We start from the raw sequence: 228,341 nt of genomic DNA on the forward strand, positions 1-228,341 counted from the left end.
CAAACTTCCAAGAGTTCCACTGCAATTAAAAGTCTCACAGCTAATCAAACACCAATTACTACATACAAGAACTCTACGATTGGTACTCATAAAGACTGTAGTCAACTTATAGAAAAGTTTGATACTGATTGGTACAAAACACTTGTCAATATTTTATGTAAACTCACACTGTAATTCTAGAGTCCTAGAACCACAATTACTAGAGAACACTGAAAAGAAGGAGTCCTAGAACACTGAGAAGAAGGACTCGCTTTCTATATAAAGCCTTATACTAAATTCTTGTACATTAATGTGAATCAAGTTATAGTGCTCACTAAAACATAAAAAGTTATTTCAAGATAGTTAATAGTTCCATAATATCCAGCCTCTTTAACGTATTCCAAAATTTCACAAAGAGATAAAATCTATTCTAAAAATACTTATCAAACAAAAAAAAAACTTATACTTCCGGACTTCACAATTTGAAAATAAATATTAACTGTTCATTACGTCCTTCATCACTCATAAAAACAGACAAATAGTGAATGTTAACTCCAATGATTATACAAACTTAAAACCCGTCAATGCAGGGTTGGTAGAGTGGTAAGATTCATATTTCTCAGTGAAGAGAGGTCATGAGTTCGACCCTTAAGGACGACAAAGCTCCCTCGGATAAAAAAAAAAAAAAAGACCAAAAAACGTTTAGTAAAATGGGTCATTTGACTTATTTCTTCATTCTCAAAACCGAAAAACACGATTCAAAATTACGCACAAAAAGAGACACTCGACCCAAATTTCATTCACACAAAACTTGTAACTCCTAATGGGTGAGTCTTTGTTCCTATAAATCATGATATAAATCAAGAAAACAAAACTAAAATCATTCTTGAGAACAAAACTTACCAAATGCGAATTTGTTCCACAAGCGCTCTCAGCATAAATTTTACCAAACAGTCAAAAGTTGTGTTCAGACCACCATTCTTTGATAAAAACACTAAAAATCGATTCTCACAAAGAACGTCATTCTCAGAAAAAACCATTACTAAACGCTCACTTAGTTTTTACTATGACATTTACAAATTGGTGAAAAGAATTATTATTTTCGTTCAGAAAAGTTCTTAGGAAAACTTGACTTTTATACATTAGAGGAGCAACAAGGTCAAGGTCATGCATAGAGATATCAACAATAAAGTTATTTAAAACTTTCTTCATTAATAAGTAAAAAAACTTTCTTCATTAGAATACTTATTATATGATTGATATTGAAAAGGAAAAACCAAATGAGGGTTACGATTGGCTTGAGCCTTGAGGCCAATGAAAATAAGACAATTTTAAAATAATTAAAAGAGTTTTTTTTTTTTTTTTTAAGGAGAAATGTAGTCTTAATATATAAATTATCTTGAGAAATGTAGTCTTAAAGAAGAAGAAGGGATGCATTCCATTTTTAGCATATGCTAAGCTATTCCAAAAATTCTATTTCTCAGAAATAAGATGCAAAACACCAAATCAGAAGCAAGTTTTGGAATATAAAATCATGTTAAATCAGCTGTTAATGAATCATGCTCAAGGATATCCCCCCACCACCCCACGCCCATCTCCACACAAATAAATAAATAACAACATGAGATTAACATCTATTAATTATAAAATGTAATCCACTTTATGATTGTCTAAACTACTAAACACGACTGGTTTAGTAGGTCAGATTACCCTCATCAAATGACTTTTAAGTGTAGATCAATTTTCAGAACATTGGTAAGGCTATTTAGTTTTGTAAACCTAAAATTACATTATAGAATAAGATGATTATAATTTATTAATGAAGATTAAGGGTGTTGAAACTTGAAAGGTGGTTTAGTCCCATTTTTAAAATTTATCCATATAGAAAAAGAATGTTGGAACGTGATATCATGTGTGTTTCCTTTTGGTGGCATCTTTTAAGGTTAAATATTTGAGGTAATGTTCTAAGTTAAGCAAATGTTCTTCCATGGTACGAATCATTTTAACTTTTCCCAATGTTTGACATTGTTGTTTAAGTACTTCAGAGACCTATAAAAACTTCAACAAAGCATCATTGTTGGGTTATTTTTTTTATTTATTTATTTTCCAACTCTCGAGTCTTGTGTGTATAATGGAAACTTTGTATAATTGTTGAGTTATTTTTATTTTATTTTATGTTGAGGAATCTGCAAATACACTTGAACGATTGTTCTCAAAATACTTCTTTTTGAGAAATAAACAAATTGAGTTTATATAGAGCCCCCAAAGGCTATGGATGAAGAGTAAAAACACATCTCTTTGTGAGGGTACCTTTCAGTTCAACTCTCTTCAGGAAGGTACCTCCATCCGGATGAAAGTCTCAAGTCATATAGATTTATTAATATTATTATATATCTATATAATCATGGCAAGATCACAACAAGGTTCAGGCTTGATTCGTGTGACATAAATTAATATTACATAGTTCCTTGCTATATATAAACTATATAATCAGCTCCTCTCAACGTATTCGATGTGGGACTAAATAAAATCATGGATAAAAGACACGATTAAAACAGATATTTATATAAAATAACATTAATAAGTTTTAAACATATTTACAACATTTTCTTTTTTTTTTTTTCTTTTTTCTAGAGTCTCTATGCAGAGGATTAAAAGGAACGTATATAAGGTCACATATCTCTATGAAATTGTTCTTTATTTGAAGCATCTAACCAAATTTTTTTCATAAAAGGTAAAATATTATCCAATACGAAATGTGAGGAAATAGGAATTTTGCCCGGGAGCAGCACTGTTCTGAGTAGTGGGTGTCACAATCGTTTATATGTAATTCACTTAATCTGGACCATTTACATGTAAATGAATTCCAGAAAATTTGGACCAAACTTGGAATCTAAACCTCTACTGCTATGCTTCCAAGCAAAATCCAAGAAATAGGGAATAGAGACAAAGGAGTTGCTCTTGCTTCTTCTCTATATTAATTTATAAGGAGTGGAACAGTTATTTAATTACCAACTTAGATCCCACCTTGGGAGAATCCATTCTGGTTTTAAAATTGACTTCCCTGGGTGAATAGCAACCCTCCTCTAATTCCAACCTTTCGCAGCCAAAAGCAAACAAAATAGAGAGAACCCATAATTGTTAACATGTCTACTTCATCTTTCCTGGCCTCCAATTCGCAGACAAATAGAATCTCAATCATATTTAAAGCAAATCAAAATCAGGTTTTCTTTCTGATAACATCTCTATGGCATGTAACACATGCTGATCAAATCAAGACAAGCACAGGAGGGAAGTGAAGGCGACGTGAGCTTTTCTCAGGTTTCAATTTTTTTTTAACTAATGAAATGATTATCTCATGAGATCATGAATGGCTTGACTCAAAAAAGAAGATTATGAAGGGCAAGTCAAGAACAGGTTAGGTAAATAGCCATCTAGTCAAGAATGGTAGATGAGTTCATGGAGATGCTTTCATGGGCTGCTGCTTCCCACCTTTCCCATCCGAGTGGTGGTTGATGGTCGCTTGTTTAAGGCATGCTAATATACTCTGTGTCCAGACAAGGCGTACTTTCTTGCTTTCTTTGCTTTCTTTGGGTGATCAGTACTGAATGCCCTATTCGTGATACCGAGATGATTAAGAGAGAGTCGAATGCACCGACACACGCTCTACCTAAATTCCAAAAATCCTTGTTTAAAGTGGTTAGGACTTAGGACAGTGTGTCCTACATGAGCCCACATCTATTGATTCCTGATGCAAGAATCCTATAGACCCACATGCCAGAGGGTCACCTTTGTTGCAGAGAAGGACAAAAATGAATTTGGTTTTGAAGGGAAGTTTTGCCTTGAGGAGATCATCGAGAGTCATTAATTAAAGGGACCTACGTAAATTTGGCTCATGCATGCATGCAGGGATGCATTATTATTACAAGTTGATGAAAAATAGTACACACAGTTGCAGGCCAGGCCATTTATAAATATTTCAACCGGCCAGTACTGGAATCCAAAGCCATCAAAGTGATTCAATGTCGAATGACTAGAATCTATTAATTAATTGTTTTGGTTTGATCTGCATTCAATTAAACAAGTGTGAACCTAAGATTGTGACTTTACAAACCAGGTAATTTTCAAAGAATTTGGAGTCGTCCATCATCGATAATTTTGCTTTTGAAACACTTTTCCACCACACATTCGTTAAAGAAAACTATTATCTAAAGATTGATAAGATAGACTCGTGTTGAATGTATGATGGAAAAAGATCGGAAAAAAAATCATCGCGGATAAAGGAACTGAATTCTAACTCACGTGTATGCCTTCCACCCCCACAATATATAATCCTTAGTTTGGTGGGTGAAGAGATTCTCCCTTAACTCATTGTTCACCCTACTGGAAATTATCAAATATCATCCTTTGCCAGAAATCACCCACCCCCAATATAAAAAAATATAAAATTAAGAAGAAAAAAATATTTTTAAGGAAAAAAACTCGAAACTGAGAAATTGGATTAGAAATTAGAATCGAAGAAGAGACCTTACCAAAAGATATCTCATCCATTAGGCTTCGATCTACATTTGAGATAACCATCATCTAGCCTTCTATAAGGTGACAATTGAAATCCCGATTAATATCAGGACAAGGACTTGTTGGACAACAAAACCCTTGTTTTCTTTCTTGGACACATTCTCTTCGTGGCGCCTTGTCTCTAATATGTTCTCCGTTCACCGATTATTAGGGAAATTTGGGGCAAAAATATGATTTTGCAGCAATGATGGTGGGGCACTACAACAACAACAACTTGTTGGACAACAAAACCCTTGTTTTCTTTCTTGGACACATTCTCTTCATGGCGCCTTGTCTCTAATATGTTCTCCATTCACCGATTATTTGGGAAATTTGGGGCAAAAATATGATTTTGCAGCAATGATGGTGGGTGCACTACAACAACAACAAAAACAAAAATAAAAACAAAAACAATAACAATAACTAAAACAATAACAAAAACAAGAACAAAAACATGAACAAGAACAAGAACAAAAACAAAAACAAAAACAAAAACAAAAACAAAACAAAAAAACCATTGTTAGTGACAAGTAGGCGTAGCCAAAAATAGTAAAACCATCACAAAAAATAAAGGGCTACGCTAGTTACCTACCGTCGCCATGTCTGTCATCTATACTAGCATCGCAGGAAATAGGCAACAATTTTTGGGCACTGACTGGAAAAATATTTTCGGTGATGGTTTCAATCGTTGCTAATAATTGTATTTTTTGTGATGGTTACAAACGTCGCCAATAATTGTATTTTTGGCGACGATAATATTGGTCACCAAAAAGTTTTTGGCTACATTATCCTATGTGTGGGTAATTTAACACATTTTTAGGGACTAATACTTTAGAAAGTGTCGCAGAAAATTGCGTTTTTGGAAAAAGTTTAAAATCGTCGCAGAAAACTATACTGGTTGACGGTTCCGTAGACAACCATAGGCATAAATAGTTATTTTAGCGTCGGTAGAGATAAAACCGTCACCAAAAACATTTTCTTTTCTTTTTTTAATTAAAAAAAATCATCATCGATCCTAGGCAAGAAAAAAAAAACATAAACCTGAGTGACAAGTAATATTTAAAATTATTAAAATCCTAATATGTATGCATTGTTTTTCATGTACTGAGATAAAAATAAAGACAAATGTAACCGTTGCAATTCATTCCCAACAGTCCACCTTTCCAAACATGAGTTGTCCAAGGGCAATAGAAAAACAAATGCATTTCACTTTCAATCTCATAATCACACATACATAGAACAAGCGAAGGAACAATTTAGCCAAGATGCAGTCACATTCTTATGATATAAACCATACAAAAGTTAATAATAATAACCAAAGTTGTAGAGACATGGGGAAGTATCATCTACAACTTCACATACAAAAGAATTTGCAATATCTTTATACAAAGTTATTGCAAGACATAGGTTTGTAAAGTGGACTGAGAGTGTGGAATTTAGGTCTCTTCTTCTGCTTCTTCTTCCTTTCTTCTTCCTTTTACTTGTACCAAAGGAGTTGTCTCCACTCACTGATCCTCAGTTGCTTCACTTTCTTGTTCTCCTTTTAAAAAAAAAAAAAAAAAAAAATTAGAAAAAGATGAAGAGAAAGAAAAAGTAGAAACATCTAACAAAAGTGAAACAAATTGCTTCCAAAGTTTTGACTTTGATAATTATTTACCACCTCCACCTACAACCCATGCAGGGGAAAAAAATTTGTAATGGAAATAAGAGAAGAGAAAATAAACAGATGTTTAGAAAGTAAACAGCAATACGTTTATTCTTTTCAATGGCTCTGCTAATTACATAAACAAAAATGATTATTAGAGCAACTGCAGTGAAAATTTCAATGATAATTGCAAGATCCTTTGAAGTTTCATCTCCTTGAGAAGAACCTGTGGTTCACAATAAGAGAATATATATAAAGAATTTATGAATCTATCTTTCTACCTTTTCCTTATGAATAGAAATAAATGCAAATTTTGTCTTCATATTAGGTTTGGCTACTAACATCCAAGAGTCTATCTCATCAATCATGTTTTCTTTTGCTTTCCACTCAAACCCCACATAACTAAGATGATGTTGTCATTTCAAGGTCTTCTGTTAAATGAACTTTGCTCTATTCTTCAAAATTATTTCAAACTACAATTTCTTTTTCCTTCAACCATTACATCTTTATCAAACATTGGATTCCCCTATTACACCACAATTTAACTGATTGGTTTAAAACTTACCTCTTTATTTTTGTTATTCTGGGTAATGGAAGCTCCTTCTTGTTTCTGCATTGAAGTCCTCACCCTTCATGCCCATGAGAGAGGTTCATTACAAGAGGTTCATTACAAGGTAAAATAATCAAATGCCCAACACTTATATGGCTGAAGGCTATTTCTAGGAAAAGAGACCTGTTTCAGTGATGAATCTACATCATCATGGTTGTATGTATTGGCATCAAATCACATACTAGGTTTGCAAGTTTAGACAGTTTCAGGGATACTTATGTTTGATAATGTCCGATACAGTATTGGCATCATACAGGTTTTACAATAGACCCATGCCCAATCCACTACCATGAACTAGGACCATAACAGTAGCATACTTTCCCCCCTAGAAAATCCACCTCTCTCTCTTCTCTTCTTCATGTTCTAGCTTTTTGGGTTAGGGCTGCATTATGTGACACTCCATTGACCCTAGCCAAACTAGTGAAAACTTGCCACTAAGATTTAAAGTATCGAGTATCGTATCAGTTAGGTGATTTTAAGAGACGTATCGTTTTGTATCGAGTATTGTATCACTTTGACTACTGTATTTTGTGTGATTTAATGGAGAGACGTATCGAGATGTATCGTATCGGTTGGGTCAAATAAATATACGTATCGGCTAGTATCGTATGGTATCGTGGGATACTTTAAACCTTGCTTGCCACACAATTAGACCAAGCTACTCCTTACAAAAGCTGAATCCTACAACTACATTAAGCTATAACGCAGTTATGGACAATTTAGTATCTATCATAAATTTTTTATGCTGAAGGAGATTCCGAAAAAAAGTGTTACTTCAAATATTCAGCCGCACGCACGAGAAACACTGTGACCTATCAAGATACCACATTATGATCATAAAAATCCAAAGTCATGTACTTTAGGGAAAAGATATCATTAGTTATAATAAAGAATCAAGAATAGTCAGGATCCCGTTGGGATTGGCCTTAGCTAGCTAGAATCAGCTGATCCAAGCTAAACTAGTCAAGTATCAACCAATCCAGATTGCTCAATAACACAGTGATCATCTCTCAATCCTTGATTTTAAGTCCTAAAATAAGATGTGGTAGTCATGAAATCAGAATATCAAGGCATATGATCACATAGACCCAAAATGAAACAAATTTATTCAATGATCCACTAATAGCAACATTTACGTACCCCATATTGTTTCTTTGTAGGAGCTTGAAGGGTGGAGAGTAACATTGTTGTTTGTCAGATTTCTATTCATGTTGAATTTGAAGAGGTAAATCAGATGAATACCCAGATATATAGAATTGATTTCTAAAAGCTTTACGGTGAGACACTGAGACCTGTAACATCCACTATCTCTTTAGGTATGGACTTGCTATAATCCCCCACTATGCCTGAAGGCCCTGAACAAGGGTAAGACTTGAACACTCTAGTCCTCATTCTCCTGCATTTAACTTCTGAAGAACGATCTCTTCATGCATGATCCTTTTGAGCACCTATTCTTCAAGAAGGAGTCTCTAGTTTTCTCATCTGAACTGACTTAATCGTTGGAGGTGGCTTCCCGTCCTCAGAAGTGACCCACTCTCACCATTGTTTTGGTCTCAGGAACCAGGTCCAGATCAGAGACGAACCAGGGAGCTATGGATACATTTTTCACCTCAACATAACTAGATCCTCACGAAAAATGTGATTTCCTTATCTAGGAATTTGTTTTGAAATTTGGACTTCTGGAAAAGTAATACTCATTACCTTGAAGCAAAATTTTGATTTTTAAGTCAGATAGAGGTCAAACATCATTCTTCAAGGAAGCAAGATCAGATTTCCAAACTCATAACCATTAGGCTTATTTTCTAGAATTATGAAAATCTTCAGAGCTTCACAGTGAGGACTTTCTTCATAAAACACCCCTAAAATTCCCATCCTTATCTCTGATCATGACCCCCCCCCCCCCCCCCCAACTGTGCAAATTGGTTCCGGTTGTTGACAGAAGCATCTGTGTTGCTGTTAAACCACTCCTCCCTTGGCGGCTTCCATCCTACCCTATTTTTCTTAACAAGGGGCTCTTGGACAGCAGACCTGCAGCTCTCCCATGCTTCTTTCACACCCAAGTAATAGTCATCTGTGATAGCTCTCCCATTCCCAGGTCTTATGAAAGTCTCTTCGTGAACATCCTTGTTTCTTTAACATAATAAATCTCCAAAGTTTTCATGTCTAGTGTCTCTTATTCCTTACATCCTTTAACTATAATAGCTAGGCGTGTGCATTGAAGATAACGTTGACTCACTTGGTAAGGGAATTTCACGCAACAGATAGAAAAAAAGTTTTCAACCTTCATATATATGATGCCATCTGGCTGGTGCATCCATGTAAAATCATACAATCTTGTGGACTTCATTCTCATTGTTTGTAAATTAAAATACTTTATTTAAATAAATGCGATAAATAATGAAAACATGAGCTGAGCCAAGATTTAATGTCAAGAGGATTGAATACTGGTGAATTGGGTGCCTTGGTTTTTATGAATTTGTCATATACTTTAAAAGCTAATTATTTACAATAATATTTCTGTCACATTTCCTCAATTGGTACCCTAACTGCAATACCCGAAGGTGTGCTCCACAAGCCCGAAGATCAGTTCTGAACAATCATCCTCCCACATAGCACAATATTATAATCAAGAGTAAAAGCAAATCATTGTATTAATGTAATTAAAAAGAAATAATCAATGAACGGATCTCAAAAGGATCACAAGAGAATAATCAAAGTGCGAAAAATGATACCAATGTAATATTAGAGTATAGAGTATAACTCTAAAATCAAAAGCGGAAAGGTAGATCAAAATTTAAAGTAATACAACTGAATAAACTAAAGAAGTCTAAGAATCAATCTAAGTTTCCCATTGGTTCTTCTTCTTCTTCGACCTTCACCTTCTTCTCCTTGGGCTTGTGTACTTAAATCTGAGGATCTACATTTAACTCGTGCTCCCAATGGCGAAAGACGATGTCTATCATTATTAATGGTTGTTGTCAAAGTGGTTCAAATTGGCACTTGAGTCATACCACAAACCACTATTTTCTCCCACTGTTTCTATAGCTGCATCATATAGGGAAGAGTCATCACCACAGGAGCTTGGGATCTCTTCCTCACCTGCATAGTCATCTAACAAACATTGTTCCCGAAGGGTGAGCTCAAAAAAACTCGGCAAGTAATTCAAGTACAAATAACCATTACGGACATTACAAGTACAAAGCATGATGCAAGATGATACGAGACAATGTGCATGTATGCATCTAACTCTAGCATATGTTAGTCTCTAATGGCAGACACGCATTAAGATAGAACATTATACTCCTTTGGGCAATCTCAATCACTCTCCCTCAACAATCTCTGTATCTTGGTTCTCCGTTGTAGTTAGGTCAGGGCATCCATCTCAGACATTCACCATGATTGGGGTTTAAATCACCACTCTCTCACTCCACCATTGGTATGGGTATTGGCGCGTGTCAGGGTTATATCTAGTCTAATGCAAGTCACCTACTAAGTCATATCATCTCGAGGTCGGATACTTCCTTTCCATGCCCCAGGCAATCCGTTCTAGTATCTTTCACCCTAGAGTCATCGTACCCTATGGCTCCAACAAACTCGGACTACAGACTCTTAACCCTATTGGTGATTCACATATAATAAACGAGAACTCTCATGTCCTCTCACAAGTTGTCTACCGGTCTTAAGCGCCCATGAGCCCAGGCTTATTAATGAATGGCCCCCACAATGTGATTAAGTCTTCTCATGGATCAGATATCGGTCTTAAGTGCCCATAATCCCCATTGCCGCCACGGGTCACACGAAATCAATACCCATGTCGATAGGGTGAGACATATGACGGGGTTTCCTAAACAAGTCCTAAGTATGTCATCCAATAATCATGGAAAGTGTCAAGGGGAACCATAGGAAGCATCCCATATCACCTGCACTAATGTCCCGAGATAGAAACACCAAAAGGGTATTCCCCATTCCACAACCACAACTTAAGCAATCACATTACAATATGATTCCATATATAACATCATGTTATAATCCATTCATGTTGCAACATTCACATTCATACAAACATGCATATCGCATAATGAATATCATACTGAAATTTAGAGGCGTATCCATCATGCATAAGTTCTAAAAACTGTAAATAAGATCATGCTCTTAAAATAGAAAGTAAATCATACTATTTGTAAATGAACTTCCTTACCTTATGTTCGATTCGAAATCTCCAAAGAAAATATCAAATAATAAGTTCAAAGTTGTCAAAGAAACCTTAATCATACAAGTATTAAATATTAGGAACAAACCCTAAAGGATCAAAGATGAAACGAGGTTAAAACAGGGCAACCTGCGGTCACTGTATCCTTTGGTCGCTTGGTCTAGTTGCTTGGGGTGACCAAGGCAATCGACCAAGCCTTCCCAATACAAACAATAAAACCTAGATTTGATCGAAAACTCATCGTTTGAGTTCCAATCACTCTGAAATTAATAGGAAAACTTTAAAATAATATAAAGAGACTCTCTAACATGGTTTAGGCCTCAATCATGGTCAACGGAATAAAAACCTAATGGATCACATACTAGGCTTCATCCGAAATCAATCCATAGATTTCATGGATAGACTAAAGTGAATGGGGATTCACTCTAGGACTAAGAAAACAATGGATCAAGGTCTCAAAATAACTTAGAAATAGATCTAGCATGGATTAGAAATCAAATCAATCAAAAGATAATACAATCATGAAGGTCATGCTAGGCTTTTACCAAAATCGCATCATGATGTTCACAGAAGGAATAGAGTGAATGGGTATTTACTCTAAGACTATGAGGAATTAAGAGTATACCATTACAGTAGCTTAAGACCTTGTCACAATCACAATAATGGGTAGAATCAATAGAGAGAATAAACTAGAAGGAATGAAAATGTTTACTAACCTTAAAGAAGAAGAGTCTTTGAGCGGAACATCTCACGAATGCTTGGGGATCTTCCTTGGCCTTGGAGAGGGTGTTCTAAGGTTCCCCTGACATTCTCTAATAGCTTAATGACAAAGTGACTCAAATTATGTCAAAGTTTGAATCTATAAGGCTTCGGAAACCTGATTTCCAAAAAATACCAAAACTGTCCCTGGGATGGTTGGTCGCTTGGGGCGACCAAGGCAAGCTGAATTTTGGTCTCTAAAAGCCACAAACTCCTCTTGGGGTCCTTTTCTAAGTTATGAAAAGGTTTTACCTAGTTTTATGGGACCTTTCACTTGTGTCATCACTGCACTCATAGTCCATCTTCCAAGTCCGTCATCATTTAAGTTGCATCTTCTTCAAAAATCAGACAAGGTTTTCATCATAGGATCACCACCATCTACTTCCATTGGTTCCAAGTCAGATCCAATGGGTTCAATTGGGATGGCTCACAACTATTTTCTTCCTTCACTTCGGGTCTTTGGATCTACAATATGGATTTTCGAATTAGGGTTGTGAGATTTCACAATTTCTACCCATTATCTTTACTATTAAAAAATTTTCTCCAATGAAGGGGTCAAATGCTAATGTTTCACAAATAGAAAGAGGGCCAAAGGGATTTCTTTAGGGCATGTTTGGTTGTCTGAATCCAAAGATTTCAAATCCCTAGATTCATGAATCGGAGATTTATACCTGTTTGGTTGTAAAACCTCCCTGGATTCATAAAATCCATGGATTTCACTTTTTTGCCTAAAAACATAAATTAAGCCATTTTTGGATATTGGGTGAAATCTATGAATTCCACTATAAGTACAAAATTGATGAAATTTGCGGATTCACGCGGAGTAACCCAACGGCTATGAACTTCAATAGATTTGAGGCCAATCAAGCAATTAATGTTTTGAACCATGAATTCGTAAATTTGAAATCTATAAATTTGAAATCTCATTTTTTTTTCAAATCCCTGGATTCATGTAACGAAACAGGCCCTTGGGAATTTTCAAAAAATTGAGGGAAGGGGGCTCAAACACTAATATTCCACACATAAAAAGAAAACCAAAAGAATACATATAAAGGAATTTCAAAAAACTGGGTGGACCCATACCCCCCGCCCTTGCCATGGTGAAGCTTTGCTCCTAGATGAGGAGAGAAGTACCAAATTGAGTAAAGATCCTCTCCACCCAACCTGCCTGTCAAACTATCCTCCCACACTTGCTAGAAGTAGTGGGACCCACACCTCATGGTCTGCCCATGTCAGACAGGGCATTGTGGATCCCACACTCATGAATGTGCGGACAAGCTGGGTGGAAAAGATCTCCACTATAAAAATAAAAATAAAAAATTAACCATGGCATCTACATCTTTTACTACTCTCTGGGAGGTGAATTAAGAATAATAAACAAGATTGGGAGTTCAATGATGAAAAAAAACCATCTAGAGTGCAATCATAAGCTCAAATCATGGCAAATGAAAGAAATTTATTTCCATTAATTCAATAGTTCGCCAATTATTCGATCTCCTTATTCTCTTAAACTAAAACTAAAGGGAATTAGCCATGACAAACAGCCTTCCCATGACCAGAGACGAGCCTCGCATCCTCTTCTTCATAGATGTGTGTTTCCTTCAGCAATCTGCAATAGAAATTCAAAAACCTCTACAATTAGTAGTATGCCATCAATAGTATTGTCTGAACTCTGAACAATGAGAGTAGATTGATCACCCAAAAAAAAACAATGAGAGTAGATTTAACTTACGATTGTTGAACACTCTTCATCATAGTTGTGGAGGCGATGATGAATTCTCCGTTCAGGTACTGTAGTTCACCATCTATTCCTTTTTCAATCTTAGAGTCCAGTTGCTTTGCATCCAATATGAATGGTTGGTCAGAGGCCTGGAAATGTATAAACATTTATAAAGTTGATGGAGCTTCATTATTAATGGGATATAAGTTGAAGGACTAGTTGATAGTTACTTACCATCACCCACCCCCATATGTCTGCAAAAGATGGCACATGAGTTGTATATGCAATCACATCTACATGGACCCAAACAGAAGGATTCGATCAGAATTCATTTTCAATCTAATTTATGAACAATTGCACCTGGAATTATTATTGGAAACTTACACTTGAAGACATGTTTGAGGGTGTTGTATATGGAAGTGAAGGCCTGCTTGTGGGTATGAATACCTGCTAATCCCGCCTGTAGATATATAAAATAAGAGTAGAGTAATTAAAGACTACAATATTACCCAGTTAATTAAGAAAGAGAGGAGTAGAAATTAAGATGGAACTTAATCTTTTTTCATTAATACACACTTGAGTAATAAAGATCCCGTTGGAGTTAAGTTTTGGCTTGACAACACTTTCATAGAATGTTTTGGTGAAGAGATGATAGCAAGGTCCTCGTTCAATTGGATCTGGCACGTCCCCTATTATCACATCGAACTTCTCACTACGAGCCTTCAACTCGGCCCTTAAATCAAACATTAATCACTTTTGATTAGTAATTAGTAACAGTTTTATGCATAGCTAATCAGTTTTGGAAGCAGATTAATTACAATCAATGAACCAAAAATGCAAAGGCTGAAACCCTAAAAACTCACCTCGCATCATTGAAAACAAGATGAAGCTTCGGGCTGCGAAACGCCTTCCGGTTTTCAGGCAGGTATTTACGGCAGAAATCAACTACCACCTGCAACAAGTTGTCCGAAAAGCTGATTAGATGCGAAACCTTTTGATCTGTAGAATGGTGGGTCCCATGAGACTAGTGACTAGAGTTAGTGGAGATCCTCTAAAACCATGTTATCCTTGCACCCATTCACCCACGCTCATATGAATGTGGGGCCCACAATACCCCTGTCTGACTGAATGTGGGTGAAGAAGCAGCCTGGGTGGAGATGAGGATCTAGACTCGCTTAGAGTCCGGATCACCTCCCCTTTCAAAAAGCTTTTTCACCACACATATTGTATTGTGAGACCTACAAGGTCCCTCCTCTGAATTATTTTATCATACTCAAACATGAACGTTACACTATATTTGATGAAAAAGCATCGGAAAGCACAGAGTTCTCCCCATGACAAGGACGTGATCCTGACTCTGCTTGTTTGAGGGCCTTGGATGTCATTGTATGTATAAAGACACCATATTGCTAGGTTTCACAACTTCTACAACCAGGTGACCTACTGGCCAATCATCCAACAATCAGGATCCACCTCCTAAGCGTTGGCCATTGTGCCAGGCTAACACTGCCCCTAGATGCTTGATCGACACCCAAGTTGCACTACAGAGGAGGATCTAGATTTATGACTATCATTTTGTCAAACAGTATAAATCAATAATTGATAATCAAAAACCAACATCTCATAAGTAGAGGTTAAGAGTTCAAATCTCTTTAGGCTGAAACTCCCTCTATATAATCCTTATAGAATCCAGATCTTTTCTGCCCAATCCTCTCGTCTGTCTAGTACATCTAACTGTCCAATAATTAAGCTACACGTGGAAGGAGAGGATGGCAATCGTTAGATGCAAAAATTGAAACAGAACCAATCAATTTTCAAATGGCTAAAACCGAGTCGGTCCGTTTTCGAAAAGTGTGATTCTATTTTTAATTAGACTGATTCTAATTCAACATTTGCATCCAACAATTGACATCCTCTCTGTCCATGCGTTGCCCATTGATGGTCGGATTGAACGGATGGACTAGAGCCTTGGATGGAAAGGATCTGGATTCGTGTATAAGCTCTGAAATCACTTCCCTTTCAAAAAGTATATAATTAAAAAAAAAAAAAAAAAAAAAAAAAAAACCGCCTGGATCGTTTGGGCATGAGCCCTGAACCTGATCGATGTCACACATGACAACTCTCTCTACTGTCTTGTGCTTCAGTACTTCTCTTGCAGCAAAACCTTCGCCACCTCCCATTAAAAAGACCGTTCTTGGACTGAGATATTACATATATAGAACGAAAATGTTAAAACGATCTATGATTTTCCATGAATTTAATAGTAAGAAATAAACTGAAAAGAAAGAAAAAAATTTAATTTACTTGGGATGGCATAAGAGAGCTGGATGAATCAGACATTCATGGTAAACGAATTCATCCGCTTCAGCACTCTGCATTTTTCCTTCGATCAGCAAAACCTGCACCCGAAAAAACAGAGAAAAATAAACTTTAGAGAGACCAAAAGATATTATGTTTGAACCAAATTTTGATTGAACCAAACCTTGCCGAAGTGCTTTGTGTCCAAAAGAGCAATTTTTTGTTCCTTGCTGCTCCCTTGGTGCAATACACTGGTGAAGAACAGAGACAAAATTTAGATCTATAGAATAACTTATCGCATGAGAGAAAAGGGAAATGGGTTTGATATGGGAAAAGAGAGAAATCGTGAATGTACCCGTTCAAGGCGTAAGACCATTTGAGATGATCAGAGAGTTTCTCTTCATACCAGAGATCCTCAGAAGGAAAAACAGTAAAACCTCCAACCATAGTTCCAAAGAAGAAGAAGAGCCAAAACACAGAAGAGGATAACCGAATCAATAGAAAGGTAACCAGAAAGAAGTGAATGAGATCAGACGCAGAAGCTGATAGGTATATAAAGAGATGACGAGAGAAAGAAAACCCAAAACGGGAAAGGAGTTTGCATGGGGTGAACGTAAATTTCTTTTTTTTTTCCTTTTTCTGAAAACGTAAATTTGAGTGATATAATGACAAATATGATTGGCTCTCAGGTGTATTTTCAGTTGTTGGTGTGTACAAGAGATCGAAAATTGATTGATTTAATTTCTATTAATATCCCTCTTTTTCCGTAAAATCTTAAGAATCAGATAATTGGTTGCATGTAGTATGCACATTAAGCATGAAAGTAAATGGTGCATCTATGATATATAGGATAAGTATGGAAACCACAAAGAAGAGCAATATATGGAAAGACATTTATGACTATATACTGGTAGGATATTTTTGGTAAATGAAGAGCTACAATATGAAATTATGCATCGTTTGATTATCCTTGTTAGGTTCAATGTCAAAATTAAATATTGTTTGACATAACTTGGCCTAGCTCAATACCTGAGGGCCAACATTAGTGTTAGGTTTAAAGTAGGGCATTCAAGGTCATAGAACAAAATTCCATCGAAACTTGCGAAATTTTCATTGAAATTTTTCATTTTGGAAAATGTGAAACGAAACTCGTGGGGACCAAAAAAAAGTCCTCAGTTTCGATCAAAACTGTCGAAATTTTGTCGAAACTTGTCGAAACCTCGAAACTTGGTTCAACCCAGTTGGACCAGCTGGTTCATGAGGAAAAAATTTTCTAAATTTCATGGGAAACTTAGGAAATTTCGTGAAAACCTGAGAAATTTTGTGGAAACTTGGGACTTTTTCCTGTAAATTTTGTAGTTTTTCCAAATTTTCAATTTTTTTATTTATTTCATGTTTCTCCAAATACCCACGACAAATACCCCCTCCATCAGGACTTCCCTATCCAAAGTGCATATTCCCTCAAGTTGGTTATCTTAAGTATATTGATGATCAGACTCATAAAGTTACAGTTTTTGATTAACTTGACAACCATAGGCATAAAATATCATGGGATATCTATATTCGTTAGTTGGAGGAGAGGATATTACAGGCATAGTACTAATCAGCTCACATGATGAATCCACTCTTGGCACTCCTCTTAACACTAAGTTGTATTTTCCTTTTATTGTCAACTATTTTGAAGTTAGAAATTATATATTGAATGTTATGTGCTTAAGTAGTTAAGTTTATAATGTACTTTTTGCACAACTCTACATTGATGTTATATACATTGAATGACATATATACATTGATTTTTTTAGCAAAATACAACAAATGTATTCTTTATACTCTAATTAGCTTAAATACAAGATCCCACCCCAAAATACTCTATAAAACCTGTCGAAACTTAAACGGAAAAGTCTTCAGTTTTCTCGAAATTTTTCAAGTTTCCACCTAAGTTTCCCATTTTCACCCGGTCGAAACTTGAGTTTTCCTCAAATTTTTTACCATGTTCAAGGTCATGGTCAGGTTTTCAAAAAGTCCAGTTCAACTCTTCAAAAATGTCAAAATCCATGAGAAATTTCAAATAACCATTCATGAACCTTTGGGGCGAAAAGGGCAAGCTCAAGACTACTTTTGTCGGTGATCTGATTTGCAGGTTGCAATGGGAGAATAACCTTGGTGCACCCTACAGCTCTAGTTTCAAAAGACTTGGGTTTTCTCTTGTGTCTTTTATTGAGAAACCTCATCAGAGTTCTCGAGTTGTGTCAAATTGTTTTCGTGCTGTCTTGCCTTGCAATCTCTTGCTTATGTGGGTGTTCAATAATTTTTTGAGGAAGGTCTTTCCATTTCCCTTCTCCATAAGTTTTAATGTAGTCAGTAAGTATTATATCCTCATAGGCTGACCATGGGTACCTCTAGTATGTCTCACTTGGCAAAACATGGACTCCTACCGTGATACGGAGAAAATTAGACCGAACCCGATCCAACCAGGTTCGAGCATTAAGTCCCAGTTGAACCATGATCGGGACCAATCTTGACCTAATCTCTATGATCGTAAAGGAAAAAGTCGTTTGACGGTTGTGCCACGAACGTAATCCCAAATCTTGCAAGATACGTAACCAAGTTTAAGAAGGTAATTACCACTAAGGCGGAGCAGGGAACGTGCCAAGATCGGTAACTACCCACCTTCCCAAATAACCAGGGTAAAACCCTAGGATCGAATGGTTATCAATGAAGATCACGAATACATCCAACGATCGAGAATTGAATGTAAAACTTATATAAATGAGTAGCCTATTCATATATGAGGTATATGAATCGTTTCCTCAACATTTACGTTCATTCTTTACTCTATAATTAGCCAGAGTCGTGTGATCAATTCCTTAACTGACTTAGCCTTCGGAGGTGGCCTCCCGACCCCCAATCAAGGCCACGTCGACGTTGTTTTGCAGGTTTATCACTGAAGGATCTAAAGGCTAGGCAGATTCGGAATGCATCATACCAATTTATATATATATATATATATATATAGCTCTAGAACAAGAAGATCAAACACCTTCTCCCCCACTTCTTCAAGAGTTGCTTTAGTTTTGAGAGCTTTGAGACAGTGAGAACCACCGGTAGATAATTAGTAATCTTCCATCCTCTCTATATATCATAGTTGATTTAGAACTTCAACACATACTCAAATGGTGTAGCTTAGCTTTCAACTGCAGGTCCCCATCAGCTTTATCAGATATATCATACTAAAACATACTCGCGTCTCATTAGAAGAATAGTTTTTCTTGAAGTATTAATGCGACAAAATTATTTGAACGTCTAAGGGCCTTTTTGCTACCAAATTCATTCTCTGTTTTGTCTATTTAAAAGAAATAAATATAAGAATCTATTTTTGGTCAAAAATGAAAAAATTATTTGATAACCTTTGGTCGAAAATAAATTATGGAATGAAAATAAGTTTGGCATATTAAGCTAAAGTTGATAAAAAAAAAATGATGTCGAGAACTAGATCATTAGAGTTTGGGAGTAAGAAACTAGAGAAACAATAAGGTTTTCATTTAAAAAAAGAATGTATGTTTATTATCATACCCTCAATTTGTTTTGAATTTTAAGTGACTTTTTTGTTCTAACCTAAGATCCATAATAGACAAAACATTTTGATAAGGGAGAAATAAATTAGCCCACGAACCGGCTTTGGATAAACCAGTTTGGTTAAACCGGAGTCGAACCGGTCGGTTAAACCCAGTCGAACGGTCGATTAAACCAGTCCGGTCGAACGGTCGGTTAAACCCAGGTCGAACCAGGTCGGATACACCCAATTCAAACAGACCAAGTCAAGGTCGGTTATACAAGCGTAAAGGCAAGATAACAAAGTGAATCTTAGTAAATTGATAACCGAAGACAAAGTATTCGACTGGGACTCAATAACTCATATTTGAGTAGGACTCAATCACTAAAGTTCGTATTGCAGTCCAAATAATGTTTTAGTTCGAGACGAACTCATACGTGAAAAACCTATAAAAAGGTAAGGGAACACAAAAGAAAGATACGATGAATAGAACTATCACTATTCGTATCATTATTGTTCATTACTTTCTTGTCTTCCTTAGTCGGATTCCTAACTAGATCGTCGGAGGTGAAAACTCGAGCTCATTCTTGCAGGTTCAACCGGCTGAAGGGACAAACAAGATTGTGCAGCAACACATCTATTATAGATTTTGGATTTTTTTTTTTTTCTATTCTTTTAATTAAAAATAGGATTTAAAATGATACCAAACACATTAAAATAAATAAATAAAAAAAGTCAAAAAATGAAAATAATAATTGACACCAAAAAAATCATAAATATCACGTATTCACCACACACAATTTGTCTAAGGTCCATGGTCCCACCAACTAGAGGTCTCACCTATGGCTTCACAACCACAAATTATGTAAGACCCAGTAAAAAATAATAAAACATTTAAAAAAAAAATTCATCACCTAATCCTATGAGCCCCTTTGTAATTTGTGGTCAACCGTCATCAGGGGAGCACAAAGTGCTATCGCACAGTGGCTCCCCTGAGGAGGTGGAGGCGATCCATACGGCGGTTGGGTCTGATAATTTAGTTGGGACCAGATTGGTCCCCATCAAATAAATGCATTCAGTTGTTAGCTGTCTGGGTGAAAAGTTAGGGCATGACGCAGACTTGTGAAGCCTGAAACCAACCATGAAAGCAGAGTCATCAGTTCATCTTCAATTTGAAGTTTGTACGGGTTTTACCAGATACAGATGCATGGGATTATGGGAAGAATGTTGGATGCATATGCAACTAACATTCTAATCTCAAGACTACGCATCCATCACCTCTCACTACCCTTTAGCTTCCTTGTTTATCTACCTGAATCCGGATTTATTAGCCATTTGGGGGAGGGAGAGGGGGCAGACCAGAGTGCCCCACACGACATATGAGTCACAAATTTCAGAAGGGAGACCTGGGCCTCATGTGGAGTCTGAAACGATGCCTGCAAGTAGGGTAATACCCCCCCCCCCTCAGTTGGATTCCAAATTTATAACAACAGTAGTCATATCATTGTACGATTTACTACATTTCGTGTATCTGAAAGAGGCCCACCCACATTTAACACTATATAGAAACTTTAGTTTTGTATTTTGGATCAACATATATACATGGAATCTTTCATCTCTCAATGGTGTGCAATAGCTGTTATATACATTATGGTTCAAACCATTAAAACCAGAACGAACCACGCAAGTAAGCTTATTTGGCTCAAATCCAGTTCGTTGGGTCCATCTATCACTTCTCTGACATAGCACTTTCCGGAATAGCGCTTTTTGGAGGATTGATGGCTTTGGAGGACACTTCTCAGTGAGTGTCACGTGGTGTGAAAGGCTTCTCGGATGACCCTTGTCAAGCGTCCGAGAAGCTATATTTAGGCCGAAGTAACGTTGTAAGGGGATTTGGTGTATCATTATCCAAAACGTCAATTAAAGGAATTAAATTCAGCATTTAATGCTTTAGACTCATTAAATGTCTAGCGCTTATCAGAAGGTTTCTCATTCACTCAAACCTTTTCGAGTGTCGTGCCTTACATTTTCGACCCTGAATGTCTGATTAAGCTGGGATAAGGTATAGTTGTCCTCAAGCTTCTCCAAGAAGATTGAGGTCCTAACTTTTGGTGATTAAGTAATCTATCGTGGGTAATCACAATCCGTCATCCTAAGTTGGAAGATCAGAGGGTTGTGATGCAACTTTGCCACCTTAGAGGTATGAATTTGATATATAAATCAAAACACATAGCACAAATTAGGGTAAGCCTAGTTACAATAACTCTTGGCATTTATTTTCCTACAAGTTTCAAATAAGACATTCCCTCTTGGCATTTATTTTCCTACAAGTTTCAAATAAGACATTCCCTCTTGGGGCAGTTACTTTTGGACGAGGATTGTGTTTTCTTGAATCTGACTTAATCATTGGAGGTGGTTTCCCGTCCCCAGAGGCAGCCCACTCTCATTCTCTTTGATTCTTAGGAACCAAGCTTGGACCAGCAGTGAACCAAATTATGCTCAGTCAGATTTTGGAATAACAATAGCCAAATGGATATAAACGTGTACAGTAGGACAAGAGAAATCCTAGGAAACATAATGGATCTTGGAAGTCTCCAACAGGCCAATGAAGGAAATCTTAGTAATATAGCAGATATGGTTTGTGAAACCCCACAAACAAAAAGCCATCTAGCAGCTACAGAATGGGATCTCTGGCTGCAGCAAGTTGCATCTCACAGCTTGAAGGCCACTTTACAGCACAAGGCAGAAGCTGGACTTGAACCAAGACCCACACACTTCATCTCTAAAAGCAGTCATTTTCCAATCTAATATTCATCAGAACTAACAATTGCCCTAAAATAGAATGGGCGTTACACTAGCTATTACCCTGTAAGAGCTGCTCTCTTACAAGAATCATTCTCATATGCCCTCAAGCACAAGGATGGAATCCACTCTCTTGGATCCTATGGCATAAGAACAGTGCTAGGAAAAGGAAATGCCAGTGCTGACGGGAACACCCATATGGAATTGGAACACATACAGTTTGGATCTGCCTCTGGCATTTTTAACCCTGAAGATCAATGATTTACTTGACCCATCCAAGATATCATACCAAACACAACCTTTATCTTCCACCCATGACCTTAAACACATCATCATGCTACTCATTTTATCTTATCAGCCTAATTATTTTGTATATCTCAGGCTCCCCAAACCATGAAGATTCTATATAATGGCCTACTTCAGAAGCTAGTTTTTGCATGATTTTTCTGGAAAGCATTATCGAAACCTAGAAAACCATACCAAACAACAGCAATAGAAAAAACCCAAATGGTAAACACAAGTAGCACAGAAATGAAAACTAGTTTCAGTCACCCATATCCATCATCCCAATTTTCAGCAAACCATTATGAAAGGGTAATCACCATGATGAATAGAATATGAGAGTTAATAGAAAGACAAAGTAAAAGATGCTATATCCTAGATACTTTTTTTTATCAGTTCCATTTTTTGGGGAAAAAAAAAGTTCAATCTTTAAAGCTATAGTTACAGTAGCATCCTCTTCCAAGTGAAGCATCATCATTATAAATTGATCAGACAGAAGAAGAAACTTATGATGGTGACTTAATTGTAAAAAGGCTTCCGAGACATTCTGAACTAAAGTATATATATAAATCCTAATGAATATTCCAAAAGCCACAATGTAAAATAAGAAGACACTCAGATGGCCCTTCCTGTTTCATTCAAAGCATTCATTACATGAAAATATCAGATAAACCACCAAGGACACCACTCAAATTGAGAAGAAACTCAGACAGATGGCCTTTCTTGTTTCATTTAAAGCATTCATCGCATGAATCTAAACAGTGGCCTCTTACAGACCCTTACAACCCTGCTCCAACTAAAATAAAATTTAGGCAGGGACAAATCATAATCTCAAAGTCATGTCACCACAAGATCCTAGATGAATGTAAAAAAGCATTCCATCTCAATGTGATTTACTAGTTATATGCTCCATACACGGCCAACCAACTTAAAACCCTACTTATAAATAAGTTGTTCAGCACATACTACAAACAATCGAAAAATCTGACGTTTTCTTGCCCATGGTCAGATTCCAAACTGACATATGGATGGATAGAGGGGAATAAAACTAAACAGAAATTACAGGAAAAGAAAATAAATAACTAAATGAATACCATAAAGAGAGGACGACCTAGATTTCAACCAAATAAGCACAACCTCAAAAATGGTCTTGCTGAGTCGAGCCAAAATCACCTAGGTGACACTTAAATAAACTGAAATGCACTAAAACTTTTCTCCCTGGTTTTGATTGGTGATTGGATTTGGGATAGCTATATGGAGAAATCCAACAAAATCTTAAGACCACTACTTTGGCAGTTTTTTTCCTGTCTTAAAACTCAATATTTTCTGCTGGAGAGTCAGAACTGTAGTTTAATTACTGAAACGTTCCCAACTTTTGGAAGGATCATCATTTTGCATCTCCCAGTTTTGTTACTGACTCATTGTTCTTCATACTTTCTTTGTGAGAGCAAAACTGATTTAATATTTGCCCCATGGTTTCTCCCAACACATCGAAGGGTTTTTATTTTATTTTATTCTTTTTAAAGGAAGGGTGGAAGATGGTGCTCCCATTAGGATCGTTGCATTCTGGAGGCTTTTTTAATCTTTGATTCACACACAGACTGGAAGGTCTTGCTTCTCTTCCAACAAACAGTATTAGAGCTTTAGATGGCTTTTTCACTATCAGTGAATAAAAATAGAGCTGGGTACCAAAATTATAATTGTGAGTTTGAATGGAGAAAATTGAGTTATTTGGAAGGTAAAGATGAAAGACATTCTATATTGCAATTTGCAAAGGCTTGTATGTGCCTGTTGAGAATGTGGCAGCAAACTCAGAAGACAAAAAAAATAAAGATTGGAAGAAAACAGAAAAACGAAATCCATCAGGCACAATGGGCAAAAGTTTGGTTATACACAAGAACTATTAATGATGGAAGAGTTCTGGAAGCAAAAGATGGTTGAAAGCAAGTCTTTCACAATAAGAATGCTTGTGAATTTATGTTTGAAGATGGAGGTCCAGATGCTGAAAACTTGAACAGGATGGAGTATAATGAATCACTATGATGGGCATTGAATGATGTAATCCAAGCCCAGTTGCTGAGTTGTCTTCCTGACAGCTCAGAGACCTCGGTGATTTCTGTCAGTATAAACCGAGAAACCAGCAGCTCGTTGAAAGAAGCAGCAAGACTAAATTTTCTAGTATTTTCATTGAGATGCTCTAGTTGCTGAGAAAACAGTAGAAGCAAAAACAGAAATAAACTTGACTGAAAAATAGAAAGAAAAAGCAAAACCAAGAAAGGCCATGAAGTGCAGCAACTATGTCAAGGATGGACAAACCAAAAGAGAATGCCACACCTTCAAGAAAGAGCAAAAGGAAAGAACGAAGATGAAAGAAATGAAAAAGAAACCATCTCAATAACTTCAGATAATGACAGAGAGCTTCAACTTCACATAATGGGCACTGCCACATATTGGCATGCGTTGACATTGATTAGGCACCTCACAAGGACTATTTTACTTCATTTCAGGCAGGCAACTCTTAGGGTCAGGTTTTCTCCAGTTATGAAGGGAAAGGAAATATATACATCAAGACAAGTTTTTGAGCACAGGACCAACGCTTAAAGGATTTTGAATATATACACAATACAGCCCAGCATGATTTCTGAAGTGCTAGACAATGCCTACATAATAAACTTGGTAACAGTAGATGGAATCCTACTAAAGGGTCTCTTTTTGCAATGGACACAAGTATTGCAAACTCAACACAAGACTCAAGTGCAACTCTCAAAGATTAATTGAATGCAGGCTCTGAGAGCATCTCATCCAATTTGTGTCATTTGTGGCTTGACCACACAAGAAAGGTATGCACGGTGTACTGAAACCAGGACCTAAATCAGTACATGCAAATTTGATGAGAGAACTATGGGAGAGAGGATGTACTGAACCATGATATATTCAAGTTAAGTTTACCACAGTAATGTTCTGGTCTATTTATCAGGAAGTAAAGAAACTCCTATAGGAATTTTACTAAGAGTCAAAAGTACAGTTTCAGTAGAAAATAAAAAATATGACTCAACTACCTATGGCACAATAGGGACAAAGAGACTCCTAGTAGGAATTTTACTAAGAGTCAGAAGTAGAGTTACACTAGGAAATAAAATAAGAATCAACTACTAACTAAAAAAACTAAGCCAACCTATAGCACAATAGGGAGAGTCCCCTTATCGTGACTAATTACCAACACATAATGAGTGGTAAATATCTTAACAGACATCTTATCAAAGAAGTAACTCCTCCCAAGTACAAAAGGTACCAATCAAAGTCCATGTGTTCACTTTTTACAGTTGATTTCCTTAAAAATGCCACTAAGTATACAACAATTTTAGATTTGTTGAGTAAGAATTTCGTTAAGATAGAAAGTACATTAGGTAATAAATACACCGGTCAGGATCATCTTCAAAAAGATTACAAAGCTCATCTAGGAGATCAGAAGGATGATGATAAGGATGAAAGTTTCCACACCCCCAAAGGGGAAAGAATCAATGTAATCCATAACTTGATTAAGCCCCCTCTAAACATCATGACAGTCACTGAGAAAGCCTATCGCTAATATGTAAAATCAAAATCTTCACATGCTGAACTGACCATGGGACCACCCACAGTCCTCTTCAAAATATCTACAGCCAGATCCTAAGCCCATGTTTATGGAATGGAAGTGAAACCTCTTGGTCATGCTCCTTATTTGTAACTTTATTTGATGCTTCTAGGAAAATATAGGTATAACTTTTAGAAAACCAAAGACTTGGTCTTTGAGACATTTCAAAATTTACAAGCCAATGTACCAATATTTAACCACCAAATCAATGATTGACACCTGTCCATAGACATTCACGCAAAAGCCTGGCTTAACTGAGTCAACCACCGGTTCAATGTGCACCCAACCAGCTTCAATGCTAAAGAGAAGATTCTCATCTAACCACTGAGAAGATCCCTACCCACCATTACACCTTGGTTGCCTTGCGAACAAGACATTGAAGAAACCATTTTTCCCACCCATGTGTGAGAATGATACATTTGCACCCTGGAGAGATGCCCGTTCGTACAGGACCACAAGTGACTGAGGTCCAATTAATCTGACCCTAACTCGACCCAGCAACTGAAGTAACTCCAGGTTAGATTACGGATCACTCCCTCTATGTGACATCACAGGTGCTACCGTGCTAGTATTAGGTCACACCATTTGTCCTCTGAAAGACCCTCCTAAGCGTCTACAAGTACCATCTAGTCAAACACTTGTCTATTAACAAAACCCTACAAATAGAAGGTAAATCCTTTCATTTTTTTTCACCTCACTTTTTAGCTTTTGGAATTGCTCTTCTCTATAGAAGAATGTGTTGCTAAGGATCTGATTCCAACATCAAAGGGTATCTCCCATCACCTAAGCAGAAACCAAAAACCCAAGAGTGAAGCTAAGAGAATGAAGTAAGACACATGCTCTCAACAATAAATTAGCCTAAGCGTTTCAAGGAGAGGTTGCTAAAACAACAGTTTGTTTTGGTATCAGTCTCCATTTCCGCTGAACAATAATTTCTCAAAAAGAGCATGGAATGGAAAGGAAGCCTCTCATTCTCATCTAATAGTTTGTTGTTTTCATGGATTCCGTGCACGTGCCAAAGGTGCAGAGATGTAAGTTTGATGACAAGGCTACACTATGAATCAACCTAGACAACAGAGATGATATTTTTGGTGTTATTTATGTGGTCCAGATAACAGGAAAGAGCTCAGGAATAGAGATGTGGGCTTTCAAGAAAACCAGACCGTTGAACACTTAATGTTTTCTCCTTAGACAAGGAGGACACAGATAAAGAGAGAGAAACAATGATTTTTTAGAAGAATTTGTCCTTTGTAGAGTTTGAGCTTTCTCATAACCAAGTTAGATCAGATTCAAAGCCTCTAGAAGAAGACGATAAAATTTCAATGGGGCTATTTCTCAGTGTAAGACCATTGCTTCTAGCTAGTTTTTTCCCATCTTGAAACCCAACCTAAAATTTTTCAGATAAAAATCCATATCTCTTATGACTTGGTGAATCATCCCAACTTGTCAAAGCTTAATTTTAGTTTCCAGAGAGAGAGATCATTGTAACCTCAAGTTTTGGGCAAAAATATGTACAGAGATGGAATCAACAGGAACCCTGCGGATTTGATTGGTTTTGAAGGTAGTACTTACATTGACTATCAAACCCGACCCTGCCCACCTGAATTGCACCTCTACTAACACATGCAGCATAGTGGATTTGCCTGACACTCATGTCAGAGCCATCTCATAATGCTCAATGTTACACTTACTGGACATATTCTCTCTTCAAGAAGCCATAACTACCGAAAACAGAAAACCTTCACAAAACAAATTGGGTGTGGATTCAAGTTCCCCGTGATGAGGCATTGAGCCCTTAACTCTAAAGTCAAGGCTATCTAGATGTGGGCCCTAGTTGGGAGCTTCGCTAGCAGTGTTCCAAACAAGCAAAGGTGAGAAGCTCGAGTACAGGTCTTGATGAGTTTTACTAGTAGTATGGTATTCACCTCTAAGTTTAATTGCAGTTGAGATGGGTAAAGAGCCATTTCAACAGTATGTCATCTCTACACTCATTAAATATGAACACACATTTTTTTAGACAAAATGGAAATGGCTATAGAGCCGGCACCTATTTCAATGGCACATTGTGTTGAGACTCTCCGAGCAAGTCAGCTTTCTATGCTTCTGTCTACCACATAAGGATGGAACAATAAATCAAGAACATTTTATCAGATTTAAGATGCTATAGGCTTTGGATCAAGCTTAATACATGACACTTAGTGCTTGTGTGCTCTCTTGCGCTAATCCTCTCCAGCTGCCTTCATGACCCCTTAAGGGCTCTCAATGATTCTCCTCTTTTTTCTTTTTTAATGTCAACCCTTTTCCTTTTCTGGGGAGTCTCCATGTATTCTTCTTAGTTTGTCAAATATTATAATTCAAATTTACACCCCCCAGAAAAAATTTCCAGTTGTAGCTAGGCACTCATTCAGAAAAAAAATTGCCGAGACGTGTTCTGGCTTTCCTCTTTGTTTCAGCAGTAAGAGGTCCTGGAAGTAGGATACAGGGAGCACTATTTCCTAAGACTGGAATGGCCCAAAAAGAAGTAGATATAATTATCTTTAGTTAGATGTCCAACAGACCAAAGCCTATAACTATAACTCTATAAGTGCATCACTCAAGACCATAAAATCATAGAAACTCTGGCAACTTTTTGTGTGGCAAAGGTGATAACTTCCTCAAGTGTCAGTATTCTATATTCAATTTCTCTGGCTTGAAACTTTCAAATTAATGCTTCTCACTTTCTCCACCATGCCTTCAGCTCCCCATTTGTTAATGCATCTCTGCTTAGCATCATCCATAAAAAATAAAAAATAAAATTCTTTAAATCCATCAATATCAAAACAAACTGCATGCAAGTGGCACTTACAATAAAACCTCTGAAACTATTGGCTACCAAATCCTACATTAGCTAACAGCCAGCTAACATTATATATATATATATATATATGATTGATACTATATATTGATAGATATATATATATATATATATATATATATATATATATATATATATATTATTCTTTCAATTAAAAGTATCCTAATCATCAAGTAACCGGGGCATATGCACTACTTTAGGTCATTCATCCTGCAAAAACCTCAGAAAGGAATTGAACATAGAGCCTAGTTTATAACTTTGTATCCCTTTTCAAACATCTGTCCAGATGTACTGTGCTTTCAAACACTCAAGACCCCCTTTTATGTACCAAAGCTTATCCAATTGCTCTGTAAAATTTACTCAAACAGCTTACCCTAGCTCAGCGCAAACCCCGTTTGTAAAAGATTCAGCATCAACCACCTTTTCTTCTCTTGCCCTTTCTCCCGATCCCTCTAGGATAGAGCCCTAGCTTCAATTTGGCCCCAATCAAGGCGAACCTATGGGTTTGTTCGTGATTGGACTTGGATTTTGAGAGACTTAGTCGGTCATTCAATTTGCGATCAATTAGGCAAGCTAGTCTTTGGTGCCACCATCCACCACATATGGTGGGAGCACAATCTCAGAAGATGGACTTCCAAATCTCGATCCTTAGACTTGATTTGGAAAGCCATCTATTTTGATGTTACTTCTAGAGTGCTCTCTTTCCTCCATTCCCTTGTTACTGACAACCCCAGAAATAGGTTGATTGTTAGCTCCTAGGGTCTCAACTCTCCTCAGTATCCCTCCTCTTAAAGCCTTGTGCTGCCCCCCCTCCCCCTCTTCTTTCTCTCCTTTGTATTTTTTCGTTGCTTTAATATGATTATTCATTCATCCAAAAAAAAAAGATTCAGCATCAACAATAAAGAATAAAAAAATATTTAAAAAACTACATATTTGATGGAGCTTAATAAAATATTGAATGCACTACTGAAAAACATAACCAAGGAAATAAACAAGTCCCCCCCCCCCCCCCAAATAAAAATAAACTGACACCACCAAGACTCAAGAGCACTAAGAAATACAGGACAGAAATGAAGACCCAAGATCAATTTCAGAAGCATCAAGCATATATGAACAGCTGATATATTCAAAGCTATAAAGAGGAAGTGCCACAGAAACAATTGTAACATCACCCTTTGATCGCATAAAATCATGGCTGAGCAGGACCTTTTGTGGATATATCATAGCAGTAAAATGGACGGAATGCATACTATAGGGTACTACAAGACAATATCACAAGGCTAATAAAGAAGAAACAAGGAAAAAGTTCAATCTGTAAGCGAGAAGACTTAAACCCATCTATTAAAAAGAGAGAGAGAGAGAGAGACTACAACCACAATATTGTCAACAAGCAAATTTCCGAATCAAAATGTACAGAAAATAACCGATTAAAGAAATACATAGTTATAATCAAATTACTAAAACATGATTTGACACTCTGCCGATGTTAAATTCATAGATTTTCCATTTTAGATCAGGAAAGATAGTTGTATAACAAACATTCATCCATTACTTCAAATACAATATCAGAGTAGCCCCAGAGAATACGTTATTAGAATAAAAAGAGATGGTTTCCCGACCAGAAACAATGAAACCTCCATATCCACAATTTCGACACGAGCTCATTTCAAAGGTTAGCATTTTGCGTTGCAGGGATAACATAATCAATAACGATGACACCGTCCAGTAAGTCTCTAACCTTGTCCTTCTGTTCTTTCACCATCTCCTCGTTCGAATCCAAAGCTTCTAATTCACCCAGTCCAGGAAAGACAGCCAGTGATGCAATCGAAAAACCCTTGGCCCTCGGCGAGAAATTTTCCCCAAAGCTAATCTGTTCAATCGAAGGAAGTTTATCCTTTATACCCCCAATAACTCCCAAAAGTTGTCCTTTCTCGGTATCACCCAGACCCTCCTTCAACTTCAAGAAGGTCAGTTTCATCGCAGAGCCTGGTTTGGGAGCTATTGGACCATCGAGATTAGCTACCCAATCGACTGCCATGACGTCATCACAGTTGGGCAAAACGCACTCTTGCACAACTTTTACGTGCTCCGGATGTACAGCATAGCCGTTCAAATCTTCTTTGGAGCTGTACCTACTGTGCAACATATGCGTGAAGGCGAAAGCAGAAGATCGATTCTTGTGGATCGAACCAGCAGTGATGTGGAGAACCTGAGTCAGAGACTTGAGACCATTCAAGCCATTTATCATGGAAGTAACCTTCGATGGCTCTGAGTCATCTTTGACCTTGAAGAGAACGATGTGTTCGATGGTTTGGGCAGACATTTTGGTCGGAGAAGATGAAGATGAAGAGCGAAAGGGCTTGAAATTAGACGAGGGTTTTCGATGAATAGGAAAAGCTCGAGATGGGGAGACGTTGAATTTGAGAGAAGTGGAGAAGAGTGAGTTCGTTTTCAAGCACTGGCACCTCATCTCTCTCTCACCAAATGGATTGGCGACCGGCGCAAGAGAGAAAAATATTTATAAAAATTTGAAATTTGAAAGGGAGGTTGCACGGCCGGCTTCGGAAAATTACGGAGATGAGCGGAAAAGGACAGCTTCAGTATTTATAAGACCACTGTTAGGGATATTACTGTAATTCAATTTAAACGGAAGTTATAACTTATACCGAGTTCTTGTTTTTATCTTTCACTTCTTCCCCTTGGATACAAGTGGGACATTCAACTCAACGCTACTTTTGGATGGACCTTGCTTGTGTCACGTTTGGCGAGATCCTCGTTCGTCGGATTGAGATTTTGACCAAAATCTTGATCTCAACCGTTGAAAATCAATAGTTCAAATCGAGATCTCGATCAAAATCTTCCGCTGAACAGTCACGTGCCTTAATGTACAAGGCTGAAGCAAAATGCCTTTTGGATGATATTCTTTTTACGTTATAATAATAATCTCATTCTCGCGATTCTACAAAAGAATATTTCATTCTCTCCGTTGCATTGTGGAGTTTCTATGCAAAATTGCACCCATTGGGAATATGGATGCTATCCCTTCCCTTCCTTGATTGAATTGTGTAATCTCTTCAAACATAATCTCCCTTCCTAATTAAGAGATGTGATTTTGTAAGGGCATGTTTGGTTACATGAGTCTAGAGATTTCAAAATATCTACAGATTTCAAATCTAGAGTTATAATTTATAAAATTAAATATTTGGTTGTGGAATGAAATCTGTGGATTCATCCTAAAAAACTATTTGATCGACGTGATTTTTGTGAATGTGCAAATGTATAGCTTTTTTGAAATCTCTAGATTTCATGAATCCAAAGATTTTTACAACCAAGCGGATATAATTCTCAGATTCATGAATCCAGAGATTTGAAATCTCTAGTTTCATGTAACCAAACAGGCCCTAAGAGAAGCATAATCATCTACTTGGTCGCAATAATTTTTTTATAACAATTCTCTGTAACTTTCTAGATTTTTTGATGAATTTGTCTTTCTGTGTCTTATGTTTTACTTTGAAATTGCTTTCTCTTGGGGGTTCTTGCTAATTAGCTATAAATGTAGTATTTAACTCCTATCTAATTTCATTTCTATATTTATTTTTGTAATAAACCATACACAAATAAAAGCAAATCCCATCTAAAGAGGTTGTTCGAGCAAAAGTGAAGCAATCATTTTTGTTGTAAAAAAAGGAGTAACCGTAAGAAAATTGTGTGGGACTTGGAGAAGCTTTGGATTACAATTGAAATATATCGACCTCAACATGTGAACGATCAATCTTATACCCAATATTTATTTTTTATTTTTTTATAATAATATTTATTTATTTTTGAACAGGTACTTTTTTTAATATTAAAAATGCCGCATATACGGATATACCTAATATTAATAATTCATCAAGCTTGATGGCAGCATAAAAAATAAAAATAAAAAACTTACATATACATACCCCTTTAAGGTTTTTCTATTACAATCGTACCCTTATGCTTAATGGGGGAAAAAATTTAGAAAACCACAAAAGGAATGTAAACCTAGTAGAATAAATTTCAGAAGATTTAAACACTTAAACATAATAGCTTACAAACCCAGACGATATGTATCTGTCCAATGCCAAGTTGAAGTGACTACAGGAATGGTTTAAACTTCCAACCATGTTAATATAGAGATGGTTTCGCAACAAGAAGCAGAAACAATGAAATTTCAACCCTTAACGAAAGCTCATTTCAGAGGTTAGCCGGGACAACATAATCGACAACGATGACACTTTCCAGTAAGTCTCTTACCTCATCTTTCTGTGCTTTCACCATCTCTTGATACGAACCCAGAGCTTCTAACTCGTTCAATCCAGGAAACAAAGCCAGTGATGCAATCGAAAAACCCTTGCTCTTTTTCGCCGGCGAGAAATTCTCCCCAAAGGTAACATAATCGATCGAAGGGAAACTATCTTTTATACCCTCAAAAACTCCGAGTACCTGTTCTTTCTCTGTATCATCCAAACCCTCCTTCAACTTCAGTAATGTCAACCGCATAGCAGAGCCGGGTTGGGGAGCTACTGGTCCATCGAGATTGGCGACCCAATCGATTCCCATGAGGTCTTCACAGTGGGGAGAATTTTCTTTTATGACTTTTTCGTGCTCCGGATGTACAGCATAGCCGTTCAAATCTTCTTTGGAGCTGTACCTACTGTGCAACATATGCGTGAACGGAAAATCGGAAGATGAGTTATTGTGGATCGAACCAGCACTAAGGTGAAGAACCTGAGTTAGAGATTTCAAGCCATTCATCCGATTCACCATGGACTTGATCTCCGATGGCTCTGTTTCATCTTTGATCTTGAAGAGGACGATGTGTTCGATGATTTGTGCTGACATTTTCGCCGGAGAAGTTGAAGATGATGACCGTAAAGCTTGAGACTTGGAGGTGTTGAGGTTGAACTTGAACTTGAAAAAGTGCAGAAGGAGAAGAATGAGGTTTCTGTTAATAAAGACTTAGTCAAGGATATTGTAGTAATTTCCTTTTAACATGGATTCGTCATTCGTGACTCTCGTTTTTTGTCAGGGGTTGTGGTGTGAACGTGTGATTATCTGAATAAGGTTTTGTTCGACACGTGTCTCTTCGTTTCAAACTAATTGCTTCAACGGCAGAAAAATACTTGTTTCGTTATTCTTTATTTTTGTTATGTAATATTCTTTTGGGAGTACGACGCCCCCATATAGAAATTTCGCCCCCAAATTTTTTGAATATTTTAACCAATAATTTTGATAAATTTGATACTTAGCCTAGTTTCTTTGGTAAATTTGAATTATTTTAGACCATTAAGCCCTCATTAGGACATAATTGGAGCGATTATCAAATCACTCTTAAGATTCTTTTATAAGATTCATTAATAATTTAAATTGTTTCCATAAATTATTTCATTATACACTCTTCCCTAATCACATTTGGCATGTTGACTTTGATAATTTAAATTATTTCTTAATAAATATTTCCATTGAAATCTCGCTAGCCACATTGAATGTGTTACCTTCTGCCTAAAACAACGGCATTGTTGGAGCGTGGGTTCGATTCTATTACAAAATATCTTCATAATGTAAATTGTTTCCATAAATTATTTCATGTATATATTCTTCACCTAACCCCATTTGGCATGTTAATTTTTGAGAACTAGATCACTAGAATATAGTTGGTAAGATTGCTGGGGCACGGATAAATTTTAGACTATATCTTACTTATATGCGTGTGGGAGAATGGTCTAATGTGTAAATTTGGTGAAGAGAATTTATATTTAAATTTAACATCCTTTACAAGTTGAATATTGATGAACTATGTGAGTAGGTGTATATAAATTTATCAGATACCAAAAAAAAAAAATCAAATACCATGAAAGCTAATTATTGACAATTTATACATTGTCTTTATTGTTAAAAATTTTATCAAATGAAGGGGAAAGTGTTGGTATATTAGAAAAAAAAGAAAGGCTAATATTTCAAACATGAAAAGACAAAAAAAATGAGTGATGCTACAAGCCTACAACCTTCTGACCTTAGGGAAGCTTTACCTATGTTTGAACTTTATATCTCTTTGATTTTATATCTTAAATTCATTGTCAAGAGATGCGTCTGGACTTGGCTTGACAACGACCCATCTACAAAATCTCGATCTCAACCGTTGAAAATCAATGGTTCAGATCGAGATCTCAATCGAAATCTATATTGAAATATTGATCAAACGGTCATTTAATGCCTAAAGCAAAATGCCGTTTGGATGATTTTTTTTTTAACGTTATAATAATAATCTCATTCTCGCAGTTCTACAAAAGAAATTTTCATTATCTCCGTTGCATTGTGGAGTTTCTATGCAAAATTGCACCCATTGGGAATATGGATGTTATCCCTTCCCTTCCTGGATTGAATGTTGTACTCTCTTCAAACGTAATCTCCCTTCCTAATTGTATAACGAAGAAGGTAATTTTCATCTGGACCCCCTGAGGTTTAGTCTATGTCATTTTTAGTCCAAAAAAACTGAGACTTTGCATCTGCCTCCCCTGTACTATAATAAAAGTCATTTTAAGGACAATTTATTAATTCTATGACGAATTTGACCTTATTCCTTTTTTTCTTTTCCTTTTTTTACATTTTAAGTGGTTAAAGTTGATTAATTTACAAAATCAGACCCTCTTCATTATCCAATTCCCAAATCCATGGTTCTACCAATTTTAAATCATTATTTTTCAAATCTTAATCTCCAACTAGGGTTCACATCCCTTGAAAAACCTCTTCCTGCTTCCGGTTCGCAACCATGACTTTGAGTTGTTCATCTTGGAGAAAGTCATATCACCTTGCATCATTCAAGTTCTTCTCTCGATTTGTTACTGTATTCTTGCACACAATAAGATATTCTTGATATGGAAAGATAGATTGCCGCCCAAGATAGAAAGTGCATAGAATGGAAATATTGACTGCAAATATTGTGTAATGAGATGGTTGTGATCTTCACCAATATTACATCCTGAAGTAATTGAGATCTTCAATTGGAAGTACAATCTCTTTAAAGTAATGGACATCCATAATAAATATTATTTATAACAATTCTCTATAACTTTCTAGAATTTTTGATGAATTTATCTTTTTGTGTCTTATGTTTTACTTTGAAATTGCTTTCTTTTGGGGTTCTTGGCAAGTTAACTATAAATGTAATATTTAACTCTTCTCTAATTTCATTTCTATATTTGTTTTTTTAATAAATTATACACAAATAATGGCAAATCCCATCTAAATAGGGTGTTCGAGCAAAAGTGAAGCAATCATTTTTATTGTAAAAAAGAGTAGCTGTAAGAAAATTGTGTGGGCCTTGGAGAAGCTCTGGATTATAGTTGAGATATATCTTTATGCTATCACCTCAACAAGGGAATGATCGAATCTTATACCCAATATTTATTTTTTTTATAATAATATTATTTATTTTTGAACAGGTGGTTTTTTTAATACTAAAAATGCCGCATATGCCTAATATTAATAATTCATCAAATCTTTTACATATCAAGCTTGATGGCAGGCTGATAGCATAAAAAGTTTTTAAAAAAATTACATATACATACCCCTTTAAGGTTTTTCTATTACAATCGTACCCTTATGCTTGATGGGAAAAAATTTAGAAAACCACAAAAGGAATGTAAACAATAGTAGAATAAAGGGATAATTGCTGTTGCCCCCTTGTACTCTGATTTTATTACTACTTTTTAAAATTGCTAATCCAACCTTTAACTTTGTCTAAAATTACTAATGCCCTCTTCCGTTAAGTTCAGTTAGTTTACTGATGATGTGGCATCTATATATTTTTTCAAAAATAACCCTACAATTATCTCTTTACTTATTTACTCTTTTGCAAGTTATAATACTATCCTTAATTAACTATGGAGAAAAATTAACTTTAAATTAATTTTTCTTTTCTAAAAAGAAACTACCGAATAAAGAAAAGACTTGGTTTTTCTTCTCTAAAAAGAATTTGCCGAATAAAGGAAATATGTGATTAAATAAAACTTAAAATAGAAACTAAAATATTAGGAAATATTAAAAGTAATTCAAAGTTGAAAATTGAAAATCTCCTAATATATGCTAACCATTGTACAAAGTGTGTGGTCCCACCAAAGCCAAAATTTATTGTAAAATATAAGATTTTAAGGATATAATTGACATTCAATATAGTTTCTAAAAATGAGGGTAATGTCATATTTTTTAACTTATTAATTTTAATGAAGGGCAAAATAGACATTACAGATTAGGTGTTAACAACCACTTAACACCGTTAGAAGTGAGGGGGACAACAGTAATTTTATAAAGAAATAAGTTTGATTAGTAATAAAACCAAAATACAATGGGCAATAATAATTATCCCTATGATAAATTTCAGAAAAGTTAAACAATTAAACATAATAGCTTACAAACCCAGACGATATGTAAATTGATCTGTGCAATGCCAAGTTGAAGTGACGACAGGGAATGGTTTAAACTTCCAACCGTGTTAATACAGAGATGGTTTCGCGACAAGAAGCAGAAACAATGAAACTTCAACCCTTAACGAAAGCTCATTTCAGAGGTTAGCCGGGACAACATAATCGACAACGATGACACTTTCCAGTATGTCTCTTACCTCATCTTTCTTTGCTTTCATCATCTCCTCAGACGAATCCAGAGCTTCTAACTCATTCAATCCAGGAAATAAAGCCAGTGATGCAATCGAAAAACCCTTGCTCTTTTTCGCCGGCGAGAAATTCTCCCCAAAGCTAACATAATCGATCGAAGGGAAACTATCTGTTATACCCTCAAAAACTCCGAGTACTGTTCTTTCTCTCGTATCATCCAAGCCCTCCTTCAACTTCAGCAATGTCAACCGCATAGCAGAGCCGGGTTGGGGAGCTACTGGTCCATCGAGATTGGCGACCCAATCGATTCCCATGACGTCTTCACAGTGGGGACAATTTTCTTTTATGACTTTTACGTGCTCCGGATGTACACCATAGCCGTTCAAATCTTCTTTGGAGCTGTGCCTACTGTGCAACATATGCGTGAACGGAAAATCGGAAGATGAGATATTGTGGATCGAACCAACACTATGGTGAAGAACCTGAGTTAGAGATTTCAAGCCATTCATCCGATTCACCATGGACTTGATCTCCGATGGCTCTGTTTCATCTTTGATCTTGAAGAGGACGATGTGTTCGATGATTTGTGCTGACATTTTCGCCGGAGAAGCTGAAGATGATGACCGTAAGGCTTGAGGTGTGGAGGTTTTGAAGTTGAAGTTGAAGTTGAACTTGAGAATGCAGAAGGAGAAGAATGAGGTTTCTATTAATAAAGACTTAGTTAAGGATATTGTAGGAATTTCCTTTTAACACGGATTCGTCATTCGTTACTTCCGTTTTTAGTCTGGGGTTGTGGTGTGAACGTGTGGTTACCTGGATAAGGTTATGTTCGACACGTGTCTCTTCGTTTCAAACTAATTGCTTCAACGGCAAATACAGAAAAATACTAATTGCCAAAGGTGGTACGTTAAAGCGGTTAAAGATCCAACTTCCCTAGGGGAGGTCTTTGGTTCACACCCACTTGACAGCATTAATATAAAAAAAGCTCCATTGAGGATGTAAATAGTGGTGCGCGCAAGCTGGCCCGAATGAACCTCATATCCAAAAAAAGAAAAAGAAAAATACTTATTTCGTTATTCTTTATTTTTTTAACCAGAAAAAAAGTTATTCTTTATTTTTGTTATGTAATATTCTTTTGGGAGTACGACGAAGACGTGCCTGCCTTGCTTGAAAGTTGAAACCCGTCAAACTGCTTCGATACGGATTATATGTGTGTGGGAGAATGGTCTACTGTGTAGGTTGGGTGAAGAGAATCTAGATTCAAATTTAACATGTGTTGAAAGTTGAATATTGATAAATTATGTGAGTAGGTGTATATAAATTTATCAAATACCATGAAAGCTAATTATTGACAATTTATACATTGTCTTTATTGTTAAAAATTTTCTCAAATGAAGGAGAAAGTGTTGGTATTTTAGAAATAAAAGAAAGGCTAATATTTCAAACATGAAAAGACAAAAGAAATTTTAAAAAATGAGTGATGCTACAAGCCTACAACCTTCTGACCTTAGGGAAGCTTTGCCTATGTTTGAACTTTATATCTCTTTGATCTTATATCTTAAATTCATTGTCAAGAGATGCGTCTGGACTTGGCTTGACAACGACCCATCTACAAAATCTCGATCTCAACCGTTGGAAATCAATGGTTCAGATCGAGATCTCAATCGAAATCTCGATTGAAATCTTGATCAAACGGTCATTTAATGCCTGAAGCAAAATGCCATTTGGATGATTTTTTTTTAACGTTATAATAATAATCTCATTCTCGTAGTTCTACAAAAGAAATTTTCATTCTCTCCGTTGCATTGTGGAGTTTCTATGCAAAATTGCACCCATTGGGAATATGGATGCTATCCTTTCCCTTTCTAGATTGAATGTTGTACTCTCTTCAAACATAATCTCCCTTCCTAATTGTATAACGAAGAGGGTAATTTTCATCTGGACCCCCTGAGGTTTAGTCTATGTCATTTTTAGTCCAAAAAAACTGAGACTTTGCATCTGCCTCCCCTGCACTATAGAATAAGTCATTTTAAGGACAAATTATTAATTCTATGACGAATTTGCTCTTATTCCTTTTTTTCTTTTTCTTTTTTTACATTTTAAGTGGTTAAAGTTGATTAATTTACAAAATCAGACCCTCTTCATTATCCAATTCCCAAATCCATGGTTCTACCAATTCTAAATCATTATTTTTCAAATCTTAGTTGAAGATTAGGAAATGAAAATTTGGGTGAAACCTAATCTCCAACTAGGGTTCACATCCCTTGAAAAACGTCTTCCCGCTTCCGGTTCTCAACCATGACTTTGAGTTGTTCATCTTGGAGAAAGTCATATCACCTTGCATCATTCAAGTTCTTCTCTCGATTTGTTACTGTATTCTCAGTTTCAAGTTGGGAGCAAACCGATCCGCTTTGGAGGTCAGTTCTTTAAACGGATCAGGATGGGGAACAAGGTGGTCGAATCTAGAAGAGTGTTGGTGACTCTTGCGATTTCAATTTGTCTAATGCTTCTTCCTTTGATTTACGCCAACTATCCATTAAATTTCTGTAATTTCACCTCATTCTCTTCGAACTCCTTTTGCAAGTTGCTGATTTTGAATCAATTGATCATCTACTTACCAACAATAGCTGATACTTATCTTGATTTGTTTATTTGTTTGATTTTGAAGGGAAACAAGTATCAAATAGCAGTGGAGCTGGTGCGAGCATCAACAATGGCAAACCTGAAGAGGATGATTCATTATCATCTCTGCTAGGAAGGCTATTAAGAGGATTTTAATTTCTAACTCCTTCCAGTCTGTTTCATTCATTAACCGATGTTGTGTTTAGCTTCTAATTGCATTAATGGCGGAGTCGAAATAGGGTTTCAAATTTTTAATTTGGAGGCAGGGGTGCGGTGGTGTGCTCCAAGATGAATAACTCAGACATGGTTGCGAACCAAAAGTTGGAAGAGTTTTTTCAAGGTATGCGAACCCTAGTTGGAGATTAAGTTTCATCCATTAATTTTCATTTTCTAATCTTCTAGTAGGATTTGGAAAATAAGGTTTTAGAATTGGTAGAACCAAGATTTGGGAATCGGGTAATGAAGTAGGGTCTCATTTTGTAAATTCATAAACTTTAATCCCTTAAAATGTAAAAAATTAAAAAAAAAATCTAAATTAAAAAAAAAGGGCAAATTCGTCATAGAAGTGATAATTGTCCTTAAATTGTCTTTTTTTATAGTACAGAAGAGGCAGATGCAAAATCTCAATTTTTTGGGACTAAAAATGATATTGATCAAACCTTAGGGGGTCCAGATGAAAATTACCCTAACGAAGACATGTGATTTTGTAAGAGAAGCATAATCATCTACTTGGTCGCTATAATTTTTTTATAACAATTCTCTATAACTTTCTAGATTTTTTGATGAATTTATCTTTTTGTGTCTTATGTTTTACTTTGAAATTGCTTTCTTTTGGGGTTCTTGGCAAGTTAACTATAAATGTGATATTTAACTCCTCTCTAATTTTATTTCTATATTTGATTTTTTAATAAATCATACACAAATAATGGCAAATCCCATCTAAATAGGGTGTTCGAGCAAAAGTGAAGCAATCATTTTTGTCGTAAAAAAGAGTAGCTGTAAGAAAATTGTGTGTGCCTTGGAGAAGCTTTGGATTACAGTTGAGATATATCATTATTCTATGACCTCAACAAGTGAATGATCGAATCTTATACCCAATATTTATTTATTTTATAATAATATTATTTATTTTTGAACAGGTGGTTTTTTTTTTTAATACTAAAAATGCCGCATATGCCTAATATTAATAATTCATCAAATCTTTTACATATCAAGCTTGATGGCAGGCTGGTAGCATAAAAAATTTTAAAAAAAATTACATATACATACCCCTTTAAGGTTTTTCTATTACAATCGTACCCTTATGCTTAATGGGGAAAAAAAATTAGAAAACCACAAAAGGAATGTAAACAATAGTAGAATAAAGGGATAATTACTGTTGCCCCTTTGTACTCTGATTTTATTACTACTTTATCCTCTCTACTTTTTAAAATTGCTAATCCAACCTTTAACTTTGTTTAAAATTACTAATGCCCTCTTCCGTTAAGTTCAGTTAGTTTACTGATGATGTGGCATCTATATATTTTTTCAAAAATTCAAAAATAACCCTACAATTATCTCTTTACTTATTTACTCTTTTGCAAGTTATAATACTATCCTTAATTAACTATGGAGAAAAATTAACTTTAAATTAATTTTTCTTTTCTAAAAAGAAACTACCAAATAAAGAAAAGACTTGATTTTTCTTCTCTAAAAAGAATTTGCCGAATAAAGGAAATATGTGATTAAATAAAACTTAAAATAGAAACTAAAATATTATGAAATATTAAAAGTAATTCAAAGTTGAAAATTGAAAATCTCCTAATATATGCTAACCATTGTACAAAGTGTGTAGTTCCACCAAAGCCAAAATTTATTGTAAAATATAAGATTTTAAGGATATAATTGACATTCAATATAGTTTCTAAAAATGAGGGTAATGTCATATTTTTTAACTTATTAATTTTAATGAAGGGCAAAATAACCATTACATATTAGGTGTTAACAACCACTTAACACCGTTAGAAGTGAGGGGGACAACAGTAATTTCATAAAGAAAGAGATTTGATTAGTAATAAAACCAAAGTACAAGGGAGCAATAGTATCCAGAATAAATTTCAGAAGAGTTAAACACTTAAACATAATAGCTTACAAACCCAGACGATATGTAAATTGATCTGTCCAATGCCAAGTTGAAGTGACGACAGGGAACGGTTTAAACTTCCAACCGTGTTAATACAGAGATGGTTTCGCGACAAGAAGCAGAAACAATGAAACTTCAACCCTTAACGAAAGCTCATTTCAGAGGTTAGCCGGGACAACATAATCGACAACGATGACACTTTCCAGTATGTCTCTTACCTCATCTTTCTTTGCTTTCATCATCTCCTCAGACGAATCCAGAGCTTCTAACTCATTCAATCCAGGAAACAAAGCCAGTGATGCAATCGAAAAACCCTTGCTCTTTTTCGCCGGCGAGAAATTCTCCCCAAAGCTAACATAATCGATCGAAGGGAAACTATCTGTTATACCCTCAAAAACTCCGAGTACCTGTTCTTTCTCTGTATCATCCAAGCCCTCCTTCAACTTCAGCAATGTCAACCGCATAGCAGAGCCGGGTTGGGGAGCCACTGGTCCATCGAGATTGGCGACCCAATCGATTCCCATGACGTCTTCACAGTGGGGACAATTTTCTTTTATGACTTTTACGTGCTCCGGATGTACACCATAGCCGTTCAAATCTTCTTTGGAGCTGTGCCTACTGTGCAACATATGCGTGAACGGAAAATCGGAAGATGAGATATTGTGGATCGAACCAACACTATGGTGAAGAACTTGAGTTAGAGATTTCAAGCCATTCATCCGATTCACCATGGACTTGATCTCCGATGGCTCTGTTTCATCTTTGATCTTGAAGAGGACGATGTGTTCGATGATTTGTGCTGACATTTTCGCCGGAGAAGCTGAAGATGATGACCGTAAGGCTTGAGGTGTGGAGGTTTTGAAGTTGAAGTTGAAGTTGAACTTGAGAATGCAGAAGGAGAAGAATGAGGTTTCTATTAATAAAGACTTAGTTAAGGATATTGTAGGAATTTCCTTTTAACACGGATTCGTCATTCGTTACTTCCGTTTTTTGTCTGGGGTTGTGGTGTGAACGTGTGGTTACCTGAATAAGGTTATGTTCGAATACGTGTCTCTCGCAATAATTGCTTGAACGACACGTGAAATACTAAGGTGGACGTTAAAGCGTTAAGATCCAACTTCCCTAGGGAGGTCTCACACCCATTGCATTAATTAAAAAAAGCTCCCTTGAGGATGTAAATCGAAAAATACTAATTGCCAAGAAAGAAAAAAATACTTATTTCGTTATTCTTTAGCGGAAAAAAGATCCAACTTCCCTAGGGGAGGTCTTTGGTACGGACCATGTGTGTGGGAGCATGGTCTTGGGGGTGAAGAGAATTTAGATTCAAATTTAACCTCGTTGGAAGTTAAAAGCTCAGAATTGGGGAGGGATTTGTCAAATACCATGAAAGTAGTTATTTACATTTATACATTGTCTTTTTAAAATCTCAAATGAAGGGGAAAGTGTTGGATACCAGAAATAAAGAAAGCCTAATATTTCAAACATGAAAGCAAAAGAAAAGAGGGAACCTATCGGACCATCAAAAAGTGAGTATATGCACCACTCCAATGAGCTTTTGACTAAGTTGTAAAACTTAAACTAAAAAGTCAAAGATGGGGAAAGAAATGGACCCATTTGCTTTTAAGTGTGGTTAGGTTTATATAGGTATCTCTTGCTCTTCATTGTCCGATTAAATGGTTTAACATTCCTATCACCTGTTCAATCTTAGGGTTTGCGTTAATCTAGGATTCTAGGATTTCATGGATCCCACTGCTCGAATTTTTCAGGGTTAAATTCTTCCCTTACTTGGCTTTCTTATTGCACGCATTAGATCCCAAGGGTTACACCAATCGAATTGGTCTAGCAGGTCCATGATTAGACCGGTCCGCTCCATACACTTGGCAGCTCATGCTACTTAACTCGATTGGCATGATTTCCTCTCATCAACATGCATACCTTCAAAAGACAAACCAAAGGTACATTGTTGAACTTTTCCATCTCTTTTTTAGGGATATACAAGCTTATATTCGAATAAAGTGGAAGTTAATCTTGGAATCTCAATTATAAAAATTTAAGATCCATAGATTGGAATTAGGTTAAATTATTACAATCTTCAACCAGCGAGACCCTCCAAGATAAGTTTTCTTAACTGTATAATAAGGCGTGGGGGGACTATATCACAAGGAATATCGAACTCATGGTCTCTTCATTAGGAGTTATTCATCATTACTAACTGAACAATCTTTCATTGATAGACAAATTATTAATAAATTGGTTACATGATAAATCAATACCGAAAGCTCCCATCCGAGTAGAGTTCATGAAGCAATTTTTATAGGTAAACTTATCCCAACGATTTTTGCTAAGAGACTATTTTAATAATAAATTAATTATATCACTAACAGAAATATAAAGATTATGCCTAATTTTCCAAACCCTAACATTTAAATTAGGGGTCAATGCCATCCCATTGGGTCAGATTCATCTAAACCCCTGAAAGAGCCGTATAACCTTTTACCTTTTACCTCTTTTACTTTTTACCCGAGATTTAAAAACCTCAACCCAAGCCCATAGATGGTTTAGATTTATTTCCTTTTTCTCTAGTTTTTTTAATGTAATCTTAGAGTTAACTTATCTCCTTCAATCTTCCAAATGTGACGAGGAGATCTCCAAATTAAGAGCAGTGAAAAATTATAGATGGCATTTTACGTCAAAGTTGGGCACATGATGACAAAACAAACATCAATGTAGACAAAAATCCACTACCAAACCCGTCACTTACGTCATTGATAAGGACACAATTGACCTTTACCATTTTCTTCTGGGGTATTATGATACATCAGGACCCACAGGTTAGTTCTGAGCGATCGTGATCTACTTTAACCTAGGACTAAGCCATTATCTTTATTTATTCAATTAAATCCCAAATCCCCAAACCCTTCACAGCTCTTCTTTATTTATATGTCCACTTGGAATACAAAATAATTTGGGTATATTGGCCATTGCAATGGTGTGAATTGATTCCATTGCAAGGGTGTGAATTGTATGGCTCATGCTTCACTTTATATTGTTGACCGATACAGAGGTTCTGCTTCTCGATGAGCGGGCTATGGTCCGGGGAGGCTGCCCCGGTGGGGGTGTGGGGGCAACGCCCCATAGCCTGTAGAGGATCATGTTTGTGTAAGCCTCGGAGTTTCTTTACAATTTGGGCTTGTGCCCATGGATAGCTGTAACTTAAGATTTCTAAATACATATAAGTTGTTGTTTTTGTGAAGAATATAGTGAAAAACCTAATATTGGACATAGCCTCACATTGAGGTGAATCAGGATAAAATTCATGTCTCATTCTTCTTTGTTTTCTAGTCGATTATGTGTGATTGGTCACTTTAGTCGTAACAACTTTAGTCCACTTGGCTTGTCAGAACTCACAGGGAATTGGCATCCTCTACCTTGAGTTTCCTTCTTGATTTTTCGTTATATTTTTAAGAGGAAGACTTAGTTATAGTCTATCTTGTAAGTATTCATAATTAAAATTTTTTTTTTAAATGTATAATGAAATGGTGTGAAAGGAGCATAATCTTTTACTATTGTGGATAAAAAATCCAAACTCGATCAAAAGTCCGTCTTGACCCTTAAAAACTATGTTAAATTACTTATTATGAAGTCATCATGTCCTTGAGAACACAGAAGAAAGAGTGAGACAACTTGGCCTAATCCATAGTAAAAATATAACATCAATACTTACGGAATGATGTTAACTCATACACGGGAATGAATAATCTTAACCTCTAAAAGATTTGAACTTTTGACATCGTACTTATAAAGTGTTATTCTTTGTCAAGTAAACCTATCACTCAAGAATTAAGATATTCATAATATTTTATTAGAATTGATAACTTTTTATAATAGGAAATGGTGATTATTCTATATACCATAGAGACTCAAATCCGTGACCTCTTAAATAAATGGTGCCTATATTTTTTCTCGATCTGAGATTCATTTGGGTCAGCTTACGCGAAGAGATGCCAATACTACCATATGAGCTACCCATTGATGGCATGATATCCATAATATTGAATCATGATATTGATGCATCCATTCACATCTAAGAGAACCGAATCTCACTATTTGAACTAAAACCATGATTGCATAAGGAACGACTAACTTGATCATTAAAGTACCAAACTGGAAAGAGGAAAAGTCAATAATAATGAGTAAATGAATAAATGGAACAAAACAATAAATGCTTAGAGATCCAAGTGTTAGAAAACGAGGAGAGCAAAAGACAGAGAGAGAGAGAGAGAGAGTAAGATTTCCACAGGTAGAGAGAGAGAGAGAGAGGGGGAAAGAGAGGAAGAGAGAGACAGAGAGATCCTTCAGGGAGAGAAAAGAGGCAAGGGTGGGAGCGTGACTGTCAAATCTAGATATTCTCTTTCTCAATACTTTTCTGATTTCAGGGCCTCTGTACAGTACCCGGAGACTACACAATATCACAGATCTTTGCTTTCCTTCATCTTGAATTTCTCGCCCTCTGCAATTTTCTTTCAATCGGGTGAAAATGTCTCGGATTTCCAAGGTAAGGGGTGAAAATAGGAGAAGAGCAAGATATCACGACAAGCTTTCTTTCTTTATTTTTCTTCCCTTGTTATTTCTTTGTCTGAAATAAATGATGCTTTTATAAGACCAGTAGAAGTGGATACATTTCAATTTCCCCTTTTAATTTTCGTCGGGTGTCATGATTGAGGTTTCTCGTCGATTTTCGCTTTAAAGAACTTGAATCTTTCTGTTCTTTGTTCGCTTCTTACTCGGGGAATTCCGATTTACCTGCAACTTTTTCTGGGTTCTTTTATGGGCAGATCTTTGTTCGACACAAAAGGGTATCTGAATTCTTATTTCTACACTGCAATTTTTTCTGCAAGTTCTTGTAATTTTCTTGAACATTTTAGGTTTTCTGCAACACCCTGAGAATCAAAAGCTGAGTTAGATTAATGTTTTCATTCTGGAGTTTATTCTTTTTTCTGGGTTAGGCCCCTTTTCCCTGTTATCCATCCGTTCTCTCTGAAAAAAAGCTTTTGTTTTCTTTTGCTGGTGTACCCTTTTCTCCTCTGTTGTTAAGTGACATTGACTGGTTTTTTGGGATGTTTCGTATGTTGAGATTCTCCATTGAATAGAAAAAAGAAAAAAAAAATTATGGAGCCAGGAAGGAAAAGGTTCCCTTTTATGGAAACGGGATCTGCTTTTACATCTTATCATTAGAAACCATCTTTGTTAGTTGATCTCTCTCTGTTCCCTTTTTTAAAAAGAAAAGAAAGAAAACAAATGGCAACCATGATTTCTTCTCCAGACCTTAGGATGTTTCCTTAGTTTGTCCAATTTTTGGCTTCTCCCGAGAAATACAGAGATAATATGAGTTTCCTTTCAAAACCTATTCGGATTTAACTTATCCCTGGTGAGGGTTCTCAGTTCTTTGCTGAGTCTTTGCTGTTTTCGTTTTTGTTTTACGGTTGTTGCAGGATTGAATTTTGACTTGGAAATGGAAGGGGATACATTTTCAGGCCTTGGGAGCGGTACCCAAGTCGATGGCAAGGTCTTACAGGCGTTTCAGAAGAGCTTTGGCCAAGTCCAGAACATCTTAGATCAGAACAGATTGCTCATCAATGAAATCAACCAGAATCACGAATCCAAGATTCCTGACAACTTGAGCCGAAATGTGGGTTTGATTAGGGAGCTTAACAATAACATCAGGAGGGTTGTTGATCTCTACGCGGATCTTTCAAGCTCCTTCTCTAAATCCATGGACGCTTCATCTGAGGGAGATTCTGGTGGGACATTCAAATCAGATGCTAAGCTTGGGCAAAAAAGAATCAGACCCGGATAGTAATCTTTGGCGCTCTAGTATATCTTCCAAATCCATTATTGACGCGTGTAGGATTGCTCTTGATAATGTAACTCTTTCTGTATCGGTAATCTGGGTTTTAGAAATAAACTCTAGAGATTTCTGTTCACTGTAATTCTGTGCAACTGTGATGCCCATTCAAGCTAAGCATGTTTTATTGTCTATTTTAATATTTCATTGGAACCAGAAGAACCAGAGGCTGAAGAGTACTCTGTTCTGCTGCCCAGATGCCCATGCTTTCTTGCTTGGTCCGTTGATTCCTGTTAGGTTATATGGATTTTTATCCAATAAATCTGTGGTTTTTTAACGAACCCCAAACTTGATTTATTCTTACTTTATCTTCTGGTCCTTTTGATTTGTCAAAAAGTTTGGAATCTGATCTGGGGACTCTTTCTCTATCATTCTTTCTCTTTTTCTGATAGAAATTCTTTCTTTTCCAGTTACTTGTTTGCTTTTCCCATCGCAGTCTATATTGATTCCCTTTGTAGACCCTATAGAATTGAAGTTGGTGCTATTATGCTTCTTTAACTTGAAGTCTTCCCCATAAAAATCAGATCTTTTTTTTTCTGGTTCCTTTTTTTTACTTAGAAAATTGAAACACTGTTTATGGTTCTGTCCCTTGTGAGGAGAAGGAAGGGGACATACATTTGCTGCCATGACCTACAAGGATAGTGGTGGGTCCCATGAAGATGCTTTTCGTACTGTTGAAGAATGTAGGTTCAGATAATATTTTTTGGTTTTTAATCATTCACCACAAGACCAGAATCTGATTAGAAGTGATCAGTGATGAGCTTTTTGACCTCTCCTCTAATTTTGTCCTGACCAATGACAAATTGACAATCTAGTAGGTGAGTTTTTATTTTCATTTTTATATTATTTAAACCTCTTTGGCAAGCTTGACTCCATTGTTTTTTGTTCTGTCCTGTCTTGGGTTGTGGCCTAAGCTAGGGTTCATCTCTCCCCTTTCCCAACATAAAACTAATTCCTTAAAATTGACTCAGCTGCTGCTAGTGCACCTTGGGTCCATCCCTCTCGTCGCCCAAGAGAGTGAACAAAATAATCATTACCAACAAAAAAAATTTACATTTTTCTTTTACTTACTTATCAGAGAAAAAATAAATTTATGACAGAGGGGTGAAGATATGCATTATTGGGAGTCTAATTCCTCTATGGTGGTAGATAATACTACGCCATAGGTTCTCACTATTCATCTAGGGATTTATTTGGTTACTATTCATGTAATAGAAAAATATAATCTTGATTATGATATTGTATAAGCAAGCACATAAGGGTTCCATTACAACTAATAAAGATAAATTATAGATGTAACTCAGTTGGCAAAAGACCAACGCTTTTACATAGGAGGTCAGAGTACGAATTTCCTCGACGCCAAGGACGAATTCTATATTAATTATATAAAAGTTCCCCTGAGGATGTAATTGTGGTGCGCGCAAGCTAATGTCATCATTCTGCCATGGCTCATGGGCGAGCCATCCCTCCCCTCCCCCAAGTTTTTTCTAAAATTTCATTCTCCTATTTTTTATTAAGGGTTGTGGGAGATCATAGTAGAATTGGTACATTGACCAATAAAATCGGTCGAGCCCAATTAGGTCACTCCGGTCTAAAACCTATCAGATGAAAAATGAAAAAGAAAAGCGGGAAAATTATGTGATTAGTGCTACTTAGTGTTTTACTTAATAAAATTAACTAAAATTGAGTTTGAGTTTACAAAACTAATAAAAATAGTGATTTTTCATCCTTTTAGACTTTTTTTTTTCTTTTTTTGATAAACCACACTTTCATTTTCTTTTAGATATTTTTAATCCTTAAAACTAGTCACATTGAAGAGAAAAAATTATTATTTTGTCCAAAAGAAAAATTCATTAAATTTTTCATATTCTTTGGACATTTTTACTTCCATATTTGTGTGGTCAATTTTAAGGGTAAAAATATCCAAAGATTAAAATTTATTTTGATTAGTTTTATAAATATAAATTAAGTTTTAGTTAATTTTGTTAAGGGAACATTTACTTGTTACTTTTGTGAAAGTTAATCACTTCATTTTCCCAAGAAAAGACCGATAAACACTTCTTTGCGACAAGGAAGCTTCATCAAAATTTCCTGTTTCGTCGTCTCTGTAATTCCTCTGTGTCTCTGTCTACTGCTCTGTTTTGCCATGTAAGAATTCTCTCCGACTGTTTGGTGGGATAATGGGTTTCCGTTTCCAGTTCAGGGCCAAGAATCTGGAATAAAAGAATTTGAAGATTTGCCACAAGTTGGAGCTTGTCATCTTCAGCGACACTGGGAAAGGTAATACTTCGTTTTCTAGTATTCTCTTTTCCCTTTTTCTTTTTTCCTTTATACCATCGAATGCAATTTTCCCTGCTGCGGTTGTAGATATGATTACGAATTAGAACATTTTATTCCAGACCAGAAATGTCAGTTAGGAAATGATAATGATGCATTGTTCTCAAATTGAGATGTCCCTCTATCTTTCGCCGCGGTTTTTATTATTGGTATTTGGTTGGATGGATTACTCAATTCTGACCTTGAAATTGACATATCAGAAACCATGCCTAAGCTCAACTTCATATTGATCAATACCGATGTTATCTTGATGCCTCATCTTTAGGAATTTGACAGTAATGTGTGCGTTGGTAAGTTGCTGCTGATGTGATACTGGTTTTGCTTTAGACTAGTGTTTCTGCACAGAATTTGACGAAGGATCAACTTTGAGTTATCACTATCACTCCACCTTTTTTAATCACTTGAAAATGGTTCGAAAAAAATGCTGCACTGCAAAAACTCTCCCTTGGTTTCTTCACCAACCACCCCTCCCCCCAATCCCGAATTCCCCCCCCCCCCACTAATCTGTTTGTTAGGATTTGCTAGGGGTGTTTGGATTGGGTTAGTCTAAACCCAACCCTACCCTAGGGATCTAGACCCCCAAACCCAAACCGTAGCCAACTGCACTAGGGTTTGAGAACCCGAAACCCAAACTTTCCTTGTCAGGGTTCTTCTAATCCCGACCTGCCCTGATTTACCCTGATAGGTTGGGTTAACCATTTTTACCTTTGACCCGGCCTTGATCTTTAACCCCAAAAACAAAAGAAAATGCATGGGTTAGTGGTACCAAGGAGATATGAATTCTTGACCTATTAGATGTGAAGTGTTAGTGTTTGTCAACTGCAGTAATCCATTGAGATAGTTAGTTGAATACTTGGTTGTATAATTATTCAAACTTAGATAGATAATTCTGATTTGACTAAATTAACACAGGGTTGCGTGAGCTGGGTTGGCCCAAGGGCAAAACCCGAACCCTACCTGGCCTTGCTAGGGCCAGTTATTTTGTAATCCAAACCTGCTCTTCGACTAAAAAAATCGGGTTAGGCTTGGGTCGGGCTCATGGTGGGTTTGGGCTGGTTCAGACTAACAAGATTTTTGTTGACACCCCTAGGATTCGAATTCTTTTTAGTCTTGGGAACATGCACCCTGGAAAAATTGAGGAAAACTTTTTTTGGCACTGTATACCTTGCTGATGCATCAACTGCTCTGGTTGTTGTTTCCTCTCCTCCTCCCCCTTACTGCCTCTGGAACCCATGAGGTCATTGCTGCAGAGTTGAAAGGAAAGACATGGATTTATTTGAATCAACTCCCAGCATTCATCTTCTGTCCTACTAGTTTAGAAAAAACTCACTTGTCCTCCTGTTCAATGCCTAAGATTGGTGTATGCTTACCAAAAATTGGGGGCATGCCAATGCCTCTCCCTTCTTTTATATTATTTGAAAGGAAACATTTTAGTTTTAAACTGTCATCAGTGTTCATGAGGAAAACCTGAAGAATTATTAAACTTTTTTCAAATTCATTTTGTTTTTGACATTCTACGCTACCAGGGGTTCTTATTGAACAGAGCTGGAAAATACACTGTTGTGTTCTCCCTATGGTTGTTGTGATTTGATTTATGTGCATTATTAGCTGAGCAGGTAATGTGATGCTGTAATTTTTCCACAAATTTGGACACGTGGGAAATGATCTGTTTTTCCTTACACCTATCTGTCTCAAGCCTTTAAAGCTTAGAGTCGGGCTCAGGATCTGTTTTCATTAATTTTGTTTTGATTCCCTAAGAGGGAGCTTTCATTGATTTATTGAAACTTAGTCCTAAGGTTTAGTAACTTCGAGTTGGATATGGTTTCAATCAGATTTGATTCGAACTAGCCCATAATTGGCTGAACTTGTTTTGAAGTCGTTTGAAACATTTCAAATGTAAATTGGTAGGTTTAGTCTGCTGAAAATCTAGGTTAGTTGGGATCAGGGTTGGTCAATTCCAAGTAAAGTCAGCCAATCCCAATTTGATTTTCAAAACCTTGACATTTCCTCAATCTTGCATTCTAATTTTGAGTATGAGATGCAGATTTGTCTTGTGCTGCATAAGGAGATGCTTAGGTAAGATAAAATGCAGTTCCAAGTCTTTCCCTAACTTGCAATTGTATCGCTAATGCGGCTATTAGGTGGAGCCATGGAGTTGTGTGTGTGTATAGGGTGAATTACCTTATGGCCTCACTTAGACGAGGAGGGGAAAAAAGAAGAAGAAGAAAAGAAAATACAACTCCAACGGTAAAGACTGGAAGGGGGCTTCACTGACCATCCTGGTGGTGGTGGTCTTTTATTTATCCTCTCTTTTTGCCTCTTGTTTTTCTCCTTTTTTTTTTTTTTTTGATAGATGAGGAAAACTTATTACAGATATCAATATCATGTTCTGACTCCAAGCATGGTTGGTGTTGCTTCAGCATATAATGTTGAAGCTCTATGATAGATGATAGCAAGACGATGCTTGCAGTGGACACCTTCAAGGAAGTAACTGATGAACAAGTAATCTGTCAAGGTTCTCCATGATTTTATTCAACCTTGTTCAATCTTCCTTTTTGTGTTCGAGAATCCCTTATGATATTCTCATTTAACTGTGAATACTACTCCATGAGGTTATCATCAAGCAAGCAAGGCCCTGCCCTAATGTAGTAGTTCTCATCACTTAATCATGTACTGATGTACCTTTAAGAGGACTAATAGTTGTTTGTTTGACTACCAGGCAACTGCTGAACTATTGGAGGTCTAAACATTAAAAGCAGCTGACATGTTCATACTTTTGAAAAACTTGAGGTCTCTTCTCCTTGCATGCTGAAACCTAAAGAGTAAAGATGAAAGTATGTTGAAAATCCAATAGTTGTCCTAAACTTTTCCGAAGGATTTACAAGAGATGTGTCAAGACTTCAACCTTCAAAGATTTTCAATGGGCATAAAATAGAAACCACAGGTTTGCTTGTTGGATTTTTGATGAGGCAGAAGAAAAAACAAAGCTTTCGTGGGTACTTCAATGAAAGGAACAACATAAGAGGCGAACAAAACTGAAAATTTAGATGTATGTGGAATTGGAAAACATATAATACAAGTTATGGTACAAGGGTAACTTTGCTGCTTCAAGAATTCATACCATGGACCAGCAGGATCACATACAAACTGGAGCAGTTTAAGTATGGTGAAATTAAGATGAAAGAGCTTTTGAAGGTAACACTTGAACAGAAACAAAGCTGATTGTTGACTTTATGGAGACATGGGTTATGGAAATTTCTACTGGTGCAAGATTAGATTCTCACTTTTCTTGTTAATCCATCATCCCATGGTGGTGGTTTAGGAGTGAATCCATTGGTAAAAACCGAATGATGGTTGCACCACCAAATTCAACTTCTGTCAAGTCAGTCCAAACTACACCATTGGAACAGTGCTGAAGACATAAGATCTCTTCTTCTCTTACTCCTGTTCTTTCTGGATAAAGATCTTGTCCCACTCTAGATGCTTGTTGGGGATTGCCTGTGACTAGTTGTGGATCTTGAGGTCTTTTCAGTCGGTAAGATTGTCATTAGTGCTGTCATTCATCACTTTTGGTGGGAGCATGACCTTAAGCTTAAGATGGACTTCAAACTTTTGATTCTTAAAACAGGATTTGAGATGCTATCTACTTTTTTGTCTTTTAGACTCCACTTGCTTCCCTGTCCCCTCTGTTTGAACACTCCAAGGATCAGACTTACTGTTGTTATTGGAGTCTTATTTCCTCTTTCCAGCCTTTGAACCCAGGTTGCAGTTTCAGGGGTTCTTCTTCTTGTAATATCTCATGAATGGCCGCCTTGTTAAGGGTTTTGCTTTTGATAAAAAACGAGATTATATTAGGCTCTCCAGGCTCACACAGGTGTTAAAACCTGTATTTACAAAGAAAGGAAGTGGAGACTGCCATCACACATACCTAAATTTCTTAGCACCTTTAACTGTATAATCAGTTAAAGTGTTAAGCGACCTGCTCACATACCAGAACTGACTAAATCAAAATGAGTTTGCAACCAAATTATTTTCTTCAAGATCGCACAACTAATTCAGTCTACAGATTGGGTTTATCCATTTAGGGCCAAAACTGCACGGCAATTAGATAAAACTGTAACTTGAGGAGTATGATAAGATAAAGCTAAACATAAAGAGTCTTTAATGGCCTCAAAACTTTCAAGGGTTTGGCCCTAGAAAAACCCTCTTCCACTCCATTTCCTGTTTTCTCTGGCTTTCCTATAAGTGATTAAAATTTTATTTGACCATAACATATTCGGTTTGAACATGAGGTCAGAGTTCGAATCTCCTCAGGGCCAGGGGCGAAGCCTCTTATATTAATTATATAAAAAGCGCCTTGAGGATGTAGTCGTGGTGCCACGCAAGCTGGCCCGGATGAACCTCATTCAAAAAAAAATAATAATAATAAAAATAAAAAACATATTTGGTTTGAACAATTGAATAAGAGTAAATCTGATTTTTTTTCAAATGTGATCCAGAAGGCTTATAAAGTTTTTTTATTTGTAGTCCATTTAAGTGGGGTGAAACTCTTGATTATTCACTTATATGAAAAATTTATTGGTTGTTCATTTTTTGCAAAAACTAAAATTACTTGCAACCTACATTTAGTTTTAAACTTATTTTAAGTTTTTTTTCATGTTGTCCATTTAAGTTGGTCTTAAAATTTTGACTGCTCACTTAAATACAAAATATGTCATAATGTCACTTTTGTCTCTTTTTTGAATATCAAGTTATTTATAATTTAATTTTTTTTGTAAATTTTGAAATTGAAATGACCATTTTATTTATGAGGTGAAGGAAAATATAAGTTTTAATTTTTACCAATTTTTACTTAATTTTTTCAAATTTACAACAAAACTCCTGAGTTCATTTGATTCACCGCTCCCTTCAACAATCATCCCCTCCCCTAAGGTGGTGGAAGCCACATTCTTGGAATGATATCATCTATCTCTCTTGTCTCTCCCTACAAGAGGACTATTAAGATTCTACGTAGTCTTGGCACAGCATTTGAGCCCTCCAGAATTGCAGGATTTAGGGAGGAGCCTCGTCTTTGTTAGCAAGATTTTGGTAAGAGTGAATTATGAATGCTTGTTTTGTTTTTCAGTTGGTTATTATATTTAGTACTTTGAGCGAATACGTGGTGGGTGTCTTTCGGAAATTTGAGCCAAGTTAGCCCTTGGGTTTACATAGAGGTGTCAACAGTTCGGGTTGGGCTGATTTTGGGCTAGGCCTAACAGTTTTGGGCTGAAAAACACTCAACACAAACATGGTCCATTAAGAAAATAACGGTTTTGGGCTGGTGCAATTTGGGTTTGGGTTGACTAATGGTTTAGAACTAGTTTTACTAACAATTTGGGTTCAACCATGCCTTCATAGCTCAGTGGTAGAGCGTCAGTCTTGTAAACTGAAGGTCTATAGTTCGATCTTGCATGGAGGCATTGTATCAAGAGTATGTGAACACATATAAACATTAAGTTCTCTCCAAATGTCTTTGTGTTGGAAATTCAAAACTAAAAACATTTTTTTCTATAAAGAAGTAAAAATTATAAAACTAATATTCAAAAAAAAAAAATTTTTTTACATCTTGATGAATGTTAATGGGTTGTCTTGCTTATTCTCCTCCCCACACTTGTAAAAATTGATCAAAATAAAGCATTAAAAGATTTTCAAATGATAATACACTTACTGAATATTTACTTAGCCCATCTTTCAGGTTGTCTCTGCAAGTGTCTTTGTGTTGGGTATTCAAAACTAAAAACATTTTTTTCTATAAAAAAGTAAAAATTACAAAACTAGGATTCAAAAAAAGGGTTTGCCATCTTGATGCATGTTACAGGGTTGTATTGCTTATTTTCCCCATTTGAAAAAATTGATCAAAATAAAGTTTAAAAGGTTGTTCAATGGTAATCGGGTTAGTTTTCTTGGTCCAAATAGTTCGGGCTTATTCCGGCCCACACATGAAAGTTGCATAGCATTAGCAGATCATGATCTGGACTCAGCTCGAACTATTACTTAGCCCATCTTTCAGGTTGTCTCTGCTTATTCTCCTCCCCACACTTGTAAAAATTGATCAAAATAAAGCATTAAAAGATTTTCAAATGATAATACACTTAAGCATTAAAAGATTTTCAAATGATAATACACTTAGCCCATCTTTCAGGTTAGCCCATCTTTGACATTTACCTTATTTGATTTACATCTCAATTAGGTTTTATAGTCTTTGAGGGTCCAAATAGTTTATGGCCATTTCTTTTATCACTGTTCCCAGGTTGGCCAAACACAACCCATTAAGCTTCAGTTGGGGCTGGTTCGGACTATAATGGGCAAGTTCGGTCCAATTTTAACAGTTCGGATTAGGTTTTGACACCCTTAGGTTTACATCTCAATTTGGTTTATAGTCTTTGAGGGTCCTATATGGCCATTTCTTTTATCACTTTCCCAATGGCGAACACAACCCATTAAGCTTCAGTTGGGGCTGGTTCGGACTATAATGAGCAAGTTCGGTCCGATTTTAACAGTTCGGGTTAGGTTTTGACACCCTTAGGTTTACATCTCAATTTGGTTTTATAGTCTTTGAGGGTCCTATATGGCCATTTCTTTTATCGCTTTCCCAATGGCGAATCTGCTGCAGATGTTAATGATCAGATAATGTTAAAAAAACATTTAAAACTTTCATGTATTACTTTAATTTAAATATATGTGTTGGTTATTTGGTTTATATATAGTAAATACCTATATAATATATCTTTAGGGTTAAAGATCGCACTCACGTGGTACTACGTGAACCCATGTGCGAAGTGAATCAAGCTTGAACCCTTATGTGATCTAACCATGGTTATATAACTGTACATTAATTAATATTAATATCATAATATGACTTGGGACTCGGGACATGGATCATATGCCTTGATCTGAAAAGTCCATTTTGTCATGGGCCCTAATCAGAAAAGCCCACCGTTGAGTGAAAGTGTGGAGATGCATTTAAGAGACACTTTCCCTTATGAAGGTCAACTGAATAGGTATTTTCCTGTAGGGAGTTGAGCTAAATAGGTACCCTTACAAATGGAGGGGTCCTTACCCTTTCACCCATAGCTTTTGGGACTTTATATAAATCCATTTTGAGCATTTTTTACAATGAATTTTCCTCTTCTCTCTCTTTCTGTTGTCTTTTTGTTAAGAGTGAAAAAAAACCTGATTACACTTGAAATAACTTTTTAGGGATGTAACATTAAAGGTTTTGGCTGACCAATCTTGAGGGTAAAGACACATTTGATATCTATATTATACAAATTGGGATGTCTAAATACTTTAAAGAAAGTATTTCTAGTACGTTTTAGCTCTGACAAAGTTCATGATTACAACAATCTTTCAAATATTCCTACAGATTTCTCAACAAGTTCTTAACAAATAATATAACAAATAATAGATGAGTTTTTGAGTGATTTATACTAAGTTTCTTGTTTCCATTGGTTGCAAGTTGCAGAGCTTATTTGGACATTTACTGTTGTAGAAAGGTAAGGGTTGACATCGACACTAAATGCTTTCAGCCACTAGGTCAAAGGATCCCCCAATATGAACTTAGTAATTGTCTCTCACATTGCAATCGAGTCTTTTTCATGAGATGGTACAAATGAACTGTGGAGCAATTTGAGGGCCTCATCAATTTCTCAAATGGAGGCGTTCTTGAAATACTTAATGAATAATGATTCATTACAAGGCACTGTAGCCTTGAGGCCTAGAGTCAAGATCACCTCTCTGTTAGGGGAGCAGTATGTGCTCTTCGAAAAAATTTCTCCACAAAATTGGGTGGGGCCTACACTTGAATAATAATAAAAATTAAAAATAAAACATCTCTCCATCAAATTTGTGATGAAGAAGTATTGGGAGAGCACATACTACTTTCTTGACGGGGAGATGATCAAGAGTCTTAGGTCTGAGTGAATGAGTTAATTTATAGAAACTAGCCTAGAGGTTTGGGATGGATCGGTTAATTTACTAATACTATTAATACTATTAGGACACAAGAAATGCTTCAAATTTTGGGGAACAAAGATGTACATTTAGGTAATTTTGATAGTTATGTTACACAATTAGGTAATTTATGGGAAAGTTCCAGCTAGGGTTTATAGGAAACCAAAAAACGAATAGATCTCGGCCGTTTAAAATAAGAGTTCAAATTCTTAATCATTGGATCGAGTTTTCTGCATCTATGATCCAAGTATCCACCCCTTCTTAAAGGTAATGCACCAGCATTCACTAGCCAAGCCTCTGAGGAGCTCGTAAGACATTAGGGTTTGCAGAGAAACTAAGCCAATCCCTGCTAAAAGCATCTCTTACATTCGGTAGTTTCACGATTCCACAAGCATGGCGTCTCAGATGAGTAAAAAGCGAAAGGTAATTTGTTTCCCGGAATATCTATTCTGTTTCTGCTTGATCACCTTACGTTTAAAGTTCTCTTTTTTATAGATTTTTCATTGTTGATTGCAGTTCGTCGCTGATGGAGTTTTCTTCGCCGAGCTCAACGAGGTTCTTACCAGAGAGCTTGCCGAGGATGGTTACTCTGGGGTCGAAGTTAGGGTTACGCCTATGCGCACTGAGATCATCATCAGGGCTACTCGCACCCAGAACGTTCTTGGTAAATGCGTGATTTTTTAGGTTTTCCAATGAGACGCCTTTTTCTAGTCCTGTTGCCATTGATTTTGGATCTCATGGTTTGGTAATTAGTCGTCAATCGATCTTTTTAGGCGAGAAGGGTAGAAGAATCAGGGAACTCACGTCGGTTGTTCAGAAACGGTTTAAGTTCCCGGAGAACAGTGTGGAGCTTTATGCTGAGAAGGTCACAAACAGAGGACTTTGTGCCATTGCCCAGGCCGAGTCTCTTCGTTACAAGCTTTTGGGAGGTCTCGCTGTTAGAAGGTATGAGTGTATCTCTTTCTCAGTCCGCAGATCTGAAGTAGATTTGCATAATATTTTGCTACACTGTTATGGGTTATAATCGTTGTTGGCATTTCTATAATTTGTTTGTTGGTTAGTTTTATCTAATTAATTCATAGTGATTTTGTCATGGTTAGCGACTTGGGGTAGTTTCTCTTGCTGCTATTGTCATCTTTACAGCGAGACGGTTTCTCATGCCAATCTCGTGTCTGAGGGTGACTAAATTAAGTAGTCCTTACATGGTGTGATAGCGATGGAACGAAACATATTGTTCTATTTATGTAATCATGGAAGGCATATTCACTTAATTACATGTAGTTTGTTTGAATTAGTTTCCGGTAGGCAGCAAAACTGGCATCTCACCGTTGGGCGGACTTCAACCCGCTCTGTTTGAGCTAGGCAGGAAAAGCATAATTTCTAATAAATTACATGTAGTTTGTTGGAATTAGTTTTGCATCTTGGTAATAGTCCTGGATCTTTACGGGTAGGCTTCAGAAATTAGGATTGATATCTATTCTGATGTTAAATCTATGTGACCTATTCTGACAGATGGGATTCAAACGTTTCATCAGTTTTGCTTCTTGGAAGTGCCTTTTATTCCCCCCTTCTTGTTGATTTCGGTTGTTGCTATTTACATCTTCTGTCATCTATAAAGCAAATTGGTTATTTATTATGTCAATTTGTGTCGGAAGATGACTAAATCAATTCACTTCTCTAAACATCATTCTCGTGAAATCAATTGGTTTTCACGTTGTAACTTTAAGGAGAGTACATATCATGAACTGTGAAGTTGTTTCTTTCAAACTTGTTATATATTTGCCTGTCATCTTTAAAGCAAGTGGGTTGATTTTGGTACCAAATTTGTGTCGGAAGATGACTATATTGAACATTCTTCCCTTGGCTGTTCTGTTGAAATGTTTGCTTATTGCATTTTCACATAAGCTCTGGGATGGTGACATATTGGACTTCTCAAAAATTATGTCTCAGGTCATAGTTCAATCATCGAATGCACGTGTGTGGCCTTTGATCTATGTGCTGGTTTTATGCTTTACTAGATATGCTTGGTTAATAATTGGTTTCGGATGGAGTACCGGACCGACCCTCTGAACGGTAACAGTTTGGGACCAAAGTACCCTGGGTGGGTTGGAAAACTGGTTGCTTTTGCGGTACATTTCATGTTGACAAGTTCTTTTTGTTTTGTGAATTACAAACTGGATGGCCCTTTCTGAATACATTCTTTAACCGTTGGGGTGGGGGGGGGGGGTTGGTTATGTGATTTTTGAATGGTTTAGAGGCAGTTCAATTAGAACTTTTAGTTTAGGTGTTGGTTGATATCAGTGCACGAGGCATGTGCTTTATTTTCTTGTATGGTTCTCCTCACCCTAGTACTCCAAAATCTTATTAAGGGTGTTTTCCCTTCATTCTTTCTTATTTCCTACTTCTGGCTGCATCTGTTAGATTATCCCGTGCAAATGGGAGTAGGTTCTGTTGGATGTTACCTATTTTAATGCTCTCTTTCTGTTGCAGGGCCTGCTATGGTGTCCTTCGATTTATAATGGAAAGTGGAGCAAAGGGCTGTGAGGTTTGTTCTGAGAAAAACTCACCCTTCTCGTAACTTTTTGTTTGATAGTTGGGTTTGAGTTTATTCGTGAATATTCATCATAGGTGATCGTTAGTGGAAAGCTTAGAGCTCAGCGTGCCAAGTCTATGAAGTTTAAGGATGGATATATGATTTCTTCTGGTCAGCCTGTCAATGAATACATTGATTCAGCTGTGAGGCATGTTCTTCTCAGACAGGTTTGTTCTTCACTTTGGTTGGTTTGTTTAGTATTGATTGTTGCATGTTTCCCTCCCTTTAATTGTTACAATAGACTTGAAGAAGTGAATTCCTTGATCTTTAGGACTGTTTAAGTTTCTAAACTTGATAGCACCCTATAAGATGTTGTTGGGGGTTTTTGTTCTCCACTTTGCTTGGTTTGTTTAGTATTGATTGTTGCATGTTTCCCTCCCTTTAATTGTTACAATAGACTTGAAGAAGTGAATTCCTTGATCTTTAGGACTGTTTAAATTTCTAAACTTGATAGCACCCTATAAGATGTTCTTGGGGTTTCCTCTGCATGATGGAATTTTTAACTCTATCTTTCTGGTTAAAAGATCCTTCGAGTTTCTTTACTGATTTCTTGTTCTCTTGAATATTATTATTTGCTACATAGGGTGTTTTGGGTATCAAGGTGAAGATAATGCTTGACTGGGATCCCAAGGGCAAGCAGGGGCCGACAACACCATTGCCTGATCTGGTCACCATCCACCCCCCAAAGGAAGAGGAGGAATATGGGAGGCCAGCAATGCTTGCTCCACCAGCAGAGATGGAAATTCCAGTGGCTTGAGATACGTCATAGCTGTTTATGTAATTTCGCTCTCAGAGTACATAGAGAATTTTGCCTGATCTTTTGATTATTTTGTATTTTATTTGCTTTGGATAATAACTTGAAAGTTTGATCTTTGAGTTAGAAAGGACAACCATTGCAGTTCTTTTTCCCCGTGATATAAACTTCAGTCTCCCAACTTTTTCATGAAATTGCAGCTTCCGCACAGAAGAATAAAAGGTAAAAAATCAGTTCAGATGAAATCTATCTTCTGTTTTTTTGCATCAAGTGCTGTTAAATTCTTTCAAATTGCAAAGTATAGCTCATCGTTGAGATGGCCATCCTTGATTCCAAGAGGAAGCCATAATTGAATTGCGCTGATATTGCAACGACTTACTAGGGGCCTTCCTCATATTAGCTGAGAACGATGCCAATGGCGTTGCGTATCATAGCACTCGATCCTTCCTTTTTGTTTCTTTGCTGGTGCAGTTAAATTTTTTTTCTCTCTGATTTAAAATATAATACACACTACCATGCGACGAACATGATTGAAAAATTAGATTCTAAGTTACCATTTTCCAATCATAAAGGACCTCACCAATCGTGTAATCATCTTAGATGTAAAAAAAAGAAGTTACAAGAGATCAATCTTGAAATAAGAAATTTGGAGCATACCTTATAGCTTGAGAAATTTTCTCTGATAACCCCAATTAAGTCTGGTTGGTAGCCTAATTAAGTTCAATTGGAAGTCTGGTTAAGACCAAGTTTAAGTAGCTTGATTACAGCCTAGGACTGATATGGGCCTGACATGGCCTTAGATTGAACCGGACCAATTATTGAATAGGTCATAGAAGGTCTAACCTTTCTGGGCCTATCGATAGGCCCGACCGAGACCGACCCAACCCGACCATTTGGTACCCCTAATTAGTAATTAATTACTTGGAGGAGAATGAAAGCTGCCAAGAAAAAAACTACCTGCGCTATCTATGGTTGATTGCATATGAAAAGGTTTGGCCTCGTTAGTATATCATGTCAATGCCTATCCATGTGCTACTTTTTTTTCTTTCTGGATTTGCGAGTCCCATTTGGGGATCGAGTGACCATGGAAGGTGTCCTAGTTGATGTGAACAAACTGTCCATGTGAGGTAAACTGCTGAGAAGAGTTGCTAGTACCAGATGAAACACCAGTGGATTGGCTAATAACTATCGGAGTAGAGGAAGGAGATGGCATGACTAAGGGAATGGTAGTTCGAAAGGGAAAAACTAACTCATCAAAAACAACACACAGAGAACAACTTTCTCAGTAAACATATTTAAGCGGCGGTAACCATGGTGCTTACGTGAAATTGCTCGTTAACAATTGATTCCCTACTGTTTTTCATTGTTTCTAGGTGTTGAAATCACATATGGCTACATAGGAGAAAACGTTTCTGTAACAAAATAAACAAATGAAACAGGGAAGAGATTGAGTTTTTAGTGTTTCAAATTAGAAGGTAATGTTCGAATTCCCTCGGGCTAGGGGTGAAACTCCACCTTATATTATGTAATACCTCCATCCCCAATAGATAAAATAGTGCATTTCCCAAAAAAAGAAGAAGGAAATAAGAAAATAAGGTTATGTTTTGATGTGAAAAAGACAATGATGCCCCTTTGACTTTTCAAAAGTTTTTGTTTAAATTTTTTTTAAAATTTTAATTTTTAATGTCAAAGTGTGCCAAAGCATCGATTCGTTCAAAAAATGGCGGAAAGAAAATACAAGAATCATATCAAACTATACATACATACATGTGTTGGACATGTTTTTGCTCCAAAAATGCATAAAAACACAAGAATGTTACCATACAACCCCTTAGAGTTTCAGCTACTATAATTCTTACTCATGTTCATTATTAATTGGTGGAGGGCCAAGTTGAAAGAACTAAATGAGAAGTTTGATGTGATTGTGGGGGACTTATCAGACCCACTTGAACAAGGACCTTGCTATAAGCTTTACACTAAATCATTCTATGAAAGTATTCCACAGCCAAAACTGAATGGTATACAATGGGTTCCTTGTCACTTAGTGTTATATCAAACCACTTTTGAGACTTCTGAACCAGTGCAAACTGTATGAACTAGGGTCAACTGGGTTCGGCTCAGTCCTTTGTCCGGCCACTTGGCTCTCCTTAGAATTCAGTTTTTGGATTGGCCGCTTAGCTCTCCCCGAAATCCAATTTTTGGACTAGCCTCTTCCGAACTAATCTTTTGACACTCCTAGGAAAAAGGTTATTGGCCCAACCATTTGATGGTAGATATTTTTTAGACACATCACTTGATGCATCTTCTCGTTGGCAAGACTGTATACGTATAAGAAGTCATCCTTATATAGTTGTACGCATGCTGATGCATTAAATTCAACATTAATGTGCCTTATGCATTTAATGAACGGGCTGTATGAGGAGGGATAAGTCATCCTTTTTGTTGGGGGATTAAATTAAAATGTGTCACATCTGAAGTCAGTCTATGACAAAGATATTTTCGAGATCCTAAAGGAGTGTCTGAATCTAGTATCTTAGCGCACAAACAAACCACTTTTGCCTTGGTTATCCCTTTGGGAGTTGGATCAAGCCATCCAATGGATAGCATCCATCCTCTCTGTGATATTTGCTTTACCTATAAAAAGGGTCAAATAGGACCTTGTTAGGTAAGCAAGTTAAACTTACATTAACTACAACACCTACCAAGAGAACTTCACCTCTCGGGAATTCACTCATCTCTATGAGGATTTGTGTTATTCAGAATTTGACTTTATCATCAGTGGCAGCTTTCCGTCCATAGAGGCGGCTTGGCTCGTCCTCACAAATTTCCTTTGATCCACAGGTCCTAGGATCGATATACTTCTTGGTTGAACCGGAGTGACACAATTTGGAGCAACACTCAGAGATGTATCAATACAAGTTTCATTATTTGTTTTAGTTCTATTTTTACGATTTTGTACTCCCTTTTTCAATATTGAATTTTTAACTACTCTTAACTCTAATTCACATAATTACAAGCAAGAAAGGCAGGTACGCTTAGCCATAAGGGTGTCTTCCCATCCATATACAACACCCTTGAACATTTCTTTAAGTGTAAGTCTTCACTAATTAATCTGGTGGCAATTTCTTTAGATGGAATACTATTTTTTTTTAAAGGTTTTTATTAGTTTTTGAATCTACGTTTCATCCGTGTTAACTTACATACACCTTGGTCCTCAAGGTTGAATTTAAGTATTCCTACTATGGTTTTACTCTGATATCTTTTGTGTGTGTGTATATGTTGAAATTTTGTTCAAATATGTTCCACAGATACATGTGGATGGGTGATGGTAAGTAACCATTAAGCTAGTCCTTCAAATTGCACACCACTAGACCTCTGATCACCCATTGATACCCGATGCGAAGGATATTGACTCTAAGATTGAAGAAAAAATAAATGGTGAACTACGCTACCTAAACGAAAAATTCTTCATCTCCTCCACCATCACGAATAAGAGTGTTAAAACAACGTGAGTTAATCTCCTCTCACTATTCCAACCAAATCATTGATGGCCTACACTACCTATAGAGGGTGTTGATTGTTTGTCACAAGTTTGTATTACCCTTTATACCATCAAGATTGATATCTAATAATATCTTTATGGCACATGAAGTATTTCATTACATTAAGAAAAGAAAAAAAAGGCAAGAAGAAGTACATGGCCCTAAAGCTTGATATGAAGAAGGCTTAAGATAGATTGGAGTGGGTATTTTGAAGAAGTTGGGCTTCAATAATAGATGGACTTTCTTAGTAATGAGTTGCATACGTTCAGCCTCATACAAATTATTTCTTAATGGTAACATCGGCAACTAGATTGTCCTCCACCCGTGGCATCCGACAAGGCAACCCTCTGTCACTAGCCACTTCATCTTATGCTATCAGGGACTGAGTTTAGCCATTCAAAGGGCAGCGGTATGTAGGCTTATAAAAGGTATCAGCATTAAACACCGAGCTCCTGCTATCTGTTATCTTTTATTTTCTGAATTAAAGCTTGATCCTGTGTGCAACCTGAAAGCATGCCTAGACCTCTATTGCAAAGCTAGTGGTCAAGCTATTAACCTCCATAAATCTAGCTTGGTTTTCAGCCTAGAAACCTCTATGAAATTCATGAGGTGGTTCTCCCATATTTTAAAGGTGTCTTATACCAAACAACCCACTATAATATTTAGGTCTGCCTCCTGAAATTGGGGTTTCAAAATGCAAAGCCGCACAGAGAAAGTAACTAATAAGTTAAAAGGGTGGAGGCTAAAACTTCTCATAGGGAAAGACATCTTGCTCAAGTTAGTTGCATTCTCTCTTCCTTAGTTTGTGTGTTGTCACTTCAAGCTACCTAAATCTACTCATAAGGAGATCAAGCAAAAGTCAACTAATTTCTATTGGGGGTCATCCGATGGAAAGAATAGAATGCATTGGATCTCTTTGGAGCGATTGTGCAAAGCTAAATCTCAAGGTGGCCTAGGCTTTAAAGACTCGAGTCTACAAAATACAACCCTGTTGGTTAAGGTAGCTTATTGGTTATGGACTCAGCCCCACTCAATATGGGCATCAGTTATGAAGGCTATCTATTATCCAAGATGCTTTTTCTTTGAGGCTACTAAAGGTAATCAACCTTCATGGGCTTGAATAAGCATCTTGGAAGGGAGAGAAGCTCTTAATGAACATCTCATTTGGAGGATTGGACAGGGTGACAAGGTGAGGATTTGGGGAGATAAATGGCTACCCACTCTTCCTAGATATTGTCTCCAATATTCAAAACTTGATAACTGCTAGTTGGAATGGGTTGGTGATATTGTAGTCCAAGTGTCTTGAACTTGGCACCTGGATTTACTTCATAAAATTTCTCCACTCGATGATATGTGTACCATACGAAGTACCCAGTTGAGCCCGTGAAAACATTTGCAATTCCTAAAGTAAAACACTTTGTTTGGCGAGCTTGGGCTGAAGGTATTACTTCAAGAGAGGCATTACATTGGAGAAACATTTTGATTGATCCATCATGCATTAAATGTGGAGTACAACATGAATCTATGGCCTACCTACTATTTGAATGTTCTCTTGCTCAGGCATGCTAGTTTCTCAACCAACCCACTAGGCTATAGACTTCCCCAAGATGGGCCATTTCGGTTAGATCGATGGATTAATATTGTTTTGCACATCTTAGTGATGAGAGGCAAAGAATTTAGGCGAGTCACCCTTCCACCTCTTATATTCCCACATGACATAGATGAATGGACCTTTATTTGGAAAACATTTGCAATTCCTAAGGTAAAACACTTTGTATGGCGGGTTTGGGCTGAAGGTATTGCTTCAAGAGAGGCATCACATAGGAGAAACATTTTGATTGATCCATCATGCGTTAGATGTGGAGTACAACATGAATCTGTGCCCACCTATTATTTGAATGTTCTTTTGCTCAGGCATGCTAGTTTCTCAACCCACTAGGCTAAAGACTTCCCCAAGATGGGCCATTTCAGTTAGATCGATGGATTAATATTGTTTTGCACATCAAAGTTGATTCCAAGAGATTACCAAGGAGATTCAAGGGCTATGTCTATATATGTGTTGGTTTATATGGTTAGCCAGGAATGATCTTATCTTTAAGAAAAGGATATGGACTTCAGATGAAGTATCTCAAGCAGCATGTAGGGCTTTGAAAGAGTTTAAAACAATAAATGCATGTTTGCCTATACAACATAGAAACCAATATGCTCAACCCACATCCACAGGCCCGTGGACACCCCCACCACATGGGATGGTGAAACTAAATACTGATGCGGCCCTTAAGCCCAACACTAATAAAGGTGGAACTCAAATGGGGATACATTACTTGCTTTATCAGAACCAACCCATTTTAAAGATCCTTTTTTGGGAGAAGCTTTAGCTATGAGAATGGGCCTACTACACACTTTGGGAGATGGTATGGATCAAGTCATGGTGGAATCCGATTGTCTGGAATCGATTAAGTGCATCAATCACCCAGCTTCAACAATACCGCCTCCAATAGCGAAGGCCATTGTCAATGATATTAGAGAACTTTGTGGTACATTTACATCTTGTAATGTGGCATATATTTCTAGGAAATCCAATGTAATAGCAGATCTTTTAGCCCGGAAAGCCTAGTCTCTTTCAGACGCGATTGCTTGGCTTAATTCCTCTCCTTGGTTGCATGAGTTATACTTAGGGGTGTCAATTTTCAATCTGAACCGTTAAAATCGGACCGAACCGACCTGTTATAGCCCGAACCGCCCGAACCGATCCTTAATGGGCCTTAATTGGGCTGAGGGTCCTCAGCCCAAACGGTTTCGGGTTGGGCCGGGCCAGCCCATGTGCGGCCCCATCAGCCCCATTAGCCTTTTACATAAATAAAATTAAAATATTAAATGTAATTAATGACCCATTGAATTTCAGTCGGTGTTTGAAACTTTGAGACTTGAATTTGAGTAGTTGAGTATTTAACTTTAACACATTTAAGTTTTAACTTTTTAATTTTCAAATTTCATTTAGTAATTTAAAGTCTTAACTGATAACTCTTAAGTCTTAATTGTTAAAGCTGTTTCAGTTTTAGTCTTTCACATTTTCACATTTTCACTTTTGTGTGTGAGAAACTAGGATTTGGAGTTGAGGAAAAATAAAAATAAATTTCAATATTGATTTTTAATTTAGTCCAAACCGTTAGCTAAACTGAATCCAAACCATTAGGCGAAACCGTTAGTCAACCCGAACCAAAACCTCACCAAACCAACACCGCACCGAAACCGTTATCTTTTAAATGGGCTGGTTTGGGGTGGGGGTTAGGCCCAGCCCGAAACCTCTCCAAACCGCACCGTTGACACCCCTAAGTTATACTCTCTTGCTCCCTTAGCTAGTCCGGGTCTTTAAATAAACGGATTGGTTACCAAAAGAAAATAAATATGTATTTGGTGATCAAATGTACATTTAGTGGATTGCATGTACCATGAATATTGAATGTGAACGGTTATGGGTTGCTAGTATATCTTACCAATGCTTATCCACATACTGCTTTTTCTTTTTGCTAGAGGGAACTTCCTGCCTTATATTCATTATTTACAAAATGGAGAAACCACTCATGGGAAAAAAAAAAATTAAAGTAAAATTGAATTATTTTACAAGGACATATCATTAAATGAACAGACACCCATGAGCAAATGAGTTGGGATCCTCTATCTGTGAGGGTAGATGATTGTGATTTTCTCATATTCCTCCACCAAACATTTAAGAGGAGTGTCAAAGATGGACACCTATCTTAAATCTGTGATAAAAAGGTATGAAGAGTATAATCTGCAAGGAGAAGATCCAGGCAAAAGCCAATTAATTGCAAGTCCCATAAGATTCTATAAATACCTCTCCTTGTGTAAATGGTAAAAATTTTGACATGTGGTTGCCTCTCTGATATGTGTTACTTGCCCATATGCACAAAAGGTGTGATTGACATGCATATATACAATAAAAGTGCGATTCCTCTGAGATGCATGTACCAATTTTGAATCCAGATCCTCTCTACTCAAGCAGACCATCCTCCCATCCTCCCACACTCATATATGACTTATCCATGGTACATGGGCAGGCCCTGTGTTAGATCTTATATGCATGTGAGAGGATAGAAAAACGGCTTGCCTGGGTGGAGAGGATCTTCACTTACCTAATTCCTGCTTCTCATCTATTTATATAGGCATTACCCCATTTCAGCTTCCACCCCATTTCTTCAATAGGTAAAACTTCACCCCTGCTTCTCCTTCCCTTGCCCTTGCCTCACAATTCACATTGTTCCTCTGGATTTTCTACTTCTTTGAAGTTATGGCTGAACCTATCAATCTCTCATCTTCCAAGGCCTTGTCAGATGAAGAGAACAAAATCTCCTGGTTTGAAGAACAAATCTCTGATCATCTCAAATGGTCATACGCTTTGAACAGGTATATGCATGCATGATTAAGTTCTCTCATCAGCTACCCTTTTTAACAATCTCCTCTTCTCTCATGCAATAATTTATTCTCTAAATCTAAATTTTGTGCTTCCTTCTCCAGTGTGTTGTACCAGGGGAGTAGCAATTATCAAAACATTGCTCTTTTGAACACAAAACCATTTGGGAAGGTTTGGATTATTAAATTTTAGTTCAAATGTATTCTCTTCTTAGAATCTTTTTTTATATCAATTCTCATTTTTTTTTCTTCTTCTTTTAATGTATTTAGTATCCATTTTAAATTCTATTTTTGTTTAAGGGCCTGTTTGGTTACATGAGTCTGGAGATTTCAAATATCTAGAGATCTCAAATCTATGGAGTTATAATTTAAAAATTAGCTAGATGTTTGGTTGTGGAATGAAATCTGTGGATTCATCCTAAAAACTATTTGATCGACTTGATTTTTATGAATGTGCAAATGTATACAGCTTTTTTGAAATATCTGGATTTTACCCCTTACCCATAAATCTAAGATTCACATTTTTAGTGTAAATAGGTGAATCTCTAGATTTCATGAATCTAGAGATTTTTACAGCCAAACGGGTATAATTCTCAGATTCATGAATCAAATCTCTGGATTCATGAAACCAAACAGGCCCTAAGAGAATTGAGAAACTCCAAATCCATATTAGACTTTTGTGCGAATTATGGATCGAAAACTCGTTCTATTTATTTTTGTGCAAGCCATTTAAAATCCATATGCAAATTGAGGATATAATAATAAACATACATTCTTTTTATGAAAATCTAATATTTTTCCTTTTTGCTCACTCTCAAACCAACTGGTTTTCAACTTTCATTACTATTTTTTTATAATTTTCATTTTAACATACCAAATTTATTTTTCTTTCCATAATTTACTCCGTACTAAAGTTACAAAAACGCTTTTCATGTTTAACCAAAAATAGATTCTTGTATTCATTTATTTTCAACACGCAAAACTGCAAATGAGAATTGATAAAAAAAAAAAAAAAAGCCCCTTGGTCTGTCTATAATTTATGTTTCTATGGGTTTTTGAGAGAACAGGTTCTGCTGGTCGATGGGAAAGTGCAGATTTCTGAAAGGGATGAGTTCATCTACCATGAATGTTTGATCCATCCAGCTCTCTTATGCCATCCCAAGTAAATAAAGTTATCTGTTTTATTTCTTGTGGGTAAATCTGTGGAAAATCATAATGGTTTTAACATTTATCGATCTATGTCAGCCCAAGAACTGTTTTCCTAATGGGAGCTGGCGAAGGTTCTGGTGCTAGAGAAGCACTGAAGCACAAGAACGTAGAGAGAGTTGTCATGTGTGATATCGATCAGGTATAAGGTTCATGCATGCATTAAGACAATCAAGGTTCAATTTGCTTTCGGATCTAAGCTGAGCTGCATTAGGAACTTGTTGCAGGAGGTTGTGGACTGTTGCTTTAGATATCTGAGCGAAGAAAACCAGAAAGCGTTTCGCGACAAGAGACTTCATTTCGTCATCAACGATGCAAGGTGAGCTTTAGGGTTTCAGCTTCTGCAATTTTGATTCATCTTGATTAAGTTTGCTAATTAATTAATTAAGAAATATTAATGTATGATTTAGAATTGAGTTGGAGGAACGTAAGGAGACGTTTGATGTGATTGTGGGAGATTTACCAGATCCAGTTAAACAAGGACCTTGTTATCAGCTCTACACTGAATCATTTTACCAAAGTGTTCTCAAGCCAAAACTCAACTACAATGGGATCTTTGCTACTCAAGTTCGTATTGAACTAGATATAACAAGTTCAATTTTAATTCTACCTTTGGGTTTTTGGTCTCTTTTTTCATTTTAATGTTTTTAATTTTTTTTTGGTACTGAGGTTCATTCTAGTTGAATTTGGATCCTCTTCATCTTGCGTTGCTTTTTTCTTTGTCTGTCTGACCATCGGATAGGCGTGACTCCTTTCCATCCGACAATTGCCATTCCTCACTGTCATCATGTCGCCCATTTGATGGTCAGATGAACAAGAAGAGGAGAAGCTTAGACAAAGATCGAGGATCTGGATCCCAACCATACCAACTTATATGTATCTCGATTACATTCTTAGTATAACTTTTATATATAATTTTTTTTATGTGCATAATTACAGGCGGGACCCGCAGGTGTTCTTACCCACAAGGAGGTCTTCTCATCCATATACAACACCCTTAAGCATGTTTTTAAGTGTAAGTCTTCACTAATTCACCTGGTGGTAATTTCTTCAAAAGTTAGATTGAAAATAACTTTTTTGAGACTAATTTCACTTAATTCTCTTTAATTCATAGTGATATTGTATAAATTTTGTACAGATGTGGTTGCATACACAGCTAATGTGCCTTCCTATGCAGATACATGGGGATGGGTGATGGTAAGTAGTTATTAATTCCTACAATTTGCATATATACCACTAGGCTTAATATTTTTAGATTAATATTCCCTTGTACATTATTAATGACTTTCATCCTTTCAATCATGTACATTTCAATATGAATCTGGATTTTTTACAATTTTTTTTGTCGGAAGGATTCTCTATCCTGATGGGTAGAGGTTTGTGCTTTCCTTACATCGTTGTGCCATGCATTGGGAGTGGATTAAACTCTCGATTTGACCAGAAAAATCAACGGTGGATCACCTAGTAAGCTCCCTTAATATGTGATAGAAAAGTATGAAGGAAGCATAAACCTTTATCTACTGAGCCTGAGGATTCAAATTCCATTTGTATTGAGAGGAAAATTTTATGCTATCTTATACACTTTAAAGGTGAGTTGAATGCATGTTTATCCATTTACAGGCCTCTGATCAACCACTCATACTGGATGCCAAGGAAATTGACTCTAAGATTGCAAAGAGAATAAATGGTGAACTACGCTACCTAAATGGTGAATCCTTCATCTCCTCCACAATCATGAATAAGACTGTTCAAATATCGTAAGTTAATCCACCATTATTGTTTTAACTATATTGTCGTGACTTAACACTATTTATGGAGTTGTTGATTGTCTGTGACAGGTTGCTAAAGGAAACACATATCTATACAGAAGAAAACGCAAGGTTCATCCATGGCTCTGGGAAGGCTTACAGTGGCTAATGCCATTTAGTGTTGGTTTGAGAAAATAAGAAGAAGAATAACCTATGCAAACTATTAGAAATAAATGATTGTAATGAAAATAAATCTTTGCATATGATTAAACTCTAGATACATCAATGAATTCTTAATCTTTCTCATTTCTACTAGAAATTTTCCACCTACACCAAAAGGATGTTTAGATTTCATGGTTTGATGGATTCTCTTTTTGGAGAAAGGGAGATTTTATGTTAGACTGTCTTTCATGATTCTGTATGTGGAAAGGAAAATTTAGAATTTTTTTTCCTTAAAAGAAAAAGAAAAACTTAAGATCATATTAAATTGAATTTGACTCAAATTAATAACATCTAAAACCGGACCAACCTAAAAGATCGGATCAGCCCAAACCGGACTAACCCAAAACCAATGGCATTAAAATCTATAATTTATTATGGCGGTGTGTTCAATTAAACCGTCTAAGTTCAAGAGAATCAAATCAAAGACATGATCAGAGAGGTCTTCTTCTTCATTACCCGCCATTAAAAAATCTTAGAAGCTCAGGGTTCAAACCCTAAGAAGCTCTTCGTCGCGGTTGGCAGAACTCGCTTCTCCCGCAGCTTCGATTTCGGTTTTATTCTGAAATTTTTGTTTGCGCTTTTTTCCGTTGATTCTCTTTTTGATTCATTACTTTTCTTGATTTCATTCGAACTTTGGAGACCTCAAAATCTAAGCTTTCATGTTTCATTCTTCTGATCTTCTCGACCAATCTCCTGGAGTTCACAATCCTCGAATTGTTTTCCTGTCAATAGTATATACGGTATTCAATTCACGTTATTTCGGCTTCTGATATTGGATTTTACCCTCCGCTAGGGTTTTGTAGTCTCCGTAATCCACTTTAAATTCTTTTGCTCCGGCAGATTTTGCAGAACTCCTGGAATTTTCCGTTAATTTACAATGCCTGTAAATCTCACGTCTAACGCAATCGCTGCTGTTAATGCTGGCGATGTGAACTTAAAGCCCCTTGTTCAGGTTTTGGACATCAAGCTTATAAGTCATGCAAAGGATCGTTACCGTCTTCTTATCTCCGATTCTGTTTATACCGAACACGCTATGTTGGCAACTCAGCTGAACGATCGGGTGAAGAGCGGGAGTGTGAAGAAGGGGTCCGTTGTGCAATTGATTGAGTATATCTGCAGCACAATCCAAAATCGCAAGTAAGTCTTAAATCTGTTGTGCCATGAAACCATTTTCCTCACCACTTCTCACAAATGGTGATTGGAAGTCGTGAAATTTGATCAAATTCCTTGTAGTTCATCTTGTTTCATGTCTATTGAAAAACTAAATGTGGAATTTTTATAACACAGGATTATTGTGGTACTGAACATGGAAACCATAATCCCGGATTGTGAGACTATTGGGAACCCAAAACTGTTGACGGGATCTGCCTCTATGCCTTCGAAAACTGTACATGATAAGGAATCTCTGCGCTGTGATTCCAATTCCAATAATAGTTCAACTCCAAGTTCCAGCAGTAAGGTGCAAAACTTTGGTCCGACTATTCAGCCTCCTTACAAACCTCCTCCAAATTATAAAAATCATGGGGCAATTATGAAGAATGTAGCTCCTGCACAAACAATTCCGATTGCTGCTTTGAATCCGTATCAGGGGCGGTGGGCAATTAAGGCTAGAGTCACTGCAAAAGGAGATATTCGTCGTTACAACAATGCTAGGGGAGATGGGAAAGTGTTTTCCTTCGACCTTCTTGACTCTGATGGAGGAGAAATAAGAGTGACTTGTTTCAATGCTGTTGTCGACCGCTTCTTCAGCTCTATTGAGGTTGGTAAAGTCTACATGATATCGAAGGGAAACTTAAAACCTGCTCAGAAAAACTTTAATCATCTTAAGAATGAATGGGAAATATTCTTGGAGGCCGGCTCGACTGTTGAATTGTGTGAGGATGAAGATGACTTAATACCAAAGCAACAGTTCTCTTTCAAATCTATTAATGAAATTGAGAATTTGGATAACAATTCCATAATAGATGTGATTGGGATTGTCGTAGCTGTTAATCCAGTAGTTCCTATTCTGAGGAAGAATGGTTTGGAAACTCAGAGAAGGATTATGAACCTAAAGGATGCATCTGGCTGTAGTGTTGAACTAACCCTCTGGGGTGAGTTCTGCAACAAAGAAGGTCGGGAGCTGCATGAGTTGCTTGATTCTGGTATTTTCCCTGTTTTAGCTGTTAAGGCTGTGAAGGTGAATGACTTCAGTGGGAAATCAGTTGGGACAATCTCTTCAACTCAGCTCTTCATAAACCCAAACTTACCTGAGGCTCATAGGTTGCAAGAGTGGTTTGACAAAGGAGGAAAGAATGCTGCTTCTCAGTCTATCTCCAGAGATTTTATGACAGGTGCTTCAAGAAATATGATCCGTAAAGTGGTATCTCAGATAAAAGGTGAAGGTCTTGGAAGATCAGATAAACCAGACTGGATCACTGTAAAGGCAACCATAACATTCCTCAAGACAGATACTTTCTGCTACACTGCTTGTCCTTTGATGATTGGAGACAGGCAATGTAACAAGAAAGTGATAAGAGCAGGAAGCACAAGATGGTTGTGTGAGAGGTGCAACCAAGAGTTTGAAGAGTGTGAATACAGATACCTCCTTCAAGCGCAAGTGCAAGATCATACGGGATTAACTTGGGTGACAGCTTTCCAGGAATCAGGGGAAGAGATCTTGGGTTGTTCAGCAAAGGAGTTATATTTGTTGAAATATGAAGAGCAAGATGATGATAAATTTGGAGAAATTATCCGCAGCAGCCTCTTTAAGCAGTATCTTTTCAGGCTTAAGGTCAAAGAAGAAATGTATGGAGAGGAGCAACAAGTGAAGATCACAGTCGTCAAGACGGAGAAATTGAACTACTCTTGTGAGAGTGCATATCTTCTTGAGATGATCTCAAAGATTGCAGTATAACAAGGATCGGACTTAGTTTGACATGTTTTTCATTTGCTTTGGATTGAAGCAGTCATTAGATTACAAGCTTGAGCTTGGTGTCCATGATGTAGGTGCCATTAGCTGTAACAACAATACCATTTACCACTTCGATTGTTTCAGAGGTGAAGCCATTCCTGAAAATTTTGGGCCTTTCCGAATAATTTATCTTTTGACATCTCAAACACTGTGTATCATGAGGGCTCCAAATATCAACTCAGTGAGCATATTAAACCCATTCACCTTGAATTTCACTAAGAAGCTCTGGCTTATCAATCTTACGTTTATATTAAATTGATAGTTCAAAAGTTACAGATCACCGACGTGAATAAAACTTTAACATACAGAGAATTGCTGAAAAACGTAGACTAGCGAAAGAAACAGAGAAGAACATCTTTTGGAAATCATAGTTTCCCTTGTCCCCGTGCTATCAGGTTCTCTTGACAGGGTCAAAGTTGGCAACTCCAATAACAGCCCCAAAGATGACAACAAGCACCACTCCTCCAGCCACAATGCTAAGCAAGAAGTTCTTCAGGGAAGGAGACAAATCTGAACCAGCTGCTTCAGCTACCTCTGGAATCACCATATAGGCTGTCATGGCAGCAGCCGTCAATCCCGTGACAGCCTTCTCCTTCAGCGATGCTTGAACTTGAAGCTTTGAATTGGCTCTTGATGATGTCCCGGTAATCGCCTTCAATGGCTTCCTCACTGGCAAAGGCTTGAAGAAGGCATCAGAGCTCGGGATTTGACTCTTGCTGCTGGCGGAAGCTATTGGCAATGCCATTGAAACAGCGGAAGTTGATGCCATTTCTGAATCTCTCTCTCCTCTTCTTCTCAGTTGCTCAAACAAGGAACCCTTGAATTCCACTGGTGCTTTTTCTGAAGATATGCGAGGAGAAAGGCATGGGAAGTGGAGAAGTGATGGAGATAAAGGGTAGGATCTCAAGCGCCAAATCATCTCCCTCTTTCTCCACGTGTCAGCTTCTCAACGCTTTTTTTGAGGATAAGGTTATCTAATTTGGTTCAAGCGAGCACTCTAAAGTGTGACCTCATTGGTTACTCCAGTCCGGACCATTTGATAGGCGGAAGACACCAAACCGGATTTAACCAGAAGAAAATCAAACCGGGTAGATTGAAATTGACCAGAAACTGACATGAATTTGTGAATTGATCCGATCGGTTCGTCTCGTCTGGTCGAACAAACAACCAGAGTGATTCTTCTGCTATTACCGCACGGATTTTACTCAAGATTTCAAATCCAGTGATGAAAGTTTTGGAGTCCAGAACTGTTGTGGTAACCGGTATTGGTAACTGAAGAAGAGAACGGTAGAACCTAGGAAAGGACAGTGAGCCAGTGAGGATTCGCGATTTCACCAATGTTGTCACCCAAGAACAGTTCCTTAATCTCTTACCGTTAAAATTCCCTTTGGAAATTCTAGTCGAAGCCCTTCAATCATCATACATTATCATTTCCAGATCTTTCATTTGTTTCTTTGTCTTTCAAGGCAATTCAACTGTTAAAGCTTTGTTCTCGTTCCGTTTTCTATCCATTTCTGAATTCCCTCGACTTCTTCATCTGACTGGTAGTTTCTCCGGCGAATTTATGATCTAACTTTAGAAGCTTTTCTTATTGGAGATATTCTATGGTGATAGGATTATAATCGGAGGCCTATTACAGTCCTAGGTGAGTTCATACAACTACCCAAATCTTTTGTATTCTTGCCCAACTTGCTCTGGTTGGAACTGCTTTTCTGAGTCGTAGTTTTTGCAGATGGTTGAATGCAGTAAACTTTAGTTCAGTTATTTATAATGTCTGGCAGTATGAAATTAGAGGATTTTGGGTACTGAGATGTTTAATGCATGTTGGCAGTTTTAGTCTTTCCAATGTTCCTTCTATTGATTTTAGTAACGGTATGACTACTTTATTAAGTTTATTAAGAGATTGATTTTTCTTCTTTGGATTATTAATGTTTTGTGTCAAATTCAGTTGCTTGTGGTTTGTTTTACATGGAAGCACCGGTTGCAGTAGAGGAAAATGATGAACACCGGATTGAGGAGAGTTCTGGTGAAAATATTAACTCTCCATCTTCATCAAACCAGATTGCAGATCTTATTGTTTATAAACTTGTTCGGGTAACTATTCCTGTTAATCATTTTCTTTTGGATGAATAAAATTCCTGTTATTCACTTTCTCTTCATTTTTGTAAGTCTTTGTGCTGGATGGTATCATATTGGAAAGCTCTAGTTTCATTTCGTCTTAAGAAACAATAATTTATCAAAACTAAATAGTTTAAAAAAAAGCCCTACTCTCTGAGAAAGAAGTAGGTATATCTCCTATTATGTGTTTTACATGATGTTCTTGCTTGTTTGCATCTTGGATTTTTTCATTTTAGTTGGGGGCAAAATCCCCTGGAAAATCAACTTTTGTTTTTACAAGTATGTTTCTGATTTTTAATTCTAGGAGACAGATGCATACTCGAGTGTTTTTAAGGAAAGTAACGCAAATGAATGGAAAATAATAAATGGGACGTTGTTTTCCCAAAATGCTGATTGTTAAAGAAAAAGGCTCAATCCTATTTCTTTTTTGACTTTCTGACAATTCTTGCAAAAAGTCCTCCTTGAGACAAGCCTTGGGTTGTCAGAGTAGGTGTCTAATTTAGGCCTAACTGGAATTTACTGATATACAGGAATGGATGGTGCTTAAGTTTCCCTAGTATTGGATTTTGGAATGGCAAGTACAGTTCTTGTTTTGTGAATACATGCATGCAAGAATATCACTACACAATTGGATCGTAGGGAGTGATGAGGATTGCATATGTTGGGAGCCAAACACTTACCATCCATGTGTGAATCAAAGTCACTATATGAAGAAATTGTAATATCGAAACAAGCAAATAAAAGCAAGCAAGTAAATCACAACACAAGAATACTGGAAATTTTTAACATGGAGAACCCTTCAATGTGAAGGTAAAAGTCACGGGGCCTAGCCCAACCAAGAACTTCCACAGTATGATGAATAAGGGTATTACAAAGTAACGCAACTTCTCAACCTTTGAACCAAACTTGAGGATATCATCAACATCAAAAGAGAGAACAAGCACTTGGAGAAATAAACAAGAATACAATCGAACAATGGTTCTTTCTCACCTCTAAAATGCAAAAATAAAACTTCCAATGGCTTAGATATTACCTTCAAGCTACCAACAATAAAAGAGGGTGAGAGATTGCATGAAATGACCTCCGAATGACCAACAAAGAGGTGAAGAAGCTTGCTGAAAATTTTCGCAGTTCTTCAAGAGAGAGACCTTCAAACCTTGTTAATGGCATGCTCCAAAAAGTGATGTAAGCACAGAGACCCCTTTGGCCGAACCCTATGTGGGGCCCACTAGAAGGCTCCAAGAAGTCCCCTTGAGCTGGCTGAACCCCTAGTAGGGGTATTTAGGGCATTTTAGCCCTCTTTTCAGTGCTGGAATTATTTCCAGATTTATTTTAGAGTTTGAATTGGTTTTTATTTTTTAATTTGAGTTTTGTTGAATTGGTTAGGTTGTGGATAGGATAAGACTCTTGCATAAAGAGGGTTCCTATCTTTAAGAGTTTGTTTTTTATTAGAAGTTGTCTTTGTTAGTGCTTGTGATTTACTTGGGTTAGGAGTCTTCATTTAAAGAAGACTCTTTATAGGTAAGTCAGACTTTTATTTCAGGAAGAGTCTTTTATTTAGGTGCATGTTTAGTTGGTCTCTTAGTCTTTGTTGAGTCCCACAGGTTAAGTTCTTTTTCTTGTAAAGGCTGTAAATAAGCCTCATTGCTCATTGTAATTTGTCAGTTTTTGATTATTGAATAAAATTGAGTTAGTATTTAAGGATTTTGGTTTGTTGTTGAGGGGCCACGGTTAAGTTACTGGAGAGTCTTATTCACGAATCAGCATCTCTGCCAAGAATTCCAGCATCTTCTTCAGGTCTCCCTCATCTTCTTCAAGAACTACATCATCAAAACAAGTAAGTACAGCGTTCCCACCCCATCACAGTCTCTCTCTCTCTCTCTCTCTTCCCTTCTTCCCTAGCAAGCCCCAGCCCCTCCCTCACCCTCCCCTACCCCCGCAAGGCACCCCCAGCCCGCCCCTGTTTCTGCGCAACCTCCCCCACCCCTGCCCCTGGTGCGGCACCACACCAGCAGCACCCCCAGCCCCTCACGACACCCCTGGTCCCTCCCCAGCCCTCCCACTACTCTGTTAGGCCCTTCCTGCACCCTGTCCCTGCCCTACCCTCCCCTTTTCCCCCCGGCCCTCTCAGTCTCTCTTTCTTGCGGCAGGAAAAGAAGAAGAAGAAGAAGAAGAAGAAGAAGAAGAAGAAGAACCTAAAACCTCCCACACCCAATTTGGGATCTTCATCTTTATTTAACCATATTATCCATCCCCCATTATTTTGTTACGTCCCATATTGATACCCTATTACCAAATAAACTATCCCATCCTAGATTTGTTAAAATAATAACCTTCCCATATTTCTGTGTTAACCAAATTATTCAACCCAAATTTAGCATTTTTCATTTGATTGTTGCAAGATTTTGGGCAAATCCTTAATTCTAGGAAATCTTTCCAAGAAACCCTAACCCCAAAATTGGATTTACATAAAAAAGTCTCACCAAAAGTAAATGAAATCACTTTCCAAAACCAATAACTCTCTCTCTTCTAGAAACAGGGTTTAACAAACTCTACTTGTACATTAACATTACTTTCCCAAAGAGAATATTTACTTCTCACATCCATTTTACTAGAAATTGAGCTCACCTCTCAAAAGGCCACCTCATCATGTGGTTGGACCAACTGGGTCAACCCAACAAACTCCCCCTCCAGTCACATGAGTGAGGCTCCCCTATACTAAAAAAAAACTTACATGTTGTCCATACATGCCGTAGCTCTGCATAGCTCATGTTTCTCCTTTGACATTGCCTTTGTCATCATGTTTGATGGATTCTTATTAGTATGAATTTTGTTCATCTTTATTAACCCTTTTTCAAGAACATTCATAATCCAATTGTATCTTACCTCTATATGCATAGTCCTAGATTGGAATGTAGCATTCTTGCTCAAATTAATGGGACTTTGGCCATCACAGTTAATCGCATTCCTTTTGCTCCAAACCTATTAATGGCACTTTTGCTATCATAGTTAACCATAGTTAACCATATTCCTTTTGCTATCATAGTTAACCATATTCCTTTTGCTCCAAACCTAACTCCATAAAAAAAAACTTTAGCCAAAGCATCTCTTTACAAGCTTCAATAGCAACGATATTTTTTTCCTATGGTTGATAGTGCATCACACTTTTATAGCTTTGATTGCCATGAGGTGGCTCTCCCTGCAAAAGTAAAAAAAAAAAAAAAAAAAAAAATATAATAAAAAAATATAAATATATATATATATATATATATATATATATATATATAAATTAGACTTTCTCTTGATCAAATCACTTGCTGTCTCTGAATCTATGTAACCTTCTACCATGGATGAGGAATTCAAAAAGATAAGCGCACTTTAGATGTGCTTGTTAGATACCTTAGAATCCATTTCAAAGTTTGGTGTGAAAACAACTTTCCAATTAGTGAAAGGACCCTATATCCTTGGTTTAGCTGCAAATCAAGACTTAGAGATTGAGCAGTTTTTTTACATGGTGATTTTAAGGAAGAAGATTTACATGGAATAATCGGAAGGTTTTGTTGTGAGAGGGAAGGACCACATGGTTTGTAAGATGAAGAAAAGTTTGCATGGGCTGAAGTAAGCACCCTACAATGGTACAAGAAGTTTGACTCATTTATGATGAGATAAGATTTCACAAGATCCACTTCAAGTTATTGCATTTACTTTAGAAAATTTTCAGATTCCTTTTTGTTATTCTCTCATTATATGTGGATGACATACTTATTGTAGGGAAAGATGCTAGTTTCATTGATAGGTTGAAAAAAGATTTGAGTAAGGCCTTTGATGATGGACCTTGGACTTGCAAAACATATTTTCGGCGTAACAATCAATCGTGATAGCAAGAATAAGAAGTTATGGCTATCACAAGAAAAGTACATGGAGAAGGTACTTGAGAAGTTCAACATGAAGAATGCCAAACCTCTGAGTATGCCATTAGCAAATCGTTTCAAATTTAGTGCCAAGTTGTCTCCAACAAGTGATAAAAAGGAGTGGAGAAGATCCCTTACGTATCAACTGTGGGGAGTTTGATGTATGTTATGGTTTGTTCAAGATCCAAAATACCATATACTTGTGGAGTTGTAGTAGAGGTACCTTGCAAATTCAGGTAAGAAACATTGGGAAGCTGTGAAATGGATTCTAAGGTATCTATGAGGATTGAGGCTTATATGAAGTGTGCTAATCTTTTGAAAATTCCTCATCCATGGTAGATGGTTACATATATTTAGATATTGCAGGTGAGTTTGAACAAGAGAAAGACCACTTCTGGTTACATGTATATTTTTGCAGGGGGAGTCATCTTATGGCAATTAAAGGTACTAAAGTTTGTTAAATATCAACACAGAGGTGGAATATATTGCTGCTACTGAAGTTAGTAAGTAGATGCTTTGGTTAAAGCGTTTTCTTATGGAGTTTGATTTGAAGTAAAAGGAGTATGTGGTTAGGTGTGATTGTCAAAGGGCCATTGATTGAGCAAGAATGCTACATTCCTCTCCAAGACTGAGCTTTTAGATGTAACATACCTCTTAATTAGAGATATTCTTGAGAAAGGATCGATGAAGATCAACAAAATTCATACTAATCCATCAAACGTGATGACGAAGATAGTGCCGACAAAGAAACATGAGCTATGTAGAGTTTTGACAAGTATGGATAACGTATGAGTTTTTTTTTAATTATTATAGGGGAGCCCTCCTCATGTGACTAAGGGGGAGTTTGTTAGGTTGACTTAGTTTAGGTCTAGTCACATGATAAGGTGGCCTTTTGAGAGGTGAGCCCACTTTCTAGTAAAGTGGATGTGAGAAATAAATATTTTCTTGATGAAAACAACATAGAAGTGGAGTTTGTTGAACCTTCTTTCTAGGAGAGAGAGAGAGTTAGTGGTTTTGGGAAGTGACCTTCATTTATTTTGGTGAGAATTTTTGGAGGGAGCCATAAATAAGGTTTTGAAGGTCTCTTGGAGAAGAAGAAGTGCAGAAAATTTCAGCAAACTTCTTCACCTCTTTGTTGGTCATTTGAGAGGTCATTTCATGCAATCTTTCATGCACTCTTATTGCAGGCAGCTTGGAGGTAATATTAAACTATCGGAAATTTTATTTGGGCGTTCTAGAGGAGAGAAAGAATTATTGTTTGGTTGTATTCTTGTTTTTTTCTTCAAGTGTTTGTTTTCTCCTTTGGTGTTGGTGATATGCTCAAGTTTGGTTCAAAGCTTGAGAAGTTGTGTTACTTTGTAATCCCATTATTCATCATATATTGGAAGTGTTGGCTAGGCTAGGCCCTATGGTTTTTACTTTCACATTGAAGGGTTTTCCATGTTAAAATTGTCGATGTTCTTTTGATTGTGATTTACTTGGCTTTATTTCCTTTTTTTCGTATTACAATTTCTTTGTATATTGTCTTTGATTCACACACAAGGAAGAAAATTTGATTGCAACCAAAGTTTTGACTCAGGGAAAGGTCGAAAAATTTCTGGTTTCGACCGAAATCTCAGTCGAAACATGTGATTTTTTCCTTGAAAATTTTAACTTTAGTTTCGAGCCTCATATGGACTTAAAATGATCTGGATTCTTTAAGCTACCTATTTCAAGGATGATAAACACAATAGAACTAGTAGTTTATATATAAAAAAAATCATTGAAAATGTAACATTTAAGTATATAGTATATATGAGAAGAACCAAGAATATTATCATGTATAGGTTTGCTCTATTCCATGTCTCCCTCTTGCCTATGCACCCTATACAAATGACAATTACACATTCGATGATGTTTGCTCCATATAGTTTTCTATGTAGTCAGCAACTGCATCTCTGTATGTGGCCTCATTCACATGCCTAAGATGTCCTAATGGTGGGATGTTGGGAATCTCCAGATAAGGAACTGATTCAACTGCATATGGAAAGGTTGGTGGTGGCTGTGTTATAAAATGGAAGATCTACTCAACAAATGAAGAAAAACCTTGGTTGTCGGCAAAGGCAGGGACACTAAAAACTCCATAATGACAGTAAGGTTCCAATAGCTGACTCCAATAGGTGACAGTGGGAGAAACACCATAATCTCTATAACCATAAGGCTCCAGTGGTGGCTGACTCTAAGTCCAATAGCTAAGAGGGACACTATAAGCTCCATAAGTCGACCCAGTAGAACCAACACTCTCCACAACAGTATCATATGAGGACTCTGCGGGCGTATGCCATCCGGGTCCTCTATAGGTGGAGTCTCTGGAATCATCTACGCTCATCGATCTCATAGATCCCACCAAGCTCTCTGCATTAGCCGAACGGTAAGACCCATATGATGGCATGTCTTCCGTGCCATATCTTTGTTGTCTCCCCTTCCCCTTCCTCGAATAGGTTGACAAAACATTTTTGCTTTAAGATACAACTCCATTATGGTTTGAATTCGATGTTGCATGGGTGAACTGACTCTCGCCTATGAATCTCGGTGGTCATCCTCCCCTCCCTGACTCTCATGTACTACTGGTGCCAGTGGTGGTAGTGGTCTGTATTAGGATTAGCTAAAAATTGATCATGAGGTCCAACACCCTCCTCATCCCCTCTATCATCATTGTCGCCATTGTTGTCGGGAGATGTGCATCATCCTGGATGTCGGATTAGACAATCAAATCCTCACTCTGGGTGGATGCACTAGGGTGTGGTACGAAGGGACAGGCGGGCGCTACATCTGCACTCCCCTCCTGGGCTATAAAGTCCGCCACATCAGCCCCCATCTCCTCTGCAATTTGTTTACTGGGACAACCTCCCTCTTCATTCAACAAGGGCTCTCCACTGTCCCTGATCTAGTCAACTACTGGGTTATCATCATCATCCATCTCAAATATGTTGACCAACTCGATATGTTACTCTTTCTGTCCATCCCCTGTCTAATATGATCCTCAGTCTCGTATTATCATGTAAGTAGACAAGGTCTTCTAGACGCTTCACACCCAATCAATTACGCTTCTTTAAGCGGATGAGGTTGAAGGTGCTCCAATTTCGTTCATAACCAGTGGCAGAATATGTCTGGGAGAGCACTTTGCCTACAATCGTACTCAAGTGGGGTGAGTCACGTATTGCAACCATCATTCAGCTGCAACAAACATAGACTCTAAGTCATTTCAATATTTAAGTAACTAAGTTAAATATAGAATATAACTAATTAAATATATAATGAATTAACTTACCCCTAGTGGCGGATTCCCATCCTGATATGGCCACAGAATGACCGAAGTTCCCGGTGGTGTCCCTAAATGCCTTCATCTAATATATAAAGGAAAAAAAAACAATGAGTCAATAATTAGGTTGATACTTAATACCTTAGTATAAAACTATGAATTGTGAATATTAAATCACAATCTCACCTCCATAAGGATGGCTGCCTGTTTAGATGGATGTGGTTCCAACTTCTCTACTACACTTTGGACGTCATCTATAACATCTTGTCTCATCCCAAGATTATCTTTGTAATGGTACTTAGGATTTAGATAGTATGTTGTGTACAAAAAAGCAAAATAAGAGGGAATAGTTAATCCTTAATAGTGTGATAATATAATGAAAATTAAATTGACAACTTGCCAACCTTATGTAGTGGACACTGTAACATAGACTCCCATCTAACTTGGTCCCAAATCTAGTTATGTCTGGCCTCACTAAGTCACCCTGACATTTTTTCGTCATCATCTTTAATGCATAGGTCTGGTTATAGATGAAAGTGCTAACTTGTCAAGCTTGCTCTACGGTATTCTTCATAAGCTTGACCTTTCCCATGTCCTTTAGCATTAAGTCAATGCTTTGAGCAGCACATGGAGTCCAAAAGACCCTATATTTGTCCATCAATGCATCAATATAAAGTCATAAAGTGTATATGTAATGTGTTTGTTTAAAAATTAAAATTAACATTAGAAGTAGAAGCATGTTTTGATACCTAGAGTTTTGCATCATCTTCAACCCAATTTTCTTGTAGTTGGAGCCATTATCAGTCATGATTTGTATCACATTCTCCACTCCAACCTCTTTCACCACTTGCTTCAATAATATGTAAATGTATTTCACATCCTTCTTCTCATTAGATGCATTTACTGACTTGAGGACACTGTCCTGCCATCACAATTCAACATGAAATTGATAATGGACTGTCTAGTGGGACTAGTTTAACCATTGCCGTCACAATCACTCCACAATAAGCCCACATGGGCTTTAATCCATTAATATACTTATTCACTCCTCTTTATGCTTAGGAGTTAGGAAATAAACATTATATATCTCATGTAATGTGGGCCCCTGTACACCACTCTCAACCCTGCTTATCTCCTTAATCATATCTCTATAGTAGGGCCCTTAGGCTGTATATGCTGGAATACTATAGTACATAGCCCATTTGGAGAAAGCCATCCCCACTTTTTCCTTCATACTCTCCCCCAAGTGCTTCAACTTTCTCTGCTTTTGCTCAGGCCTCCTAAATAGGGTAGGATCATTACGAAGAATCTCAAGATCCAGATCTGTAGGTTGTGCTAATGAAGCTTGATCCCTTGTTGAGGTCTGTGGGATAGGAATCTCCTCCCTTACACTTTGACTCCTTCTCATAGGGACTTGGGAGCTACGTGTGCCTCCCATACCTATAGGCTCTCTAGAAGACCTAGAACCCATAGCCCTCTACTGCCTCCTCATTTCATCAATCCTAGCTTGCTCCCTAATCATCATCGTCACCGCCCTCATCTGTGTGGACTTTGGGTCAAGGTCACATCCATACTCTCCTAGCTCCTCTAAATCAAAATCCTGCTCTCCTTGCTCTGGAAGGTCATTTAGGCATGCATCCTCGAACTCCTCCCTCTGTGTTCTCTTCTCTTTCCTCTTTTGCTTTCCCCCATCCAAGTAAGAGGCCATTGCCCTCTTGACCTCTGCATACACCCTTCGGCATCCTACTACATCCTTACTTCCCCCAGCTAGATGCACCTTCAATCTAGTGGCGCCACCTCCTCCTATCTGTTTCTTGCAATAATTGCACTCACTCTTCTTCCCATCAGTTGTTAGTAGCCCCCATGTTGCTAGGATATGTCTAACATCTTTCAAAGAGAGTGCGTGATACAGAAAATACACACTAAATATCTTAAAAATCATTACAATAAGCTTGAAAAAGTGCGTACATGCTACTCTAAATGAACTCCTATTTTTAAATATATAACAAAAATTAATTAGTATTTTTTAATATTTAAATAATTTTTGAAAATATTTTAATATTTTTCAAACAATTAAAATTAATAATCAGCAATAAAAAATCTGATTCAACACCATCACAGCATAGATGAAGTGATGGTGTCTCACATTCATCAATTTGAAGCCCATACATGAGTGTATACATGTGTATTTTAGGAATATACATATTTTAGAAAAGAAATTTTAAATACAGAAAAATAAAAAAATAGTTCTTGTCGTGCACAAATTAATTTTAACTTCACATAATCAACTCTATACTAAACATACTTTAATTTGAAAGCAATCAAAGTTGATTTGAGCCATAAACAAAAAAAAAAAAAAAAAAAATTTGGAAAACTTTGTTACTCATCTTATTTGATTCTCAAAAACCCAACAATGGAGGAGCAAAAGTTGAGATGGAATGCAAAGGAGTTGCTAAAATGAGGTGAAATGGAGGTAAAATGCAAGAGAAATTAGAAAAAAACTTGAAAAAGCTCGAAATTTCGAGTGGCGAAAAGTCGCGAAACTGGCGGAACCTGCATTATTTCGTAGGTTCTGTTCAAAATGGTTGATTTTTATAACATAAGTTGTAATGTTTCAATATGATACGAAATTTCGTGTCATTTCAACTGAAATTTTGTATTGTTTCAGTCAAAACAATTGATCCCAATTGTTGTTGTAAAATCCTGCTCGACCGCATGATCAAGCGTACCTTTAAGAACGTGCTCGATCGGGTTGGTCGGGCAACGCCTCCAATGACCAAGTTAGTTGAGTATCCGACTTTAGATGAAGAAAGCAGATTGTTGAAAGCAAGTTGATAGTTGGAATGATTCAAGAATGCCTACTTGACCACTGGTGAGGGTATGGGTATTTATAGTTGAAGTTACCTTGGCAATGCAGTGATTGAGTTCGACTTGAACTCTACAATTGAATCTTATCTGTCGAGAGTGAGAGTGTGTTTCACTCGCATTATGATTGTTGAGTCTGACATGGACTCTAAGAGTAATTTGACCTTCCCAACTTGATTAGGATCCTTACACCTAACTCCAAGGAAGTTAGTTACAACTCGGACAAGTGTTACTAGTTACATCTTGGTTCATTCGTGGTCTGACCATGACCATACTGGACCTACTTCGATGCTTAGGATCTCCAAAGGCTATTAAACTCTTGAGGGAGATACATGAGGGGATTTGTGGAGCACACATAGGAGCTCACATTAGCAGACAAAGCTTTAAGACAAGGTTTTTTTTCTGGCAGACCATGCAAGAAGATGCAAAAGACTTTGTCTGGAGATGCAACAAATGCCAGGCCTATGGCAATATCCCTCACACTCTTGCAGTACCAGCAACCACCAGATACTCTCTACCTCCTGAAGCTTTAGGTGATTTCCCTACCAACTTTATCCCCCATTTTGCAAAAGGAATGGGTAATAGGACTAATGTTAATGGTATAGTAGGAGTGTGAGGTATATTGGCATAGGCCTGGCATTTGTCACATCTCCGGACAAAGTCTTTTGCATCTTCTTGCATAGTTGGTCAGAAAAAACTGTCTCAAAGCTTTGTCTGCTAATGCTCGAGCTCCTATGTGTGTTCCTCCAATCCCCTCATGTATCTCCCTCAAGACTTTAATAGCCTTTGGAGATCCTAAGCGTCGAAGGCTCGAAGAGGGTCCAATATGGTCATGGTTGGACCACGAACAAACCAAGACATAACTAGTATCACTTGTCCGAGTTGTAACTAACTTCCTTGAAGTAATAAAGTTGGGAAGGTCGAATTGCTCTTAGAGTCCAAGTCAGACTCAACAATCATAATACGAGTGAAACACTCTCTCTCTTGACAGATAAGACTCAATTGTAGAGTTCAAGTCGAACTCAATCACTGTATGGCCAAAGTAACTTCGACTATAAATACCCATACCCTCACCAGTGGTCAAGTAGGCATTCCAACTAGCCACATGCTTTCTTCATCTAAAGTTGGATACTCAACTAACTTGGTTGTCGGAGGCGTTACTCGACCAACCCAGTCGAGCACTTTCTTGCAGGTACACTTGATCGTGCGGTTGAGCAGGATTTTGCAGCAACACCAACGAAACAAATTGCATCTCGTTTGATTTTTTAAACCTGCAGACATTTTGCTTGAAAATTTAAAGCATTTGAGCAAAAAAAATTCCATGTTCACCCATGGACGGGAAGTGTTTGGTTCCCAATAGCATATAGATTAGGGGTGGCAACGGTTTGGTCCAAGCTGGTTTTGGTTAGGGCTTCTCAGTTTTAGGTTGAAAACGTTAAACCTAAACATGGACCATCAAACAAAATTTCGGTTTTGGGATAACAAGTTGGGTTTGGGGTGGATCAATTTTGAGACCATTGTTTTGTTAGTGGTTCGATCCATTTTGTTCAAACTAATGGGCCACTAACAGGTTGGTCCCAAAATTGACTCCCATAATATAGATGTAAAATTCACTCAAATTCAATAATTTACCCAGTAATTTTGCTTATTAGTGTGGTGTCAAACTGATATATTAATCTCATTTGACAAATGGTAAAATTAATAATGGTAATCTAGGTCAACGTCAGTTCAATATTTTTGATAATTTTATCATAATTAAGGATGTCAATTTGGGGTTAGAATCAAATCTGTCCCAGGGCAATGTTATTAAAAACAGGATGGCTCGAAGAGTTGATTCTGGGACGCTCACTTAATGGGAGGAACAGAAACAAATGTCCCAGCAATTGCAAAACTGACATCCTGATAGATAATCATCTAGAACCAAAACCTTAACGATGCAGTCTAATGAGTTGGGATCACCTCCCCTTGATGGCCCCTCACCTTCTTCACCACACAATTGAATTTGGAAGATTAAAGGGGAAGATGGTACTTGGACTTCTGATGAATTTCAGTTGAGGGACACTCGACTGGGTCACTTTAAGGGTCTCACTTCACAAGGCACATGTGAGGCAAAAATTCAGCAAGCACTCCAACCTGTACTTGAGGTGGTCAATGATGAAGTGAATGAGCTTCTTTGTGTGACACCTTGGGAGTCCCACTCTTCTGAAAATTAACAAAGTGGGAATTCTTCCTAAATATGTGGTGAAGAATATAGGCTACCCTCAAGGGGAGCAAAATCTTACTCCAGTTTAACATGTCTAAATTATTTACGCAGGGTTTAATTGTATTTTCTAAATTGCATGATGATCTCTTATTCAGGTAGAAGGTGATGGAAGATTAGTCCCTGCAACTGAGGATGAAGTCATGGAGGCTGAGGACTTACTTGAAGATGAGAAAAGTGATCTGTCTTTGGTTGTAGACACCGGTGAAGCTGAAGAGCACCTTTGTAATGGAGGAATTACCTCTTTGGAGATTAATTTAGGGGGTTCAGAAGGTCTGTAATTCTTTACCTTATGTGATTCTGTGTAATCTCACCTGTTGCATTCTTAATGAGTATTTTGGCTTGTGACATGTAGGTCAAGAATTCTTTATCCAGTTAAGGAGGGGACGGGAACATTTATTATTTTTATCTCCTAGAGTTTTTGCTTTTAGGTCCATCTGATGGACCGAGTAGTTCCTATCTCCCTACAATCTTGTTTACTCTTGACTGTTGTTACAGAAAAACTAACGAGGGAAGGGAGCTACTTTGTTGCTCCCTTCTTCCATTCTAACTCACTTCTTATGCGTCTCTTCTACAAGATGCCTAGTCCTTGTACATACCACATAGCGAAACCTGGTAAAGCTTAAAGTTGTTTTGGAATCCAAAGTTTTTGTCTAATTGTGCTTGATCAAGATTTTAAGTTCTTTTTCTACTGTTTTTTTGCTACATCATTTATGGTCGATTTGAGTTCTCACATCTGAAAAGCTTTGGCAGGTTCTGCACAATCTGAGAAGAAAGCAGTCAATGCAGAAAAGTTGAATGCTCGGCTGGAGGTTTGTTGTTTACTTGGTTTCTTTACAGTATTTGGTCAAAAGTTTTTCTAAACATTTTCATCAAATGGTTGCTTAGTTCTGTCAATGTACATGTGAACACTATTTTCTTATTAGGGCCTGCAAGTAGCGGGTTTACTTTTGGATTAGGCACGTAATACTGACAAGTATGTGGGAGGCAGTTTCCCTCTGTGACAATAATTTTTGTCTTATGTCATGTGAATATTATGCCACAATGTGAAAGGGGCATCTAAATTATTGTTTTCTAATTGACTTGACTCTTAATATTGAAGTTTAAATGATTGATCTTGTGGGTTATCTTGCTAGTATTTTAATTGTATCTGAAAAACATTTCCGGAGTTGAATTTCTGATAACAATTAATAAAAGTGGAGTTGAATGGAAGTGCCATATGGATATATGCTGGTCTGTTATTCTCATGAAACCTGGCTGTTGAGGTGATTTGGACTTTGCAGTTTGTGGAATTACTCTCAGCTGCTTGGATTCATTTTGAGTACAATCGTATTTGATGGGTCTCTTCTTGTTCTGTTTTCCTGCTTAAGATTTGTGTGCTGCAGAGTTAGATTGGTTATTTGTAATTCCCGATAGCTATTTTTTTGCTCTGGTAGTGTTACTCCTTCAAAGTGATTTGTTAATGAACAGATACCGTTCTACATTGTGGGCCCACTAAACTGGCTCATTACAAAGGAAAGAATATTGGATCAAAGGTCCAACACATGCACAACCCAACCCAGTGATTAGTTCCATTAAAATAAGCCCATGTAGGTGATTTGACTTCATCAATATGTTATTCATAGCCCTTTCTGTTTGGGTTAACTATGTGCTTTATGTTTTATTGTGCTCCTGCTTTTCCAGTCTTGCTTTTAAACTTGCTTTGTGAACTCTCCTGAATCTTGTTCATCTTACTACTACCTTGCAGTACATTGGTGTAATGTTGCAAAAAGTTAAACAGGAGGAGAAGCTCCGTCTATCATGTGAATCTCCTGATAGTTCCTCTTATTTTATGAATCTAGATGCCAATTACTTGGATCAGCATGGGAAGTGCTCGTCTAGCAATAGAAAACTCCAATCTGAAAGAACTTCTCTGGAAATTTTGCCTTTAGCATCAATTAATTTAAATAACAGTGATGCTGATGAATTAGGTAGCCGAGAGGGTTCAACAAATAATGGATGTTCAGCTTCTGCCATTTCCAGTGGATTGAATTCTGAATTTTCTATTTTGAAACGGGAAATATGCTTGGAGAATCTCACAGTTAGAGAACTTCATGAGACTTTCAAAGCAACATTTGGTAGAGAAACTTCTGTCAAGGACAAATTATGGCTTAAAAGAAGGATTACCATGGGATTAGCTAGTTCTGGTGATGTTTCAACCACACCATTTATAATTAGAGAAAAAACCTTGGTGAGGGGCAAGGAAAGTAGAAAGGTTACAGATGGTACTCAACACATAGGACATGTTCTCATGAAAGATAACTCTAAAGAGTCACGATGCTGTCCAAGTAACCAAGTGGAGGATAGGAAGCTTGTATCTGGAAAAAGATTGAGGAAACCAGCTGTTAAGTATGATTGTAGAATTGAAGGTAATAGCAAAACAGAAGAAAGAGCTATCAAGAGAGTCCGAAGGTCCACTAGACGATACATTGAAGAGCTTTCAGAGGTTTAAGTACAGGGAATGTACTGGGAGGTTGGTATCTGCCATTGAAAAGTGTGAACATTGTCAAGCCTCAACAATTTCTCATGTCGGAAATGCTTGCAACGTGCATTTCAAGAGGGCAAAGTTCGTCACTAGGAGGATTCTCTAGGAGGGTCTGATTTTCAGGTGTTTGCGTTTCTACGGTGTGAAGAGGGCACTCCAGTAAAAGCTTCATGGGTCTTATGGTATGTAAACATTCTCTTACCTGATTATGTTGTTCTAGTACAGCTTTTCTCTGCACATTAATTTAATATTTGTTTTTATTATTAGCTACTTTAAAAAAAAATCATTTTTCTTCATTTTCTGTGTCACCAGAATATTTTTTTTTTTTGGGGGGGGGGGTGGTAAGACCAGAAGTTTAATTTTATAGCTTTTGGGCATTTGTATCACAGTTTTGTAACATATTTTTACATAACAAATTGCTTGCCTATTTGTACCATTCATGCAAGTGCACTTGTACGAAGCAGATTCATAGGAGCATCAATTTCTTATGCTCACCTTTTCTCTATCTCATGAGCCATTTACTTATTCTTTAAAATATGCATGAGAAAGCTTGGGGGGGGGGGCGTAATAGAGAAGAATTTGATCAACTGTAGTCTTTTTTCCCGTAAAAAACCTCTTATTATGTCATATTCCAGTTATCCAGTAATTTTTCTCTCTGAGTATGCAGTGGAAGTAATATGTATGCAAACAAAATGACCCATTTTGGGCTTATGAATCGAGAACTGTCATTTGTCTTAGTTTTTTTTATGTTTTCTGTTCAAAATTGAAAAGGGACATGCTTTGTTGCAATTGGTAGAAATTCCAAGCTAGCCACATGGAGGAATTGATAGGAGAGGGTATCGGGCATTTTATATTAGTGTTGGGGCAGCCTGCACCGTGAGGTGTAGGGGATGACTGGCGCCATTAAAGCCAGAATTCTTGTGTAATTCCTCTGTTTTGTATTGAATTTCATAGCTGAATTGAAGGTTCTTATCAAAGGTTGTTGGTGTTCATATGTCTTGGCTAGATGATAATGATATAGCAAACAAAATCCGAAGAATGTTTCTAATCCCAAACGAATTCAGCAACCAGTAAGATAACTTATGTTTATCTTCTTCAGCGTTATCTTACTGGGTGAGAACTCTCATTAGGAAATTGAAGGTCACGAGCTTACGCACCACGATAAACTGCATAAAGACATATCAAGGATGAATTAATGAAGCTTTTTTCCCTTGTTTTCTTTTTGTTTCTTGAAAGCACTCATGGTTCACTTGTTCTCCTTGTTATTTTGTATTATGAAGCACCTCCTTATTTTAGCACAAATTCTTAGGCCAATCGATGGTTAGTATACAACCATGTGAACCACCTGGCCTTGTGAAGGATTCGGTTTTGAATGCTCTGGGCGGTGGCATCTCATGTTTTCAGACATATTATGTTGGTTGGGAACCATTTGATATGGATTTGCCTCAAGTATCACTCATTCTTGGTGAATTTTACAATGTCTATTCCTCTCCGTCTGAATACATTGTATAGAAATAATCGATGCCATCATTCAATTTTGCAATTGTGATGTCTGGGATCCATCAAATATTGTTTCACATGCCTACTCTATCAATAGGAATGATGGCTGTAGGCCTTGTGAGGCCCCCATACACATAGTGTTTCTGCTGAACTACTTAGCTCCCATTCTTTCCATGGACTGCGTCTTGTGAAGCCTGTTTATGCTCTGGGTCTAGTGCGCTTTGAATTTTTGTTGGTTTGGATACCTTTCAGAAGTAATGACAGAAAATATAGTTAAGGGTGGAAGATGATGTTTTGGTCTTATGATGAGCTGGTTTGACTGGTTTCTTTAGTACCAATTGAGTGTGGTCTTCTGTCCTGACCCATATTGCATGTCAATGACCTGATATTACACGTATATCTGGTATTGCACTACGTCTTGCTGATTACAATCTCTTTAATCGCAGTTCACTTCTTTTTTTTTCTTTTTCTTTTTTTTGGTAAACCATTGCAGTTCACTTCTAATGCAAAGAATGAACGGAGGCCCACGGCAATTAGCTCAGTTGAGCACTAGAGAGATGTGGAGCAGGGAAATTTAGATCCATATGGGAGTGTGATTCAGATGATAATATAGCTACAGCATTAGCTGCTAAAGGTGGAACCAGAAGAAAACTCTATCAGGCATAGACTTTCAGCGAAGTTATAAAGCTGGTTGAGCGGTATCTAGGTATGGAGCTGGAAGGTGATCTGAGATCAAACTGATTGCCTTTGCATCCCACACATACCGCACTTCTGTTGATCTGAAGGTATGAATGCTGAATTTATTTAACTAAGAAACTATAATGATTTATGTCCAAGTTATGCTCTTGGAGTTTATAAAGCAATGGTAAGAACAGGTCTTCTTCCCTAGGACAAGTGGATGAACCTTCTAAGAGCAAGTTTTGCAGAGTCAACTGGTGACAAAGGGGTAAGGAGTCATCTCACTTCCTCTTCTTTACCTTGATCAGAAGTACATAACACAAATCAACCACCATACCTGGTCATAGACTACAATCTTTATTTCTGATGCATGAAAATGATCCTTGCATGGGATTTCACATGCAAACGGATCTTATGAGAGCTTATTCTGCAGTTCACTCTCCCATCTCTTCCTCCAAACCCCCCCCCCCTTTTTTTCTTTCTTTCCTGGGCTTCCCTTCCTCCATTTCTTTCTTGATTAGCAAGTACAAAACAGAAAACAAAACTGGCATCCATGGCATCCACGGTCAAGACAAATCAATCATCACACATTCACGCTCTGCTTTTACCACAAGTAGGAACTATATAATACAAAACAAAACTGGCATGCGCTGTAAAGACAAATTATTCACTACATCTGGTAGTGAATTACAGTCTCTGGTTCGGTTACATAAAAAGGATTTGCATGGAATCTCACAACATAGAAATGCCAATACTCATTAAGGAACTGTTTTTAGGAGAAATGGATCAGTGCCATCTGTCCAGTCTTGCACGCGCTCAAAGGATGACCGACACGCGCGGATGACATGTTGTCCACTTGCAAGGGCATTGTGACATATTCATCGTGTGACCAAAGAGAGCATTATACTTACACTAAGAATCTTCTTGGGTCTGCCTTAGAACCCTTCTTGATAATCACGTACTTGAGGGATTCGTATAATCGAGTACTTTTATGTGCCCCTTTTATCAAGAGATGGTAGTGAATCAGTTATGTAGAAACTGGTACTGCAAAGTTATGAATGACTTTCCTTGTATTCGAGTAGCTTCTGGGCTCTTTGGAGACATTGCTGGCTGCTCTTTTCCTGTAAACAATCTTCCTGGGTCTGCTCTTTTGATGTCTGCCATGATATCCTGTAAACAATTTTTGCTCTTGATGGTAGTTAATTACCTGACCCCCCCCCCCCCCCCCCCAAAAAAAAAAAAAAAAAAAAAACAAGATGGGGATAAAAACAGAAAAAGAAAGACCCAATCCTCTTGAGTGTTCAGAATAAAAGTTGCCCTAAGCACACCTTGATGCCAATAACTGCACCTATTTTCTTACGTGTAAGAGAGCTTGCTGAGATGCATGCCCAAGTTGTGCAGATTCGACCTTCAACAAAGAGGCAGGTTGTGTGTGAGAAATACACATGAAACAAGATCTGGGTTGTTGTAGTTGTAGTTGTATATGCAACATTAAGGTTTGAAATAAAAGTTACCATTTCATGCCTTGTATTTCCCAGGTTGGTGTGTGTGTCAGTTCATGTCATACTTAATCGTTACTTTCCCTCTTAGGTTGCTTATAGGAGTTGCAAACTTTCAAGGTTATGACGGCATTAGGCATTGGATTTCCGTTTACCTTGAAAGTGCGTATCTAGCTCTGATTCTGGGTGTTTTACGGTTATCAGGTTTCATTTGGCTGTTAAGAGAGGCAATGATTCTTTGAGCTAAATGTGGGAGCTAGTGAAGTCAGGCAAATAAACTGGTATTAAATTGGTGAGAGGAATGTAAAGGTGCAAGTCAAAATTTTCGCGTTCAGTGTAGGTCAGAAGTGTTGCGTGGTTTAAAATAGAACGGCAGTATAGTTAAGGTCTGGGCTAGGGTGAGCCAAGCCTGTTACAGCCCAAGAGGAACTCATGCAGCTTCGCATTTTAGCATTGGTACAATGCCCATTTGTACAGCAAGTCTCATAATCTGAAATCTTATCCATGCGTTAAGCTGGGCTTGGGCTGAGGTTTGATTCAAGTATTTGAAAATTCTTGATATGATCACATTGCGGGCACCTAGTAAAATAGTTAATGAACTCCCACTTCATTATTGGGAAAGAATTGAGCAGATTAATGTGAGGAAATTTCAAAAAACTATAACCATTGTTGAAATTCAAATTAGGGTTCCACTTAGGGCTGCAACAGGGTCAGGTTGGACTAGGCTTTGCAATCCCAAGTCCAGCCCTATATATTCTCTAATCTAAGCTTATTCTTGTCCTGACTCTAAGCTCTACAGGTCCAAGACAAACCCATTGCCTCCCTAATTGGCCTTGTCCCTGACCCTACTTGGCCTTGTCTTTGGCCCTGAGGCCCTATCCCTGGCCTTGATTGACCCTATACTTGGCTCAGACCCTGATTGGCCCTATCATTGTCGCTGCTCCTAATTCATTGAGATCAAGTATTAGGGACAAGATTAGGGTCAAGGCTTGGGCAAAAAATTAGGACAAGTCCGACGGGCCAAAGAGTAATTCCAGGCCCGCCAACTAAGGCTAGAATATTTTGGCCTTAACTCGATTTCAGGGCCAAAATTTTGAGCCCAAGCCCTATTCTGGCTTAGGTCGGGCTTTGGGTGGATCAAGGCCGTTAGAGCCAAACGTGCACCCCTAGTTCCACTTACGTTATATATACAATTAGAGAGTGTAGTTCTGGTCATCAAAACACAGATCATATGTCTGCTACTCAAGATTCCAATGCATTCTCACCTGGGTGGAGTGAATGAGAGTCGGGCCCCCCATCTCGTTCAAAGTTTGTAGTGCAGACTTCTTTTCTTTTTGGATGAACATCCATAGTTTCAGACTTACTGCTTCAGGAGGCATGGGAGGGCCAGAAAAGTTAAACCCAAAAACTGAAAGAAGATTGAAATTTGAAGGTTGAGAACCTCAGGTAGGGCCTCCTGTACTAGGCTGTTGGGAAAAGAAAAAGGTTCTCTGCGTGTTGCTTTGGGGTACCCTCTGGAATCTGATTCTCTCTCTGTGAGATTGGAAGTTGGATCAAAACGTCCGGCATTGTCCCTTCACTTTCTTCATTACATCTCGGGATCGCCAAACCCTTTTCCTTGTTTATTTCATTATGCAAGCATTCCAGTTCGATTCTCTCTTTCTCTTTAACATTTGCAAACAGCTGCAACCAGGGAGAGAAGTAGTATATTTTAGACGAAGAGAGTGGCATCTCTTTACTCTTTTATTCCTTAGTGGGTCTTTATTCTCCTTTAGCAAAAGCAGCTTTATACATTCCAGTTTTCAAACTGTTCTCACCACGCCCATCTGAAAATCCTTTTATATTCTTTCCTCTTCTCCCTTTCTCCCTTAAGAAGTAGAACCTTGGAAGCCCGACATTTCTTAATAAGGATATTCATGTCAGGGTGATCTATCTGGAGACCTGAACTCAGTATATATTTACTACTTAAAGTGGGTTTTCCCCAGTAACCATGTGATAACAATCTAAAAGCCTAAAACTAATCTGGAGCTGCTAAAGCAAACATAATATAAAAATTCATGCCATGCCCACGAAAGCATGAAACACCGATCAGCATCAGGAGAAGGAGTGTGCAGTAAGCTCAAGAGGTGAGTTTACTTCATCATCAATTAAGGCAAGCCCAAGAAGATGGAGATGATGATTATGACACCAGGGAAGATGGCAGCTTCGGTGGATAACAGTTGCAGAGCAAGCAAAGCCACACGTGTAGTGGTAGACATGTCTGAGACAAGGACAGGGAAGAGATAGAGAAGTAGAGCAGAGTCTCACGTGCACAGAAGAGATGGTCCCTCACCACCATTCTTTCCTGAGTTCCCAGTTTCCAGTTCCCACCACCATGAGAAGGAAGGGTCAGTGGTCAGAAATCACTAACTCTGGAATCAGATAATGAATCTTTATGTCTGCCAGAACTTTTGAAGTTTTAATACTCAGAAAATTGAATAGAGCAGATTCCATTCCGGCCCACACGCCCACAATGGCCAACACCCTCATCGATATTAGCTGCGTGCACGTGGGTGACCACTAGCTAGCAGCACTAACACACATACACAAGCGCACACCACACACAGACACTCGCAGAGATGCACAGATCGCTATCCTATCAGGTATGAGCGTGGATTCACTGCTAACATTCCCATATTCTCATGCAACGTCGATGATGACTGAACAATGGCGTTTCTGTGCTTGGTAAGTCGTTCCTTCCAAGTGCAGAGGTTGTGGTTTTCTGGGTATGGACACAATTCAATTGAACTTGATTGGGTTTGAAGGAAGAGAAAGGAAGATGTGAAAGGTAAACATCAATGTGAAAAGGGATTGTTTTCTTATAATCTCTAATGGTGGTGGGCAGGTGGGTTGAGGTACTGAGGTGGGTCTCTTGTGAGTTGCTTTTGTCTTACTGGTATAACATAACCCATCTCAGACTAAAAGAATCAAAGACCTACACTCATTGACCATTACCACTATTTCTCTTCAGTGATCACGCGAACACTAAAACACTACTAGTTTACTATAGCATTGCTTCTGAAAAGAGCAATGGATGAGTAAATAAATGATGGAAAGAAAGCAAAATGCAAGTACCATCCTCACGCTTGTGTGAAATAAGAAACTGAACTAACACTTTTCGTCATTTATCTAATTCTAGTCTAGACTGTAGATGTGTTCATCATCAACCAAGGTCTCACCAAACCTACCCTTCTTCCTTGATGATGAACTAAGGTACCCATGGTGTTCTCTCCCCTGCTCACGAGTGTCAAGGGAAACCCAAATCTTTAATCTCTTTTATTAATCAGCTTTAATTTGCTTTTTTCCTAACAATATCATTTGAGGTTGTTATTAAGTTTGACTTTCGTTAAGTATGGACCAATCAAAGTTTGAGCTGTGGTACGAAAGGCTCAAGTCAGGTACAATTGGATTAAAAATCTTAAACAAAAAAAAGGAGAGGGTTCCCTACAGTGCTTGAGTGCAATTTTAGATCAATAAGTCAATCCTTATCGGAATATCCAATATAGAAATGGGTGGCCAAAAACTTAAAGAGGACAGTGGTGGGTGCATGGAAGATTACAGGATTAAAATTCAAATTTTAAAACACATTTGCTCCCCCCAATTCAGTTCAGCTGATTGCATGGTTCAGTGTGAATCTCAATCTTTCAATGCAAGATTTTTGATCTTGACCATTCGTTGTTCAACGGCTCGAGATTGAAAGACCTCGATACAATGGTCGAAAGAGAAAAAGGAAATTTTACCCCATTTATTTGATAGACAATGTTAACTTTTAATTATTTTTTTTTTAAATAAGAAAGTGATATTGTACATTGAAAATTGTTTTGTTCCTGAAAACATCCTTTGGAGATTTTCACTAGGCTTCGTTTGTTTGGGTGTAATTGAACATGGATATCCACATCAATGTCGGTCAATTTTAAATTTACTGTTACATATTTAAAATGTAAAATAGTATCCAATGTTTTTAATGATGGAACTGGATATGGGTTGGATCCAAGTAACCATTGGGTCCATTAACAGATAATAGTCCCAAATTAAGAAGGAAAGAAATGACCAGAAGAGGAAAGAGGGAAAAGAAGTCCCAAAGTGGCATCAAACCAGTATTCCATTTTTGAGGCCTTTGCAATAAGCGTTTGATAAACTAAAACAACAAAATTTTCAAGCTAAGGATACGGGGCAGGAGAGTAAGCCAGCAAGTTAATGGAGGTTGGTCCAAGTGGGAGACGTTGTTTACCATCCGCTTAAGTAAGTTTCGGATCCTTTGTCACTGGCTGCAAAAAATCTTGCATTGGGAAACCACCAAAACTAAATTTTCAAGTAAGGATACGGGACAGGAGATTAGGAGATAAAGCCTTGGAAAAAAAAAAGTGTTTGTAGGTAAGATTGAGGGTAGTTAGCAATATTAGTTTTCAGTTGTAACAGTTCTTTTAAATTCAAATTTTAAAACTTGAAAATTCAAGTGTAACTTGACCCGTTCTGAAAACTCCATCCTTCTTTGGTAGCAGAGTTTGAAATGAGGTTGAACACTAGTAATGGTTCACCACCTGATTTATTTAAAACAGAGCAGAACCCAACTTTTGGTATGTTGCATTCTTTCCATTCAAAACTCTCATTTTCACAAGAGACTTTCACCATGGAGGAGATCATTTTATCAAATGTCTATTTTTCTGAGAAAACATGTCTTACATCTTTTGTGAAACCATTATTCAAACTACTTTTCCCATCATTTCATTCCTAGAGAATAGAAAACGAATCATTTTAACAAACACTTGTCAGTTGTCAGCAACATCAAAACTATTCTCCGAGAATATTCTCAAACGCATCTTAACTGTTCCGGCTCCTCTCATGATGTTCCCAAGAGTCTCTCTCTCTTTTCAGATAAAAAGATACGTATATCGTCGTGATTTTACAGAGAGAAACAGCCACATGGAAATTACTTGTCTATATTTTGATTCTATAACCTGTTCTGGATCAGCATCAACCAGATAATGCCGGAGTTATGAAATACAACACTTGCAGCTGGGGGTGCTTACAAGGTTGGAAGGTTTCAAAAACCCAAACAAACTAGAAGAAGAACCCACTCGATAATATTATGACTGTTTCTCCTACATTGGGTAATGGGTACGTACTGATGCATCAACAATTAGAAGATGATTAGTTCCCTTAATCAAAGAAGCACCTTGTCGGGTCTCGTTCTCTGCAACTGTAATAAGCTCCTCAGTTTTGAACTTCGAAAGAACATGGCGGCCCAGAAGACTAGAGAAGGAGAGAGAGAGACAGAGAGGAGCTGAAAGATGGGTGCGAAGCTCCTCCTCGCCTCGCATTGCACAACACACGCTCCATTGTTTTGCCTGCATGTATCTTTCTCATCTCTCTTTGAAGTTTTTACAGTTGTTCTAAATTCTAATTCTTGTAATTTGCTTAATCATATCTTAAACTAAACCCTCTAATAATGGTTTCTTTAGAGACTGTATAATCCTCTCTCTCTCTCTCTCTTACATATGAAAAGCAAGCAAGAGCCACGAGTGCAATCATTAGTGTATCTTAACCCACTAAGACTGACTTCTTTCTCTCTTACAAAGCACAGACCCCGAGGAGGTGATGAGGAGACACAGATCTACATACTTGGGCTTCATTCCTTTCTTTAAACCTTACTTTCATCATTTTGGCTGTGAAATGTTTCTCCTAATCTAATCTTTCTCCCTCAACGTGACATTACTATCTCTCTCTCTCCTCCCTTCCCTCTCCTCTCCCCCCAACATATGTCAATATTCTCACATGCCATGTCAAAGTAGGGTTTCAGATTCTCTTCATTTCAAATGTCAAACCGTCAAACCGCTGCATGGACTAGTTTAATTGCAACTGGCGTTAGATGAAAAATCTTTTATATACGCACTTCACTCTAAATACTGACATGTGGGTCCTCAGTATGACGCCAGCCACCTCTCCGGTGTTTCCATTTGATAGACGCGAAAGATTCCGTCCCTCGCAAGTGACAAGGGCGATCCTCGACAGAGAATTAATCATATGAGTTGATAGAAAAAAGAATGATAAATTTAGGGTTTAAGAATTATTTGTAATCTCAATTAGTGGGGGCTAACAGTATTTCTCCAATCCTCCAAAGATGAGAAAGAAAGATTGTGTGGGGTCAGTTGTCCCTTCAAACGTTATGATCTTCTCAAGTAAAGAGATAGATTGAGACCTCCATCTTTATCCATTGCCTTTCATTATTTACGAGAGCCAAAGAAAGATATTGAAGCCTCATCATTCACATAACAACCTCTTCTTCTTTTATTCATCTTAGGCCAAGGCCCATCATGGCCCATATAGACACATCTGTAATTTTTCATTTTTTTACCCCTTTAAATTGTAAATAATTCCTTAATGCCTTTTTCTTTTTCTGCCCCAAATTCTTTTACCCAAAAAAAGAATTTCTACCACTTTTAGTTCAGATTTTAGAATCTTCAGACTTAGATTCCTAAGGTGGGCTCCATGATGTGGGCCCAACCCCTTAGATCAGACGACTGAACCGAGCCCATCTCTACTTTTCTTCCTCAATTAAAATTGTGTATTTGTTCTTTAATACATCTTTAACGAAATTCAAAAATTCAAAAAGGAAGAAATAAATCTCTTGAATACTGGTCCATCAAATCCAACGGCAGATATTAGATTTATAAGTGGGCCATGTCTAACTGTCAATGTCTAAGTGGGGCCAAAGACAGACATGATTTGAGCTGAAAATGCATATCAGGCAACAATGATGGCTGCTGTGAACACTTTGGTTGGAACAACTAAAAGTGTTAAAAACGACTCTTCCCTCATATGTGTATATCGTATCGTATCGGATCGGATTGGAATGGGTCAATATCGATACTTGATCAATGCCGTATCGGTGGTACCAAAACAGAATACAAATACATGGAAAAACTCTCATATTGTGCACAAAATGCAGTCTACATAGAATTTTTTGTTGTTTTCTCTCTTGCAGTCATTATATAGGCTTGTGTAAGAACACAGATGTTTCATGTATCGTCATGGTTATGGTGTGCGAGATTTTCGAATTCACCTAACTCGAATATTCTTTAGTTTCATCACTTATTTAGGAGGACTTACTTTTAAATACTAACAAGGTAAATCAGAAGTGACCATCCTCTTAAATGTTTCGTAGAAAAATGTGAAACAAGTAAATCCTCTACTCACGAGGATACGGGATCCAAACTCACCTAGTAATGAACACACAGTTAAGGTAAAATAGAACTAGAAGAGTCTCTAAATAGTAAGTACTCAATGTGAGTGGCAGCTTTCCATAAACCTATTGTACCCTCTTTAAATGAAAATAACACATAGCTTAGTTAATTTAGTTTTTGAAAGGGATTTTTTCTTTTCATTTTTGGTTGAAAAACTATCTTAATCAAGAAGAGCCCGTAGAGGTGTCCCCCACATAGATGGACAACATCCAAGGAATAGAGAGGTGCCAAGTCATCTTTTGTGGTATAGATGTGAGTCTTTGGGGCAAGGGGTATCTTACAAATATTTATATTCCTGGAAATACAAGAAAAAGCTATAAGAAGCAATGTTCGGACACAAGCTCAAAGTGATTGGTTTGATATCTAAGAAGACTACTTTGTTGCTCTCCAAAATCACACCAATTACCGTTTACAATTAGATTCCAACACCATGTACGTAAAATCCTCTGCTAGGGCATGGAGGGTTTCAAGTCCTATGCATGAAAACATTCATGGATCAAATTACCTTTTCACCCTGATGATGAAATCAAAATTTTCATCTATGTTTATGCTGAATCCTCCTCTCTCATTGGGTTGAGGGGGTGGTGGCATTGGGACCGTTGGGTTGTTTTAAGCTCCCAAAATTTAAGCTAGATTACAAATCGTTGTAGCAAAGGTAATACACATGATGATACATATTTTTTTTGTATCAAAAGTTAGTTTTTAGATTTAAATTCAAATGGGGGCGTTTCCATATAAGGAAATTTACGTCATTGCCTAAGGAAAGAAAAGAAGATTAATATGGTCAGCAGGTGTAAAAAGGGAAACAAGGGTTGCCATGTCATGTATTGCCAGGTTGGCACCCATGCCAGCTAGGACTACATGCGCTCTCACATGAGCCCTTATAAAGAAGGAAGAGACAGACTATAACTCCTCCAAAGTCCTCTCTCTCTCTCTCTCTCTCTCTCTCTCTGGTTTTCTTTTGAAGTTCAAGGTGTGGCATTTGGCTCTCATTACCTCTCTCTCTCTCTCACTCTCTCTCTCTCTCACAGACACACTTCTCTCTCTCTCTCTCTATATCTTCCTGTTCCTGCTAAAGAAAAATACGCCTTCGAGCACTCATCGATTGCTCTTTCTGTTTATGTTTCTGCTAAAGCTCAACACCTTCTGTTGTTACTTGCTTCTTCCTCTGTTTCTTTGTTAATCTCTACGTATAAATTCTTATATGGAGATGGAGGGTTGGGAAAAGTCACAGAGAGAAGATAGAAATCAACACAGGAGGACAAACCCATCTTTCTCGTCGACCCTCCTCGACGCTATCTATCGTTCCATCGATGAAGGTGGTGACGGAGGAGGAGGAGAAGAAGAGCTGGTTCTGTATAGAGAGACCATGAGAAAGAAACAGAGCACTAGTGTTCGAGGTAAAATGGTTTCACCCAAAGAAGAGATGGCCAATCTTAGACGAACAGACTTGATCGAGCAATGGATGGAGAGGAAGGTAAGCCAGAAGGTCGTAGTCCATCGGAAATCATCTGTGGTGGATTTCGATTTAAAACCACCAAAGTTGTCGAGGGATCGGAGTTCTGTTTTGTTCAATTCTACTTCAAGCTCCTCTGATTCTAGCAGTGGAGGTGGGTTTTCTTCTTCTGAAGCCGAATCAGTTCATGGACCGAGATCAAGTTCTTCAGGTTTGAAACCTGTTAGAACTGTAGTTCCCGTTCAATCGGAGAAGCCTCCACGGTTCGAACAGCAGAACCAGAGAAATAACTCTGTATCTCAGCAGAAGCCGAAGCACGAAGGTGGTTTCACCAAGACAAAGTCGAGAGCTTTAAAGATCTATGGCGATCTTAAGAAGGTGAAGCAACCCATTTCGCCTGGTGGTCGTCTTTCCAGTTTTCTCAATTCTCTGTTCACCGCAGGTTATCCAAAGAAGGCAAAGATCCCATCTTCTTCTTCAGTTAGAAGCGTGGACGATGAAAGAGAGTCAAAATCAGCACAGGCATCAACTTGTTCATCTGCATCTTCTTTCTCAAGGTCTTGTTTGAGCAAAACCCCATCTTCAAGAGGAAAATTGAGCAATGGAATGAAGAGGTCTGTTCGATTCTATCCTGTCAGTGTAATTTTCGATGAGGATTGTCGTCCCTGTGGACAAAAATGTCTCCACGAAGACGAACCAAACTTGATGACAGTTAAAGCCGTCAGAAAAATTGGAGAAGCTCCATCCGAAGAGCTCCAAATCCATCTCATGGAAAAGAACAGGCGTGTAGAAGAAGCCGCTCGTGATCTTCTCAAAGGTTATCAGAATAAGTGTTTCTTCAACATGAGAGATGTTGTCGACGACGACAATGACGAAGAAGAAGACGATGATGATGATGATGATGCAGCCAGCTATTCAAGCTCTGATCTTTTCGAGCTCGATAATCTTGCAGCGATTGGGATCGATAGGTACAACGAAGAGCTTCCGGTGTATGAAACAACTCATCTGGATACGAATCGTGCCATCGCTAATGGCTTGATTCTGTAATTGTTAGAGAGGGGGGAAACAGAGTCCAAATTCAAAAGTAAAAGAAAGAATATTATCCGTTTAATTACTGGTTTGGGGGTTTACATCAAAGAATAAAATTTTAATTACTTATTTTCATCTATCTTAATTGTTCTTCTTCTGGGTTTATTCTTTAATTGCTTGGGTGAATTAACTAGATCCTCACAACAACGAAGAACCATGAAGCAACAACCGACGTTGAGTTTTAAGACTGAATCAATCAAGCAGTAAAACCCAAAAGAGAGAAAGTAAAGATAGAAGTAGAAGCAATAAAGATTCGAGATCCTGTTGTGTTCACACCCAAAACTGGGAAAGTAGCAGTCGAAGAAGAGGACTGTTGGTAAAGCTAAGGAAATCTTCTCCATGAGAAAGAAAGAAAGTTAAAGCTTTTGCTTTCTATACTTACTGGGGGTCCCTCATTTGAGCATTGCGTCACTGTAGAACAGAACAATAGAGAAAAGAGAGAGAAGAAGAAGAAGAAAGATCAGTTCTTCATGGATTCCTTATATAAACATTAAGAGATCGAGTAGGCTTTTTCAAGGGTTCAGGATTTACGAGAGACCCTTTCAATTTCTCCCATTTTCGGTCAAAAAAGAAGCTCAAAGAAGAGGATCTGTCTAGGCTTTTAACGGTTACTAATCCCTTTGCTTAAAACTAAAAGAACAGAGCAAAAAGAAAACCAAAAATTTGAATTCATGAATCATATTACATTTGCCGGGAAACATGAATCTATTTACCGGCAAAAATGGCTAGTAACGAATTAAAATAATAATTATAATAAATTTTAAAAATAAATATATATAAAAAATAAAATAAAAACAACACCAACAACGTTTGTGGATAGATTTTACATCAAATAGCACTGTTCTGCTACAAGATCGGAAAGGGCTTTCCAATAGCTTCATTCTTAAGCTCGAATCTTGTATTAAAGTTCTAATTTCATGCACATTGTGAGTAGAAAGCTATTTACTTTAAGATGAGAAAGCCTTCGTTTGAGAAGAGTGAAAGAGGCAAATCTTACTGCCATGATTAAGCTTAATTATTTTGAAGATTGTTCTAGAGTAGATTCTGTGTAAGTTTATTGGATATACTCCTAACCCTAAAAGAAAGAACTTGTTTAGAACAGTTACTTGTGCTTTTGACTCTTCCTGATCTTGGAGAAGGATCTTTCACCTTAGGCATTTAGGATGACAAGAGCCTCAGAGAAAGATCCTTTTTTATAGTTTTACCCTAGTTTCAGCCTTTGCCTCTCTACCACTGCAACCACCTCTTCATACATCACTGTATTTGGGTTTTTTAAACCCTAGCTAACATATTCAATGATATTTTTGTTTTTCTGGTAAAAATATTTTTGTATATCTATAGAAGTTCTAGAAATGGGAACATTAAAACTATTTCTAGAATAGAAACATGACTTAGGAACAAGAAGTGTTGTCATTTAGGACCTAAGGACCACCGAATAAAAGTTTCTAATGTTTCTTGGTTCAAGAAATAAAAAAAAATCAGATGGACATTTTGCTTTAGTCAGATTCTTAAGTGTTCTCATCTATATTAGGTTAAATGGGTTTTATGCCCAAACATAATTTTATATCTTGAAGAGCTTCACTATCATCCTCTCTGCTAAGCCTTCGTTCATCATTGTTCTCTCTTTTCTCAAGTGTTGTCTTTATTTGGAACTTGAAGCGCTCGAGAACATATAACTAATTTATAATCCGGTGGCCCATCTTCTAGAATGATTTAGAGGGTGTCTTTGAAAGTGTTGCTCCTTCCCTAGATAGAATTTATTTGATAACAAGGAGGAATGGAGCTGCGTCTTCACTTTAGAGGAAATTTGTGTATGACATTAATAACCATATAGTTTTCTCTAGAACAATGTATCACTTTTGGCTGGAAAAAGACAAGAGGTGAAGAAATCACCTTGGCCTCCCTCTACAAACATATCAATTGAGCTCCTATTTCTTTTGACCTCCATCAAAAGACTAGTGAATGCTCACTTCTTGTCAGTATTTAATGCTTCATCACAAGACAGCATTCTACTACAGTAACCCTCCTTTCATTGTCTATTTTGCTCATTGTTCTCACTTTGCTTGTTTTTGTGCTTTGTTTCATTAAGCTTTACTTTAGTAGGTCTCTATAGGCTTCCTGGAAGCCTGTGTAGTGGGACATATTTCCATATTGTTACCCTTCTTTTTTCTCTATCATATTGTTCATTCATCCAGGAAGGAAAAAGAGAAAAAGAAAAGACATCTGAAAAAATGGTCATTACAGATATGGATCAATCGTTTGATGCACTTAATATGCTATCACTTATAAAGTTACTCTAAATGGACTAAAATCAGTTCACATTCTAGATTTGAAATGATCGGAACATAAAAGTAAAAGTCTAGCTATGATATTTAACCCTGCAAACATAAAATTTAGTGCTTGAGTTTTGTTTTTTCTAAAAGCATAGGCCACACCATGCCTCCATGTGTCTCTCTCACTCCCCCCTCCTCTGTGAAATTCTCTCTCTCTCTCTATCCCTAATGGAGGAGAAGACAAAGAACATTGTTCGTGAAAATAGCTAGATAGAGAAATAGTTCTCAAACTGTGAAAGAAATGAAATAAAGGCTTACAAGACAGTGTCAATAGTAGAAGAACCACATTGGTCAAGGAGAGAGAAATGAATCAAAATATACAAGAGGAAGTTCTTAAAAATTAGTATATATTGAATACTTACCTTGATAATTACATAAAAAAGTCCTTGAAATCAACCATAACTCACCCCAATTATATGGTATCTCATACCTTGACCTGGAGTCACAGATTTACCAAATGTATGAACCACCTTTCATAATGAGATTAAAACAAATTGAATGTTCTTCTCTTTCTAAAACATTCATCAATGACCATCCATTTACATGCTCAAGATAATACTTTTAGGTAGTAATCAAGTTCTACTTTCCCTCTTCAACCAGAGTACTTAATTTTTTATTTCAGTCTTTCTAATTTTTCACGTAACCAACGTGAGCACCAAAGTAAAACTCTATAATCACATCAGATTAGTGATTAGACAAGAATGTTTCTTATAAAATAAAAATAAAAAAACACTTCCTTCAATTTCCTTTGCCTAACACCTCACTTTACAATCCACCAGAACTCATTCCAACTATTATAAAATGATAATGAATGTTGGTAGAGGGGTTCATAACCATATAATATAACTTCAGAACTTGGATATACTGATCATATTTTTTTTTAGGGAGTTTGCAAGGGAGAGGGTTGATGAGAGTTGGGTCCCTTTCTCTAATGGTTAACACTTCTTTCTTCTTTGATAATTCACCCAAAAAGAATCTTAGAATTGTATCGTACTGCTTTGAAATAATTAATTGTGGGCTCTTAGCTTATCAAAGTAGGAAAAGTAATCTCATGCGGTTTGATCTCCTGTTTTTAAATTATGGAAGGCTTAATTTGCTTAATCATTGCTTAACACATTGATAAGGCCTCAGAGCAGAAAAGTTGAACTTCTCTTAAGCTACTTAAGATTAGATTAGTTTCAAAGCTAAGGGTCCTATCTCACCTGCCCTTAAAGCTAGGATTCGTAATTTTCTTTATAATTAATATAATTAATGTTGTTTTTAACGGACCTGTTGTTAAGAAATTAAATTAATACTTGAGGATATATAACACAAACAATCATAACATCGTTATATATATCCTATTTAACAATTCTATTATTGATACTTAATTTACTACTATTGAGGCCTTTTTATGCTATTAGAAGCAAAAGATTAATGTTCTTGAAGCATACATTAAGCTTTGTTAGTCTTTTTAAGTGCTCTTTATTAACCCCCAAGAGAATCTGGAACATGCGGTAGGCATGCAGTTAGGGTTTCAAACCAATGGTTACTACTTAGTAGCTAGATTCTGATGACTGATATTAAAAATATCAATAGAGATGATAGATGGCAACCATTAAATTGTCATCTTCTTTTCATGAGTTCTTTAGGGAAGGTGGAAGTACAGGGAGGTGGGGAATTCATCAATTAAAGAAAGATTTTATTTCTAAAGAAATTATGTAATTTCAATCAATCCAATATTGAAAGTAGGGTTTAAGGGGGCCTATTCCAATTCATTCTAGACTCATTCTTACGATTCTAATATAGAATTATTGTTATATATGTTAGCTTGACTCTGCCTGACTACAGAGGATATGGTAGGGCAGCGGTAGCCGTTCCTTTTGCACCAAAATTAAAACCCGAATTGCATATGGTTTCTTTATCCGATGATCCAAATTACCCTATATATGAGATCTACAATGTCGATTATATCTCGAATTATTTTAATATAGATATAAGGCTCTTTTATTTATAATTGATTTTTGACAATTGATATTAGTAGGGTTTTTTTTTTTCCTTTAAAATTTTTCACACAAAAAATCTTGCATGTCTCTGAGTTTAAGAGAGGCCTACTCCCATTGATTTGAGAGTCATTCTTGTGATTCTAATATAGAATTATTGTTACGTATGTGCACCTGATTCTATGTGACTATGGGGGATGGCAGGGGAACGGCAGCAGTTTGCTTTTGTGCTGGAAATTTTTTTGGTGAAGTCTAAATTGCATACAGATTCTCTATCCAGCGTCGACCAGATTACCTGTGAGATGTGTCAACTATATCTCGAATTAGGGTTTTGATATCGTTGTGCAACTACTCTCAGCCAGTTGAAATTAGTAGATTGTCGGCGGTCGTGGGTATTTTTCACATTGAAAATTGTTCACTTTCGTGTCTATGTGTTCAATTTTTCTTCTTTCATTGTGTGATTATTGTTTCTAGGATTGGATCCTAACAATTATCTAGATCCTAGTTCCTGTTGCTTAAGCCCTTGGTCCCCAACCATATGAGAGGTTGCAGGTGGGGGATCTCTCTCAGAAGCGTGGGGATACTTCTCAATAGGGTTTCCTTTTGGTGGGGGAAGTGGGGACTGCCTAGCGTAACTCCAAAGGTAAGCCTAACTGGTTAAGTGCCAAAGTGGCCCTCTTCCTTGTCTTCTTCTTATTCTTCTTCCATCTCTCTTCTCTCAATTTCTGAATATTAGCAAAAGTACAAGTAGTGCTTTTAATGCCTTAATAATGGGTGATGAATCGAACCTGTGCAAGCTTGGCAAAGACTAATAATTTGAGTTTCCCGTTTGATTCTGTAGCTTCATCGTCGTCTTCTTCTTCTTTCTTCTTTCTTGATTCTTCTTTGTTTCTATGTGGATCTGTGAAATATTCTTATCAAAAGTAGAGCTAGCAGTTACTGCCTTCATGGTTGAAGACTACTCCAACCAGTGCATGCTTGCTGAAAAGAAAAATAATTAGGGTTTGGGCCTACGAAATAAGAACTGGTCATCTTCCCCCCATGATCAATATTAATTGAGATTTGTTTTTATTCTGGATAAGAGAACGGGCCTGCATGAGTCATGTGTACGTTACTCACCAACCATGCAAAGGGTGGTGGCAAGTGGCAACAAAGCTAAAAAAATCCAAGAATCACACACGACCATGAAACCCAAAACAGTTGACCATGTTTAAGATCTAGATGACCCCTGTGGGGTTCCCCTCTGAACTTGAGAACCCACACAGTTCCTTCAAGCTTTGTAGACATGGCCGATGTGTAACAGGTCCACACTATGTACGTGTTCGTCCTTGTCTCTGCCCTTGTCTGCAATCAGGAAGGAAGAAGGCCAGAAGGGTAAACAATAGTAAAGAACGAGTAGGTCCTGCTTGAATGCTTTAAAACCAGGTCTTAAATCAATCTTTTCAATTCATCTTTTATTGGTTTCCTCGTCATCTGGATTTTTCAGACTTAGAATTTTGGACAGTTGGATATGTTGGCAATAACTAGAACACTTCAGGTCCCATCTATTCCTCATTTTCTCATTATCGATCCCAAGGAAATATGTCATTCCATTGCCCCTCCACTGGTTCCACCAATCTCTTTTTATACTTCCGATCATGATTTCTTTTAAGGGTGGATAAACACTTGAAATCTTGATTCAAATAAGACATTAAAAGTTTCAGACTTTTTCCCCCTCTAATTGAGCAAGCATGGAACTCCCCTGTTGAGGATAAGTCTTGCCCTCTTGATTACGCTTCTAGTCATCACATCTCATCTCATATTGCCCTCCCCTTCACATGATAACTGTGAAGTTTTGAGTTTGGCATCACGAGCACCCACACTTACTAGCAAAGAAAAACAACAGATTTAACGTGATTCGTGTACATCAATAGGGTGTGCTACGTTCACGGAACAAAGGACTTTCAAGTATGTAGAACAGGAAAAGAATGGAGATCTTTCAAACAATTCCCACAACACCCTTACAAGAACTCTCACCCAGAATCTCTCAATGACCTCATAGGCAAACCTAAGGTACATACTCATATATTTTAATTGGGTAATCAAGTCGATCCATTAGGAGGGTTCGTACTATATCGCACAAGCCCTATGCTTCTATCCCAGATCTACCAAATGGGGTTATTCGAATTGCCCACCAAAACATACATACCCCTGTAGGTCCATCTTCAAAGCCAGAAACAGGAATTCGAGCCACAGCATAACATGTTGCTCTTGCATCATTCCATCTTGGCACCTCGGCCCCATTTATATTGCATTCACACGTGTACCCCTATTACTTGGGCTCTCTTCTCTTCTCCTCCTTATTTCTTAATCTCTTCCCTGATCCTCATGTATGGTGTCCATAACTGGGTCCCTTCCTGTCTCAGACATGCACGACTCACTGGCTTTTAATTACGTGTAAAGAGAATCCTCACAATTAATTCACATAATTGCAAACGTTGGGTTCTCTGGAAATTCATCAATCTAATCTATACTATTCGTGTATTATTATATTCAGAGAACCCATGGTTTGAAAGAGATTCAGGGATTCCAGTTTGATAGGAAGACGAAAACCCACATAAACGAGTAGGGGTGAGAATTAAGGAGGGAGAGGAAGCATGCAGACAGGACATCTTTGATTAAAGAAGTCTGCAAAAGGGAAAGAGAAAGAGAAAGGATAGGTGGGACGGAAAGAGAGAGAAAGAAAGAAAGAAAGAAAGAGAGAATGTATTTTTGGCGATCCCGAGGAGGAACTAGTAGGAGTTGTTACTGCAACCGTAACAGCCTTCTTTTTTTGTTTTGGGTCTTCACCCTTTTTCTTTTTGCCCTCACCAGTCGCTTCTTCACTTCTTTAGATCAAAAAGAATAAAAGGGGAAGGTGATGACGATTTCCAATCTATCTCCACTTCCAAGCGATCTTATTCTCTCTTTTCTTTCACCTCCTTTCGTCTGTCTCTATCTAGTAGCTAGCCGCTGCCAGAGTTTAGTTAGTTCAAACCAAGAAAAAGAAAGGATAAATGGAGAAGAGCTTAAACTCTTAAAGGAGCTGTAAACTTTATACCGATTTGTCTAATCCACATCTGTCCTATGAGCTAGCTTTACTTGTTGAGTGAATTGGAGGAAAAAGGGAAATTGGGGAGTTAAAACTGGCTATATTTTCAAACATCAAAAGAAAATGTGGGGAGAAAAGCTTTGTGAAGAACATTATAATCAAACACTGATTTGGTCCTTGTGTTTTCAGGGTGAGTGATATAGTCGGGCCGGATACGGACCTTCGGGGGCGGTTCAGAAGCTGTTGACCCGGGAGAGAATTCTAGCTTTTACAAATATGGGAAGAATTTATAGGGGTGAGATGGTGATTTCACTCTCCATGTCATGAGACTTTGAGAGTCTTGACTCTTGAGAGTTGAGACCCTGCAGCGATCTTCCAACCCCACGCCACCACTACCGACCTCCCGTATTGTATATATCTATTTTTCAACTCAACGGATGAATATACCTGGAACTTTCTATCACAACACAGAAATAAATAAAGAAAAGCTGACTTATCATGGAGGACAATTGGATAAGTGAAACACTCTCTCCTACTTGGGATTTGGTTGAGGTAATGAGTGGAGTAATAACAAGTCAATATTGACGACGATGTAGCAAATGGTGATTGGCTCATCCACCACTTAATGGCTACTTATGCTTGATATTATTGATGTATAGATTTGAAACTCTGCATGTAATTGGCCGGTCATGAACATCTTTTCATTTGAAAGATCTTTTGGAATCTTGAGATCTTCTCCTTTGAGACAGCTCTAGCTTTAGTGGGTGGGTAAGAATCCTCTCTGAGATTGAGATCATACACGTATGATTTTCATTTTCAAAAGAATCGACATTGTGCTTAATTAATGAGTTTGTGAGAGTGAGACTTCGACTTGGGGGTTTTTTTTTTTTTTCCAGTAGAAAGATTTGGGGCTTCCAAATGGGTAATGCGTTTAGGGCTCCACAGTTCTGCTGCCACATTTGTCAATTTAGTGTGCTGACCACCCCCAAATTGGAAGGCAGAAATAAAAGAAACATCAATGACCCAAGAAACCCCCAAGTCCTAGGAGAATGCAGAGACCAGAGCAGGCACTCTGGTATACAAACTCAATAAGCCAGTGTTTGGAGAAACCTGTGGATAACTGTCATTTATTGGATACATTCCCACCAGCGGAACAGCCACACGGTGACAATAAATTTTTCTTATCAATTTCCTTTTATCTCCTGTATATCATCCTTAATTAGTTTGCTTCATAATATTCGTAGGCTGGAGCTCATACTGTACACTACAGTGTTCTTATCCAGAGGTACAGAGTTACTGAACATGAGGGCTTGTACTAAAGAGAGATTAGAACAGAACATTGTACTCGGGGTGATGTTTAATTAGCCATTGATGAATGCTACATAAGAACTTGCAATGCATTAAATAGGAAATCCTTCCAATTTCACAAGGAGCAATGATTAACAATCCCTTATTACGGGAATTAGATTGCCTCGCTTATCAGAAATTTGTGGTCCAGTTGAGGTGACTAAGCTGAGGTTGTTGATACGCTCCCACTTGTGCCCCAGGAGAGGCTGCAGCCATCCCCACTCCAACGTTGCCGCCCATGCCTGGAACCATGTGGTGAGGATTGGCCATAGCAGCTTGTTGTGAAGGATGATATAAACCAGGATATTGCACATGTGCGGATTGACCTGCAGCAGCATTGAAGGAAGCATGACCTGAATGGGATGGCAAGTATGCAGTGTGAGGACCTTGTCCAGGTACATTATAATACGGGGTTGATTGCATGCCAGGCAGCTCTCTTGGGGTCTGAATCCATATTTCAGATGTCTCCGCCTGTCATATCAACCAAAAATAGCACCGTTAGGTTCTTCCATAGAGATTAGGATTATTAAGATACCACCATCCACAGTCAAATGAAACATAAATGAAGGCCTAATGAACTGCCCACCTCTAAAGACTTGACAAACCCCCTTCATTTTAAATCTCCCCAAGAACAAACAAAAGAACCCAAAGAAAACGATAAATCGAGTAGGAAAACAGTAATACACTGAAGATTGTTTTACTCGTGGAGTGTGTACTGTAAACCATAAATAATAGATGAAACACCAAAGAGAGGGGGGTGGAAAGGGGGGGGTGTGGAATGGATGAAAGGTGGGGAAGGATAGAAGTCGTATGAAACCTGTGATCGTTACCACAAATTACTACAAATGTGATAGTTACATTAGATGGGGAGACTTCTGGATTACCTCATTGTGTGCACTAATGTTTGTCTGATGAAGTGGCACCCATCTTTTTTCTGAGTCCGGATCCTCAACCCATTGGGGGAGCACTTTGTGCTCCCCGACGGCTTTACCACCACAAATTACAAGGGGGCCCAGGGGTTGGGTGATGGGATTTTTTTCTTTGTTTTATATTTTTACCTGTGGGGCCCACCAATTTTGTGGTGGTAATATCGTCTGTGCTCCCCTGACGGGGTGATGATCCGAATTCCTTTTTCCCACCCCTCTTCTCCTATTTCCTTTCTCATCCTCATTGTGTGCACTAATGTTTGTCTAATGAAGTGGCAACCTTCTTTTTCCCACCCCTCTTCTCCTATCCTTTCTTTCTAATATAATCCATCCCATTTCCTCTCTCCCACTAAGTCCACCCAATACAAAATGCATAATACAAAATTTCATTTCTCTTGCCAACCCAACCAGAAAAAGTGCGACCAACCCTCGGAAGTTACATCAAACTAACACACCCTAAAGGAAAATAGAGTAATGATGATATCCCAGATCTCCACCATTACAATAGAGTTAAAAAATGATAATAAAAGAAAAGAAAATAGAGATCTTAAATATCAATTTTAACCTACCTATAATTATTTTTCTTCTTATTTTTGATAGACTCCAATAACTACTATCTACAAACAAATACAAGCATACAAGATTTAAGATACAAAATATTGTGATGACGATGATGTAGTGATAATGGAAGTAACATAAAAGGTTGTGTTCATTCAAGAATAATCTTGAAGAGGATGTCATGAGACTCTGGAATAACTATCTTTATAAACTTGATCACCCTTACTTAGCACCTCTAGTTCTTAAAGATAAACTTATACAGGTCTTCTAACCACACCCACCCTCAACCCCAAAAATGAAAAACAACTTCCACAGGTTAAATGACAGTATCCTTTAAACCACAAATAGATTCCAGATGTACAACTAGATGATTTAACAAACCGTAATTTTGTCAAGTCAGAAAGTGCACATTGAGGACCTACTAGCAAGAGAATTTATCTTCACCAGCATCAAATTTGCCAAACGAGATTGTATGTATGGTAGGTAAATGCAGAACAATTGTATAGAGATATTACAATAATCTCAAGTGTATGAAACCATTATTAGTTAAAGTAACCAATGAACATAAATCTATATTAAGATACTCCAAGTTATATACTAAAATACATCTACAGTATTACCTGTGGGTTTGGAACATAGAGATTGCCCTCTTTGTATTTGATCCGGGTAGAATCATCTAGTCCAGTTGCACCCCCAACTCCTCCTGGAGCATATCCAGCCAGACCTGTGTAATTCCCGAACGCTGTGGGACTACCAGCAGGCACAGGCTTATATTGTTGGGAACCATATTTTAAGCCACCAGCAGTCAGCTGAGAGCTCCCTCCTGGCATAAGCAGGTAGCTGTTGCCATTCGAGGGGTGAGGATAGGCAGCATTACTAGAATAGCCAGGCACAGCCATTGGTGGGACATACACTGGAGAAAGGATTTGACGGTATGGCATAAAATTTGGAAAATGGGAAACATGAACCTGGGGATACAACTGTGTCATGGGTTGCTGTTGTACCATTGCCACTGACGATGCAGGAACACGATTGGCTATCTGCGAACCCAAGCCCTGCAAAACATAAGACCTGATCATTTTAAGTTGAAAAATGAACAGACTGCATATACACAACAATATCGCAGAGAGAAAAAATAGTACTTGGTAACACATGATTATCAGCCACTAATTTGAACAGAAGATCCATACCTCCTGCAGAGAAGATAAACCCTGTCCCCTTAAATTTTCATCAATAGCCGGTCTGAAAAATGGAACATCATAACCACTCTGCATATCATATCCCTGATGACAATACCAGAATTAGGAAAAACAATTAACGAGAAAAGAACCCAAACGAAGACTGCCATAAATTGTATGAAAATCAATTCAGTCAAGCTTCAAAAGCAAAGGATAAGTTGATCCCTGAGAGCAGATGTTTCACCTCTGAATATCAACCACCACTTCTCCAGTATAACTTTGAGGGCCAACCACAACAACAGAATAGAGGTCTAACAGTACAGCATTTAATTGCCACTAAAAACCGAAGTGAACTCACCGAAAAACTTGGCAAACCAGTATGAAACTGCTGCTGCTGCTGCTGCTGCTGCTGCTGCCGCTCAATGGAAGTAAAAGGTGGGCTATCATTTCGAACAAGTCCAATATCAGCATAGTTTTCCAAAGTTGGAGGACTTGACTCTTGCTTATCAGGTGATGCATGCTCAGAAGCCACAACGGATACTGGAGAATGAGAGCTAGAACTCCTAACTTGGTCATCCACGAATTCTACATGGTTTCCATCTGAAGCATCTTCACCAGAGGCTGTCGTGGCTGTTGACAGTACACTGCCATTCAAATAGCCAGAATTTTTTTTAAGCCTAATTAGATCTCATTTTCCAAATTTAAACATTACGCTATAAAAATTATTTATAATGCCAAGAATTTCAAAGATAGACAGATCATGACAAAAAAATAAAAAATAAAAAAGAGCAATATAGAACCAACCTCACCGAAGCTTCCCCATTTGATCCCTCTGCACTCCCAACAATTTGAATCCCAGATGAAAAGCTCATCGTTGAATCAAAGCCTGTCCCAAAGCTGCCAAAGGCCAGCTCTGTGCGGTGAGCCTCTGGCACACGAAGATGTGCTGGTATAATAACATGCTGACTATCAGAAATGTTAACTTGCGATAGCTTCTCCTGCAAGTGAATTGTTTCTGACTTCAATGATGAAGAGTTGTCAGCCAGAGCAGAGACCGGGGCAGCAGTTTCATTTAATCCAGCACTGGATTTTTTACTGGACTTTGGTTTCCATTCCATGTTTGGCTGGGGAGCTGCATTAAAGGAATTCGCATTAAGACTCAGCCATCCAAATTCCTAGAATACAAGTAGATTTTCTATGGTCATTTATACAATTTAGAAGCAGGGGAAAACTTTGCATTTCACTCCAAGGCAAATAGTCCAGTTAAGGTTGGAACTGCTAAAAATACATGAAGAAAAAAAAAAGGATGCAGACAGGGAGTCAATAAAAAAAGCAAAGGTAAGATACTACACCAACTAAAATCACTAAATAACGATGAAGCATGAACTAATTGCATAAAATGATTATCACATGCAAATTAGGACTGACCAAACAGTTCAAACTTCATGTTGAACAAATAAGGAACCCTATTTCCAAATATGAGCAAATTATTTGCCCAAAAAAAAATAGAGCAAATTACTTATGGAGTCGCACAATGACATTTACCACCCCTAAATTTTTGAAGTTTACATCCAGTACTGCCAGGACAAACACTATACCTTTGCTGTTTCCATTTTACTGTCAAGTGATGATGTCATCACTCAAAATATTTAAAATCCAAAAACCAAACTCCCTAATATAAACATGCCAAATTAACATTTTCCTCCCCACAATCTGCAATCAGCCTGCCCTATGTCCCTTCTTCCTCCACCTGCTCCCCTATAACCCCACCCACTACCCTCACTGATTTGGTACACTAAGCAAGACATCAGTGGCACCTGGGGTAATTGTGCCATCAGAGCAGCTGATGAGAAGCTCAAGCAGCAGCTTCTGTTGATTGCAAGGTGTTGCAATGGAGAACACTAGAGGTAATATCTAGCTGTCTTTGATTATAATGTTTCTTAAACAAAATGCTGAAGTTGCTGCATTTTGAGGATCAAAAGTAGTTTTATCTTACGCAAATTGCTGCACCTAAAGCCAGTGGAAAAAGCAGAAGGTTTCTTAAACAAATTGCAGCTGCTGTATCCCCCCTTCCCCCCCCCCCCCCAATTGAAATACTTGGCTTCTTAAATAAACTGTAAGTGTTCTTTTTTCTTTTTCCCTCTTCTCTTTTGAATTTGGAATTTGTGGTTCAGGGAATCTGGTGGGTTTTGCATTGTAATGATATAAGAGAGAACAACGACTATCCAGCTCTGCAACATTGCCTTGCATAATTTAAAGAAGATTTAAACACAAAGAAAAATGAGTGAAAGATTCATGCTAAAAAAATTCCTCTAAATCCTTGTATATCTAGTGAGATAGATGTGGACAATGACAAGGGAATTGCCTTCATCTACTTTGCCAGCTCCTACCTGACATTACTGGTCCCCTGCGATCAAACCATACCAAAAGGAAGCAGAAGCCTCTGTCCTTCTGTATCTCCACCATTTTATAGGTTTAAGGGTATCAGTCCATTAAGGAGCGGGCCTTGGTGCAATGGTCGGTAGACCACAGTTGTAGCCTGAGGTCAAGGTACCGAAACAGCCTCTCAGCAAAAAATGTTCAGGTAAAGCTGCATAGGAGAATTGCCCCCTAGCCTCTGCTTGTGCCGAAGCCTTTGGCACCGGGTTCGCCCTTTTTAACGATATACAATTCCATTCTTTTATTGCAGTAGAAGAGATCGTGATTCCATTGTTTTCTTTAAGTTTTGTCCCAGCCCCTAGGATGTGGGATTTGATTTTGTCATTTAAGTAAGAAAGAGAGAGAGAGAGAGAGAGGGGTAAAATATCAAGAGGGCAAACCTTCTACATTTCCATGGAATTCTGAAAGCACGAAGAAGAAAAGAAAAGAAAATTGATCAATTTTTTCTCTGGTTTTCTTTGTCCAATTAGGGAAGACCCTGGGAAAATTCCCCATCTGACTTCTATGTTTAAATTTTTTTTTCTAATCTTGGCAAAGAAAATAAAACCAACCAGCAGCCTGACCATAAGGTCTGCTCCAATAACCCGATTTTAAACCTACAGACCGTTTTTTTTATAAGATACAAGGAGGGTAACATCATTCATTCTTTTCAAAATTAAGGGTGTTAGTCCCAGGGGCACTGGATGTAATTTTGTAAGTTTTAGGGTAGTAGATGCAATTGTATGCAAATCTAGAGGTCATATATGTAATTTTCTCTTAATCTAGATGTAATTAAAAATAAAACCACAAAATAATAAATAATCCACCTACATCTGCATCAACTCGATGCCCTCAGATACCAGCCTGAGATTATAATCTACCACTAATGCCAAAGAGAACCCCAAGTATGTGACAAACGCCTGCAAATGTGTTAAAACTAGTGCTCCTGTGCCCCTTCTGTTGTAGGTCCCAAGGCACAAAGGAAGCCCTAGGTTTGCTGCCCTCCAGCATAGGACCACTACTTCAGAGGCAGTTTGGTAAATGCAGAAGACCTATTCAATACCAGCAGGGCATATTTGAAATCAGGATTTTATTACAGTTTAATTTCTGTATTTTAATTATTAAACCAGTCTAGATTATGTCAGGTCTATCAGTAAGTAAATAGACTGTTAAGGAATCCTTTTAGGTTAGTGATAAGAACCCTACATAAATTCAAGTTAGAATTTGGAGTACAACTACAAATTCAGTACTAGAGTATAAATAGAAGGCCTATGCATGTAACACTACTCAAATTTTAGAATTTTTGCAGCCTAAAAGCAACGTCCTAGTAGAGCTTCTCCTCAGTAGTAAGGTAGCTACAGGTGACCAAGTAAGCATTTGAGGGTTTCAAACTGAAGGTTTTCTCCTCCTCCGACAGCTTGCAGTCTGCCTGCATCATTCCATCTCCATCTCAGCCCATTACCAAACTTGGTTACATTTAAGTAACAGTGCGCTTTGCTCAATTCACCCTTCCCCTATTTTCAATTTCTGCTTCTGCAAATGCTACCCCATTTGGCCCCTCCCCTTCTCCATGAACCTTAGAACTCATATTTCTTAAACCCTCCATTAAAATTCTTCCCCCTTGCAGATCCCTAATCCCTCTACAGACACTGACACTGGATTCCTGCCTCAAAACCTTTCCCATCCACTACAACCCTAAATCCCTGCTACCCCAGATCCCCAAACCTAAAACCCTGATTCTGAAACAGTAATCCAAAACCCTAGTTTCACAAGTACTTAGTTTCCCTTCTAGAACCTAAACATCCTAACCCTAAATCTGTAATTCTAAAGACCACCCAAGAATTCTAAAACCCTAAACAACGGTCAATTCAAGTCCCCTGTGAACAGAATTTGAGGAGTTCAGGTCAGCAATCTATTATACCAAGAAGTCAGAAACTAGGGGTGTCAATTTGTAGTCCGAACCGTTAAAGCCGAACCACACCGGCCCGTTATAGCCCGAACCAACCTGAACCGAACCTTAATGGGCTGTGTTTGGGCTGAGGATGGCAAAGCCCGCACCAACCCGAACCCAAACCACAACCCGTTATAACCCGTTTTATAGTTTTACATTAAATATTGTTTGAATCATCATATTACCACTAGGTAGTTGGTATAGACTATTATAAAAATTGAGCATGAATTCAAAGATCATTCTACTACTTGTAAGGGACAATTAGAAGGATTAAGTATGAATGTACCAAGTTTGTCTAAATTAAGTAAATATTTATCCAATCCAAAGGTATTTATTTTGCATATCAAACTAAATACCAACCCAAAAAAAGAGACAGATTTCATAGAAGGGAAAAAATTCAACATTCTCACAAAACAAGAACCCAATTTCAAGACAATCAATCATAGGCCATAGCACAAGTTAGAATTTAAAAGGGTTTTGGTTTGAAGATTTGTTTCACGAGGACTATATGGTGGAGCTTGAGGAATAAGCTTGCAGTTTCTATGTTACTATGGGTTCTTGATTTCTAAAAGGTGGGTGAGATTTCTAAAACGTGGAATGACTTTCATTTTTTAAAGGAAATTGATCAATAAAAATTTTGCTTTCCATAGAATTTTGGCTCTTGTTGCAAGATGCTTAACTATTTGTTTTTGTTTTTTTTCTTGCATACCATAAATTGTTAGATAAACTGTTAGTCAACCCGAGTATAGACCGTTAGTTAGCCCGAACCCAAACTGCACCAAACCGAAACCGGCCCAAAACCATTATTTTGCTAACGGACCATGTTTGGGCTGGGTGTTTTTGAGCCCGAATCTGCCCCAAACTGCACCGTTGACATCCCTATCAGAAACAAAGAATCCAATTAGGAGCTCAGTTCAGTTTTATAAATCAGATAAAGAGGCTTACTTTTGAGAGCTCAATTTTAGTTCAGAATTCTGTTTTAGCCCTAAACAGCAGTGTGACTCAGTCAATCCTAATTTATTTCACTGCTATTCATCTAAGGATTTTGGCTTTTCAGGCCCTTATTCACATGAGGGTACGTCACCTTTAAATTGTTAACATTAGAAGAATATTTGGCGGTCAACGCTCACAAACCCTTGGAAATAAGCCAGTCTACAAACCTTTACGTCGGAAGGAAATAAGCTACTGTGGGTGTCAAAAAGTTTGTACCTCGTTCCCATTCCCATGATAAGTTGGCATACAGTTGACACTCATCAAGCACCCAAACACCCCCACCCCAATACACCACAAAAAAAAGGGAAGAAAGAAAGCAGCAGACAGCAATTTGGACCTAGATTAAAGGAAAGAGATGTCGCTCATGAGAAAAGGCCAGGTACTTTCAACTAAAAGATGATGTGGTGGCCCTCACGTAGTCTTTATCACAAGACTTCAAGGGGAAAGGAAGACATGAACATAAAAGTAACCCCCCCCAACCAAACAAGAGAGGTTGGGGGGGGGGGGGGGGGGAAGGAAGGTAATCCTTATGCGAGCGACTTCCAAGTGGTATGGCTTTTGTATAATTCTCAACCATACTCAGGAATGTATCATGAAACCAATATTTACTAGCTGAGGTTACAACAACAACAACAATAATGAATCTTGTCAAATAAACAGGAAAATATATTTCGATAACACAAAGTTCCATAAAGTAAACATATATCACAGACTTAAAACCACTGAAATATTCTATCACATTTAGCATGGGTCTACTGAGTCTTGATATGCCATCCTCTTTGTCAAAGGCATATATAATATTTACAGTACAAATTGATATATCGGATGGCATAATAATATTATTGGTCTTAACAGTAACTAGACCACAATGTAAACACTTACAATTTAAGTAAGTTAAATATTGAACTGAAATCAGCAGCATTGCTTGAGCCTCTGGTCCATACTATGACTCTGTAGGGCAGAGTTTGGATTCAGAGAATCCAGACAACCAAATATCAGTTACAGACTTACAGGCTCATGTTTATCCAAGATAATTAACTTGACATGAACCTCGAATCACAGGATCTGCATCTTTGCGGAACGGTAGATGTTTCAACTTCAACAAACATGAAAAGCACATGGTATTATCATAATACGGAATTCCAAGGTGCAGCCAGTGCCGAAGGCATCCACACAAGCAGAGGCCACAGGAGCAATTTTCCTACACAGTCTTACCCAACAATTTTGCTGAGAGGTTGTTTTGATGCCTTGAACTCAGGCCACCACTGTGGTCCACCAACCATTGCACCAAGACCTTCCCCTCATAATCTGGAATTCCAACCATACCTAAATAATGATAATCTACCAAGTAAATATTCCACCCCACCCCCCAAAAAAAACACACATTATAGATGGATTTCCTTTGATCCAGACTGATATTAGACTTCAACTCCCAAACACAGTTCAAAAGATTCAGAATCGCCTTCTGCTTCTCCTTTTCTTCATTAGGAGGGAGTCAGACCAGTGGTTGCACTCATCCAGAACAACGACACGAAGTAATCTGATAAAACTAAACACAAGTTGTACCAACACCATGGTGTTCTACATCGACACAGGTATCAAAAGGCTCAATTCCAGCACCCCAACTAAAAGACAAAGAGATTCGTTGACACACTAAATTAAAATAAAGCATGACAAGAATGCCTGACCAGCATAAATAAATTATAAGCAGTAATGTTGAACCTTTTTGATGACCAACAACTTGTTGATATGGTTTACTATGATATTGGTTGCTTAGAAAAGATCTGCCAACTGCCATGCTAGACATAACAGACTCAGAAGCACTTGATTGATTAACAGAAGAGGGCTGAACTGAAACCATAGATGCAGGAAGATCCTTCCCCAAAAGTGGACTTGAGAAAGAACTGCTAGTGCCAGATGGTTGTTTAACAGAATTTTCAGAAGGCTGTTTTCGAACACCTACAACCCCAACTTCACGTCTGATGGCCCCAACAGCAACAGAAGATCTGGAGTCTGGAGAAGGCACATGAACAGGGTCTGTGGAGGAGGAATAGACTCCAACTACAGAGTTGCTTGATGCTAATGTTGCAGAGTAAGATTTTGAATCATGTGTCCTGGATCCCTGTACTCGTGGTGCTGAGTTTGGGATTGATGACCCTGCCTCACCAGAAAATTCCTTCCTATGAGTGACATTTGAATTAACAGCTTGGGCAAGTGTAGTGCCTGAATCAGATGTCCCTTTTAAAGCTTGAGATGGCTCTTGGAACTCTGAGTTGTTGGCACCTGAGGGTTTTGGATCTGTCACAATCACCGGTGAACTGCAGATAAGAAGAGAGGATGGCCATTACATATTTTAACAGAGCAGACTGGAGCCATTTATTCAGAAAACAAAATAATATCATTTTAACTTCAGTTCCATACATCAAATCATCAGGGTATCTTTTAGATCTTAGATACCATAATGTATCAAATCATATCAGGGTATCTTTTAGATCTTAGATACCATAATGTCAAAATCTCAAAAGTTTCGGCTAATGGTACTTCAAAATGCAAAGATGAAACGTTTTGGAAATTTCCATAATCTTGTTTCAGAATAAACTTTAGTCTGAACAAAAGAACTGTATGGTTGAAATATCGGTTATATTGGTCATTTCTTTTAAGTACTTTAGCCAATTCAGCATTTTACACCCCCTTAATAGCCAAGCAAAGTCATACGAAAACAAAACAATGTTTCAGCAATTTTGGTATCTCAGGTCCGTCTTGAACAAATAGTGTAGAATATTATACAAGATAGTATAGTACTCCAGCTTAATTTCTTTTCTCTATTAGTATGTTGCTTCAGCTTTATTTCTTCTCTTTATCTCCCTTGTCAAGCAAGTAACAGACACTACAGTGCAAAGCATACCATAATACAGAGTGCAAATGAAGAAATATCTGAATTCTGAAATGCCTCCCATGATATTCTGACTACCTGTAGATTCTAACCGAACAAATGTTATCAGCAGCCATAAACAATCACACCTGCATCAGTCTAAACACAGAAACAAAATCTGCCAATCAGTAACCCTAAGACGCCCATATTAACACAAGTTTATTTGGTAGTGTTGGATGACTAAATCCAGTGAGACGCTAATACTAATAGAACCTTGTCCGTCTCTGACCAGATCACAGGTCCATGTGTAACTTCTGCAGCAACAAGACCCCAAAACCAGCCCACTGTAATCATGCAATTCAACTGCTATGGTAGACAGCTTGGTCTGATGATGTGGCAGTTTTCTGTTGGTTTATTGAGCATCAAATTTGGGAGCCCCAGTCCAGATAGAAACATGAAGAAGAGAAGGGACCAAGAAAGAATTTAGCAGGGGAAACAAGGTTACTACCACACCTTAAGTTACTATGGGACACTGCATATGTGGTACCAATCATGGTGGGAGATCTCGCTAACAGGCATTTTTTCAACACTTTAGGGGTTTTGAAAAGCCCCTGTCTCGCTCGAGAGAGGCATATCTCGCCTCTCTCTCGCCCTTCTCTCGCTACAAGGTTCTACAATGATTGTACGAGTGTGGTATGGTACCAAATCGAGGCAAACTCTGAATACTAGATATGACCCCCCCCCCAAAAAAAAAGGGGTCAAGGTCGGCCAGTGAGACGATGGCGGATAAGCTTCATCGTCGAGAGGGAAATAACCCGGATCACTAGCTAAGGCCCCTAAATGACCGCTCAGTGATAAAGGAGGTAGGGGTGCAGAGACAGCCAGGAGGTATATGTTGATGATCAAGCTTTGATCTACACTTTCATGGAAAAAAATTTAATTTTCTGTTATTAAAAAAAAAAATTTTGAATTTTCGTATTTAAAAAATATATTATCTAAAAAATTAAAATTAAAGATTACAAATAAATACTTATGATATGAATGTGATTATTATTTATGTTAAACTACATTTAGAGGGCTACAATCTCATGTATTAATATTTTGATTATCATGCTTGCTGCATTTTTTATTTAAATAATTAAATAAAATAATTATTTTAAAAAATTATCTTTTTTTTTTAAATGATGCTTATATTATGTAGTTTATTTTAAAAATACAAACAAGTCTTGTTGAGCATTGAATATATGTTATCTTAGAACAAAGTGTGTGTTTTGTTGTTTTATAAATTATTTTTACATAAAATAATTATAAAAAATAATATTTTTTTAAATTTTATCTTTTTTTTTTAAATGTTGCTGATATTATGTAGTTTATTTTAAAAATACAAACATGTTTGTTTGAGCACTGTAGATACATTATTTTAGAACAAAGTGTGTGTTTTGTTGTTTTATAAATAGTTTTTACATGTTTTTATGTATCTAAATATTATTCTAATGATTATTTGGGAACATTCATGTATGTATTTGAGACTTTCAATGCTATATATTTGAGTCTTAAATGGCAACTAGTGGGAGTGGCGGCACTAATAGTGGGACTCAAAACATTGCTTGGCAACATGGGGATCCACTGACTGCTGACAAGAAGAAATCCCGATGCAAGTATTGCCTCAAGACTTTGAATTCTAGTGGTTCAACCAAATTAAAGCAACATTTGGCTGGTGGTTACAAAGATGTTTCCAAGTGTCCCAAGGTTCCTTATGAAGTGCAAAAAGCAATTGCAGCAACTTTAAGGGGATGGAAACAAAAAAAAAGGACAAGATGGCACAAAAGCAAAGGGAATTTGAGGATACAGTGCTATCTAGACCTATTCTTGATGTTGATGAGTCGTCAAGCGACGATGAAGAGAGGAGGAGGGTTATGGGTGTTGAGTCATGAGCCGAATGGAGACAGATGAAGGCTGCAATGGAAGCTAGCAAAAAGTCCTTACATGTTGAGAGTGTGAGGCAATATGAACAGAAAAGGGGAGCAGGTGGTTCGGGGTCAGGGGCATCCATGCCACCTAGACATAGTTTTCAGGGAACTGAGACTGAGAGGACCGAAAAGAGGAGGAAGACTAGACATTATGAATCCACATTTGACTAAGACCCCTCCCTCTTCAACCACAAGACATCTATAAAATTAGCATTCCATATATGTTTGCTGGAGGTAGAGAAGGCAATAGGGAGGAGGAAGCTAGGTTGGCAATCAGCAAATTCATGCTCTACAACAACATTGCAGCCAATGTAGCCAAAACACCATACTATCAAGGGATGATCAATATAGTTGCTAGGGCAGGTGTAGGGGTTAAAGGCCCAACAGCTTGGGAAGTAATGAATAAATATTTACCCAAGGTAAAGCAGGAGGTGGATGAATAAATTGGTTCATTAAAGGAAAAATGGAGTACATATGGTGTTACTGTGATGGCTGATGGATGGACTAATTCTACTAGACAGTCCATCACTAATTTCATGGCGAGCTGCAATGGAAAAACATCATTCCTTAAGTCAGTGGATGCCTCAGATAAGATTAAAGATGTTGAATGCTTGAATACCTTTACAAGCTTCTTAGGGAGGTGGTCCTCGAGGTAAGGCCAAAGAATGTTGTCCAAATTGTCACAAATAATGGTGCTAACTTTAAAAAAGCTGGTGGATGTTGATGAGGAAGAAGAGCAGCAGAATCCACCTCTTTTGGACACCATGTGCAGCTCATTCAATTGATCGTATGTTGAAGGACTTGGGGAAAAGAAAGTCAATCAATACTGTGGTTGAGAGGGCTAGAAGTGTAAGTAATTTTATTTATAACCATGGTTATGTGCTGAAGATGATGAGGAACCACTGTAAGCGTGATCTAGTCAAACCTAGATTGACTAGATTTGCCACCAACTATGTAGCTCTAAAAAGCTTCCAGAAGAAAGTGGCGGGTCTTCGGCACATGTTTGCAAGTGAGGAGTGGTTTGGTTGGCGTGGATCTAGCTATCCTGATGCAGTACTAGCCCAACAAACCATTGCTGATGATTCCTTTTGGAGGCAGCTGAATAGGACACTGGGCATTATAGAACCTATTGTGTTTGTTTTAAGGATGGTGGATTCGGAGAAGAAGCCCACAATGCCCCACATATATGTTGCCCTCAAGCAAATGAAAGAGTTGGTTAGAGCCTACGCCCCTAGCTCCTTCAAATCCTACGAGAGGATCATCGATAATAGATGGGAGATGCACTTGATGCATCCTTTGCACTTGGCTGGTGAGTCACTTTTAAGTCTTTAAGTTTCTGTTGTATACTTTAATTTACATTCTTTATTTGTTATAAGTTATAACTTATAATTTATAAACAAGTAAACAACCAAATCACTAAGTCACTAACCAAATTTTTTATTTCCACAATGCAAGCATACTACCTCAACCCAAAGTACCATTACAAGAATGATCTGGGCCTTGATGTAAAGTTGATGAATGCGGTGCAAGACGTGGTGGAGAAACTTGTGTCAAATCCCGTCATGCAAGGGACAATTAATGGAGAGGTGAGAACTTATTCAATTGTTTCTTCAACTTCTTGCATTAGTGCATTAAGCATATACATAATACAATAATTGAAGAATTGGTGTACAGATCAGGGAGTTCAGGGATGCCCTCGGGAGTTTTGGAAAGCCTTCTGCAATTGCAACTAGGCAAAAAAAATGATCCTGGTAAATAGTCCATTACTCTATAAGTCATTAAGTCTACAAGTCTATAACTCTATAAATGATAACTGATAAGTTATATAAATATAAAGATTTACTTGCCTAATGCATTCTTATTTTTTGTTATGCAGCTGACTGGTGGGTGCTATATCGAACAATTGCGCCAAATCTTAAGGACATAGCAATTAAAGTACTCTCACAGACTTGCTCATTCTCTTGTTGCGAGAGGAACTGGAGTACCTTCTCGCTCATCCATAGTAAGGTATGAAACAGATTGGGGAGTAAGAGGCTCAAGGACTTAGTGTATGTGCATTACAACATGAGATTGAGAGTAGGGCACATACAAGATGATATAGATGACGACAATTGTGAACCGATTGAGTTGACTGATATATTCCACGAGCCCCCCGCAGAAGATGAGAAAGATGATGTCATATATCAGTGGGTTAGGGATCGAGGTGGCCCAGTGCTGGATGGGCCAGGAGGGCAGCCGAATCCTACCATTGCTGCTGCTATGGGCTCAGATGTTGTGGCTGAGCACATATCTTCTGATGAGGGTCAAGCTGCTGTAGCGGCATCAGAAGGACCAACTGTACCATTTGTGGAGCCACCTAGTCGACTTGAAACAATTGAGGTGACAACTAGTAGTGGGGATTCAGATGATGCCAATGATACCAGAGGGCCAAGTGGCCCAAGTCAGCCATTGAGTTCGAGTCATGGAGGCAGTCAGGCTGGTCGTGTTTCTGGTGGAAGTCAGGGTCAACAAAGGGAGTCACCTCCACTAGGTCCGAGTCATCCGACACATGCGAGCCACAGTTCCCCTATCTCTCGGACTTATGCTAGGAGTAGGAAGAGCATATCAAACCAGGGGCAGGGGCAAACAAATGATGATGCGAGCATGCATGATCTTGAATTGAACATGGGAAGCATGAGCCTAGATCATGGTCAGAGTGATTCACAACAGCAGAGTTTGGACACTTGCCTGTCATCGAGGTACCAATACGGGGATCACAAGCACCGGGTCGATTACAGTGGGTATTCTTCTTATGGAGGTCATAGTATTCTTCAAGACCCTGTACCTAGAGAGTACACATATGGGAGTGAAGGTGGGTTGTTAACTGACTGGTTTAGAAACCCCTACCCACATACTCAACAACAATGGCTCTTTCACCCACCCACGATTGACGATTATCCCAGAGTGCTATTCCTCCAGTATTCTGACATGGAGACATATTAGTTCCATATAAACCGATATGTGACATACTACAGTAATGGATTGACTTGGAAGTCATATGTGGCCACCGTTCAGAATCAATTGCAAATGATGAGTGATACTCTTAGTCTTAGTCTTGTAAGTTGTAAGTTGTAATCTTCTAATTCTTAGTCTTAGTCATGTAAATTGTAAGTTGTAATCTTCTTAATTCTTATGGTTGTAAAATTTTGAAGACATTTAACAATTTATTACTTTGAATCTTTGATAGTTTGAACTTTGATCACTTGTTGACTTGAATACTTGATGTGTAATGTTATTGTATTTGATACTTGATACTTGATAGTTGATAAATGATAACTCATAACTCATTAACTTAAATTACTTGATATCTTTACATTACATGTTGTCTCTAAGACTCTAACCTTGCATTTCACAGAATTTCGGTTTTACACATAGGGTCGACTTAGGAGTTAGGAGACATAGTTAGGGTTATTTTCTCACAAATCAAGGCCACCAATGTGTTCAAAAGGCCTTAAATAGGCTAAATACCAAGTTTCAGCCCAACCAAAGCCCTAAAACCCACCGAGATGGGCCACCGAGACTACGCCATTTTTTTGGTAGATCTCGACAGAGATCTCGGTTGAGATCTCGCCTTTTCTTAGTGGCGAGATCTCCCACCATGGTACCAATCACATGAACAGGGGCAGTGGGCTCTTACAAAGCTGGTGTGAAGCTTAAATGTCAGAGAAACATTCTATTAGAAGCTCTATTAATTTAGCTCCTACTTCAGGTAATAGATTCTTAGTTATTAAATACATAAAGCCAATAGTTTCTAATTCTGTTTCATTCCTTTTGAGTATCCATATCTGTTTAGGAGGCTGAGTTCTATAAAACCCTATTAACTTCTCATTTCAGCTTGTTATTTTTATTTTGTAGGAGTCCATATTTTGAAGTATGGAACAACTAGATTCTATAGGAAGTTAACAATTCAGTTGTAAGCTACTTCATAGCAACCACTTTTTATTCTCCAGAGTCAGAGAATTCACCAAGATCTTGGTGATATCTGGACCGAGATAAAAATAAATGCGAGTCAAAAAGAAAACTGTATACACACGAGCGCACACCAGATTGGTCGGAATCTCGATAGAACTTGACCAACCCGAACAACCAGGTGTTGTTTAATCCTGGAATGCTCAAAAACCAATTCTGGGATCAGTTTTCTACAGAGGAATCACTGAGCAGCTGGAAATTATCACTAGCACTGGGTTAGATCTGTTAAGACCCTCTTTAATAAGAACCACCAAATAATGGGCTATCAAAGGACTAGGATATGGTCATGAATCCCATACAGCCTTACAGTACTTTGTTCGAGTAAACAGAGTTACGTTAAAAAGCAAGTCAGTCATACATGCATCAGCCTTCAGCAATGATACATCCAATAAGCCAATTTCTTAGGCATATAGAATAAGAAGTAATATAACTAATATCTGAGATAACATAGAGCAAACCTTTTCTCAGTCTGGGTTACTTGCTCATTGGTGGCAGTTGTCGACTGAAGGGGTGCATGTTTTACTTCCCAGCTTGTAGTTTGATTCACTCTATTGTCTCTCACAATTCGAAACTCTTGGCTAATTCCTGCATCCAGCAAAATGTTATCCATTAATAGGGAAAGATTCAAACAAATAATACAACTAGTAAAGTTAGAAAAGGACAGGGCTCAGCACTTTAAGATGAGACAACATTTCAGTAGAGAGACTGTTCTATAACTCAATAACGATTATTTCACTGAGTGAAGAAAAAAGGTTGTCCAAACAACAAAAAGAATTAAAGAGAACAAGAAACATGACAGCAGAAATACCCTACACCAAGGGAAAGGCACGATAAGTGAATGCATTAGGCTTGTTGTCGTAGTGAACTGAAGTATGTGCCGCCATAACAAGGACCCATAACCTGCAGGCTGTTTTTCTCATCAGTTTGCACTTTTCTCAATTAGTTGTTAATTTAGTTTGATTCTAAAACATTGATTTTAAAATTACTTCCACATCATCTTATTCTATATAGCCTTCTAGTTCCTCATGGATTCAACCCCTTCCTTACAATTGTTCTAATAACATTAGGCTTTAATTGTGCTTTATTTATGATATAAGTTGATCTTGTCATCTAAGCTATAAGGCCTCTGTAGTGGAAAGCACACACCCTTTGTTAGCTAAGTCCCTTTTGACAGACATAACCAAAGAATACATGAAAATAAGACCCAGAGCATAAAAGAAATTTATTATCTGCTTAAAGAGTGTTTCTCTATCCAATCAGACCCAAATATGCCACATAATGTCTCCACACAGACTCCAAACTGCAACATGAACACCTGGCTGGCCTCAGTTACCCTAATGTCCATCAAAGTTCAAATTTTAGGAGCGGCCAGAACCCATGCAACCATAAAGTGAACCAGAAGCAATCTAAGGTTACTGTTGGGGAAAATGGAGGCCAGAAGTTGCAATCATCTTATTGGGCCTATAGGCTATTAGGTCCTACATGTCTGCTGACTGTGCCAACAGACTGTTGTCATTTCTGTAGTAATTTAAGAAAATAAGCTCCATAACTAGGATCTCAAACGAGTTCGGAATGAAGCTATGAGTCTTGACCTTGAGCTATAAACAGCAAATGTAATCACTAGTGGGATATGATTTTACAGATTGAGAAGTTCTCCCACGTCTTGATGATTCATACATATAAGTTAACTCATCTCTTTTCTGATCAAGTATCTAATTACGCTACTATGTAAATAGGAACCAAGTACACAAACCGAACCCAATTGACAAGACACCTTTGCATATACATCAGTTTCATTGTACTCTCTTCTCTTTTACAATAAAAATTCAAGCAAAATGAAAATAAAACCAGAGATCTTTGTCACAGTCGGTTTCTGCACCCAACCCTTTCTTTTCATATTCATTCTTTCAAAGGGGTGTGCAGTTTATTACACCAAAAGGTGTCAGTGAACTATTGAAGCAATCTAGAGAGTATAAATGCTGATGGTGATAAAGGTTACTAACTTTCGGTGGACATGAATATAAAAAGTTCAGTCGAGAAGCATAACAAGTCTAAGATTGCAGAAGCATTCTTCTATGGTTCATCTAAGGGAATCATTATTAACATTGGCGGGCTGAAATGGTTAGAGTTTTGGGGAATCTCAATTAGGGATTTGGGTGATCTCTTTTGCTTAACACTTGGACTCTGTGTGTGGAATAATTTAATAAGGGATTGTTTCAAGTTTGAAACGACTCAGATTGGATGCGGGTAGAAATAGGTTTTTTGAAAAAGTTAAATATCATTACTGAAGAAGAACAGCCAACCACTCGAATACTTGAACTGATCCTTAAAGAAATTCCAGCACCCTAGTCGGTTCTTCAATGGGATCAAATTAGGTAGCTTAGAGGAATCTAATGAAACTGATGGACGGGCAACCAAGGCGCGAAATATCGGTGAAACTGACAAACAGTGAATTTCGCCAATATTTCGCCAGGTTTCGGTAGTAATTTCGCCCCCTGGTTTCAAGGGGTTAGGTCATTTTGGGCCGAAATTTGGTGTCTAGCCTAATTTGATGCCAATAAACACACTGGGAGTGCTACTAAGGCTTAAACCATCACCTACACTGAAATTCTTGATCAGCACATGCCTAGTTTTATGGTCAATCTTCAAACGGCCGTAATTTTTATCCGGGAGGAGTTACGGGACCCACAGCATATCAAAATAAATGGCTTGGAAAGCTTTACATCGTCCCTACTCAGATTTACCCAGCATGTGCTGTTTTAACTGCCAAATTCCATCGTCTAGTTTCCTAGTTAGACTTGGGTTTCTAATTTCGAGTCTTTTAATCTTTGTTTTATTTTCCTAATATGTTTGGGGTTTCTTAGCTATATATACACGTTATCTTGTAAGGAGATTCTCACTTTTGAATAACAATTTCCTGTTTATTAGAGTTCCATGAATTTTTTGTTCTTCGTACACAATGCATCAATGTCCAAGGTCGAAGCAAAATAGAGCAAAAATGCAAGAAATAGGAAGGAAAAGTTCTGTACAACAAAGAAAATTTAAGCAGAAATTTGCCAAAAAAGGGGAAGAGTTGAGAAGTACAAAGCCAGATTAGTTGCAAAGGTAATGCTAATTCGGCAAGGAATTGATTAGCTAACAAGTCTTTGCCCCAGTTGCAAGGATATATAGCGACAAGTCACCAAAATATCACAAGAAATCAATAAATTGGCGATTTCTCGCGATATTTCGGCAATTTATTGATAATATCATTTCGCGCCCTGTTTCAGTTTGCCCCCTTCTGAAACGGCAAAATATCGCCATACATTTCGCCAATATTCCATTCCTTGGGGGGCAACGGAAAATTAGTAAACCTAACTCACATAGCCGCAGTGCTCAAAATGAAACTTTCCTTCATACAATCATGGGCTCAACTGAAAAACTACATTAATATATATATATATATATATATATATATATATATATATATATATATATATATATATATATATATATATATATAGATAGATAGATAGATACATTGACAGACATAAATACCACTAACACTACGACTCTATTGGAACTAGAATTACTGTTCATGTGAACAGTAACTTCAGCTTTCCTATAGCATTTACAGCTTCAAATAAGAATTTAATCAAAACAGATAATAAGCTAACTAAAAATTAAAACAACCTAATACATATCCATGATTTATGCTGCTATCACCTACAACTAAACTGCTTTTAGACAGCCAAACTGCATCAAAAAACTCACCTACCATAAACATAGAGAATTTAATTAATAGGATTCTCTTTTAGAAGTTAAAAAATAATAATAAATAAATAAAAGGCAAAAAAGGGGAGAGAGAAAAGAATGATGTTTATGTACATGTGAAATCATAGGAAGAAATTTACAATGCACTGGGGGGGTTTCCAAAATAAAAACCAGAAAGAATCTATGGTAGCAAATCTTGTGTGGCATGTGAAATGTACTGATATTGTATAAAATTAAGAATTTTAGCAAGAAGAAGAAGGAAAGCTTAACTGACATACGTTAGTACTTGCATAAAATTCTAGCATTCATGACTATGCTGATGGATCTCTTCCATCACCAAGCAAAAACAATAAAATGGCAAGATAACAAGTAGCTGTGTCAAACAGAGTAGGGATGAAGCTAAAGCACATAAGCAAAGAAATTGCCAAGGTTCTCAGTTACCCGGCACAGAATTCCCAGCATAACCTCCCCTACGAATGCGTCGATCTCGAAATGACTGAGATTTAATCTCCTGCCCGGCATGATCAGTATGTCTTCCTTGCTCCGAAGAATTTCTATATACTGTGTTCTGAAGCCACAAGTAGATACATTTGTGAGAGAAATGTTACATTTTCTGAGCAAACTCCATTTAAATATACCATATCCATATTGAAGTACAAGAGGAACACCATGACAAAATGTGGGAACTGCCGGAAATACCAAGCCACCTTCACATGCTTAGACTAACTAGAAAAAATTTTACTTTCCTGCGTACTCAGAAATAAGAACAAAGAACCAACTAGATAAGATGCATAACTGTGAGCTGGCCATGGTTGTCAAAGCGTCTACCTAGGTGTGCCTAGGCGGCAAGGCGATTGAACCGCTTAATTGACGTGCAGTTTTTTTACAGTTTTTTCACCTAGGCACTTATTTGGCATCACACTATCATAGAGGTGAGTAAAAATGCAAAATTACTACTTTCAATTTCACACCTATAATTTGATATAGTATCTAGTCATTGTAATGATGCTTGATGAGATGAGCTTATGTTTGTGTTTTTTCTGGATAATTTTTCACAATTATGATTCTTGAATGCTTTGCTTCTTCTTTTTTTGGATGAATGTGATTATTGAATGTTTGTTTAGCTTATTATTGAAAAGTAGTTGCATTGAAAAATTTTGACCCAACGGCTTTAGTCACCTTATTGCTGCCTAAAAGCCAATTTGTAGCCTAATCGCCTAGGCGGAGCCCCAGCTGCTTTGGTCGCCTTGCCACCCATGAAGTGATGAAACTAGCTAAATCCCTTCATAACATCACAAGGTTTGAAGTTCGAACTAAAGAAGTGGACGAAAACTAGGAGGCATGAAAACAAGATAGACTGAGGGAGAAGGAAAGGAAAAAGAAAAACAAATTGAATTTTAGAATATCTCATTGAGAAGAGCAATATAAGTCGTGTAACTATGAGGTGGATCAACTCTATCATGACACCAATAACCGTCAAATTAAATAAATGGAAAATAAATAGGAAGGCCGCAAGACAAGGGGTAGAGCAGAACACCACAAGTATGTTCCAGCACAACAAGTGGAATGAAGTTACAATACTCATAGCCAATAAAATACTTGATACATGTGAAAACAAGTACATTATAAAGCAAGGGCAATAACCATACTACTGTATTGACGGCAACTAGGATCAATACAGTAATGAAGACAAAGTTAAAACACCAGCACTTTTTTTTTCTATCCTTCAAAAGAAAAGAACAATATAGTAATGATAAGAAGGATCGATAGATGAAAGAGGGTATTGGATGGGCTACATCACCCTGGTTCTCACCAACAGCTAGCTCAGTTGTTGAACATGGATTCTACTCCATAACAGAGTCTACTAGGCCACAAATCAATTTCTTCAAAAGTCTAATCTTCTATTGCAATGAAAGGGCTAACTTATAGCTTGGGTAAAGCTTTACAACAAATAAGAACTTTCTGAAACAAAAATAAAACTATTAACCTAGTGACTAATGACAATATAATCCCGAGGGAAACAGAAACCAACTAGAGTTAGAAACTATCAGGCTTTATAATTCAGCCACATGCATAAATAACTAAAATAGAAGCCAAGCTAAGCTTAAAAATTTCCCACGAATAAAGTTTTCATGTAATCTTGTCCTGGGCCCACAAATCTTCTAAGGAAATTCCTGAAAATGGGAAAATAAAATCTTTCACATGAACAGTGTTTTGACTTTTCTTGCCCTTCTGTAAGACCATCTGGACTGAATGGGTCACATTAAGCTAGCCTGGTTCATTGCTGCTCCACTTGGTCCTGGTGTCATGGTTCTCTTCTATTCAGACCTTGATTCTACATCAATTACTTTATAGAGCCTCCAAAATCTTGACCAAAACAGATCACCCAAAACCCTAGTTGAGACACCCATCTTAACCCACCAGATTAATAACGAGCACTGTTCCAAGTGACAACCATTTAAACCAACCTACACCAAAAGCAAACTTTTAACATTTCAATCTCATGGTATAACATTAAACCATTTCTAACCATAACCGTTTAGGTGGTTCTTCAGAGATCTTGCTGCTGGCCCTCAGTTGAAGCTCTTCAATCTTATGCTACATGAAGAATCTCATTGCAAGACCGACACACAAGTAATAGCCCATCTATTTTGCAACCTTAACCTGTAGCGGTAGCTGCCACAAATCTTAACACAAGAACCAAGCAACCACAAACCTGAACAGCTAAACTAAGCCACCCCTCAGGCAGTCGTCCATCGATCCCACACAACTGCGATTCCCATACGTGAGAACAAAACAACCATTTGATATTGCAAGCAAGAAAGAACAAGCAACAGACAGCACAAAGTAGCAGTAACAGCAAGGTAAGAAGCAAAAATATAGATGTCGATTATTAACATGTTCATTATTAAAGACGAACATCGGCAATTCAACATAGACTACTTAGTGCTCTGTTATACCTCTTTCTTCTTGTCTCTTCTCCGCTTAACCTCGTGAAATGGATCTGAACAAAGAAAGCACAAATAAGGTGTGATACAACCTCAGTAGAAGAAAGTGATTTAACACTTACAAATGTTTAGATTGTACAACAGAACCATGTAGTAAAAGAAAACCATACAATAAGGAAAGAATTCTACTTGAATCAGGAGCATCAACCAACAAAATTCAAGGTGACATAATTCTGAACCAATGGATAACCCGCTCTGGAAAAAGTTGAAAAGCATCAGATGCATTTACTAAATCAAAATATGGAGTGGTGCATATTGTCAAGACTCAACAGACCCACCTAATCCAGTTCATCCTGGACTTGTGAAGTAGACTTGATGTGATCACACAGAACCCCTTGCGAATCCCCAAGTGGGCCCCAAGAACCACCAAACAAGCTGGTCGAACCCTTCCAAGGTTTATTCGAGTTAGTATTTTGTGAGTTATGAAAGAGTCCAGTCCATTTTAATTCTTATTTAAGTTGGGTTTGAGGTGGCTTTCCACTAGTTAAGTTGTGAATAAGATAGGACTCTTTTACAAGAAGGGTTCCCATCTTTTAGGAGTTTGCCTTTGATCATAACTTAAGTGGTTGTGGTTTATTTAGGTAGGGAGTCGTTCCCTAAAGAGGACTCTCGTAGATAAGTCAGTCTTTTATTTCAAGAAGAAATCTTTTACTTTAGCTGGTAGCTAAGTTGGCCTCTAAGTCTTAGTTGAGTTTGAGTCAAATTCCCCTTTCTTTGTAAAGGCTATAGCCTATAAATAGCAAAGTAGTCTTTGTAATTCTTCAGTTTTTTATGATTAACAAAGTTGATTAAGTTTGAGGATCAGGGTTTCCTAGTTGAGGGGGTCCTGGTTGAGTAAAGTTTGTTCAAGTTCAGCTTCTTCTTCTTCTTCATTCCAGCAAGCTTCAAGCCATAGTTGTCGCGGGGGCGGGGGGGGGGGGGGGGGGGGGGGGGGGGGGGGGGGGGGGGGGGGGGGGGGCCCCGCGGGCCGGGGGGGGGGGGGGGGGGGGGGGGGGGGGGGCATTTTTTCACCCCTTCACACATCCACCACAAAACCACCATATAAAAAAAAAAAAAAAAAAAAAAACCACACCCCCCCCCCCCCCCCCCACCACCACCACCACCCCACACCCCCCCACCCCATTACATGGTAACAACCACGGGTCACGGGTAGCTTGTCCAAGCCTAAGCTAATTGCAATCCCCCCCCCCCCCCCCCTCTGTCATTCCAACAGCAGCCAAGTACAGGATCTCCTCCACCCCTACCCTGCCTCCTCTTTCAATTGCACCCCCTCCCTGACCTTTTTCCCTTCTGCACAGCCCTTAGGAAGCAACCCGCACCCCATCACAACTCCCTCTCCCTCACTTCCCCTGTAGGTACAGCCACTCTCCTATCCTCCCTCACGTCCCCTAGACTAATCACACTTATCCCCTGCCCTGTGCACATCTGAAACACCCTTCCCTAACCCCTGCAGACATCACAGCCCTTTCTCCTTCCTGTTTCAGACCTCTAGACACCCTCCCCATCCTCCTGCAACCCTAATAATCCCTTTCCTCGACCTGCCCAGCCCCTGCAAGTCCCCCTTGACCCCCCCCCCTCACTCATTCGGCTCCCTGTTTTTTGGCAGAAATCTGAGAAACAGAAGAAATTCAGAAATTTCTCCAACCTATTTTAAAGCTTCTGAAATTTGAACCGAGTTCAACCTCTGACCATATATCCTGCATTCCAGACCAGTGAAAACAAGTTTTGAAATTATAGGACAGCAAATGCAGGCCTTCTTCCACTCAGCCAAATCCCCCACCCCCACCCCCCAAAAAAAAAAAACCCTAGTTTTCTGATTTGTTAAAATTCATATCTGAGTTCACATTACAGCAGGGTTTTAGAACAATAAAATACCCTATAAACACTAGGATAACCATTCTCTCTTGCTGGAAATTCCTGGACAGCCCTCGGATTTAGGGAAATTCATATACTACCCTTAACCCAAAATCTGGGTTTTCATCAAGACTTGGTAATTTCCCCGTTACCAATGAATGCACAACACTTATATGTCCCAGTGATGAAGTTACAAGGGAGCTAGACAATATAGACAACCGATAAAAGTTATTGACTAAAGTGCCCTATTTGCAATCCAACAAGCCCCACCTCCATTAAGCTGAAATGAAGGATGTGGTAATCACCAAATTTTATAAGTACATCCAATAAAAGCATTGGACATACCAGTGAGGAATAGCTATATAAGTCTAATATAAGAAATACCTAATGACGGCTCTAGTATAATATGGCCTGTACCAATTCCTCATATTCTAAAATGAAATCCCAATTCAAGCATATATGCAATTAGAATTATAACATAGATAGTGTAACTCATCGGACACTCGTACACTGGTGCCAAAGAATTCTCATAACCTAGTTGCATACTTGCATTACTGCAGCACATTAAATTGAAACATAATTTTTGGCATATGTAAAACATAACCACCACACTATCAAGTATTTAACTCTAAATAAAATTAGGTAAAGAAGTATCCATATTCCAACTCAACAGAGTATTTAATACTTACAATTCAAGTTTCCTGAAGGGGAACAAAAAACCACTGACATTGTCATAGTTCGTTAAACGCAGACACGCAAGCTTCAGCATCAAGCAGATAAAGAAACACAAAAAGGATCACCCGAAAACGGTAACAAGGCATCATCTTTCAAGTACTACCCTTGGTTAAGTTATCAGTATCATTCCAATTATTATTGTTAAAAAAAAAAAAAAAAAACACACACACACACACTTCAACTAAAACACAATGACTATCATAAATTTGAAAGAATACTAAGAATAAAAAATAAAGTGCTAACAATAATTCTGGGAGAGAAGAAATAAGCTTTTGCAGAAGCTAACCTTGACTCAACAATTTTTGTGTCGTCTCGTTAGGATCCATATTACTTTCCTTGAGCATGACATAGATATCGGCGTCGGAATGATTACCGACGATTTCTTTTATTGATTCAATGGTCCTCCGGACGCGAGCAGGGAGTATTTGAGTTCCGCCGTCGTACCGCGAACCGGAGACCATCTCCGTAAGGAGAAGAGGAAATGGATTAAAGACCAGAAAGAGAAGATGAAGCCAAAGGAAGCAAAATCAAAACCTCAACCGGATGCGAATGAGGAATGAAGAAGATGAAGAGATTAAAGGAGACGATCTTTCAAGTCTCCAGTCGAAACAACAAACCCTTGGGCTTGCTTTGCATCTCTCCAAAAAAACCCGCCAACAAAACTGAGGAGGAGAGGAGAGATGATAGAGAGGGAAAAAGGGATGAAAGTTCGAGGAGCAAGGGTTTTGAAATCGTTTTAACCGACGACTAATATGAGCTTAGAAAAAACTCTAGCTGCTTTATCTTCTTTAGGAAGTGAAATTATGAAAATACCCTTGCCTTTAAAGGCTTAATCTACCTTCACCCCTGCTCTTACGGTTTTCACTTTTACCTTTTGCACGGGAGCCCTTCTGGCTTCTATTAATACAAGAGGCTCTAGATGAGGCGAGGTCGCCTCTCCTTGGTCCCACCACTTCTACCGCACAAATTAGGTGGGACCTTACGTTTTGACTAGCTAGAGAGGAAAAACATCCACCGCTCTACTGGCACAGTAATGCACTTACATGTCAAACAAATTGCTATAATCCTACCCAAAAAAAATAGCTAGAAAATTTTTGAAATTGAAACAGTATTAAGGATTTTTCTAATACAAAATTAAACCTTTAATTTCAACCTTCTATTTAATTTAAGATAAAAGTGCATTGCAGTGTACAATATAGGATCTTAAATGCACGTCACTTTTGCTTCTTCTTTTTTTACCATCTAGGCAATGTTGCAATACATTCCTACTCCAAAGCCTATCAAATTAAGAGTATAAACGGATCGGATTCGGATAGGATAATGGTAATACTATATCCGCATCCTATTATATTTGGACGGATTCAGATATATCTATTGATTTTTTTACGGATTCAATCGGATTCGAATAATAATCAAATAATTATTTTCTTAAACAGACTCTTCTAAACGGACATGAATACAAATTGAATACAAGCTTTGGACTACCTGTTGACATCTTTATCATTTTATTTGTGAAGCTAGGTTTGAAATTTAAGAATTTAGCAGCTTTAGTGGCTATTTTAGTAAATAATCTATAAAAATAGTTACATATCTCAAGTAAAAATTTATAAAAATGAATAAATTAATCGGAAATATTATTCGGTAAGAAAAGGGTTACCATATCCGCATCCTATTAAAAATCGGACGAATTTTGATATCACTAAACTGATGCAAATGCGAATTTGGAGCGGATTTCTGTTATCCATTTACACCCCTACATAAAATAAAATAAAATGTTATCTATTCCTTGTTTGTATAAATGATCATTTTAGGACTTAGGTTGTGAACTAAACACCTATCCCAATTTTAAGGCAATAATACAAAATTTCTCAATGAGAAAATGATGACTACAATGAATGATTAAATAAACTAGCATATGTAAGTTTTTTGTTGACTCGACATAATTTATCAACAACTTGTACAATCTCCATAAATAAACTGAACCAATACAACCTGCAAAACCCTTGATCAAAATTAACAGAACGATGAATGGAAAGAGAGTTGTTAAAATAATAATAATAATAATAATAATGCAACATCAATTAAAAATCCACAAAATAAAAAAAATAAAAATCTAGAGATAAAGAGTATCATATGACGCTGATTTGCAAATAAATACACTAAAGTCTCTAGAATAATGAATGGAACTACGTCCAAGTAAGTCAAATTTAGAAAAATCACACTCCAAAAAGCATTTCACAAATACCTAGCTCTACACTTATGCTTAATAACACATAAAAGACTACACAATCAAAGTAAAATAAGACATTTATAGAGTTTAAAAAAGGGAATGGACAAACCTTGGCATAATAGTTACATTATGCTATTGCAAATTGTTTATTTGGGAGTTCAGGACTCTGAAACGGCCTCATTTGTGAAGCAGAGGATAAGATAGCATACATTTATCCACATCTATACCTTGCAGTAGTGGCCTCATGCATTGGGTTAGCGTTTTAGACAAGAGTGGACATTTCGAAAACCTATTAGTGAAAAGTTGTAACTTAATATATATATCATAATCATTAGGTTTATGAATAATAATAATATAATTATAACATATTTATGAATACTATTTTTAACACAAAATCTTATATGAAAAGTTATGTCATGATAACTGGTGATTCACGTCATGCCGAAGTGTTAAAAACCGTCGTGATTTGTAGACTAATGAAAATAGAGATTCACATTCTCATACAATATACTGTTAGGCAAGTGAAAAATGGTGCTAATGTGTATATCTTTAGGGACCTATGGCTTCCCTCTTGGCATTTCATTGTATTAGCAGTGTCCCTTCAGGACATAGTATGAATTGAGTATAAGAGTTTATTGGTTGTGACACTTGCTGGTGAAAATTATCTTTGCTTCACTATCTATTTTCTCCATATGAGGTTCAAGTTATTTTAACATTCTTTATATTGTCTCCTGATACTATAAACTATTATATATGGAACAAAACAAATGATGATAAGTTTTTCGTGAAGTTTGCTTATTATGTTTAGCTATAGCTGATGACCAAGGTAATGTTGCTTATTATTCATCTTCTTCAATGTATTATAAGCTTAGTTGGCAAATTCCTACTTTCCTAAATATAAACATTATTTTTGCGATGATCCTATATTGCAATTGGGAACTCCCTCTTATCAATGAATATTTCACTTATTCCACTCTATTTCACTTATTCCACTCTGTTTAATTTGTGGCAATGGTTCTGAGAATATATGTCATGCCTTATTATTTTGTTATCATGAAAAAAAAATGTTGGAGACTACCCCTCCCTATGTATTAATACATCTAATTTTTTAGAGACAAAGTTATTGGATTGAATAGAATTTATCAACATAAAGTTCAATGGTTGTCACAATTTAACTATGGTGAATAAGACATGGAGTGCCCCAGCTTGATGTATATGAAATAATCCAGATATCTTTAGAGGGATTGATGACTCCATAATACACACAATGACTACCTTCTCTACCTACATACAGATATACAATCTCATATTATATATGGAGTTTCAAAGGGGCTTATGGGGAACCTTATTTGAGGCCTAGTCATATTAACTTTGAAGAACTTGTTCTCATTCAAATTTGTGTAGATGGATCATGGGATAATAATTCACACAAATGAAGTAGATGATGCATCAAATGGCAATTTTGTAGCGGCTCAAAGAAAATGTGGACATATTGCTTCAACAACTTTAATTTAATTTGAAGCCATTCGAGATGGCATTATTCTTGGCTATTCTTTAAGGGCGATTGATTTGCATATCCATTTGGACTGTTTACCTGATATTAATGCTCTCCAAAGTCTCCAATCACTTTTAGAGTGGATGTGCTTTAGTTTAGGTATAGGTACTTTGAAACGTTGTTCTTCTTTTATCAGTGTTTCTTTTAGTTATATGTTAATTTTCTTACTAGGAGTGCTTGCAGTTTATTTTTAAATGGACATTGGTGGGATATAACACCTTTGGTTATTATGGAATCTTCTTGTTATAAGTTACTAAATATTTTTGTTTAAATATTAAAGAAATCATTTCATATAAATACAGTAATGGGTGATAAACTTTATTCAAATGAAAAAAGACCTATCTAAGATAGAAGATTACAATAATCGAGAGAACTATTTTATTTATTTTTTTTTATTTGTAAACAATCAAATTATTTAAATTTAAAGCCACAGGAAAAGTACAAAAAGATTTTCTATATCTATAGCTGCTTGAAATGGCTAAATGGTTTGAGACATTGTTTACTTCCCTCTAGACATGAGTGAAGCTAAGATATTCAAAACTGTTAGCTATGACTTTGATGTCTTGAATGATAGGTCCAAAGAACCTCCTCCTTGTGTGGTGAAAGGATTTGAATGACTCTTGAGTTATTGGATTGTTGTTTGTGGTTGTGCGGATATTGTTTGTGGTATGCTTTATTATTTTGACACTCGTTAAGTTCCAATTAACGATAGTGAAAGAGGGGTAGTATGTTAATTGAGCAATTTAGATAGAAAGAACTTTTGAAATTTACGAAAGATAATTATGTAATAATTGAATTTAAAAACTAAACCCAAAAACCTAACCATCTAAAAGAAACGAGATTTTGTTAATCTGGTAACCCTAGCCGAATGTAAGTCATGCTTGTAGGCTGTAGCCCTCCAAAAGGGAGTAATAGCGGTCAAACTTGCCGCCAATGCCATAGCCCTACTATTCTTCATATTGCAAGTCATTGATCAATACAGAGAAATAGAAAACTAAAATCGAATAATTGGAAAAGTAAAACCCACCATACATTTCAACATGACCGAATCTATAGTTTTTCCTTTGTATTCGAAAGTCCGAACAAAACCTCTCACTCTTTTCCCCATGCAAAAATCATGAACTATTCGCCAAAACGGACGTAAAAGAGATGAAAATTGAATTATGGAGTAAAAAAAAGTTGTGGCAAAGGAAAGAGAAATAAGAATAATCGTTGAATCCGTGAAACCCTGGAACTACTTCTCCGTGGTTCTCCTCCAAAAAAAAAAAAGAGAAATGCAGACCCGAACTCAAAATGGAATAACAAAATCACGATCCCAATAGATGAATTAGGTCATCGGAGACGGGAATTTCTACTAGAATTGGGTCAACTAAAAAGGGAACCTTTTGAGGAAATAGTTAGTTGAAGGAGAAAGATTTGTGTATGGTGGAAACTTTTTTGATACTGGTGTTTTTTTTAATACTGGAAATGAAATGACGTCGCAAATGATCGAACCTACAACATCTCTACTGAAAAGTATGGATCTTTACCACTCAACCAACCCTGCATTGGTAATCCTCATCCTAATATTTCAATGCCTCATCTTTAAGACTTGTATTGACAATACTCTATTTAGCATCTGCGTGATAAAATAAAATTGAATAAAAGGTTGTCTTGTCGCATGGGACAAGACTGATAAAAAAAAAAAAAATTAAGATGACGCTGACTTTATAGACCCCCTCATTCTCATAATACTAATAGATTCATCGGAGCTTGCTCTAGCACAAGCTTTTTTCTCATAGTTACCTTAGAGGTGTCAATAGGTTGGGTTGGGTTAGGCCAGTCTTAAACCCTAATCCGACCCTAGAGATTGAAATTGAAACTACGGTCTGAAGTTTTGCCAAAAGTCGGTGTTTCGCCCTCATCTGGAGAAACCTTGAAATGTTGGTAAAATTTTGCCGACATTTTGGAGTGGTTTCGGTTGGGAAAAAGGGTGTGGTTTGGGCTTGGACAATATTAATTGCCTGAGTAGGGGTTCAATTTTATATTCGTGGTGGGCCGTGGGCCTAATTGAGTTGATGTCAGCTGAGTTATGAACTTGACAAAGTATGATGGGCCTATGGGTCTCACGAGATTTTGAGTTTTTTTGCTATACATCATTGAGTTAATCAAATGTTCCATAATACACCGACATTTTGAGTTTTTTTCGCTAGTATATTGTCGACTTAATGCAAATGTTGTTTCGCCCTTTACCAAGCTGGCAAAATATTATTTGTCTACTGATATGGCCCATGCAATGATTGCATAATGGAATCGTTGAACCTTCAACGTTTGTCTTCATAATGAAGGAGAGCGAATATTTCATCGCACTTGGTAATTAATTGGTATCATTATCTATTAAAAAAATAATAATAAATACTGTGTGTTGAATTGCAGGAGAAGACGGAGGAAAAGAAAAGAAAAAGATTGCTATCAGGGGTTGGGCCACTTGGTATCAGTATTTATTTAAATCACATAGTTTTAATTAAGGGTATTTTTGTCTTTTGAACAAATATCCAGCCGAGTCGCCGACATCATTTTTTTTTTTTGGTAGGAAACTAAATCTTATAAAAGATAAAACCAAAATTTCTAAACTGTGATAGTACAGAGTCTACCGACTACATAGGCCAAGAAAAGGAAGGGAAGGGGATAAGAATATATAATAAAGGAACAATGATTGGTTGCAGCAAATGATGCTAGCTGATATGCCACCAAATTTCTTTCCCAAAGGATACGCTTGAAGATGACTGGGTTAAATTTTAGTATCATTGTGCTGATATCACTGATGGTATTAGTAATCTTATATGGATTAAAAAAAAAGAGTGATCATCAATTTATTGTCACTTTCTATATAGTAAGGTCTCTCACGTTAAATGTTTCAACGTGCATTTTGGATTTCTTGATGGCTGCTGCTTGAAGTGGGGTAATGTTTCCTCCTCCATGAGCAAAACATAAAATCACTCAACATCAATTTTTTTTTTGGTAAACAATACTTCATTTAAATAGCTAAAAAAATACAAACACAACTGCATGAGTACACAAGGTTCGAAACGAACCAAGGAGCGAAAAAAGACCAAACTGTCATACATACAATAGACAAGGTCACCAGAATAAGGGTTAGGTCTAGCCCAAAATAGATCACGTCCACAAAACCCTTAGAACAAACACACCACACCCACATAGGGGGACAGATAGACAACACCCATAGAGGGGGACATACAGACCACACCCACATAGGGGGACAAACAGCACGCCTCAAGGGAGGACACAAAACTCCTACAGTTGTAGCAATGGTAGCAGCAAAAGTGCGAAGCAGGGTCGCACCTGCCATCCGGCTCTGCCGTATAGGCGTACCTGTCAAGCTCGACGCAGAAAAACTTGTACCTAGAGTTGGAGTTGTTCTGCGATGTGCACCAAAGAACCGCTGAAACCAAAGGACCAGTTATGAAAAAAAAAAAAAAAAAAAGAAGAAGGAAGAAGAAGGAAAAAGAAAAAAGAAGAGTAATGCAAACAAGCTGATCTAAGGGGAAACCCTAGATTTGGTTATTGAGGCGGAAATGGGGGAGAGAGAAACGGAGACGGGAAAGAGGGAGAAGACCGAGCGATTTAAGAAAAGAAGAAGAGAAAAGAAGCAGAGGAGCAGAGGAGAAGAAAAGAAGAAGAACCAGAGGAGGCGGAAGGTAGAGAAGGAGGGAGCAAGGAGCAGAAACGGAGCAGGGGAGAGGGGGCGGGGAGCAGGGAAACAGAGCAGGGAGGCGGAGAGACTACAGGTGAGCCTCTCCGCCTCAACGGGCGCAGGTGGAGTGGGCTAGCATAACGTCACCGGACAAGGAGATGAAGTTAGTTGTTGGATTGAGTTCGTTGCCACCATTTTTCTCTCAACATCACTTGTTACTAATAGTGAAGTGGTGAATTAATGGTAAGAGATTTGGTTGCTGTTATTGGTGACTCGAGAAGTGGCATTAATATTGTGGGATATTCCAGGGCAATGTTAAAACTTTTATTTAATTGCTTTTTATACTATTCATGTATTTTCGCATATCTTCTGAACTATTTTAGGATTTTTATTTGTTGCAGCAGCTAGAAGTTGTAGTTAACGGTCAAGATTTTGATATGTACTCAAAAAAATTTCGATAAGTAAAATCAAATGACAGTTTTAGTAGTAAATACAATTTTTATTCTTACTTTCAAGGGTTTATGTCACACCCCGATTTCATCAAACCAAAGATGCAACAGTGGGAACACTTACCGGTCTGTTCCCGAACCAAACCAAAATCAGGTTGCAGTATACACCCATTTGTCACAAGAATCAATCATAACAAAAAAAATGAATTAAAAACAATTAACTGGGGACAAAAGGGATAAAAACATGTTATTTCCTTCCCATCAAAAGTCACTTGTACATATGTACAAACCCTCCAAGGCTAGGGTGCATTGCACCAAAAAGAAATACCTGATGCTGACCTCAACGAGTGACATACAAACTACAACAGAAAACAATACTATTCCCACCATAGGGTTCCTATCACGCACGTACAAGTCATAACTTATACCCCAAGTTGACGTCCACTGTGCCGAAGTGTATTAAATCACTAGCAATCCCACTCAATCTATGTGGGTCTGGAGTAGGCACAAACGCCACACGCACAATCATCTCCATGACCAGAAGTAGTGGAGCACCACCAATCTCCGTTATTGGGAACGCACGCTGATAATGCCTTAGACGTGAAGTCGGACGTGGAAAGATCAGCATCCTCAGATAATGCTGAATCTATAGAACATGTATATATACAAAAGTGAACTCATATAGCCCAGTGAGGGGAAATATCTATAGAGCAAACATAACAATATATCACGATGTTATGATGCACAAATATACGCTATAACACACAATGCTCAGGTCCGTGAAGGTTAAGCACTACTCTGGTCGCGGTGCAATATTCTTCCAATACCCCCACAGGATTTAATCATATTCACATAACCACAAGAATATCACCGTACTGTTGGGTTACTCACATTTCACCCTAGACAACCGCATGAGGCCCATGAGCTACTCACATTTCACCCGCATCCCATTGGTTGACCAACACCTAATCCCCTGTTGGCAAGGCAAGTAGCACTCAGATATGCACTCTAGCCATGCAATCTACTATGATGATTATGCGGGGTCTGAAGTATATTATGTGTCCCATACCACAGTCATACAGCTGGTCTCATATATAATATAGAATTATAACGAAATGCTTTCCACTATAATCAAACCATTTCATACCCATCGTAGTAACGAGCGTTGGAATACTAAGTGTACAGTCGATGAGTGTAATACCCATCATACACTTCTACCGGAGCATGCAATCACACATCTAAGGTATTTCTCACATCATCATCAGAGGGTACGTATGAATCCATAATCATATACATATGCATTGCAACTATATAAAATATCATGTTATGCCATGCATGTCCTAATTACATCAATTCTACGCATACTATATGCATGCTTGTACGACCGATAAATAATATAAGGATCCATGATGCATGAGAGTTATAAGTTCCCACTCACCAATTACTTGTCGCTTCTGCATAATTCTCTTTTGTCTGAATTTAGAATTCACCTTAAGCTAGCTTACACGCACACCTTCTCTTTCCTCTCTATGAGCGAAAATCTTGCCAATCCCTCTCTCCCTTCTAGCCTCGTGTCTATTTATATAATTATATGTGAGGGTTCAAGGTTTAGATTTAAAGAATTCTACCGAATCAATGATTATTGATTTAAAATTTTAGAAGTGATGTGTGACAGTTTAATTGTTCACAAATTTTCAAAATGAAACCCCCTCACTCTACCCAACTCTAAAATCCTCTATTTCATTTTGCCCTAACTGAAGAAAAGGTAAATCATTTCGGTGAATGTCGCCGAGTACCAAATCGAAAGGTGCACTAAAAATCAAAAGTAAATAATAACGCTGGAAAATCGCTTAATATCGCCAAAAAATCATCGAACCGGCTAAAACTTGGAAAAGATCAACAATGAACTTGCAAAAGATCAACAATGAACTTGCAAAATGTCGCCGTTCATGGTCGAAATCCTTTTATCACCCGCGAAATCCTTGCTTTGATAAAGAAGATTGAAGAAGAACAAGAAGATGCGAAATATGCTCGTAACCCTTCCGTCATTCACTTGTTATTCACTTCTTCGATTCTCTCAACGCCGGAATCATTGAAACCACTGTTTGAAATAAAAATCTCCGCCGGAACCACCGCCGATTTCTCCTCTTTTTATTTCTTTAAAATCTCAGTAAACGGGTGAACTCGTGAATATGTAAAGCCGAAACCATCGCCTGAAACTTATCTGGTAATCCCACACACAAAGAGGAACCACCGCCTGAAATCCGATTATCCCACACGCAAAGAAGAAATATCTATGACGCACCACATTGAAAAATAAAAAGACCTCTGACACACCTTTTTTTTTAAATGAAAAGGGTTTGCGTGAGATGGAAATCTGTTGGGGTTTTGAAGTTTAAAAGGTGGGACTCTAGAATTGGGGATTTAAATTAAATGAGGAGATTGGCAAAATTTCGCCCGTTTGTCAGATAAGAGCCGGCGAACTCGGACGAGATTTCATGTCTTGGCTGGAGATTAGCATTTATAGAGTATGATTCTTCAAGAATCAAGGATTCTAACCTGTTCGAATCAAGTTCGTCACTCAAACCCTAAAATCCGTACAATGCGATTGATTAACAAAGTCAGAGTTCAACAAAAACCAATTATAGTTTGACTCTATTCTTATTATTTGTAGTGATAACAGACAAACAAACAGAACACGAGCAGAAGAAGTAAAACCAATGGTAGAAAATCGAATTGAATTGTCAGTTACCATTCATGATCGAGAATAGCAGAAGAGTTTCTTCCTCTAGTTTTCGTCCCAATTACAATATAAAACTCTAAAAAACCTTGACCATAAAACAATTTTGTCTCGATTTTTTCAGAACTCAACTATCGCAAGGGCTTCGATTAAGACTTGTAGAATGTGGACCATGTGGACCAAGAAGGGGTTTCATTTTATAGTTTTGTGAACTATTAAAAATGAAGAGTTAGTATTTATAACTAAACCTGCAAATCTGCAATTTGATTACACTGTCGAATTTTTTCTGAGTAGATGTCAAAGTATTGACTGTTGACTGCACCAAATAAAAATCCCCCTTTCCAATGATTCTATTCTCCATGCACGTTGTAATTAAAAATAAAAAAATTTCCACCTTCACATTTGGTTTTTCATTTCAAAAGAAAAAATAAATATTCATGAAGTATTGTTAGTCTGACATGACTAAGTTCTGTTGGATTTGTATTTCCTTTCATAATAATTATTTATTATGATTTTTTTTTTCAACTGCATGACACATTTGGGATGGATGCATCTGTTTAAAGCTACAATGGAGGGTGGAGAAAAGAAAAAATGTGATCAAAGCTTTGAAAAAGTTACATTTTTTCCCATTCAATTTAATATTGTAAGAATCCAATGAAGTATGCAATCCAATTATGGACCGAACCAACATGCTATGTCTGGAGACTGGATCAGACCTCTAATACTTCACATGCCGCACTGGGTCTAGCTTTCTTGGACCGATAACTCGATTGGCTTGATGAGACTGGCTCAGCCCGACCAATTGATGCCTTTACTTGAAAGTGACACCAGGATTTTAATTTGCGGCAGTGGCTGCCGCCAGTTGCCAAATGTGGGATTTTTGTTACGTAATCCATTTTGGATTAAACGATTCAGATTCAAAAGTGGTGTGTTTAAATGTAAATAGAAAATTTGTATTTTACTAAACTTATTTTTAAATTTACAAATTATACCCTTTTGAATTAGGGGAACTCATTTAGTCAAATACTCTTCTTCCTTGGGACTGACCTGTCCTTAACCGGAGTTTCAGACCTAAATGGTTTTGAATGGCGATCGTTGCGTTGGTTTCCTTGAGGGCCGAAAATCACCTGGAGGTGTAAGACGCTGAAATCCGTGTTGATGTCTGGTAGCATGGCGCTGGCTGATTAGAAAGACGAACTTGAGGTAATCAACGCTGATACAAAAGTTGGGTTCGATCATCATCATCACCTCCAACTTCACCGTCTCTATCACGCCCTCTGGACGAACCTGAGATAATCCATGCCACAAGGCTGCAATGCATACTCCAACCCGTCTTGGAATCGTTCTCCATCCGCTGGTGATGATGATCGAACCCAATACTGCTATTACCCTAAGAAGATTCAACCCGTTCCAAGTAAATACACAATATCGAATCTTCCCTCTCATACACCTCGAATTCAATTGGATGGAATGAGTCCTGACTTAGAAGGGTATAATTTGTAATTTAAAAATAAATTTAGTAAAATATAAATTTTATATTTATATTTAAACTATCACTTTTGAATCTGAACCATTACGTGGCAAAAATACCATATTTGGCAGCTGGGGCAGTCGCCCGCCACACCATCATAGCGGAATTTTATTTTTCCTTATTGGGTAAAAGTCGTAGCCGATTTTTTCTTCGTTCTTCTTCTTGCTGTAGAACTCAGCGGAATTCACAAAGACGATTAGACGAAAGAAAGCAGGGGGCACGTTTACATATTCCAACGTAAAGACCCGTTTTATATATAATAATAATAATAATTCATTTTTTTGCAACCAGGAGGCACGTTTTATTATTTTATTATAATAATTAATTAATTAATTAATTACCAGTAAACGAACTCATCTATTTTATTTCTATAAATTAATCGATTTATGGTTTGTAACTTCTAAGCCGACAAAGTAATAGAGTTATAAGTTTTAACCTCTCTACATGTTGAAAGTTTGATACTTGGAAGTTTCTCCTTGTGCATCCTCTGCACCGTTCAGACCAGATAAACATGGGACCCACGCCCAGCCGAGAAACTAGAAATTCTGGTTCATGACTGGCTCCGGTAATATAGTCAGGGAATCCATTGATGCCTTTCCAGAACTCTGACGCTTACCTTTGTCACTGATCCCGAGTTCCCACCGGTTTCTAGGCTTCAGTGAAGATCCAAGGCAGCAATCAGGTGACACAGAGAACAGGGGCTCAGGTTCTAGTAATCTATCGCAGTATTTCAGCTTTTTGATTTCCAGAAGATAGAGTGAAAGGGAAAAATATTTCGATGTTGAGGCGGCGGAAACCTTCTGGAAACGAGAAAACCTCGAATTCGGAGGTTTCTAAAAGTGCTGAAAGGAGGGATGACGAAGATGAGAAAAAGGAGAAGAAGTCTAGTAAGAAGGCCAAGATAGTGAAATGGTCCTGCCTTGATAATTGTTGCTGGTTTGTTGGTGTCATCTGTTCGATTTGGTGGGTTCTGCTTGTCCTCTATAACGCGACGCCGGCTTCCTTCAATCAATATGTAACTGAAGCGATTACTGGTCCTTTGCCGGACCCACCTGGCGTGAAACTTCAGAAGGAAGGTTTGAAGGTGAAGCATCCAGTGTTGTTTGTTCCCGGAATTGTCACGGGTGGGCTTGAGCTTTGGGAGGGTCACCAATGTGCGGATGGACTCTTCAGAAAGCGGCTTTGGGGCGGTACATTCGGAGAAGTCTATAAAAGGTAAATCAGAATTGGTTGTTATAAGCCTGTCTACCTTATAATTAGACCGTGGCTTTTTCCAGCAACTAGTAATTGCCACGGTTTCGTTTTTTGGGGCAGCAAGTGATTGATTGATTTATTTAGTTTTTAAGTTTCACTTATTACTTGATGAGAGATTACTATAATTAGTCATGAAGCAAAATATCTGATTCTCGGCATCTTGTTGATCAAAATAATAGTCTGGGATGGAATTGTGGTAAAATGAGGAAACTAGTATGTTGCTGCCTTTCAATAGTTGCTTTTTGGGATAATTAAGCACTGGGGATTGCATGGTGATTGTTTGGGCATAAATGTGTACTATACCAGTATAGCTGATATTAGAAAGGTCAGGTCCATTGTTATCCTTTACTCTTTTGTCGTTGAGGCAGGGGGGAGGGGGTGGGTGTTAGGGGTAAGCCAGGCCTTCAGCCTGAGTATCTCCCCAAGGTCTGTGCGAGCCTCTGAGGACCTGTAGTTCGAGGATTTGAGTGGGAAGCCAATTAAATCCAAGGTGGGTGGTCCATTGGTGTCCTATTAGTTCTAAAATATGGAAGAAGTAGTGATACTGGGCATAGAGGCTTTGCTTTAATGCATCAAAAATATTCTGGCAATCAGATAGGATTGCGTTTCTTTAAATGTTCTCTTTCTACTTATAGTTCTCATTTGCCACCTAAGTGCAATTTTAGGTGTTCCTTTAAAGTTCTTTCGGTTGGTCATTGACCTAATATGAATCAAAATCATGTCTTATTGAGCCAAAACACTGCCCTTCTAAATATTACTAATTCCTAATTAATTGTCATTTTCTGCACTTGATTTTGTATAGTACAAATGTGAAATTGATAACTGAGAGAATGTTTCTTTGGACCTTTTGTTTTATCTTCCACAGGCCTCTATGTTGGATTGACCATATGTCACTGGATAATGAAACTGGATTAGATCCTTCTGGTGTAAGAGTTAGGCCTGTCAGTGGACTTGTTGCTGCAGATTACTTTGCACCTGGCTATTTTGTGTGGGCAGTTCTGATTGCCAATTTGGCTCGGATTGGATATGAGGAGAAAACCATGTACATGGCTGCATATGATTGGAGACTTTCATTCCAAAACACTGAAGTAGACTTCTCACTCTGATGGTTTCTTTTCTGCACTCTTATTTGCTTATAGTATTTTTAAGGCTTTCTTTAGTAGTAAATCACTGCGTCTTTTACTTATTTTCTGCATATACCCACCCCTCCTCTGGTTTTAGTTTTTGTGTCTATGTGATACCTACTTACAAGTCTTATCAAAATTGACTGACTAGGTACGGGACCAAACCCTGAGCAGGATAAAAAGCAATATAGAACTCATGGTAAATACAAATGGTGGCAAAAAGGTGGTCGCTGTTCCGCATTCAATGGGTGTTTTGTATTTTATGCATTTCATGAAATGGGTTGAATCACCAGCTCCAATGGGTGGTGGTGGTGGGTCAGACTGGTGTGCTAAACATATAAAGGCAGTGATGAATATTGCTGGGCCATTTTTGGGTGTTCCAAAAGCAGTTGCAGGACTTTTCTCTGCTGAAGCCAAGGATGTTGCTGTTGCAAGGTTTGTTTAGCTTGATCACTCTGCAGTGTTAGCTGTTTTTATTGTATTGTGGCTTCAACGGGGACAATATAAATTGTCTATAGACAATGGGTCTATATTCAAAGAAAGTCCTAATTTCATCAAAGTATTACACTCTTTCAACAACAGATTTTGATTTATTACCATGATATAATAAAACAACTAGAGACTTGACCTTGGCATGATGTTAAGGTTGGTCTGGTTGCAACTAGTGGTTTCAGTCAGGAAACAGCCTCTCCACGAAGTGGGGGTAGTTATGTGTACATTATGACCCTTCCCATGTCCTGCAGTGGCTGCTGCCTTGTGCACTTTTTTCGACACCCTTTTTGTACATTAGAAGAAAGAAAAGTTGTTACTTTGCAATTCAAGTAGCAGGGGTACCAATACTTAGCTGCAACCTAGACTACCTTGTACACTTCTAGAGTCAAGCTAAACCCAAATTCCCTGGTTTTAAGCCAGTTCCATCCTTTTGAAGAGAAGAAAAAGAAAAGTATTTCAACTAGGAATCTCTAATGCAGTAGTAGTAAGAAATACTCCACGGTAGGATAGATGATAGGCCAATTGTAGATTTCAGCACAATGATGAACAGATCAGTAGTATCCTGTCGTAGCAACAATGAAGTATCGATATATCTTAGACGTAGATTAACTCACAGAACAATAAAATAGAAAGCTAGAAGACAAACTATAAAAAAGGGGAAGAAGAGGGGATAGGGATATGGGTCTTACACACAGTCTCTTAAAGTCATTGCAGAAAAAAATGGTCTATTTTTTATAATCTAAAATCTTTGTCTGATCAATACGACATCTTGGTTTTATTTGAATCTAAACGTCTTTAAAAATAGTAACTCCTGTTTTGGCTAGTAAGTAGGATTACAAAATAGGAACCAAATAAAAATAGAATCTAAATCTATCTAAAGGAAACAAAGGATTAAAATCAAAATTAAATATTACTGAAGGGAAAGAGGACTGGAATAGAAACTTCTGAATCAAATATAAACCCACTTTCTAAATCTGAAATTAAAAACTATATCTGGCTATAAGATGGAGGTAAAATAAACTAAAAGTAGAAGGTAGGTGAAAAGAAAATAAGCATTGTCCTCCATGCAAGCCTGTATTCTGGACTGGGCTTCCTTATGAGATGCTCCATTTCACCACCAAAAACTTCCCAGATCAGCATCCAGGCTGTCTGCCACAGCAGTTTAATCCACAACTGCAGTCGGTTAGTTCTGGGGCCTTGTTCCTGTGGTTTCACATGGACCTGTGATCTAGACTGATTTCATTCAATGAGATACAATGGTAAGGGTGTACCCTTGCCTCTATGATATGGTACCTGACTTAATTATTGTGACTATGCAGGGCAATTGCACCTGGGGTTTTGGACAAGGATGTATTTGGTCTGCAAACTTTGCAATATGTAATGCAGATGACACGCACTTGGGATTCAACAATGTCAATGATACCAAGAGGTGGAGATACCATTTGGGGTGATCTTGATTGGTCACCTGAAGATGGATATTTATGTACTCCTAAGAAGCACAAAAACAATGACAGTGCTGCTGCAGCAGATATTGTGACAGATAAGGCGGTCACTAAGACAAAAAGTGCAAATTATGGAAGGTTCATATCATTTGGGAAAGATGTGGCTGAAATGGATTCTTCAAAGATCAAAAGGACAGATTTTAGGGTAATATTTCTAGTTTAGATTGTGCTTTTCTCTTTGGTTTGAAACACTGGCTTCCAGGGATCTGTTGATTATGAGTTTTATTTACTGCTTTCAATGTTTTGTTTGAATCTTTGTTTCTGATGGTATAGAACATAAAAATCCAACTATTGAGTGATGCATGTATGGATCAACTTAAGTTTCGTTTCAGTGTTGATGCAAATGTGCACCACTCTCTCATTCTTTTTTCCCCTCAGTGATATGTCTCTGATTTATTGATACCTGATACTTGTTTTAGTATTTTTCGTGTGCTTGACACCTAATGAGAGTTGAACTCATGACCTCATAATTATTAAGTGTCTTCCTTGAACTGAGGTTCTCCCTTCGTAAGGTTGAAGTAAAACCTATTTGACATGCTATGTTTCTCTTGTTTATGTATGGCTCTACAGGTTCCTGCTTCTATTGACACTTGACTGGTTTCTTCTCTTTATGTAGATCTGTGGGATTTACATATAAAAATAATTTGTAGATGAATTACATTTGCTTGCTCACCATTGTCTGATTGCTTTGATTTTGTTCTTTAACTATTATTACATGTGAATATCATAGCATCAGTTAAAAAGCTTTGGGTGACATGTAGAAATAAATCGTTATATTTATTATGCTTGTTTTCAGGTGTATTTGTCTCTCCTCTTGTTTTTTCTGTTCTTGTGGTACTAATGCATGTGCTCCCCAGACAATGCATCTGTTCCATTGAAATAATGCTTTTCCTACATATCATAAAGAGCAACTTAGAGGACCATTAATAGGCTGGAAGTTCAGACAGCAGTTGGAATTTCAGCATTTCTCTAAGAAAAATCTACTATTGGATCAGATATTCTAATCGTATTTAATTTGTATGCTGGACCTGGAAGTCAAACCATCTGAGATGATGACATTTTTGTTTGAATGTTCCACCATCGAGTCCCTTATAAAATCATTTGTTACAATATGAAAGGCAGGGCAAAGGCCATCAGAAAAAGTTGTGGGGATAGCAATTTCTGCTTCTTGAAATAATGTTTGTCTTTATATTAAGAGTAGAGCAGAGTAATGGGGTAGAGAGACCCTATGTCAAATCATTTTTCTTGTGAGGATTCCCTTAGATTTAAAATGTCTCCCAATCAACTGTGCATGGATCTTTTTTCCCTCCTGAGTTATTGAAGCACTTCAACATTAATCTGTTCAGCTAAGATGATTCACATTTCACGAAGTTTATAGAATCTAGTAAACTCAAGAGTGAACCATTCAGATTATTTTTGGCAGGTTTTAACATCTGTAAACTTCAAAGGAATTTGCTGATGTATGTGCCTGCAAACTCAATAAATTTCTCAATGGTTTATTTAAGTCTGTCGGATCTATGGTGTTAAATGAGTCAGTTCTCTTGGGGGTATTATGTATACAAACAGCAACAAGCCTATTCCAGCTTAATGGGGTCGGTTACATAGATCCCTGCTTTCCAATCAACTCTATTTGAGGCCATACTAGATATAGGGCCTAAGCCATGCATATCTTTCCCACCACTTCTTCGGAGGTTATTTAGGGTCTGCTCCTAGCTCTTCTAGTTTCTTCAATTTGGATTAAATCACTTTTCCATATAGGGGCACTTAAAGGCCTCCATTGAATGTGGCCATGCCACCTCAAATGACTTTATTTTAGCTTGTTATTAATTGGAGCTACTCCTAGACCAACTCCAATATGATCAATTGTTACCTTATCCATCCTAGTTTTGCGACTCATCCATCTCAACATCCTCATTTTTGCTACATTGAGTTTATCTGTATGATGCTTCTGAACATCCCAACAGTCTAAACCAAACACCTTAGCTAGTTGTACGGTGGTCCTATAGGATTTTCCGTTGAGCTGAATTCTTTGGGGGTATTGTGTATGTTCTATCTTGTTTAGTTGTAAGTACACTTGTGTCCTGTCTGTAAGTTTAATTGTGGATACCATCCTATTGTGATTTATTCCTTTTGCTTAATAAAAGTGAAGTTCCCCATCCACGGTTTGAGTATTCTGCTTGTCAATTAAAGCATGGGCTCTATTATCTGTTTTCTTATCGTCTTTTCTTCTCCTTTCCCTTCCTTATGGCTATGACTCTTGCTTAATAAAGCCCGAATCCGATTAGCAAACTCCGAATCCGAATCCGGCAAAATTTAGAACGATAATAATCCGATCCGATAAAATATCCGATTATTAATTGATAATTGTCACTTTTTACATTTTTTACTATAAATTTCTAATTTCCGCGAATACCGCCCGAATCCGCTCCGACCGAAAAAAAGAAAAATAAAATCGGATAAAAATATGGATATATCGCCGAAGACATCCTTTCGGTTCCTTATGGCTATGTACTGATTCAGGTACTGTTATTGTCACAAAACTTTAGTTCTACATAATTCTAGTAGGACCTTGTATGTTGAACTTTTAGTTCATTTAGGTGCACTAATGCTTATGCAGCTTGGTTTTATTGTTGTCTCTGTATGTGAACATGCATACATTTGTATTTTTGTCTTTACAGTTGAATGAAGTACATTGTTTATGAAATGAATTGTGGAACAGACTGTATCTTTAACATATTCGGTCAATCACCTTTTGCATGGATCCTAGTTCATGAATTTCGTTGCTCTATTAGTTTCATGTCATATCAACCTTTTTTGAGGTCATACCCTATAAGTGTTGTGGTGTGTTGTCATTGGATGCATTGTCAAGTAGACAAGTGTTCTCATGCAGTGGACATGTGCATGTTGAGAACCTAGTCCAAAAAGTGTTGGATTAGATTAGCATCTTGGAGCATTGGATCCTTAATGTGTAAGGATCGAGAGCTTGTAGATGTTATAGGATTAAAATTGCATGTATTCATGAGAAAAGATAGAAGGGTAAAAATGCCGAGGGGTTGGATGACTTAGAACTTTGGTACACGGGAGACCGAAGTATGGAGTGGTTTTATAGTTGATGTAATCCAGTTTTAGGGTTGGAGTTTCTTGAAATATTTCCTTAGAATTTAGGGTCAGCCGAGAATCTCTCTTGCAAACCAGCAAAATATCTATCAAATAAAGATGAGATGGATAATTTTGTTAAATATGGGAGGGATCGATATGGTTTGTAGGGATGGACTAGGAGATAAAATTGGGATCAAAAGGGGTAGGGTTGGGTAAGATTTGGTTTAACAAAACTAAATGGTTGGTAGGGAAAAGTTAGGGTTTTAACAAATTCCCAAGGTATGATTTTGGGAGACTAAATTTTTTCCTAGGTTGACAGGGAAGAAGAATGAGATAATTTGGACAAATATGGGTTGGTTGTTGAAGATCTTGGAAGAGGATTCTTGGATCTTGGGCAATCTTTCTTGGATCTTTCTTTTCTTTTTCTGTTTTAAAACTTGCCACAAGTCAGAAAGAGGGAGAGAGGGGGCCGAGAGAGAAAAAAAGGGGAGAGAGGGTGCTGCAGGGTTTTGGGAGGTGGGGGAGGGGTCTAGAGGTATCGTAGGGAGTGGGGGAGGGGATCTAAGGGGCTGCAATAGGTAGGGGTGGTTTTAGGGGGCTGCAAAGGGAGAGGAGGGGGTTTCCTAGGCTGCACAAGAGAGAGAAGGGGAGGGAAAGGGCTGCGACCGTGGTAGGAGGAAGGGGAAGGGGGCTGGGTTACCTAGGCTGTACAAGAAAGAGAAGGGAAGGGGAAGGGCTGTAATGGAGGTCGGACGAAAGGGATGGGGGCTGGGGGTCTTGCACTTACTTGAGAGGCTGCTGTTGAATGTTGATGGAAAAAAGCTGCTGGATCTTGAAGAAAGAATGCTAGAATCTGACCGTGGCTCTCCCAAGAAAGTCACGACTTGTATTCCCAAAGAGTCTTCAATCTTTGTTCAATTCAGTCTAACTTTTACAATGAGGGGAATGGCTTATTCATAGCCTTACATAAACAAAGAGAGAGAGTTAGACTAGGAAATAGAAATAGATTCTACTAAGGTTTCCTTTATAAACTAGGATACCTCTTACACTCAAAAAAATTACAACCACATAAATAAAAGAACTTATCTTGAAAGAAAAGACCTAATTATCCACAAGGAATCTTTTATTTAAAATAGATTCCAAGTGTTACTAGAAGTTAATTGACCAACTCAAACAGGGACTTCAACTTATATTTGGACTCAAAAATAAAATAAAAATTCTGAAAATAAATAATCAATTAATTAAGGAGGAAAAAATGACCAAACTGTCCCTACAGGGGTTTGGCCAGCCCAAGTTGTGCCATCTTGGTTGGGCCTTGGGGCCCAAACCAGGCTCACCCATGGGGAGGGTTTGTGCTTACATCAATTGTGGTGGACAAAGATCTAATGATGTGGTGGATGTTAAAATTGTTGGAGACCGGATTCAATGACAAGCTTGTATTGTAGATAGAATTGGATGAAAGTAGAAGCTCCATTTTTGAAGAATGCAGATGGATTAGTAGAAGGTTTTAGTAGGGGAGAAAAGATTATTGTAGGGGTGATCTGAATGAACATGTTGAGAGAGACCATATAGGCTATGGATCTGGAGAAAGGAATGATGAGGGAGCCTCATTTTAGACTTTGCATGGAGTATGATCTATCCATGTTATAAACTTTTCCAGAAAGAGAGAAGAGCAATTAGTTACTTCTGCAAAATTTCTTCCTAAAGAAAAGGTTTTTATGAGATTGTTTTGTAATACAAGACAGAAGAGTCTATTTGATCGAAGGTAAGTTGGTGGAAATTATAAGGAGAGTCCTTGAATTCATTTTCTAATAAAGTGGGACTATGAGGGAGAGATGCTAATATGATGTGGGACAAGATGATAGATTGAATTAAGAAGGTCTTAAAGAAGTCCTAGTGAATCGAAAGGTATATGTATGTGCTAGGGGGACTTGGTGGTGGGATGATAAGGCACAAGCAATCATTAAAACTAAGAGACTAGTTTTAAGACTTGGCATATGGAATGTGGAGAACCTGAAAAGATATAGATTTCCCAAACATGAAGCTAAGAAGACAGTCAGGAAAGAAAGGGTGAGGATATATGGTGATCTCTTTGACAACCTATACGCAAAAGAAGGAAAAAGGGTGGAGAACCTAAAAAGATATAGATTTCCCAAACATGAAGCTAAGAAGACAGTCGGGAGAGAAAGGGTGAGAATATATGGTGATCTCTTTGACAACCTATACGCAAAAGAAGGGAAAAGGCTATGTATAAGACCCCCAAAGCATGAGTAAAGAAGAGTGGTGATTTAGAACATGTTAGGTGAAAATTGTAGCATGTTAAAACAGCAAAGTTCAGATCTAATTTTATCAAAACCCTAACCCTAAACCTAAACCTACTGGCTGAACCCTATACTTCTTCCCCATCAACCCTTAATTCCCCTAGACCTCTAGAAACCCTAGCCACAGGGTTTAAAAGTCAAAATCCCCTAACTGCAGGGTGTAATTAACCCTAATCAGCTGCTGTCCACCTCTGAATTGCCCTAGAAAACCTAATTGCAGGGTGTTTAAACTTTAAACTTTAAAGCCCCAACTTACTGTTGAATTCAACCTTAGTGATCCTGAAAACTGGCCCTCAACAGCATGTTCCTCGGTCTTCTTATCACTCAAGCAGGATACAAGAAAATAGACTCAAGGCAAAGCTTTGATTACCAATATCATAAATCTGTGGGCTAAGAAAAACCTATTACATGTTTATAGGGTGCTAATACTTGCTTTCCAAGTTACATAGAATATAGACACTGTTAGATTTTGCTGAGCTGGCTAATATTCTCACCAATAACAAAAATAGAAACTATAACTAAAAATCAGAATCTAAGCTTTACAGATCAGCCACATGCATGAGTACTAAAATGGAAACTACCTTTTAGAATGAAATAGAAACTAAATAAAATCTAGAGAAAATTACACAACACCCACTATTTTTTGGGTGAAACTAGTGATCACCCACCATTATCGCCAAAATTACATGGCACCGACATGCATAATTACAAGTTACCCACAGTTAAATTCTACTGTTAAATGGATAGTAAAATTACCTAAATGCCCTTTGTTGCCAATACCCAACCCCTAGGTGGGTGAAGGGACCCATCTTCTTCCTACCCCCACTGGAAACTGCTCACCCCCACCAGAAACCGCCCACTGCCGCCGCTAACCAGACCCCCTCCCCACCGGCAACCACAGCCCACCCCCATTTCTCTCTCTCTCTCTCTCTGTAACAAGTGTAGATTTGATTCTTTTTCCTTTTGGTATTTTTTCGGTCAGAAGGGCGGAGCTTTCTCAGATGGGGCACCGTCAGTTTGTTTCTGTTGGTGCCCAAAGCAGAAACGAAGAACAAGATTTTACAGAAAACTGAGAGAGAATAAAGACTAGATTACTCTTCATCTTGTCAGATTTGGATTTACGATTACTTCCAATCTAGGGCTCTTCTGATGATTTTGAAAATTTTACTGGGTTTTGGTACAATTATGATTAACTGATCCAATCTCTCATTGTGTTCATTTTGCATCAAACATCAAACCAAAAACCTAGCTCAATAAAACCCAATTGAGATGGTCAGAAGAACAGTAGATCACGGAAATCTCGAAATCAAATCAGTAGAACAACATCAAGCACTCAGTTTCTGCAAAATCTTGTTCTTTGTTTCTGTATGGAACAGATCTGATCAAATATGAGTTTCATTTGACTATAAAAGCTCTAGGGTTGAGTGGATGAATCAAAACGAAGAGCTCTACGGTTGGGTGGATGAATCGGAACTTTCGTTTGTGATCTGTGACCAAAACTCATAGAGTTCTTCTTTGCTGATTTTATTGATCTTCAACCTTCTTCTCCGGTTCAGAACATCCAACATCTCCAGTGCAAATTCTTTAGAATCTTTCATTCCTTTTGACAGAAGAGATTTAATTAGAACAGATGAAAAACAGACAGAGAGAGAGAGAGAGATTGCAGAACAATGCATTCTGAGCGATATTTTCCAGATCAACAGAACAAGTGGATGATCGGTGTGTATGGTGTGTCTGCACATTGTGGTTGAATACTGGTCAGAGAAGAGAGGTTGGTCGGAGAAGATAGGTTGAATACTGGTCAGAGAAGATAGGTTGCATAGAGAGAGGTTGGGTATTTTGTAATTTCCCTACCCAAAGGGCATTTATGTAATTTGAATATTGAATGACTTAAATAAGGATAAGGGCATTTATGTAATTTTACTGCCCATTTATAGCAGAATCTAACTGTGGGTAACTTGTAATTATGCATGGGGGTGCCATGTAATGTTGGAGATAATATTGGGTGGTCACTAGTTTCAGCCCAAAGATAGTGGGTGCCGTGTAATTTTCTCTAAAGTCTAATATAGTCTTTAATCTTCTAAATCTGCAGATGCAAGTGGGCCCAATCAAATCTTCCATAATCTGCTCATTTAGATCCAAAACAAGGCTGTAACACTGTTCTCGCCGCTGTTCATGTGATCAGTGTTTTGGCATCTTTTTGGCCCTTTTGGAATATTTGCTAGGTTTGACCTGAAAAAAGAAAAGAATGTTTGCTAGGTTGGTTTGACTTGGCCCAGTTGATCCAATAGAAAGTTGGAAACTGGTTTGATTCAGCCCAGGTTCTACAGCAGGTGCATATGAAGTGTTTCTTGATCTGTATATATATATATCCAGCCCAGGTTCTACAGCAGGTGCATATGAAGTGTTTCTTGATCTGTATATATATATATAATTTTTTATTTATTTTTAATTTTCTCAGATCCACATATTTGTTTAAAGCTTAAAGGACATTTTATCTTCATTTCTTGATGCATGAATTGGGAAAACCAGAAATCCAAGATTGGACTTGGACGTCTTGTACTTGTTCTGGTATGGTTTATCATCAGCAGCATGGGAAGGTTGGTCATATATCACTATAGTGTGACAGTGCTAGTAGATCAGCTTACTAATTGTCTTTGTTTCTGGTGATCATAGACCATTCAATTGGAAGGGTCAATCAACCAGTTATGTTGCATGGTGCGGAATGTTGGGCGGTAAAGGAGTGTCATATGAATGAACTTTGTGGAGTAGACTGGGGATGTCAAGATGGATATGTGGGAAAACTTGGAAGCATAAAGTTAAGTTTGACCATATCACAACTAGGTTGGGAATAGTCCCGATTCCTGATAAGCTTAGAGAGAGTTGTTTGAAGTGGCACGACCATGTCCAATGGAGGCCTTGGGATGCCTCAATATGGACAAGTGATTTAGTTTAGTTTGGAGAAACATAAGAGCCAGAACAAGACCTAAATTAACCATGTGAGAAGTGATATGGAAAGACATGCTTAATTTAGGCCTCATCTTTTGTATGACTGCAAATAAAGCTGATTGGAGAGCAATGATCCATGTAGTCAACCCCATTTAGTTTGGAAAGGCTATGCTTTTGTTTTATGAATGAAGAAAGTTGCATATTCTTCTAGGTTAAAATGCCAACGTGAATTGTACTGGTAGATGTTTGCTGTTCTGGTGGCGTCCCTTTTTCTCTTCTGTGCATTCTGAGAAAAATCAGTTAGATTTCTTTTTATCCAGGAGTTCTAGTTGCAAAACTGACATACATACTGTAGTAGTGGTTCTCTTTTCTCCCTTAGTTACTAATTAAGAAATTACTGTTCTCTGAGTTGGTGACTTCCCCAATTCTGGCATTTTCATGTTAGCTGTTTATTATATGCAGGGTGCTGCTAAGGGTAGTAAGCTAGCAAATGTGAGCTGTCACCATGAAGTATGGACAGAGTATCATGATATGGGCTGGGAAGGTATCAAAGCTGTGGTGGATTATAAAGTTTACACAGCTGGATCACTTTTCGATCTGCTTCATTTTGTTGCCCCAAAGATGATGAAACGGGGAGATGGTCATTTTTCATATGGAATTGCTGAGGATTTGGAAGACCCTAAATATAATCACTTCAAATATTGGTCAAATCCCTTGGAAACAAAGTAAGAATCTGCATTATAGTTTATATGTTATGTTGTTAATCTAGTGAGTTCTTATTTGGATAGGAATATGTGCTTATGACAGTGAATTGAGTTTGGCGTCTTAGATGGCATATGAAGCTAAAAATCATGCCTCCCGGGTTTGGGCATGTGCTTTACATCAGGTTTATGCACCTCTTGCATTAGCTGAAAACATGTATCTTGTTAGTTTGGAGCTTTAAAATAAAAGATGTGGCTCCCTAGCTCTCTCCTTGTAGCACTTGTGTTGTTTCATATATGGAAAGATAGGTGAGAGAGAGAAAGAGAGTATGCCTTCCCCACAGTGAACTGCTTCTTAGAAAATATTTGTTTTGGATTTTTTCTTCATTTTGCTTGAACGATGTGTTCAATTAAACTGAGGGGTAATGCAGAATCTCAGCAAGGCGGGCCTTGGTGCAACGGTCGGTGGGCCACAGTTGTAAGCCCGAGGTCAAGGCATTGAAACAGCCTCCCAACAAAAATTGTTGGGGTAAGATTACATAGGAGAACTGCCCCCCCGTGGACTCTGTTTGTGTGAAAGCCTTTAGCATTGGGTTCACCCTTTCAATGCAGAATTTAACAGGAATAGTTGTTTTATATTTGATTCACCTCCTTGGGTAAAGTTAGGCTTAATTCACAATGCCCAATGGATGTTATGGACCATGGAATTATTTTATTAATGTGCCTGTTTTAGAGGGTAGGCCTTGGTGCAACACTAAGGTTGTTTCACTATGATCAAGCAGTCATATATATGAGTCTTGAAATAGTCTCTTTGCGAGAGCAGGGATGGGACTTCATATATTATGACCTTCCTCATATGCTGTAGTGATGGGAACCTTGTGCACTGGATACACTTTTCTTTGTAATGAGTCTATTTTGAAGTCGGGCCGCCTTGGCATAACGCTTAAGTTGCTATTGCAACATTGGTGTGGGTTCAAAACTGGGAAACAGCCTCTCCTGTGAAGTAGGTGTTAAGGTTGTCTATATATGCCCCTTCTAGACCCTGCAATAGCATGAGCCTCGTGCACTGGGCTGTGCTGCTTTATCCTCTTTTTCTTTTTCTTTTTTTTTTTTAGTTTTTAGTTTTTCTTTTTAGATGGGCGTATTCTGAAAGGCCTTACATATGAGGATAGGTGGCTTACACATATTTAACTAGTTTATTGTATCTAGCCATCTAAATTTATGAGGTCCAGGAGATGTCAATAAGCTGGTATCATTGTTAATATTGATGGACCTTGAAAATGTAGGATTTCTGTAAATATCTTGAGAAGTCTCTATGCAAGTGACGTGGATCACAGAAGTTCTAGGCTTCCAGCAAAAATATGTCTGTAGGAAGGAGGACGGAATAGGCCCAGATTTATTGTCTTCATGGTCATGCATACATGCATGCTGCCAATTGTAAAATATCATCAACACTTTATGCAGTAGTTCCTTCTTGGAACCCTTTTTGTAACCTTGGTTCCAAGGAGAGGAGAGAATAAGGATTAGGGTAGCTCAACTCTCAAACCAACAAAGAATGCATTGTTTTTTTTTTGGATGAATAAATAATTAATTAACGAAAAAGGAAACAAACAAGGACGGTCTTTAGGGAGAAGACCAGAAAGAAAGGTTAAGACCCCAGGAGACAACAATAAGCTGGTTCCTTGGGGTATCATCAATCAGGGGATGGGGTGAAGCTACAAGCCTAGAAGAAACATCAAAATAGATGGCATTCCAAATCATATCTTTCGAGCGGGATTTGGAAGTCTATCTCCGGAGATTACGCTCCCACCAAAGATGATGGACAAAGGCACAGAACACAAGCTTACCAAGTTAGAAATTAAGGGAAGCAAGGGAACAAGATAAAATGCAAAAGTAGGAGGTTGGAGAAGAAGATAAAATGGTGGAATGTTGAGTGTTAAATTATTGTCTCCAACACATAGCATTTTGTTAACAATAGAAAGGAATTACATATACCTCCCTAGGGAGGTGAAAGGTTAAAAGGAAAAAGTACAATAAAAGGCAAATAGTTAATGAGCTAGTCTTACTTTGTGGTGCTGCTGTTTGTGATGTTTGACATCATAGCAATTTGAAATTAGAATTTTGAATGGAACTTCCGTTGAAACAATTCTTCTGTGGCAAATTTGTTGTAAGATGCTGTTCCTGGGGAGATTCTTGCTGTTGGGGTTAAGACTCTTCAAGTCAAGCCATCTTATTTTCTTCATTCTATCTGGATGATTTAATGCGGGTAAGTTCAGTTTGTTTTGATGTAGTTACTGCTGTCCTTGTCAGTTATTGAAGGACATCTTATTGGTGACAATTGGAGCATAACAGAACCTGAGTTCTTTTTTTGTTTAAAATAAAAAATAACCTGAGTTCTGTTGATTTACTGTTGTCAAAATAGACCTGTGACATCCCTCAGTAACTTAATTTGGCCTGAGACTTCTCTGATCAGTGACATCTTGTCTATTTATGAGTACCTAAATTTTCTCCTAGTCTTGTTTGCTTTGGTGCTAGGACCCTATGATATTGAACTGGTTCTGAAACTTCATGGGTCAGACCAAATTCCATTAAAAGGGGCAGGATGTTCTGCCTAGAACATGAAAGCTACTTCTCATGTCTGGTGGTCTGCCTAGCATGGTACCACTTTGCTGAACACCTTTATATAAGGGACTTGTTAAACTTTGACCAATATATATATATTGTTGAATTACATACAGAATTCTCCTGGATATTTTACTATGAATAGAACTTGGAAGCAGATAACCAGGAAAGTATTAGATTGAGAGACAATAATTAGTGTGCCATGCACGTTTGGGAAGAACTATTTCCTACACCTTGCAATTTCAGTTAGATACCTGCTTATTCTATTATCATTAGAAATGTGTAATTACTTTGTCAGTGGCTAGCTAAAGCCCATTAGAAATTTATCTATGCTGATTTCATCTTCTTGTATAATTTTGCAGATTACCGAATGCTCCTGACATGGAGATCTATTCTATGTATGGAGTTGGCATACCGACAGAAAGAGCATATGTATACAAGTCAGTTCCAGGTGCTGAATGCCATATTCCATTTCAGATTGATACCAAAGCTGATGGTGAAAATGAGGATAGCTGTCTCAAAGATGGAGTCTTTTCAGTGAATGGAGATGAAACTGTCCCAGTTCTTAGTGCTGGCTTCATGTGTGCAAAAGGTTGGCGTGGTAAAACCCGTTTCAATCCATCAGGAATCCGAACTTACATAAGAGAGTATGATCATGCCCCACCGGCCAATTTTCTGGAGGGTCGGGGCACCCAGAGTGGTGCTCATGTTGATATAATGGGAAATTTTGCATTGATTGAGGACATAATGAGAGTAGCGGCAGGGGCTACAGGAGATGACTTGGGTGGTGATCAAGTTTACTCTGATATCTTCAAGTGGTCCAAAAAGATCAATTTACAGCTATAATGACTGCAGGTAATACCCAGATCTAGTTGGTTTTGTCTGAGACTTTAAGTTTCTCTTAAGGGTAGGAGAGGGAGCTGAAACTGATATACAGTATTTGGTATTTTGAATAGTGGGATTTCAGAACTGAAGTTTCTTTCCATATACTCTGTACATAAAACTAAGACCTTTAAGGTTAGGAAGATGGTTCGTTATAGTTTTAGGGAGGGGACCCCCTGAACTGTGATGGAGACTCACCAATCACAAAATGGGTTGTGGTCCTTCAATAGGGGGCAGGAGGTGAGACATAGAGGAGCTTCTGGTGGACCTTATACTAGCAACTCGGATACTTTTCGCATGGTTCCATATGATTACTGCTGTGCACTTATTAGCTAACTGTTGCTTTTTACATGTGGGCTCCTTGGACATTATTCTAGTGAACAAATACCTCCGAAAATTATGATTATTCTAGTGGAACAAATATCTTCAAAAATTATGATTATTCTAGCAGAATATCTATGAAAATTATGTATAGTTTGCTATTTCCATGGTCAAGTTTTTACGTGCATTTGTCAAAATATTCAAGTTGTGTTCTTGGTGAGCAATTAATTCAATTAGTTTGTTATCTGGACTTTCAGTTCCACTTGTGCCCTTTACACTGTTACCATTTTGGTGTTTTATCTTAATCCGGAACTACGTTCTATGTATACAACAGCCATTTCCAATCCTTATCCCAACTTAATGATGTCGGTTAACATAGTTTGATGATGAAATGTAAATTTCAATAATGTTTGTCTGATTTGAGCATTCAACCTGTATCAACGTTACTGTTAGGAGAATTATATTCTATTTATCTATTTCCCAAATGATTATCATTGCCATTTGGTTTTGTTGCTTGTAGCCTCCAATTTTTTGGCCACTTCCCTTTCCCAATTTATTTTATTTTATTTTTTTGTGTTTCACAAATTTGCCAATCGTTGTTACTACCACTGAAAACTTGACTCTCTATTTCATACCAGGGTTGTGGCATCATCCGTCTTTCCTTGAAGCTGGCAAAATGAGCAGGTTGATGGAAATAAAAGAAAATCAGTGCAGTCTGCAGGATCAGCTTGTCATTTATTGTTCATCATGTCAAGAATGCAAGTTTGTGGAGCAAAGGTCCAACCAAAGAAATTCAATATATCTAGTTTCTTGTCTGTGTTTCCCTCCAATGCTTGAATGTTGTCTGTTGTATACAGCACTTATTGTTAGACTTAGATTATCCGTTGGCTTGAAAATTTTCACACATAAGGTATTTAGTTGTCTGTTCAATGTTATTCTTTCAATGAAGTCGTATTCCGGGGATCACAGGCCAGGAACTACAGAAGATGTTAACATATTCATATTGTCAGGTGATCTATGAGCCACCATGGCCCCCTGTGTACATCACCACAGAATTATCCAGTTGTTAATGGATTAGATGTATTATCCCAGAAATTTTATCATTTTTCTTGTCCTGCTCACCATGTAATACTTGAACCGTAGTAGGTTTCAGGCAATACTTCTATGATTCAATGTGTATCCATTGCTGTAAATTTACTTTCTCTTCATATACAATAAAACCTTTACTAGGGACAGTGCCATGGTTTACGTGGTTTAATAAAAGAATGCCATAAGTGAAAGGGGCAGAAGAGAGTTGGTGTCAGAGAAGGCGATGCAGATATTGCTAACTTGTTGGTAGGATTTGGTTATGGTGATATTGAATGGTTGATGGTGTTTGACTGAATGGCAGAACTGGGAGCTTAGAGTCCATTAGTTTCCCAACTTAAGAGTCCACCTTGGTCAACCAAACGAGACCTACAACCACTTAACAAACTCACAATCATTCATCATAAAACATAATTTAGTTTCCCAGGGATTTTATAGTGGCCAAACAAACACCCTTATAAATATTTATATGGAAGAGAGGACTGAACATTCTCTTGAGATTTTTTTTTTTTTTTTTTTTGGGGGGGGGGGGGGTAAGCATTCTCTTGAGATATCACAGCACTTGAATTAGAGACTCCGTTGGAATTCCAACTCCTTGAAACCATCAATGCAGCAAACTAATCCCTACACCCAAAGCTTTTTGTATGTAATGGAACAAAAATGGAAGGTGGATACGTCTAGATAATATAGAGGATCAATTGACTGAATAGACTAAGGCACGTCAATGGGGGTTTGAAAATGCCTCTTGTTGCATTCCAGATGGGTAAGGGCCTGTGTAGTTACTTGAGTATGGAGATCTAAAATATCTAGAGATTCCAAATAATGGAGTCATGGTTCATAAAAATAACTATCTGGTTAACCTGAATTTGTGGTTCAAAAAGTTCCGTCAAGGTGATTTTGTGATTGTGCAAATGTTTAGCACTTTTATAGTAGGGACCTCATACACATCAATCTATATATTCATTTTTAAGTGTAAAAAGGTGAATTCGAGAGATTCACACAACCAAACGGGTATAAAATTTTTACTTATGAATCCAGAGATTTGAAATTTCTGGATTCATCTAACCAAACAAGCCACAAATGAATTCCAACCCGTAAATAAATTTGCATTTGAATCTTACTCTTAGAAGCTATTAAACTCATCCAATGAAATGCCCAACCTCAATCTCGGAGGTGGAATCCGTTGTTCTAGACATTAGGTTGTTAGAGTAATTATTGTGTAGTTTGTAAGTTTGAATTTGTTACTAAAGTGATCAATGCATTTGTGAATCACTTAGTCATGATGGCGCATGACGGTTCGAGGAGCAATTTTCTATTCTCTTGGTTTTGACACTTGAATAAATCTGCTCTTTACCTTCCACCCCCAAAACAAACAAAAAAAGACTCATAATATTTTATAATCTATATTTTTTAAGAGTACTTTATTTTAATTTACTGAAAATAGGTGATGGGAACTAAATCTCTCGAATGTTGGCTCAGTTGGCAAAAGACCAACACTTCAACGTAAAAGATCAGAGTTTGAATCCCCTTGAAGCAAATATGAAATCCCGCTTATATTAATTATTTATAAAAGCTCCTTGATTCCTAAAACAGAAAAAAGCATCATTAGAGAAGACCAAACCTGACCTCTTAATTAGGAAGGGTTGACTATTGCCAAGTTACCTTTTATGTTCTCTTCCAAGCTCTTTTTTCTTGAAAGTGTTATTTTTCAACCTTGTCAATGATTTTCTTTTTTTTTTTCGAAGGCATGATGAATAACTGTACGAGTGAAAGGCATGGATCCTTCCTACCAAAAAGAAGAACAGTATTCTGGAATCATTCTGGATCCTCAATCCCTATGGGTAGTGGATTGGTGGGCTATTCATGGAACTTTGCCTCCCAAAATGCAATTACGATACAAAATCCGATCTATCCGGTCCAGATCCCGACGCCGATTCCGATTCCGATTCCGATTCCACTCAATTAAAACCTTGATTAGTGACTTTAAATTGCGTCGCCTTCTTTGAATAAGAGGGCGCAAATGACCTCTTGAAGGACCTAAAAGGGCAAAGGCGACTCGCTTTCGCCTACTTAGAACAAAATTGTTGTGCTTTGAGCCTTCGATGATTCATATTTGGACATCCACAAAAACACCCCTATCATTCTGAAATTTCCATCTAAGTACATAAAGAGTCACGCGCACTCACGCTTTCTCTTCCGAACTTGAAATCTTGGGAACTTCGAGTTAATCGGTTTTGCGTTAACTCGGTTTTTTTTTTCAATTTAGCCGCAAACCATAAAAATCTTCGTATCCTTCTATTATTTCAATTTCCGAACCGAAGATCTCCCGATCTGTGTTGCAGAGAATCATCATAATTCTCTTGTTTCCTCGTTTTAATCCCCTTCTACCTTCTAAACGCTATATTTTTCTAATCCTTTCGTTGTAACCCTAGTGTAGGATACCTTCTCCACCCTTTTCTCCGCCTCTCGTGGTAGAAAAAAGAGTCGAAGAGAGAAAAAGGTTAGACTTGTCGAAGAACGATAACAGAGAAATAAAGACTCATTGGAGGTGTTTGGTAAGGGTTGTTGTTGTGGACATACTTCTTCTGTTATTATTTTTAATCCAGTTCATTTGTGCAGTTGGTGTAAATTGCGGGAAATTTCCCACTTCAGAATATTTTTGTGTGTGACTTTTCGTCTGCTGCCGGATTTATTTCCTTCCATATTTGTGATTTTCTCTTCAAGATGTTTCTTTTTTGTGTCTACTCATGTTTGAGAGCGTTGGAACTACGTAAACTCATTGACATGTTTGATCGGGTGGTTTTAATGTTCTAGTTTGTTGCTAACCTCGTAAAGCTAGGACTTTCCAATTATTTGACTGTGTTTCAATTTTATTCTTTTTTTTTTTGGGGGGGGGGCTGTTGTTTATGTTGGGTTACCTTTTTGTGGTTTTGCCCTGCATTGTTTTTAATTAATCTGGTTTTAGTTTTACTCAATGAGAAACTCTTCCATCAATTTGGGTATTTGTGCAAAATTTAATCCGTCGTTTCTGAGCCTGCAAGTTGACTTTCCTATTTATCTGGGAAATAAGTTGTAATTTCTCAGTGCTTGATTAATCTTGGTGTATGTATTCCTGTTGGTAACGAGTATGCTTAGGTATATGGGGACATCAACCCAGAATGATCAAATTATGTGATATGTTTCCTTATCTACCTAAAACGTGTCAGACACCCCCTCCCCCCCCCCCCAAAAAAAAATGCAGATACTTTCTTACGACTTGGTGGGAGCTTCAACCCTCGGCTTCAATTGAAGAGGTACTATTTTTTCTGATAACAAGGCTTGCCTCTACAGTATGTTCAGGTGACCTAGCTATTTTCAATTCAACGTGTTCAAACATGTTAGTAATGACACAGTGTTAGTTATATTGCTGAAAGATCATGAGTTGAAACTTCTTTAACTGGATCTTTTATGTAATCTTTGGTCTTGGTTCAACGTAGAATGTATAAGAAAAATGACTTTGGTCCAATATGAAAGAAACATACTCAACTTGATTACCTGTATTAGAGGGCCATTATGTTGGGCAATTACCTTGTAAGTTATGAAATGAAGGTGTAGAACCTGTATATATCAGCCCTAGGTTGATTCCTAACAAAAGAAGGCTTCTGTGGTGCTTGATCTGATTTATCGAGTTATTCAAATATTTAAAAAAAATCCTAACCATTTATTTTTGGACAATTGGTAGAACAGCAGGGCAGATAGAGAAAATAAATGGTTTATTTATCGATAAGAACTGCCTTTTCCTCTCCTTATTAGGATAGTGTTTGAGGACCCTTTGAAACTATGAATGTTCACCAGTCTGAATTGGTAGAAAATTCCTATAAATGTGGATTAGGGTAGACTTTAGGACTGTTGTCTCCTGTGCTAGAGCTCAGAGAAGAATTCCAAAAAAGATGTGCCTGTGTAGGTTGCCAGTAATACCTAAATGATGCCTTGAGGATGGAATACTTGGATAAAGAATGAAGGTTGAACTCTGATCTTCAACCAATCATAGGTGTGTGTGTTTGATTTCACCTAAAACCTTCCTAGGGTTTGGATTTTAAAGTAATTCACAAAACCAAAACTTCTAATGCTTGGGTCTTCGGACAAATTGACAGAGCCAAAGTAAACACACACAAAGTGCTTGAAGGAATACTATTTTCATTCATAAAAATGGTTTTCTAAGCTGATTGATGCCAGAGGGTGGGTGATGTAATTAGGTTTGGCAACCTTAGGGCACCACAGATTTTGAGCCCCAAAACAGACCCCAAAAGGTGCACCAATGGGCTGGATGAATTGTATGAGGGGCAAAAGTGGTATTTTACCACCCCCTTGGGAGTCTAGAAGGGTCCAGTTGAGTCCAGAATAATTTAGAATCCAACATCTACTTTTTGTTTTTGATTGGACAAGTCGTTAAAGTCCCATTCTGGTTAGGAGTCCCAATTAGAGAAGGGGTCTTTCTAGTTGTGCTCCACTTTCTACAAGGAGTCTAGATCTACTTCTTGTTTTGAGTTTGAGTCCTGGGTTAAATGGTTAACAAGTTATTGAAGAGTCTTGTTTGAGTAGGAGTCCCACTTGGAATCCAATTTTCAAGTAGGATTCCTTTTGGAAGTTGGTTGTTTATTTTGCAAGTTATCTTTGTTCAAGGGTTTTCTTAAATACTCATTTTTTCTGGTTGTTGAGAGTCCTTTTTTAAAGTTGTTGAGGTTTAATTGGATTCCCTAAGTTGAGTCCAAGTAGGTTTCCTATGTTGAGTCTTAGTTGGTTTCCCTCAATTGTTAGGCCATAAAAGCCCCCACCTCATTGTAAGTCAATTTTGGATATTGAAGAAAAAATCAGACTTGTAGTCGTGGGAACAAAGCCCACGACCTGGGTTATTGAGGGATATGAGTTTTCTTCAAATTCTGCAATTCTCAAGATCTTCATCTTCTCCAAAGCTTTGGGTAGCCATAGTGAAGTCCAATTTTCTGCAATTGACCAGTAGCCCTCTTTCCTACAAGTAAGTACTGTATTCCCAATCCCTTCCCTAGCCTTCCCTCTTCTTCCCCCTAACATCACACCCTTTCTTTTTTATTCTCTTGAATTTTCGGACTTCTTTAGAGATCCAAATTTCAAAGTCAGATCTACACCAATCTAATCGTTAGATCTGTCCCAAACTTTAGGAACCTCATCCCCCCAAACATAGTGACCTTAGAACCCAATTTGACCCCCATTCTAACCCTCTGATTCAAGATATAGTTATTTTCTTGAATTTTCATACTTCCCAAGTGATGTAAACTCCAAGCACTCCCGACAGAGGCATGTTTTTGCACAGCCCTAGGGGTATTTTGGTCTTTTTCGTAATTTTTAACTTCTTTAATTCTTATTGAGTTGTATTCTTTCTAATTAAAAGAGTGCTAGTTAAGTTATTAGTAGTCTTTTATTGATTTTAGATTGTAATTTGCAATTAGGAGTTTGAGTCCAAGTCCAAGATCTAGGTATTTCTGGAGTAGAACTCCCTGGTTTCGAGTTCTACTTGGAGTCTTTATTGTTGGCTATAAGTTCAAGGCCCTAAGATGTAACAGATCAGTTTTAAAGGAATAAAACTTGCTGAGAATTTTGAGCCAAGGAGGTTTGAGTAGGGTTTCCAAGGAGAGAAACCCTATGGCATCTTTGAGTGATCATCTTCTTGGTTGATTCTTGTTCAGCAACAGCATCAGCAATTCATCTTCCCTTTCTTTGCCAATATGTAAGTGCCCAATTCACATCCCCAAACCCAGCCCTAAGCCTTCCCCTAGCTCTATTCTTCTTTCCCTAACCCTGCAGCGATATTCTGGAAAATTCTATTTTCTGTAAATTCAAGAAACCCTAATTCGTCTCTTCTATGGTGTAATTCTCTTTAATAACCTCCCCTACACCCTCATACCCTTTGGTTGTGAACAGCAGCCTGACTCCACCCTAGAATCCCTAGAACTAGGCCCTAAACCCTATGCAACCCTAACCCTAACCTGGAAAATTCAAGAGTAGTAAAGATTGAAAATCAGAGATAAAAGAAAACAAGATTCAATTAGAAAACTCCTGGACAGCAGCTATCCTTCATTCCCCTTCAACCCTGGACCTCGCTAAACACCCTAAACCCTAGCTGCAAGCCTAAAACCCTAAGACCCTAAACTCTTTTTGCTGGAAGCCCTAAAAACCCTAAAAAGTTGCTGCTAATCGTAGCAGCAAAATTAACCTTTCCCCTCCTTGGTTTACATCACCCAGACCCCAAAAGCAAGAATCTTGATATCTTCTAATTTAGCCATCCAAGCCCCACCAAACTTGGGGATCATACCCCTATATTGTTACCTACATCCCCTCCCAAGTTTTACCCCATTTTGACACCCATAGATCCAAGCGTCATCTTAAGGAATTTATCCCATATCCCCCATGGGATGGGCTATGCATCCTTAGGATGTTAATTATCATTTTAGAACATATTTGACTGCAAGCATTAACCTATCCTTACCCCTAGGAAGTCATCCCTTCACAACCCATATCACAAAGGAACCCCATATTCCCTAATTTCCCAAAACCCTAGAAACCTAGTTCCTCTCAAACCCTAAAATTTTAAAACTATGAGTGATAAATTTCAATTCTAAAATTACATTTGCAACAAGGTTTTAAACCCTTAAACATAAAGCCCTTCTACACCTGGACAAATCTACCCTAACCCTAGTCTAACCCTTAGAAACCCTAAATCCATCCAAAGACCATCAACTGAAGGTAGTTTCAGCCCTATAAGACTGCTGATTCTAAGGGAAGAGGATCCTGGAGTGAACTTGACTCTAGGGTAATACTCCTATAACTAAACCCTAGAACTTGATTCACATCAGGGGGGATATTTATAGCCTTACATAATAGTCCTACTGAAATTTAGACTTAGAAACTGATTTAAAGTAGGCAAATGGAAACTAACTAGCCTAGACTGACATAGACTCTTAAAACTGAAATAAAACATAAGAAATGACTATTCTGCCCATGTAACTTAAGTTAGCCAGAATTTACATTAGTTAAAGTAATTATCTGAACTATTTTCATAGTTAGCCTAGCACTTTGGGCCCATAGAAATGCCCATGACTACACAAACATATGAACCAGAGGCCCAACATCCCTGTCAACTTATTTCAAAGGAAAATGACCAATTCAATGCTGGATCTGCATCACTCTCTGCATGGGTAACTCTCTCTCACACACATTTGCCCACAGCCCTCTTTCAACGGGTATGAATTCCTTGGAAGCTAGAGACTGCCACCATCTTTATTAGCTGCCTTGGTTCATGAATAGAAACTCCTCCCTGGCTAGTGGACAGGTTCTACAAAATATCTACTAAATAATACTTAAAACCTAATAATCTTAATGACCAAGCAATGGAAAATATAACTACTTAATCCTGTATAGGACTTGGATTCCTATTATTTGGGTTTGTATAATAGCCGTTACATAGGTAAAGTAGAATTTATAAAGCCCAGCACATGCAACCCATTGGACACTTTATACTACACATATTACTCCATTTTTAGTCTAGTTGGATGTCATGGTTTGCTGCTGCCCTTCTTGTTCTTTTGAACTGGATCATATTGTCTCACAAGAAAAGCAGCTGGTACACTTGGTGATGTAACCAGAAGTACCCCCTCAAGAGAAGCCCTGAGAGGCAAAAGGAAGGAGAGGATTGCAGCCCAAAACTTGCGGCCTTACAGGAAGGCCAAGCGTATGGGGGGCAATTTGTTCATTTTGCCACCCCCTTCTAAGTCCCAATTGGTTTGGATAGAAGATTTTTATCTGTCAGAAATGGACCATCCATTTCCTTATGGTTGAGTGACATGTTTCCAAGATTAGATTTAAGGGTTGAGATCAAATTAAAATAAAAAACTTCCAAATCTAACCTCAACCCATAGATCTAATTTTACACGTGTCGCTCATCCATAAGGAAATGGATTGTCCATATCCATGTTAGAATTGGACTGGATAAGCATCCCTGGTTAGATGGAGCATAATTTAGGAGTCCAGATATTCTTTACTTTTTTATCTGAGTCCTTGTTTGTTTAGTTATGACAGAGACTCAGTCCAAGTAGGAGAGTTAAGTTGGAATCTTTCTCATTGGATTGCTTCTTAAGTTAGGAGTTTCTTTTGTTTCTGCAATTCTTATTTTAGGAGTCTTCACAATAGAATTCTTTCTTTAATTTGTTTTCTAGTTGAGTCCTAGTGAGAGTATGAGTTCTATCCTTGTCTTGTTGAGTCCGAGTTGGAAATCCTTCATTGTAGAGGCTATAAATAAAGCCATTCACTTGTAAACGAATCAGTTGACGATTAATAAAATTTGTGATTGAAGGATATTGAGGAGTGGAGTCATGAGTTGTTAAGCCCTGATCTTCTCCTACAACAAGTAAATATAAACACTACCCCCTTCTCTACCCTTCTTCTTCCCTCCTTCCCATTGCAGCCCCTATTCCCCATCCCCTAACCCTAAATTCTGCAAACCCAGCCCCCCCTTCCCCATCGCACTTCCATTTTCCCTCCCTCTTTCCCCTGCATCAACCTTCTTTCCTCTCCCGATTCCTTTCGTTTAATCCCTCCCTTTCTAACCCTAGTCCCCCATTCCCTTCATTCTTCAGTCCCTCTTTTTCTATTCTTCTTCTTCTTCTTCTTCATTTCTCCTTGCGGCAGCATAGGAAACACATAATTTTCCAAATCCTCCAAAACCCTAGCTCTCCTATATCTTTTAACCCCCACAACTAATTCCCTTATTTTCTTAGGGCCACCTTCCCCTTTCCCTCAATCGGACTCGATTCCAATTTCCCGCACTTTTCCCTCATCTAAACCCTAAAATCCTGAACTTCATCATCTCCTCAAATCCCTAAAACCCTAAAACCCTAAAACTTCAAATACGTATTTCTCCTCAACCATTCATCCAAAACTCCCTCCCTCTTAGATGCTGCTCCCTGTCACCCACTTGACATTCGACCCTAACCCTAACCCTAGAACATCTTCTGAAACCCTAGAATTTAGAAAACCTTAATTCTACAAACCCTAGCTTTGGGAATTAAATTCTGTCAAATCAGCTTAACTCTCCTCTTTTTCTAATCCTGATTCAGCCTGGCTGAACACTATTCTTCTCTCCAAAGTTGTAAACCACCCTAGACCTCTAGGAACCCTAAGCGCAGGGTGTAATTAGCCTAATAAGCTGCTGTCCAAGTGTAACTTGCCCTAAGAAATCATAATTACAGGGGTTTAATAACCCCACTTTACTGCTGATTCACTTGATTTGATCCTGAAGTACTGGCTTACAATTTGGGGGCTACATCACTTGGGATTCCGTACAATAGCTCTGATCCCGAAGGAAACTTTTTCAAAAATGCCCGTTGACCTCGTTACTCCTTGCACACCCCAATTGAATCTACAATTTGTAACTATTCCTTTGTTAAAGCTCCCCATTTCTCACATGAACAGGCAGTATCCATCCTTTAAAATCTTAAAACAACTCACTAGTCGAGGACCATTTGAAAACAAAGTTTGTTCGTTCTTGAAATAATTGAAAGAGCCAATTCTTCTTGAGTGCCCCTTTTGCTGTAGTGTTTCTTTTCCTTCTTGCATCACTGAATCATTAAATCAAATCCCTTTTGTTAGCCACTGAAAAGTCTGCTGGCATCTGCTATTGGATTTGATGTATCAATGTATGACAGCATCCTTCATACCTTCATGTTTCTTTATGGTAACAAAATTTTAAGCTGCTTATTATTCTGTACACTTTCAAAGCATGGTGTTACACCTGAATTATTTTGTAGAACCACGTGATGATTTATTCCATTTTCTTCAACTGACCCCTAGTTGGTTAGAGGCTGCTGTTGAGAATGAGCCTGCAACAAACTGGACCAAGATCCTCTGCGAATGGATTTGGTCGTCGTAGAGGTGAAAGGGAGATGGGGACTCGGCTAGAGTAAGCCACAGTCTGGGAAACCAAATGTGACCAGTTTTACAGGTAACTATTGCTATCTAAAATTTGTTATCTTTCTAAATGTATTGCACTAATAGGATTATTGGTTTAGGAGCACTTAATGGTGTTGAAGTTGGAGGTTATGAAAGCCCTTCACGTGATCGGCTACTATATTTGACAACATGTCTTATTGGACACCTTGTGGAAGTCCAGGTGAAAAATGGAACTATTTTCTCTGGAATCTTTCATGCAGCAGGCACTGAAAAGGATTTTGGTATGTGTTATTCCTTTGCAAGATGCTATCCAAGTTTATGCCTTTGGTTTGAAATAAAATGAGATTTATGAGTTTGGTTAGACTCACCAAACATCTTTCTGAAAAGCAAAAACTAGTGTGTTGATTTTAGTGTTCACTATTTTGTTTCCTTACTAAGTTGCCTGTTAATTCCAGGAGTTATCCTGAAAATGGCCAGGACAATCAAGGATGGCTCATTCAGAGGACAAAAATCTCTTTCTGATTCTACCAGCAGGCCTGCATCCAATACTTTGATAATATCAGCTAAAGAATTGGTGCAAATTGTAGCTAAGGTTTACCTTTTTACTTATCTGAATTTTGTTGTGAAAACTAGTATTCTTGATTGTGGATTTTAATTTGGAAAATTAATTAGTTATCCATAATATTTGTTGTTCCAAAGTGGACTGGCTGATTTTAATAGTCTGCTATACATGGCTTTTATATTGGCTGAAGCTGAAAATTGTAACCATGGTACTAAACTGTTTATATATATATATACACACTATAAAAAATTTGCATGTGCAAATGCACGTCACTTGGTGTGCATTATATGCTAAACAGATAGTGCTATAATAATAAAAATAAATAATTTTGTTTGAAATAGTACATTCAAATAAAAATTGACATTGAAAGGAAAAAGGAAAAGAAATCTTAGTATTAACAGTCTTCTTCAGCTTTTGATGTAACTGTGAAGTTAGTATTAAGCCCAGCAGCCATCTTTAGGAATCCTTGGAAGACAGCAAAGAGATGGGCTAAAACACCGCCAATAACCCAAAATTGTTCATTGCGCCACAAATCTTCAATACCAACACCACTCCACCTCAGCTCAAGCACGCTAGTTGCTATGATGGAGATGAAAAGACTATGAAACCACACAGTTGCAAGATTTGAAAGCTAAAAATGAGGAAGATAAAGTTCAGCTAAAATGTCAGTAGTTAATATAGAATAATGTGCTTCAAAATTTAGATTAACCCATAATTAAGTAAATTGAAGGCCTAAATATACTTAAAATGACAGAAGCCACTTGGGCTGTTTGCCCAGGTCTCTATATAACTTAAATTTCAAAGTTATAATAGTAACCTATAGTCAGGATATAATCTCTTAACTTTAAATTTAGTGCTTTATGTCCTAGATTTCATATGGCAGGGAAAGAATTATCATGGGCATGATAAATTTCCCAATGAGAAGACATATTGCAGGAAGCGAGCAGGGAAGCTATAAGCTATATATGCTAGTCTTTACAGCCACTTGAGACGAACTCCTCCAAATCCATACCAGAGGGGACAATGTCTACTGAAGAAAATCTCAATCGATCCAAGGGCCCACCTTAGAACCTGGTGCAGCCAATGAGATAAGTTGATGGGTGCTGAGCCTTTGAATGCTGGCCTCAAGTGCATTCAGTTTATTGATCTCCATCCTCGGCAGGGCATCTTAAACCCACTCGAGATATCTTCTGTAACTGACTCATACATCCAACCAATCTGAGATTAGAAAATCAAATCTGTATTAGTGTTAGTATTATCTTGTCATGCACAAATGACAAACCACAACCATTTGGTAAGACATTCTAACTAAAGTACAAGACATTAAGAAAGTCCTAATTTTTCAAAAAAGAGGTGAAAGCTCAAGATAAAAAACAACCAGAAATGAAATGGAAGAAGACAATTCAGGAAGTTCAAATTCTAGTCCCTTCCTTATCTTCAATTTTGGAGTGGTATTTTCAGGCTGTCAATTTAACATTGTAACTTCACTCTTCTTTCTCATCTGCAACAACTGCCCATAAGCCTCTTTTCTTCTTCTTGCTTCTCTTTTAAAATTAAATATTTGCAATAAGTTCAATCTTGATGTTTAGGGGGAATTCCTACAGTACAATTATCCTGCGACATTTATAAAAGATTTTCAAGAATGCAGTGGACTTCTTGAATAAAAAAAGATGTTCAAATTATTCTCTATTTTCCAGGGAGTCAAAATAAAATAAATAAAAATTAATACAAGTACTTGAGCATTTTTTTAATTGTTTCATATGATGGTATGTAGTCAATCAGAGATAAATAAGAAACACCGTGCAAAGTGAATGTATTTGGGGAGAATTCAAACTTTCAATGGAGGATTACGGAATACTTTAGCAGAGACCATGCACATAAATTGTTCCAAAAATGCAGTAGCCAAGTCGAATAATCCAATCAACCAGAAAATGTTAATGCCTTCATGTAAATCTTTCAGGGTGTTCCAGTTATTGACTTCTTTTGCTTTCCAAAGTGGTTGTCCCTTCTTTCTTCTTTGAACTTAGCCTTAAAATATTAGATGCATATCCCAATTATTCGAGGAACCTGACATGGTTACCATCGTTATTATTTTAGAAGCCCTCAATTATCCAAATGTTAAATTCTTTTAGAAATATTAAAATTAAATTTATTATGCCACTCATTCCAGTCTTGTTTCTTCAGTTTCTCAACAGTGTTTCCTTCTTCTAGTTAACACCAATACTACATATCATGTTTACAATTGGCTGCAGCAGATCCTTCAAAGCATATAAAGTTTAGTATCAAATACAATTAGAAAACATTATATGTTCTCAGTAAGATTAGGGAAAGAATAACAAATACCCAGTGTGAGATATCACTTCATTCAAGAAACCCTAGATGCTGTTAATGGATCATCAACTAAGGTGATCTCTCACTTGGAGAGATTCCCTCCATGGTAGGAGTTTCTTATTTACGAATGCCAATTAACATAAATATCCTATGGCATTTCTATTCTTGACCGCTGCTAGCTCTAACTAACTACTCATGAGTCATGACAACCATGGTTGGTCTGTCTAATTTCCAGATCTCTCCCATTTAATTTAGCAATAAGATTGTAGTTACATAAATGTTTTACACTACCAGTATCATAATTTGAAATTAACTTACAACTTAATATAGAAAACAAGCATATTGAAAACAACAACAAGAAGACATATGATAAGAATGGAGATGACAAATGGCTGACCTGCTTTCTCTGTGATTCTTTGAGTAGCCTTCTTTGGGCCTCCTCTTCAGCCTTTTTTACCGCTTCTATCCACAATTTTTATGTTCCTTCCACTCTTTCCTCTGTCTTTCCAAGTACTCAGCCACTTCCTGCTCTTTTAACCAGATCCGAAGCTGCTCTTCCGGATCATTCAATCTAGCTTCTTCTTCTACCCATTCCTTCAATGCCGCCTCTTTTCTAATCTGCTTCCTCTTCAGCCTCTTTGCAGTTTTTCTCTTTTCTTTTTGAGAAAAATTCGTTTGGTTTTCCATTTCAGGTTGTTTATTGTCCACACATGTAGAGGAAATTCCTCTACCATCGGTGAGTTCTGGCATTCAAACTGAACCTCGGCCCTCTATTATAGCTTGAAAGATTGAAACTAAACGTTCACAAGATGAAGGAGCTCAGGGTTCGTGGCTCTGTCACCAGCAGATAGGGATTTTAGTATTAGTGCACATCATTAGTTGACGGAAAATTCAAAAAGCTATCCAGTGCGAATCAAAACATGGAGCCTACAACCAAAAGATGCAACTAAATGATGAAGATGTTTGAGCATGAAAGGGGCTCAACATACACCCGATGGTAAATCGAACACAACTTCATAGAAATAAGCTTTAATCATCGCATCGCAGGGATGGCTAGATTAATTGTGGGGGTTATTTCAACTTTCTTCATCAGATGGATTCATACACACTAAGACAGTCGAGGTTCCATGGTGACTCGCATACATAGTTTAACAAATCCAGGACCAAATGCTCCTAAAGATTCAGGCAAAACAGTAAACTATAACCAGGCTCTTTTTGTTTGACTCACTTTCCTTCAAAATCGGACTCAGCATTGTTGGAAGCTGCTTCAATTCCTCCTTATTTCCCCTTTTTTTTTTCTTACATAATTGAAAGAATTTCATAGTCCAAACTCCAAACCTTAAGAGGATTTAGGTTTTCACAAAAGAGAGAGGTAGTTCCAGTGTAGGGTTTTCGATGAGAAATCACTAAAGAGAGATAGAGAAAATGTACCGTTAAAAGAAAACTTGACGGTTTTTCTGCAAATTAGGGCAACAAAGTCGCAGACGAGCAATCTATTTCAGATGCATGGACATTGTACTCTGCCAAACAGATTTAGGAAGCTGAGAGGTTTCTCGTTTTGAAGTTGAGGAAGCCCTTCGTGAGAGGTATCTCGTTTTGACGCTGATGAATCCCTGAGGAAGTTGAGAGAGATTGAGAGAGATCATTAGAGATCGAGAGAGAAACCCTGTATTGAAGCTGAGGAAGTTGAGAGTCTTCGAGAGAAGCCCTTGCTCCATCTTCTCTTCATGAGAAGAGATCGAGAGAGATTGAGAGGAGATTGAGAGAGATCTCGTATCAATATTGAGAGAAGTTTTTCCAATATTGAGAAAGACTTCTCTCAGTAGTAAAGAGGCTGCATATTGAGAGAAGTCTTTCAAATGCGAGAAGACTTCTCTTAATACGAGCCTCTTATTAAATTATTATATTTATATTAAAACTAAAATGTCAAAAATATCCCTACAAAAGTAAGTAAAGAAAAAAAGAAGCACAAAACTAAAAGTATTTCAAAAAAAGAGAAGGACAAAAAAGATTTGCCGCGAAAGGGGAGTACATGCTTTTATATATATGATAGTATGATAGTTTATCTATAGTTTGCTATACATGGCTTTTTTTTGAATGAAGAAATAATGCATTAAAAAGAACCAACTGAGCACACATACATCAAAGCAAAATTTTAGCAAAGCTTAAGCGAACAGACAAAGCAAGTAGGGTAAATCCCAAAGAAAGAGGTCTGAACAGAGACCCAAGAAGCTATACATGGCTTTTATATTGGCTGAAGCTGAAAATTGTAACTGTGGTACTAAACTGAGTCATGTAATTTTCTGGTCAAATGGTTAGTTAATGGAGTGATGTAGTTTGCTGGCTAAACTGGTTAAATGTTGCTCCTTACTTTATAGCTGTTTGTTGCATTCTGTATGTCAGGGTGTACCACTGAGCTGTGATGGGTTAGCAAATGGACGCCAACTTGAAAAACGCCAAGATATTATGACAGATACCTTGATATCACAATCTCATTATGTTGAGGTGGAGAGAGAATTGGAACGTTGGACACCTGATGAGGATGATCCACAGCTTCCTGAATTGGAAAATATTTTTGATGGCACTTGGAATAGGTGGGTGAAGTGACTCATTGGGATTTAATTGAATTATAACTGCGTGTGGTTGTTTAGTTTAATTTTCTTGTGTCTCCTTTTGACCTGAATACTATTGTTCCTCTATTCAATCTTACCTCAGTTTGGCCTTTTCCCTTCATGACCAGAACTAAAATAGAAACGGCTCTTGCTTAAAAAATGGGGGTGCAACTTGGTCAGCACTGGTGTTAATCTTGGTACCAACTTCTTAGCCTGGTCCAGCATTCCCCCTCAACCTTACCTAGCCAATTGATTTGAATTCTTTATTTTAGTTAGATTAGATTGCATTTGTTCCCATACACACTCTTCTCTCAGTTGTGATACTTTCATCATCAACCACCATCACATCACGTGTGCAGAGTCTGCAGACACATACACCAAGCCTGAAGTTGGATTGTCATGGTTGGCTAGGTTGAGCCTGATTGACCCTTCTTTGGGTCGACGTGTTCTGGTGTCGCCTTGGTTTTCTTCGCTCCTTTGGACACCTTGTCGCCTTGGCACCTTCACAACTATGGAATTGAACATCATTTTGTGGCTTCTTTATTTTCCAATATGGTTTCACTTATTTTCTCTTTTAAGATTAATTCTTTGAATGAATAACTTTTACTGTTCTCCTTCAATTTTTGTGTTTAGGAGTTTCCGTATTTTGTTACTGAAGTGTTATTTCAGGTTATTGTCAAGAGCCACATTTTATTTGCTGGTATTATGTTTTTGAGCCTCTGTACCTTATGCATGAACTGACCTCAGCAACCTCTAAATCTGTATGTCTTGTGAACTTGCAAACTTTTCCAGATATTATGAGATATTATTCATGCAACTGTTTAGGTTGCATGTGGAGTTGTAAAAGAATACACCGTGATCAACCTGATCTACTGATGTAACCAGGGTCAGCAGGCCCAAGGAGGCCCAAAAACAGCCCCCGGGCTTGCAGCGACCAGGCCTGGCTGAATGCCTAAATGGGGTATTTTGGTCATTTTTCATGCCCCCTTGGGGTGTCCTAGGTCCACTTAGATTCCCTGCCGCATGAGGAGTCTAGAGCTGTTTTCCTCTAATTGTTCCTGGTCATGCTTAAGATAAGTGAGAGTAGGAATCTATTTGCGAGATTCCTTCTAGATGATTAGTTTTTTATTTTGTTATTTTTTGTAGTCCTAGTTAGTTGGCAATAAGTTATTAGTTTACAAGTGTTTTGAAGTTTCCTTCTTTGTGTGGTTACAAGTTGTTGAGACCAGTTCTAATTCTTTAATGTAAGACTATTTGTAGTCCCCTTACTTGTAAAGAATTCAGTTGAAGATTAACACAAATTGAAGGCCTGGAGTTGCAGGAAGCTACCACAGGACATGGGCTGAGTAGTTTTCTTAAATTCCAGCATTGTTCCTTCTTCAACTCAGTAAGGGCCTGTTTGGTTACATGAATCCAGAGATTTCAAATATCTGGATTCACAAATGGGAGATTTATATCCGTTTGGTTGTGTGAATCCCTGGAGTCATGAAATCTAGAGATTCACCTTTTGACACTAAAAATGTGAATCTGTAGATTTATGGGTATGAGGTGAAATCCAGAGATTTCAACTCTACTATAAAAATGTTAATCATTTGAACAATGACTCCATAAATATTTTTTCAAGATGAATCTACAAATTTCATTTTGAAGATTCAGGTTAACCAAACAGTTAATTTTATGAACCATGATTCCATAAATTTGAAATCTATAGATTTGAAATCTCTATATTTTAATCTTCAGACTCAAGTAACCAAACAGGCCCTAAGTGCATCCTTACCCCCACCCCTCCCATTCCGGGCCGAAGCCTTGGTGATGAGGATAGAGTGTGATGTAAGCAGGAATCCTCCCCCTAGCCGAAACCCTAGATTGGGCCCAAAGGCCAAGGCCACCTGGTGCAACTACTTGGCTTGCCAAACCCTACCAAGGGTATTTTGGTCATCTGCATACCTCTTTTGATGGTTATTTTCATCTAGTAATTTTTATTTAATTTTTGCAAGTCCAGATCTGTTATTTCTTTGAGTCAGTGAGTAATTTTGAGTTCTAGTTAGAGTGGAGTCCCATATAGAATCTATTTAAAGATACGATTATTTTGGTTGAGTTTTCTTTAATTTGTGGTTATTATTTCATTGAGTTGTTAAGGGATCCTTATTTATAAAGGAGTCCCTAGTTGAGTCAAGTTCTGTTATCAAGTTAGAGCCCAAGTCTCTTCATCCACTTGCAAGTTGCAAGGCTATAAATATCCCACTTTCTTCATTGTTAGATATGTTGAATTGAATACAACAATCTGAGATTTGAGGGAAAGGATCGTGGCCTTCTTGGGAGGGCCACAGTTGAGTGTTTTGAGAGAACTCTTCAAGTCCAGCTTCTTCTTCCAATCTCCAGCATCGGTTCATCAACTACAGCACCTTCACAAGTACAGCTGCCCCCATCCCTTTTCCCTTTCTCCTCTCTCACTCTCAGCCCCTCCAACTCCTTCCCTTCTTGCACAGGCCCAAGAATCCCTCCCCCACCCCTGCGTACCCGTAAAACCCCTCTCCCTTCTCTCTCTTGGCTCCCTCTCCTTCCCATTCTTTGTCTTGTGGCAGGTCTGGAAACAGAAAAACAGAAAAGAAAGTATAGAAGAAAGCATAGTTGTCAAGGCGACAACATGAGGCGAGGAGATAGCGGACAATGAAACCCAAGGCGACACCAAGCAAGGCGCCAAGGTGACACCGAGTCGCCTTGACCCAAAAAAGGGCCAAGGTGCCTAGGCAATGCTTTGACAACAATGGAAGAAAGAAAAGAAAAGAAAGAAAAAAGAAAAAGAATAAAAGAATCAAGCAAGACTGCCCAAGAATGCTTAAGATCTAAGAAACCCTTTTCAAGATTTACAAGTTTTTCAACATACCCAAGATCATCCCTAAACACCCGCCCTCCAATAGCCAACCACATGCTTCCTCGGTCACCCTGGGGTAAGTCTTGGTACCTGTGATCACTCCATGTTAATTTTATGAAACCCTTCCCTCCCCAAACCCCAAGCTACTCAATCCCACTTCCCTTTGGGCATCTCAAACCCCTCCCATTGGGATTAATTAAAACCCTAACATCTCACAAACACTTCCTATCTTAACCTTAGCTCATCGCTATCCTAAAATCAACCTATTAGGTTTTGTTAAACCCTAGTTTTGGGCATCCAACTGCTGGTTCAATAAAGAAAGATTCTAGGCTAACCCCACATTCTAGGGAAATATTTCAACAAACCCTAACCCTAGAATTGGGTTACATCAGAGTGAAGTTGTGATGAAGATGGAGGCTTGAAGAATAATGTCATAAATTTCTAGATCTTAAACAACTCAAATAACCCAAGCGGCAGGGATTTCCAGGACTCATGCTTCTTCAAATTTGCATAAACTCTGGAGTGATTTCATTACCAACTCAATGGGCTATTTATAGCCAGCCTATGCAATTTGACTAAGACTCAAACTGGGGAACCTTATGCATGGAGGATTACCCTTACAAAAGAACTCAACTAATTAATAATGAAAGGAGTCTTAAAATAAACCTTAATTGGACTCTTACATAAGATATGTTGAAGGAACCAAATTACTAACTGAGGAGGAGTCCTACTTGAAAACTGGACTCTAACTTAGAGACTTGCATAGACTTCAGATTTGGACTCTGAATAACTCACAAACTACTACAAATAAAGAAATAAAGATAGATCCATGATCCGATCCAATGAGACCCTCTTGAGCCCCAAAAGGGCTGAAAAAATGATCAAAATACCCTTGGTGTATTTGGCCAGCTTGGATTGGGTCTTTTGGGTTTGGGTTTTGGGCCCAATTAGGGGGAGGGGGGCACAACCCTGGTTACATCACCCTAGGAACCCATGATTCCATTCAACTCTTCCTTAAATTCAATTTTTTATTCAGTCAAATCTGATTTGTTGCATGGTGTGAGGGTGGCCTTGTTACACTGAAGGAAACTAACTATGACTTGACTAAAGGAAAAATGGAAAATTACTTGGACTCAAGTAAGGGATCCTATTTGGTTTGGAATTGCCTTGTACAATTAGACTTAACTTCTAAACTAGGAAAATGACTCTTTAAGTAAGAGTTCCTATACAAATACTACTTGCAAAATAATATATCAACTCTAAGAAGAATTCCTACTTGAAATTGCATTCCAACTAAGACTCATACTCAGGAAAACTCTAATCAACTGAAAAACGAAGAGTAGATCCTTGCTCCTAAAATCATTTTGGATTATTTTGGAGCATTTTGGAGCCCAAAGGTGGTGGGGAAATGATCGAATGACCCTTCATAGGGTTTGTCCATCCCTTGGGTACGCCGATTGAGGCCTGGTTTGGGCTCAAATTCTGAGGAGCCCTATGGTTGTCAATCCTGGTTACATCAGGATTTTAGGGTCGTATCTGCAGTTAAATTTACTAACTAGATCTTCTGTTGTTTTCTTAATTGGGCATCCTTTCTGCTCTTACCCTTCCGCCATTTCTTGGGGGGTTTCATCTTGCAGGCTCAGTATGCAGGCCATTTTATCAGGATTCATACTATAGATCATGCCTAACTGATGGGTTTCTGATTTGAAATTTGGTCGACTGTGTATCTGCTGTATCAAATTGGTTTATTTGATGGAATACTTTTTCAGATTGAAATGAAATAATAGGAGTTTGAGGTTCAATTTAGATGTAGTGCACAGAAACTATTACGAGTAGAGATTGATTTGTTATATTTAAGGTTAGGAGTTAAAATCTCAAAAGTGCCTTAAAGGAGTTTTATGAACTGGTGTTGTTGGGTGATTTTGAGTTCCTACTGGGGCTGTTTTTGTTGGTCTACTATGAAAAGTGGTTTTCAGTGTAAAAACAGTGGCAGAAAGCTACGGGGTTAAGAGGGTTGGTTAATAAAGAAAGCATGAAATGGCTGGTTTTTTACTATTCCTGTGATGCCGCTTCGTTAGAAAACCATGGGACAGGAGGACATGGGCCTTGGAATGTATTGGGAATTTGGGACTCTTTAGTGAAGTTTTCTGTACTACTTTTGACTAATGGCTATCACTATGGAGAGCAAAAAATGGAAGAAAATGGGACAGAAGCAGTTCTGGGGTAGTTTTTTATTTGTGCTTCTGGAATGCCAGCATTACAGTGACCACACATGATTGAACAACAGGTCTACTAGTGAGTTTTTTTTTTCGCAAAAAAAAGGTTTAGAGGTTTAGTCTTGGAGAAACAAAGAATTGCAAAAAGTAATTTAAAGCAACGAACAGAGGAAGTAAAATAGAACGGCTCTAGCTACTTTATCACTCTTGATAGTTTCATGGTTTCACTTATAGGGCTCCACTGAACCTGCTACTAATAAGGTAAAGCTCAGCGAAGCATTTTAGGGTGTTATGCTTCTGTAGCAGAAAATAAAGCAATGCAGATAAGATAGAGAAGCTAGAACATTAGTGAGAAAAGAAGACTACCATGCCTAAAACTGTTAACTATCTTGACTTTTTGTGTAGCCACAAGCATTTGACCTCAAACAATCATAGGTTACTTTGAGTTTCAATAATGGGTTTTGGATAGTTAAAATGCATTTGAGTAGGTAGACTATGGTCCAGCGGTGGCTTATTATAACAAATGACTTGGGCTGAATAAATGAAAAAGTGACTTTGTCAGTTAAAAACTGATCTTCTGTGGTGTGGTGGATGTTGACCTCAATAACCAAGCTCCCTTTTGGATCTCAGTTAATCATGCTAATTGGAGGTTTGGATTTCCACCTGTTATACCTTTTATCTAAACTAGAAAAAGCTGTCATCAGTTTGATCGCCATAAATATCCTGTCTGGCTGGTGCAGTGATAGGATCTTGTTGCGTGTGATCTAACCATCTCCATAAAGGTTTCCGTCTTGTTGTCACCTATTGCTACCACCTAAGTTCATATAGTGCTTTATTTTACATCCTTTCTGGTTTTGACTTTGTTCTTACTCATTGACTGATGTACTCGTCTATCTATGTATGCAGAATTTTTATTTCATTGAATTTTGCTTAATGTTTTATCAGCTTGCGGAAGACGAGAATTTTCATGCAATTTTTTAATATATCAATTTGAGTCAGTTGAAGATTGCTTCTAAGTGTCTTTTCTTTCCAGACTTGGCCTTGCATCCATTAGCATCACCTCTTTGACTGATGCAAACTGATACATGAGGTCAGAAGTCAGATATCAGAGTATCACTAAAAAGCCACACCCCAGCTGTTTTTCTCTCGTGTACGCAATCATCTTCAGCCTTCCAAGTCTGCCTAGTGATTGTTGCCATACCTTATATAAAATAACAAATTGTCCGTCTTTTCTTCTATCTAAGCTGACACGAATGGCTTATCTTTAGCCTGACCCAGTTGGCTTATCCTTAACCTTGAAGTACGTTGATTTGATATCTAGTGGTTAAATTGCAGAAATTTAGGAATCAGTGCTGTGAAATATACGGAGGAATAAATTTAATGCTATTTTTTCTGGAGTAATTGATTCTTAATAATAGATCTTTGCGGTTTCTTTCCCATCGTTTATTTTGTGGCAGTTTTTGTTTTTCTTTCCCTCTTTTGTGTTTGCATCAATTGAAAAGTTTTAAGTTTGTTATTCAACCAGGAACTGGGATCAGTTTGAAACTAATGAAGCATTATTTGGAGTAAAGAGTACCTTTGATGAGGAACTTTATACAACAAAACTTGAGAGAGGTCCTCAAATGAGAGATTTGGAAAAAGAAGCTTCAAGAATCGCTAGAGAAATCGAGGGGGAGGAAACTCCAGATCTTCATTTAGCGGAGGTGACTTATCATATTAATAACAATGGTTTTCATACTTTCTGATTCCCCTTTTTTTATTTTAATATTTTTTCTGTGTTTTTTTCCCTGTTTCATTCAACAGGAAAGAGGCTTCTGCTTTCATGAAGATTTTGATATTGATGAGGAGACCAGATTCTCGTCTGTTTTGAGGGGGCTTGATGATAATAGGTACGAAAGTGAGGGTATGACGTTTGATTCACGAAACACTGAGGGGTTTGGAGGTTCTTCGGGAACTGTCATTAGCAGATCCTTTTCAGATGTGGCTAGAGGCAAAAGTAATGATGGTGCCCAAGTATCATCAAGTTCTTCATCAATGGTAGCCCATTGGCATTCATTTTCTTTATTATGGAATGTGAATTATATTTGGTAGTTGTAGTTTTAGATTTCACGATATTAATGGTTGGCAGATTTAGTATGTGTAATGGAATTGAAATTATGACTTATCACTTGTAGAGTATCTTGTTAGAACCAGAATTATGTTTGTGGATGGATTTTTGTTGGGTTTGAATGTTGGCCATAAATTAAATGCTTCCTTTTAGTGACTCATAAAGATGGTTGTTGGCAGTATCTATGAATCTAGGCTCATGGAGATTATTCTGCAGAAGTAAAATTTGAATAGACATATCTGTTGAGATGTATATTATTGATGCAGCAATACAGATAACAGCGGCAACAACTCAACCTTATCCCAGCTAATTAGGATAGCTACATGGGTACTCATCTGCCAACCATCGCTTGATACAAGACCTAACCATGCATGCTTTTCTCAGCCTGATCTCTCACCCATGGCTATCCCAGCTGTTGAACAAGGATTTTACTCCTGTAACTGAGTGCAAGAATGCCTCGTGATTTCATTAATTTTTACTCTCTCTCTTTCCCAAGGCTAGTGGCTGGCCATGGCAATGGTTGGTGGACCACAGTTGTTGCGTAAGGTCTAGGCATTGACACAGCCGCAGACAGGAAAACTGCCCCCTTGGAATCTGCTTGTGTGGAAGCCTTTAGCACCAGGTTCGCCTTTAATCTCTTTACTAGGGCTGCTGCTATGAAGACTGAGGCTAGGTTACAGAAATAGAAAGCGAAACTTAGCAAATGTTTGGAAATAGCTCGAATGAAAACAGTAACTAGTGGAAGTAGAAACTACTGAAGTTGCTATGACTCAGCCTTCAACACATGCGAAGATAACTGATAAGCCCCTAATAACCCACGTATATCAAAGGAAGAGTAAGAGGATAAGCAGCGGAGCAGCAGCAGGGAGGAACAGAGAGACAGACCTTTCAGCAGGGGACAAGTGTCATGAGGTTATTGGGCAGCATCCATAACCGAAAGCAGAACAGAGGAGCTGCCAGGTGGCACTGAAAGATTGGGGGAAAATGGAAGTTTGTTAGCAGCAGAAGAGCTGCCAGGTGGCACTGAAAGATTGGGGGAAAATGGAAGTTGGTTAGCAGCAGAAGAGTTAAGAGGGAAGGGGGGGTTGGAGGAGGGGGGGGGGAAGATGATAGAGCAACAAGCTCTGCTTGTTAGGAGAGGGGAGTCTCTCGGGCATGGTGGTAAGACTACAGGGAGTCTGGGATTATGTAATAGGGAGTAAATCCTATAGTTAATCGAATGCTATTTTCATTTCAAGAATTGAATTCCATTTATAGTTATCTGAGTGAGTTGTAGATGGATATTTTTAACAGAATTATTGAATGAATAGAGTTTCATCTGTTGCTGACTATATTGGTTCTTCTGAAATGGCTGATATATATCTCTGGTTATCATTGAGCTTTCGGTAGAACAAGGAACTGATAAGAGGGTCTTATCAACAACTAAATTAGAAACTAATCTGTGGCAGCATTATAATTGAAGCTCTTGCTACATGATGGACCCACAGACTTTCTTAAAAGCATCCCCTGGCAAGGCATATATGTGCTGTGACACTGTTTATGTGAAGAATGATTTGACCTCCTTTTTCTGGCCCTTCTAGAAGATGTGCTGTGCTGGCTTGATCTGGTTCGGTTCTGGGCCATCTGGAGCTGGTTATATGGGCCTTGGCTCTTCCACTGGCTAGTCATGGGATCTACATCAAAGTTCCTTCTGATCGATATATGCCATCTTTTAACCCTATCAACCCAAGTTTGATGTAGAACCTGGGTAAAACTGAACCAGCTTCTATTGGACTGTGTGGACAAGATCAAATCAGCCCAGCTGGTCTTCTAGAAGGGCCAAATCGAGGTCAAAACGCTATTCACATGAATGCTAACATGTACAGTGCCAGTCACTTTCTTTGGTTTGGTGGAATATTATTTGAAGTTTCTGATGGGGCCCATATGAATTGGCTGCAGCTTTTTGGAGGCAGAATATTTTATTCATTTCTACTTTTATCGAGTCATAGTTGCTATTGCTGAGCCCTAGTCCTAGCAAGCAGAAGGGAACCAATACGTTATGTGCTTAACCCGACTTGTTTGCTATTGCTGAGCTGGGTGCAGTTCGCTTTCCTAGGTCTAAAGACTCAGGCATGGGCCTCTTCCGGGGGGGGGCATTGACTTTTAGAGCTGAGTATTAGTTATTCATAGCTTACCTACTTTTGTTTTGTAAGTATCTGTACTTCTTAATTCTTCTTAACTTACAGTGTAAGCATTGGACCTTTATACAAGTATGTACTAGGCTGTTGTCAGCCCCCAGCTTTTAATGAACTGATTATTTGAAGCTTTGCAGTTAGTATTTAATTTTCTTGTCCAATATGAGTGATAAAAAGGGCTAGGGCCTTGCCAGAGTGCTATACACTTAAGGTCTAGGGAACCTTGCTGTCGACTGCTAAATCCTTGGGCTAAAGGGGCCTTGCTGTGAGGGCTAAATCCATCTATGCATTTTCTTCTCCTCTTCGAACCTGCTGTGAGAGTTCCTGTGTTGCTGCAGCTGATTGAAGAAGGCTGTTAAGTACTTGATCATCTACACAGTCCTCTGTTACCAATGTAGACCTGCAAACTGAGTTTACTTCCTTCCCAAGTTGATGTTATAAGCCTGCCGCTGATACCCCAATAGACTGATCTGCTGAACCTTCTTCCTTGATTTATAGACCTTCCAACATCTCACCTTTTCCTTCGTCAATTTACAATTCTGTCTGTGCTACCATTAAGTACAAACTTTCTGTTTCCAGTCCACCCTCACAATTGAAAATCCAGCCATCAAATTAACTTCAAAATCACAGCATAGCATTCCCTCACTTGGGGTGATATTTGATCCAAGTTTGAGGGCCTTCGGCTGGTTCATTTGTGCTACAGCCCAAAAATCTCTATTTTGGTGACCATCCTCATATCTTCTAATCCAACTGTCGGGTTTGATTGAAACTTGCAGGAGTTGTTTACTACAGTACAAGCTCTATTTGAGTCTAGACTGATCATTCTTCTGATTACTGGGTTGGTTTAGACCCCAAAAATGTTAAATTATGTCCTTGTTTCTGATTCTCTGGTTTTGTAGTTAACTGGGACCAAGTCATCCTTGTCTTAGCTGTACATTAGAATTTGGGTGGAAAGTCACAAACACCTGGAATGCCTTGTTTATAAGAAAACTACCCAAGGGCGTCCTTTAACATATCAGTTAATGAGTTGAAACTCATCATGGAGTTTTCCTGTCTACTGGTATTAGTTGCAGCTGTCTAATCCTTCTCACTAATAGATTGTTGAGCCTAATTGCTGTTCTCTTAGCAGTACTCTCATGTTTATAATCTTCAATCAAGGTGCAACTTTGGTTGGAACTGCGGTGTGGGAATTGATAGCTTAGGCTCTCTTTGGTATAGTTTGAATTAGAGTTTTTACACAGCAGCCACTATTATTGAGGTGAAATTAGTGACCATCCACTGTCAAAATTACAAGTTACCACATTTAAGATTTTTTGTTAAGTGATGCTTAAAATGACCTAAATGCCCTTACCCCATTTAAACCCTCCCATACCCAACCCTTAGGTGGGTGAAGGGATTCACCCATCTTCTTCCTACCCCTTGCTGGAAATTGCACACCACTGCTAGAAACCACCACACCCCCTCCCCCTGGTGGCAAGCACCGGCCCCCTCCCCCTGCCAGAAATCACCTAAGGTTTCAAATTTGGTTTCCCCTTCCTCTGTTCGTCTTTTGGTGCCCTAATTTCCCTATGTAATGAAGGTGCTGTTGATCATCTCAATTTTGGGAAATGGGATACAGGTGTCTCTCTTTAATTTGAACTCCTTGTTTCCCTTTTTGTTCTTTTTCGTCTTTTGGTGCCCTAATTTCCCTATGTAATAGAAGGCGCTGTTGATCGTCTCAATTTCAGGAAATTGGATACGGGTGTCTCTCTTTAATTTGAACTCCTTGTTTCCCTGTTTGTTCTTGTAATTGTTTTGTTGATCTAAGTTATTGGGTGTTTGTTCGCTCATTTAGAGATGCAAGCATTATTGGAGAATATGCAAAATTTGAGCTCCTTGCTGCTACAATATTGTCTCTTGTTGTCACTGCCCAGAGAGGCTATGACGAAATAAGAAATTAGAAGTATAGACAAGCTATTTTAGAGTTAAATTAGATTTCAGTTGGTAGGAGTGCTTATAATTTTTAATGAAGAAATTGACTGTACAAATCTTGATAACAGGAACTTGGCATTGAGCTAGCAAACACCGTATTCAGCTTGCATTTGGCTTTTCATCTCCTAGATTCTTTACGCGATTAGGTTGCATTATGAGATGCTAGGGTTATTCTGATTTCCTGTGCATGGCCCATCAACATTGCATGATAGTTTTAGAAACCCTAAATCCATGGATTGTTGGTATGCTTGTCTCTACGTTGACAATTTGTTTGATAATTTTGTTAATTCCATAACCAATGATTCCTGTCGGCAGAATCCATTGAAGGAGAAGATGAACTGGGTAGCACAACAACTTCGCTAGCATTTAGCAGATGTGTGTGATTTTAGTGGAGAGAGAGGGAGAGAGTTTGGCAAGAGGTAGGAAGAAGATGGTGATGGGAATCCTCTAATCCATCTAAGGATTGGGTATGGGAGGGTTTAATGGGGTAAGGGCATTTAGGTAATTTTATCCATCACTTAATAGAAAATCTTAACTGCGGGTAACTTGTAATTTTAATAGTGGGTGCCATGTAATTTACAGCATAATAGTGGGTGGTCACTAGTTTCACCCCAATAATAGTGGGTGTCATGTAAAAAACACTTTAAATTATGATTATTTGACTTGTAAACATAAATAGATGCATTTGGTATGATTTATGACCCTTGTTTCTTATTAAAATAAATCATTTTAAACATAAATTCATAAATAGATCAAGAGCTGTTTATTAATTATCACCAATAAATGCTAATTTTTGTTTATTTGGGTTCCATTACTGAACTAGTGCGGAACTACGCAAGTAGAGGTAAAAAAAGGTAAAGTTACAAAAAATTAAAACAAAACCTTGTTTTTCTCTTTTCAACCTCCAGATTACTCTCATTTCCACTTTAACAATATTTTAGGAATATTAAAAACTATCCAAACCAACAAAAGCCAACCAAAATCTAAACTGAAGTAGACATATTTTGCGAGGTAAACCAAAAACATAACTGGTAATATATTATATATCAATAATTCCAAACTTATTTCTTGTTATATAATATATAATGTTAAGTAGTACAACAACAACAACAACAATAAGCCTTGTCCAACTAAATGGGGTTGGCTACATGGATTCTTGCCTTCCAATTAGTTTTGTTTGAAGCCATGCTAGATAAAAGGCCTAAGCTATGCATATCCTTTCTCACCACTTCTCTTAAGGTTATTTTAGGTCTACCCCTAGCTCTTCTAGTTCCTTCAATCTAGATTATATCACTTCTCCGTACAAGGGCATTTATAAGTCTCTGTTGAACATGGCCGTGCCACCTCAAACGAATTTCCCGAGCTCATCACTTATGAGAGCAACTCCCAAACCAACTCTAATATGATCATTCCTTAACTTATCCTTCCTAGTTTTGCCACTCATCCATCTTAGCATCCTCATTTCTACTACATTGAGTTTATTTATGTGGTTCTTTTTAACTGTCCAACACTCTGTACCGTACATCATAGCTGGTTAAACGATGGTCTTATAGAATTTTTTAGTAAGTTTTAATGGAATACATCGATCTCACTAGACCCCAGACACACCTCTCCACTTCATCCGCCGTATTTTAATTCCTTGGGAAACATTGGTTTCTATATCACCTCTTTTATATATGATTGAACCTAGGTACCTAAAAGAATCACTTTGAGGAATATCTTTATCGTCAAGTTTCACCACTTCATCGTCTACCCAATCATGACTAAAGTTACAGACTAGATATTTTGTCTTCATTCTACTTAATTCAAAGCTTCTTGATTCCAAAGCTGCTCTCCATGATTCTAACTTGGTATTAACCAAACGAAAATTATTTATTTCTCATATCCTATTATTGTAATTGCTTATTCGTAAATAGGTCATAAACATAAACATAAACTATGCCAAAGAGAGCCTTTGAAGGATGGTGGTTTTCACCTTGTATCATAAGTAAGAACTGAAAAACTCCTATCATCCTATATGGTTTGAAGTTCTATTTTTATATTTACCTTTAAGCCTTTGTCCCCCTGGTGATTATCACAATAAAGCCCATGGTTCTGAACCTTATTCCCATTTGCATGCACGTATAAATTGCTCTCCAGAATTATGTTTTCCTTTTAAGGTTATTCCTAATTGGTCCCCAAATTCTGTTATTTACTTCTAAGGACGTGCGTTGTTCATAAATGATTTGCCACTGAACTCTAAGTGGATCATTATATTGTAGGTCCGTAATGATCCGAGCTAAGGGTTTTAGATTTGTGAACACATTAATATCTGTTGATTTTTCTTTTCAGACTAGCAAATAATCAGGTAATAGTGAAATTTACTGTTCATCATTCTTCATCAGCTATCCATTTGTTTGTTTGTTTTTGCTTTATTGAAAGATAAGTTGCCAAGGTTAAATTTCAATCTAGTTGGCATTTTAGATTTTCTTGAAATAATAATGGGAAAATTTCTTTTGATATCTCTCCCTCTCTGGGGACACAGTGAAGAAAGGGAACATTTTACTAACCCCTTCATCAACTCATGTACATGCTCGCCAGTATGCTATATTTTGGGATTAAACATGGAACACTGCCCTCCCCACCCACCTGCAAGCCACTACACAAGATAAGAATGTGTTGAAACTTGAAACAATAGTTTATGATGTTCTCCAGGCTGTGCCAAGGAATTTAATGAGTCTAGGAAACCCTATGGCATGGATCTCCTAGGACATTCTAGCAAAATAAGTAGTTATGATTGCCTTCCTCTCTCTCGCTCTCTTGTCCAGCAAAGCCAATATGTGAAGCATCTTCTATGCCAGATTTCTCCTTGAAACCTCCCCAGCTTGACATCCTACAATTGATGTTCCTTGTGTTTTTCTAATTTTATTTGTTCTGCGTGATCAAGGGACCCAATTGCCACATTTCGTTCAAAATTATTTTGATGGGTACTTTTTTCTTTTAAATGCAGGATGAATCTTCTGAATCAAATGCTAGCAAGGATTTATGCCGCTCAAGTTCTAGTGATCGTCACACTAAACAGTTGACATCTGAAACTGTCTCAAAGAATCTTGCAACTTTGAATGGCGATAGCAGGTTGCTTCTGTTGGATTTTTTCTTCTTCTTTCTTTTTGATAATCTTACTCTTCCCATTAATTTCTATGAGGATGTTAAATGAGGTGCTGATAAGTGATTGGTTGCATGAATAAAATAGTAAACATTAAAGTTCTAAACTGGGCATTCTAATTGCTTAGGTTGCCCGACAACCAGTTAAGAGAACAACATGGAGGAAAGAATTATCCAACAGAGCCTGAGTGGAAAACAGTAAGTCAATGATCATTATTGTGAATTATGTTGCAATTCTCTGTTTTCTTTGTTGGTTGATCTTGGGCAAAAGAATGGTTCATGGTACTAATTCCACCTTTTTTTTTATTAACTCTGGTCCTAAGTCCCTAGGTGGTGAGGAGGCTAAAACATCAAAATCTGAGGGTGAGTACCAGCTGTTTTTATCCTTTCTCCTTATTCTGGTATTGTATCTTGACAATTTTGTGCATTACTTTTATTCTCGAGTTTGATGTAGCATGTATGTTAACTCCAACCTCGTTTGTTTTCATTGGTAGGTTGCCTTGTGCATGCAAGCTATCAATTTTTTTGGCTTCTTTTCATGTTACAGATGGGATACTTGTAATGCATTTAGCTTTCTATAATAGATTGAGGAGGGATGTGTTACATATATATAGACTTTTAAAAATTCTTATTGTGTCTCATAAAAGCATTTCTAATTAGTCTAAAAGACTTGCTAAGGTAAACAAAATCAGAAAAGAAATTTATCTAGCTAAGTATCATAGTCTAGCTCAAAACATTGAATTTAATTACTAATTCCTTGATTAGCATTTCTGCCCATGGTGGTCAAGACAGCAAGGTGACCAAAGCAGTTGGGGTTCCACCTAGGCAATTAGGCGACCAAAGCAGTTGGGTCAAATTTTTTCAGTGCAACTAGTTTTAAACTCATAAATATCTATTATAGCATTTAGGAAAAAACATTCAAGAATCATAATTATGAAAGATAATCCAAAAAAGAACACAAACATAAGTTCATCTCAGCAAGCAACATAACATATGACTATGACCTATATCAAATTATAAGTATGAAAATGAAAGTAATAATTTTACATTCTTACTTACCTCTATGATAGTGTGATGCCAAATAAGTGCCTTGTCTATCTAATGATTCATTGATTCCCGATTCCGAAATGACTAACTATTAAGTTCGTATATGGCTTTGTGGAATAAAATTTGATTTGAAAAAAAAATACTATTATGTACAACATGTCAAAAAAGTGACCACTTTGGCGTCTAGGTGGCAATAAGGCACACAAGGCGACAAAGTGGTAGTGATTAAGTGAAAAAATGGCTGAAAAACTGCATGTCAACAAAGCGGTGGCAGATAAGGTGGTTGAAACCGTCTAGGTGGACGCTTTGAAAACCATGCTTCTACCATTGGTCTTATAGGCCTGTTACATCAATAAACCCAAAAGTTAGAATCTTGAAGGTCTATAAAACCCACCCATGGGCTAAAATAAAGTATTCTTTGCCAAATTGATCCATTTGGACATTTTTGACTGCATCAGGTTTCTTTGGCACCATTTAGATTAACTCAATTTCCCTCAGAAATCAATTTTGAGATAATATGCTCTTTGACCTCTACAAATAATTGTTTTCCCGTCCAGTTGGACAGAAGTAATATTGAAGGTAGGGAAGGTATTAGGAGAATCACTTCGCAATAAAAATAAGACAACCAATGTCCCAGAGTTAAAACATTACTACACCATATTAAAAAATGCACAAAAAGATGGTTCAAGTCCTTTGAATCATGAAGAAATGGAAAAGCAAAACATGGGGGGGAGGGGGACAAGAAGACACCCTAATTTGTTAGAAAAGCACTTGAGGGTGGCAGAGGCAGTGAAGGTGGTGTTGTTATCATGCCTAATCATTTAGAATCTTAAAATGGGTTTTGCTATGATGTCATGTTAATTTTTGGGAGCTCTTGACCTGTGTAATTGAGACCTGTCCACATTTATTTGTAATAATGGACTACAAAGTCATGGACAACAAAGACAAAAAGGCCCGTAGGGCAACATTTCATAAGCCCTATCAACAATGTCTATTGCATTAGCATGATTAAGGTTAAGTTGAACTTCTTTAATCCCAGTTTCAATATAGGAGTAGCATGGTTTTGGGTCTTTATATGCAGTCTTGTAATGCATCATTGAACACATCTGGTCTCTTTTTTTTTTTCTTCTTTTCTTTCTTTAATTTATTAATTTATTATTATTTTTTGGAGTTTGCTCCGAGAGCTTGCTAGTTGTGCGGCTATTTTCTATCTTCTTCTCATTTTTTCCCTAGCTTAATCATTTGTGTCTCTGATTCTCTGTTCCAGGTAGCACCTCTTACTTATCTTCTGCTTCTTGTAATTTCTTATCCCCCCCCCCCCCCCCCATATTATTTTCTTCTTCCTTGTTATTTTGTCTTCTTGTTTTGTTGCCGGTAGTATTCTTCCTGCTGGGCATGACTGCAGCCTCAATGGAACTGGGTTGAACCATTTGAGAGAGTTGTTGGGCTTCTAAAAATTTGCAGCTTGAATCGCTTCCCTTTGGCGATTGAGATACAGGACTCAAAATCCATGGCGGATCTCAATTAATTTCATTCCTGACTTGGAACTTTACTGTCAGTACCAATTGCAGGACTTCCCCTTTGATTTAACGATCTGTTTTTGAGTATCTTTTCTGTTTGAGTTGATAGATCTTAAACCTATCGACCTTTGCCTGAAAATTTTGGTCATTCCGAGGCCTATCTGGCAAAATTTGCCCCTTGGAATTGAACCTAGCTTCTGGGTTTTGTTTTGTCAAAGTTTTAAAACAAACTGCATCCTTCCCCTTGATTCTAACATCTTCTTTAGTTCTAATTTGTTATTCCCAGAATTATGCTTCTTTATGATTCTGAGTTTGTTTTGTCCTGAATTTTATTTGGTTCCAACTTCCAAGATTGTCCCTTTACAGTAAATCTTATTTCCTTTCATATTTAACACCCATTATGATGTGGATCCAGCCCCAAATTAGGTTATTTTCCCTAGGAATCATAGGGTTGGGTCAATACAAGTATTGTGCCTTAATTAGAGAGGTTTCCTGTTTAATCAACCAACTGAATGGACCTCAAATAGTCCCTCCCCCCCTACATGAATTGAATACGAAAATTCCGCTACTTAAAGTCCCTCCCCCCCTTTCAGTCTAGTCCTTATTTTAATACATGTTATTTAAATAGTCCTTGTTAGAGCTGTTGCATGTTATTTGGTTAGTCCTTAATAAGGCCAATGCATGCTATTCAATTAGTCATCGTTATAGTTTATGGGGGAGTCCTTATAAGAACTGGACTATAAAACCTGAATCCAGATAGAGTTTGTTTTAAATTCAGTTAAGTTGTTTAGGTTACAATTTGGATCCTTTGTTAGAAGCTAGTATTTGTTGAGGGCCTGAGGCTATAGGCCTATAGCCACCGATCACATGTAATAGCTTCACAGTTCAGATTATTAATGAAATCAGCTATTGCGGCATATCTGTTTGTTGTTCTCTGAGAACAATATGCTTCAGCTGTGTTAAGGTTTCTCCAGTGATCGAGTGAAAGGTTCTCTAGTGAAGTCAAGTTCAGATTCCTCTATGGCTGTGAATTCAGCATGCCTTCAGTGCTGTCCCCTTGCATCTCTTCTCTTTTTATTTTCCTTGAAAATTTTTGAGACTCCTTATAACCCCTAAAACAAGAATCCTCATGTCTTCTGATCTAGCTGTCCAAACCCAGTTAAACTTGGGTCATATTTCTATATAAAACCTCCCGAGTTTCAACCCATTCGAATGCCTGTACACCCTAATCCCCCATCTCAAGAATTTATGCTATATCTCTTGCGAACCAAGTTATCCTTGATACCCTATGAAATCTAAACCTTTTCCTCTCAACTCCATCCCAACACATGCATACCTGTTACAACCTATCTGTCACATGCATGGCATCAGTGACACTAGTTGAAACCCGGTTGTGGTCATACCCCATATAATCCATCCCATAGGTCATAATGGAAATTTCAAGAAACCTTTTATCAGTCCCATATGAGTTGGTTCTGTTAAAGATCAAGGGAGAACTAGCATTCATTCAGCTGAGGCTACATCCACATTTAAACAAACTTACCTTTAACGGTTAGTTTTCTATCCCGATGCATACAAAATACGTTTAGATTTCCAATCCCTGGGCTGCATCAGTTTTTGTTACGTTATTGGTTAAGGATTGGGTTAGGCCTTTCCTTTTTAGTGTTCATATCTGTTTTCCTTTCTATACAAGGTTGTAAAGAGGGGGGGGGGCAGCATTGTACATGAAATCGAGTAAAGTTGTTCCTTTTTGCCGGTCTCTCTCTATTGAAGAGTTTGAAACAGTCAGGATCAACAATAGGAGGAGAACAAAGCGTCAACAGTACAAGGAGAACAAGGGCTGGGAGAGGAAAGAGAGCTGAAGGTGGAAAAAAGGAGTACAAACTTTTGGTGCAAGTGTGAACTCAAACTTGCCTATATTCATCACTTGAAAACTAAGGGATATTACATCTTCCCTCCCTAGGGAGAATAAGGAGAAGAAATAAAAAGAGAAACTACAAATTGGAATTTTGCAAACTAGTCTCAAGACTGAAGTACGGTATTGCATAATCTTTGGCATGAAGATCCCTTGTATTTGTGATTAAGGAACCTCTTGTGTGCAAATTAGGTGGGTTGGTGTCTGATCCAATCAAACCACCTTCCAGCATGGGGCCAAAGTGTTGTTTCCATTGTTCTTATTATTCCATAATCTTTGTTACCCATTAGCAAGCGAGTAATTTTCTATTTTCCTGCAATCAGAACCCTTAATCCTAGAAGATCATAGATTTACTCTCTCTTTCTCTCTCTTTGTTTTTGTGTGGGAGATTTACAGCCAGGCATTGGATTGCTACAACTTTTGATTGGTTATTCTGACCCCAAAGAAAGAACTCAATTGAAATTTCAGACAAATTAGACCTGCTAAACCAGAGACAACCTCATTATTCTGATTCTATCCTTTATCCCTTGTTAAATGGTCTGAGAAATCCTAACATGTGTGAGTGACACAACCAGCCTTTATTTATAATAATGCTATGGCAGACAAGAGAGAAACTCTCGATGTGGGATTATTATAGAAAAATATCCTAGAGACAATTCTACCGTTATAAATATTATTTTTTATACAACACCCCACCTCAAGTTGGTGTATAGATATTTATCATGCCAAACTTGCTAGTTATATTACCAAAAACTTTGGTGCTCTGACTCTTTGTAAACACATCGGTCCTTTGGTTGTCAGATGAAAGAAAGGAAATATGAATCAATCTAGACTCAAGCTTCTCCTTGATGAAGTGACTATCAATTTTCATATGCTTTGTTCCATCATGCTGAACTGGATTATGAGCTATGCTGATTGCTGGCTTGCTGTCTGAAAACACCTGTATAGGTGTCTTAGAGTTTGGCCAAGGTCTTGAAGTGATCCCTTTAACATAATACCTCGCAAACCCTTGTGCCATGGTTCTAAGCTCTTCTTCAGCATTGGACCTAGCAACCACTGCTTGTTTTTAATTCCTAAAATTCACTAGGTTTCCTCCCACATAAGTGCAATACCCAGAGGTAGATCTTTTGTCATCAGGAGATTCCTGCCCAATCTGCATCTGTATAGGCCTTAATCTTTAGGTTCCCATGAGGGGAAATCAGAATTTCTTTTCTTGGAGTAGCCTTCAAGTACCTCAAGATCCGGTAGACAACATCTAGGTGTGAAGAATGAGGATCATGCATATACTTACTCATTAGCAAAGGTGATATCTGGTTGAGTATGAGATAGGTAAACCAACTTCCCAACTGATTTTTGATAGCTTGTCTTGACTATTGGTTCTCCTTTTGACTACAAATTGGGCTCAATGGGAGTTTTGGCTGGTTTGCACCCTAACATCCTAGTCTTAGTAAGCAAATTTAGGGTGTATTTTCTCTGAGAGAGAGAAATACCGTTAGTAGAGTATGCTAGTTCCAGTCCCAGGAAATATCTAAAACTTCCCATATCCTTGATTTCGAAGGCTCCCAAAACAATCTTTAGAGATGAAATTTCTTCTTCACTACTTGTGATAAAAATATCATCCACGTATACCAATAGTACAGTTGTGTGAGAAGTCTTTTTTCTTGATTAACAGAGTATGATCAACATTACTCTGTTTATAACCGATGGACACCGCGGCTCTATGGACCTCCCAAACCAGGCCCTCAGGGACTGCTTCAATCCATTCAAAGCTTGCTTCAATCTACTCACTTTTCCATGAGTTTCAGCAGAAGTGTACCCTAGTGGTACATCCATATATACCTCTTCTTGAGTTTTCCCATGAAGAAGAACATATTTTACATCAAGTTGTTGGAGATTTCACCCTTGATTTATTGCTCATGAAAGTACAACCCGTAAGTCAAAGGACATCAACAAAGGAATATCACTATTCTGATCCATTAGCAGTTGTTTATGTCTGGTAGCTCCATCTTCCAAGTGAGTACCATCAGCAGGAATATCAAAGCACAGGAAAAATCACCTGTATTTGTATGAGAGCCTCTTGTACCAGCAACTAAGGCAAATCTGTTGGCATCTGAATGTGAAGCATTGCTGTTTGGTGACTGTCCTCCGTGTCTACCATGTCATAGGCTTGCTCCAAAGATTAAAAAAGTTCCTGTTAGAGGATGTGAGTCTGTATCTAATCATATTCTGTTAAAAACAGCCAAAAAATCATAAAAATGGAGTTTATCCTCCCACTTCTGATAAGTAGCTACATCAGCGGCACAAGTTGGAGTGAAGCAACACTTGAAATCTAGTGTTTGATAGTATCCACATAGGGTATTGTAGTACCGGGCAAGAGTAAGAGTCTTCTGTTGTAATTGCTGGATCTTGCGTTGGATCTCAAAGCACTGAGCATCATTCCCAACCTTAAGAGTAAGTTCCCATATGCTGGCAACATCAGGAAGGAGAAAATAACTTTTGGGTTCAATGGGACAGCGTAAGAAATCCATAACCAAGCATTCATCTATTTCCCACTTGTCTTGGGTTGTTTATGGACTTGAGGGTTTCACGGAGGTACTGTGAAGATGACCTGTAGGACCATGATCATCCACTGCAAGAGCTACTGAGCAAGATCATTGAAGGTAACTCATCCCGTTGAGTTTAACAGTGGTCATCTGGACTGGGGAGGAGCCATGCTCACGATAAATTGGAGTTTCCTCCATTCCAAAAGCATAAGAAGTGACGGATGCAACAGAATTAGAGGCCATTGCGTGGGATCGAATAAACAGCTAATCAAAATCATAAAGCACACCATAAATAGGGGAAAGCAAACCCTTGTAGGAGAACAGTCCTCCTAGGGCCCTCGCCATCCTGCTGCCTCCTCTCTAAACCCTACTACCGCTTCCTGTAGTTTCTTTTTGGCCTTTCGCCTCCCTCCTTTGGCTTCTTCCCAAGACCCCTAGGGCCTTGCGATGGTGGTGGTTGTGGTCCTAGGGCCAGGCTGAGGTGGCGGCAATGGACCTCGACCACTGGATGGGTTCGCAAGAGAGAGGAGGTGGAAGAGAGGTGTTGGTGGTGGTTTAGAAGAGAGAGAAGCTGCGGTGGGAGCTCTAAGGTTTTTCAGAAATTTTCTTTTTTTTTGGGTTATTTCAGAAATTTTCTAGATCTGTGTTTTTTCACCATGATGGTCTGAGAAATCCTGACTTATGTTTGAGTGACACCACCAGCCTTTATAATATGACAAAAAAAAAAAAAAAAAAGAGAGAGAAACTCTCAACATGGGATTATGATAGGAAAATATCCTAGAGACAATTCTACCCTTATGAGTATTATCTACATTACACATCCCCATATTCTGGATATCTGCACATCTTATTAGTTATTCGATTTGATTATTTTGTAGGGCTCTCATTGCTGCATAGTTCTTTCATAAATCATATATGATTGACTATTAATATTCCATGCAGTTTATTTTTCTGATTTGTCAAAGGAAATTCCCTTTTCCTAGTGTAATTAGGACTGGTTCTCCGTCCATTGGGTTGATTTGAGGTATTTCAGCAAAGGTTCTTCATTCATAGAAGAAAACTCAACCTTAGTACCATCCTGATCTGCCACCTGATTTCTCTGTATTAAGAGTCTCTTATATCTGGATTTTACTTTGTGAATAAAGATTCTGTTTTGGTACTATTTTGGGTACTTAGTTGCAGTACTATATTAATTGCGTTGGGTATGCATCTCTTTTGCCTAGTCTCGCATTTTGTTTGAATTATCAGTCTAGTGACCTGACTGCTTATTTCAAAGTTACTGAGAAATTCTTTGGGTGTTTAGCGAGCACCCAAGATCTCTAATCTGAGTTGGAAGAGAGTTCTTATTTTTGTAGGGCCTTTAAAGCTAGAAAGATAGGTGAACAACAATATTCTAACTTTATTCTGTGGGTGTGATAATCATGCTTAAGGACTAAAGATGACAATTTTGATCCCTGTGGTGGGCATTCCTTGTTTTTGTGCCAGTGTGGATGAAGATTAACCATGGTCAGCGTGTGGTACTTATTATCATATTATCATTTTAGAACTTCAAAATTCTGGGACCTAGATTCTTTCTTTAGTCATATGATGTGCTTATGTTGATCAATGATTAGCTACTTCTTACACATGACTATTCCATTTACATAGCTACCCTATAACTAAGTAATTGTTTGCGATGTTGTTTCTTAATTACATCTAAGATTGTGAAGTATTGTGTATTGCTTTCTACCGTTTCACCTTAGAGCTAGAACCATTAGAAAAGACAACATATATTTGTATAACTACACTCCCCTGTACTTGCAATCTTAGATCCATGGTCCTTGCATGTGGACCTCATATAGAATTAGAGAAGGGAATAACTGTTTGCTTATCCATTTAGTTGTTGCTGTGTGAACTCATTTTGGTTTTACTTTCAGTTGGTCTGAATCTGTGATTTTTGAGCTGTACGGATTGGTCCTGTTGGATTTGGATGTCTGTAGCTCCTTTGCATAAAAAATGTTTGGCCGGTTACATGCGTCTACCTTTTGCAATGGTGAGTTAACTGTTTGAATTTGTCAATACTGTTGTAGATTTACAATCATCACTGAACCTGAAGAAAGCTATATCAGACAAAGGGGGTTTATCTCCCAGTGCCACTGCATTTGCTCCTTCATCTTCTGTTTCCGCAAAAGGTCAAGGAAGTACTGTTTTGGTTGAATCTTCAGACACCACGGGATCTGGGAAATTATCTAGTTCAACCCAAGTTATCAACTCTCGTGGACGACCAGGTAGTTCTACATCATCCACTTCAGAGTTTGTAGGTGCACCACCAGCTTCAACTGGTCTGGGTTTGTCACCGAGCTCATCCATGGGATCATTATCCTCTGAGAAATCATCACTAAATCCTAATGCTAAGGTGGTTCGATGCTCTTATGTTTTTGAATTCCAGAATTTTCATCTTTGTGTTCTTTCTTTGCTTCAATTTCAGTAGTGTTTAATTCTGATGATTGACAGAAACATTGAAATTTTGTGGTCTAGGAATTCAAGCTGAACCCCAATGCAAAGAGTTTCACCCCATCTCAAACTGCTTTACGGCCTCCTTCCCCGGCATCTGACGGTTCCTTCTATTTTCCAGCTAATGTGCCTGCTGTTCCACATATGACTGGAGTACCAGTTGGCATTGGGGTAAGCCCTTAGACATCCTTTTAATCCATGCGTTTTTTTAATATTTGGTGCTTTAAAGTGTGTGGTTGTTTGTTTTCCATTTCTGTAGCCCCAAGTGATGTTCACCTGCTATGGTCTCTTGTTTTTCTAAGTAATGGGGATGGGGCCAAGGAACTGATAATGGAAAATATATTATAGTAGTTGTTGCTGTTGATGATGATTGCTTTTTTATCATGCTCTGTGGTCAGCTACTGATATTGGTTTGCATTGGTAAGCTGCAGTGCCAGGCTGTTGAATTTATATATTGTGAGTGGACCACTTTTTTATTTATTTTGTAGAGTTTTTTTCTTACATGTACCCCCCTCCAAAAAAAAAACCACCAAAAAAAAAAGGGAAACAAAATAAAAGAAGCAAGCCTTGAGACTCCCCCCCCGCAATTTGACCATTTTCAAATAATTTCTGAAATTTATAATAATTTTAGAATATGACCAAAATGCCCCTGGTGTTAAAATGACTCCAATATCCTAAGATACATCCCTTTTTCAAACATGAGCCATACAAATAGAGGTGGGTGAAGGGTGAATCCCTTCACCTGTCTTTTTACAGAGAGCCAGCAAACAGAGGCAAGAACCACTGACTAGAAGTTTGTTTTCACTCACCTTCCCAGATAGATCTTGAGCCATACAATTTTGTGGCTATTTCTCACATTAGTGATATGGAAATTTGCTAAACTAATGAGCAGCTGAGTTGTTAAACTCTTTATTGAAGCTTCCCATCTGAAATTCAGTGAAGCTTTCCTTCACGGTGTCAATCAGTCACCTGTCGATGCAGTGATGTCAAACTAAACCAAAGATTTAGTTATTGTGTGTGAACAACTTAAAGAAACATTGGAATGATGATTCACAGACCCAAACATGGTTTCAGAACTCACAATTGAACATTCTCACTGAGGATTGGGATTGGGATGCAACTGCAGTGGCAGCAGCACTATGGGTACTGGATCCCGCTCAGAAAATTTTCATTTATTCGAAGTGGGTTTTAATCAATTTTGTCTGATTTGGAGATATGGGGTTTTGGATATCATATCAGGTACTTGGATCCTATGATTGCAGGCTATAGGGTTTTATTTATGCTGTGATGTTCTCTGTTTCCTTACCTGAGAATGAGGAAGAGGAAAGCCTAGGGCTTGCAGATCCTTGGCTAGGGAATGAAGAAGACGGGTGAATCATGTCCTCCTTCACCCACCTCTATGAGTGTGGTTCATTTTCTCAACCTTGAAGCCGACAATTTTATCGGTAATATTCCTCTGGTGATCTGGTGGTTGTTTGGAATTGAAGATGGGGAAGAAATTTCTTCACCCGTCTCTTAGAAGTGAGATTTTAAGAAGGAATAGGGTTTGGGGTAGAAAGGAATTTTGCTTAGTGTTCTAAATATATTAATTGAGGGTAAAATGGTTATATTGCCTAAACTGTTATTAGGCAATCAATGGTGCCAAATATGGGGTTGTTGGGGGGGGGGGGCTCTTTGGAAGGTTTACTCCTTTTTTATTTTTTTTGGGGGTGGTGGGGGGGGGGGCTGTTGGTCTCATGAGTTTAGCTCAATTGCTGGGGGTTGCATGTAAAAAGCTCTATTTTTTTATTATCTTAAAGGATGTAGTTGTTACTTCTTGTATTGAAACTAGTATTCAACCGGTAATGGCGGTTGAATAATTGCGAGTAGCCAAGAATGACTGGCTATATTAGATAGCAAACACACATTTGCATAAGTTTTTCTGAGTAGATCAGCTGAATCTTTCAACTATGTAGCATCCACTGTTTCAGCTAGCCTTTTTTTGGTGATTTCATTTGATGATGCCACGTGTGATTGATCACCCAATCTGAAAAAATTATGCTGCAGTATCTCTGCAGTGAACTGAGTAGCCTTGTTCTCTGTTCCTCTTTTATGACTCATGCCATTGCTTCATCCACTTATAACTCTTCTCCTACAATGCCAAGAATTAGGGTTAATCAATTTCATCCATTAATCCAAGGAAAATTCATGCAAAAATAACATTAAAAGACCTTTACAAGACTTAAGACACCATGACTATCTAAACTATAATTACGTGAGAACTTTTACTAAAACTGAGAGAAATCACTCTTAAATCAAGCATAAAATCACTAGCATTAACACTATTTCATAGAGTTATCGCCCTCCGCTCACCTCCCCCACCCCCCAAAAAAAAAACTTCCTATTCCATGGGCCCATGGGCCCCCAGTCCTTGTGACTGGTTTGATGATGACCGAAAATTGTAGTAGGTCTATTCTGTTAATAAGTTTGAAGAATGAAACCTAGGAAGGTTCTAAGTGAAGTCCAGCCCAGATCCTTGACAGTGGCTGTAGGAGATAGCCATTGACCTCCATCAATAGGAGCGTTCCAGCCTCAGCCAGGCTCCATTCAAGGTCACAACCATGTACTATTTAGAAGTGTGATCAATCCCCTTTCTATCACATCCTTTATTTCTATTATTCTTGAATTTTGCTTGAAATTTTGGAGTTCCCAAGATGTGAAATTCAAGGTCAGATCTATTCCAATCTGACAGTTAGATCTATCCCAAACTTTAAGTATATCATCCCCCCAGCCCTAGTGACCTTTGATCCCACTTTTAGCCCAAATAAACCAACCAAACCCTAATTTTATCCATCTTTGTTATCATGACCCCATCCCCCCACCCCAAAAAAAAAAAATTGAGAAACCCAATCTTCCAATCCACCCATCCTAAATCATTGACACTTGAAGACATTATTCAAAGGAACAAAATATAAATTCCTTTCAACTTTTATTCCATTCCCCTATGCTCACACCCTATCCAAATCTACACCATTTCAATGAAAGACCCAACACACCAAAGTTAACCATCAATGTCCCATCAAACAAACCAAACCCAAAGCAACCCAAAGCAGGGTATTAGAACATAGTTATTAGGAACCAATTGGAAGCCACATGTTAAAACCACCGACACACCCTAACCAAGACCCTAGTTTTTGGTCGTGGAAGTCAAGTCTACCCTAGAGATTCTTGAAGCTACCACCCTATTTGAGTAAGGCTGCATCAGAGTAGTATCAGAGCCTTGATTGGCTTCACATTCTAGGATTTTGCTGAAGAATTCAAAAAAGACATCAAGGAGTCTATCCAAACCCTAGCAACAAGCATCACAGCCCCATTCGAGCATCGTGGGGAGTACAGAACTTGGAAGAAAAAAATAGTGTTGAGGAATTTAGAAGGTTAGAAGAAGAATTAGAGATGCATATGATTCAACTTACAGTTTTGGATGGGAACAACAGGTTAAATTTCTGATAATAAGATTTAGTTTTGTTGGAAGTTCAAAGTAACAAGGAGAAGAAACAGGCAGATTTATTGCAGTTCTAAATTCGAATGCACTAAATCAAATTTTTTTGGATTACTGGAAACAGAAAAAGGAGAGGAAGTGCTATGGTGTTTTCCTGACTTGCAAGCTTCACATTGAATAGATGTAACATCTTTGCAAGAGGGAACTATCATTCAAAGTTTTGATAAAGATCAGTGACCTAAACGTCTATGCCATTGTAGGGCACTTTGTTCTAACACAGAATTAGCAGTGATAGAATTTATGGAGATGATTCCAGGTAGTATAATCCATCTCGTTCATGTCTTAAACCAATTGTTCTCTCCGTCTTGTTGTCCTAAAACTCATAGAAAGCTCTATTAAAAACAACAGTTCAATTAAAGTCAAGGGAAAGCTTACTGACAGATAAGAGGTTGGCAGGGAAATTAGGTATGAAAGTACTAATTTTAGGGTGAAATTGGGATAAGGAGATATATCTCCAATTCCCGTGGCAGGTATGGTAGTGCCATTGGCCAATATAATGGATGATGAATTTTTTTGGAGTTAGAAAGTAGGGTGGAATTTCTTGTCATATAAGAGGAAGCTCCAGAGAAGGGCGGGCCTGGCGCAATGGTGGAGTCTGTCCATAGTGCGCTGGAGGTCGCGGGTTCGAATCATCATCTCTGCAAAAAAAACCAGGGGTAAGGCTGCCTAGAAAGTCCCTTCCCCAGACCCCACAGTGTGGGAGCTTTGGCACTGGGTACGCCCTTTATAAGAGGAGGCTCCAGAGTCTATCGACCAAGAATTAGGATTAGAAGAAAGGAAAACAAGGTTACCTAAGTGTGCCAATGTCGCAGTTGAGGTGAGTGGTTTCAATTTGTTGAAGGCGTTGAAGAATCTAAGTTATCTCGTCTTTAGTAGCCAAACTATTTGGATTTGAACTTGAAGGTGCTTCAATGGTGTTTGCAGCTTTAGACCGATATTGATTGTTAAGATTGTCTGCCCAATCTTGTCTACCATGCTTTGCCCAACATGTCTCTTCAGTATGATTTTTTGTCACAATGAGTACATGTCCTTAGATGCTGTTTTAGAGTAAGCTGAATTTCTTCCCCTACGATGTCCGCAGACTGAGGCTCCTCTACCTCTAGAGGGGAACCCTTGCTCGCGACTGGCCACGATTGGTGAATTGTCTTTAGGTGATGCAACAATATTCCTTGCATGAGTCATGCATTGTAATCTAAAGAGGCTTTCAGATAGAGATGGTACCTTTTCACTTGTCAAAATTTGGTTGCGAACAAGATGATAATTTGGGTTAAGACCAGCTAGGAATTTCGCCAATTGTTCTTCTTAATTTTTAAGCATCTGAAGTTAAAAGCTGGTAAACAACCAATTCTTCCAGTATTCCTTTGTGTGTAGTATAGTAGTCAACTAGGGATTGATTTCCTTGTGTAATATTAAACCACTTTTCATAGAGATGGTAAATATAGGAAATATTTTTCTTGCTAGAGTAGGTTTCCTACAGATCATCCCAGATATTCTTGGCAGTAGCATGAAACATGATGTTAGCAATATGTGGCTCAACATTGTTTCAGATCTGGATTTTAATGGTAGAATCGTCTCTACTCCATGTTTTGAATTCTGTGGCAGCTTCTCATTCAATGTCTCCAATTTTGGTGGGTCTTGTGTCAGATGTTTTTCTTTTCCTTTGGCACACATGAAGGCAAGCACCGATTGGGACTATAGTAAATAGTTTCCAATGCCATTAAGTTTGTTGATGTTGATTTGAATATGAAACGATTCAGCTTTTGTAGCTTCAGCCATGGAGTAGAGGTAAGAGGTAGGTTACAGAAGATTTAATGGTGCATGTATCGGTATTTTTTGTATCTTAATAGCACCGAATCAGCATAGTAGGCAGCTTTGTGGTGCTGCAACCGAGAGAACAGTAAGAACTATCTTAATAGCACCAAATCAGCATAGTAGGCAGCTTTGTGGTGCTGCAACCGAGAAAGCAGCAAGAACTTTGAAGTCGATCAGAAGAGTCCCTAGGTTGAACTACAGTTCTAATGCCATGAAGCAGTTAAGAACGGAATTCAACAAAGGACGATGATGGAAGAGAAAGAGAAGATGGAGAGAGAGAGGTATAGTGTGTGTGTCCTCTCCTCTTCTTGTAATCTCTTATTTATAATAGAGAGTTACAGTCCTATACTATTTAGGAAAGTAAATATCAGTCTAAATTACAACAAAAAATAACTAAAAACTAACATCCCAAAACTGCTCTGACTGCGCTATAAGAAACTTGCGGCCCATATATTGGTTTGACAAGGAGAACAAAGGGACATAGAAGAAAAGGAGACGGCAATAGTAAGTATCTCAGCTACCGGCCTCTCGGTGATCTTAGCTGTTGAAACAAGTCTTTCTCAGAACAAACACTTGCAAGCAAACAAGCAATAGAAATTCTATTAATCAAGTCTTTATTTTAGTACAGCTGATGGAGCCTATGTATAGCTTGGCCTGAGCTTTACAAAATAGATGGTCTCATAAATAGAAACTAAATCTATACTAAAACGAAATGAAGGACTGAAAGAAACTTAAGAAAATAGAAACTTTCAAATAAAAGCTTAGCCTACTTTCTAAATCTAAATTAGAGACTAGTAAGTTGCTTATACTAAAATTGATACTAAGTCATACAGTATTCCACCAACATCCAGCATAGCTAATCTTCACACCGGCTGTCCATCAACATCCATATCACTGTTCTCATGGATGGGATCACCGGTACTGTTCTCACATCTCATCTTCACATCACTGTTCATTTTTTTAAATTGATTTCTCCCATCTCTTCGTCATGCTGGGGCTGTCTTATGAGATGCTACATAAAACCAACAAATATCGGCACCTCATCAGATCAGCATTCTGCTTGCAGCAGTCATTTCCCACAACCTTGCTGAGCTGCTTTTGGAGCTTGTTACCCTGGGGGACTTGTGATCTATACAACATAAGGTTTTAAATTATTTGACATTTAGGTAAGTCCCCTTTATATATTAATTGCAAAATTTACATGTACCTTCCTGAGGTATGGTTTAATTTCATTCACCCATCAAACTTTTAAAATTGCACATACCACCATTATTTTTTAGCATTTAAATCCGAGCTGTTAGAATTATAACCTTGTTGACTAAAATGCCTTAGTGCTAAGTTAATTATCTTATTGAAAATAATATTTTTTATTAATTGAAAATTGGGAGAGTAGTAAGACAAAACCGAAACTGAAGATTGGGAGTATGGACCAATTATTTATTTATTTAATAAAAACTATTATTTTTAATAAAATGAATTTATCTTTGCACTAAGGCATTTTGGTCAACAAACTAGGATTCTAATAGCTTTAATTTAAATTTCAATTATTTTGGAAAGCAAGGGTGGTGCATATGTGGTTTTGAAAGTTCAATAGGTGAAAGTTGAAAGTACACCATACCTTAATGGAGGTAGGAGTAAATTTCTTATATTAATTTGATAGGGTTCCTTTTCCATTGAATTGAATATTTTCTGTTAAAGTTATTTTCGATAGTTCCATTAGAAGCTGGTTGAGTTGGTGGATTACATACACTTAATTTTTCAGTTTTATTTCAAGCTATTTACAGTCATCTTATTCTGTTTTTTCTGTTGATTTTTCTATCCTCATCTGTTTATATTTCTTTGTGGGGATGGTTTCCATCTAAAGCTGTTTGTGGGGGAACAGTTTACGAACTCATCCAATGGGGCCCTTTTGTCCAGAGCCTTTTTGCCATTTTTGTTATGCCTTTGTTTTTTCTTTGATAGCTAGCATTTACTTCTGCAGATTGCACCTTCATTTGGACACCAGCCCGTGATGTACAATCCACAGGCTACACCAATGCAACCACCACAGGCATATGTCCAACCAAATGGACCGCTGGTATGTGCTATCTGCATTTTCAAATTTTCAGCTAACGTTATGTTAGCGTCTTCAGGTCCTCCTGTCCGAAGAAAAAGCATAATATGATCTTGTGCTATAATTTATTGCAGTATGGACAGCAGATGATTCTTGGCCACCCTAGGCAAGTTTTGTATATGCCAAATTATCCCCCTGTAACTGTAAGTGTGTTCTTCTGATAACGTCGATCATTTCAAGATCTCAATTTTTGTAGCAATTCAACAGTTATGTTTCTTTAAATTTTTTTTGTTAGTCTTCATGTTTCTGAGAAGCCTTTCAATACTTAGCTGGTGCGTTATTTCACAACCAACTTATAGCTATTATATAGTAAACCATCTAACTTTTATGACTTGCAAAAAGAAGTTATAACAGATCACCCTTCAGAATACTACTACAGAAAAGTTTCTGCTCATTTATCTTCAGTTCTCTCACAATTTGGTGGTGCCTGGACAGGAAATGCCGTATAAAGGGAGAGATTTCTAACCATGCTGGTCAATCGATATGTGCTTGTAAATAAGATGCTTCTGAATGGATTGACAATTTTTTGAGCGGGAAAGCTCAGTATTCGGTTGGTTGTTTATCGTTGTAGAGGACTGTCAGGAGTTATGGGAGTTTCACTCAACTTAAGAATATTACATTACCCATTCACATTTGTATAATTTGGTAGCACTGTGTCTTGTCATGAAAATTGTCCTTTGGATTGATTACCATAAGTTGAATTCTTTAATCATAGTTTAAAGCTTCTGTTTCCCCCTGGCTGGTAAGGCAGTAAATGATACAGGATCAATAAAAGGTCTCTAATTGAGCTAGTAAAACTAGATGTTTGGTATAGTTTTAATTTTAATTCTAAAACAGCAGATGACGATCTTGAGCTCTCTTAGTTTGTATTAAAACCAAGGGAGAGGAATGGATCGCTACTGGTTTTCCTGGAGCTATTGGCTGTGCCCAGTAAGAGAGGCTGGGATGTGAAGGTCTGAAGAATCATTTTCATTTTGGTACTGTGTAGGAGAGGTGCAAGGTTCAGGCGTGACCACTGACCAGCTTTTATCCTTAACTAATTTCAGTTTGCTACATTGTCAAAGTGAAGAGTTACAAAAAATTAGAGTTGAAACAACTGAATGAATCCTGATTTATGCTAGTGATTTAGCGGGCTTTTATTAAAAATAATATGTGAATGAAAGAATAAAAGGGTACCAATTGTAGGACTAAAAATGGTAAAAGCATACTAACTGACATTCTCACTTAGTCTCCAGACTTACAATACTCTACTTATGAACGTTGGTTCATAGATATCAAGCGTGGACATCAACTGACGAAGTTGTTGGAACTCATTTGAGGAAAGAGGTGCTGGAGTACTAGGGGTGTCTGAAATAGCCTGATTTGCAAATGCTAGATTGTTGTCCCTGGTTCCATTCCTACCTCCTTCACGCTAATTTACTTGATGTCCATGCAACTTCCAACACTTCTCCTTTATATGACATTCTTTACCACAATATTCATACTTTACCAGGGGCCTAGAATCACCAAAAGCAAACCTGTTACTGCTAGAACCAATAGCTCATGTGGACCTATTAGGAATCTATGTATGTAACATAGTTGTCAGTTTACTGTCCTTAGTATCAACCATAGCATAAACTTGCTCCAAAAAAGATAAGGGTTCCCAAGAAAGAATGTGTGCCCAATCTGATTATACTCAATATTTATGCCTGCCAGAAAATTATAAACACGAAGCTTGCCCTCCCACTTTTGATAGGCAACAATATCAACAATACTGGTTGGGATAAAATTTTCATAGAAAACCAATGTTTGATAATGCTCTTGAAATGTATTCTAATACTCGAATAGGGTTAAATCTTTCTGTTGCAACTGGTGAATCTTCCTCTGAATATCAAAAAATTGTGCATCATTACCCACTTTAGAATATGTATCTTGTGCAATTCTCCAAATAGTGGCAGCATCATGAAGGAGTTAACAACTCTCTAGTATACTTGGTTCAATGGAATTAAAAATAAATATCTTAACTAAACACTCATATGTATAGTGACTTGGTATATTGCAAACCAGGAATAGAAGGCTTAGTAGTAGTTTTATCACGATGACCAGTACTGACGGCAGGGGAAACATAAGAATACTATTGAAGATGATTGGTTCCATTAAGCTTGACCATGGTCATCTAAAGAGGAGAAAGATCACAATCCCATGGAATCAGTGGTGATGGCGGTGATAGGTTGCAGCAGTGGTGATGGTTGCAGCGATCATTTTGGATGGCTCCTGCGAACATGGTGATGGCTTCGGATGGTTCTTGCGATCAAGTTGCAGGTTGCAAAGATGGTGGATGGTTTCTGCAATCAAGTTGTAGGTTTTTTCCCATTTTCCTTTTGAAAAGGTAGTGTTGAATGATGGATCAGGCCTCTCACTCTGATACTATTTTGAAATAACTAAATGAATCCTGACTTATGCTAAGTATAACATAAAAGATATTTATTTATAATAATAATAATAATAATAACAATAATGTGAAAGAATGAATACAAAAATATTTGATGTGAGACTAAAAACAATAAAAGCATACTAACTAATAAAATTACCCTTCTCACTTAAGTTTCTTGACTTGCATCAAAAACCCAGCACTCTGTTGTGAAAAACCTTCAACACTAGGGCTGGTGAAGTGGTGATGGTTTTTAGTGACTCAATCCTGGTGTTCTTTTAAAAGGTTGCCTGAAATTGTTGGTTTGAACTTTGACGATGGTGGGGAAGAATGGGAAGAATCTCTTTTCTGCTTTGTAGATATCCAAGAAAAGATCCACTATCATTGCTTTGCGTTGCTTTACAGTAGTAATGATGTTATTTTCTTACAGCTTTATGCGTCTCCTGCTTTCTTAAGCAGCAGAGATAGGGAGAGAGGGAGCCCTGCTTTCTACACGTCTCAGTCTTGTAGGGCACCAACCTGCAATTCTGCAAACGGAATCCGAAGCCCCACCTGATTCGTTCTTTCTAATCCACACTTGTGCAAAGCCCCCATTGCCATTATGAATAATGGGTTTCATGATAGGAATTTTGATGGGATTTCTCTCGCCTCAGGGCCTCTATGTACTGAGTGTTCAAGGTTTAGAGCATCTAGTATTGAGCCTATAGCGATATCTTGTCAATTTTTTTGGTCATAGGTTGAAAATGCCCTGAACATAACAACCATGAGACAAGTTGACCCACAGTCTCGTCATTCGAAAGATTGCTCTTACTAATTGAGCAACCCTGCAATAGTACAAAATACTTTATTTTATTAACATACAAATAGCTTCTTAGAGCCCTAGCAATATGGATAATTTGGAGCTAATCATACCAAATTGTTAAATGTAAATGATTTTTTTGAGTGGGGCAAACCAATGTTGGAGAGTGGGGGAAGGGAAGATACATTAGTGTGAAGTTTGTGTCCTACTGCAACTTCATCACTACAAGTGAATTTTTTAGGGGGTAGGGTTTTTGAGACAAAGCCTTCGGGTTTTTAGGTTTTGAGTGCAGCACAAACCAATGGGTGCGTGGGACTAGTCATACAGTGTGATGTGTGTGTTCTACTGCATAAAGAAGAGAAAAGTCTTGTGGATTTTCAATCCTTCTTATTTTGCCTTTTTAATGTTGCATTCAGTCCAAAAAGAGTTGCATCTACTATATCTAGTCTTCCATAGTTAACAAACTGAATATGTGCTTCCTAATATAGTCCTACACTGCATCATGTGCTCCTTAGCCATTCGTTACATATCCTTGCACATAATAAAACAAGGTCATTAGTATTCTTTAGCTAATTATAAATGTTACCAATAAACTGATGGATTTTTCTAAATATACATTTTATTAAACCAAAAAAAAGAAGGAAGTTATTCTATATAATGGGTTTTGCTAGTCTTAAACCTTAAACACCAAAACCTAAAACAATGATTTGATTCCAAAGAGCTTCAAATTCTTGAACGTTAGTTTTTGCCAACCCTTAGCAGCGTTTGTTTGTTCGAATAAAGGTAGGGTAGATAAAAGTTTAAAAAATCAATTTTTTTCATGAACTTGTGCGGCGTATTTGGTTCGCTAAGATGAAAAAATTGACAAACAAAAGCTTCATTAAGAAGAAGAATAAATAAAAATTCGTAAAACTAAAGTTCAACATACGATTGTAGAACCGAAGTGTGTTTGTAAAACCGAAGTCAACATACGATTGTAAAAACCGAAGTGTATGTGGTGGTGGGGTGTAGGAGCTGAAACAGCCATGGCAATGGCCACTCGAACCATCAGCGGCAGCTCTGCCGTAAACTCTCTAGTGGTCTCCATATCCTCTGTTCTTCAATCGCTGAAGCATCAGAATCCTGGCTCCTCCGACCTTAATACTTCTCCTCTTGTACAATTTTCACAACACCTAAATCCTGCTTTGGTAATCGAAGTAATCAAAGCACAAAACGAACCCCAAACTGCTCTGCTGTTCTTCCAGTGGACTTCCGACCCTAAACCTAACCCTAACAATTACTTCCACACACAACGCTGTTATTCCACTATTGTCGATCTTCTACTCTCCCATAGTATGTTCTCTACGGCCGTATCGCTTCTTCAGTCGTCGAACAATCTCCGCGACTTCCTAGTTGGAAAATTCATCAAAGCATATGGTGATCGTGGTGATATTAGAGGTGCAATCCACTGGTTTGACCGCGCCAAGTCCATCGAATCTGGTCGTTGTTTGTTTTCGTACAATGCGATCTTGGGAGTCTTGGTGAGAGCAAATCGCATCAATCTAGCCAGTGCCATCTTCGATATGATTCTGAAAGAAGGATTGGTGAGACCCGATGTCTCTACTTATACAACTATCATTAGGGGTTATTGCAAATTGGGTATGATCGAGGATGCAAAGAAAGTGTTTGATGGAATGCTCTGCAAACCAAATCTGATAACTTATAATACTATTATTGCCGGGCTCTGTAGGAAAGGGCTCATGGAGGATGCACAAGAGATTTTTGGTCGAATGGTTGCTACAAAGGAGAGTCATTGTTTACCGGACACCGTGACTTTCACGACTTTGATCGATGGTTACTGCAAAAAAGGTCAGCTCGATTTAGCAAAAATATGTATGACTGAGATGGCAAATTGGAAATGCGAGCCAAATTCCTTGACCTACAATTCATTGATCAATGGTTTATGTATGATTGGAGAGGTTGATGAAGCAAAGAGGCAGATGAGTAGGATGAGACTAAATGGGTTGAAGAGTGATGTTGTTACCTACACGAGTATATTGAAGGGACTGTGCATAGTGGGAAGATCAGATGATGCCGCAGAACATCTCAAGGAGATGATCAGCCTTGGGGTAAAACCTGATGTGAAATCATACGGAGTAGTTGTTAATGAGTACTGCAAAAAAGGGCGAACAACTGAAGCAATGGCCCTGCTGGACGAAATGAAATTTAGGGGCATCAATCCCAGTGTTTCCACCTTCAACGAACTTTTCAGGGCCCTGAGCATTGCTGGGGAGCACGATACAGCAATTCTGGTTTTGAAGCAAATGCCTCAAAAGGGTTTCTCTCCAAACTTCTTGTCTTATAGCACTGTGATCAGTAGCCTTTGTAGAGTCAAAGGTAGGATGCGAGATGTTGAAGACCTTGTTGTTAACATGCTTCGTAGAGGCCATAACCTTGATGCCTCTATGTTCAGTGAAATAATTAAGGGATATTGTGAGGATGGTGATCTGGAAATGGCTATGAGCATGTTCTTGGAGATGATGGAGAAGGGATTCATGATCAATCTTCAGGGCTTCTCAGTGTTAGTGAAGGAGTTGTGTGGGAAGGGCAGGATGTCTGATGCTGAGAATGTCTTCAAGAAAATGGTCAGGAGAAGCACAACATTTGACATAGCTAGCTACAAAAGGATACTAAATGAGCATGGATGTAAGCTCCAGGAACCAATTAATGGAGGCTAGTTCACTGGTGGTTGCCCGTGGCATGGCCTCTTTTGAACTATTTCTAGGAGTTTCCCATGATCCAGAGAGTGATTGCGTTTGGCTAAAAACTCTGTCCTTTGATGTGATTTTTTGATTGTTGGAATCATTAGTGCTCCCCCACAATTATCCTGTTGAAAGATTTTCTATTCCCACCAAATCAAAGGTCATATAAGGCAACTGCAAAGAAGGCCATGAGTCACAGGTTCCAGTAAGTTGATATCTGGACGTGGACAAAAGTGAAATGCTGGAGCCATAGCAAAATCCCTATCAAGCTTGGTCAATTACTAATCTGATCAGTTACTGTTTCACATAGTGATGATTGGCATCTGCTGCGACTTTGCTACTCTAGTCTAATCACTTTACTTCTCTGCAAAGGTTCAGCAGTTTTTGGGACTCGGACAATTCAGTTTCTATTATGCATCGATGTGGTCGCAGCTGATTCAAGTTGGGACCTTCTGATTTTTCTGAGCTGCTGCCTGGTCAAACTGGACGTCAGAAGTGATTCATTGGAGTGTGATACTGAAGATGCCCTTTGATGTGATAAGTTATAGTTCAAGGAGGATATCAGATTGGATTCCCTACTGTTAATGCCGGTGAATCTGTCCAATTGGTTAATATGTGATATCAGCTTCTCATGAGATCTTAATGCTCATTCAGAGTGGCTAATTTTGGATTCAGAATTCACAGGATATCGAAGTTCCTCCATTTTTTATTTGGTGAAGTTACTCAAAAAACATATTTTGTGAAGTTAAATCTCAAAATGATTAATGGAACCACGAGTCCATGGCATCCCATCTTTGCCAGTGCTCTCGTTGCATGGAGAATCAACTTCCATGAAAGATGTTGAGGTTTGCTGCCTCACATTCTCTTGTGAATTAAGAGTGAGATTTTGGGATTTTTGACTTGTAGAAGACTCTTTTGATGCTGTGTTGGGTGTTTATAAGAGATTCTAATTATGATCTTCATTCCATTATATGGTAAATTCAGTTTCACTGTCGACTGGCACATTGTCTTTGTGTATAACCCATATTAAATCTCTGCATTGTATAATTTTATTTCTAAATTTGTTTAGTATTTCTTGGAATATTGCTCATATGAATTTCTACTCCAGATAAACTAAAGTTTATTCATTTGATTTAGGGCACTGGAATTACATGCTATTATTGGCTTATATTAGTTTTTCTATTGATTTTGACATCCTATATGTAAATTTTTTTCATTTTTTTGTTTGGAAGTTAAAACTCATGGTAAAAGAGGATCCAGTAAAACAAAACGAAAATAGATCAATAGGAGAAAGTATGCCATTTCTACCAATAAAAAAACAAAGTACACTGCTGCCATCATTATTATTATTATTAAGAGAATAATTATTTAACAAGGGTTTTTATTTTTCTATACTAACATGACATGAATTACCTCTCTTTCTTTTTATTTTTTCCTTCTTTTTTCAAAGATATTTTATTTAGGAGCAGAGCTCGAAGAAGAAAGAATACAAAGATCTTTCAATCATGGAGTGGAAACAAGAATTAAAGTCATGCTCCTAACCAACATGGCCTTCCTAGCTAGGTTATCGGCTATTAAGTTTATCAACCTCAGAACATGCTCAAAAATACATGATTCAAATCTAGTCTTAGAAAACAGGATATCATCTAAAATAGACCTAATTGTGATATGGGAGGACCATTGATCTTTAGAAATAGGGCTGATAACTATAAAACAATCTGATTGTTTTATATAATCTTATCTTTTAACTACAAGGACTATTTAAAGTATAATAAATGACACAATCAGAATATAATTACAAGACTATTATGGAAAATCACACCCATTGCTATAAATTAAAAAATATATATTTTTTAAAACAATTTTACACGTTATCAAAAAAAAAAAATTAAATCATAGGCTCCAAAACCCTTTCTTTTCCATTGGTTGAATGACTCTTTACTCTTTTTTTCGGTGGGAGACTCTTTACTTCCTTCTCCTACAATTTTCATTCTCTACCCTTTATATGTCGGTCAAGAATATGCAATTAATGTACAAGCAGAAGTAATTATCATTATTAAAAATAACATCAACTTGAAATCCATGTAGAAAAGTTAGACGCCCTCTTTCAAAAGAAGTCTGGGTTACCCAAAACATAAAAAATATGAAAAAGTTTGGAGAAAATAAACCATTAGATGTTTCCAAAAAGAAAATAACATGAGATCTATTTTGATTGAATTGATTCAATTCATTTACCAAAACGAATTGGGTCAATTCCAAACGACAAAACCCAACTACAATGAATTGAAAGCTCTTATGACTCTTTCCACTCTTTTATCACAAAAGACAATTCAAGATTTTCTTTTGGACTCTATAGCATTTTCTTCCAACTTTGCTGCTGAACCTGACCCTCTTTCTAATTTTGTCTGTTTTCCAACATGTAGACCCCACCAACCACCATGTAAATCCATATTAATATATAGAGCCGTACACCAACTTGTTGATGAAACTGTATTGGATATTCCAGAATCAGAGTGAACCAATAACTATGACAAACACGTATACATACCAACAAAATAAACCAAAAAAAATGCTTTTGTTATGGATTCTGTTGCATCTGCTCCCAACATAATCCCCCTATTTGCTCAATTGCTCCTTGTATTAACACTTCTGGTTCAACAAAAACAGAAAAGAATTCCTGGATATGTAGGAAATATTAAAACAAGAAAGGCATATGATTGGACTTTTTCATGGAGGTTATATACTTTGGGAACTTGGTTTTGATATTGATCATGTTGAAACTTTTTGAAAGTTTTGTTTCAAAATTATCTCTAATAATGAAACTAACCCCCCAACCCCAAAGTAGAGATAGCATGATTAGGTAGCTTGGTTATTGCTTGATTGCATAGGTATGTTAATTTAGTAGGTTGATTGAAGTTGATTGTAAACCAACATTATTTGTAATCTACCTACCGTCAAATCAAATTTACGATCAGGTTAAAAAAATAACTTATCCTCTCTTGTTATATTCATTCATCTTCTTGTTCATACAACTTTATTTGTATCACCCAATTATTTTGTGAGACAAAAGTTAATGTGTGATAAGGACCTTTGAACTCAATTATTATTTAATATATTTTTCCTGTAATATAGCTAAGTGATGTCCAATCTACTTCGATAACTAACCGAGACGGTTTTCTTGTGTTATTGATGTAGGAAAGGATCTATGCGCTATGACCTTCTAGAGTTTTATTCTATCCAATCGAATATTCTGAAAGATTCTTAAGACTTATCTAGCAATTGTGTTACTAATTTGTGTCAATTAGTTGCAAGAGTCACAATTCATGTTAGTCCAAATCTTCATTTGGTCATTTATCCACAATGCAATTCAACATTTTACTTACAATGTTTTTGTTCTTAGATATCGAACTACTTTCCAATCTCCCCCTCCCCCACACCAAAAAGTAAAAGAGTTTTGTGTTTTCTTCTGCTCTCTTTTCAACCTCTTTCACCATCTC

At 37.8% G+C, this 228,341-nt stretch overlaps 12 protein-coding genes, 1 long non-coding RNA gene, 1 other non-coding gene and 4 pseudogenes across 18 annotated transcripts; 11 read left to right on the forward strand and 7 right to left on the reverse strand.

Moving 5' to 3' along the window:
* Window positions 1–13,178: 13,178 nt before the first annotated feature.
* On the reverse strand, window positions 13,179–16,225 carry LOC149021520 (thermospermine synthase ACL5-like). The gene is made up of 10 exons (XM_089147457.1): window positions 16,134–16,225; window positions 15,963–16,029; window positions 15,785–15,879; window positions 15,577–15,679; window positions 14,344–14,432; window positions 14,057–14,213; window positions 13,865–13,940; window positions 13,715–13,773; window positions 13,493–13,629; window positions 13,179–13,369 (listed from the first exon to the last, which is right to left on the reverse strand). The coding sequence occupies exons 1-10, from the start codon at window positions 16,223–16,225 to the stop codon at window positions 13,288–13,290; spliced, it is 957 nt and encodes a 318-aa protein (XP_089003583.1). The 3' UTR covers window positions 13,179–13,287.
* A 14,002-nt stretch (window positions 16,226–30,227) lies between these two features.
* Window positions 30,228–31,466, reverse strand: LOC149021521 (stress-response A/B barrel domain-containing protein UP3-like). The gene has a single exon (XM_089147137.1). It carries the CDS (start codon window positions 31,371–31,373, stop codon window positions 30,570–30,572), a length of 804 nt encoding a protein of 267 aa, XP_089003263.1. The 5' UTR covers window positions 31,374–31,466; the 3' UTR covers window positions 30,228–30,569.
* Window positions 31,467–33,121: 1,655 nt separating this feature from the next.
* LOC149021522 (stress-response A/B barrel domain-containing protein UP3 pseudogene) lies at window positions 33,122–35,698 on the reverse strand (annotated as a pseudogene).
* Window positions 35,699–37,487: 1,789 nt separating this feature from the next.
* On the reverse strand, window positions 37,488–40,348 carry LOC149021523 (stress-response A/B barrel domain-containing protein UP3 pseudogene; annotated as a pseudogene).
* A 2,093-nt stretch (window positions 40,349–42,441) lies between these two features.
* LOC149021524 (stress-response A/B barrel domain-containing protein UP3 pseudogene) lies at window positions 42,442–44,260 on the reverse strand (annotated as a pseudogene).
* A 2,258-nt stretch (window positions 44,261–46,518) lies between these two features.
* Window positions 46,519–48,630, forward strand: LOC149021525 (protein ELF4-LIKE 4 pseudogene; annotated as a pseudogene). Of its 2 annotated transcripts, none has more exons than XR_016172011.1 (2): window positions 46,519–46,838; window positions 47,776–48,625. The product of XR_016172011.1 is annotated as a protein ELF4-LIKE 4 pseudogene, transcript variant X1 (transcript). The 2 variants fall into 2 exon arrangements; XR_016172012.1 differs by lacking the exon at window positions 46,519–46,838 and adding an exon at window positions 46,863–47,139 and having other exon boundaries at window positions 47,776–48,630.
* A 1,605-nt stretch (window positions 48,631–50,235) lies between these two features.
* On the forward strand, window positions 50,236–54,703 carry LOC149021526 (uncharacterized). The gene is made up of 3 exons (XR_016172342.1): window positions 50,236–50,468; window positions 52,946–53,040; window positions 53,245–54,703. It is a non-coding gene; the product is annotated as an uncharacterized LOC149021526 (long non-coding RNA).
* A 1,209-nt stretch (window positions 54,704–55,912) lies between these two features.
* TRNAT-UGU (transfer RNA threonine (anticodon UGU)) lies at window positions 55,913–55,984 on the forward strand. The gene has a single exon. It is a non-coding gene; the product is annotated as a tRNA-Thr (tRNA).
* Window positions 55,985–58,789: 2,805 nt separating this feature from the next.
* LOC149021528 (small ribosomal subunit protein uS3x-like) lies at window positions 58,790–61,994 on the forward strand. Its single transcript, XM_089149747.1, has 6 exons — window positions 58,790–58,940; window positions 59,034–59,181; window positions 59,291–59,462; window positions 61,008–61,062; window positions 61,146–61,277; window positions 61,694–61,994. The coding sequence occupies exons 1-6, from the start codon at window positions 58,911–58,913 to the stop codon at window positions 61,865–61,867; spliced, it is 711 nt and encodes a 236-aa protein (XP_089005873.1). The 5' UTR covers window positions 58,790–58,910; the 3' UTR covers window positions 61,868–61,994.
* A 7,724-nt stretch (window positions 61,995–69,718) lies between these two features.
* Window positions 69,719–72,963, forward strand: LOC149021529 (thermospermine synthase ACL5-like). The gene is made up of 10 exons (XM_089147458.1): window positions 69,719–69,834; window positions 69,946–70,012; window positions 70,908–71,002; window positions 71,086–71,188; window positions 71,274–71,365; window positions 71,457–71,613; window positions 71,986–72,061; window positions 72,185–72,243; window positions 72,667–72,803; window positions 72,885–72,963. The coding sequence occupies exons 1-10, from the start codon at window positions 69,719–69,721 to the stop codon at window positions 72,961–72,963; spliced, it is 981 nt and encodes a 326-aa protein (XP_089003584.1).
* A 462-nt stretch (window positions 72,964–73,425) lies between these two features.
* Window positions 73,426–76,315, forward strand: RPA1A (replication protein A 1A). The gene is made up of 2 exons (XM_089149750.1): window positions 73,426–74,153; window positions 74,304–76,315. Exons 1-2 carry the CDS (start codon window positions 73,894–73,896, stop codon window positions 75,910–75,912), a joined length of 1,869 nt encoding a protein of 622 aa, XP_089005876.1. The 5' UTR covers window positions 73,426–73,893; the 3' UTR covers window positions 75,913–76,315.
* On the reverse strand, window positions 76,196–76,828 carry PSBX (photosystem II subunit X). The gene has a single exon (XM_089149754.1). The coding sequence runs from the start codon at window positions 76,736–76,738 to the stop codon at window positions 76,361–76,363; it is 378 nt and encodes a 125-aa protein (XP_089005880.1). The 5' UTR covers window positions 76,739–76,828; the 3' UTR covers window positions 76,196–76,360.
* A 104-nt stretch (window positions 76,829–76,932) lies between these two features.
* LOC149021532 (uncharacterized) lies at window positions 76,933–96,331 on the forward strand. 3 transcript variants are annotated; one of them, XM_089149751.1, is made up of 6 exons: window positions 76,933–77,614; window positions 77,918–78,063; window positions 90,523–90,697; window positions 91,169–91,236; window positions 92,172–93,130; window positions 94,942–96,331. In XM_089149751.1, the coding sequence occupies exons 2-5, from the start codon at window positions 77,938–77,940 to the stop codon at window positions 92,913–92,915; spliced, it is 1,113 nt and encodes a 370-aa protein (XP_089005877.1). In that variant the 5' UTR covers window positions 76,933–77,614; window positions 77,918–77,937; the 3' UTR covers window positions 92,916–93,130; window positions 94,942–96,331. The 3 variants fall into 3 exon arrangements, with proteins under 3 accessions (XP_089005877.1, XP_089005879.1, XP_089005878.1); XM_089149753.1 differs by having other exon boundaries at window positions 91,178–91,236; XM_089149752.1 differs by lacking the exon at window positions 94,942–96,331 and having other exon boundaries at window positions 92,172–93,214.
* An 8,536-nt stretch (window positions 96,332–104,867) lies between these two features.
* On the forward strand, window positions 104,868–106,524 carry LOC149021533 (protein BIG GRAIN 1-like A). Its single transcript, XM_089147138.1, has one exon. The coding sequence runs from the start codon at window positions 105,113–105,115 to the stop codon at window positions 106,409–106,411; it is 1,299 nt and encodes a 432-aa protein (XP_089003264.1). The 5' UTR covers window positions 104,868–105,112; the 3' UTR covers window positions 106,412–106,524.
* Window positions 106,525–114,788: 8,264 nt separating this feature from the next.
* LOC149021534 (uncharacterized) lies at window positions 114,789–142,144 on the reverse strand. Its single transcript, XM_089149748.1, has 10 exons — window positions 141,696–142,144; window positions 138,773–138,816; window positions 136,254–136,380; window positions 132,518–132,644; window positions 124,932–125,527; window positions 118,652–118,979; window positions 118,206–118,491; window positions 117,860–117,952; window positions 117,290–117,724; window positions 114,789–115,656 (listed from the first exon to the last, which is right to left on the reverse strand). The coding sequence occupies exons 1-10, from the start codon at window positions 141,868–141,870 to the stop codon at window positions 115,318–115,320; spliced, it is 2,550 nt and encodes an 849-aa protein (XP_089005874.1). The 5' UTR covers window positions 141,871–142,144; the 3' UTR covers window positions 114,789–115,317.
* An 11,942-nt stretch (window positions 142,145–154,086) lies between these two features.
* Window positions 154,087–172,124, forward strand: LOC149021535 (phospholipid:diacylglycerol acyltransferase 1-like). The gene is made up of 7 exons (XM_089149749.1): window positions 154,087–154,823; window positions 155,728–155,950; window positions 156,138–156,421; window positions 157,798–158,125; window positions 166,812–167,074; window positions 170,035–170,527; window positions 171,514–172,124. The coding sequence occupies exons 1-6, from the start codon at window positions 154,387–154,389 to the stop codon at window positions 170,516–170,518; spliced, it is 2,019 nt and encodes a 672-aa protein (XP_089005875.1). The 5' UTR covers window positions 154,087–154,386; the 3' UTR covers window positions 170,519–170,527; window positions 171,514–172,124.
* A 1,862-nt stretch (window positions 172,125–173,986) lies between these two features.
* LOC149021536 (polyadenylate-binding protein-interacting protein 3-like) lies at window positions 173,987–220,175 on the forward strand. The gene is given in 17 exon segments (XM_089149755.1): window positions 173,987–174,516; window positions 175,203–175,254; window positions 181,823–181,931; window positions 181,933–181,973; window positions 182,041–182,202; window positions 182,377–182,513; window positions 187,218–187,408; window positions 194,043–194,220; window positions 194,321–194,554; window positions 201,759–201,883; window positions 202,042–202,111; window positions 202,237–202,276; window positions 211,008–211,333; window positions 211,456–211,602; window positions 218,763–218,858; window positions 218,969–219,037; window positions 219,330–220,175. Coding segments are annotated over 15 exon segments (1,932 nt in total). The 5' UTR covers window positions 173,987–174,516; window positions 175,203–175,254; window positions 181,823–181,845; the 3' UTR covers window positions 219,360–220,175.
* Window positions 220,176–223,104: 2,929 nt separating this feature from the next.
* LOC149021537 (uncharacterized) lies at window positions 223,105–225,984 on the forward strand. The gene has a single exon (XM_089147139.1). It carries the CDS (start codon window positions 223,129–223,131, stop codon window positions 224,818–224,820), a length of 1,692 nt encoding a protein of 563 aa, XP_089003265.1. The 5' UTR covers window positions 223,105–223,128; the 3' UTR covers window positions 224,821–225,984.
* The last annotated feature ends 2,357 nt before the right edge of the window (window positions 225,985–228,341 follow it).

The sequence above is a fragment of the Hakea prostrata genome, chromosome 3 (assembly GCF_041222555.1).
Source record: "Hakea prostrata isolate BN-2017 chromosome 3, UWA_Hpros_2, whole genome shotgun sequence".
Classification (NCBI taxonomy): Eukaryota; Viridiplantae; Streptophyta; class Magnoliopsida; order Proteales; family Proteaceae; genus Hakea; species Hakea prostrata.

Coding starts and splice junctions, on each gene's coding strand:
- LOC149021535 (XM_089149749.1), top strand. CDS start 154,387: ATGTTGAGGCGGCGGAAACCTTCTGGAAACGAGAAAACCTCGAATTCG. Junction 156,422..157,797: donor AAGGATGTTGCTGTTGCAAG/GTTTGTTTAGCT, acceptor GTGACTATGCAG/GGCAATTGCACCTGGGGTTT. Junction 158,126..166,811: donor TCAAAAGGACAGATTTTAGG/GTAATATTTCTA, acceptor TATTATATGCAG/GGTGCTGCTAAGGGTAGTAA.
- LOC149021529 (XM_089147458.1), top strand. CDS start 69,719: ATGGCTGAACCTATCAATCTCTCATCTTCCAAGGCCTTGTCAGATGAA. Junction 72,062..72,184: donor CCTTAAGCATGTTTTTAAGT/GTAAGTCTTCAC, acceptor AATTTTGTACAG/ATGTGGTTGCATACACAGCT. Junction 72,244..72,666: donor ATACATGGGGATGGGTGATG/GTAAGTAGTTAT, acceptor ATCCATTTACAG/GCCTCTGATCAACCACTCAT.
- LOC149021520 (XM_089147457.1), bottom strand. CDS start 16,225: ATGGTTGGAGGTTTTACTGTTTTTCCTTCTGAGGATCTCTGGTATGAA. Junction 15,880..15,962: donor ACACAAAGCACTTCGGCAAG/GTTTGGTTCAAT, acceptor TTTCGGGTGCAG/GTTTTGCTGATCGAAGGAAA. Junction 14,433..15,576: donor TCATGTGTGACATCGATCAG/GTTCAGGGCTCA, acceptor AACTTGTTGCAG/GTGGTAGTTGATTTCTGCCG.
- LOC149021532 (XM_089149751.1), top strand. CDS start 77,938: ATGGAAGCACCGGTTGCAGTAGAGGAAAATGATGAACACCGGATTGAG. Junction 90,698..91,168: donor TAATTTAGGGGGTTCAGAAG/GTCTGTAATTCT, acceptor ACATCTGAAAAG/CTTTGGCAGGTTCTGCACAA. Junction 91,237..92,171: donor AGTTGAATGCTCGGCTGGAG/GTTTGTTGTTTA, acceptor ACTACCTTGCAG/TACATTGGTGTAATGTTGCA.
- LOC149021533 (XM_089147138.1), top strand. CDS start 105,113: ATGGAGATGGAGGGTTGGGAAAAGTCACAGAGAGAAGATAGAAATCAA.
- PSBX (XM_089149754.1), bottom strand. CDS start 76,738: ATGGCATCAACTTCCGCTGTTTCAATGGCATTGCCAATAGCTTCCGCC.
- LOC149021521 (XM_089147137.1), bottom strand. CDS start 31,373: ATGAGGTGCCAGTGCTTGAAAACGAACTCACTCTTCTCCACTTCTCTC.
- LOC149021537 (XM_089147139.1), top strand. CDS start 223,129: ATGGCAATGGCCACTCGAACCATCAGCGGCAGCTCTGCCGTAAACTCT.
- RPA1A (XM_089149750.1), top strand. CDS start 73,894: ATGCCTGTAAATCTCACGTCTAACGCAATCGCTGCTGTTAATGCTGGC. Junction 74,154..74,303: donor AGCACAATCCAAAATCGCAA/GTAAGTCTTAAA, acceptor TTTATAACACAG/GATTATTGTGGTACTGAACA.
- LOC149021528 (XM_089149747.1), top strand. CDS start 58,911: ATGGCGTCTCAGATGAGTAAAAAGCGAAAG. Junction 58,941..59,033: donor AGATGAGTAAAAAGCGAAAG/GTAATTTGTTTC, acceptor TGTTGATTGCAG/TTCGTCGCTGATGGAGTTTT. Junction 61,063..61,145: donor GTGGAGCAAAGGGCTGTGAG/GTTTGTTCTGAG, acceptor TATTCATCATAG/GTGATCGTTAGTGGAAAGCT.
- LOC149021534 (XM_089149748.1), bottom strand. CDS start 141,870: ATGGTCTCCGGTTCGCGGTACGACGGCGGAACTCAAATACTCCCTGCT. Junction 118,980..124,931: donor AGTTGTTGGTCATCAAAAAG/GTTCAACATTAC, acceptor CCTTTAATGCAG/CTCCCCAGCCAAACATGGAA. Junction 117,953..118,205: donor CTGGTTTGCCAAGTTTTTCG/GTGAGTTCACTT, acceptor TATTGTCATCAG/GGATATGATATGCAGAGTGG.